General features: G+C 42.1%; 15 protein-coding genes across 36 annotated transcripts; 8 read left to right on the top strand and 7 right to left on the bottom strand.

Annotated features, from left to right (window-relative positions):
- The first annotated feature begins 42,946 nt into the window (after positions 1-42,946).
- Positions 42,947-44,072, top strand: LOC138925975 (uncharacterized). The gene is made up of 2 exons (XM_070277883.1): positions 42,947-43,212; positions 43,265-44,072. The coding sequence occupies exons 1-2, from the start codon at positions 43,059-43,061 to the stop codon at positions 43,837-43,839; spliced, it is 729 nt and encodes a 242-aa protein (XP_070133984.1). The 5' UTR covers positions 42,947-43,058; the 3' UTR covers positions 43,840-44,072.
- A 2,112-nt stretch (positions 44,073-46,184) lies between these two features.
- LOC138925999 (uncharacterized) lies at positions 46,185-47,317 on the bottom strand. Its single transcript, XM_070278065.1, has 2 exons — positions 47,053-47,317; positions 46,185-47,000 (listed from the first exon to the last, which is right to left on the bottom strand). The coding sequence occupies exons 1-2, from the start codon at positions 47,204-47,206 to the stop codon at positions 46,426-46,428; spliced, it is 729 nt and encodes a 242-aa protein (XP_070134166.1). The 5' UTR covers positions 47,207-47,317; the 3' UTR covers positions 46,185-46,425.
- A 4,012-nt stretch (positions 47,318-51,329) lies between these two features.
- Positions 51,330-204,100, bottom strand: rg (A kinase anchor protein rugose). 19 transcript variants are annotated; one of them, XM_070282270.1, is made up of 32 exons: positions 203,412-204,100; positions 199,172-200,001; positions 97,933-98,037; positions 85,836-85,962; positions 82,471-82,667; positions 80,580-80,701; positions 80,369-80,495; positions 80,182-80,301; positions 79,247-79,393; positions 78,294-78,810; positions 78,115-78,197; positions 76,054-76,194; positions 75,415-75,554; positions 75,107-75,320; positions 71,150-71,402; positions 70,951-71,093; positions 70,703-70,893; positions 70,415-70,605; positions 67,829-70,279; positions 67,421-67,773; positions 67,045-67,359; positions 66,874-66,981; positions 66,657-66,810; positions 64,307-65,377; positions 61,459-61,568; positions 61,017-61,187; positions 55,742-58,610; positions 55,510-55,683; positions 55,192-55,455; positions 54,939-55,135; positions 54,714-54,865; positions 51,330-54,584 (listed from the first exon to the last, which is right to left on the bottom strand). In XM_070282270.1, the coding sequence occupies exons 2-32, from the start codon at positions 199,328-199,330 to the stop codon at positions 54,494-54,496; spliced, it is 11,457 nt and encodes a 3,818-aa protein (XP_070138371.1). In that variant the 5' UTR covers positions 199,331-200,001; positions 203,412-204,100; the 3' UTR covers positions 51,330-54,493. The 19 variants fall into 19 exon arrangements, with proteins under 19 accessions (XP_070138371.1, XP_070138373.1, XP_070138392.1 ...); XM_070282272.1 differs by having other exon boundaries at positions 71,150-71,372; XM_070282291.1 differs by lacking the exon at positions 61,017-61,187 and having other exon boundaries at positions 71,150-71,372.
- Positions 119,411-121,387, top strand: LOC108128983 (uncharacterized). Its single transcript, XM_017246889.3, has one exon. The coding sequence runs from the start codon at positions 119,540-119,542 to the stop codon at positions 121,265-121,267; it is 1,728 nt and encodes a 575-aa protein (XP_017102378.1). The 5' UTR covers positions 119,411-119,539; the 3' UTR covers positions 121,268-121,387.
- On the bottom strand, positions 124,669-126,091 carry LOC108128984 (uncharacterized). Its single transcript, XM_043209787.2, has one exon. It carries the CDS (start codon positions 125,845-125,847, stop codon positions 124,669-124,671), a length of 1,179 nt encoding a protein of 392 aa, XP_043065722.1. The 5' UTR covers positions 125,848-126,091.
- On the bottom strand, positions 163,243-164,928 carry Rpn13R (Regulatory particle non-ATPase 13-related). Of its 2 annotated transcripts, XR_011443232.1 has the most exons (3): positions 164,786-164,928; positions 163,525-164,719; positions 163,243-163,458 (listed from the first exon to the last, which is right to left on the bottom strand). XR_011443232.1 is itself a non-coding variant. In XM_070281481.1 (2 exons), exon 2 carries the CDS (start codon positions 164,647-164,649, stop codon positions 163,621-163,623), a length of 1,029 nt encoding a protein of 342 aa, XP_070137582.1. In that variant the 5' UTR covers positions 164,650-164,719; positions 164,786-164,928; the 3' UTR covers positions 163,243-163,620. The 2 variants fall into 2 exon arrangements, 1 of the variants encoding a protein (XP_070137582.1); XM_070281481.1 differs by having other exon boundaries at positions 163,243-164,719.
- Positions 204,101-205,187: 1,087 nt separating the features above from the next.
- sno (strawberry notch) lies at positions 205,188-221,362 on the top strand. Of its 2 annotated transcripts, XM_017246942.3 has the most exons (13): positions 205,188-205,794; positions 209,623-209,740; positions 210,595-211,047; positions 212,643-212,981; positions 215,673-216,140; positions 216,207-216,592; positions 216,665-217,071; positions 217,144-217,578; positions 217,661-218,852; positions 218,913-219,399; positions 219,467-219,605; positions 219,664-220,036; positions 220,105-221,362. In XM_017246942.3, the coding sequence occupies exons 1-13, from the start codon at positions 205,792-205,794 to the stop codon at positions 220,333-220,335; spliced, it is 5,031 nt and encodes a 1,676-aa protein (XP_017102431.2). In that variant the 5' UTR covers positions 205,188-205,791; the 3' UTR covers positions 220,336-221,362. The 2 variants fall into 2 exon arrangements, with proteins under 2 accessions (XP_017102431.2, XP_017102432.2); XM_017246943.3 differs by lacking the exon at positions 212,643-212,981 and having other exon boundaries at positions 205,189-205,794.
- LOC108129029 (uncharacterized) lies at positions 213,140-214,382 on the top strand. Its single transcript, XM_017246944.3, has one exon. The coding sequence runs from the start codon at positions 213,317-213,319 to the stop codon at positions 214,004-214,006; it is 690 nt and encodes a 229-aa protein (XP_017102433.2). The 5' UTR covers positions 213,140-213,316; the 3' UTR covers positions 214,007-214,382.
- A 126-nt stretch (positions 221,363-221,488) lies between the features above and the next one.
- Coq5 (ubiquinone biosynthesis protein COQ3, mitochondrial) lies at positions 221,489-222,761 on the top strand. Its single transcript, XM_017246898.3, has 3 exons — positions 221,489-221,766; positions 221,877-222,295; positions 222,350-222,761. The coding sequence occupies exons 1-3, from the start codon at positions 221,571-221,573 to the stop codon at positions 222,650-222,652; spliced, it is 918 nt and encodes a 305-aa protein (XP_017102387.2). The 5' UTR covers positions 221,489-221,570; the 3' UTR covers positions 222,653-222,761.
- A 2,634-nt stretch (positions 222,762-225,395) lies between these two features.
- Positions 225,396-227,754, top strand: LOC108128990 (uncharacterized). Its single transcript, XM_017246895.3, has 3 exons — positions 225,396-226,286; positions 226,349-227,348; positions 227,417-227,754. Exons 1-3 carry the CDS (start codon positions 225,525-225,527, stop codon positions 227,590-227,592), a joined length of 1,938 nt encoding a protein of 645 aa, XP_017102384.2. The 5' UTR covers positions 225,396-225,524; the 3' UTR covers positions 227,593-227,754.
- Positions 227,755-228,398: 644 nt separating this feature from the next.
- On the top strand, positions 228,399-247,446 carry Lgr4 (Leucine-rich repeat-containing G protein-coupled receptor 4). The gene is made up of 18 exons (XM_017246978.3): positions 228,399-228,572; positions 235,404-235,805; positions 235,888-235,999; positions 236,064-236,135; positions 237,757-237,834; positions 238,154-238,225; positions 240,084-240,155; positions 240,238-240,309; positions 240,388-240,531; positions 240,608-240,679; positions 241,528-241,671; positions 241,856-241,972; positions 244,823-245,058; positions 245,138-245,252; positions 245,511-245,655; positions 245,718-245,872; positions 246,890-246,963; positions 247,025-247,446. Exons 1-18 carry the CDS (start codon positions 228,545-228,547, stop codon positions 247,312-247,314), a joined length of 2,400 nt encoding a protein of 799 aa, XP_017102467.2. The 5' UTR covers positions 228,399-228,544; the 3' UTR covers positions 247,315-247,446.
- Positions 247,447-247,523: 77 nt separating this feature from the next.
- On the bottom strand, positions 247,524-249,529 carry LOC108129056 (26S proteasome non-ATPase regulatory subunit 5). Of its 2 annotated transcripts, XM_017246979.3 has the most exons (3): positions 249,338-249,529; positions 248,097-249,268; positions 247,524-248,040 (listed from the first exon to the last, which is right to left on the bottom strand). In XM_017246979.3, exons 2-3 carry the CDS (start codon positions 249,248-249,250, stop codon positions 247,671-247,673), a joined length of 1,524 nt encoding a protein of 507 aa, XP_017102468.2. In that variant the 5' UTR covers positions 249,251-249,268; positions 249,338-249,529; the 3' UTR covers positions 247,524-247,670. The 2 variants fall into 2 exon arrangements, with proteins under 2 accessions (XP_017102468.2, XP_043065931.1); XM_043209996.2 differs by lacking the exon at positions 249,338-249,529 and having other exon boundaries at positions 248,097-249,311.
- Positions 249,530-249,838: 309 nt separating this feature from the next.
- Bap60 (Brahma-associated protein 60) lies at positions 249,839-251,983 on the top strand. The gene is made up of 3 exons (XM_017246966.3): positions 249,839-250,080; positions 250,162-251,406; positions 251,469-251,983. Exons 1-3 carry the CDS (start codon positions 249,973-249,975, stop codon positions 251,622-251,624), a joined length of 1,509 nt encoding a protein of 502 aa, XP_017102455.2. The 5' UTR covers positions 249,839-249,972; the 3' UTR covers positions 251,625-251,983.
- Positions 251,984-252,155: 172 nt separating this feature from the next.
- LOC108129046 (lipid scramblase CLPTM1L) lies at positions 252,156-254,263 on the bottom strand. Its single transcript, XM_017246965.3, has 2 exons — positions 253,166-254,263; positions 252,156-253,106 (listed from the first exon to the last, which is right to left on the bottom strand). The coding sequence occupies exons 1-2, from the start codon at positions 254,054-254,056 to the stop codon at positions 252,318-252,320; spliced, it is 1,680 nt and encodes a 559-aa protein (XP_017102454.1). The 5' UTR covers positions 254,057-254,263; the 3' UTR covers positions 252,156-252,317.
- Positions 254,264-254,810: 547 nt separating this feature from the next.
- LOC108129053 (nose resistant to fluoxetine protein 6) lies at positions 254,811-266,722 on the bottom strand. The gene is made up of 6 exons (XM_017246975.3): positions 265,868-266,722; positions 257,480-257,769; positions 257,233-257,411; positions 255,991-256,957; positions 255,308-255,931; positions 254,811-255,100 (listed from the first exon to the last, which is right to left on the bottom strand). Exons 1-6 carry the CDS (start codon positions 266,229-266,231, stop codon positions 254,972-254,974), a joined length of 2,553 nt encoding a protein of 850 aa, XP_017102464.2. The 5' UTR covers positions 266,232-266,722; the 3' UTR covers positions 254,811-254,971.
- Positions 266,723-266,933: the final 211 nt, after the last annotated feature.

Below are 266,933 nucleotides of genomic sequence, written 5' to 3'. Positions count from 1 at the left end.
TTTATAATTTTTTGTCCGAGGGCATAAGGAAACGAGAGTAATTGAGATTTTATTAATCATAAATTTATGACAGTTTGGTTTGTACTTTATGGGTTTTCCAGTCGTAAAAACTCTGTGGCACTTGCCGGTTGCACTTGATTGATTATTAATTAGAGCCTTAATTAGAGGATGTTTTTTTTTGGCTCAAGGATTCGAGGTAATTAGGCATGAGATGCTCGATTTTTAATTGGGCTGCGAAAATCAATAAGCTGCCAGGTGGAAAATGAACTACTCGGGCGTTAAATGAGCGTGTTGCATGCAACACACACCGACCAGGATGGCTAAGACCCCTCACAAAAAAAAAAAAAACAAAAAAACACGTCCTTCAACCAAAAAAGCAAAAAAATAAACAGCGTTTATCATAATTGTCTGGCCAACAGCGCCGATGGCTTAAATTGAAATGTTCGGTGACTTTAAATTGAAAACCATGGCAGAAATTAAGTTGTAAATTAACCAAATTGCTTACAGCCCTAAACAAAAAAAAAAAGGAGCCCACCAAAGGTGATTTTATTTACATTGCGTGGATTGCGTAATTTTCGAGCTGAAAAAATTCGTGATTCGCCTTATGCAATTCCTGTCTTGTTCAAGGGGCGTGACTCTGCCCAAAATAACTTGGCCAATAAAGTTGTCAGTCTTGGCCAAAAAGTGTCAAAAGTCAGGCCCGTGAAAAGGGACTAGCCGGGTCTCGAAAAAACCATTAAAAACATCTGATAAGTGGCGGCCTTAAATTTTAAATTATATGTCAACAGTGATTAAAAAGGCATAAAATTAGGTTATTAAAAAATGGAAAGGATATTAAGTTTAAATAATGGTTATAATAAAATTTAAGAGTCATTATATATTCAATATAACAAATACAACACAAGATAAAACGTTGCAACAAAATTTGATTAATATTTAGAAAAAATATAAATCTATACAAATTATAAAAACCACGAAAATATATCTTAAATATTTCCTGTGCCTTGAGCTCCTCATACTTATATAGCTTCCCTTAAATAAAAACACAATTAATAGTTTAAGCTCGCAAAATTTTAATTATTTCTTCCGCGTGCCAAAAACCTCCTCAATAAGTGACTAATAAATATATATTTTTTCACTAAAAAAATAAACAAAAGAGTCGACGACATGAATAAATCAATATTGATGATATCAATATGCCAATAATAAACGAATAATCGTCAATATTTTTGCACAAGTCACGATACTGTAAGGCGGCATGACAAATTGATCAAAATCCCTCCAGTATTCCCTCCAGTTTCTTAAGACCCACCGACCGATCATCACAAAAATTTTATTCAAACTGATTTGCAAATTGGAACTGTTGAATGTAAATCGTCTTAAACATTTTTTTCCTCCTTTTTTGCGTCTTAATTGCTTTCCAAAAATTCTAAAAAAAACACACACTAATTGGTTGGGGGAGCGGTTAGAAATTTTGGATTCAGAACAAAGAAATAAATCTAAGAAAATAAAAACACGAATTTGTTTACAACGCATTTCTTGTTCTGGCTAATGGCTAACCGATAAAGGCCAAAAAGCATTAAGACCATTTTATAATAAACTAAACATAAATTAAGTAAAAGAATATCAGTTTCTCGACAAACTCTATTTAAAGTTTGATTTATTTCTCTCTCTGCACAAGTTCATGGCTAGATCAAGGTTTATTTTATTTCTAAACGTATATATCTCCTATGGGGCTTACGAATTGGCCAAAAACTCTTAACGGATTTCAATCACGTAGCCAAAAAAAAAGATCGGAAAAAAAGCAAAACATCGAACACCAAACATGCGTAAATTTTATAATCAGGAGAGTGCTCCACCGATTGATTGTTGATTTCTGTCCGATCGATCGGAATCAATGCTATATGTACGCTATATACATATATTCGCATTCAAGGCAAGAAAAATGTGTCATTGTGTCAATTGTAGTCCCCAAAAAAACCACAACCGCAAATGAATCAAACGACACACAAATGGCCCAATTAATTAAATGGCTTAGAACCAAAGAATATCCAGTTTTTGAGGCATTGCCGTTGCAATTTCCGTTTTGAGGTGGAATTTCTTTTGTTTTCTGTTGGCCGAAACGAAAATTTATATCAGATCTCAGTTTGACAGGCGTGAGAAAAGATCAGGCAACTGGAATCCTGTCTTGACATTTGGCCTTTTCAAAAAAGTGTTAATCGAAAGCTGTTTAACTGCCAGACTGAAGGTCGTCTCAAGTTGTCTTTAAAGAAGGGCAGTAGGATTGAGATCAGCTGATGGGTAATTAATGCACTGTAACTAAAAAAGGTGCTTCAAAATGGGGGCTATATTCGAAAAAAGGAAACGTAAAAGGATATAATTTTCTGCGCCTCAAAGTATACTTTAGTCTGAGAGAGAAACCAATACAATTACTTTTATGAACTTCCCAGAGACCTCTTCCGTTTTTATTCATCAAAATCTAAATATTAAAGGCTTCTGATATAGTTTTGTTTAGGATCCTGTAAAACACTCATAAAAGTATGCACTTTTTGATTAAATATATAATACTTCTTAGGGCTTTTTAGCTTATATATAATTATGATTTAATTTCCCCTAAGAGGTTATAGATAAGCCATACCTCTATGAGTATCAGTTATTTCCTGTTGATTTTCCTAATCTTTTTCATTCTCTTTCAAAAAATTAAATCAAATTTGTTTATTGAAGACCTTATGAATAACCTTAACCCCACCCTTTTCAATTTTTGTAGAAAGTTATAATGAAAACGAAATTGAAGCCGTCTTGCGCAACAATTAAACTTTTGCTTTCTTTCCCAAAAACGGCAGAACCCATCATGGGCATGAGGCTCATTAAATTACGGGGTTTGTCTATATATACCTCCAATATACATTCACATAATGTAATAAATAATAATTTTCTGGCCGCGTCTCTTTCGAGTTTGATTTTGAGTCACAAACTCATTTTTCGGTTGAAGTCTTTTGTTTTTTTTTTTTTTGTCGCATTTTCTGTTTAATCAGTTAGTCAGCGAAGTGAAGTGGCTAATTGAAATGCACAAATGTTGTGGCATGGGGCACATAAAACCCCCCCTGCCCCCTCTTACCTCTCCCAAGCACCGCCACTGAGATAGCGGGTTCTATTAACTGCACATTGGACACTCTTTGGCCCCCCCACTTCCTCCCAGTCCACCTTAGAGGTGTCTTCCCCTTGTTAGTATGCGGATCGGGTATCTTTAACATTTCAGTTCAAAAAAGAGAGAGATTCGGGGTTAATTCGATTATTTAAACGACAGAGAAGAGGGGGGGCTGATGTGGCGGGAGAAAGGGGCCAGGGTGAGAGAGGCAGTCGGATTCCTTGGCAGGTGCAATAAAAAAAAAATCAAAATTTCACTGGGAAGTGTCGCTGAACTGATGTCGATTTTATGAAATGTTTTTTGTTTACTTCTCAGGGGGATATTCTTTCATTTTCTTTTTTATTTCAAGGTTTCAAGGTATTTTTATAGATATGAATTATATAAATATTTTTAGATTCAAACTGAGGGAACTCAAGATTTTTCACAAAAGAAACAATAATTACAGATTTTAGGGAGCATCCTTAAAATGTTACATGCCACATTATTATGCCACATGGATTCGTTTCTTTTTTATTTTTAAATCTTGTAAAACCACTCTTAAAAAACATTAAAAAAACACTATCACTAAAAAAATAGTTTTCACATAGCTCTTATTTTTTGGTTTATTAAACTTGAACTTGATTTAATTACCTGTTTAAATTTTTACCTGAATAGTTGGGCGACACGAAATTGATGGCACTCGAAAAAATTCGAAAACTTCGAGAAAACACACACAAAACACGGCAACAACAACTTTCGAACTTGAAAATTAAAACAAAATACGCAAAAAAAAACAAGGTATTGAAATTTTAATTGGAAAAATTTCAAAAATGTTTTCGAAAAAGTCTCAGCGATTAAGTTCAAAGTATTTCAAAAATTTTAATGTCCGACGAAAACGCAAAAAAAAGTGAACTGGGAAATATTTTTCCAGCAAGCCGGCTTGCGAAAGGGGCGGAGGGCGTGGCGGAGGGATATAGGGATGCGTACGTTTGTGTCTGTGTGTGTGTGTGAGTGTGCGTGTTGCGTGGTGTGTGTTGTTTTGGGGCGCGTGCTTTGCGTTTGCGCAGCGGCAACGTTCTGAGTTCGTTTGCCGCCCGACGCTCGCATTTCAATGGCAGCAGCAGCAGCAGCAGCAGCGGCAGCGGCAGCAGCGGCAGTAGTAGCAGCCGCAGCAGCAGCAACAGCAACAACAAAAAAAAAAAACAAAAACAAATACGCAACACATACGCTTCCGAGTCCCATCTTTGTTTTTGTTTTCATTTCTTTGCTCTGTCTTTACTTTGTTGTTTTTGTTTTTGTATTTGAGCCCCACACAGCTCCATTGCGTCGCTGCTGCTGCGCAGTCGCCAATGCCTGCTGCCTTTGCCGCTGCCGCTGCCGCTGCTACGCATGCGTTATGCGTTGGCGTCGCTGGCAGAGCACTGAAAAAAAAACAAAGACTCTAGGTTGCAAGAAAATTTAAATAAAAATAGGTTTCTCTTAATTTAAATTTTTAGTTTTATTTTTTATATTTTTTTTGTATAAGAATATTAATTATTTAACTTTAAATTTTCATGTGTCTTCTATTATTTTCTTTGCATTTTATAGATCCCGAACTTGTTCTTTATAGAACTTCTTTTTTGTTGATGTTGCTCTTCTAGTTGCAACATACAACTTGCAACATGCAACTCTTGCTGCTCATAAGAAGAAGCCGCAAAGGCGCTTCCGCATTTTTTAGCTTGGCTTTTTAGAGTTCTATTAACCCTATGAAGACTTAACCTCTTATGTGTTTCTATCTATTAAGAGGTAAATTTTATTATTTTGGAGTCTTATATTTTAAAGAATTCTTTGATACTTGAAATAATTACCCAGAATACCAGGCACTTGCTGATTAATTGGCTCCTTTTTTGATATTTTTCAGATCTTTTCAAGATTCCCCGGGGCTCAGCTATTTCCGTAAGCCAGCTCAGCACCAGAATCACAAAAAATTAAAGCCAGAGGCGTCATTAAGGGGGTTATAATAGCTAAAACTCCCTAAAAATAAACCTTAAACCATTTTAATTCAAGAAACTATACTTCATAAGGGAGTTATATTACAGCCTATCTACAGTAAAACCCCTTTACTCCACCTATGGACTGCGTCTCATTTATGTCACCATCTGTCTGGCTAGATTTTGATTTATGTCGTCCACTTTGAGTGCTGAATATGAAATCAATAGATCGATTTCGGGCTCTTTTCGTTTGCAAATTGAAATCGTGACTTGAAGCTTTAGATAAGGCCTGGCCCAAATGTAATTGGTAGAACAAGACGAGAGCCCACGAAAAAAAAGAAAATAAATAGAAATAGACATGGAAACAAGGTTCAATGAACTGATACCATTATTGGTCATAAATCTAAAAAAAATTCTAGTTTTTAGTTTTTAAATTAGGCGCCCTAAATATTGTATAACAGTTAAGGGAAATTTCCTTTGTTTAAATAACAGCTGATGGGATATTTTACAAAGAGTGTTTCTTCTAAAGCGCAGGACCAGGGAGAAAGTGAGAGAAAGCAGGAGAGAGTCCTTAGTGGGAGAGTCTGAAAGCAAGAGAGAGAGAGAAAATATCCTTTTTAGAGAACTGTCCCTCCACTGAGCGTAATTGCAGAGCCACGTTTACGGCCTCTTGGTTGTGATTCCGGTCTTGTCCTTCTCTCCGGCAGGACAACTCCCCCTCCTCATCATTATCCTGTGCTGGCTCCTTCCGCGCTCCCCTTGTTTAGCGTTACGCTTCGTTCGATGAATGATTAGGTAAACAAAAACGTGATCCTTGTCCAAAAATAATACAAACTTCAATTTTCACCTTTATTTTTGTTGAAATTACAAAATAAATAAAGTTATCTTTTAGCAAGGAAACTGAAATGTGTAACATTTTAGTTAATAATATTCTGGGAATTCATAACTGTTGTTGCTGGTCTTTGTTGCCTTAACATTAGCATACTTAGCCAGGCCCAAGCACATTACACATACGCACCGTTGGCTCTGCACTTTCACCGCTGCCCTAAAAAATTGCTACAAGCTTGGTGGGTGTGGGGGGCTTTTGGCCTTAAGGGATGAGTTTTAGCCAGGGTTGCCTCCATTCACTGGCAATTTACATGCTTTATTCGAGTAATTTAATTGCAAATGTCCCATTAGTGGCAAAGTGAAGAGCAAGGGGGGTGGAGGTAGGTGGGGGTGGTGGGGAAAGAGTCCTTGAATATAGTGGTGGGGGAGAGGCGCAGTAGTAGGTGTGGGATTTGTGGGTGGTGCGGCTAAGCTTGGCTGTCCAATTTTAATATCCACAACAAGTACGGTGGAGACTTGTTAGTCATTTTAGGGTTTTAAAATATTTCTTTAAAATTATTTTAAAATCTTTGCATAAAATATAGTATCTAAAAATATAAAATCTTATTTAAAAACATGTAGTTTCTTATAGGCTATCCTTACTGTTTCGCCTGCCACTAAAGAGCTTCTAAAAGTGCGGGTTAAAAAATGGCTTAAAGAGGTGTTAGAGATGTGGAATATGCAAGATGCATATACTAAGATACCCCCTCACTCCCCTTGGCTTTTTGTTATTTTGTTGTTGTGGTTGTTGTTGGTGGTGTGACATTTCTTGGTTTTGTAAGTGTCATTAACATAGCCAAGCAACCGCAAAAAAGCACAAAATGCATCTCTCTAGAAATAAGCAGAAGTAGAATGCAGAATGCAGATGCAGAAGAGGCAGTTTGCGAGGTAAAATAAGAAAAATATATAGAAAATAGAAAAGAGAGGAATAAATAGAAAAATAACAAACGCTAGAAATACAGAGACATATGCAGAGACACTTCAATGGCTCTACACAGAGAGAAAAATAATTATATTGAAAAGAAATAAACATTGAATATGAAATAGTTAGGAAAAAAAATCGTTAGTAAATTGTTGTCTATTTTTTGGGGTTCAAATATTTAAAAAATCATCATATTTTCTCTCTGTGTATTTGTTGTTAGAGGCCAAAACTAAACAACAGCCCAGCAAGTGCACAAAAATGCAAAAAGCATTCACAGCCCAGAAATAACTGGGCAAAAACTACACAACAAAAAACAACAGACAGTGGTCTCCACAAAATAAAAACAACAAAAATAGGAAAAAATAATAATAAATAAAAGTGTCAGACCAAATAAAAGAAAACGGAGATGGAACTCTGAACCCTTTTAAACGTCAAGACCAGCAAAAATGTGCCCTAAATAGGCCCGAATGACTTCTTGCAGATACCAAGATTGCAAGAGTTTGAATAAAATTGTTAAGAAATATAAAATTTAAGAGTTCAATGCTCTCGCCCCCCCTTAAAAAACCAACTCACCTACGCCCATAAAAAACGTTGCAGGGTGCCAAAAAGAAAATTAAAGAAACCCTTACTAAACCAGATCAATAAAAAAACAAAAATCGTTTAAGAGTTTAGTGTGCAAATTTGTTCGTCTGTGATATATCGAAAGTTGTTCGAATCTTGGCGTTGATTGGCTTTGATCGCGGATCGTTAAGGGCAATATTCATAGACCGGAGATCATAAAATATCCAGAAACTGTCATAATCTTTGTTATTGATCTACATATCTAACAAACACCAAATCGATTCTCAGGCCAATAAAAAATATATAAAAACAAACTATGAATAATTAAGTTTCGGGATGAATAAAGGCCTATTGAATGGCGTGGACTTTATTGTATTTATTTTGTTTTTTTTTTGGCTAATTATATAATGAGTTTGATCGCTTTTGTTTGTAATGACAATTGGCTAATTGCAGTTTCCAGTTTCGCCATAAATTGGTATTGTTTTCTGTTTTTATTGCGCTGTGTGGCATCCATGACCGATAATTGTCCAAGTGTCAAAATTTCAGCTAATCGATTAATCGTCAAAAGCGTCCCTGTGTCCGCGTGTCCGCGAGTCCGCGTGGTCGTTTGTCCCCCAGTCCTCTGGCTTGTTCTGTCAATCGGTCATCTATTCACCATTTTGGCCAAAATATCCCGCTCCATGTCATCCACAAATTTAGAGCCCTCTCATATTTTTTGTTTTTTTCGTAAGCTGGCTTTTGTTGTTGCGCTTTTGAAACGCGTACTTGTGTTTTTTTTTGTGTGGCTCTAATATTGTTTTCAACATTTGTTTACTTTTGGTTGGATTGGCTTTTGATTAGGCTGTCAATAGACGGTGGTGGAGGGCGGAGGGAAGGGCCGGGAAGAGGTCAGGACAAGTGCATTCAACTTTCTGACTGAATTTTTTTTTTGCTGTGGTTTTTATCGACTGTCTAACGTAATTGTCGGTTTCGATTTCAATCAGATTCTTGTCAATGAACGATTTTGATTTAGCCAGGAATGCGGATTAAATATTCTACTTTATGTTCAGCTTGTTTATACTGGCTTTAAATGATTTATTTGGATATTTTGATCCCTTAAGCACCTCGGGCCACAATTAATTGCTAATAAAATCATTAAAAACCAATGACTGCATTAATTAAATAATAAGTAAAGGTATCGGTGAAGGCAGTCGTACTGGATGCACCGAAGGATTCCACCATCTACCATCCACCGGCCGGCGGCAATTAAAGTCAGCCAAGTGAATGAACCTGGCCAAAAGCGCCAGCACCAGAGCCACATCGTTATGGCCAACATCGTGTGCTGTGTGCTGCGATTTTAGCCTCTCAGGCCATTAATAAACGTGTGTCAGCTTTGGGTCATTGTTATTCTAATAAACAATAATCGCCGCCTGTTGTTTCAGCTACTGATGCCGGCCAAAAACAAGGGGCAAGAAGGAGGGGGCGGATGCCCCCTACGGCCACGCCCATTGGCACTTGTTCACACCATTCACTGGGCCGACAGACAACAAACAACAACAATAAGAGAAAGCAACAAATGCTGGCGAATAAATAATTGATTTGTTAATTAAAAATTAAAGAGAAATTAATGGTGGGGATTTTGAGGAGTTTTTTTTTGGCTTAAATAAATGCCTTTAATACATACCCCTCTTGGGCTTTTAGTTTCTGGTCTAGTCTAGTTTATGTCTATTTTTTGGTTAAGAAATTTTCTTACAATTTTTATCGTGCTTATACAATTTTTAGTAATATTTATTTTATAATTCTATTTACATATTTTTGATAGCGCCCTCTTTTTCAATATTTTTTTTAGCTTCTTTTCTTTTCCAAAAAAAGCTTGGCCTGAAAGCTGCCATAAAATTTAAGCCAAGTTTATTGGCACGCCCTCTGTTGTTAATAATTTCCTGGTTAGAGGTCGCCAAAAGAATGCGGTTTGGTTGGCTTAAAAAATGGCTTAAAAACATACACAAATTTAAAAATTTAATATTATAAAGTATGTATATTAGAATTTTAAATAACCTCACACCATAGACAAAGTTCTTTATAACTTCTTTTAGTGTTTTTTTCATCTCTTAAGTATTTTTTTACATTTAAAATAGTTTTAAATAAAACAAAATATTAAAAAAACAGTATAAATATATTAAATATTTATTTTTATATTTTTGTAACAATTCGTTATCACTTTCATCCACAATTTCTTTCTGTGTGTTTTTAAGCCTCATTTGCTGTGGAACTTGTTATTCCTCTTTTTTACTGAAATTTTATTTAAACTTTGATTTCCATAAATTGCCAGAGATATGGCCCTCTCACTCACTATACCTACCTCTGTCTTTTTTTATCCATCTCTCTTTATTTGTCTTCTTGCTTACACTTTAATTTTCAAACGATTTTGTTCTTTCTGTTGGTGACTAATTTATAGAAAAGTGTTTTCGCATGCCTGTCAAAAAAACGCCTCTGGTGATGGGTTAACAGTGGGCAGTGATGGGTTAAAAGTGGGCAATGATGGGTTAAAAGTGGGCAGAGGTCTTAAATGGGTTAAAGAGTGCTCAAAGGTAAAATAAATGGGAATAAACTACATATATTTAAACAAGAAAATATACAAAATTTAATAATCATAATTAAATTTCTGTTTAAGAATAATTTACCAAACTATTATCCCTGTTCTTTCATAAATTTTATTGAGAATTAACAGTATTTTCAATAAAAAAAAAAACTCCTTCTTCCTGTGTGTCCTTGTGCGTGGGTGGGCGTGGCACGCCTTCAAAATTGCCAGCAGCACTCAAATGTTCGAAGAGAATCAACAACGTTGAAAATGGCTAAAAATAAAGAAATAAAGGCAACAAATATGGCAAAAACTACAACAACAAGTGAGCTGATTGCTTTTTATTCGAACCGAAATGGTGGGCGTTGCGTGGGTTATGTGGCATGGGCGTGGCACCACCAGCAGGCTTTCAACGGCACGCACACACGCATAAATGTCGCTACTTTGCACCTGAAAGTGTGTGTGTTTTGGGGTTTATGCCACTGCATTACGATGCAACAAAGGTTGTCGAAAGAGAAGGGGGAAAGTGGAGGGGCGGTGGCCAATAGAGAGGCGGTCCCAGTGTAGGCGTGGCTGCCACAAGTCTGCCGGCCTAACCTTTTTCATGTAAAGTTTCTAAGGTGTAAAGTAATTTCAAAATAAATATTTAAGAAAATTAATATTTTTAAAGCTTACTTTGAGGAATTAATAAAAAATTATATAAAATAATTTTTATTATATTTTATTTTATAAAAAAAGTAGTTAGTTTTAATATTAAAGCTTATAAGTTTCTATTTAAAATATTAAATATTATAAACCATTTTTGTAGAGCATTTAAAATCCTTCTAAGCCACTTGGCTAAACATTTTCCAAATTACAGGACATGGATTTTTGGCACCTGCCTCTAGACAGATATCTGACTTCTAGGCCGTGGCATAATTGCTTGCCACATGATGCAGCCTTTGTCCTGATGGACTTTGCCTCGCACACATTTCTCTCGAAAATTTCATTTGCCCATAAAGAGGATAATTGCGAATTTTCAAGTGCAGACACCACCCACCACCGCCACCCTCTGGCGCTATTCTCTGGCCATTTTCTCACCTGAAAGCTTTAAGGCCGTCATTTTCTCGGGCAATTACTTTATTTTGATTGGCTATTTAAGTTTGCCTAATTAAATTGTAAATGTTTTTCTCGCCAAGGGGGATCCTTACAGTTTTTCCTGCATATTGATGGAGCATTTAAATAACTTACGGTCTCTGCTTTTTATATTTTTTATTATTCGCTTGCTGTTTTTTTTTTTTCTGTTTTCCTTTTTGGCATCTGATTGTTGTTCGCTTTAATTGTTCCTTGTCCGCGTGTCCGTGTGTCCGTCAGTCCACCAGTCCGCGTGTCCGCTGTCCGTTGTCCGTTGTTGGTGTCGTTGCTGAGGCTTTTAACTGCTTAAATTGATACAATTAAGTGCCTTTTGGGGTGGTTTATTTGTATTTATTCACATTCTTCTTCTCGTTTTTTTCGCCCTTTCTCCTCCCAACTTTCTCCCGCACTTTCTCCTCTTTTATTCTTTGTTCTGCCGGCACTTTATTTATGTGCCTGGATAACAATAAGTGAAGTGTTTGCCCTTTGGGCAATGGTCTGTACAGATTTCGGCGCATTTTCTCCTCCATTTTTTTTTTGGCTCGGTCTTAATGCTAATTGATTTATGCCGCCTACGGGCAGTACTCCGGATGGGCGTGGCCGGGGGAAGGGGCTGGGAATTTGTCACGCATCGACTCCAATCGAATCGAATCGGAATCGAAACGAAACCAATCGCGTGTCGAATTTCACACTAGGAAATCAAATCGAAATTGATCAACTTGACAATGGCACGAGGACGAGGAAGGGTTAAGCGAAGCGGGCCAGGACTATTTCCCTTAAATGGAACGGAAAATCAAGAGGGGTCTGGGTGTGTACCGAAGGTAGCATACGCCATCATCAAACACGGAATGATAATTGATTGTGAAGTCTGAATCGTTTACAAATTTGGTTAACGAGAGACGGTGTCTCTCTAGGCTCTCATTTACGCCATTTTTCCGGATATTCCTGGACAGGCACTTTTTCCCCAAATTACGCTCGCAGCCGCATTTCCGGTGTCGAAAATTTCGCCATTCAGGGGCGACAGGGGGTAGGGAGGTTTTGTGGGAATTGTCATTTGTAGTTAACCCCCTGATGACCCCCCACCATAAACAGGACCTATTATTTGGAAACAGTGGGTTGGCGTTTGTGAATTTAGTTTTGTGCTACAGGGCGTATACTTGATATTCCGTTTAGTTCTAAATTACTTATATTACCATATTTAAACTATAAATTAGTTAATAATGCCTTTAAAAAGATTTCTTGGCATTTTAGTTGTACTACTGTGCGTATGCGTAATGTATGCTCATATTAAGTATACGCCATGGTGTTCCATGTTATGTATACTTCATGTAAGCTGGTCTATTCTTTGATTTTATATGATTCTGTCATAAATTAACAATAAACGTCTATTTTCTTAGCTCCTTTTTGTGCTACAGTGCGTATGCGTAATATATACATATTTCAAAGAAAATATACATTATGTATTCAAGCTTTGTCTTTATTTTAGTAAAATATAAAACCTTCTTAACGATTTAATTATTCTTTTAGGCATATAACTATTATTCTAGCTTCCATCTCATTGCCTTGACTGCACCACTGTGCGTATACTTAATGCCTTGCTCCTGCCCTTGGTCCTGTTCTCAATTGCTAATGGCCAATGCTCGGCTGTGCCTAATTCTCTGCCCGATGCCACTGCCTCTGCCTCTGATTCTGAAAAGGAGGCTCTCTGTGGCCGCTTTTGTTACATTTAACTAATGCATTGTGTCTACGCATAATGCCCGCATCCAAGCCGCCATTCTGGACATTCGGAAGCGCAGATGGACTCAGATGGGCGGACAAACGGACACAAGGACAAAGGGATGGGCATCTAGATGGTTGGATATACAAAAAGGACAATGGAAGGTTCAAGGTCCTTTAATGTTTGTAATGGTTTAAATTTAACTAGATCTTGAAATAGAACGAGCTAAAACAAGATGTAGGTTCTTATATAGAGTTTTAAAATGATTTTTAGTATAATAATATAATTTTTAGTAATTTATTTATCTTATTTTATTCTCATACATATTTGTTATACCATTTTATAAAACGAATCTCTATTTTTACGATTTATTAATTAATTTACAAACTTTACTTAAAAAACCCACTGTATTTCCTCGCTTTTCCAAAATATCTCTTTACCAGCCTAACGGTAAAAATGTTTCTAATTCGCTTTTGTGTCTGCTACTATCGCCTACCCCCCCTTCTTTTCCATCCCCCTCGGAATTTTCCAACCCCATTTTCCATTTGCTTTTCATTCATTTCAATTTTAATTTACAATTATTGGCTGCCCTTGTTTTGGTTTATTTTCCCTTCTTTTTTGGATTTAAACTGGAAAACCGGAAAAGTATACCCGAACAAGAAGTTTCGCCCTAAAGGATTCGTGCCCCACTCCTCCCCCGTTTTGCCCCTTCCTCTTGGCCAAAAGCGAAAAAAGGGCCAAGTACATGACCTAAAAAATAAAAGTAAGCCAGAAAAAAAAAGAAGAGCCCGCACCCCGCCCGAAAAAAATGTTCAGACTTTATTCCATGGCGGCGGCTGTTTGGTTCGAAGGTCCTTGTTGTCCTTGTCGTGTTTTTTAACAAACATATCATTGATATTTGCGCCGGGCATTGTCAGTGTTGTTGCTGTCGCTTGTAAATGAAACTTTTTTTTTGTGTGCCCCACGACATTGAAAGTTACGAGGGGCCTTCAATTTGAGTTTCCAACTGAAACTGTTCTATGGCCACGCCCCCTTTAAAGTGCTTCTACGTGTTTTTTTTTTTAAAGCGAAAAAGGACACTGAAAAGGATAAAGCTGCGAAGAAGTCACAGGTGCTGGTTAAATCTTATTTTTCGCCGAAAGTTGAAAATATTTACGTATACATTTCAATTGTTAAAACGTTTCAGCTTAAGAGTAAACAAATTAAGTAATTCATGATAAATTTATGACCTTTTTGGCCAGGATTATTACGGCCAAAGCCAGAAGGGTCAACTTGTGTAATGGCCACCAAAAAAAAAGGGTGGAAAATGTCCTGAGGAAATACATATTTAAAATAAATACAAAAGCTGAGATTACGTTTAAATAAGCCTGAAAGATGAGTGGAGTTTCTTTATGTGTTTTAAATGATAAACAATATATATACTTCGGATATTAAATATAATAATTTTCTTTAAAGCTTAAAATATTTTTAAAAATTACTGTATACTTCAAATGAAGTTCTTTTGAACGGCTGCCAGTCTAGGCCAAAAGCTACTGCTGTACCTTAAATTCCTTACGTCTTGTATTAAAAATCAGGGAAAATATAAACAAGAAATAGCCAAAATATTTACCTGTTCGCCTACCTACCTTCGCCTTTTGAGAATTCGTTGCAGTTTCTTGGTTTCTCGGTTTCTTACTCCTGTGCACTTTCTGGTTCTGGCCATGCTGACCGTAAAATACCGAAAGTGGAAATTGATGAAGCCACTGAGCAAAAGGACCTTTACTACACTACCCCCTACCTTCCCTCGCATGCCTCCCTCTCTTTGCAGGACATTCCCTTCTCCCTTTATAGCAGTTTTGCAGTTTGCCTTCTCATTATGAACAGGGCTCCGAAAAGTGCCTGGGCATGACCCACAGGGTCTGGCGCCTCCTTCGTTCTTCGTCCTTATTACACATTCCTTTGCTCAGTCACTGCTCGAAAACCTGCCTCCCCCCTCTTGGTGGCCGTAGTAGTAGTAGTAGTCCCCCTCTAAAGGCTCAAGGCTGCCTTTGGTCCGGTTTTTTGGTTCTGCCCAGTTTTCCGCTCCCTTCAGTATTTATTTTTTTTTCTTCCTGTTCATTTCAACTTTTTCAGGGGCTTCACATGTGGGTGTTATGGGTGTGGGACATGGACGGAGGAGAGCTTAAATAAAGGGGATATAGTTAATAAAAGAAATTCTTAAAATTCTATGCATTTTTGGCTTTTTTTTTATATATTTTAGACCTTAATTATAAGTCTGGGATTTCAACCAAACATTATTCAGCAGCGCCCTATATAAATATATTACTAGATGTTATTAGATATAATATTATCTTTTGAAATTAAATAAAAATCTATAAAAATTATTATTATTATTATATACAAATATTGTTTTATAATGTTAATTCTAAAATACTAAGCCCCTTTTGTCTAAGCCCCTGTTTCTTGTGCTTATTAAGCCCATAGTGCGTAAGTGTCGTGTATGTTTGGTCGTGTGTGTGTGTATGTGTACTTTCTAGGGGTTTGGGCCTGGCTGGTTTGGGGGCTGTAGAGGGGCTATACATTTAAGCGTCTGCCTGCCATAAAAACAAATTTAATTTACGTAATTTTCAGTGAATGTCTACATCAGTTTCAGTTTCGGTTTCAGTTTGTTTGTTGTTGTTGTTGTTGTTGTTTGAAGTGCGGTCGCTTTGGGTCATGACCCCTCTCCGTTACCCCTCGGCCTGTGTGGCATGTTGGCATGGGAACTTTTTTGAAGAACAGCTGAATAACTACCCATTAACCTCCCTCATCCCACATCGCACATCCCACACCACTCGTCCTGCGGCCCTTGTTCCCTGGCAAATAAAATATAAATTGTTGATTAATTTTTAATAATGCTCATAAAAGTTGTACAATGTTGTTAAGTTCCAGCGACATGCATGCGGGCCACTAAGCAACCTTTGACCCCGTTCCCTAGTTCACGAAACGTTGCCTGCTTTTTTGGGCTTCTTAATTGCGTTAATGGCCGCCGTCGAATGGAGACATTTGATTTGCCCTCTGGCCCCCGGATTATCCATAGAAACCGAAATTAGCCAGGACATTGGCCAAGTGCCTGTATTTGACAGGATCTTGGGGTCGAAATGGGGGACCGTCTCTCTCTATTATTAGCTCTATTAGTGTATCATATAAATAATTAATTATATTCCTATAATCCTGCTCCAAAATTTATTTAATCCTTCAAGCCCTTGCTATTTGTTATGCTAATTTATAAACAAGTTTTCAGAATAACTTTTTTCCCACTTAACCATCTGTCTCTGGGGCCTTAGCCAGCTTGAAACTTGGCTTTAATCGTTCCGCCCGAGTTGGAGGTTTTCCTTAGTTTTTCCATTCTCTGCTGCGGTTAGCCGACATCATTTTATTTTGCATTTTATGCAGACTCCTTCAGGGAATTCTTCCTTCGTTCCTGCCTTCACTTTATTTTTTATTATTTTTTTTAACTTTTATTTTTAGCTTCTGGCAGTGGCAGAGCATTGGCCGCAAAACTGCGAGCAATTTTAACCGAATAATAAAAAAATCTGCACTCTTATTATGCCATCAACAATAAAAACAAGCAGCGAACAAAATACAAAATACAAAACAAAAACAACAACCAGGCGGCAACAATAACAAAACAAAGTTTGTCGCTCTGCATGCAACAACAACAACAAACTCCGAAAAACAAAAAACAAAAACAAAAAAAAAAAAAAACTACAAAAAGCAACAAAAAACAATGGGAAACTAACAAAAAACAAAACACAAGAGCAAAATTGCAGACGTAACTTTTAAAAAAATTGTTGCTGGCCGCGACAGGACAACTTGATGTCCTTGTCTGGCTCTGACGGCAGGGGAGGCGCTGAGGCGCTGGGGCGTCGGGAGCCAGCGGGGCCAGTGGGTCTGGAAAATGGTCTAGTGTGCACACTGAGTGCGAAAAGTGGAACAACACTGCAACTTGCAACAGCAACTCGCTTCCTCTCGAGCGACTAAAAACTTGGGCCGGAAGTCTGAAAAGCTTACGAACCCTTGGGAGGTCTAGAACTTGGTCAAAACATGTCCCACTCTCAAGCGCTGTACCTTAAAAAAAATTCACATATTCATCCTTTCTAAATTTTCATCAAAACCCGACAAGTTCTTCATCGATAAATTCTTTCTAATTTATCCAGGGGGTCCACTTCAAAAATGGCGAAACCCGGATTTTTGGATTTTTGACCTATTGGGGAAGTTATATCTTGGCCAATACTCATCGGATTCTTAAGCGGAGTACCTTAAAAGATTAGATTGATTAGATTTAGATTGATTCTCCACAAATCTGCATCAAAATATGAGAACAAAATTTTCGATCCATTTTTTTCAAATTTTTTCTAGGGGGTCCCCTTCAAAAATGCCAAAATCCGGATTTTTGGATATTTGAACTTTTGGAGAAGCTAAATCTCATTCAATACCTGTCCGATTCTTAAGCGGGATACCTTAAAAAGATTGTAGAATGATTCTCCACAAATTTTGATTCTCTGCATCAAAACATAAGAACAAAATTTTCGTTCAATTTTTTTCAAATTTTTCGAGTGGGTCCCCTTCAAAAATGCCAAAATCCTGATTTTTGGATACTGGACATCTTGGGGAAGCTATACCTCGGTAAATACTTATCCGATTTATAAGCGGGGTACCTTAAAAGATTCGTAGCTCGATTCCGTAATTCTGCATCAAAATATAGAAAATAAACTGTTGATAGATTTTTTTCCGAATTTTTCTTGGGATATATGATCCATTGCGGTGGCTATATCTTTGCCTTTTAGATGGTATCTAAAAGCTATACATTTAAGAGATTGATAGATCTATTGCCTGAGGTAAATACAAGTCAATATATCTAAGACAAGTTTTGGAAAATATTGCAAATATTGAAAAGTTTTAAAAATTTTTTCGTAGTGAAGTAGCTTGGGGTTTTCCCCTAGTTATCCTTTGATGGCGTCACGCCTGCGCTGGCCATTCACCATTTACCGTTGACTGTTCAGCACTTGCAATTTACCGTTACCAGAGGGAGGCTGTTCCGTAACGGCATCTTGGGGAGCGTATTGCAATCGTAATAATGACGTCAGCACTGCAGGAAGTCTTCCCTGCAATTGCACTGCGTGTTGACTGTTTTTTGTTGATTGCTGGCCCAGTCAGCGTTGTTGCTCGTTGTTGGCCCACTGACCCACTTGCAATTTAGCCGCTCCCAGAGTCCTTACGCCCCCTGTTGGCTACGCCCGCCTCCCCCTCCTGCCGCCACGATTGTCGCTGCAAGACAATTGCGACAAACAAAAGGCAAAGGAGCCGCCATTAAAATGGAAAACAGCTTGACTTGTCTTGGTTTGGTGGGGTTTTTTGTTTTTTTTTTTGGTTGATGGTTGATGGTTTCCTTCTTGCTGGGATGTCGAAAGAGAAGTTAAGAGAGTCCTAGGGAGGAGAGCGCCTGCGCCCTCACTCTTCGTTGGTGAAAAGCTTTCCGCCGAAGGGAGCTTTTCTTAAGGAATCAACGAACGATTTACGGTTTATTGGCTAATTAAACACAATTTTCGTTCGAATTTCGGCCACGTTGCGTACGAGTGTGGTGAAGAGTGCTTTTGGGGCCGTGGGGAGTGGTAGGTGGATTCCGTGGTGGACTTGCCGCTCAAAGATGCCGCCCAAAAAACAAACAAACACAGAGAACCGAAAACAAAAGACGAAGAATAGAAACCGGCGGCCTCAAGTATCAATCGAGCTCAATTGAACCCGACTTGGGGTCCATAAATACTCATGGCACTCAAAGGAATCCCTCGTCAGGGAGGCAGTTATCCTTTGGATGGCCCATCATCATCATCATCGTCATCAGCATTTGGCCATCGATGGCCGACCAAAAAAAAGTTTCTGGCCACTTTAAACTTCCGCCAAAAGCCAAATCAAAATCTCAATCGAAAACGAAAACCAAAAAACGATAACGAATCGAACAAAAGTTCGCAGCACAAAGCCAAACAAGATGGCGAACAAGTGGGAATCATTTTTCTTGTTTGCTTTGAAACTTTCGCTGCTTTGAGTGTTTACTGTACTGGCACAACATGGCTCAACTTTCACATGGCTCAAACTCTGCTGCTGCTGGAGTTTCTGACGCCAAGATTAAGTTTTTTTTCAATTAATCGTCACTTAAACAGTGGTTATCCTGGTGCACTCTAAAATCAACTCTCTTGTAAGTTACTGCAAGTGTTAATTAATTTTTCGAGCTGCATTTTGCTGATTATCACTGTGCCTTTTCGTAATTGCAATCCTTATCGCCTTCGTAATCTCCAGCTGACCAATTCCCCCGCCCCTCTTTAGTCCTTTTCCCCACCATCCCCTTCAGTTCGCTTCTTCTCAAACAAAACGAATCTTGTTCATTATGTTTGATGATGTCCTTGCTGGTGCTTTTTTGCCATCGCTCTTGGTTTTGTTGTTCTTGGTGTTGCTGTTGCTCAAAGTTGTTTGCTTTTGGCAAGCTGTTTGTTTATTTAAAGCAATTGAAAATTAATTAATTTACTTACGTAACCGAAACTGACACAGAGCAAATAAATGTGCAGTACAAACCCACACACATATATACATGTATATACCCACAAATGATGGGAACAAGTGTTGTTGTTGTTGTTGTCTGTTGTCTGTTGTTGCTGTTGTCAGTTAGCTAGACACACTCATACACTGTCAGGAGACAGAGAAATAGAATAAGGACACCTGGGGTTAAATAAATAGGGCTGATGTGATAATAAAGCTGATAATACAAACTTTAAGGAAGAAACTCTCCAAAGGAGAAAATATCCTTTTCCGCTACTTTTCCTCGACTTCGTTTCTCTTTATGGCGCAAAGCTTAAGAGTCCCTGATGATCTTCAGTGAGAGTAAATAAGAGTACAATGTGCATGCATAAGAGAGTAAGACATGAAGGAAGCTTAGAGTATCTGAGAGGGAGAGAGAGAAGGTAATAAAGATAGCATACTCTTGTGCTTCGAGTAGAGCATTTTATAGATATCCTTCCACTAATCCAACAAATAATTACAAGTATTACCTATTATTTTGATCTGCATTGTACACAAACACACATACATAGATTCATCCTGGGACAGTGAGAAATCCCTGGCAATGACAATGCCAGCGAGGCGTTCAGCTTGAAGTTCTGCAAATGCCAAGCAAAAGCAAAATAAACAGTGCTGGCTAAAAGTGATGGCCCAGTGAGAGGGATAGTCGGGGGGTTAGTTCTTGAAATTATAATGAAGAACAGGACCAGGACCGAAGGACTGAGGACTGCCACTGCATTAGGTGAAAATGAAGTTTCAACAGAATGGTCGAGTTTGCTTTCCTCTCAAGTCCACAAAAATTATACATAGCTGGGCTGGGTGGTTGGGATTTCCAAAAATACCAAAAAAATATCTAATTTATTCCAGTTGTATTAACCGAAATTCCTCTTAGATTAAAGCCAAAATAAGTGTAAATTCTGGGCCATAAATTTAAGCAGATTAAACATTTGATAGTCGCTTAAAAAATGATTTTAATTTTAATTACTGTTTTGGATGGGCAAACAATTCATTAATATAAAAGTTTCTCATCGGTCTATTTGCTTGGCAAAAAACTCAAATATTTGTAGTTGTAGCTCCGAAAGTCTGGGCAAAATTAATCAACAATTTACCTGCCAGGACTCTGCGACAAAATACTGAAGAAAAGACGAAGGAAAGCAGTTTCAAAATGTTATAACCTACAAAACGCTAGAAAGATATTATTTAGTATATTTAGTATGTGAAGAATATATAACGGTACACTCTGACATGTCTGAACTTGATTGTAAAAAGAAACAAAAATAGGAAACTAGAAAAGGCAAGAGACAGCCAAACAAGGACAGCAACAAAGCCACACAGCAAGACAATTGATAATGATGACGCGTCAGCTTTTGTCGTGTGACAATAACAACAATATGTGTTAGAGGGAGAAAGGCAGTGGGAAGGGGGAAAGGAGAGTGTAAAGGTGAGAGCCGTGGCTTGCAGTTAGGCTAGCGGAGAGCATAAGGGAGAAATGAAGGAGAATGGAGTTACATACACTGAGCAACAACAAACGCATGAAGCCACTCGATGTCAGTTGTCAGGAGCAAAGACGCACTAAAGTAACAACGTGAAAGGACCTCTCTCTCTCCCTAGCTACACATCTACCTCGCTAGCATGCTGTGACAACAACAACAACAACAAATACAAAATAGAAGGAATAACAAAAAGCACCACACTGGGGGCTAAGGAGCCACGTCTGCAGTCCTTTTCATGCAAAATCATTCAGCTCCTGCTCCCATTTCGTTAGCTTCCTCTCTGTTGCTTGCTCCTGCAGGAAGTCAAAGTAAAGTAACGGAAAAACAGACACAATTGCAAATTGTTTGCCTCAAGGCATACAACAACAGCGAATTTGGTAACACTGATCATCTTTCTGTCTCTTTCTCTGTCTCTGGTTATGCCGCCAAGGATGAGTTTGAAATTAATTTCAGGAGATCCTCGGATAGGGCTTTAATTCGATGGTCAGCTAGGGGTTCAAAGTTGAAATGTGGCAGGAGAAGTTCAAGTGGATGTGGAAGTAGAACTCAAAGTCGAACTCGAACTGGAAGTCAAACGGGTCGTGCCACTGACAGGCGAGTACGTGACGCTTGAGTTGCCTGAGTCCTGACGTTCGACTATGCTGATGTCTTCATCATTCTGTGATCCCCACGCCTTCCGCCCCACCCCCCCTTTTCCATATCACACGCTCAATTGTCTCGTTCCATTGTGTGAGTATTCCTTGGCCAAGTTTTTTCCGTGTGTGTGTGTGCGTGTGGAGGAAAAACAAAAACAAAATAGTAAAGACATAAGGAAAAACTATGGAAAAGCGCAGCCTCTGCCACCGCAGGCACGCACACACTTAGACAATAGAGAGCGAGACGGATAGAGGACAGACAAGCCAGTCAATTTAATTTATTTTGTCACTTTTGTTGTTTGACATGTCAGTGTGCCATTGACTTATAACGGTGCATCAGTGCCGCCTCTCTTATTTGCCTCTCTTTCGCCTTTATTCCCTTTTTGTTTGCCGTTTGCTGACGCATTTAAATTTCTGTTTGCCACGAAACATCGACAGCGATTGAGTGACAGGCGGTCGGTTAAGGATGCGAATGCCACGGGATCCCCATAAACGGACTCAATTACCCAGATCGAATGCGAGACAGAGACAGAGACAGCGGGAGGGAGTGGGATTGGGATTGGGAGACAGCCGACAGGCGACATTCCTAGAACACAAATGGAAAACATGTGGCCAAGAAAGAGATACCCTTTCTAGTTTACAAAACTTTACCCAAGAGGTCACCAAAGGTCATCATTTACAATTTCGGATCTAAAATGCAATTTACCGCATAAATTTTCTTCCATTTTCCATTTCTAATGCCGTTAAATTGAATTTCGAGAGCTTGCAACAAATTATAATTCGCAAATTCAAATGGATATGAATATGATTTTGGCAGCCAGGCGTATCGTAGCGGAATAAAATATTTACAATTTAATTAAAGCTCAAAGCTGCCAAAAAACCAGCCATGATGGACAAAATTCGCAGTCGCTTCTGGTCGGCACACGCGGCGTATGAGTAATGTCAGTTACGGATTTTTACCAAAAGTTCATGTGTGTGTGTGTTTCCTTTTTTTTTTGTGCCTGTATGGTCTTTGGTCATTTGGCATTTTGTCATGGGTCACCTTTCGACCATTTTGGCTTATGACTTATGCAGGGGAATTAAATACACAAAGAAGTCGAAAGAGGGGGGAAAACTGAAGGAAAACTAGTGAAAAATTGGGAAAAAACTTCCAGAACTCAAGAGTCTCTAATAGCCAGTGCAATTCTTAGAAAGCAAGAACTCAAAACGGATTTGAAGTTGCCTTTATGATTCACGAATGCTGACAGAATCTTCGATTCGACATCCAAAGTGAAAGTTTTCGCTGGAATTCCCGGAATTTATGGATAACTTTGGCTTACACCGTTTGGGCCACCTTTTCTATTCCAATTGGTAAGTCACGTTCTTGAATTAAAATTTCAGCCCCAAAAGCCACTAATATTGTTACTTCTTAACCCTTTTTTTTTGGCCCAAAAAGTGAAGCAAATTAAGGAGAAAGGTTAAAAAGTCAAGCAGCAAAAAAAAGTCAGAACTTGATGAGGGATTTTTTATTTTATTCGTCGTTTTGGTGTCTCATTCTTTGGTTCATAAAGCATTAACACGTTCTGTTTTTTGGGTCCTTCCTGCCACGCCCTGCGTTCTTCTGCGTTCTCCCTTGACTCCTTTTTCCACTTTGTTTGCCATTCTTTGGCTGGAGAAGTTTCGTGTGCGTTTCGCGCCCCGCAGCGCATAAATTAATAAAGTGTGTAATTACAAAGTTCATAAACTTCACAAACGCTCATCTGGCATACATGACCATAAGCAACAACCAGAGCAACACGGGCAACACGAGCAACATGGGGAACATCAGCAACAGCAACAGGAGCGACATGACAAGGAGCAACACGAACAGGAGCAACAGCAACAGAAGGAGCAACATGAACACCATTTTTTGTGTGAAAACCTTTTGTTTTCTTTACTTTTTGATGAGAGGGCTTTATTGCGAACATAATAATACCAAATAATAGAGTTAATTATTAATTTAAGCATTTTTTATAAATAATCAACTAATTAATCCTTTTATATATATTAGTTTGCAAACCACAACAATTAGTTGCAAAGTTCAGCTAACTAGAAACAGTGTGACCAAGTTTCCATCACGCTGATTTAATGGTGTGACCATTATAATATAATACTCAAAAAAATAGCCCTCATTACCAATTCCCTAATACTAATACCCGAAAAATAACTTCTCCTAGAAGATCCTTTTGTAGTTGCTTTGGCACTCAATTATTTCATTTGGCTTGGACTCCTAGCACCCCCCTTTTGGCATCTACTCCCTTAATCTCCCTTGAAACCCTTTCCATTCCCCCCTTTTGGTTTCCGCAATTTTGTATGCTTTCTGGCTTTCGAAGCTCGTTGGGGTCTAAAGGTGCGAATTGTTCGCCATTGTGCATATTTTATGAGCTAATTAACTGACACACGGCTAGCGGCGGCCCACTGGGTATAAAGCAACCCATAGCCTCCATTCTAGCCCCTGGCTATACACCTGTTTGGCTATTCTCCTTGTCGGTTGTTTTAGATTCGGGAAAATAATAGTCATAAAGTTGTGTATTTTGTTATTGTTCGTGCGGTTTCTGTAGAGCTCTGGCAAAAAATTTCTAGAGCGGGGAAAAAATGGCAAAAACAATGGTAAACTTTGGCTGAGATACAGGCTAGGTCAAGATGATAATATCGGCTAGATAGGAAAATTGTTAAAGCCTAAAATTCTTACCATAAATGATATTCGAGAGACTTTTGCAAAAAGAGGTTTTTTAAATGTATGCAAAATATTAAAAATAATGAAATCTCTTTGATTTATACTTAATTAAATTAATGTTTAAAAAGAGTTTCATTTTATTTTTAATTTCAAATTTTACTATTTATTTTTAATTAAAAATAATACTAGCATCCTTTAGTAGCAAAGAGGAAATATTTCCCTTTGAGCTAATATTTTTAATGCATATGTACATATGTGTATGTGTAAGGATATATGCACAGTTATGTGTTTGTAAAATCCTAATTAGCAGCCACACACTCTCTATACACCCCACACCCTCAACGTCACGCACACAGACACATAAAGAGTGGTAGGGGCACTTACACAGTGACAGCAACTAATAGGTGCGTAAACGATGTTTTCCATTGCATACTTTGTGGCGGCTTCTGGTATCCTTCCAGGAAAATGTTACAAGGGAAAATGGTGGCATGAGGGGCTTGGGTGAGTGAGTGAAAGTGGGTGAAAGCTAAAGGCTGGTTGGGGCTTCTCCCCGCCCAAGTGACATGACTTTGCCGCCAAAGCGTGTTCATCTTTCGACGCTTATTTTTTTTTTGTGCCGCCAACGCAGCTGGCTAGCCAGCTCTCCTTCCTCCTGCTTTTGGCTTTTCCTTTGCCTCCACCAGCTTCCACCGCCCTGGATATCCTGGCCAACTCCAAACCCCCCTGGGTGCGCTCGTTATGCGCGTGCATGTAAAACATTGCCGTGTTTCCGCTACAAAAACTTTTTTTTGGCTTTGGAGTTTGCCCCCCAAAAACACCCACTCCTCTTAGGGATAATAATCTTAAAAACTGGGCACATATAATATTATCTATAGGAATAATGGGCTGTATTTTTAGATATTTTTTTAGAGTTGAGATATAAATTAAAATAAAAATCATATTAACTCTCCTAGAAAAAACCAAGCAAAGTTCTTTAACTTTCCTTGTATGTATATAATAATATTCCTATTATTAAGAAATAATATAAATTCCCCTGCTATCTCTGTATTTTAACACCTTTTTTTAAAACCGCATTTCATATTCGTTTTTTTTTACTTTTCCAGATTTTATTAAAAAAATTTTAATGCTGTTGGGGGTTTTTATTTATTTGGCATAAATTTTGCTTGCCACATGTTGTTGCTGTTGTTATTGTTATGGATTTTGGCACAGGACCTGATAAAGAGGCAGAGAAAGAGACAGATATTAAGTGGGGAAAGGCAAAGACAAGAAAGAGAGAGGTATAGAAGAGGGAAAGAGACATTAAGAGGAAGCTTAGCAAAACATCGTAAATTTGTATATAATTTGAGGTTTTTTTTCTTTGTTAAACAACAGCAGGATAAACAACAATAATAAAAAAAGCAAAAACAACAATTGCTTCTCCTTTTCTAGAAGAAAGTAAGAGAAAGAATTCGCCATCCCTCAAACACCCGCCCGCCCCCCTGTAGCCATTGTTTTGTGGGTAAATATGTAATTTAAATTAATTTTTTTTTTGTTTTTAAGCTGCTCATAGACAAAGTCTGTTAATAAAATGTTTGCCAACCACCCTTGCTGCATTCCAATCCCTTCCTGCCACACCCCCTCCTAGGACCACCCCATCCCTTCCATAGCCTCGCCTGCTCCACCCACGCCACTGTCTTCTTGAACTTTCTTCATATAGAAAGTTTTCGGCAAAGTAAGCAGCGAAGATGCCAGCAACTTCTCATTTTTCGCCTTATGAAATTTTTGCCAATTGCTTGACTCCTTTCACCACTTTCTCCTCACTTTCTTTGCCCCACCATGTTGCATCTACTTGACTCCCTGCTCTGTGTGTGCGTTTGCAGTTAGTGTGTGTTTGTGCATTGTGGGCGTGGCCAGTCTGGCAATTGTATAATTTTCATAAATTACGCTCCATTAATTTCAACGCCCCCCTACCGCCTCTAATGGATACACTTTAGGGGCTGGCGGGTGGCATGTGTAGGTGTGGCAAGGGGTTACAGTGCCCCTTGCAAAATTTCACCATCTTTAAACAATTTCTAAGCAAATAAAATAAATTGAATGGAAAATTTACGCTTCAGAAAGGTGGAATTTTTTAGTTCTTCAGTTTTTACCGTTTTTTTTAGACTTTAATTAAAATATAAAATAAGTTTACTTAAAAACCTTGTAGATGTTTATTATTTTCTCTCTATATATCTGTTTTTATGTTTATTTTTTTATGTCTTATTAGGCTGTTGAAAGTTTATGGCTTCTTTTCTCATAAAAATGGCACATATTTTTATAAAGACATTATTTTCAAATGAAATAAAAGTCTTTTTATGAAAATTTAGATTATTTTAGGCTTGGGTGAGTCTAAGTTAGGTCTATAGATGTGTAATATTGTTTATCAAGCCCAAGTCTATTCTCAAAATAAACATTAAGAACTAATGAAGCTTTAATTTATGTTTTAATGCCTTTTTCTTAGGGTCTATTTCTTAAAAATTTATTCTAAACTAGAATTTATTCTAAAATATTCTATTTATTCTAAAATAGATTAATGTTTGAGTATATATTTAGCATATTTCATCTTTTTAAACATTTTCTAAAGTTTCTAAAAGATACTTTCAAAAATTCGTACCAAAATTATTCCAAAATATTTAAAATTATATGAATAAAGCTTTTATGAAAGTTAAAGGTTTTCTCTTTAGTTTATTTATTTTAAAAATTCACCCTGTTATTAGCTAATTTTGATTTAAATATTTTATATATTTAACCTATTTTTACCCACTCCAGGCCACTGTAAACTTGGAGTGTCTGGACTGCATTTGGTCACCACATTGCGAGCATTAATAAGGCGCCCACATTTTTCTCGGCGGATTAAGTGCACGGGCGCCGGCAGAGCCGTTGACTTCGCTGTCAACGCTAGCAGCGTAATCAAAATTATAAATTACATATTAAGCCCCAGCAGTTCGTCCTTTTTCGTCCTTTTCCACTGGCCCCATTATCAGCGTCATTTGGAACACTTAAACTTTTGCATTAATATCGAGGCACCCGCTTCCCCACTCCATTCCCACTCTTTGTGGAAATTGCACTTCCCAGAAGGGCGTTTTGGCCACGCCCCCTTTTGGCCAGTGACCAGTTAATTTCGGCTCATTTATATCACTTGGCTTTTTGGGGAGATTTAAGAGGGTTAAGCGGGGACTTACGACGGTTTAGGGTTAAGGTTATTTTTTTTCAAGAAATCCTTGAATCATAAGCAATTAAGTTAATAGCCGTGACAATTAGGTTAACCAAAAAAATGTAAAAAAAATATTATATATGGTAAGTCCCTGTGATCCATCAACGGCTGTGTAAGCCTCATATTAAGCCAGGATATCGGCCAAAAAATAAATGGCCAACAAGAGAAATCGATAATACGAGCAACAAGGACTGAACGAGTAAATCGAATTAAAATTAACATTTTCCAGAGACCCCCTGAAGCCGCCACCCCCCTTCAGAGCCCACTCAATAAACTTCATTAAACCGATTTCGGATCGGGACATTTTCGTCCCGTTACAATTCGAAAATGGCGGGGAAAATGGTTGGAAAAATGGCGGGAAAAGGTTCGAGGGGCGAATTGGGGTTAACCAGCGATTTGTATATATATTCGATATGCGGTTGGATGCCAGACTATATATCCTTTGCCTATGTGAGTGTGTGCTTAGTCTAATTGAAACTGATGACCGCAGAAAGAGACGGGACTAGTGTAATAGAAAAAGAGAGGGATGTGGTGAGTACAAAATGCAATGGCATGGACCATTTAATATCATGAATTAATAATGCCAACCACAATTCCCTGTTTTCACGTTTCATTCCATGCCATTTCATTCCATTCCGTTTCATTTCATTGCCCAGCCCATACCACGCCCACCACGCCTATATATCCTTTGTGTCCTTGCCATGTCATTTGGCATTATTATTATGGATTTAACTGTAAAGCTTGGCCGCGAACAATGCCTGCCACTAAATATTAAATATTTATGACAGGCCAAAGGACATGTATATCCTTTAGTTTTTTATTTTCCTGTTTTTATTTCTCACAACGTTTTTTTTCACAATTGAATTTCTGCTGCCCGGCTGGCAAAATGTCAATTTTTATTAATTAAAATTGCCGCAAACGGAAACTGACAACTGAAAGGCCGTTAAATAATGCCCAGAGACCTTGCTGCCAACGTCCTTTTCGTATTTTTCGTCCTTTTGGCGGGCCACCGTTAAGCTGTTGGCAAATTGTTCAATTTAATATGCATAAAATGGAATAAAATCAAAATCAAATTGCATTCGCATCACATGGGGCGTATGAGTAATGCGGCAATTTCTTCACTCTCTTTCTCTGGTGTGTATGTGCGGATATCCTTATCCTTCTGCTGCTCCTTTCCCAGCCAGTGCCTGGCTGTCCATTTCCCCCCTTTTGCTGTTTATGGAGTCGAGTTACGGCTAATTATGACACATCAATGGCAGAATCATACGTGCCTTATATTTCTATATATATATCAATCAAAGGCACTGGGAAAAATATTATTTATTGATTAGATTTATGCTTAAGCTAAAAATGAAGATCCTAAAAGCTTCTAATCTTCACTCAACTTAATCCAATAATACTAATCCTATTCCTTGTACTACCTATTCTCCAGACATATAATTAATTCTTGTATTATTTTCTTGCAGTGTATGTTGCATATGGGCTTGCTGGGCGTGGGCGTGGCCGCTGGCTGGATTGCCAATCATAAAACCCACTCGATCGTGCAATGAATAATTTCCGCTTTAATAAATTTTACAGCGCAAGATGCGATTTGCAATATGATTTCGTAACCAGTTATTAAATATATATTGGAGTATGAATTTCAAAATAAATATTTATATCAAGGGTTAAATATTAAAAATATAATTTAAATTGATTAAATAAATTAAGGTTAATATGTTTACTTTAAATGAGAAATATAAAAAATTAAATCTTTAAATAAACATAATAATAATAATGTCTTATGAAGAAAAAGGCTTTTATTTTCAGCCTCCACCTGCCACCCACCTGCTCACCTTTCACCCCCAACTCCTCCCACCCCCCCACTCGCCATAACAGTCTCTTCCTGAATCTCTTTCCCTGGCTAATGGCACTTTAATATTGACAGACAGTCTCAGCCACTGATGTATCCTGCGAGTTCGAGAACGAGTATCCTGGTGTCTCCGATGATGGAAATTGCCAACAGCTGCAATTTTCACGTGTGTATCAGTGTGTGTATGTTAGTATGGGTGAACCGAAAGGACCAAGGACGAGGCTATGGAGTGAGTGGTTGGAAGGCAATGGAATTTTTGGTAACTACATGCTCGAAACCAATCAAAGCAACGAAATGGAACCCCTTACACTGGCATTTCAATGAAGACCGAAAACCGACAATATATATATGTACTATATACATATATATATATACAGGATATATAAAAGGATATATGAATAACGCAGAAGGATGGTGGCGAAGGGAGGAGGGGGCACAACGCTTGACTGAAACTGAATATGTAATAAAATGCGACAAAATGCGAAAAAAGAGCAGCAGTCCAAATTGCGGAATAAGAAAATAAATACGAACTGATTTTTTTTAAGAAGTGAAATAGTTATATATACTGCATAAAGAGACTTGGAGACATAACTTAGATTTAAGATAGTAGCTATGTTTTAAAAATAATTGTCTTAAACTGAGAAACAGTTCCCATTACTTCCAACATTGAACTTTTTATTATTTTTCCCTAATTTCCCCCCATCATCCTATTAATAAAATCACTTAAAAAATGTTATAATGTAATAGCTACCTTTGGGCCACTACTTTTTATTTTCAACTCCTTTAGGCCAAATCCCTGTTGGCCAAAATAAAAGCCCAAGATCCTAGCCCAAGAGCTGCCATCCAAGCTGAAGCACTTTCGGGGCAAAGGTCCAAAGGCAGGCAAAGGAGTTGCAACTTCAAGAGCAAAACAGAAAGTAGAAAAGTATAAAAAATAAAATAAAATATAAAAAAGAAAAAAGAAAGTAGAAAGCATGGAGAAGGCCTGCAGGAGGGAAGGACATGGCTGAGTTGTGTAAATTGTAGCCAATCATGATTTAATAGATAAAAAACTGAAAGAGTTCAAGTGGATAAAGCATAAAGCGTCAGGAGCACACAAAAGGCTCTGAGCCCTGTCTCAGGCAGGGGCGTAGTCAAAGCCCAGGGGCAGGGGGCTGTGTTCGGAAGGGTTCTCCCCCTCAAAAGTGGGGTTTCGGGGTTCACGGGCAAAAACATGCAAACCATTTTAAGAGCTCCCCCAGGATCGATCTGGGCCCAAACTCGGGCTAATAGTGGCCACAGCATTGGCTCTTTCCCTACACCCCCCCCCCTTTTTTTTAGTGTGGCGGAAATGCCAATGGGAAATGGTAAAGGCAACTTCTGCTCTGAGATATTGAAACAAGCACACAAAAAAAAAAAAAAAACTTCGTAGGAAAATATAAAGAAAAGCTAGACGGAGGACAAACAAAGTACAAGGGAAATATGGATGGCAAGACAACCCCCTTGCGGTGGTTGGCGGGCACACCCATGGAAACTCAAGTAAAGCCCTCAAGTGGATGGATGGAGGGAGGTAGTGGGGGACTAGCCCTGCCAACCAGTTATCCTGGCAGCCTGTTATCCTGCAATCGCTGCTGTCGATGACGGAAATTGATAAACGCGCAAAGGGGAAATGTTGTTGCTCATGGAGAGCGCAATCAAAAATCCGGTCTAGAAGCTACGAATATACAACGTACTCTCCTCCCCCCACCCCCCCCCTCCCCAGATAACGGTACATACATATAGATACGTAAACGCACAATAACCAAAAATCGGGAGTCAGGAATCAGGAATCAGAAATCGAAATCAACAAACTGAGCAGCTTTTGATGACAGCTCAAGTAGCGAAGCATTCAACTATCGATTACACTCGAAAAAATGGGGGAAAATGTGGGGGGAAGAGGGAGTCCTTTATTTCCTAAATGGTGGATGTTTCTGCCTAGAGTGCAATCCTTTGCTCCTTTGCAGGATATACAGCTTAATGTCCTGGCCTCAGGATGCTGGAATTAATCAAATTGCAAAGTGCGGCTGCCAGGCAAGCTGGGGAGAAGAAAAAAAAAAAACAGGATATAAAGGATGAAAGCTGAGCCTTAGACGGAGGGCACTTCAGGAGAGAAGGGGGCGTGGCCAACAGGGGGGGGGGGGGGCAAAAAAATAGGCGCTAATGAGCAACAGACAACACACAACAAGCAGCACACAACAAAATCAAATCGAGGAGCAGGAAAAACGACTTGGAAACTTAATCCGCAAATAGTGTCTTAGGAAAGGCGGCAGGACTATCCCACCATTCCACTTTTCCCCCTTAAGGAAAGCCAGGATAATAGCCCCAACATTCGCCGGAAGGAAAACTCAACAAGGAGTTTATTACACAAAAAGGTTATTAAGATAAATACAATATTTAATTGGTCCAAAAGGAAAATGGCAAAGCAGCAGCAGAGGTCCTTAAAGTTCTTAGTATTATTATTTTTTGAAAAGCCTTTCACGCCCTTTAGGCAATCATTTGTTTTCTTATTTTTCCATAAGGGTCACTCTTGGACTTTTATAAGTCCATTGAGTAGTTTTGCTTCCAGGTCTCTCGATTCTTTTGTCCTTCCAACTTCAGTTTTAGTTTCAGTTTCGGTTTCAGTTTCAGCTTCTGACCGAAAACTTCTGCCAGCATATATTTTTGCTTTTGGATTCAGTTCCAGGATAAAAAAAAAGATTGAAACAGATGCAAGCCAGCTTGTTTGTTTTTCATATCGTTTGATGGAGGGCTTCACTAAATTGGCTTCAGGAAAAATAGTTTACTATTTTGCTAAAGTTTCTCTTTTAGAGAGAGACCAGTTTTTGATCACAATTTCATATAAATATTCTTTAAACTCAAAGAAAGCTGATTTATAAATGGTATAATGTTTTGAAATTGGTTGAAGAAGATTAGTACTAATACTCGTTTAAAACATATTCGAGCTAGTTTGCATAGTTATACATCTAACTTTATAAAAAAAAAACGGTTACAACAATTCTCTTTATTGAAAAGGGCCTAAGCACTTTCAAAAGCACTAAGCACTTTCCAAACAAAAGGCCCATTATTTTCTAATAACTCCCATTGAATACTCCACAATTAGTCATATCCCTTGGACGAAAATAGAGTAATAAATCCAGGGGCTAGTTTAATTTTTTGTCCTTGCGCTGAAGCTCCTGTTGGTTTTGTGATTTGTGTGGCTTTCAAATTGCGAAATTCGCCGAGGCTGACATTTTGTTCAACAAAACAGAAAACAGAAACTGAAACAGAAACACCAGCAACAGGGAGTTTTTTTCTACAGGCACACACACACACTCACAGAAAAAAAAGGGTAAGAGGGGAGCTGGGGAAGGGGGGATAGAGGATAAAGGTTGGTTATACCAGAGGGTCTTATTGTATGAACGTGGCCTACATCAACATCTCCATTTCGCAATCCACGCACAAAAGGCTTAGACAACAAAAACGCAGAAAAAAAATGAGGAAAAAGCACGGCCAGCGGGTTTTTCTCTCAGTGGAATGAAGGCAGTCATCCTTTGGCAACCAGTTGCTACCCCAACAGCCCCTCCACCAGCCAGAGTTGTCACCCCTTGCGCCCGATGGGCATTGACACCTACAATCCGCTTCAATGCTGCGCTCCTTTATCGCTCGCTGCAATTGCAATTGTTAGAGCTTTCCCCAGACACTGAGAAAAATATTTATTATTTACTAGAAGAACTAATTATTGTGCAAGTTTAAGGACGGAACTAGCAAGGATAATGGTTTTAGTTGGTCTCCATTTCAACAGTTTTTTGAGAGATTTTGAGGAGCCTTTGGTTTCATTTTAAACTTTGTTGTAAAGCCGGATTGTTTTCTTTCTGTTTCTTATCTTTAGTTCTTAGTTTTAATATTATTTAACATTTTTTTCAAAGTGTATTGCTACTGTTACTGCTCCTGATGCTGTTGTCGCATAATTTAAGCCCGACAGGATCAGCGAGGTGGCATGGTGTTTGGTGTTGCTGTTGGTGTTGGTGTCACTGCCATTCTGGCAACCAGGCATCCTGGTATCCTGGCATCCTGGCAACAGCCATATGCCCCTCTCCCCGCCCTCCAACACCACCTTACAGCCAAACCCCCTTTTAAGCCCTTTAACCCCCTTGTATCAGTGCCTGAAAATAGAAGCAAGATACTTTGTTAGCTAACCAAAAACAGAAATAAAAAATCATAATAAGAGGAGCACAAGGAACAAGTAAACAAGGCGAAGGATATGGTCCACAAGTCCAATAGTCCAAAAATTAAATTTTTATTTTATAAACTATTTATATAGTTAATATATTACAAAATCTTTAAATGTTTCCTTCACAATAGTTTACCCCAAAACTGATTTCTTTAAAAATAATATTTACCTCTTTCGACTAAAGTCCTTGTTAAGGCTTCGGAAATGCAAATGAAATTCAAATTGGGATATGTCTTTATCCACAAAAATATATGTATTAACATATATGATATATATATCATATATAAGTTATATATCGTTGGCCTCTTTCTTATTTTTTTGGCCTTATCCAAATCCAATTTGTTGGCATTTCACAATTGCACCGCAGAAATGTTGAAAAATGAAATGCAGCCACCCTTTCGGGAAATAAAGCGAAGAAAGCCCCAAAAAGCAGATCGTTAGACCCCCTTTTCCCATTGAGAAACACCGCCACCCATGCAAATTGGCCGCAGGCATCGGGGCAAACATTGATATGCATATACGTACATATATAACCTGAACAGACTCTTAACCATATATATAGATATTTTCATACAATTATATAGGTTTGATGGTATATATATATATGACTATAGGTTATGCAGTTCGATTGGGAAACTTAAGCAGTCAGTTTCATGTTTGTAAAAGCATAGAGACAGCTTTAGGTAGGGTTAATATTTAACTTATGATTGGATTTCATCAAAGAAATCGTTCTATTATAATATAATATAATTATAAAGAATGATGGGGGCTTATTTGTAGATAGTGTTCATAAAGAAGTGCCGGGTATCATACAGCCAGGTAACACCGTCTCTTTTTGTTTAGTTTTCTTAAAGCAAACTTTTATTCCCACTTTAAACTAATTACATAGCTCTTTAAACTTTCTTTTCCTTAAATATTATATTCCATTTTATTTAAAATTTATTTTAACATTTATATTTCCATTATAACCTTAAAATTTTGCCCTTAACTGTCCAAGTTTTGTTGTAGCCTTCTCATATAGAATTGATTAAACAAATATTTGCATTCAAGCCAATGCCATCAATGGTGGTTAAAGCCCTTAACCCCCTCTCATGGAACCTGCAGTTGCCAGCAGCCCCCTTAACCCACTAAGGCCCCCACAACCCCTTTCCATGACGAGTCATTCACTTTGCCATTCAGTTTTTTAGACCATGTTTCGAGTTGTTCATTTTTTTGTGTGTCGTGTGACAAATCCTTGCAATTACCGTAATGCCGGCGGCCTTGAATCGAAGGATATATATATATATAGAGAGAGGGGCCGTTGTCAGCGTTGGGGGTGTTGGGGGCGTGGCTGTCTCCTTTGTCAACGTGTGTGTGTGTGTGCAATAGGATGAAAACTGGTCATGCATATGTATGAATTTACATGATGGACATATGTCCTGTGACTGGACTAGGGGCTATGGTCATTTGATTGCAATTGTGTTTATTTTTAGCCCCCTCTGGCACCCTTTTTTACCCGGGTTTTTTTTATGGGTTTTACTCTGGTTACTCCTGTATTTCAGCAGAAGATTTTTACAGAATGTTGCCCGTTCGTGAGTTGTCCTTTATTGCCAGGATTGCAAGCCTTTTTTGTGTCCCAGAGACACACATATGTATTTTTCCGAGAATTATTGCACGAGGCGTGCTGTTGGAGTTTTCTAATTTAAGACTCTGAATACTAAGTACTACTGGGAAATAATTTTTAGTTAGTTTTTCGTTTCACTTTGCCTTAGTTATAGTTTTCTTCATTTCTCAACTTCAATTCTTTTAAGTATTAGTCCGATTTTGGTCATAAATATTCAAAATATCAGTCATGGTTTATTTCCTGTGCATTGTCCATTTGTTGCTCCTTTCAGGATTAATTGCACACCCAGGCCAGTGGCTTTTGCAGGATAATTCAGTTCCCTGGGTGCAGTCCTGACTACTGATGATGACAGCTGCTAGGACTGAGTCCCAGGATATCCAGAGACCCTCTCATCCTTGCTGGCTCCTCGGGGAACAAAACTCAGCCTGTTGGAGTTTCCTTCTCCTTTTTTTTTTTTGGTTGTTTTTTTGGGGGGCATCTGTCACTTTGCTTCCTTCTGCTCCCAGGGTCCCTCCTCCTGCTGCCACAAATACACATTTTGTGGCAAAAGTATCTGGGGGATGGCACTGCAGCTTTGTGGCAAATGTTTTTGAGAGCCTGCTGCCTCGTCCAGGTGGCAGCTTCTGGTTCAGTTTCTGGCTCAGCCGGCATCTGGAGAGCTTGCAACTGGCAATTCTCCGGACAGCTTGATTGATTTGTTGACTCTCTGTTGCTGCAAGAGGGATATTGCAACACTTTTGGGGCATGTAAAATAATTATACATTTTTTTCTCCACCAATCCAAACGATGATAAATGACCTGAAGAGCGTTGGCCAGTTTGTTGTCAGAGGTTTTAGGCTTTGCCTTCAAAAAATTAATTTATTACACATATTGTTTGATGACAAGTCTTAAAAGATGGCTCTCCAAGGAGTGTTTAAGGGCTTTATTTACTAAGCTATATTGTGGCTATATTTTAGGAAATATTTTATATTTAAAAACGTAAGTCCTCTACGTCTTTTTGGCTTAAAACTTTCCCAGGAAGTTGTCAAAAATTCTAAATTCTACATGAAAATGAAAAGCCAACAAAAAATGGTGAAAAAAGTTACAAAACCTGGACTTGCACTTTCAGAATTTGCCACTCCGATTCCAGTTTGGCAAGTTACAGGCAACATCCCCGCAAAAAAGGATAAACAACAGCAGGAACAAGGTTCAAACACGACACGAAAAATAGAAGTGTAGAGAGAGAAATGTCCTGCCATGGCACTGAAGCAAATTGGAAAATATGTGTTAGCTTTTTGATTTTTTTGCGAATTTTTGGCGAAAGCCATAATGACCTCGAGGGGTTTTTTGCGAAATATTCTTCTTTTTTTTGCAGCAGCAGCAGAGATTGGGTCAACAAACGTGGCAAAGATGCAGTGCTATCTTTCACGGCACTCACGTTTAGCGTTGACAATGACAGCTTCATACCACCCAGAAAAATAGAATTTCATAGAAATACTATAAAAAATAGTACTACAAAAAATATCAATCGAAATGGCCATAAAACTAGCTGACCTTTTGATAAAAAGCAAACGTCCAAATGGCCAATAACGATTCGTATCTTATATGAAATTGCAAGGTGAATTTAATATGGTATAGAAGCTTATAAAAGGGGAAACCCAGAATGGCTTTTCATGGCAACAACAAAAAATAAACATTAAATTTTCAAAAATAAATAAAAAGCCAGACTAAAAATGTATAAGTCAACGAATGAAAAGTGCATTGAACTCTTGAACACCTGACATTAAATCAATAACAATCGAATCAAGGGAAATGCCGCGATTTCTTTTAGCTTCCCGCCATTTTCCGTTTTTCTTCCTCTTCCCACTATTTCCGGTTAGGTTGCTAGCTTTAATGCCACCATTTTATTCTCTAATTTGGCAGCCAACGGAATGCAGTCGCGTAAAAATATGCAAAAATACACAAAGAGATAAGGTTATAAGATATATTTTATATTAATTATCAGGAATATTACATGAATAGAGTTTAAAGAAAATATTAAATAGTAAAGGAATTGTTACAAAAAATATTTTAAAATTGATTATTGTAAAAGGTTTGATTTTTTCTTGAGAAGGATTACGATTCAGATTTGTTTTGAGATTTGGATTTGGTTTTGGATTTATAGATGGAGCTGGAGCTGGAGCTGGAGGGCAGCTGGGGAGACAGCCATTGCCGAAGTGCCATCGAGAAGTTGCAAAGTTGCAAGTGGCGTGCAAAAAGTTGGCTGCAGTTGCACTTGTCCCAAGTGGCGGGCGTGGCCATAAAACAAATGCCAACACAGGGAAGGGAATGAAGATACCTCCACACACATAAACATATCTATATATATATATATATATTTTGTGTATGTATATAGACACCTGAATCTTAGCCAGACATCGTTGTCATTGTCGTTAGCAAATATATGACCGAAGAGGATCAAAGAGCACTGCACGTTTTCGAGCAGAAAAAAAAAATAATTGCAGTAGCCAAAGGGAAGGGGTGCACAGTTAAGACCAAGGACATGATTGCAGTAAATCCTATGAGGTATGCCAGAAGATATAGAATTCAAATTAAACAAAATAATCAAAAAACAGACTAAGAAATATAGAATCATTCTAAGTTTAAGGCAGAGAGGTGCTATGCCGAGTTTATCGATAATACGTAGACCATCTCTAGTTGCAGTTTTCGATGTCAAAGGACGAGGTCGCCGGATGCACAAGGGTGCGTGGCACAGAATCGGGCCAGGAAGCCAGGAAGCCAGGGGGGCTTATGCACTCGTTTTGAAAGTCAAATACCCTCAGCGATGATGAGGATGTTCATGGGCACAGGGGGACGCGACAGGGCAGGGCAGGGCAGGGGCTAGAGGTGCTACGAAGGGGCGTGGCATTTGATAAAGTGGGAAAAACGCAGGCGCTAAGCCTCCTTAATGTCATTTGTCATCTTTTGGCCAAGTACCAGCAAAAAAAGGGAGAAGCTGCAGTCGGTTTCTGTTTGCTATTATGCAAATATTATTTCGTGCCAAAAGCTGCCACTGCACTCCCCTTCAAATCCTGCTCGACTGGAGGTCCTGGAAAAACTCCTCTCTGTTCAAGACAATTGAAATGAGAAAAAAAAGGATAGTTAGCAAAGAAAATGGGAGAAAATACTGCGACAGAGTTTCCTCTATTATCGAAGACGTTTCAATAAAAGGCTTAAGCACGAAGGGGGGCGTGGCAGGGTAAGCCTGATTCTGAGTTGATTCTGGACCAAGTCAATATGCCCCAAAGGCCCCTCAACCCTCGTCTTCATTGTCCAGGATATGGGGTGGCGCGGCGTACCCTTGGATTCCCTTGAGTACCGAGGCTTTCTGTTTGTGATGTTGTTGATTCTTGCAATTGCGTCGATGTCGGGATTCTGATGCTAGAAAGCCAAGAAATTGTACACTTCAAATAAGTTTTATTATGTTTTATTATATATATTTCAGAGTCTAACGATCTTAAATTTAACCTTATCTTTATGAACATAAATTATATTAAAAATCAAGGATTAAGGTTAGTTATGTATACCTAGGCTTATTTGAAATGATCCGCGCCTGCGGAAGAGACTTACTCGAATAGCGAGGACTTATATTCTAGGAAAGAGTACCATGCTTTCTTAGCGATATACATTTTAATCAATTCTAATATATATTTAATATATATTTTAATCAATTCTTACCATTTCAAAGTTGCTTATTTGTTTTTAAGTTTTAAGTTATAAATTCAACTTTTCATTTCTTGTGTCCTTGCATTTTTAATTCAATTATTTTAATTCAGATATTTATGCCATTAGCATAGTTGTCTAGCTTCCTTAATTTTAACGGACTGAATAGCTCCAACAATTTAGAACAAAATATCAAAAAATTCTATAAACTTTTTTAAATTTATATATTTTATTTCCTTGACTTTATCTTCCAGTGTTTGGGTCACGAGCAATTAGTTTCGTAAGCAGTTCCAGAGGCCAACTGCAATCTGGCAGGCTCCTTTTCTCAATGCGGTTGCAATTCGTTTTCATTTTCGTTTGGGCCAAGTGTGGTTCTTGAGTTATCAGGATGCCACAGCCACACAGATACACACACACACACACACACAGTGCGGGACCATCCCACACAAATACAGAGACAATGGGAGGAGTGTGAAAAGGGGAAAGCTGATGGAGGACGAGATGGAAAATTGATTCGAACTCCGTTGGCAGTGTTCAGAATGAATTGAAATGAAATGGAACGTGACCAAATTTGGCCACATGTCAATATGCTAATGATGATGATGTGTCCCCTGCACTACTATATCCTTATACCCCACTCCCTTTGGCTCGCTATGTCCTTTAAATATGTGAGATCCTTTGGCAACGCATTCTACGGTTTTTTTTTAAACTTAAACTTAAGGTTTAGCTGTAACATTTCTAACTTATTTTTATTTTTCAAAAAGGTCTGCAGTCTAGAAATTGTATTTCCTGCTTTAAGCAAATGGCCAGAGAAAGGGGACACACAGGGAGAAAGGGGTGGATGGAGAAAGTAGAGACACTGGCAGGACACAGTCAGTCCCATTGCCAGGGTTGCCATGTTGTGTAATTGGCGGCCCGAAACGAATTGAAATGGGAAATGGTAAATAAATTGAATGAAACGTGTACCGCACAGGGACAGGAAACGCAGAGAGAAAGGGGTCAGTCAGAGACAGAGTCAGGGGGTGAGAGGGGGATGGCACCACACAGGTGGGCAGCGCTGAATGAGAGGGCGTGGCCCGGCTGTTGACCGCAAAGTGGCGTTTCCCTTTCCACATCCTTTTCTCTCACTTACTCACCTCCATTTCCGTCCAATCCTCCCGTAATGCCCCCGTCGAGCTTCCCGCAATGCCCCTTCATGCACCTTTCCCTCCCTACCATCACTTTAACTTCCGTTTCCGGCCAACGCCATTCAATATTTACAAACAATTTAAGATGATCCTCTTGAGTATTGAGCTGGAAAAATTATAGGTGAGCTTGAACATAATAATTATTATGTTGCTTATGTTATTTTATTAATTATATACATATTGTTTTTTAAATCATATACATATCTGAAGAACTTAAGAAAACTATAGTGTCTTGAAAGGAATAAGAGGAATAAGTTCAAAATTAGAAGTTATTAGAGACTATTTTTTTAATTAAACTATAAGAAATTAGAAGATAGTTTTGTTATTTCAATGTATGATATTTGAAAGACCTATTTAGGACCATTTCTACCTTAAAGTTATAAGGATTTTAATGAAATATTTCTGGCTATGAAAATCTATTGCTTTTGAAGCCGAGATCATATCCAGAAAATGATTGTCTTCCTGAATTTTAAGCTTCTACTTCCTTTATTTTGAGTCCTTCATAAAGTTGGCGGGGTTTTCCTTGTGCCAACAGATGTTGCTGTCTCCCTACCCCTACCCCTCAGCCATTTTCCATTTTCCGCGCTTTCCACACGAACTCTTCTGTTCTATTTTTTGTTGTTTTTTTTTTTAAATAACTTTCTTCGTCGTGGGCTTCTTATTTTGCCGCCATTGTTTTCAAAGTGCTGGGAAGAGAGCGGAGGCAGGGGCAGGGGCAAGGATATGTGGCAGGATGGCTGGCAGGATGGCAGGATGCCAGGACAAAAGCAACAAAAGAGCGGCGAGCAGATAAAGAATTAATTTTGCACAAATACGTTTACATGCTGCGTAATAGTCGGGCGGCAGTTTGCACTTTTCGCCCGATCCTTACAACTCCTCGACTATATAGTCCGCATATCCTTTATATATGTCCTATGTAGAGCTAGTGTGTGTGCGTAGTCCATGCAAATGAAAGGCAAAGGGGGGTCTGAATTTGTCTGGTTTGTGCATTAAGCGTAAGCTGCAACAAATGACAGCGGGATACAGGGCGAGGGTCCGGACTCGGAAGGCGAAGGGGGAGGAGGGTTTGGAAAATGGAAAAGCGCACAATGGGAACTGAGCCAGAGTCCCCGCAGGACAATGACAATTTGCGGGCGTTGACAGTTGCCGAAATACAAAAAAAAAAAAAAATGAGGAAAAAATAGAAAAGAAATAGTGTCCCATTGTGCTAACATATGTGCACAGGAAAAAAACTATTAATTAGTTTGTGTCCTGCTTGCAGACAAGTTCTTTTTAAGCTCACAGAACAATAGGCTCTAATGTCATGAATATTAAATATTTCAAAAATAAATTTCATTTAATAAACCATTATTTAGTCCCCCCTCTCCAGAGTACAACTCAAATCGTCGCTTAGTTTTACTTTTCCTCTGGTGGCTAACCCAATTTACCTTAATTAACATGATAAATATTTCATTAATCAAACACGCACACCCTCCCACATTTCAATTAGCCTTCTCTGACATTTTTACACCCTATTTAGCTGTAAGCACTACATATAAAAAATATCCTTTTTTTCCTTCGGTTTTTTTTTTTGCATTTCAATATCTTGCATTTTGCAACGCCATCAGCCCCCGCAGGTGTTTTTCGTCCTATTTTCGTTGTTTGTCAATGGCTTCTAATTACTCACCGCAACTGCCACGCCCAGTACCCTTAAGGGACGCCCACAGGCCACCACCCATCGACCAGAAACGCTTCAGCTCCAGCTTCTGCTAACTGGTTGACTGACTTAATTACAAATTGCATTATTTATCGGGCGACAAAGTTTGTCAAATTGCAGAATTCTCAGGAGCTGGAAGCTGGGAAATGACGGGGGAGATCAAGGACGAAGGACGAAGACCGTGGATGAGGCAAACTCGTCGTGGGTAGTGGCAAAAAGTCAATAGCACCAGCATTCGCCAGCTCGTCGATAATCGACATTTAAATGTGGTAACCTACTGTGTGGTATGGATGTGTGTACTATGTAGGTGTTGCAGCCACAAGCCCCCCCACGAAGTCTACTTCGGGCCGTCGGTTCCTTATTTCCAAATAACCCACTCGACCGCCCTGTGCGGAGTCCTTGCTTCTCATATACTACATGACCGATGGTTTTAACTTTAAGGTTTTCCTTATTTTTATTATTTTCTTATAGAATAAAAAATTAGAAATAAAAAATTGGTTTAGCAATATGGTCCTTTTTATACAGTTTCTCTTTTTTTCCCCTGGAGGTTATTTTTGTGGAGCAAAAGTGAAAGGATCAACCAAAAGCCATGTCTCTGTCAATTCGTATCCGATCAGGAAATAAAGTACTATTTAGTAATCAGCGAACCCGGCAATCTTTTGGATGAGGAAAGTTGCTTCTGGGTTCCCTGATTACTGAATGGTACTTTATTTCCTGTATAAAGTATTTTTGTCAAATATTTAGCAAAAAGTTTTGTTTCCATTTTAAAAAACATTTGACGCAGAACGAAGGATATTCATGTCCTGATTTCAAAATGGTATCGCTTTTAAAAATCCATTCAGATATGACCAAGATATGAGCTTAGAAAGATCCGCCTGGGCGCCCGCCGTTGGGTTCGGTTGCCAAATCTTGGTCCTATCTTGGTCAAATGTAATCGGATTTAAAAAAGGGTGTTGAAAACGATATGTACAATTAATTTCCATTAATCTGCGTGTTGAGGGTCATACTAAATTAGATATTCAAATTAAAATTCTAATTGACCTTTGCAATATTTTCAAGAATTTGATCGCTATCTTTTATCTGTTTATAAGGAGAGTTTATAAAGCTTAAACGTTAAAATTCTTTATAAATGGCTTTTTCAAAAACATATAATATATTTTTTTATATTTAGATTCAAATAAAGCACTATGAAAAAAGCACAGGGTGCATCTTTGTTCCATCTAGTAGGCTTTGGAAAAGAGAACTGTCATTAAAAGTGCATGGTCATTGACATTTCAAAGTACTGATTGGCCACTCTAGTTCATCAAAGAAAACTTTTTCATTGCTCTTAGAATTTTTTCATTTTTCTGGAAATTATGGACCCAAATAAGAATAAGAAACCGAAGCACAAGCTTGTCGAAAACAAGCTGGAGGTTATGAATGATGTGGAGTTTATTCGCAATATTCTCAAGGACATGAACGTGGATTCCAGTCCCCAAGCACGTGGAGTTCTTCTTGACCTGGCTTACAGTATGTATTTTATGCTTTCTAATGACTCCACACTATATAAAATTGCTTTCAGCTTTAGCCAGGGATCACCTGGTTGAGGCCGACCGTTTAGCCAAGATGGATGGTCGCACAACCATAAGTGTTGAGGACATCAAAATGTCAAAGCAAGTGGAAGTGCCTAAGGTGTTCAAACCTCCGCCACCGGACAATGGGCCGAGTTGCTCCAACAAAAGTGTTAAGGACACTAAAATGGGAAAGCCAGATCTTGTGAAGAAGATGGCCAATACTCCGCCACTGGACGATGGGCCGAGTTGCTCCAACATAAGTGCTAAGGACATCAAAATGGGAAAGCATGTGCCTGTGAAGAAGATGGCCATTACTCCGCCACCGGACGATGGACCGAGTTGCTCCAACATGAGTCTTAAGGACATCTTTATGAAAAAGCAAGGTCTTGTGAAGAAGATGGCCAATACTCCGCCACCGGACGATGGACCGAGTTGCTCCAAAATAAGTGTTAAGGACATCGATATGGAAAAGCAAGTGCCTTTGAAGAAGATGGCCAAACTTTCGCCACCGGACGAAGATCCCAAGCCGAACGATGAGCTCCCGAGCACTAGCCAGCGTAAAGGAGACCACACCGACTCCTAACTATTTGATATTTTCAATCATGTGGCGCCTCGATTGGTCTCAGAGGTGTCATCGAGGGCCCATGGAGCTACGAATACCACAATCGAATATGACGGCGCCTTATCCTGTCGTCAATATTTAAAACCTATTATCAATTTATCAATCAATCAAGATCGACGACGTGTGCGGGACACTTACAGAGACATTCTTATGTCCCTTTGCTCAAAATGTAGACAATAAAAAAGACAATAAATTCCATAAAATAATATAAATGAAATATAATTTCTCGATAAAAAAACCCCTAACCGTTTATCAACAGATTTCAGAAAGGGATATCATATATATTCGGTCCTATATACATATGTATGTTGAAAGTATCAGAAAAAAATGCTTGTCAGCTGCTTGGACTGCTTGCAAAGCTTATATCTGGGTCAATTCTCATAGGATGATAAGAATTCCGTTTCCAAATCGTCTAAGAAATGACCAGGATATTCCCAATTCCAATATTCCCAAATATGGGTTCCAATTTTTTATTTTCGTAATTTGTATAGCTTATATCTCGGCCATTTCTGGACCGATTAAGGAACAGAATACCATTTCTAAATCAAGACTTCTGTGTCCTTCCATCTGTATCAAAGTATTCGCGAAATCGATCAAAAAAAATTCGACTCGATTTTCGCAATTTTTGACAGGGGTGACATCATGACATCAGCATTTTTTGCGAAAATCGGCTTAAAATTGTTTGTTCGATTTTTAAAATATTTTGATGCAGATCGAAGGATATTCATGTCCTGATTACAAAATGGTATCGCTTTTGGAAATCCGTTCAGAAATAACCAAGATATGGTTATTTAGAAAGATCCGCCTGGGGGCCCAACTCGAAGCGCAAATTTCTTGAAATTCGTATGGGAGCCAATCTGAAGAACCAGGCGAACAGAAATCAGCAGAAGGTGGCCAATTTCAAGCAGTGCAAGCAGTACAAGCAGTTATTTCTGCATTAACCAAGTGTGGGAAAGGGAGGACGACCCCTATGGTGGACCTCTATCCCCCCATTGTCCCTTATGGAAAGACGATCCCCGCATCACACTCGATGGGGGGGGAACGGGATGCTGCTACCCATCATTATTAGAGGGGGAAAGGTAGACAAATTAGGTTGTAATAGTGATGGGAGAGCAGGTGTGATTTGTAACGGCACTTGGCACGCAAGCTCAGCACGATCCGCCGTCCCCATACATTTTCGCTCACGATAGCCCCATTTCGTGACACGCGCAGAAAATCAACGAGTGCCACTTCGGTTTTGCCATCATTAGGTGGAAATCACCGTTATGGATCTCAAATTTGGAGGCTGGGATTGGCCATCATGGACCATAGTACCGTTTTACTACAAAATACGAAAGTTAACCCTTCACTTGTCTTTACCTGTATATAATTAATATTTATTTTAATTAGGCAGCAAAGCTGCTAATTTAGGATTATAAAATCATCATTCAGTGAAGTAGAACGTATAAAAAATGCAGGAAACATAGTAAGAAGACGGTGGGGCAACTATTTATTGTCCTAACAATTAAGTCTGACATGAGAAACTTGCATGGGAATGTGAGGTCCATGTGGCCGGTTAAGGGACAATTGTGTAATTTTTCTGTCGAAGCTTGGATGAGGGGGGTGGTGGAACTGCTTGCACTGCTTGAATTCAGCCACCTTCTGCTGATTTCTGTTCGCCTGGTACTTCAGATTTGCTCCCATACGAATTTCAAGAAATTTTCGCTGCGAGTTGGGCCCCCAGGCGGAAATTTCTAAGCTCATATCTTGGTTATTTCTGAACGGATTTCCAAAAGCGATACCATCAGGACATGAATATCCTTCGATCTGCATCGAAATATTTTTAAAATCAAACAAAACAATTTTGGCCCGATTTTCGCAAAAAAATCATGATGTCACCCCTGTCAAAAATTGCGAAAATCGAGTCGAATTTTTTTTGATCGATTTCGCGAATACTTTGATACAGATGGAAGGACACAGAAGTCCTGAATTAGAAATGATATTCTGTTCCTTAATCGGTCCAGAAATGGCCGAGATATAAGCTATACAAATTACGAAAATAAAAAATTGGAACCCATATTTGGGAATATTGGAATTGGGAATATCCTGGTCATTTCTTAGACGATTTGGAAACGGAATTCTTATCATCCTATGAGAATTGACCCAGATATAAGCTTTGCAAGCAGTCCAAGCAGCTGACAAGCATTTTTTTCTGATACTTTCAACATATGTATATAGGACCGAATATATATGATATCCCTTTCTGAAATATGTTGATAAACGGTAAGGGGTTTTTTAATCGAGAAATTATAATTCATTTATATTATTTTATGTAATTTATTGTCTTTTTTATCGTCTACATTTTGAGCAAAGGGACATAAGAATGTCTCTGTAAGTGTCCCGCACACGTCGTCGATCTTGATTGATTGATAAATTGATAATAGGTTTTAAATATTGACGACAGGATAAGGCGCCGTCATATTCGATTGTGGTATTCGTAGCTCCATGGGCCCTCGATGACACCTCTGAGACCAATCGAGGCGCCACATGATTGAAAATATCAAATAGTTAGGAGTCGGTGTGGTCTCCTTTACGCTGGCTAGTGCTCGGGAGCTCATCGTTCGGCTTGGGATCTTCGTCCGGTGGCGAAAGTTTGGCCATCTTCTTCAAAGGCACTTGCTTTTCCATATCGATGTCCTTAACACTTATTTTGGAGCAACTCGGTCCATCGTCCGGTGGCGGAGTATTGGCCATCTTCTTCACAAGACCTTGCTTTTTCATAAAGATGTCCTTAAGACTCATGTTGGAGCAACTCGGTCCATCGTCCGGTGGCGGAGTAATGGCCATCTTCTTCACAGGCACATGCTTTCCCATTTTGATGTCCTTAGCACTTATGTTGGAGCAACTCGGCCCATCGTCCAGTGGCGGAGTATTGGCCATCTTCTTCACAAGATCTGGCTTTCCCATTTTAGTGTCCTTAACACTTTTGTTGGAGCAACTCGGCCCATTGTCCGGTGGCGGAGGTTTGAACACCTTAGGCACTTCCACTTGCTTTGACATTTTGATGTCCTCAACACTTATGGTTGTGCGACCATCCATCTTGGCTAAACGGTCGGCCTCAACCAGGTGATCCCTGGCTAAAGCTGAAAGCAATTTTATATAGTGTGGAGTCATTAGAAAGCATAAAATACATACTGTAAGCCAGGTCAAGAAGAACTCCACGTGCTTGGGGACTGGAATCCACGTTCATGTCCTTGAGAATATTGCGAATAAACTCCACATCATTCATAACCTCCAGCTTGTTTTCGACAAGCTTGTGCTTCGGTTTCTTATTCTTATTTGGGTCCATAATTTCCAGAAAAATGAAAAAATTCTAAGAGCAATGAAAAAGTTTTCTTTGATGAACTAGAGTGGCCAATCAGTACTTTGAAATGTCAATGACCATGCACTTTTAATGACAGTTCTCTTTTCCAAAGCCTACTAGATGGAACAAAGATGCACCCTGTGCTTTTTTCATAGTGCTTTATTTGAATCTAAATATAAAAAAATATATTATATGTTTTTGAAAAAGCCATTTATAAAGAATTTTAACGTTTAAGCTTTATAAACTCTCCTTATAAACAGATAAAAGATAGCGATCAAATTCTTGAAAATATTGCAAAGGTCAATTAGAATTTTAATTTGAATATCTAATTTAGTATGACCCTCAACACGCAGATTAATGGAAATTAATTGTACATATCGTTTTCAACACCCTTTTTTAAATCCGATTACATTTGACCAAGATAGGACCAAGATTTGGCAGCCGAACCCAACGGCGGGCGCCCAGGCTGATTTTTCTAAGCTCTTATCTTGGTCATTTCTGAATGGATTTTTAAAAGCAATACCATTTTGTAATCACGACATGAATATCCTTCGATCTGCATCAAAATATTTTAAAAATCGAAAAAAAAATTTTAAGCCGGTTTTCGCAAAAAATGCTGATGTCATGATGTTACCCCTGTCAAAAATAGCGAAAATCGAGTCGAATTTTTTTTGATCGATTTCGCGAATCTTTTGATACGGATCGAAGGATATTGATGTCCTGATTCAGAAATGGTGTTTTGTTCCTTAATCGGTCCAGAAATGGCCGGGATATACGCTATATACCAAACACGAAATTGAAAAATCAGAACCCATGTTTGGGAATATTGGAATTGGGAACGTCCTGACCATTTCGTAGCCGATTTGGAAACGGAATTCCAATATAAAATCGAGAATTAATATCCTCCGACCCTTCATTATCCCCAGGATACTACTAAGTCCTTCAAAAACCTCAAAAGCTCCCTTTGTTGATGTCAAGTTTCTTTCTTTCTCGAGCCAGGACAGAAAAAAAAACAACAGGACAGGATTTCGTTTATAAAATTAATATATGTATATTTTATGTATATTTGCATCATTCCATTACAATTAGTTTAACTTATTTTTAATTTTTTATATATATGTATATAATTTGTTTTCGTTTTAAAATAGTTTTTTCTTATCATTTCGCTTATATCAATATTGTAATATGCCAAGTTTCTATGTGAGTGAAGGGCTTTTTTTTCTCCAAAAATTTTGCACAAATCCTGATCTAGAACATGGATTCACTTATTGTCATTTTCGTGGGGAATAGTTTGAATAACTCGTGCTTATACATAGATCGGGAGTGTATAACACTTGGGGATCAGCCGAGTACCAGCCTAGTCCAGCCCATCCAAAACAGCATTTCCTACAAAATTAAAATGGGTGTTTGAAGGTCCCGAGCAAGTCATTAGAATTTTTGGGAGAAATAATTTGGAATTTATGTCACCTGGTCAGTTGCAACTCCCCACTAGGCCACGTTTCGTCCTCTTTCCACACTCTTTAGCGGACCTTTGAGCGAGCTGCGGTTCGGGTGGCTTTCGTGGGGATTCGGGTGGGTGGTGCTGAAAAGTATGCTACGCTCAGCGCACATGGCACATAATTGAGTGACAACGTGGTCTAAAACATTTGCCATGCGGACACCGTCAAGTGATGGCCAGCAGAGTGGGTAAGAGGGTGGTTCTGGCTGGTTGGGTGGTTGGGTGGCTGGGTGGCTTGGTAGCTGAGTGGTGCTGTCGGTGGATATCTGCCTTGGTTGGCAGCTGATGCAGGGCATTTGAATTTGTAATGAGATTACACACACAGAGCAAGGGACGAAAGGACGAGGACGAGGACGAGGAGGAGGATGAGGAGAACGAGGACGAGAAACACCTGCCTGCCAAATGAAATGTGTCTGTCTGTCTATCTATTCCGCTCTCACTCCTCCTGCTCTCTGCGGGAGATGGCAGTAAAGCAACTGTTAATTGTGGCCATAATTAAGGTGACCCCGAACCGAGAACGTGACGAGCTCATTAATTTTATATGCTTTATTTGAGTTGCCATCTCTTTCAGTAGTTATGCCCCATCTCTGTTTAAATTCCAACTTTTTTTCGCAGTTATGTTGGGACATAGATGATGTAGATTTAAAGCCGAAAGTATGCGGGACTCGAAAGGATATACATCCGAAGGATGCGACGATGATGACGACTCCAGGACGTTGTTAGCGTTGTTGCTGCCATTTGACTGCTTTATGTCATTGCTGGTTAAGCGATGCGTCTAATTTGCAGCTGCTGCTGCTGCTCCTGCTACTGGACTATAGCCTCCTGCTATCCTTCGCTATAGGCTCCCCCCTCCAGGCAGCTCAGTAGCCCTACGCCACTGCACTAAAATTTGCATTTTGCGAAGCGAGCAAAACTAAGAAAGTGACAAAGAAAAAGGAAAAATTGCTGGGAAAAAAAACCTGTAGATGGGGAAAACCTCTGGTGAGTAAAAAATGGCTTGCAGTTACTTTGGCTGGCTTGCTGGATGGCAGATCCTGCTGTCCTTGTGTAAATAGTGAATGGAGGCGTCTGCCACCTGGATGGGACAACTCCATCCCACTTCCCTGGCTCCTTTTGCCCGAAAAGAACTCACCAGCTAACCGCGTTGCTCGTTAATTTTGCAGCATTTCCGCCAGCAATTTTGCCGACAACTTTCGCCACGTCCTTCGCTGCAACCGGAAATGCAGGAAACGGATATTACACGCTCCAGAAAACACACAGGCGTCGGTGGCGGGAGGTGGCGGGGTGGCGGTTATAGCCTCCTCCTCTCTGGGCTCTGGCTCTCCTATCCCTGGAATAATATGAAAAAGATATGACTTTTGATGACAACGTTGCTGTTGCAATTTGATGCATTTTCCGTGTTTAGACAGCTGCCCCCAAAGTTGTCTTTACCGTTTCTTCTGCTCCTTCTGCTGTAGCTTCTCTTTTATCTTTTTCCTGCCAAAAAAAAAATAGCCTGCAAAATATAGCATACTTTCCAGAGAATTCCCCGCAGCAACCTGCAACTAGCAACCTGCAACCTGCAATTGCAACTGAAATCGCAATTGGAGCGTGCAGCGAAGGAAGGCGAACGAGGCGCTTTAATTGCTTAGGCCATGGAATTGTTCTCTCCACCTGCACTGGGAGAAAAGGTTAAGTACACTGGCACTTGGGTGCTTTCAAGCTGAAAAATAGAAACCTGAAGCATAAAATGTGGAAATTATTCACTGTGTGGCCGGGACCGCTCTATTGCCACTTTTTTGCGTTTCTTTTGTAGATGCGCTGGGGATTTTCCTTTCTGGCTGTTCAATTGTTGGGAAAATGAAATTATTGCAAGCCAGCAGAAAAGCAGCGCGATTCTGTCGGGAAATCAGGTCACAGCCGAAAAGAGGATTTGGCCAAGATGAATCGATTTTGCTGTGGAAAAACCAACAAAAAACTGCAATCCACAATCCCCCCAAAAATAAACAAACAATCGCGACTTTTTTAAGATTTCATTGTTTTTGTTTTGGTTTTATTTTGTATTTTTTACTCGTTTTTGTTTTTGTTTTGCATTTTTTGTTTTCTGTATTGAACATAATAATTTTTTCTGGTTTTTTGTATTTTGTATTTGTTTGTTAAGTTTTTGTTGTTTTTGTTTGTTTGTTGTTACTTTTAATGCTTGCTCACTGTCACTTGTTAGATTTGTAGCTTAAATTTAATTTATCAACTTTAAATTACCTTTAAATTTTCGTTCATGCAATTTAATCCATTTTGTATTTAATTATTTTATTATTAGTTTTCTGTTTATCCTCTTTGTGGGATAAGAGGGGGAGGGGGACTGTGTGTGTGTGTGTGTAAACTTATTTTGTTAGAATTGTAGCGTATTTTAAATTTAATTTTAATATGCATAAATTGTTTGCCTTTGTCCTTCCCTTTCTAGCTAACTCTCCTGCTCCAACCCGCCTTCTCTCTCACCAACCACTAGGCTTTTCATTTTTTTATTATTTAGTTTTTTAATTCTTTGCTTGCTTTTTGCAAAAAAAAAAAAATATTCTCATATTTGTATATATATATATATATAAATTGTTTTGTTTAGCAATATTAATGAACATTTATTTTGTAGCTTTATCCCTTTTTTTTGTTGGTATGTATCGTGTTTTTTTTGCTGAAATAGATTAAATTGTTTTTATTTTTTATTCATTATTTTTGTCTTGCACAGATTTTGGCTCTCTTTTGTTGTTGTTGTTGTTGTTGTTGTTGTCTGCTATTTAACAAATGTTGACAAAATATATATACACACGTATATCTATATATATTTCGATATTTTATGTCTGTGTCGGAGTGTCCGAGTGTCTGTGTGTCGGAGTGACTGTGTGTGGTGTGTGTGCGTGTCCTTTAGCTTTAACTTTGCCTCTAATTTTTGTCTGATTTTTATTCACTAATTTTAAAATGCTTCTCCCGTTCGCCTGTGTAAATAATTATATGAAATAATTTTTGCCCGTGCATGAGTAAATTCTTAAATATTCATTTTTTTCTTAATTTTTCTTTCCATTTAATTACCTTTTTTGAAGTGTTTTTCGTTTTTGTATAAATTTAAAATTGTCAGCCATTTCTTTGTTTTTTGCTTTCTTTAATAAAAACATTATGTAATTTATTTATTTATATTTAGTTTTTTAATTTTCAATACGACTAGCCACTCGGATGTTGCTCATCAATCGCTAAGTTCTATAAAAAGTGCGTAATTAAAAATTGTTGGCGTCCGCAGTTAATATTCCTCTGTTAATAGCTAAACGTTATCATATGTATATCCATCATATCATATCGTGATATCGTGATATACGGATCCACACACATCCTCTCTCTACATATTTTCTCTATGCGGTATGTGTGTGTGCTTGTAAAAAAAAAAAAATTGTATGTAGTTACTGCTCAGCTGTCTATATCCTTGTTATCCTTTTTTTACTCAGTTATTCAGTTAGCCCTTAGCTTGAAGTTTCTCGCCCGACTTTTAATCGAGTTCAAGATTTCCGCCAGCCGCTTCATTGCATTTCCTTTAATTTGATTTGATTTGAATTCTTTTCCTGCGCCGTCCTGCACTTTGCCCGTTTCCGGTTGGCTGCTTAGCTTCCGTTCTGAGTCTCGTTTAAAAATACGCCTCACTCCCTCACTCCTGGCAGGACACTGCTCTATGGACTTATGTACAACATTTAAATTACTAATAGTTGCAATTTTTTCGCCGCTCGCCCGAAGCCCGGAACAAACTCAAACGCTGCCATTGCCGATTATTATTATAATTTGTATAATTTATGTATTTATTCTTAAATATGTACACACAGAGAGTGGGTCTCAAGCGAACTGGATTTGCTGTGAAAATTAAACACAAAACACACACACGCACAACTCCATACAAGCACGCAAAAGAAAATATCGTTAATTTTCGAGAAAAACCAACAAAAAGGAGAAAAACCGAAGGACACAACATTTAAGTATATTTAGTTTATATTTGAAATATTTTTGAGGAGGGGTCTTGCATTTGTTTTTTTTGCGCTTTTACAACCGAGTGTGTGTTTCGAACTCCTGCATACTTAAAGTATGTCCTTTGCGTTTTGGTTCAGTAGTCGCCCCATTTGCATATAGTTTTTATATACAAATCCCTATGCGGTAAGTGCCAGAGTGGTGTGCCATGGATGGATTGTTCGTTCTCCTATAACCTTTCAACTTCTCAGCTCTCTTCATTGCTTTTTCGGTCTCGCAGCAAAGTCCTGTCTTCCAGACACGGATACGTATAAAAAAAAAAACACTTTATCCTGGACGTTATGGTTGGGGGGCTCAAGGATACATGTCGAGGAAGCCAATCGTGTGCTGTTGTGCTAGGGAATAGGCTAATTTTGGACGCAATTGAAAAATTTCTCACTTCACTTTTGCTTACCTAACGAATATATAGCTAATATAATTAATACAAAAAAAAAAAAAACAAACAATTGAAAAACAATTAAGAAGAAAAAGTATATATTATATACCTATAAGCTACATATTTTTTATATCGATTGTTTTTTGTTTTAACTTGTATTTTGTATTTATTTTAGCTTGCTTTTGTTTTGTTTTTTTTGTTTTCTACTTCCATGAGCGGTGCAACATGGCGTATGCGTGATATTTGTGAAACGAGAACGAAAAACGAAATCGCTGCCCTTTCGGTTGAATAGCTTTTGCATAAATTGCATCTGTTCAGACACACGTACTACCTATATATATATCATATATATATGGTCTATATATATGTATAGTATGTTCTTGTTTGCTTTTGAGGCTTGTGATTTGGGTAATTTAGTTTTAGTTTTAGAGCTTAGGGCTTAGTGTGTGTAGTGGGGGTCTAGTTAGCTGAAGTAAAGTTGAGTTGGCTTAGTTTACCTACAAATACATATGCATATGCGTGTGTGTATGTCATCGCCTCACCTCGCCTCGCCTCACTTCCGTTCCATTCCCATTCCATTTCGTTTCGTTTCCGCTTTATTGCCTTGGCATTGTCCTTGCTCTGTTACCTGGTGTGTGTGTGTGTGTATGTGAGTGTCTTAATTTTTTTTTGTATTTTTTGTTGTTGTCACAAAGAACTAACGCTATAATTAAAAATTGGCTTTTGCTTTCCGTTCTACTCTCCCCACTATGTCCTTTTGGCCGCTTTAGTTTCATTTGTTTCTCGTTTCGTTTGCGTTGCGCAGCTTCCGTTTAGGTTTCTCTTTTTAAATCTTTTTATATTTTTTTTGTTCTTTTGAAAACTTTGCTACGTTGGTATTATAATGCATGTGGAATTAGTTCATATTTATTAACTGCTTATTGCGTTTTATAAACACTAACTTCATTTGTCTTATTTTCAACTACTTGCTTAAGCCGCCATCTTGCCGCCTTCTACTCTCCACTCTCGCACTCTCCACTTCCGGTCTATAACTTTCCATTGCCATAACTTAACATACATTTTTCGTAATACTAGTAAAAAAAATTATGACTTTATCGTTTTTGTTTTTTTTTTTTTTTGCTTTTCTATAGCTTTTTAGGTTTTACTTTGTTTAAACTGGCTGTCAGACCAACACACTAATGCACAATTATTACTAGACACAAAAAAAAAAAACGTAGTTCCGCTTACTAGCCTAGAGTTGTAAAGGTCTATATAGAAAAAACCTCCGTTTGCTGCATAGTCGCCGCCATTTTGCTTTAAGTACATCTCAGCGGCCAGTTTTCGGTCGTCCTGGCCTGCCTTGGAATGTCCTGGCTGTCTGCTTTTAGTAGCGCTGCTGGTATTCGTGGTGCCAGCGGTTGAAGTCAATGTGAAATACTATGATCGATCCAGTCGAGAGTCCAGCCAGCAGGTATCTAAGAAATATCGGGGTTTGTTTCGGTTTAGTACCATAGTTTGCACACGAACTTTGACTTTTCAGAGGTCCTATTCCTTATGAACAACTCAAGATCCTTACACACTATGGATAAGAAGAGGGTACTTACTTCTGGTCGTGGGTGAGGGCCAGGGAGCGGATTCCCGCATTGCAGGCGGGGAAGGCATAGAGTGGTGCGAGGTTGAAGGTGCGCCACACCTCCACAATGCCGCGGTCTCCGGCGGTCATCAGGTATTCGCCATCGCGTGACAGCAGCATGCACTGGAAAAAATAATTAAAACATAGACATAGACATGGTATAGACCATCATATAGGGAAGCACTCCTTAACCCACCTGCAGATTGTCGTTGTGCGTTTCGTGGCGCAGCTTCTTGCCATTTATGGTGTAGGCCGCCACGTTGCCCTTGTCATAGTTGATGACTATGAAGCCCTCGCGGGACATGGTGATCAGTTCCGGGGAATGGAACTCCGCCGGGGGATCCAGCGAGCGCAGCAGGTCACCGAACGTGGTGTGAATCAGCACAGGTCCATCTAGGGAGAAGGAATCATCAGAACTAGAACCGGGAGGAGCTCCTAATTAGACTTACTTGACGATCCGGAGACCACCAGACCCAGTTCCGCGCTGATCACCACCGAGGTCACTGCCTGCTCGTGACCCGTGAGGGTGGCCCTCGGAGTGGGCACATCCCCCTCGCCCACGATGCTCTGGGTGCGGGCGTTCCAGTGCCACAGGAGGACCGTGCAATCCGCCGATCCGGAGGCTATGTAACAGTCGGAGGTGATGTTGCACTCCGACCTGGCCATGCAGGTCACCACCCCAAAGTGCCCGAACACGATCTGGACGATTTTGGCTAATGGGAGGTAGAAATTGTAGAGGGGAAGTGGGAAACCCTTGGTATTCTTACCTGTTTCGGTGGCAAAGACCCGGAAACTGTTGTCCCAGAAGCCGCAGGCGATCAAGAACCGCGAGTCCACGGTGGTCACGAAGCAGTTGGAACGGATCTTCAGCATTTGGCTGAAGTTATCACCCAAGTGCCGGCGGCTGACGGCATTGCTGTTGTTATTAGTGCCATGGACAGCTGGGAAAGGATGCAAGGATTAAATAAAAATAAGGGCAATCCTCTCGAGAATACTCACCCAAAACCGGATCAATGGTTAGCGGCTGATTGGAGCCCGGGGACTGGGGCGACTCCGCGTAGCTGGGGCTCTGGACGGAGGCGGTGTAGTTGCAGTTCCATCGATTCACGGCGAACTGGTGGCCTGCCGTCACCGTCACCACCGAGGGCAGCGACAGCTGCGGATAGGTGTTCGCCGAGATGTGGATGACCGGGGAGTTCTGGTAGAACTTGAGCATCTGGCAGAGGTCCTCCGGCATGGCGCTGAACATCATCGGCGAGAGGTGCATGGCGGAGCTGCGCGGCGGATGCGGCTCCATCAGGAGCTGGCTGGGCGTCTGGCCAAAGTTGCGGATCTGATTCTCGACCGCTTCGCGCATCACCGGATCCAGGACACCGTCCAGATCGACGCTGCCCTCGTAGGTGAGGTAGTAGAACACATTGGTGGCCCGAATGGCCTCCGGTCCGCGCTGCTTGTAGCCGAAGATCAGGTCGATCCATTGGTGCAGCTGGCAGGACACGAACTCCGACTCCAGCGCCATCCGGTTGATGCGGACGAACTCCTCGGGGCTCTTCGCCCAAGGCGGCAGCTCGATGTCGTCCACCAGGGCGCCGTCCTCGCGATGGCCCAGCCGGTAGCCGGACGAGTTGTAGAACATCTCGGGCAGGAAGTACCACTCCGGGATCAGCTCCTTCACATCCGACGTGTCCCGCTGGCAGTTCTTCCAGGACAAGGACACCGAGCTGAAGAGCCGGTCGGGATAGTCGAACTTGCCGCCCTGGAGGGCCAGGAACATGGTGGTGAACGGCTCCACCCGCACCAGCCAGTTCAAGGTGAAGGCCGCCGTGGAGTAGTGGGTGCCGTAGTGGAAGGGCGGGATCGTGTCGCTGTCCCAGCTCTCGTACCGCTCCTCGAAGTAGGCCCGCCTCGAGGGATTCAATGCTCCAATGGGCTTCGACAAGTCCCGGTAGTTGGAGGGCAGGCTGAGGTCGAGGTCCTTGGACTCGTAGTTGGTCAGCACCCAGGGGAAGATCGGGTACTGGTTGAGGTCGTTGTACGTCCGGCCGGCGATCGTGTTGAGGAACATGAGATACTCAAAGTTGCTGATCTCCCGCCGCTGCCACTTCTGGGTCATGTTCGAGTTGCGCATCAGCTGGCGCGGCGACATCATGGACGCCCTCCGGGTCTGCGGAATGCCGTACTTGATGCCCACACCCACCCTCGGCAGCGCCTTGATCACCTTCTTCACGGTGTGCTGGTCGGGGAAGGCGAACAGGATGGAGGTCCGGCTGGCCAGGAAGATCTCCAGGGCCACGTTCTGGAGGAGGTACCGGCGCGAGAATATCGCCCGCACCTCCGAGAAGTACCACTTGCCGTGCAGGTGGTCGCAGTACTTCAGCACCTCCGTGTCGATCTTCTGGAACTCCGGGTGCTCCTCGTCCACTTCAAAGAACATCTCCGTGCTGGTGATGGACACGGTGCCGGGGGCAACCAGGCCCGGGGCGATGAGCCTGGCCTTGGTGCTGATGTTGACGGGTCCGGTGAGGTCGAGGTCCAGTTCCCGGTCCTCGATGAGCAGCTCGGCGTCGTCCAGCAGCTCACCGTTGTGCTGGCCGGAGGGATGGGATCGCGACACGGCGATCTGGGTATGGAACTCGTCCCGCGTCTGCAGGATGGCGTCCTCGGGGCCTCCGTTCTCCAGGGCCGCCTTCAGCGTGGCCTGCGGATGGGAGGAGCCTCGGGGATTCTGCACCATCCGCTTGCGCCGGCGGGCGTCGTCCTCCCAGGCGTCCAGCTTCCAGTAGGGGCTTTTCTGAACGGCCCCGATGATGGCGCCGCCGCCGGAGGTCGTGGTGCAGGAGGAGTCGCCCCAGGCGCCGTGCCGGTTGCACATGATGTTGCGCACCTTCTCCAGCAGCCTACTGGCGATGACGTTATCCCTGCGCCGGGCGGCGGTAATCAGGTGGTCGCACATGCGCTCCTCCTCGCGCCGCTCCAGCAGCGTCTGGGCGCACTGCGACTCGAAGTCGGCGTGCTTGAGGACGTCGTCGGCCCGCATCCTGTTCAGGATGAACTCCGCCTCGTTGGCCACCCGGACGATGTGGTCCTTCATGGCGTGCGAGAGCAGGCGGCCCTCGTTGATCAGCTCGATGAAGGCCAGGCCGGCGTGCTTCTGGAGGCTGTTCTGCCACTCCTGGGAGCACAGCAGCATCACCAGCTCCACCACCGAGTGCGAGTTCTTGAAGGTGGTCAGACCCTTGCCCTCCATCAGCAGCTCCTGGCCGTGCGAGCCCACCAGGGTCTTGGACAGGAAGGGCGCGAAGTCCACCATGATCTCGCGCAGCAGCGGACACACTGGTCCCAGGGCGATCTCCAGTTTCTGGGTGAGACTCGCCTCCCGCGAGGGTGTGGTAAGCGGCAGCTGAGCCACCAGGGCGGGTGCCTTCATGGGCAGCTCTTCGGGCCGGGTTCGCTGGTTGCTCACACCCTGGTTGTGGCCGGAGTTGACTCCGGAGCCGGGATAACCGTCTGGCACCCGGACCACCGATATCTCCGAGTCCGGCTTGTCGCCCCGCTCCGATCCGTGGACCAGCTGGGGATTCAGGCCCGCCTGCTGCTGCTGCTGTTGCTGCTGCTGCTGGGGGTTGTGGGCGTTGTGGACGTCGTGCTTGTCCTGGCCGGGATGGACGGGATCCACGAGACCCACCACCATACCGGCGCTGGCGGCCTGGACGGCGGCGTCCTCGTTCAGGTTGACATCCGTCCAGCTCTCGTCGTTGGAGTGGCTCGGCTTGTGGTCGTCGATGAGGATCTCGCTGGAGGACTCCACCTCGGGCACCTCGTTCTCCGTGGAGTTCATGTTCAGGGAGTTCACGTCCGAGTCGACGCTCTGCGGGAATTTATTCGTGTTTTTTGGTTTTTGTTTTTTTGGTTTTTGGACGAGATGGATGGAAATATAAGTAGGCAATCAAAATATGCATGGATTTTTGGGCAGAAGAGCAATCGAATGAAGGCCCAGTTCCGGGTGGGTGCTACACTCGGCGAAATGAATGGTACGGACACAAATACTAGCTATGGCTTGCTGGGTGCGATGGGAATCGAGTTATGGTCCATACCAAGCTTCGAGAGCTCTGGAGGATAAAACACACAATGCTTTCAACTCGATTCCACTCTACTTTTTCTTCAAGTGCATTCTGGTGCTACGTGTGCGTGTGTGTGGGTGTGTTTGTGTGTTCGGGCTTTGATGTATGCCTATCATTTGCACATTAATTATGCACATTGGACTATAAATCAAAATTTCCAAGCACTCTGCTCTGGCCGTCTCCTCCTCCTCCTCCTCCTCGGGGCTGTCGTCCGTTTTGTCAACACATGCATTTGTCATCTGCTCGACCCCGGGCAGATATAACCCCCCTCTAAAAACCCCCATCAGCCCCTGCTATTCAACCCAACTGTCACTCATCGGCGGCCATGGTGACGACAGTTTGTCAAGTGATTTGCATAAAAGTAGTCCAGATTCGCTTCAAACCCAAGAGCCGCTCCGAAAACCCATTCCATCGACCCTCGAACCCCCCGGATTTCTGGCCACAGATTTCTGGGAAACGGAACGCACTGAAACGGAACGGAATGGAACAGGAATACGGACACGAACACAAATCTCCGGGCATATGACAAATTTTGTTAAGCGTTTGACAAATGTCAGCTGTCAGACACCGACACTCAAACACAAACACCAATACCAATACCAGTGTCAGAGACACGTGTGTCCGTAAATGTCCGCTGTCCGTTGCCGGGAGGATCTGTGTCCGTTAGGGCCGGGCAGAGCCCAAAACCCTTGAACAGCTGTTGCGTATGTGGCATCAGCTTGTCATCAACACGAAATCAATCGCCTTTGTTTGCCCCTCGATTGCACAACTTAGCAGGGGCGTATTTGAAAAAGGGTTCTCTGGGTTTCTCGATTGGGGTTATCCCCTGGAGAATGCTACACCCCCCTTAGAGCTGCGCCACTGACTTCGGTTCGGTTGGTGTAATTCGGAAAATTCAAATTGTGGCCCCCCCCCACGAAGGACCCACTCCCGTTTCCCATTTCTCATTCCTGTTTCGCAATCTTGTCAACTGTGATATATGCACGCATTCATTAAAGGTGAGCCCCAGACCGGGCAGAGGGGCCCAGAGGGGCAGATCCTGCAGGAGGGGGAGAACGAGCAGTGCACTTAGCAGTCACATAGTGATTAGCTAAGCGAGTGTGAGTGTGTGCGAGGGTGAGCGGTTGGGCATAAATAATGTGAGTGTGTGTTAGTTCATTAGGGTTTTCGGGCTATACCCAAAAAAGCGATAAAAGCCAAAAAGTCGGCAGTGGCTGAAGGATAGTGTGGGTGTAAGAGTGTGTGTGTGTATGTGTGTGTATCACTAATTGCACAAGACATACGCAGACAAGCACAGACAGTGACATTAACATATACAGGGGCTGAAGGAGCTGGGATAAATCACACACAGACGCACAGACACGCTAAGGAACAAGGACACAGACACACGCATACAGACAAACGTACATTCGAGGACTGCATACTTTTGGGCGCCACAAAAGAGTTTCTGCGGCTGGGTTCTGGGTTCTGGGTGCTGGGTGCGACTCATTAAGTGCTCTGATTTGTCGGTGGAGATTACAAAATGATACATGGATTCGACTTAATTGCAAGCCCATGACGTCACAAGCGATTGGATAATCTTAATTAATAAATAATCACATCACTAGGCTCTTTTATCTCTTTCTTTGCCAGGCTCTCTGTTGAATTTTAGTAATTTTAAAGCCTTGTTTAAATACCCAAAATGGCCCAAAGCCATTGCCAAGACAATCAAACATTGGCCGAATGACAATTACTTTGATAACAGGCATTGGTAAATATTAAAACAAATTACTAGAGCGTGGCTAGAACAAAAAAAAAAGGGCCATAAAACGAAAATAAAGGACCTGTCCATAAATTGCAACAACAATTAGCGGCAAAAAAAAAACAAACAAAACACAAAAAAGCCAAAAATGTAATAAAATATCGAAAATATTCAAATATTTGTTTTCAACATTTTTTTTTTTTTTCAAGTGCGAGTGTGTGTGTATTTGTGGTTGTAACTGTACGTTATGTTGTGGGCGGTGCAGTGGGTGGTGGTTTGTCAGAAGCGGTTGTTTGTTGGTGTTGTTGTTGTTGTTGTTTTGGTGTTGCAATAGATGTTGCAATGTTGCAGTTGCGACTGCAATGCGGTTCTTGCTGCTTTTGATTTTCTTTCATTTTGACAATTTTGTTACCTTTGGCAATTTTTGTGGCACCAACGGCTTGGGTGGTGACAATGGTTGTTGTTGAATTTTAATTGTTGTTGTTGTTGTAGTTGTACTTGATGTTGTTGTTGTTGTAGCTGTTGCAGCAGTTGTAGTCTTAGTGTTGTTATGGGTTGTTGTTGTTGTTGTTGTCTGGTTGGCCTGTGACATTTTTCGTTGTGATTTGCATACAAATTTTGGTTTTTGTCGTTGCACATGCAAATGAATTTTAGTTTCTTGTTTGATTGGCATTTCAACTCGAATACGAAAACATTCCTCAGACAAAACGCTCTAAATGATGTCTTAACTCTAATCAAGGATGCAAACACGCACTCACACACTCGCACACACGCACACAGACAATCATTCTGGCAACACTCTCAGTACTCTCAGGATATAGAGGATATCCGACTTCTATCAACAACTAACTTACCTTGATCGAGGGCGGTCCACTGGAATGCGAATCGTTGTCGGCCAGAACCGAGGGATTATTCTCATCCACGACAATTATTTCATAGTCACTGTCCTGTATTTGACGGCCACCTGCAAAATAATCAATAAGAAAAAAATAATAAAAAAATCAAAAGAACAACACAAGATACTCAGTATTAGTTTGAAATATCTTTAAAATATATTGTCAGGATAACAACAGTTACGGTACTAGGAGTAGAAATCTGTAGACTTTACTTTACCAAAACATAAACAAGAAACAAAACTCGAAACAGGGACAAATTATAATCAAATATATGAGAAACAAGGATCCAAGAAATCATACTATAATCACACACAAAGGTGCCGTCGTGAGGAAGCTTTCATTAACAAAATGAAGGTAAAAAGTGGCTAAGACTCATAATTTGTTGGCTCTACACGGATGCAATGCTATCCTGGCTTTTATCTACAAATTAACCTTGTTTTAACCGACAGAATGGCCGTGTCCTGGCCATGTCCTGGCCCTGATCTGGCTTAATTGAAATTTATGATTATGCCCAGGACACGTGCTCTCTGTCTCTGTTTCTGCTTCTCTTTCCCTTTTTTTTTTTTTTAATTTTTTGCAATTATTTTCATGCTTTGCCACGCCCCCTGATACACATATACCTATATAATGGCCACAAATTATTCTCTGTACAGGATTTTTTTTTTTGGAAAATTTTATCGGTTCCAGCAGTGGTAAAAACTGTTTTTCCTGGATTGTCCTTTTTTTCTGTTTTCTTTTCACATTTTTTGTTTTTGTTTTTTGTCTCCTACCCCTGCTACTGCTTTCATAAATTATCGCAAAGTTTTTCCACTTTTTTTTTCTGTTGTTTTCAGACTTTTCGTGGCGACTAATTTACATTTTTGTCGCCGCCATTAATTTTGTAATGGAAATGTCTGTATGGTGGGGGAGTCCTTTCATTTTCGGTATTAAGTGTGGAGAGAAAAAGGACATCTTTAAAGGGTAGGTAGGAAATATTATCCCTAACATAATATTAAACTTAATAGAGTCTCAAAGTTTCTATAACTCTTCTCTCAGCTATTTAATTATTTATTCACAAATAAAATTTATGGCTTGAAAATCGCTCTATAAAAATCTTTTGTAATTCCAATAATAATATAGAGCATTCATTGGTTTATTCAGCTTTTTATTTGTGCCACAATTTTTGGGCCTTTTTGGCCTGTGTTTTTCCTACCATTTTTCCTGCCATTTATCCTCCCATCTTCCCTTAAATTTTCCTCACCCTGACCCTGTCCAAATGGCAATTTTTAAAATGCAGGCGTGCCGAATGCCATTTTATGGCCTGTCTGCCGAATGTTTTATGCGCACTCACACTGGCTGCCCCCCCCCCCCCCCTCGCAAGCTAGGGAGGGAGGGAGGTAGTAATAATAAAAAAATATTCGAAAAGCAAAAGAGCCAGAAAAAAAAAAAGAGGCCAAAGGCCATGTATGAATGGCAAATTGTATAATTTTCGTGTAATTCATTTTCATAAAATGTAAAATTAACGAATTATGTTTCATTTCAGTGGGAGGAGGGCGGTGGGCAGAGTCCTCGCCCAGCTTCCAGCTTCAGTTTTTCAGTTTTTCCTGCCCCTGATGGCCTCTGCCGCTTATGTGTGGGTGTGTATCTGTGTGAGCTAGTGTGTGTATGGGTATTGCAAATGAAGATAAATGAAATGAATTTCTGCTGACAGCACAAAAATGACGGGCAAGTTGGGAGAACCCAAAGAAAAAAAAAAAGGAGCTGGAATTTCGGATGAGGCAGGACTCTGGGGCAGGACTTCCGGCGTGTCAAAAATTTCTAGCTGTCACTGTGCCTGCACTGTCTCTAAACATGTGTGTGAGTCGGTGGGTGGAGGACAGTGCGGGCTTACAAAGATGGATTGCATTTTTAAAAGCATATTTGGATAGCAGGACTCCAAACTTTCCAAAAACATTAGCATTAGAGGCATTTTCCATATTTTCCCAGAGCCTCCTGCCACTTGCCTCTTCAGTTAATAACCAAATAAGTGTAGGACCTTCTGACCTCCAAGGGATAACGAAACAAAAGTGCATTTGTTGTGCAGCCGGTAACCACAAACCATAAACGAAAACTCATTGAAAATGAAAAACCCAACAAGCTGTCCAAGCCGGATGTGAAAAGTGTGGAATTGATTTCTTAAATATCTTCGATGAGGCGATTATGAAAGTTCTCGGCAAACCAAGGCGAACAAAGCTACTTGCGAAAGCCAATTAAGATCAGAAATTAAACAAAAAAAAAAATCCACTTAATTCCAGGTGTGTGTGTGACGGATATATGTACACTAAAGCACACACACACACCCGGATAACAAAGCACACACACAGTTCCTTCGAAAATTATTTACAAAAAATCCAAATCTGATGCGAGAGATCGAGTGTGAAAGTGGTGTGTGTGTGTTCCTCAAAAAAATATGTTCTATATACAAGTGTTAGAAATGGCTAGGATATACAAGTCTATAAGTCTATAAACATATAGCTACGGATACTGGAGAGTCGGGGGGAAATGAAAGGCACAAACAAATTGAAAAACAAATCAAATCTAAGCGAATCGAATCGAATCGCATGAAAATCGAATCGAAATCGTAAAAAGGATGAGAAGGAAAGTTCAAGAAAGTGAGCAACAGTCTAGCAGCTAAATAAATGCACTGAAAAAAAATACAGTAGTTTACAGATATATTTTACAGATTACAGTGCAAGGTTTGGAAAATCAAAAACATATAAAAATAAATAAATAAATAAAACGAAAATATTTAGAGATATTTTCTACAACAGTCGAGAACGAGCGATACCTGTTCCTGGGGCTGCGTTGCGTCCATTGTAGCGATAGTTATTGTTTATCGAGCTTGTCTTGTAGGCCACGCCTCCGGCGCCCTCGCCCACAGCCACGCCCATGCCCATGCCAACGCCCATGCCCATGCCCATTCCCATGCCCATGCCCATGTTCATATTCATGTTCATGTTCATCATCCCAACACCAGCAGCATTTGTTGCATTCACCGCCGTTCCTGCCGCACCTGCCTGCGCCTGGACATTGGTTCCTCCTCCAGCTCCGGCTCCGGCTCCTGCTCCTGTTTCTGTGGCCGGCACCGTGTTCCTCAGATTCCGCATGTTGTTCATCAGGCTGGCGTTGTTGTTATTGGCCGAATTGCCGCTGCCATGTCCATTCAGCAATCCATAGTCCGCAGCGACTCCATGGCCATTCTGCTGCTGCTGCTGCTGCTGAGTGGGAGTCTCGCCGTTCCTCAGATAGGCATGCGGATGTGGGTGCGAGTGTGGGTGCGGATGCGCGTGCGGATGTGCGTGCGGATGGTAGCCCCCGCCCCCAGCACCCGAGGAGCCATTCTCCGGATAATGCTTGCCGTTCTGATGGCCATTGATCATCCCGTAGTGGTAGTGCTGCTGCTGATGTTGCTGCTGCTGCTGCTGCTTGTGCATCTGGCGGTGCGACTGCTGCTGCTGCTGGCTCTGGGAGGTGAGGCTGGAGAGCGAGGAGCTCGAGGCCGGCTGGGACGTGGCCGAGGAGCTGGCCGAGGAGCTCGTCGAGTGCGAGGCCAGGGGAGTGGGCGAAATGTTGCCATGTTGCTGGCTGCCAGCCGTGAGTTGCTGCTGACTGACAGCGGCATGTTGCTGCTGGTAGTAGGCAGGCGTCATGTGATGGTGGCTATGATTATGAGCCAACTGCTGCTGTTGCTGTTGTTGCTGCTGCTGATAGTAATGTTGCTGCTGCTGGTGTTGCTGCTGCTGGTGCTGCTGCTGCTGCATGTTGCTGACAGCCACATGGTTCTGATGCGATTCGGGCAGGAATTGCGGATAGACGTGGTGCGACCATTGGGGGAACAAGGGGCGAGCACTGGCGGCTTCTAAGGGCGCTCAAGGATATCACACAAAAAGAGCGGCGAAGGGGGCGTGACCAGGCGGAGAGAGCGATTGATTTTTCCATTATTTTTCGATTTTTTTGATTTTTGTTTTTGTTTTGTTTTTTTTTTTTATTTTGGAGGTACAATAAATCCGAAAAAGCAGCGTGAAATGAAATCATCGGAACGGAACAAAGAAAAGGAAACACAAAACCGAATATTATCTCCGACAATGGAAATGTTTTTGGGCTTCAACGATGTGTTCTTAATAGCTAGTGATTATATATAGGAATATGTATAAATATCTTCTTTTTTTTTGAGATTAATAAACGTTAGCCAAAGGGGCGTGGTGGAGTGGTGGATGGTTGGTGGGAGTGGGGCGAGTGATTCAATGAAGTGGCTGGAAAGGTGTTGCCATAAAAAAAAGGTGGTACGGGGTGGAAAGGGGGGGTTCAACACACACACGCACATGGGCGGGTATCTAGGGGGCTGGGTTCTGGGAGGGGGGCCTGGGTGCTCTCAGTGCGGTGGTGGTGGTGGTGGTGGAGAGTGTGTTTTTTCTCAAAGTTTGGCTTAAAAAAGTCTCATAGATCAGTGATGGATGGTGGGTGGGTTGGTGGTTCGGTGGGGTGGTGGGGCATCTACCATATATATATATATTATAAATGTATGGAAAAAAATCTCTTGTTCCAGCTTGTAATCATCGAAAAATCACACAGAACACTGAAAACATAAAACCTAACAACGGAAACGAAACAAAAACCAAAAATATCGAAAGCCAAACAAGCCGGAAAACGATGAGAAATGAAACGGAAACCAATAGATCTTCATATTCTTATACAGAGAGAGAGAGATATAAATCACGAAATTAGAAGTATATTGGAAATAGTTTCAGATACACTAGCGGCCGAATCTCAGACACAAAAAGTTCAAACCATAAACGAGCGTGAAGTTTTTGGTGCAGCAATAGAAAAAGACTCAGAAACGAAATGAGAATGAAACGATAACGATAACTGAAACGAAAACGGAAACGGAAATAAGACAAAGAGCAACCTAGGAAGACGGAAGTGATACGCTTGGGAAACGAAACGAAACGAGCATGAGAATGGCACAAGTTTTGCTTTTCCCACTCCCAGAATGTCAAAGAAACAGTTAAGAAATAATATCATATATCCTCTGGATATGGCGGTTCCGGTACCGATCTCTTGGGGGGATATCTTTTTTGGGGACTCGGGCTTATACGTAATATATATACTAGATACTATCGCGAAAGGCTCTGACTTACCGGCTGTACCTGCTGTGCGGGGCAGCACTGGGGACTGCCGCTGGATCTGGGGCTCGGCCGGAGGCTCCAGGATGTCTCGGTACTTGGATACCATCAGCACGGAGATGAAGTAGACGATGGCGAGGGACAGGAACTGAGCCTGCTTGGTTTCCTCCTGCAAAGACAAGGGATTGCAAATAGGAAGGGGAGAGACATGGAGAGCTTGAAGATAACTTACCACATCCCTGTAGATGACAGCCCTCAGGCGATTCACGTCCATGTCCTGGAGCAGCTTCTCGGGATCCTTGACGGGCGATAATTGACCGGTGATTGACTCAACAATGTTCTAATGTTCCAACAAAACAAGGAATAAAAATCATGTCCAAGGACCTGACAAAGCTAAACCCACCTTTGGCGAGGCCTGGGCTCCTCGGATGAGGGCCTGCAGATGGGCCGCTCCCGGCACATCCCGGGCGAGGGCGCCCACGTTGTAGCGGGTACGCTCCTTGCACTCCAGACAGTTCCTCACGGCACAGGTGCAGACGAGGCGCAGGCACTGCCGCAGGATCCCGCCACTGGACATGTTCTTCTCCGCCTCCAGCTCCCCAAAGTTCAGGGAGGTGGCGAAGATCAGGACATCGGCCATGTTGACGAGGCGCTGCAGGAAGGAGACGGCCACCTCCAGGGGCATGCCCTGTGTGGGCTCCAGGACATCCAACTCGGACTGCAAAAGGGTTACACATCATAGACTACAGTTGCCCCAAGGGATCCCCGCGTGTACTTACATTGGGTGACGTGGCACTTGCCAGGAGAGGCAGCAGTCCTCCGCAGGCTATGATCAGGTTGTCCGCCAGCTGGGAGATCAGGTGCACCGTGTTCACCACGAAGATGGCGTTCTCGCTCGAGTTGACAAAGTCCAGGACGCTCTTGGTGGAGTGGCTGCGCCACACCTGGATGTCCGTCTCCAGGGAGAACAGGACATCGCTGAGGAGGCGCTGATGGATGTAGGACCACTTGAACTCCGGTATCCGGAAGGGCGGGCGTGTCGGCCCGGGACTGAACATGGGCCTCGTGGAGCCGGACTTGGAGCGCTGCTGCTGCTGCTGTTTCGGCTCATTGTTGGCTGGATTCCCAGGACCTGATCCGGGAGAGAGTTTAAGATTAAGGGCACTACTGTCAGGGGGACATCTTACCATAATGACTGGCATCCATGGGGTTGCCTTCTCCGCCGGGGACAACCTGCTGAGTGGCGTACTCCTCGTCCTCCGCAGTGCCCGCTGTCTGGGCGTCGGTATCACCATCAACGTCGGCGTCCTCCTCCTGGAACTGAAGCTGCTGCTGCTGCTCCGCCTCCTGGATGATAGGCTGTCCGGCCTCGTTCTTTGGCGTGGTCTGGGTGGTGGAGTCCACTTCAGTGGGCTTGGGGCGCGGATGGGCCGGCGAGGTAGCCGTCTCCTTGGGCTTGCCCTGGCCGGGAATCGACTGCTCCTTGGGGGCCGGCGAGGTCTGGGTTGTCTGCTCCGAGGCGACGGCCTTGACAGTTTCGTCCACCAGCGTGTCCAGGACATCGTTGACTATCTCCGCCACTTGCTCCTTGGTAGCTGGAGCTTCTGGGGCTACCTCCGGTTTTATTTCTTCCTCCAGGAGTAGATCCTTGACAGGCTCCTGTTCGGCTGGAGAGGCTGACTCCTCCGGAGTCTTGGCAGCTGCTTCCTCTGGCTTGGACACTTCCTCGGCCAATCCTTCCAGAGCAGCCTCGACCACCTCCTGGACAATTTCCTCGGCCACCTGCTCGGGCGACTCCTCCTCCGGCTTGGCCTCCACTTTGGGCAGCTCGTTATTGTTGGTTTCCGTTTTTGTGGGCGGCGGACTTTGTCCTTCCGTTTCCGCTTCCGGTTGGGCCTCTGGGGTCTCCGCTGCCGTTTCCGCTTCCGTGGCATCGATCACCTTGTCGATTAGTTGCTCTACGATATCCCGGACGGCCAGTTCCACCAGATCCTCAGCTGTGGGCTCGGCCACTGCCTCTGACTTCTCTTCCGGCTTTGCCAACACTTCCGCGGGCGTTTCCGGCTTCGTTTCCACGTCCGACTCTTTTCCTGTCTCTGTCTCTGGGGTAGAGCCGGCACCGATCTCGGCCAGCTTCTCGTTGTTGTTCAGCTTGTTGGCTGCTTCTTCAGTCTTTTGATTGGATGCTTCGGGAGGAGTGTTTGGATTTGTCGTGGCAGGACTTGGCTTGGCCAGGGCCGCCGTTTCCGCTTCCGCTTCCGTTTTGGTTTCGGCTTCCGCTTCCGTTTTGGTTTCGCCTTCTTGATCCTTTGGCACTGGGCTCATGATCTCGTTGGCGTTCACTTCCAGTTCCGGTGCCGCTTCAGTCGCCGCTCCTGTGCCTGTGCCTGTCTCCGTTGCCGTTTCCGTTTCCGGTGTGGTGAGGCTCGGACTGTTGTTGTTATTATTGTTGTTGTTGTTGTTGAGCAGATTCTTGCTGTTCAGGAGGCTGACATTGACGTCCTCCTGCTGGGCCTGGGGCTCCTTCTCCTGGGACTTCTTCTCGTTGTTGAGGACTCCCTGGACGACCTCGTTGACGGCCAGTTCGATCTCCTCATCCTTGAGGACGGAGGAGGCCTCCTGCAGGACATCGTCGACGGCCAGCTTGCAGTCGTTGAGGGCCGCTTCCGAGGACTTCAGTACACTGGCTACATGCTGCTCGGCGTTGAGGGCGTCCTTGGCGGTGGCCAGTTCCAGCTCCTCCACGTCCATATCGTCGCCCAGCTGCAGGGTCTCCCTCAGAGCGCCCAGCGAGGACTGCTCCGCCTTCTCCAGCTCGACAGCCTTCGGCTGCTCCTTCTCCGTATCCTCTGAGGAGCCCTCTTCTGTGCTCTTCTTGGGCGACTCCACGTTGCCGTTGCAGACCTCCTGCTGGTCCGTCTTGATGTGCTCGTTGTAGACATCGGAGATGTTGGCTATCACGGACTTGGTGGCGGCATCTTCGCCGGCCGGCGGCTGGGCCTCCGGCACCACGTCCACCTCCTCCAGCTCCAGCTCCTCCACCTCCTCCTCGACCACTGGCGGCACGTCCTCCAGCGAGGCAATCGACACAGCACCCTTGACAGCAGCGACGGCGGAGTTGGGGGCTCCTGCCACCGCCTGGGGAGGAGCAGCTCCTCCGGCGCCGTTCTGCTGCTGGTGGAGCTCCTCCCGCTCCCAGCCGCTGATTGTGCTGATGGGCCGGGCCTGCCTCAGGGCCGGATCCGTGATGTTGTCGGTGCGCTGGCGCTCGTAGTGCTCGTACATCTGGGCGAACTGGAGCTTGAACTCCTCGTAGGAGACCTTCGAGTGGACGATGGCGAGGGTGTCGACCCACACCCGCCAGCCGCCGTACTCGTGCTTGATGGCGTGGTGGAGCAGCATGCGGAACAGGGAGTAGACCATGTCGCTGATCTTCTGCTCCTCGCTGCTCTTCGGGTGGATGTAGGCCATGGCGATGAGCCACTCCTGCCACACGGACATCTGGAGGACGGTGCGCCGGTTCTCGCGGTTGCTGTTGCACAGCAGCGTCATGTCCTGCAGGAAGAGCTTCTTCACGTCGATGAGGGACTCGGTCTGCTTCGACTGTCGGATCAAGGTGGCCACCACCTTGAGGATCACTGTTTGGGAAAGGTTATATGATGGATGATGGTTTAGGATTTGAGTTAAGTAGGGGTATTATCCTTTTTCTCTCATTCAAGGACTATTTGGAAAAGGTCTTATCGAACTATTCTAGAGGGAATAAGAAAACTTACTTGGATTCTCCAGGCGGTAGTGACTCTCCGGCTCTGGATGGCGTGTGTAAAGGATCTGTTGCGAGATGTGCTCCGTCATGATCTCGTAAAGGACATTGTATGTGGGCAGCGACAAGGACTCCTCGTAAAGGAGCAACCGCTCAGCCAGTAAAGTGTAAAGATTGTGTGGCGACATGACGTCGTACTTGCGTCTAAAAAGATACAAAAAGAAGTTCCAGAAAATGAATGAAAATGAATCTTAGAAATGTAGATTATCCTTGAAAATAGTCCTTAAGGATGTAAACTTACTTGTGGGTACTGCGCGAGAGGAAAAATCCCAGCAGCTTGAGGGCCTGCAGCCGGATGAGCTGGCTCTCGGCCGCCAGCAGCTTGAAGATGCTGCGCACGCCGTGCTTCACATCGAAGGCAGGTACCATGGAGCTGGGGTGCTCCGACATCAGGGAGATGAGCATCTGCAGGACATCGTGCAGGTTCTCGTCCTGTAAGAGACAGAGTGAGACATGTGGGCCAGGACAAACGGCTAGTGACCTCCTTACCTCGTGCATGGTGGTCAGATAGTTGAGAATGCTCTGCAGTTCGTCCTCCTTGACCCCGTTGCCGATCATGATGAGCTGCTTGAGGAACAGCAGGATGTAGGCCCGTATGGCGAGAATGTCCTTTTGAGCCGGACGCGGTCCATCTGGTAAACAAGGAGATTAAGGAAGGAAACCCCCTAAGAATAGGGTCAGTACTCACCCAATCCCTTGGGAATGATGCCGCTCTTGGCCCGGGGATTCACGACCCAGTAGTAGTACTTGAGGGTGTGCACCGTCTGGAGGACCGTGCTCACCCGACGCACGTTGCTGTAGATCTGGGTGTCGGAGAGGAACTCGGTGGCCAGGTAGGAGTAGAGCCTGGCCTGGACGTTGGCCGGGGTGTAGATCCACAGGGCTGGATTGAAGAGGACGTGGTCCAGCAGCTGCCACGTGAGAAACGAGAAACAGAACAACTGCGGGGAATTAGTCAAGTAACGTGGCTGTCCTCGAACAGGCTGGATGGCTTTTGGCCTCGAAATTCATAGAGTGTGTGGTTAGAGCTCGGAAAGGAGGTGATTTTTTAGCAAGAAGGGGGTACAGGATCAAAGGAGAGTAGTTATAGTTTTCAAAGCAAAGATCGCAAAGTTTAAATTATGAGAATAGATTTCGGTATACATACGGTTAAACATGAGTTCGGTTTTATTTTGGTATATTGTTTGTTGTTGATGTCGATATATATATATATATTTTTTTTTTTGTTTGGATAGTAGTAGTAGTAGTAGTAGATTGGGGTAGTAATATTGGTCAGGAGGTCAAGTAACACATGCAGCAAACAGGAAACAGCAAACGGCAAACGTCAATCAACGAATCGAATCGAATTGAATCGAACATATAAAATCAAATTCCAACGAAATGAAACGAAACAAACAAATGCATTCCGGTATTCATGAGGTTAGCTTTTTGAGGATTCAAGGGATTAACATATCACTAAAAACTAAATTAAAACTAAAACTAAAACTAAAACTAAAGCTAGGCTAGGCTAGGCTAAGCTAGGCTAGGCTAGGCTATAATAAATAATATTTAAGACTAAGTTTATGACTAAGTATGGTTTCATATCATGTTGTGGCATATGATGATGGAGTAGTACGAGTTTTATAGCCCCAAAGTATATAAACTGCCAGTCCTGGCATTAAAGCCCTGCCGTAATCCAGTTAGGCCAAAACTTTAATTTCATCCGGCTGGTTCTGGCCGGGATTTCGGGCCAAAAACAAAACTTGTTAAGCCCTTGCCCCAACTTGTTGGATTGTCAAAAACAATGTTCGCCAATGTGCTGTTGCCATGACTCTCGTTCAGCCAACAAGGAAACAATGCAACAATCTTTTGCCCCTATCCCCTGTCCTCTGCCACTGCCACACTGCCCCCATCCATACAATCCATAACATCCAGCAGTGGCAGCACAAGTTTCCCAATTAAAAAGGTCTCTGGAAACGAAATATAAAATAAAAATGCACTCGTACTCGTACAGGTGCCACGGTGAAAATATTTGCAGCTTTTCGAATTTCATTTTTCTTTCTTTTGGTTTTTTTTTCTGCTTCAGCTTTTTTATTCAATTTTTTATTGTACTTTGGAGGGGGGTTGGAGGAGGGAATGGATTGTGGGAGCAATTAGGAAGGTGCGATGCGGTGCTGTGAACACAACTTTTGCTTCAATTATCCAAATGACACATTGAACAAATTGAGTGAGGAGCCCAGCCCAGTGGGTGGCTTGGGGCAGGGCTTGGGGAATCTCTGGGTAAAGTGGGAACAAGAAAAACAGGAACCGGAAATACCAAGGCTGAGATTGAACCTTGGGCTTGGGCTATGGTTTGGGTTTCTGGGGATTGCGGGTTTCGTTTAAGGAGTTTCCCTTCGAGTTAATAAGATTATGCGGTTTTATCGTTGCGGTTCTGCGGTTCTGCGGCAAAACAAAGTCAAGCGGAACACGATGGAATGAAAGGTGAAATGAGTTTTCTATACAAATATATATACGCGTATATATGCTATATACTATATATATTATATATATTATATATTAAACATAAATAAATCGATGATGAGATGATGGGGGGTATGAGTCGGTTATAAGTATGTACACTCAATGTTCAACAACTCTAACACACACAGACACTTAAAGAAATGAAACGAAACGGTATGAACAGTGGAACGGAAACGGAAACGGAAACGGAAACAGTTACTGTTACAGTTATGTTACATTGGATATAGTTTAGTATTTGGAATATATGCAAGTACAGAGAGTACACAGAATTCGAGAGAGTTGAGCTTCACCTGGTAGAACTGTTGTTGTTCATGTTGAGATGTTTGTTGTTTATAGATCGGTTATTGTTGTTGTTATTTGTTATTCAGAGTATAGGTTATTCAGAGTTTGTGTGTTTTTTTTTTGCAGTGTATCGATGAGGCGCATTGAATGTTGTTATCGATAAACGTTCACAATCGAAAGAAGCAAAGGTATGTCGTTTGGAGGATGGAGAAGCGATCGTGAGAGTGTGTGGCAAGTGAGAGTGAGAGAAAGAGAGAGATTGGTAGATTGGTAGATTGAGAGGGAGAAAGAGAGCGCGGGGAGAGAGAGAGATACAGGGTGAGAGTGAAAGAGAGAGCAGACAAAAGTAGAAGAAGACAGTAAGTTGTAGTTAATATATATCTTCTTTTTCTTTGTGGCATTTCACTGGCTTGCTGATTAAAATGGCTATTAAAAGTTTTCAAATTTTGATTAATTTCATGGCGATCTGAAGCTGGGAGGCAGTGCTCAGGCGGTGCAAGTGCAAGCGGAACCGAACGGAACGAAACGGAATGAAACAGCGGCAACTGATCGCAATCGGAACGCAAGAATGGAAAAATTTATCGTTTATCGCCAATCGGAACATGCACAACAAAACAAAAAACAGTGTTGAAAGGCAGTCGAAATGCAGCATGCAACATTCTGGTGTGGTAGCAGTGTGGTAGATTGTCAATAAATCATAACTTAAATGTGTATTATACGATAAATAAAGAAAAGTGTACTCGAAATGCTGAGAGGAGGATTGAGTTTCATATTGTTGGGAAAACAAAAGACAATGGCTCGGCCCGGCTCTGTCCTGTCTCCATATTTCACTTAGCCCAAGTTGCAGACCGAAGAGGACTTCGCTCTACCTTTAAACTAAGCGGGTTATGGAATTCAAGTGGCAACCAATAGGATTTCAAGGATTTTCCTCCAGGTCGCAGACAGGCAAAAGGCACAAAGCAAACACAAATGTACGATGATAGATACGTTTGTGTATCGCATGTGTGAGTGTGCGTGTGTGTCTTGGCATTATATATACTATATATTGTATATATGTAGATAGAGTAGTGTGCGGCAATGTGGCATGAGTATATTTGCTTAAGAGATTCTCAAAGTGCAGTTACTTATAACGAGAAATGTGAGCAGTTGTTTACGGTTGTGTTTACTTTTTTGAAAGGATTACGCAGGCCTGTGTTCAACTGTGCGCCATCATCATCATCGCAATCATCATCATCATCATCATCATCACAAAAAAGACAAAAAACACAGTGAGTGCGATAGATAGAGAGAGTAAGTAGTATGTGTGTTGAGAGAGAGAGAGAGAGAGAGATAGAGAAAGCAACAATTCGCATATCATTTGGGGGATTTGGTTTTTATTTATTTTTTTTTCTTTCGGAGAGTTGGGTTAACATGCCACCCTAAAAAACAATCCATTTGCTTGGTCGATGGAGGGAGGTTGGTTGGTTGGGGGGAGGGAGTACTTTTGTGGCAAGAAACGAACAACAAGAACGCGCAACAAAGGTAGAAATCAAATTCGCATCAAACGGCGGGGAGTGTTCAATTTTTATCATTTTTTTGCATGCTAACCACCCCCCAAAAAAACTGGCACTTAGATCGAACTTAGTATTATGGCAGATAATGTACATAGAGTAATAATATATAGACGGCTATCAGGTATCAGTTATCAGCAGCGCAAAACACATTCGTCACAAAAGAATATACAACACGGCATGCCAACGACATTGCGCATACGCAGCGTGGTCCGCAATGATCCAAACACTTTCAATTCACAAAAACTTATCTTAGGCGGCAGGCAGGATATTAATGCATACTCTACATGTATTGGTCTGATCTGACTTACCTGCTTGAGCAACAGATCGCTGTTGGCCGACAGGCAGGTGACGAGATACTTGGTGAGGTTCAGGAAGGAGCCCAACACCTCCAGGGTCAGGTGCTCGCGCGAGGAGCGCTGCAGCATGAACGAGATGACCAGAAAGCCTCGGTTCTGGATCATGTGCTGCTGCACGGTCTGGGAGGTCTCCACCAACTCGCAAATGAAGCCCAAGAGCTTGGAGCTGCAGGACGATTCAGAACACAGAGTTTGATTAGACTTCCAGTAGCTCATCATGACAAAACCCCCCTCCATTTTAGATTGATTGACAAACTCACCACAAGGTTGGATCCCGCTTGATGTCGCCGAGTCCTTCGTGGGCCATGTCCAGCTGCGAGAAGAGCGGGAAGAGCACCTGGATGCCGCCAATCGAGTTCAGGGTGCAGTGTATCGAGTGCGTGACCACGGCCTTAACGTCCTGCAAAAGCAAATTTCAATTTAATCGATGGCCAAGTAGCAAGTAGCAGTAGCAGTGGCCATGTCCTTGGCCAGGACTCGTCAGGTCCATTAATCGCCTAAGCTGTCATCAGCCTCGATTTTGGCCCGGGACACGTTCTCTCCCGGGCAGCTGGCAGCGTCTTTATGATTTGTGTGCTCTGTTTGCACAAGAAATTACTACAAAATTTATTGAATAATTTTGCCGGACACGGGCCAGGACGATAAGGACGATGAGGACGATGGGGACAATGGGGGAGGATGGGACGGACTTGATCCGGTCGGTGCCTGCTTTCCGGCCAGGAAGCTCTCCCTGGTCCCCGGCTAATAAGAAATGCCAAGGCATGCGCCTCTGTCGTAAAATTTTCTGCATGGAACATCAGATCCCCCGGGGTCGGTCCTGTCCGGCCTTGGTTCCTTGGTCCCATCGTCCTCATCTGTTTGCACCTGATTATGTGGATGGGTTTCGGGGATTTACTCACCTGCAGCATGAGGGCATGCGGCGTGTGAACGAAATAGGAAACGTTCCCCTTGGGCGACGATTGCAGACACAATTGACCGTCGGTGGCCACCGGATTGTACATGAAGACTATGGCATTCGATAGCTTGCCGTCGTACAGGACCTGTTGGGGCAGACAAAAGTGGCATGGGTTAGTGGGTGGTGGTTGGTGGTTGGTGGTGATTAGTGAGTGGGCGGGTGTGTCGAGCGAGATAGAGAGCCGAGCCAGGCCAGGATTAGGCCGGGCTTTCTGGTGACTCATCGGAGTGGCAGCGGCGCTATCGAGCTATCGAGTGTTCGGCCCAAGGATCGAAAACTGCAATTTTGTGTGGCATGTCTCTTGGCCTCTTCGGAATGCTTTTTCTGGCTTTAAGCTGGCCAACTTAAAGGCGTGAGACTAGAAATCATAAGCCTAATCTTTTTATCCAAACAAGCTATTTATTTTTAGCCAAAAAACTCAGTCAACTCTGCAATTTAAAGCGATGCCCAGCCCAGGCATTTGTGCAAAATTTATAATAAACTCTTCGGGAGTACAATACAATAAGTATACACACACACAAAAGCACACACATGTGTAGATATATCCATATACATATAGTATATATATATAGTATGGAGTGTTTAGTACATAAAGTGAGAAGAAAATTTATATACACAGCCCACGCATCGTTGCATTTTTGGTTTTTGTTTCCAGAACAGATTCTCCTTCGAGCTTCAGACTTCGAGTTTTCTTCTCCTTCGGTGCATTTTAGCATTTTGTCTGTATGGGTGTGTGATAGTGTGTGTGTGTGTGTGCCAAATATATGTAAGCATAGGTGCCTGTGTATTGGTGGTTCTATCATAATTATTTCTGGCTGTATAATTTGCTTCTAAAAATACTTCTTTTGCGATATTTCCACACAAACAATAAATGCGAAAATGAAAATGGAAAATTAACAAAGCAATCAGAAATCGGGGGAAGGGGGCAGTGATACCATCTCGATGGGAAAAATAGAATCTGAATACAAAAGGACTATTCTGTTGACTGATGGATGGACTGACTAGTTGAATGGCCATGTCCATTATTTATTTTCTGGCGCAGTTTCCCAGCTCCAAGAGGTCATAACTTCCACCTCGCCTCTAATTTTCCTTCCAAAAGCGCAACCTGTACGTGTGTGTGTATGTGTGTTTTGGCCATGTTTCCCCATCCCATTAACTCAACTCCCGATTTGGCGCATAAAAACAACATTCAAAATAACTAAAGCACTCGCTTTGCCATTCCATTTTCCTCCTCCTGCCTCCTTCCTCCAGCCCCCAGCCTCGTCCTTGTAAAAAGAAAGCAAATGGCATAATACCCGCCATACAGGAGCAGGTGGAGTGAAAGCTGGGGGAGGCATAGAGTCGAAAGGGAGGGGGGAAAGCTGTCTACATAATAGCCGTTTCGGGTCTTCGCCAAATGTGGAGCACGGGCATAGAAATGTTCTAGCGGAATATATGGAACATGCGCGCCCAAAAGATTTCCCAACAATCTCTAACGTTTCGGTGCAGAGAGAGAAATTACTACCTATTTTCTCTTACTTGTAGGTTAGAATTCAAAGCCAAAGATATCCAAAGAACTAACTCAGACTTTCTCTCACTGCACCTATTTCGCTGGTAAGCTTTGCATTCGCTTTTGTCTATGGAGGGGAGCGGTTGGGTGGCATTTGAAACACCTGCCCGGACGGGAGGTATACTATACGCTACATTTACTTCCCATTTCTCCCGGCCAACAACAATAAAGCCATAAACTTTATATACACCACCCCCCTCCGCATCCCCCTGTAGAAGCACCGTCTTCTTGGAGGTAACTTTAAAAAGCCGTTAACACAAAATGAAAAAGCTAGCTGGGAGGTCGAGGAAAAACCGCATCAAATCGATACAATTTCTGGCTATAAGTTCTTAATTAATTTCTGGCCAGATCTGATTTCGGAAACTTTTCAACCGACAAAAAAAAAAAAAAACAATAAACCAAATAAGAACTAAAGGTAGTAACTTAAAAATAAAATAAAAGTTTGTTTTCGCTTACAGCTTTCAGCTGGTTGACTTCCTCAGTGTCGCTCGCAATCAGAGAACTCAGGTTGCTGGCGCTGCTCAGGCGACGCAGTTGCTCTTTTTTGTTTAAATTCCAAAAAAAAACATAAAAAATAATGCGTAAAAAATTAATAGAAAATAAAAAAATAAATCAAAGAAAGAAAGTGTAAATACCAAAAGAAGCATTTCCAGTCGGCAAATGGCCCAAAGGATCGTCTGTGGTGGTGTCGCCCGGATCCGTGGCGGTAGCTGTGGCAGGTGTTGCTGCCGCCCCCGCTGATGCTGCAGCCGATGTTGCAGCCGTTGCAGCGGCTGCTGGGGTGGCTGTACTGGCCACCTGACTCATGCCCGGCAAGCTGGCCAGGGTCACCGCATTCCTGGCGGTCAGGACAGCTCGAATTTTGACAAACGCCGCGCTCAGGTCCAGCTTCTCGTCCGACCAGTCGATGGCGCGCGCCTCCTGCTCGGCGGCCAGCGTCTGGAACTGCAACTGCAGCTGGTGCTGCTGCTGCTGGCCCGCCGCCGCCGCCGCAGCTGCTGCCGCCTCGCCGCTCGCAGTGCCGCCGCCCGTGCCGCTCCCGCCGCCCGACGCCGAGGTCAGGGCCGCGGAGCCCAACAGTTGAAAGTGACTCACCCGCTTGTGGTTGTCCGGCAGGTTCAGATAGCACTCGTTGTCGAATCGGAACTGCGACTGATTTGGTTTAAAGATATTTTCATTCACAGTGATGTGTGTTTTTTTTTATTCAAAGTGTGGTGCAATTTTTGGTTCGTATTTTGGTTTTTTTTTTTTTTTTTGTTAGCGGTGCAGCGTAGGACAGGAAGTAGTAGTATTTTTTTAATATTTTTGGAACACACGGAGAGAGAAAAGGAGAAAAAAGAGCAAAAAGAAAAATATATATATATGTATGTTCATGTATATACTTTTAAAAAACAATTCACAATTTATCTTTTTACAGACGAGGACAATTTTTAGAATATATATACTTTGGTTGCTGCAGCTGCAAGCAAGTTCGGCGGTGCAGAGTGGTGCGTTTTCAGTGCGTGCCTTGACCCACTACCCTGACGCCCCGAACCCCCCACCTTCTTCGACCTGTTTGGGGAGAGGTAACCTTTGACCCCCCACTCACCTTGTAGCCCGGCCCCAGGCGGTGCATGGCGCATATCTGTTGCGTGGTGAGAGCCTCGCTGAACAGGTAGATCGCCGACATTTGCCCGCAGAAGACCCGCTCCTCGTCCAGCTCCGGCGTGGCTCCAATGTAGCACTTGTCAAAGGGCTGAAAACAGGGATAAGAATTATATTAGAATCAATACTAAATTATAAATAACAATGTTTATTTTTGCACTGTCCAGGTACTAGAGAGCTATGGAGGATATCTTCGGGCGCTGCCGAGGCTACAAAATTTTATTCCGACGGGAAGGTCTACAACTTTCTCTAAATTAGACCGATTCTAAAGCGGAATATCTTAAATGATTTATAGATCGATTCCCCATAAATCTGCATCAAAATATGGCAACAAAATTTTGGATACATTTTTTTCGATTTTTCTGGGGGATCCCCTTCAAAATTCGCGAAAATCCTAAAAATGGAAATATGACCTCTTCGGGAGGCTTTATCTCGGCCAATATTTGACCGATTCTAGAGCGCGGTACCTTAAAGGGCTCGAAGGACGATTCTCCGTAAATCTGCATCAAAATAAGGCCACAAAATTTTCGGATCAATTATTATTTTCGATTTTTTAGGGGACCCCTTTTGAAATTCCCGATGATAACGGGGACCTCTAACAAAATATGGCATATTGATGTATTTTAGGATCTATTTTTATTGGCTAATCTGCATATAAGTCCGTAAACAATATATTTTGCGGTTCAAATCCGAATTCAAAGTTTCAGAAGCTCACTCAAGTATATCCCCAATTGGCACTTCTCCAAACAAGAAAGGAGAAGCTCTACTCAAAACAAATAAATAGTGATAGCTCTCAAGCGTAATTAATTAGGATTAAACTGTCTGTATGTGTATCTGAAAGGATATATGTATGTGTATTATAGCTGTTATTGTACTCACATCGTTTGTGGAGACAAACCAGGCCATCTCCGTGGAAGAGGCCAGCTGTCCATTAACGAGGCACTTGATTTCGCTTTTCGTCCAACGATTGTATATGTACACTATGGCAATCATGTACCACTGCAAGTAGGGTAAGGGTGAGGTTGATTGGGGATTAGAGGGGATAAGGGGTCGTGGGGTCACTCACCTTTCGTGGCTGGAATTCGTATTTGACACAATGCTGAAAGCCCTTGCCCTTCACCTTCATGGAGGTGAGGACGAGGCAGTTGCCCACAAAATGCGCCGTGTAGCCCACGCCCTTCGACGTCTTGAAGCTGTTAATTGCAAACGATTTGTATTAAATTATAATATGGGAAGATGGGAAATATAATCCAGTAGAGTAGGGTATGGATACTGACCAGTAGAGGTAGGGCTTTTCCCGCTCAATGTTCACCGAGTTGATGGGATCCAGCCGAAACCAGGTGGTGAAGGTGAATCCGTTCTCGTAAGGCCACTTCGCCAGCGGAGGCAGGACCATGGCCTGCAAAATTGTTAAATATCAATTATGAGCACTTCTGGTCTCGAACATAATAAGCCGCATAATTCAGTTTCTATTAAATAAAGCAACAACTCAACCAGAAAGGGAAAAGGGACTCCAATTTCCATTTCCCCTTCAAGGACTCGGAGCCCAAAACGGTCAGAAATGTCTGTATAAATCACAGAGGAAATACTTTTCAATGAGCTCTGACTTAGAGTGGGCTTGGGGTTGGACCCAACTTGTGGCATTTCAGTTTAGAGTGCACAGAAAACTACACGGGTGTATATCCTGTGGCAGGACCTCAAAGACATGCCAGGAATTCAAAAGACCCAGCCAAAGCAAAGCACAAGCACATGAGAGAGGAGAAGCCGCAGCAGAAATGAACTTTGAATTAAACGGAAATGAGCACATTTGATTTATCATCAATTCTGTGGCTTTGCTGGACCAGCCTCTGTTTGCCTCACAGGATGTGGATAAATGAAAGTTGTACCGACCGGAGGGAGGGCGGCAGGGATATCCTTTGCAGGTCCAAAGACTTCATGGACTCTGCCCCGGAATGTGCAGTCTCACTTCATAAATTTAATTCGCATCACCTGCCCCGGCACCATAATTGTGTCGGAATGGTGCGAGAGTTTGTTTAAAATATTATCCTGTTGAAAATTCATCTGACACTATCCCCGGGCTGCCATCGGGTTATTTATCCTTCCATTAAGATAACAAACATTAGATGTCTCTCCGGAGAATAAATTGCAAATAAATTGCATCGCATTTTTGGCTCAATTTTTGAGCTTCAAAAGTTTTGTGCAAAATTTATGAAATTTAAGGCACTTTTTCCGCGCTTCTTTGGCCATGTGTGCTCCGGATATCAAATTTCATTTACTTGAGAGCCAAAAAAGAGGGCGTACCAGCCACGGGGCGTCCGGGTCTGGCTTCTAGCCTCTCCACTAAATGGGTTAAGGCCAAATGGACGTGACAAAGACTGACACTGTTAGAGTTCTGCTGCGGTTGCACCAACTTTTGGCCCCCAAAAGCGAAGCCGAAAAAGACAGCACCAGTCCCGGAGGAGAGAGACAGAAGACAAGGGGGGCTGGACCTAGACCTGGGAGCTGGGAGCTGGAGTGGGAAGGCTGACTGAAATGATGCCCTGATGATTTTGGGTTTTGGCTTTCGCCCCGAAATCTCATTATTCGAATCGAATCCTGTCGTCCTGGCATTCCATTGCAATCATCGGCACCATCAATGGCATTAGGCATCCTAGTGGATCGCTGATCGGCGGTTAAGTGGGTTCGGTGGGTGGGTGGTTCTGTGGGTCAGTGGGTGGTGTTGCCTAAAAGCTGGCTAAACGAAAAATTAAAAAGGCCAAATGCGTGAAAAGTACTCTCCTCCCGGGGCAATCCCACACCTCCTTTTTGGGCCAAAAGTGACAGGAACAGGCAGGACATTTGATGTGGGTGGCTCGGTGGTTCAGTGGTTTTCCTTTCAGGGATACCACCCGGATGGAGCCTGTTTATTGGACATTTCGCTACGATTGCCGGGATTCTCCCGGTCCGGCCATGTTCGCGTTTGACTTCCAATTCGCTTTATGGCATTTTTTATGGGTTCGATGGTTAGATAGACTCCCCAAAGACCTCCACATACACCGAACCATTGTGCCAGGACATGGGAATTCGTTACAAGTGTGAGGCAATAAAATAACAGAACCGGAATTTGTTATATATACGTATAATCTAAATTAAATATTAATCCTGGTAGCCAGAGTCCCCAACACTTACCGATCCTTTGCGACCTGGAAAGCTGAAGAACACATCCGGGCCGTTGCGGTGCGGCATCTGGCGGAGGACGTTCAGGAGCTTGGCCGAGTGGCGGGGCCACTTGCCGTTGGTGGCCTTCATTGTGCCGAAGAGCAGCTTGAGCTCCTTTACCGTTATGCTGTAGCTGGCCAGGACACCCAGCATTTCGATGAGGAGATCTGAAAAATAAACCACAGAAAGGGATACAATTAATCCGGAGAGAATCAGAGATACAGAGAGGCCCAGGTGGTAGGATTCAAATGCAAATGCAGCCAAAGTCCTCGCGCCCAGCCAAGCGGCAAGGACACGACGAGTGGGCGGTGTCGGTGGCGTCGGCCTTCGTGGCTGAAATTGCATTTGATCTGGCGGAATGGAATTCCAATTTAGAGGAAGGTCAGCCCAAAGCCAAAGCCAGAGACGAGTGCCTTCTCGGATTTTCAGCAAAATAATTAACGGGCAGCGCGGTAAGTAAACTAAACACAATTTACAAAATACTTAAATATTTACTAACTACTATCCTGTCTTCATTAAGCCATCACGCCGGGGGGAGGTGGGCGTAGGAAGGGCGGTGGATATTCATTGAAAGTTTAGTCAAGGATTCCTTTAAATAAGTTTCCAAGTTTCGCATCGAGTTGTAACATAATTTATGCAATTTTAATGGCACGACTACAGGACAGCAAAGTTTCGTTTCGGCCATCAAATAGCTGCATCTCTCTCTATCGGCATCTACCCTTCTCTTTCCGTCTCTCCACCAGGCCTTCTTCAACTTGTGGTCGCTGTATTTTCAATCAACTTTAGCCAAAAGCTTGGCCAAATAGTTATTAATTCCGGAGTTCAAACTGATTGCCCTCTCGCTCTCACTCTTTCACTCCCTCTCGCTCTGTCGCACTTCCGCCCTAACTGCCACGCCCCTGGGGGTAAGAAAGAGCCAAGTCTTCGGATGCTTTCGCTGCGCTATTCCCAAACTTCATTTGTAATGCACACTAATTGAAATGGGACGCTCGGGCCGTTTTAATGCTCGGACTGTGTTGGCTCACCTCTTGGCAAGAAAACCCCCCTCCACCCCCTCCTTCCGGCAACCCTTATATTTACCAACCCCTCTTCAAATACACCCACCCAGCCCTATAGCCACACCCACACACGCCATCAACACGTTTCGGGTTGCGTGAATTAAGAAATTGAGTAACTGGCAGCTTCAACCTTTGCTCTGGCCCAAGTTTTTTGATGCACTTGAAGAAAAGAGGGGTCTGAACAGAGAAGACTTTAAATATAAAGAGTCTTAATAAATAAATCTTTCAGATATAGGGCTGTAAAGCTAAAAAATTCATAGTTTAGACTGTTAGTTCCTTCAAAACTATAGCTTCTTTCCTTCAAGACTCGATCTTATAATCTCCTGGAAGGACTTTCCTTTTAAAAAACTTTCTTAAATATTTATTTATTAAATTTCCAACATTTTTAAAATAATTTTTTGAAGCTCCTACCCTATTGTTCCAAGTGCTACACCCACTTTTAAGCATGACCTGCGGCATTCCCCAAACGACTATGTCGCCCAGTTGCTCCCCAGATGATGCTCACTGCCCACTGCTTAGGCCACGCCCCCTTTTCTGGTGTGGAATTCCCATCTCACCTCCCCCGCCGCAGCTTCATCAGCATTTAATTACATTTTCCCTGGCATGCCAAAGTTTTTACGGCCCCAACTCGTCATCATCATCATCATCATCATTGGGAGTAGTAGCATTGGGAGAAAAATCAGGGATAAGAAAGGGACAGGGCGCCGTAATAGAAAGAGATAAGAGAAGGGGGGGAGTCCAGAGACCAGGACCGGGAAAAATAAATAATAAGTGAGAACATTGTCAACTGTGGGGAGAGCGTTTAGCGCAACAATTTCTCTTATCAAATTACTGAGTGTCTGTTGCGTTGAAAGTTTAAGTTTCTAGCCCAGAAAAGTAGGCAATATATCTGCTGATTCTGCTGCTTCTTGCTCTTCTTTCTTTTCCCCTAACACACACACTCATACACCGATAGAGAGAGAGAGAGAGATACTCAGACAGAGATAAAATCCAAGAAGTTGCTACTCTAAGCTAAACTTTGGCCAAGACAACGAACTTTTAACTTATCTAATTTCTTGGCAAGTGTCACGTTTTGGCATTTGTCAGGTGACACACATACATAGCCAGAGACACACATACATGGGAGAGTGTGTCCACACAGAGACATATAAATGAGGGAGGAGTACACTTGAAGAAAAGGTTTTCAAGGAAGGGCTTTTTAAAGTGGCTACTTCTCAAAAGTAAACTTATAAGGAACTTTAAATAAATGTAATATAATTTTGATTAAAAATACATATATAATATTTTATATATGCCATTAAATTACTTTTTCTTGCAGTTGATTTATGAAATGATGTCTTTGTTTGTGGCCACCCTTCTGCCAGCCTTCACCCACCACCCACTGCCCCTTTCCACCGCCCTGCCACACACGAAGCTCAAAAGTCAGCGACTGCAAATTGACAGCAGTTACAGTTCGTTAAATGCGGAATGAAGAAGGCTCTGTGGGTGGGGAGGACGGGGGTGGTGCAAAAAGATTTATGTACGAGTGTGTGTGTGTATGAAGGGTGAGGGGAACCCTCACCACAGTTGGGAGTTCGTGGAGACCGCAGATGTGTCATTGACTTAATAAAATCAAAATCAAAGCCAAAGGCACGCACATCCTCAAGGCATCATGTGGGAGGTGGTGGGTAGTGGGTGGTGGGTGGTGGGTGTTGGCTTGTGGGTGGTGCTCCCCAAAAAGGAGGCGTGGCATTAGCGCGGGTCGCTAATGAAGAGCAAATTTGCAGCCATGCTGTTTTTTGGGGGCCGGGGTGGCGGTGGTGGTGGTGGTGGTAATATCCTTCCCAGGAATTACTCGCCAGGATTCTGAATGGTTTCTGGTCGGGAGACTGGGGGCTGGGGAGGCGCAACTGGGCGTGTCAGTGCTGCTGACAAGCGTGAAATTAATCGAAAGGCAATTCAACGGACCAAGCCAGACGAAAACCGAAGAGCAAACCCCGAATCCGCTTCAAAAACCAAAGCCAAACAATAGTGCAATTTTTTTTGGGGGAGATCCATTGTCTCTGGAAGAGGAGAAGGTTTTTTGGAGGATATAGTACTATATATTTGATAGGATATAGTACCTGAACTATAAGGGATTAAGCAGAATTCTAGAAAACTAAGAAAGGCTGAAGGCTTTTGAATTATTTTAAAATACCTCCTAACTCTTTAGCCCCTTTAAAAAATACTCCCCATTTTTTTATCCTTTTAAAATTTAATATTTTAATAATATCCTTAAATTTTATATTGAAAACTCACCTGCCACAACCGTTTCCGAGCGCTGCAGGCGCACAAGGACATGCTCGATGAGGCCGACATCTGTGCAGGCCTGCAGGTTGCGAACGCTTTTGCGCAGGATGGCAATGAACACGCTCCAGATCTCCGCCTGCAAAGGACACCAAAGATACAATATATATTTTTAATAAAATTATTTACGAAAGACCATCTAGATGAAATGAGAAATCAAAGCCATAAGAGGTATTCAGAGCCCCCTTCAGAAGGGTCTGAAGGATCTCTTCTCGCAAACACAACCAAGTTGGCAAACAACAAAAAAAAAAAAAGGAAAAAAGAATGCAAGGCACTTATCTGCTACTTTCTCTTTGCTTTCTCTCAAGTGTGTGTGTGTGTGTGTGTGTGCGAGGGTGTGAGTGTGTGCGAGTGCCTAATGTAAACAGTCATTGAAATAAAGTAAAATAATGGAAAGTAATGGCAAAATAATCGCAAGCCAACTCAGACTTTTCCTTCGCATCTCTTGTATTCTTCCTTGCTCGGTTTTTTTTTTTTCCATTCAGCATTATTGCCTCAATTCTGTAGAAGGAACAAAAACAAAGCGTTTGACGGTTCTTTATGATTATTGCTTTTGGCACACACACAGACCCACACAGACATTGGGGTATAGCTACTTTCACAGGATACAGATACACTTAATGGCACTGAGAAGATTGCACATTGATTGGCCATTGCAGAGAAAATATATATATTTCGATAATGAGAAACCCGAAGTCAGCGGAGGATTTTTCTTGAGATTTTGGCTTTAAATGAAATGTATATGTAAGCCAACAAAAAAAAAACAATTATGGCTTTGGAGATATTTAAGTTTTAGTCAATTTTTCTTTCTATGCATTTTTTATCAGCTGACTGGCTCGTTTAACGCTTCATTTCCTTGGTTTTTCTTTATGGTCGTTACTTTCATTGCGTTTTTCTCCCAAAGACTGCTACATTTGATAAACTTTATATATTTTTTTATATTTATTCTTTTTGCTTCTAATGTACTGATGTACCTGAGGAATCAGCTAGGATTCATAACCGCTTCACCTGGAAACAAGAGCCTGGCTCGCGTATTGCTTTGACTTTTGGCCAAAAGGACTGTTTGTTTGGCCATCGAATTGAAGTTTTCTTTAAGCAACCATCTCGATTTAAAGTTCATATCACATTTAATAATTTAACTTTGTTACTTTTTAGGCCATTTAATATGCCTGCTGGCACAAATATTACAAGAGAGGCAAAACAAACGTTGATTTGACGCCATTGGGTTTTGTTTTTCCAACATTATTTCTTAATAAGCGCCAAGCTGGCCAAGCTGGGATTTTCCAGCTTCGGATGCTTTTCTTTACTTATTTTTTTTTTTATTTTTTATGCACGGCAACAAATCCCCTCAAACAATTTGTTCTTCATTGAAGAAAAAGAAAAGAAAAGAGACGACAAGATGAAGATAAAGAAAAAATTAAATAATAAGAGTAGAAACTTCAGTCAGATTTTATTACGTAATTGGGTAGCAATTTCTTCATGGCGGCGGCAACAACAGGCCCAAAGTTGCCACAGCCACTGAGCACAAATTAAATTTGGCCTTTTCTATGCCACGTCCCCGCCGCCATCCAGCCTCTGGGCTCTTGGCCACCCTCTGTTATCTTTTAGCTGCTTTTTTTTATCGCTTTCTTCTGCCGCCCCCCTTAAGTATGCTACAGAAATGAGCCGACTTGCCGAGATTTTCTCCTTCGACTTTTTGTTTTTCCTGTTTTTTTTTTTCCCGTTTGTTGTACTTTTTTTTTACTGCGAAACGCAATGGAGCATTTGGCTTGTTGCTTTCTGGCCAGGTTAAATTGAGCATCGCCTGTCCAGCGCCGTCCGAGGGAGGTCAGAGGTCGTAGGTCGGAGGTCGGAGCGAAAGAAAATTAAAAATTAAGTGCAAAGTTGGTCGGGATTTTCTCGAATTTATGCAATTGGGAAAGTTTAATTGCCCAAAACTGAGCACTAACCGAATGAAGAAAGTTTTCTTTCTCTGTAAGGACTTCCCTGCAGTGCTGGTGTGTATATGTGTGTGTGTGTGTGTGTGATAGCATGTGATATCCTTCAACGGCAAGCTGCAATTTATTTGCAATTTACGACACTCTCTTTTTTTTGTTTTTCACTCATTTTCCACTTTATCAGCGATTTGTGTCCGCACACCCCCTCCCCCCACCATCCACCACCCGCCACTGTTGCCATTTCATCTGGCATCTGTTGTCTCTGTCTCTGCTCCTTGCTGCAGTCAAATCGTTTCGTTTCAATAGAATTTCAATAAATTTATCAACGTGTCGCCCGCTGAGCTGTCCTTTTCCAACTCCTTGGCTCCCCTTTCCTCACCCCTATTGCCATTTCACATCCTGCATTTCCTTTTTCCCTCCTCGTCCTCGTCCCCATCCTTGTTCTTGGTCCTTTTTTGCCATTTGCATCCCAGTCGTCTGCGATTTTTCCTTCTGGCCCCGTCGAGCAGAAACGGCCAATCGGTCGTATACGTTATATCGCATATACTTTATCAGGCGACAGCGCATCGTTTGCATGCCTGCAGTGCCTGATTCGTCCTTTTTTTTTTGCCATCCACCACCCATTGCCGTCACCCATTACCCATCCTTGCCGCTGTTGACTCCTTTGCCCCCGTCAGACTGACGCTTCGTTACCCCTATTCAATTTCAACACCCGCCCGGCTGTATCTTTATGTCATCTTTTTAGTGCCGAGCTGCAATCTTCTTCCTTTTCCTCAATCTCCTTCTTGTCTTCTTGGGCAATGCGCTTATGTGCTTCCTTCCTGCCCCACCCACTGGGCTGGAGTCTGCACTGAGAATAATAGTTTTGTTTTTCCAAAGTAGGAGGTAGAACAGGGCGTATACTTAATATTTGGGAGAACAGTGGGATATTAAGTATACGCACTGTTGAAGTCCTGAAGACAACTATTACTCATTGTATCTCAATGAAAGCTTTATATATTCTGCATTTCAACAGCGCTTTTTTTTTTTTGGTGTACGTGCCGCCATCTCAAGAGTCCCCCCCCCTCCCCCTTTTGCAAATCTGCTGCGGCTCTAGCGGAAATTTATTATTGACAGCATCTGCCGCTGCAATGCAAACAACTGAGCAAGGAGTTTGCCAACCAACTTGGGAGAGCCTGGAAAATAAGGGAAAAACCGGCAAGGACGAGGGGGGCCAGAGGGCTAGACGGCTAGAGGGTCAGGAAGGAGTAGATAGGAAAAACGGGTAATGCCACGCACATGGAAAATGCCGGAGTCGGCAATTTTGCGGGCTAAGTAGCGTGTGCCTGGCCCTCTTCGGGGTCCTGCGATTCCACCTCCAAGGAGGTCCTGCCGGAGACGGCAAAGACACTGCCGCTGCTGGGGGCCTGCTATTGACATTTTGCCTTTGCTTTGCTTTGTGCCAGTGATTCTGATGTGCATAACATTGACACAAAGTGCAATCAGGAAGGAGGAGTGTCCTTTGCCCAAAACTGGCGAAAAAAGTGAAGAAAAAATTATTTAAAAAAAAAAAACAATCTAGCTTATGTAGTTTATTAAAAATACTACAATTTCAGATTAATTCTCAGAAAAAACTAACCAAACAAATGTGATTATTTGTTTAATTAAACTTTCACAGAAGTGGAGAGAACAGGACTCAGTGGCTCGGTAACTTGTTTATTAAATATTCATAAATTGAAATTGACAAACAAACAAATAAACAACAATATGAATTTGCATTTACAAACTAGGATTGAGCAGGACACTCGTCCGGGAATCTGAAATCTGAAATCAGGATACTGCCGGGCGCATGAATTATTAAAGGACCTTTTTGAAATGTTTTCAGCAAAACGACTGTGACAGCTTTTGTCGGGTTGGCTGCCACTGACAGACACAAGTGCCACACAGAGAGTCTATATTTCTTAGCTCTGGCGGCTGCGATGCATTTGAACTCCGACTTCTTGACCTTTGACCTCCGCTCCTCCTTGGTTAATTATTCCGACCAAAAGTCCTCCATTTCAATTCTAATTTCGGACACATTCTAATTTATTTAATTAATTCCGGGCCGGCCCACGAGGGCCTCCAAATGTTTTTAATGACAAGTCTGATGTATATTTTTTCGCCTTTTCTTTCTTTGTTTGTTTATCTTAATTATTTATTTTGCTGTTTTATATTCTCCACCCTTTTTTGTCGGTTTTTTGTGGTCACTTCCCCTTCTATCTTTTTTTTTTATAAATTTCCGAAATTAAAAGTTTCTGCTGGGAAATGGAGGGAAGCATCGAGTTCGATGAGGCGTTCCTGTAATGGCCTTTAACCCTTTTTTCCGGTGGGGCCAGGAGAGGGCAGGGGGCTGTGAAAAAAACAAGCCACTAACAAGTTAATTGAGAGCAATTTTCAGTTTTCTCATCGTTGAATCACAACAAAAAAAAAAAAGAAGGGATGGCTGGGTAGCCTGGGTCTGTAATTAAGAAACTGATGCCGGGCGGGTCCTTCGGCCTTGGTCCTGGCACGTTGGTCCTGCTCGGTGGCCCATTAAGGTGTCGCCGACTCAAGAATTGAAAGTGAGCTGCGAAAAACTCACTCGAGCATTTAAAGTCGCCCCTCAAATGCTTAAGTAAACCCCCCGAAAGGGTGGCAGGACGTGGGGTCGAGGTTCAGTTGTAAAAAAATGAATTATGTCAACCTTTTGAAGCTGTCAAGTGCCGCAAATTGAATTATTCACAAAAGAAAAGGTGTCGCCGGATCCCAGCTCCCTCTTTCACTTTTTTTTTTAAGGATTTCTTTCACTTGAAAGCACTTTCCTCGCGGAGAGCCAACTGTCGAGTCGAGTATTGTGATACTTCCATGGCTCTAGTCCTCTAAAGGAGTCTCTATTAATTCTCATGCAAATGGCGTCTTGCAGGACCTTCCCACCCCTCCTTAAAATGGAGTCTTTGTCTGCCCAGAAAATGCAAAAACTGATTCGAATTTGAATCTGAATCAAAATCAGATGCGTGTCCCCAGCGAGGCCAATGGAAATCGCATTAAAATTTTCCGCTGAAACAAGAGAAAAGTTTTAAAGCCTAGGGCTGGGCAGGAGCTGGTCTGGGGCTGTGCTGGAGCTGGTCTGGGGCTGGGCCGGAGGGGGTCAGGTGTGGGCTAGTCATGTCAAACATGAAATTCAATTGTGTTTTCCAGGGAAAGAGTGAAAAAAAAAGAAGAAAACCCGAGCCGGCCAGCCGAGGGTTAAAAGCGGAAGCTCTGCATTTGCGGAAAACTTTCACGTTGACATTTCCATAATAATTTTCTTTTCATTCGCCGCCACTTTTTTCCTTCCCTCCCCCGCTCTTTAAACTTTTTTTTCTTCCTGCCACTTTCTGTGATTTTATTTGGCATTTCTTTATATTTTATTTGCTATTTTTTAAGGATTTTTTTTCGCCTTTTTTTGGGGGTTTTCTTTTTTTATTTTTTTTTGTTGAAAGCCGCAGAAAGTTTGCATTGCTTTTGACGCACGACTGAGCGAACGGAAGTGCGGGGCAGAGGGGGCGTGGAAGTGCTTGGCGAAAGGGGTTGCCTGAACCCCACCACTGACCCCTTTTACTCACACAAGCACACTCTGTCACACCAACACACTCGCCGAATGGGAAAAAAGAAAGCCTTGCTCTCGGCTGTTGCCTTTTTGCATATTGATGAGTTGTTGTTCGAAGCAGAAATCTGTGGGATCTGCTCGGGGAAAATGGAAAATCTGGAAAAAATCTGAAAAACCGAAAACTGAAATCTGAAATCTGAAATCTAAGTTGGAAAAGGGGGTGCTGCGACGACGACGACGACGATGGGGATAGCGCCCGAGGGCCACGCAACGCGTGTCAAAATTGAATGACAAAACTCATGTGTGTGGCATTAGTGCCACGCCTTGCCGCCACCCCACCTCTCGATGTGGGCGGGGGGGGGGGAGGTTGACACATGTGCCTGCTCGGCTAAGCCCACAAGCCAAAAATGCAAAGCAGCTGGGAAAGTATTCTAAACAGTTTTTCAACAGCGACCGCTAAATCCAGACAACCTCTGGCATACCACGCCCCCATTTAATGCTCACCCACCCACCGCCCCACTGATCAGCCACGCCCCCTCGTACGCTGGCATGCTCGTGTGTTTGTCCTTAGGCCTTAAGAATATAAAATACAGAGAGCAAAAGGCAAAAAGCAGCAACTTTATACATTTTTCATGGCCATTTCCTGGCAGGGAAATAAAAAGGCCGAAAGCACAACAGAGACTAAAAAATAAAAAATAGAAATGAAAACAAATGGAAAACGGCCAGGAGCCGGATGAAAATAAAATAACAAAAAAAAAAAATATTCATTTTAATTGTTAAGAAAAATGAAATAATGAGCTTTAAGGCGAGAGCCTTGAACGAAATCCACTTTCGACATCGCCTCTCGTTTAATGTCCTTTTAATTTCAATTGAAATTAAGTTGGCAGTTCGGTTTGATTGGCTGGGCAGGACTTCTATTGCCTATATGCTTTGTGCATCCTGGAATCCTGACGGCCCAAGTCAAGCCAAAGTCCCCCACCCCACCCCCCCCTCTACCGACCGTACTTAAAATGCTATTAACTCAAGCGAGAAGCAAAGGCGAAAAAAAAAAAAAAAAATTGGGAAAACTTGTGCGGCTTTTGGGCTTTTCGGGCCTCGCTATTTCGGACCATTTCACCGCCAAGCTCTTTGGTAATTCTATTTTTCCGCCAGAGAGGCGATCACGGAGGGGAGGGGGAGGACGAGCAGTCTACTTAAAAATACATTTACACTTTAATGACGACCGCGTCGTCCTGGCCAGGACCAGGACCAGGGACCAGCAGGCCGACCCTGGGAGCAGTCGACGCAAAAACAAATCAAAAAGAAATTAAATGACCTTTTCACATGGCAGACAATTCTTTAAAACTCAACGGGTGGCCCCAGGGCCAGGACACCGCCGTGGGTGGGTCGGTGGGTGGTTGGCTTGGTTGGCTTGGCTTAGGAGTCCAATGGCATCCAGAGGGGTCTCAGGTTCAGGTTCGAGTTCGGGTTCGGTCTCCGGTTCGGGTCATTTCAATGTGTTTGACTGTCGATGTCCTGGCCAGTGCCGTTGTCCTTTTACGTGACGAGTGATGCCAATACCAACAACAACAACAACAACAACAAGAAACATGAAAAAATAGCCAAAGGAAGGAATCCCAAAGGCGAGGGATCCTCGAGGGGGATTGATGGGCAAAAAACTAGAAGGCATTCCAAAAACTCTTTTGAAAGCAGACAAGGAATTTTGCGAGAGCTTGCAAAAGTATTTAATTTAAAAAAAAAAAAAACTTTTTAAATCGAATGTTTTCACATATTTTCTTTAAAGTTTAAAAAAAAGGAGTGCCCTCGCAGACAGAGATTTAAAAAAAAAGTGAAGAGAGAAGCATAGCGGCAGCGACACAAATGTAATAAAGGGGCGGCATCAAAAGGCCAAAAACACACACAAAAGGCAGCGTTGCCAATACAAATGCCAGGTCCTGGCTAATGTTGAACCCATTTCAAAGTGTGTCCTTCCTGGCGATCTCTCTCCTTCTGCCAGCCAGCTGCCTGGCTGCCTCCTGCCTGCCAATCCGGCAATCCTTGCTCTGTCCGCCGTAAAACTTTTGTTATTCTTGTGTGCATTTCAATTCGATTCCCCCACGTATCTCGCCCTCTCACTCACCCGCCCGCCATCTGTCTCTTTCGCTCTGTATGCCCGCCTCCAATCGGGGCAATCACAATTCATATTTAATGGCGAGTTCGATTCGAGTCCTGGCCCCTGTGCCGCTGTGCAGTGGCTTTTCCATTCAGGGCCTTGACTCTCCTGACTTTCTGGCGGCCGGCTTGCATTTCAATTCGCTTTTCGAGTGTGACCAGAGTCCCAAATGCATCGTAAGTATAATGGAGCAATCACAAAATTAATGTGGGACCAGCTGGCGACGGAGTCTCATCAGCCAATAACCACAAAACGAGCGGAATAATGGCCAGGACAATGCAGTCGTATAATGTGACACTTTTGAGAATACACAGTGTGACCAAGGCGGCATGTGAAGCACAGTGAAGGCTTTGGAATGGAAAAACTCCAAATTAATAACTCCAACAAGAGCCAATTAATTTTAGAATAGAAAGGAATGCGAAACCACTAGTACTTGGCGCAAAAACATAATCAGCTTATGCTCATTGCTTGGCATTATGGAATTGAAGTACACAACGAAATACACAGCCACACTGGCAAACGGAAAACAGAATCAGTTGCAGGAGTGGGAGGAAGGAAATGGCCAACACCCCTGGGTGGCTGGATAGCGAATAGAAATGGAAAACTTATAAAATATCTGCGAGGAATACAAATTCAATTCATGAATAAATTTCATGTATAGCCCTCGGCTGCTTTCTATTTTATGTATTTTATGGCATGTGCTCTTGTTGATGCCGTCTCTGTGCCCGTAGTGGCTGCTAAGCAACCGGGGGCACAGTACCATAAAAATGGGAGGCTGCCGGAACAGCACCAGGATCTGCATACATCTGGCCGACTTTGGCTATCGGGTATGGCCCTCGGTAGCTGATGATTTACCAACACACTCCAGATAATTACGGCGCGGTCTAGACTTTAAAACTACGGCCTGCCTTCCTGCCTGCCCCCCTGCCCCGCCCTTGGCTGCCGCAAAAAGTTGCCAGCCAACTGGCAACGGAATCGGAATCGGAATAGAAATCGCTGGCACTGCCACTGCCACTGCCAACATAATCACAAGCTAATCCTCCGTGTAACTTTGCTGGGCAGTCACAGAAACGAAAAGTTGGGGTGGAAGGGAGCTCGGAGCCCTGAGCCCGGTGCCCGGTGCCCGGATCCCGGAGCTCTGTTCGAATGTAGATAAGCGGCCCTAAGCCAAAGATACAACTTTCAGATACTTTGCGAGCTGAAATGTTGCGATGGCTTCGCACTCGCTCAAAAAAAAAGGCATCAGCCAAAGCTTAAAAATGTTTCATTTTTATCGCCCCAGCTCAGAGATACATGAGGGAATCTCGTTCTAGTGGGGCTTCCCGAAGCCCCGAGACCACACTTTGAAACAAGGTGTCTGAGAGCTTCTGAGTGTACATGATACCCGATACTTTGGATGTCTGAGGTAATAATACAAATAATATTCTCATAGTTTGAATTAATAAACACCTTTTCTCAAATATGAACAAAAAAGAGAACAACTCTGTGGGCTGTGGAGTAGTATTATTATCATTGAATCAGCTTTGATTTCAAAGGACCTCCTGCCCTGGTCAGCGCCAGGACATTGTTTGCAGCTTTAACAACGTTATTTACAGCTGTTGCCAAACCAAAAAGGACAAAAAGAGAAAGCCCGGAATGGAAATGGAAATGGAAAGAGATGGAAACGGAAAAGGCAAATTCAAAGGGCGATATGCGGGGGGCGGTGAAGGAAAGGAGCGGAAACCAATTCGACGAAAGGTGAAAGGTGTTCGTCTGTTGATTCCCACCTTTGAATCAACGGGGGTCCTGCGGCGGTCCTGGCCCATTTCCCCTCCTCTATAACCCACTCCCTCTGTATGTGTGTTCTTGGATCCTTTTTAGCTTCTTTTCTTTCTCACCGTTTTTTATTATTTTTTTTTTTTTTTGGTTTTTGGTTTTATTTGCGTTTCTGGTTCCTGGGCGAGAAGAAGAGGCGACCGTGGCAAGAGTTACGCAAATTGCTGAGCTGGCAGAGGCTGTAAAATTTTATTGAGCATACACACAGGCGGCGGAGCACGACAAATATGCGGTGGTCTGGTCCATGGGCGGGTTAACGGCGGCCTCCTGCCAGCAGGTTACTGGTAGGCCGCATTACGGCCTTAATTTCAAAAAGAAGCTTTGATTTAAAGGACCCGTCTCGATAGCCCCCGCACCCGATGAATTTATTGTCAGGAATAAAATGTTATGGACCCTTTGGCAGGGCACGGGCACGGGCACGGACATGGAGTTCGGGGTCAAAAGGAGCAGGAACACCTGCCCATCCTGCCAGGAGGACAAGGACTAAAACAGTTATTTGCACTTGCCCGGGCTACGTGCCGAATCAATTGAATGCCGGCTGAACACAAAATGGTGGGTGGTGGGTGGTGGAAGGTGCCAGAATCGTCGGAAGGACTCACTGTTATGCGACACACGAGTGCCCACTGTACTCGAACATAAATCAAAGGCGCGACACTTTATCCTTTGTATGCAAAATGCTTCCCCACCGCCACAAGATGTGGCGGAAAATCGAAAATCTCCAAAGCAGAGTCTTCAAGCTTTTCAAATACTCTTCCCTGCCCTTTCTTTTATTTTTTTAAATTTTAATAAAATCATTCAGGTAATTGTTTTGTCTTCAAGTGACTCTAATAAAAACTCTGACAAATTCTAAACATATCCTGGAATATTTACAAGAGGCCGGAGCATCCCTTTTTTTTTGGGGGGGGGGGAATGGCACATAAAATTGCTGTAAAGTTGGTGGTGTGGCGAAGGCTCACACACCTGCCTCGCATGCCAAATGAAGTAAAAGATCTCTGCCTCTGGCTGGCGGTGATGCATATTTGATGCTTGTTTTACATATGCCAACAATTTCGGAGACACATGCTACACACCATGCCCCATCCATTGCCACAGCCACCCAGGACTCAGGACTCACCCACACTGCCAGAATTTGTCAGTGACAATTTTCATTAATTTAAAAAGCCAAATAAATTGTGAAGCCTCAAGAACCGCAACATCTAAGCCAAGCAGGCGGCAACTGACGCATATCATTAAAGAGTAGTTACTGAGTGGGTGGTTTTCCGGGTGGGTGGTGTCCTTGTAGCATGGTGGGTGGGCTGGGCGACTGTGTAATGTAGGATTCTCTCAAATGGATCGCTTGTTTGTTACGCACACAGCCCGGGCGGAAACCCCAGAGCAAGCAGAGCCGCCAGAAACCACCGAAACCACACAGGAGCACCACCAACGCACTTATGAGGAGGAGTTGTGTGCTGAATAATGGCACGACAAGGTAAATAAATGTATAATAGTTACTTGACGATGTCGGATTTAAGGGCTTCAACAGTCTGAGTTTGGCGCCCAACGGGGGGCCTTCTATAATCATAATATTTTTCAGTTTTATTCTTCAACTATTTCGCATAACCCTTTCAGGTATCTTGTTGTGGGTCAATGAACCAATGCAGCTAAAAATAAAAAATACTCATAAAGTGGAAACTTTGTTGCGATTTTTGCAGCAACTCCTCCGACTTCCGATGTCTGCGCCTTCGCACTTTGGATGACACACAACCCACTCACTCACTGGCACACCCTGGAGGGAGCACTTCCTGTCAGCACACACACTGGCACGAGTACGAGTGTGTATTTAAAAAAAAAAGGAAAAAGCTTACACATGAAAAGTTACTGGGAGATCCTTTCGCCAGCAGTCATGCTAATAATTTGATGGCACAAGCGAGCGAACAGCGACAACGTCAGGTGTAAAATATTGTTAAGCACAAACACTGGCACAGAGCCACCCTAACACCCACACACACCCACTGACTTTTACACCCACTCAGGCACAACCATTGGGGTACAGAAGTGTTACAAAAATAGGTGTTTTAGAGGATAAGTAGGTTTTGAACTTGAACTACTAGCAGAGTCTAAATATTAGCTTCAAAACTTTTTAAAAAATTAAACCATTATTTAAATATTAATATTACCTAATTTTTAATATTTTCTCCTTCCTTCGAACTAATTACTTAACCACCACTGTGCATATTCATATGCAAATCAGGAAGACGAAAAAAAGCACCGTGAAAACCAGCAGTTAAAAGGGGAAAACCCAGGAAAATGTGAAAACACGTTTGTGGAGGGGGCTGGGATGGGTGGGAAAAGTTGAAAGGCATTTTCATGTTGATGTTGCGTTTTCATTACGCGCAATTTCGGCTGCCACGCCCACCGTGTTGTTAATTTTCTTTGATGCCGCAGCGCGAATTGAATTAAATTCTATTAAAAAGTCACCACGATTCCACCAGTGGGGGCATTCGCACAATAAAATGTATATTTTATGAGAAGAGCATATATATGTATATGGTTATATGTATGTATGACCAGAAAACTCACCTGCAGATTGGGCGGACAATGATCCAGAAGCTCCAGCATATGTTTGATATTCTGCGCATCCTGTATCACAAAATTCAATTCCATATCGAACTCACCGCCGACCAGCTGCAAAAAAAAAAAGAAGTGCGAAACAATATATCAATATGAGATAAACTTTTGTCCAGAAATGTACACAATTAGATGGTTTTTTTTTTTTTTTTTTTGGTTTGAGGTCCTTAAATACTCCATGTGTGTGCACATGGGACGGGGTAGATGGGCAAAAATATGGCAAAAATATGCGAAAAGTTGATGGCGAACACAGCAGATTTGTAATTGGCAAAGTTTGAATTGGAAATAATGGATGTGTGTCTGTGTCGGTGTCTGTCTGGGGTTCCAGCTCGACTTTTGGGAAAAACTGAAAAACAGTAAATGGAAAATGGGAAATGCCAAATGGGAAATGGAAAACGAATGCCGAAACTTTGATTACCAAAAATTAAACCCAGAGATAACAAAAGGGCTTTTTAAATACAAAATCCAGAGTAAGGCAGCCATCATTTATCATAGAAACATTCTATCAAGTCGCTGAGTAAGCCAGTTAACAGACTCCTGGCCCCATATCCTTTTTAGCCAGCAATCAGAACATCCTTTCAATGGCAACAACAATCGAAATCAAAGAGTATTGGGAAAGGAATCGGCAAAACCCCCAGTCACGTCACAAAAAAAAAAGGTTCTAACTTAATTATGCCAGGCGCCAGCAGAATCCACTTTGGCACACTGCCACGCCCTCGCACTGCCTCGTATTTTTGCCAAAAAAAAAAATTGTTTTTCTTAGGCGCTCTCTTTAATAAAATCAGCAAAATAAATTCAATAAATTGATTAGAGGCTGAAAGAAAGTGTTTCCTCTGACTCCCAAGTGTTACAAGTGTCCTTCCACACACACACACAAACACACACACACTCGCAGAGAGATAGAGAGATATAAAGTATAAATCCCCAACAGTATTTATGTCTATTTTTGTTTGTTTTTCTTGCTTTTACTTGGCGGCGAAAAAAAAAAATAGAAAAATACAAGAAAATAAAAGCAAACAACGAGGGGAACGGCGGCGTCCGCCAGTGTGGCGCCTGGACTTCAATGTCCTTCCAACCCCCAGGATTGCGCTGCCACGCCTCCACCAACACAACCACAACTCCCTACACTGAGCACTGAGCACTGAGAGTGCACTCGAAGGCTGTTTTTATAATTATTCGAAGCGTTAGCCCAGCCCCAGCCGGGATTCTACACCCACTGTTGATCCCTTTTAGTGGTTTAAGGATACGATTTGCCTTATCACCTGGCAACAAAACAACCAACCAACACAGCAAGGATAACAACAACAACAGCATCAGCATCACAATATGGCCAGCAAGCAAATCTGTTGTGAAGCGAACATAAGTCGAAATCAAAGCCGAAGTAGAAGACTTTTCCGGGCTTTTTCTTCGTACCGGGCTTGGGGGAACTTGAAATGAAAACAAAACGAGGACGAGGAGCCCCTAAGCCGCTCGGATTAGGTAGAAATTTATAATGCCCCTTTAAGTCCTGCCACCTAGAAACCACCCCAAGGACACCCCATCTCATGGTGGGGTGGCGGCTTAACAGAAAGCCTCGTGCCAGGATTTTCCGAAGAAAGCCCAGCACACAACTTGGGGCCAGTTCTTCCGAATTATTGGGTAATCAAATATATTATAAACTATTCGCTATAAGAATTCTACAAGTTACCGAAAGAAAAGCTTTCCAATCCAAAACGAAAATCTCATCTATTTTTCAGAGAAACGAAAATGAATGGAACCGTAACGGCGACGGGAAGTATACAAGTGATTCTGCGGATGGGGAGGAAAAACGCTCATTCATATTTAAATTAAACTTTGTGGAAAGTTTTTCAAGTTTTTCCCCAGCCACCCAGCCTCCCAATTAAGCCGCCCACCATCCACCATCCACCATCGTCCTGAGCGTGTCTTAGTACAAGCATTTTAAACGCCGCTTAATTATATTCGTCTCTGGCATTTTTCCCACCCACCAGCCCCATTTTCCAGGGTTTCCCCAAGGAGCTTCGCACCTTTTTCTAGCACATTTAGTCAATTTTAAGTTCATTTAAGAAAGAAAAAAAAAAAAAAGTGAAAAAGTTCTCCTCTCCTCCTTGGCTTTTTCTTTTCAGTTTTTCTTTCATTTTCCTTTCGTTTTTTTTTTATTTTTTGTAGATTTTCTACATTTCATTTGCGCTGCTGCTGCGGAAAAGCTGTGGAAACTCTGGCATTGACGTGTCGCTCCTTGTCACCTTGTTAGCCCCCTAGTCTTGGCCGCTTATTTAAAGTAAATTGAATTTCTATTTTATTTAAAATGCGCATTGAGACGCACTAAAAGTTGCTCAAGTGGCGGCAGAGTTTCCCCAAAGGGAAGGCCAGAAAGGGGCGCCGGGAAAGCGTGCCAAGTGCCAAGGGGGGGTGTGTCGAGGTGTAAAAATTACAATTTTCCACTGCCAATGAGACTGAGTTTTCTTTTTTCTTTCTCGCCGAGACAAAGGCGTCGGCGAGTTGTTGGATTAAATTAAAAAGGGGTGTGGCCCCCTTATTAAGTTATTAGGATCTCGGCTGTGAGTGATTCCTTGAAGAATCCTGGCAGGAACTGTTGGCAATCCCCCAAGCATCTTGATTGCCGCGCCTATGCAGATATTTACGGCAATTGAGTCCTGTCTTTGGATGGAGCTTTCTTCCGACTAGTTCTTCCCTCAAAAGGCTTTCTTTTTGAGAAAAAAACCTCGAAAAAAGACTGGGGAAATGGAAGAGGGAACCTGGCAGAACCTTTCAGGGAAAAAGCCAAGTCAAGCCGAGCCCGTATCGCAGCCCCTTCCTTCTGGGCTTTGTGCCGAATTTTCCTGGCTTTTCTTTTCTGCCCTCCACCTCCCGTGTCATTAGGGAATATTCGCAGTTTTCTCGTGGTTAAGCTTTTAAAACAGTTTTTGGAAAAGTACACACACAAGGCCCCGGAAAAAGGTAAAAATGTTCACCACAGTTTCATGTATTTTATTTTTATTTTTTTTTCTGCCACTTTTAAGTTTTGGTTTCGGTTTTCTTTTTATTATAATTTCTGTATGTGTGTGTGTAAGTGAGTGGGGTGTGTGTGAGTGGGGTGTGTGTGTACTTTCTTTGGCAAAAGAAAAGCCAAAAAAAAAAGAACAACAAAAAATGGCTCGTTGGGGAAATTTCGTTTCTCAAAGTTTTTTATTGTTCGGTTCGGTTTGGTTTTTTATTTATTCTTGACTTTTTTTTGTTGTTGGCACCTCCTTGAGGAGTTCCCCCCTTGGAAAAGGAAGATTACTTTTGATTGTTCTATTTGAATATTTTACAGCTGGTGGCATTTGCTGATGGCCTCATTAGTTGCGACTCCATTGGGGTCTCTGGCAAGGATCTTCGTACGAATTATTGATGATACACACACAAGATGAGATTTGGGAATGGCGCACCCACACATCATTTATCATCACAAACAATTGCCTTTGGCTTAAACAGGCACCCATAATTATTACTTTTCCACCTCCCGGCACGATTGATGGCCGACAGACATCAATCAGGCTGCCGGATTGGATTCGAATTGGTTACCAGAGACTAGACCAGATAGCAGGATTCACTAAGCATTTCCCACAGTGTTTCAGTCTTTCAACATTTCGCTCCCCATTGCCTTTAATCTGTTTTATCTGGCGCTTCTCCTTATCAATATGCAAAAGTTCCAGAAGGAGCTAGGAGCTAGGACTCCTGCTGGAGGAAACTTTGGCCAGGCAGCAGCTGATTGAGTGTATAGAGTCCAGGAAAGTTGGGGGACAAGCTGCAGGGCTGCTACTCTGCATCACTCCCAATTGTTAAGCATAGACATTAAAATAAATTTATGCCATAAAAAAAAAAGTAGGAAAGCCAAGCAGAGGGCCGGCGTGGTGTCGGATTTTTGGTGGAAAAACGTTGGAAATTGTTTATCGCCATGAGAAAGTTTTCCGCTTGTTGTCTATTTCTGCCGTTTCTGCCATACCATACTTTTCAGGGGCCACGTGTGTGGGTGTGGGTGTGTTTGGGAATTTTCAGTTAATCGAAAAAGTTAATCATCGAAGTTTCAGATGCTTGGTCACCGAAATAAAATTTATTTCATTCCCGAAAACAGAAAACAAATCGCATGCGACGAGGCTCTCGTTGAATTTAAGTAACATTTTAAGTAAAATCGGAATTAAATTAAACATCAAATGGAAAATTAAAGTACATTAGGCAAATAAGACACACTTGGCCTTCCCTTTCATCAGTCGTGTATCTGAATATCCTTTGGTCCTCACTGACAGCCCCGGCAGTCCGCCAGCTCGGCAGATACTTTGATTTTGTTGCTTGCGAGGCTTACAATTACTACCTTCTTCCCACTTGATTGGCTGTCAGGGAAGACACCCCAGAACCACCCTGGGAGCCACCCTGGGAGCCACCCTAAAGCCACCCCCAGTTACCCACAAAATGAGCTTCCTTTTGGCGGAATGGCGGAAGTTTTTCGGATTCTGGCAAACATTTTGTAGAGACGAGAAATTGCATTGCATATTATTTGCTGATTGATTGAGTGATTGATTACTGGAGAGGCTTCGCCACCTTCCAGCGTACTTTGGCAGGTGGTGGGGGTAGCCACCACCATCACCATCACCACCACCGCAAGGACCTGGCATAGCCATCACGTAGATATTTTATAGGCTGCTCCATTGAAAGCTTTACAAATTGTCATTCGAGCAGTCGAGCAGTCGAGCAGTCGGGGAGGGAGGATGCTGAGTTATTAAGTGCCAAATGACAGTCCTCTCCTTGTCCTTTGACATTGACTTGACTTGCCTTTCAAAGGCACTCGGAAAAAATACACCAACTTGTTCTAGAGCTCAAGACCAAGGACTCAGTCTGGTCGAGTCATTTTTGTTCAGTGCACCGGTTGAGAGTGTCCTCCCCCTCCCAGGAGGGCCATTAGTTTGTCATTGTCTGCGACATCCCCGACTTTGAACGTCAATAATTGAGCGTAAAATATGATTTTAAAAAAATATATAAAAAAATGTGGAAAATGTGGGGGAGAAAAGCTTTGCCGAGTGGGTGGCCGATTCTTCTCCGAGCATCTGCACTTGTCTTGATTGCTGTCTAGCCAGACTTCTGGATAAAAACGAGCCAGAACCAGAGCCAGAGCCAAAAAAAGAAAAGACCATAGGAATTCCACTTCAATTTTTTATTATTTTTATTTTTTCATTTTTGCCGCAAAAGTTGGTGGGGAATGCGCGACTGAGACTGAGGGATAAGTACTGCTTGACTGCGCTTTTCAATCTCCACAAAAAGCCAACTCAAAAAAAAACAAAATATATATATATGTATATTTTATATATATTTGGAAAAAAAAAAGAAACGAGAGAAGGGGCGGATAACAACACATTACTCGCACATTGCAGGCGGAATGAAAAATTAAGAAATCTCTCTCCTGGAAGCGAAAAACAAAAAATAATAAAAGTAATGGAGGCGGCGGCCAAAAAGACAAAAAACAAAAAAGGGGGGGAGGGGGAGAGAGTGCTTGCCAAGGATGCGAAGGATACAAAGGATGCCAAGAATGCATTTGTCGGATGCGCCAGTCCGATGGCTCCAGTTTCGACCGCAATTCATCAGGCCAACCTGGCCAGGACAGTCGTTCGAGGGGGATTCGTTTTCGAACAAATTAGATGACAGGATATTAGTCGGAGGGATTATTGATGAGAGTGCCAAGGTTCAGGATAATGGCGATCCAATGCCCTCCACTTCTTCCTGATACCCGGGTCTTTGCTGTCTGATACCCGGTACTTCCCCCTTTAATATTTAAGCTTTTTACAACTCTGGCCTGCCACGTATAACTCGAGTTCTAAGTGCCAAAAAAAAAAAATATAACTTGGAAAAAAAGGAAAAGAAAATGTCCAACCATTCCTGAACTGGTGCCGGTTGCACTCACAAATATTGCCACATTCCGTTGCACAAACAAACTGGGCAAAGAGCCCAGGCCCTCGCCGAAAAGCCGGCTAGAAAATATTGCTCCAGGTGGGCGGGGCCGCCGAAGGAAGCACTTTGCAACTTCCTTGCTGCAGTTGCTGGAGTGGCATGGTTTTATGGCTCCTGCCACTTCGTTGTGGCACAGGTAGAGAGACAAAAGAAATGGAATATTTTCACGATGCACGGAAGGGAGTTGTGCCACAAAAAAAAAACCCCACCCGGAGAGACAGTGAGCTGTGGGAATGTCCTTTTAAGTATTTTTTCTTTTTTTTGGAAATTGAACAGAAAACTAAGCCTTAAGAATTGTATATATTTCAGGGAAAAGTCGCTAGTAAATTGTTCTCTGTGTATGGCCACTCCTTTTTTGCAAAATTAGACAAAATTAGCAGGGAAGACGGGCGGAAGAAGGACGGAAGCTAAGTAAGCCAAAAGCTTAGCCAGAAAGAAAGGCACGGGAAGGACGAGACAGACGAGACTCTTGAAAGCCAAAAAGCCGCAACTAGTGCAGGATGCATGGGCCGGGGGCTAGGAGCTAGGGGCTTCCCGGGGAAAAGAAAACGGGGGCGAAAAGGTGGCCACTTTGCTTAATTAAACGCGCCAGTTTCGTTGTGGTGGTGGTGGCATGATGGCATGATGGCATGGTGGTGGTGCAGATTGAAAACTGTGCCAAGTGGCTCCAGTCGACACTTCAAGTCAACGACAACAAACACACTGCACTGCGCGAAATGCCATCCAGGAAGTACATATCTCCAATAACTCCAGTTCCCTCCTACTATCCTTATATTTATTTCAGTGACTCTACCAGTGACAGGTTTTAATTTAAATTGTTAAGAAAGAAAAAAGCCGAGTCTATGAGGAAGAAAGCCAAGGAATAGGGGTTGTCATCAGCATTTGGCATCAGCACTTTTCATTTTAGCACCTTTCAGCAATAAAATTTTCTGCACAACTCGACAATTTGAAGCGCCCAGACAAAGGAGGACACACACACTCTAATAGGTGGTGGTACAGTGACTATTCGTAGTTGGGAGATCAGCACGATGCGATAGGCACAGGTTTTCTTTAATGAAAAGCCACCCGAAAAAAGCATAAAAGTTGCAGGCGCACGAGACTCCGATGACTTGGCAGCGATAAGGATACATCCCTTTTAGACGCATCCTTTTGGGCCCAGCCAGAAGATGGTGTTGCTCCGATAAGGTCAGTTTACAGAGCAGGATACCAGCCTGGGTTTAATAACCTCTCTTAAGGCTTGAATGTTTTTTGAGGCAAAAATTCCATTCCATCAAGAGAAGTTGGCTTAAAGACAATGCTCCGACTTGGTTTGGTTCTCGGACAAGCCAACTAATTAGGTGCCAAATGAGAGAAGAAAAAAAGCCAAGAAAATAATAAAAGAGACGGCCAGAAAGTCAACGATTAGCTAATAGGACGATTGGCAGAGCCAAACTTTCGCCATTGGCCACTTTGCGAAATTGTTTGCCATATTTGCAGCTGCGGAAACTTTATCGGCCATGTTTATATACGTGCTTATATATATATATATTCTCTATCCTGTTTCCTGTATCCCGTATATACATATATAAACTGAAACTCACACGAACTAATCAAATAAACTAAACTCGAGGCAGTGGCCTCCATAGCCATAGCCATAGCCACGCGCATTGAATATAGAATATGGCCATGTCAAAACACGGCCAACAATGGGGAGTCGTGGCCAGAGTCCAGTGCGCCAATATGAAGAGTCTTTATTAAGTAGAAGGTTATATCAAGTTACACACTCGGTGGCGAAATGTGCTGCAGCTACGGCCACCACATGTGCTGCAGGCACTGAGAGAAAATTCTTTTAGTTTCTATCAAAAAATACACCAAAGGACATCTACATTCCTTATCCTGTTTCTCCAAGTGACTGACTGGTGTGGCAAAGAGCTAGCTCTCGGCGTACTCGGTGAGTTAAAGTTTGTCAAGCTGTCGCTGCCTTTCCGTGGCAAGTGGCAGACTAATTAATGAATTGGCATAAGTTTCCACCCTCCTCCGCCATCCTTGACATCCTCCCCAACACTTGATGAATGTCAAAGGTTAATGTGAAACTATGTGATCAAATATTCAATCATAAATAAGTGAAAACATGTAACCGAAAACCATAAACTCGAAGCAAGATTTTCATCAAGTTTTTGAATTCCTGTAGTGAACTATGCAGGGTTTCTTTGGGGTGGGGGCTGGTTTATTTTTTGTGCTAATTGCCAGAAACTGAAATTCCAGCTACCCAAAGGGGGGCCACCCACTGGCATCCCTTGAACCACCGAACGTGGAGGCAGCAGGCAGCGAAATTGCCGCCAATTAGCGAGTCTTGTGCGAGTAGTAGGCAATTATTATGCGCTAGATGTTGCTGCGGCTGAGGCTGGGCCAAATTAGCGACAGGGACGAAATAAGTTTAGTCCCAGCCCTCCACCCCTCCAAAGCCATTGAAGTGGTTTAGCCAGAATTGTAGCGCACTGGCCATTTATGGAAATTGCACTTTTTTTCCCAGTATCTGGCGTTCTTTTAAAGCCTCAACCCCAAATCATTAAATCACTTTATGGCCAGCACTTGTAGGAAGTTCAGAAAAACATCCTTTGGACTAGTTTGCTCCGCAAAAAAACCTCACCCCGAGTACCATAAAGTCCGCAACAAGGAATCGTATAAAAAATGTATGTGTGTGAGCACGCGTTGCCCGAGACAACATTTTAGGTTGTATTGTAAATCTAAGCCCACAAAAAAAAAAAAAAAAAAAAAAATTATAAAAAATAAAATATAAAAAGCAAGCTAGAGCTGAGAGGCAAAACAAAAAAAAAGGACATTAGCCGCATTTTGTCTTGGCAACCACACATACAAGCACTCGGCTATACACACACTAACACCAGCACACGTGTCCACGTTCCGAATGCGACTCACGTAGCCACGTAGGGCGTAGGGCTGGAGCTATACTGAAGGTGTTTTGCTGGTGTTTTTGTAGCTAGTTTAAATGCTCAACGCCATGCCATGCTCATTTTTTAGTGAAGTTTTATCCAAAAGACAAAGTCTACGACATGTACGTGCAACAATACACACGGCGCCGGATAGAGACGGGGCTAGGCGGTATGAGAGAGACGGAGCAACCAAAAGATAGATAACTAGATAGACGAGCCGGAGCACTCCGGAAGAAAGGGCCGCCGCGATATCCATTTAGATAGATGATGGTGCAAAACGAAAAGGACTAGGCATATGCATCAGTGTATCCTGCCGCTCCATCTCCCTCTCTCATTTGAGGACCGTCTCTTTCCTTCCGTCTCTTGGATGGCAAACTAACAAAAATTGCCAGAGATTCTTGACAACATTTCCAAACAGACAATGAATTTCAAGTGCCAGAAAGCCATTCTCCACCTAAATTGAATCGGTCATGCCAGCTATGCGATTCAGTTTGTAAATACTGCTAGAGAGCCTCAGGATGGAGCTCAAGGAGCGAGTGTCCTTGCTGGCAAGGCTGGCAAGCCTTTACAAGCCCAGCTGCCCAATTTGCTATTCAAATACTTGCCTTTTAGTCGATTTCTAGCATTTTGAAACTCACTCACGTTTTGTTGCGAAACCTCATGCAGGCAACACTACACGATACCCGGTACTGGCACTCACTGCAATTAGCACTTCTCCACCGCATTATGCAAGGACTTATGTTAAAGATGTCCTGCTGCTCCTTGGCTACGGCTGTTCCCAACCCAAATTACCCAGGAGAAAAGGACACTTTAGCACTTTGCGGCTTTCGACTGGCAGAATTACAAATTCAAATGCCAGACAAGTGGAGGAAATTGAGAAAGGACCTGGCCAGCGCAGGACGAAAGGACGAAGGGGCGTTCCATAATTGAAATGGAAACTGAGGTGACCGCAGAGTGACATAAAAACGGAATACAAACACATCCTAGTCGTGTAATAAAGCTAAAATAAAACAAGATTCTAAACCCATACTATGGATAGAGGAGAGTATCTATGAGATAGGTGGTATCTGTGTGTGCGTAGTGGTGCATGTTTGTGTTTGTATTTGGGTTTAGTTTGCGCTTAATAAACTGTTTAAGTTTTGAAATGTAGACGGCTCTGAGTGGCAGACAGTCGGGCCAACTTATTGTTCAAATTGTGCCACAGGCTCAGGCAGAGGCACAGGCACACACGAGTGTATGAGGCACGTATGCGAAGATACACGGATACTCAGATACACAGATACAGATACACGTGACTGCATAATAAGCAAGTGCTTGAAAGGCCTCAAAAGCAAACAACAGCAACAGAAACATCAACACGAGTGGAACCAGCCACCTCAACGATTCTGTTTGGGTTGCTGATGATGCACATCACTGCCCAGGGACGCGCAGGGGCTCTGCGAGGCACTGGGAGGTGGCAGGTGGATGCTATGGCGGATGCTATATGCTCCAGCATGTTTGCCGCTATGCAAGTGTACGCACATTTGCATAGATTCCCAGCATCACGTTCGCGTCTCACCTGGCCAAGACGGCAGCTGGCTCGAAGGACCAAAAGCGAAGCAGCTCAGCCAATAAACACCAAAGGGTATCCCGACCAAATGATGGATTGGGATTTGGGCAAAGCCTCTCCAAAAAAGCCACTCCCCGTCCAATCTGGCTTTAAGAGTGTGCTTCGTAATTATAGAGACACTCGAGATGGGAATTAATTACACAATTGGCTGGTTGGGGGGGCTGGCTGGGAGGTATCTGGCAAGGGGTCTCCGCCACATTAATTAGCGTTCATCAATCATGTTTGACCGCAGCCGAGGCGCCGAGTCAGTGGCCAAGGACACTTGAGCCACGGCCACTGGAGCCTCCCGGCTCCTTCAGGACACACCCTCAAGTCTGGCGCAAATATTGCGCAATTTGTCGTCATTATCCAGGATATTGAACCTCATAATGTGCGAGGACATCATCAATTTCAAACAAAGAATAAAAAACCAAGGAAACCGAAGAGAGTGTCCTTTTGAAAAAATTATCCCGATAAGCACTCAGGGTGTTTGGGAATCAATTAAAGTTGACACTTGGCTGGGGTCCTTTGGCTTTACTAAAGGGATTAGCGGGGAATTAGTACCGGATATCATATAGTCTATCCCCAGCTCTCCATTCTTTAGGGAGTCTTTTAATTTAAAATAGACTTTCATGTTCTTGAAAGCCAACCATTAAGCTTGGATATCCTTGTTGTACCACTGGCTCCCCAGCCTCGATTAAAAGCTGGTCGTTAATATTTCATTATTTATGCCCAGCCAGGGACAGGATAATATTTCCTTATTTAACCCACAGTCGGCAGCAAGGATAATTCAACTGGGATGGAGATAATTCACGGGCCATGGCCATGCCGAGTAAAAAAAAAATAAAAATCGAAACGAAACGTAATCGATGCGATACGATTCGATTCGATTTAAAGCCGCAATTTTCCCTTGACTCTGTTAGTCCTGTGAGTGTGCTGGTGTGCTGGTGTGTGTGTGTGTGAGTGTCAGTGGTTTGTGTGGTTTCTTTCCGTTTCTGTTCCCATTCCACGTTCCCCATCCTCCCATCCTTCCAGTAGGTGGGTTACACTTGCCCACCCATCCTTTGCATCCGTTCCATTCCGTTTCCCGCTTTCTCGTTCGTTTTGCTTCAGTGGCAGACTGAATTGACAATCATTTTACACTTGGCAGGATATTATGTAAATTGCTTTTCATATTTGTGCAACATTTAAATTTGCAAACACCCAAACACCCACGCAGACACCCGCATCCTCTCTCTCTGAAGGTAAATATATATAAGCGGATAAGAGGGCGTGGCTGGATGGCGGCTGGCAAGTAAATCACGGCGACTTTGGTAGATGGTGTTGATGTCAAAGCAAAGGCAAAAAAAAAAAAAAGGATCCCAGTATCCCAGGATCCCAGCAGCAGCAACATCATTATAACGATAGGCGGGCTGGCTGCCTGGATGGCCCAAGGGCTGATTGAATGCCAGACTGACAGAATGACAGACCAGCGGACTGAGCGAATGAATGAATGAATGAATGACGGAGTGACTGGTTGAACGACTGTCAGACAGAGAGAGCAAGAGGGGGAGACGGAGTAAGAGGGACAGCGCTAGTGTCGAGGCCTCGGGGAGAAATTAACGATGCGTGAAAAGTCTCTCGCTGATTTCAAATGGGCCATACCTATCCAGTGAGAGAAAAAAGGGGTTTCTACAAATAATATTATCATCCTTGAAATCTCCTCCTTTTTCTCAGTGCCCCCCCAAAAAAACTCGATTTAATGGGTAACCGCCCGTCGACTCGTCTACTCCTTCTCCTCCTTTTTTTTTGTGGATTTTGTTTATGCCAAACAGAGTGACTGTATCTCTGCCTCTTTCTCCGCCCCTGGGCGTGTCTCTGCCTCTTTTTTTTTATACTCTTATCCCGCTTTAGTGTTTTTGTTGTTGGTTTTCCCTGGCCCGGCACAAAAAAAAAGGGGGGAAAGCAATCGCAATGTGTCAGTTTTAATGGGCCTGCAATTGCCGCAGGCGCTTGATGTCTGTCCCCGTCTCTTTCGCTCCGTGTGCCGCTGTCTCTGTCGCCCGCTCCCTCCCAGTCTCGGTTCATACTTTTTCCAACTTGCCTGCCATCGATTGGGTGCTAAATGCATTTGCAGCGGTTCAAAAATCTCCAATTAGGCCCTGGGCACAAGGACATAGACATAGATGGGCTTCCAAAAGCCAGGCAGGTCCTCCTCCCAAAAGCCACAGGGCATGCAGGTCCTGCCCAGTTTTAATCAATCCTTGATGGATTTTATTTAATGATTAGTTGCAGCCACAAACACAAGCCACAAAAAAAAAAAAAACGTGGGAGCTCCACCTGAACTCCTGGAAGGATCTCGAGTTTCTGAAAGGATATCCAATATCCTGGTATTGATTGATGTCGACAGTCGTCTGGAGGACATGCAACCGAATGCTAGGCTAATTGGGACCCACCATCCGGCCAGCAGCATTACCGACAAAAAAGATGGCATTAATTCATTTGACCGATGTTCCATGGACTAATTGGTTTAATGTTACGCATACGCACCGTGGCACCGTGGCACCGAATGGGGCGCGTGCTGGAAATTGATGAGTCTACTTGTTTTTGCCAGCACATAATAACAGCTAATTAAACGAATGAATTTAATGAAAAAACTCACATTGATTGACAATCCAGTCGAGGCAAATAGCAATAATTAATGCAAGTATAAATTACATTTTAACACATCACTCATACGCCCCATATACACACACTCATTTCAAATGGTCTTTATGGAAATAATTTAAAAAAAGCCATTCGACATTGTATATTTACATTCGAATGAAAATTAATAGGAAATTAATAAGGGAATCGTTTAAGGTATTAAGCTTATGAATCGCGTCAATATTGGCCAAGATATAGCTATAGGAATATGCCACATGTGAGCTTCCTAGAAAAATTCGAAAAAAATCGATCGAAAAATATATTCTCAGATTTTGATGCAGATTTACGGAGAATCCATCCACAAATCATTTGAGGTACTCTGCTTAAGAATCGGATGGATATTGGCCAAGATATGGGTATCGAAAGGGTCTACAATTGCACTCCCCTCACTGGACTGCATCACTCATACGCCCCGTAAGCCGAATAAAATGTCTTAAGGAATTTAAATTTTAAAATAAAGTCTCTAAGCCTATTATGAAAAATATGAAGAGTCTATTAGACTGGTATTTAGCTTGTAGAGCTAACAATCAAGTAAAACAGGAATGCAGTTGACAAAAGTCAAACAGACATCGCCCATACGCCCCGTGTGGCAGGCGAATACTTCAGAGCTCAGAGTCGTTGGAATCACAGCCTGATTCGTTTATCCCCTTGAACAAATGCCAACAAGCTGGCCAGATACCTGGGATACCCAACCTTCGGACTTGTCGCCTCCGATTCATAAATCTGTTGGCCATTGGGGTCTTCATTAGATTCGCTTACCTGAAAGTAAAGGGAAACAGAAGGGAAAATAGCAGTTAGCTCGGCTCGAAAGTGTGTATAAAATACAAGTTAACTAAAATGTGTGAGACTAAGTGAGTGTGTATGGAGGGATGGGGATGGGATGGGGATAGAGCTCAGGATGAGGATGAGGCTGGGAAGGTGGAGGGATTATAATATGTGTAGACAGGCTGAAAATCTTTTTCGGTGTGGCCCATAAACTGGGTCAAAGGTTGCTGCTCAAAAATGTAGTTATAAAATCCGAAAATCAGCTTGCCACAGGCCGAGACCTCGTCAGGCCCCTCGGCGTGCAAAAGTATTTGCCTATTTACAGCCTATTGCACATTTTGATGGCACCCGACCAACGGAAAAAGGATACAAGAAAAAAGGACCTCTACAACACAAAAAAATTGCCAAAAACTTAGTCGAGCGCAAACCGAAAACTAAATTGAATTGTTCCCAGGAAGGGTGTGTGTGTGTTTGTGTGTGTGTGTGTGTGTGTGCGAGTGTGGGTGGGTGCCCCCACCTCCCACCACCGACTGGCCAAATTTTCCCTCTCGCCCCTTGGGTAACCCTTTGGAAACAACCATCCAGGATATCCTCCACTTACCGAGAATGCTTTGAGGAATACCAAACACTGTATGATGCCCTCCATGGTGTCGCCGGTGAGGCAGAAAGTGCCCGTCAGGTGGCGTCCTTTGCGCCCGACGGTGGCCGCCGCCAGCGAGGCATGCACCAGCGCCCTCTGTTGTGCACCGGCGGCGCCCCCACCAGCTGCCGCACCACCGCCGCCCACCTGCAACGCTGCCCCGCCCACGCTGACGGCGGCGGTGGTTAGCATGCGGGGTAGCGGGGCGGCGCGCATCAAGCGCTCCAGCGAATCCATGGTTATCGGTTATCGGTTATCGCAGTTATCGCCGATTAATCGTCGATTAATATCTTTATCGTATATTCGTGTAGTTTTCGCACAATATTTAATGTCTCGTTCGATATTGTTTAATATTTTCGCACAATAAGTTGTTTTGGATATTTTGTGGTTATTGTTTTTGTTAGTCTGGCATATCGGTAGCACACATTTTACTCAACTGCAAGGATATATATTTTTGTTGTTTTGTTTTGGATTTTGGTTTGAGGTTATCGATTAACACAGACAGTGCGAGAGAAGGAGAGAGAGAGAGCGAGTGGGGGGGGGGGAAGAAAAGAAAAAGAAAAACGATTCCAAACCGATAGACAGCCCAGACAGAAACCGAAACCGAAACCGAGAGATGGCCAAGATGGCGACTTCTTGGCCAAGAATTTGCAAACACAGCAAGTAAATGAAATGCAATTTGATCGAAAAAAATAGTTAAATAATAAAAAGTTGCATGGTTATCGGTCGGAGGCAGTCGAGCAACTGACCCACTGGATGACTCTACTCCCTCCTATATATCCACAAAGACAGCTCTACTATACTATGTAGTATATAATTTATGGCCCTAAGAAGAGCGCCAAGAAGTAGGCAACAAGATGGAAGAAAAAAAAAAATAGAAATCAACTGCGAAATGCAAAATGTCATTGTGATGACGACTTTGTGGGGCAGCATTTGGCACTTTGTATACGAGCGAAAAATAAACGAGCATACATATATATATGTATGTACGGCAAGAAGGCAACATGACAGCCACTGAGAGCATCAGTCAGGTCCTTGGTCGTCCTGGCCGCCATTTCATCCACAAACTGCTGACCGCTGACTGGGGACTAATAAAATTCAAGTTAAATGGTTGTTAAAAATTTATAGCAAACGCCTCGGCTTCCGTGTGCCATTCTCCAAGACTTTCACAACTCGACAGAGATGGCAATACTAACGAGGAGAGAGAGAGCCATACTCAAATTTCATTCCCGAAAAAAAAAAATAGTAACCCATAAATTTCAAGAGCTGTTTTTTTTATGGCCTGGAAATTGAATACAAGACTGGTTTCTAAATATTTATGAACTCTTCTTCTCTTGTTTTTTTTATTTTATTTTAAAAAAAAATAGACAAACACAAATATTAAAAGCCTAATTATCCCCCAGGTTGATAAACAGACTCTGCCACATCAAAGTGAAATACAAAGGATTACAAATTAGTGGCAGATGCACACACACACACACACGCAGAGACAAACACACCGGGAGAAAAAAAAAAGGTTGGACAACCTTAATTTATGTAGGTAAGCCCAAAACTTTTCCACAACTTTCCGAAATTGTTGAACTTTACTTTGATGCGAAAAATGGGGAAATGGACAAGGACGAGCATTTGAAGAATGGACGGAATAATTTTTGCGAAAAAGGGGTTTCCAACAAAACCAAGTGGAAACTTTTGCCGCCTGACCCACACACATCCATACTCACACACACATGTGTATGTGTGTCTCTTTCTACAACACCCCTCCATTGCACTATGGGGAATTTGCCCGATTTCATGGTATTTAGTCATTTTATCAAAGTTTAAATATTTGGGTTTTTTTTATGTAAACATATTAAAAACATATGGCTCCATATGACTCCATACCAAAAATATTAATAAACAGTGCACTTTTAAAGCTTTGCACTGTTAAAGTCAGCTGTTGCAGCCCAAAGGCACGTGTTTGAGAAGAGGCAGTTTTTGGTTAGCTACTTTGAAAGTGCGATACTTAAAAGTTAAACAAGTTATTAATTCAATTTATGATGGAAAACAATCATACTGGCTTGTATTAAATGTTTTGTGTACTAATATTTTGCTATGTGCCTGTCTTAATAATATTTAGTCAATTTTAAAACAGGTTTAAAAGGTAATTTTTTGAAAAAAAAAATTAACTTTACGTAGACTTACAAAAAAAACATATCGTTGCAACAGTGTAAGTTTAATATATGTCGTAGAGCCATTAATTATGAATAAAAGGAAATTTGTCTCAATGTGCAAAAATGCGCACAATCTGCGTAATTTCGTTTTTTGTCAGGTGTCTTCGAGTTTTCGAACGCGGAGCTTTTTGAAGTATGGCGTACGAAGACGAAGAACTCAAACCAAGAAAGATCAATTCTTGATTTTATTTCGAGCAAAATAAGTAGAAACATGGATGTTGTAAAACACAAAAACAATTTGAAAAAGAATAGCTTATTTTGCCTAAATATAAATGGTAACTGGAAGATATGCAAGAGAAAAAAAAATTTTTTTGAGAAGAAGTTTGCCAATTGCTTGCAAATTCGGAACTTAAGAGTTATATTCATTTTCTTGTCTTGTCAACTGCCAATTGATTTGGAGAAATTTGAACAATTTCGTTTTAAAACTGGGGAACAAATTGTGGATTGTTATCCATGGTTGCCAATGACGGCAACTGTTCACAAAATTATTGTCCACTCAAGGCAAATTATGGAAAATACAATACTTCCCGTTGGCTGTTTCGGAGAAGAAGCGTCGGAAGCACGCAAAAAAAGTTATAAAAAAGATAGACTGCATAACCCACGGAAGCATAGTCGTGTTAATAATTTCATGGATGTTTTCAACAGAGCCTTAGATACTTCTGATCCTGTTATTTCTTCAACAAACCCTATGAAGCGAATTCGGAAGCATAAAAGTATGGAACTTCCTTAAGAAGTTTTAAGCCTTTTATTGTGCAATTTTGAAGGCCAGGATCAAATTGAGAAAATTGGAGATGAAATTGACGATTTTTATTTTATGTCTGACGAAGACCTTGAAAATGAAAATATTTGATAAACTTATTAGTGTATTATTTGGTTTTCACTTTATCAATTTTTCTATTTGAAATAAAAAAAAATTGTTTCTAGTCCTGGGAGGGCGAATAATAAAAAAAAACCGTTTTGACAAATCTTATTTGTTTAAAAAGTTATTAATTAATTTATCCAAATGGGAGGGCGGAACCACGCCCATTTTACCAAAAAATATTTCCAACGATCTTCATAAGCCTAATGCAAAAAACCGTTTCGAAAAATCTTGTTTAGTTTAATAGTTAATAAATAATATTTCGTCAGGGAAGGGGCGGAGCCACGCCCATTTTTCTAAAAACATTCCTATCGGTGTCTATAACAATAATAAAAAAACCGTTTCGAAAAATTTTACTTAGTTTAAAAGTTATTAATTAATACCATGAAATCGGCCAAATTCCCCATAGTGCATTGCCATCTCTTTTGAAGAAAAATAAGCATACAGTTGCCAGTTGGCTCTGAGGCTCTTTGGAGCTTTTGGATTCTGCCCTGGCTTTTCCGTTGGCTCTTCCGCTTCTTGGGGCGTAATTTATCTCCTACCAGGGGCTACCAGGGGCTACCAGGAGGAGCTGGAGGAGAATCGAGGCTGTCAACAGGAGTCCTCCGTCTCCTCCTGCCTGGCAGAGGCACAAGAAAAAATTTATGCAAACCGACGTATGCCCAACAGGATGGAGGGACTACAAAATATGTTGCCAGCAGTACAGCAAGGATCCAGCAAGGAGGAAGAAAGGAGAAGGGAAGGAGAAGCAGGTCCTTGCCAGCCACTGTATTAACTGCAGCTAAATCAAACTTTTGAGCCAAGTTATGAATTATTTGCCATTGTGCAGCAGGCGAAACATTCCTTTGTCGTTGACTTTGTCCCTTTGGCAGGAAGTTCTGCCCCCCAAGCTCGTCCGCCCGTATCCTTGGGTATCCTTTTAGCCAGAGGACCATCACCACCACCACCACCACCTGCCGAGTCATCCGAGGCCAAGTCAATTTGAACAACATTTTGCCGCAGCTCTGGTTATACAAACAAGATTCCCACATTCCGAAGGCTTTTCGTTTCATTCTCTTGGCTTTTCCTTCACATTTCCACTGTTTTTTGTACTTTTTCTGTCTGTGTGTTTTTTTTTTGTCTAGCTGTGATGATTTGCCATTTGGGGACGGGTCCAAGGCACGTAAATTGAATGACCAGACCAGTTGGGCCAAAAGTTCAGGGGTGAACAGAAACAAAACACCAACAGGCGTTAGCTGAGAGAATAATCTGGCCAATGAATCGAATACTATATACCCTTGAAGATATATTCCTAAATAAATCGATAGTCCTCCGATTCAAATCTCAAGACGATAGCTTCAAAATTGTAGAAACTACATCACTGTGAAACAGATTGGCGGACAGACGGACACGCGGACACGCCTTATCCAGCTCCTAAGATGATCTAAATACCCTCTTCATGGATACAGAAGCTGGGAAGTGAGAAATGCGAAGCAAACTCTGGCAAAAATTAAGTGAAAATAATAAACCGGAGAACTGGACACCGGGTGAGGAAAAATTGAGGACATTACACACACGTTGTGTGTCCTGATGGCATTACAGTTAATTAAAGGTGAGCCCGGTCACAATATCCCGGCCCATGGCACAGTGGTTGTGATAAATCAGAGGGAATTCAATTACATTTTCATGCCAGGACGCAAAAAAAAGGGGGGTTTTTCTGAATTACTCTCTGTGGGGGGTTCGAGGTGTTGGAGTAGAAGGGTTTTTAGTGAAGGATTTTGAATAAAAAAAAATACCAAAAAGTAACTATCTAATAATAAGAGCTTCTATCTTTTCATTTTGAACCAAAAAACTAAACTAAAAATCATCCCATTCCGTTGAGTATGTGTCGAGTCCCCTGTCCACTCCTCCTTAGGTGGAAGTTGGTGCGGGGTTCCAAGTTAAAGTTCAGAGAAAACTGCAAAGTTCGCAAATGAATGGCAGGGCATTGGAAATAATGAGCCGTATTTACATTTCAAAGCGAGCAGAGGAGCGGACAAAAGTTCAGGTCCCAGTCGAAATCTGTTGGGGAATTCGCACCAAGAAGGATTCTGGATGGAGTGGAAAAAGGACTAAGAAGGGGGGGGTGGCGAGTAAATTGCGAGCTTTCGCTGCCAGGATTGCATACAATTTGTTTTATGGTCATGGCGTGCACATTAAACGCGCACTTAATCACACGCAATGGGCGTGGCAGGCACCACAAGACCTCCCACCCAGGCTACCCTTTCCATTATCCTTCAGCTTTGTTGTCGGTGGCGACAAATAAAATTGATTTTGTTTTTGGTTTCAGGCTGTTTTTTTTTACACAAAAAGAAAAGGATTTAATGGATGTACTAAGCCTAGTATTTAAGACTTGAATATAAATTAGGGAAAGCCTGAAAGTCGGGCTTAAAGACAAACTTCTTAATTTTAAACTCTGGGAACTGTAGAAGTCGAAAAACTTGCCATTTCCTGCCATAAAAATTCTATATATTTCATATAATGCCATTTGTGGCCCTTCCCCGAACACTTAACCATTTATTTTCCTATATTTCGGCTGTTGTTCGCCTTATTAAATCACTTTTATTGCCATTGAAATGTGGAAAAGTTTTTTTGTCGAGATGGCTTCGGCTTTGGTGAGTTGGGGGGGTTGGGTCGTGGGCGTATTACGTATAATATGATTTTTGTGAACAAAAATAATTCATATTTATGGCAACTTTTGCTCAGTTCATTGGCAGTTGTCGAAGGAAATCATCATTATTATCGGCAACGGCAACGGGAGAAACATCATCATCGCAATGATGTCTGAAGTAAATGATATTCTGTGGCCATTGTGGCTGAATATTTTGCGGATTTCGCTCCAAGTGGGTAGTGGGTGTGGTGTGGTGTGGTGTGGTGTGTTGTGCTGTGTCCATGGTGATGTTACCATCCAATCCAATACCCCCGTCCGCCATCCAATAGAACATCCATACAATCAGTGCGCCCCGGGGCGGACAGGAGTGACAGGCGTGCCAGGATGCCAGGATGCCAGAATGCCAGAATACCAGAATGCCAGGACGATGTCTTTGTGCGCCTGACAACAACGGTCACAAATAGACAGGATAAACAATGCGAAAAGCATTGTTGTTGTTGTTGTTATTCCAGGGATGAGGACAGGTGCGACCTGTGCGCCTCGAAGACTCAAAGGATTCGGCCAAAGGATTCGGATTCAGAACAAAGGACAAAAATTAGTCGCTATTAGCCGGCGAGTCAGGCTCTGACAAATTCATTTTCAGAAACAAAGCCAGCCTGACGAATAATCTTTGACTGTGACAGGCACTCCCTCCCGCTCCCTCCCCCACCTGCAGGACATCTATTAACTTCTCTTCCCCCAAAATATTTTAAAGTAGTCTCACAGCTAATTATCCTTTTTTTTTTATTTTTACAGCTCGCCACTAATCTGTGACCCCTCCGCACTCAGTCACAGGCCTGCAGCGAGGCGTGTAATTAAATTTTCATGCCTCCTGGTTGGGGTGGGTAGGCGAGGGGGCGTGGCTGGCAAAGGCGCCATTAGAGTGGTCCGAAATGCAAGCCTCAACGCCTTCGAATGCAGGGCGAAGCAGGCGGAAGTAAATGCACTCCCTCGGCCATAAAATATTAAATATTTTTTGCAGTCCGCCCGCCCCTTGACCCACAACCCTCGAGTGTGGCGGCGATGAATGCTTTAGTTTTCATCCAAAAAAAAACCCCAGCCCCGGCAGAGTCGGCTCTCGGATTAAATTCAGACTCTCGGAGTGTCAGATTGTGGAGGCAATCCAACAAAACATCCGAAACAGGCAACCAGATCAACACAAACAGACTTCCAGCGACCAGTCTCCGATATTATATTTCTTACTGCCCAACTGCCGATAGAGAGTCCATCCCAAGATGCCGATGGTGATGCCGTGTCGGTCGCGGTCGGGAACCAAGCTCCCGCCCGACTGCTATGACCGGGTGCGGCGGCCCATCTACGTGGAGGCACCGGCCCTGGCCGCGATCGTGGAGGAGCCGCAGTGCGGCAGTCGGCGCGACAAGCCCGTCAAGCCGAAGGACCAGCGTCGGCCCCTGCCCCCGGGCACCCGCCCGCCAGGACCCCCGCCGGTGCCCGGGCGGCAGAAGGCGGCCGGGGGCAAGGCGCCCAGAGGCCGCAACTATGACGGGGCCAAGGCCACGTTCTTCCACATCAAGGGCCAGTCCTGGGAGTCGAAGGGCTATGCGGAGCTGTCGCTGGCGGAGCTGGAGCGGATGCGGGCCCAGAGGCCGAAGACCACCGAGGAGCGGCGGGCCGAACAGGATCGCCGCATGGAGGAGCAGCAGTACCACACCGCCGAGGCGGAGAGGATGCGCAACTACTACCACGACATCGACGAGCAGCGGCGGGAGAAGGAGCGCGAGGCGGAGAAGCAGCACGACGTGGAGGCCGACGAGGACGTGGACGAGGAGCGGAGGATCGAGGCGAAGCGCCTGCAGGTCCTCCACCGCGCCCTCGACGCCAAGTACGAGGCGGACGAGCGGGTGAAGGAGGCCACCCGGGCCATCTCGGAGGCCAAGTGCAGCGCCATGTGGACGGCCCAGATCCAGGAGCGGAAGCTTCTCAACCGCATCCAGAGCGACCACGACGAGGAGATGGCCCGCAAGAACCTGGCCTACAACAACGCCAAGTGGGGCACCGTCGAGGAGAAGGACCAAGCGGAGGAGGAGCGCCGCAAGCAGTTCGGCATGGCCGTCCGCGAGCAGATCAGCGACCGGGAGAAGCTCCGCTTCATGGCCCAGGACCGGCTGCGGCTCGAGGCCCGCGACATGCGGGCGTTCATCGAGGAGAACAAGAAGGCCGAGGCCGCCGAGGTGGAGAACATGTCGCGCCGCAAGTCCGCCTACCGCGACGAGCTCAACAAGTACATCAAGCTGCACCGCAACTTTGTGCGGATGATGTGCGAGCAGGACCAGCGGGACGAGACGCGGGCCTACGAGTACCTGAAGCTCAAGGAGAAGGAGCTGCGCGCCCAGCGGGCCGAGAAGGAGGCCATCGAGGCGGACGCGAAACGGAAGCGGGACGTCCTCTTCGCCGTCGGCCAGAAGATCCTCGACGCCAAAGACAACCGCGAGGAGATGCACTTCCTGGCGGAGCACGAGCGCCTGGAGCGCAAGTACCGGGAAAACGAGCGCATGGCCGCCGAGAAGGAGCGCCGCATGGCCGCCGAACTGAAGCGCGGCAACCTGGAACAGATGGAGCACCTCAGCAAGATGAAGGCCTGCTACTATGTGCAGCGGGAGCGCGAGCTGAAGGATATGATCGCGTACCGGGCCAAGCTGGAGGAGCAGCTGAAGCGGGAGGCTGACGAGCAGGCCCAGAAGAAGGCCTGCCTCCGCACCAGTGTCGCCTGCCAGATCGAGGAGCGGGAGAAGGCCCGCCGCCGGGAGCTGGAGATGACCAACCTGACCTTCGAGCGGGACAGGGCCGCCGAGGCGCTGCGCCAGAAGGAGATCGACACGGTGATTGCCGTCAAGCTGGACGACCTCCAGAAGCGCGGATGTCTGCCCAACCAGGCGGTCCGATCCCTGAAAGGACGTGTGGCCAATGCGGGCAACAAGAAAATGGGCTCCGAGTACAGTTAGTTGGGGCTAACGGGACACAGGAGCACAAGGACTAGGATAAGAGAACACGTTGACAATGGCATAGTTGGATTTTGAATAAAAATTAAAAAAAAAAAAAAAATAGACATCAGCAAACAGAAACAGACTCTTATCCCTTCGGAGCCAGTCTGTTCTAGAAAGAGACAGTCTGTTGGCATTAGAAAGAGACGGCTGACAGCCGACAAAGTTGCGCTTTACCTCAAATGGCAGAAATTCCATGGAAAGTTGGCAGCTGGAAAAATAATTAGCTCTGCAGAAGTTAGTAATGCGAAGAGCCATTCCAACTTTAGTTCCAACAAAGCTTTAAAAATCAACAACAAAAACCTAAACACGGGCTAGTATAAATCACTAAAAGGGGCGTGGGCCACGCCCACTCGGCACGAAGCTATCAATTTTGTAAAGTCAGAGTCACTGGCGAGATTAATTGAGTTGGATAACTGGCGGAGGGGTAATACGTCTTGGGGAATTAACCCGCAAAGGATGACTAAGGGAGAGGTACCTACACACACACATACACACACTCATCCACCCACACACACATACTCTCTCAAGGATTAAGTTAAAATTAAGCCGAGGCTGAGTAGCAGGCATTTGTTTCACTTAAACTCTGTCTTAAAGCCAGCCAGCCGTGGGTATTGATTCGATTTTGTGGAAATCCAACAAGATAGCAGCCCATGGGTTAAGCTGTTGTCAATGGGTTAAGCTGACCGTGACTGTGGGTCATTTCTCATGGCGGGTTAATGATGCAGAAGAATATTGCCCTTGAGAGGGGCAGAGAGTGGGTTAAGACTGCAGGGGGGGAGTGTAGGGGAGTGGGGGGGTTATATGGCTTAAATAGTCGGCATGATGTAGCATTTATGTCCAACACACACACACACTCTCACACACACTAGCAATATAATTGCCAGTTCCTGTCCGCTGTGCAGAAAACAAAAATCATAGCATACTTTTCTGGGAGGCCATCCTTAGCGAAGCAAGGAGCAGGCAGCAAGGATATATGGATTATAAAAAAAGTATATAAATAAAGCAAAAAATAATGCTTTCAACTGCTACATTGTTGACCACAACTGTTAGTGCCGAAAATTATACATACACACTCCAGGCATCGGAAAGAGGAGGAGGAGGGTGGCGGGATATACATATACATACATATGTGTGTGCAAGGGTGTGCGTGGTTTAGGGGGTGGTCCTTGGTAAAAACAAACAATAGTAAAACTGATTAAGTCGGGGAGAACCACATCAAGCTAAACGATGATGAAGAAAAGACCAAAAGATTACGAACATTGAGCGTTGAACGCCGAGCACGGAGCACAAAGCCAGAAGACAAATGGGGTATATGGGGGGGGGAGAACAGGCTGGGAAGCAGGAGGGGACAACTAAGGGGGGGATAGAAGTTAACTTGATGCGGGCCAAGGATACACAAACACACATGGTCACCAGAAACGAAAACAGAAAAACAAGGGTAAGGCCCAACCCACTGGTCGAAATGTGAAGAATAAAAGAACAGAAGGACTCTACCACACACCAGACACATACATATACATATATATCGAATAATTGAAAGGATATACACATAGACAGCTATCTATGTAGTGTGAGGCACAATTTGTATGATATGATAGTAATGTTCTGCAGCTTCCTGCTCTATCCCTTCATTTTTTATATTTTGCTCCTTTTTGTGTTACGCCACCAACAATGACAGCAAAATTAGTCATTGTCCTCAGCTCCTGCTACTGCTCCTCCTCAAACTTCAGCTCCTGCTCCGGCTCCTGCTCCTGTTCCTGTCATTTGCATATAAATATATACATCTTTAGGTGTGTGTGTGTGTGAGTGTGTTTTCCTAGTCCTGACAATTATGTACAATTTACTTTGCATAAAACTCAAAAGCAGAGGTTTAAAAGCGACAGACCTACACTCAGAAAACTGGAGTGAAGAAATCTTTCAGTTTTATATCCTTATAAGTCAGAGTCCTGCTACCCTTCCATTAAGTAATTAAAATCTCTCTCAGTGTACACAAGAAACAAGATGGGTTGGAGACACTCACAGTGTCCTGGCCAAAGCCAACTAGTTAGCATATTTGCCGTTCAGACCTGGATTCCCAAGTGGCTACCAGCTACCAGCCTTCCTCTTCCCCAACACCCCCCAAAGAATTCTCACAAAAAATACAAAACAGGACGAAAAAAAAAAAAAACAAAAAACCAGAACTAGAAACTAGAAACTAAAAAAAAAGGCAGGATAGGTGGAAAAGTTAAGCCAACAGTGTAAACAAAAGTACAAAAATTTAAACTGCGAAACACACGCATCAAATCTCAACTGGAAATCCCAAAAAATATTCAGGCAACTCACAGGCATGTCACAGGAATCGGATGTGCGACCTTCCTACAACTTATTTTAATTAACTATTCCTTATTCATATTTCTCTTATGTATTTTTTGGTGTCGAGCTGCAAAAAGTTGTGGAATTATTAGCAGTACAGTGGGTGGATAGAGTGAGAGAGATAAAAAGGAGGCAGGTGATGCAGGTGGACAGGATATGCGGGTGCTCTATGATTTCAAGAAGTGTCTTCACGTACAGGTGAGGTGAGATTTAAAAAGGTGAGCTTGAAGTGCGCTGTGAGAAAACTATAAGACCCCGGGAGTAGGTGGTGTTGTGGTGAGAAAAGTGCAACGGTCGCCATAATTCGTGGTGATCTTGGGTGATCGGGCGATAACGATTGAGGTGAACTTTTTTGAGGTGAAGAGAGGTGAAAGTACGCAGGCAGGTGATGGATAGTTAACAGTAAATAATCAAGAAATAAGGACCCTCATAAAGGACTTAAAATCATGTTTAAATGCTGTGCAAATTCTTTGAGCAAAATGCTTGAATCGAACAATTTTCATTGATTTTTGTGTCGGTTTTTGGTTGGCTCCTCTTCGATTTGTCATTGTTTGTTTTTCTTTTTGTTTTCTTTTGGTTTTTTGTTGGCTTATGGTTTCGTTTTTTCTTTGGTATTTGTTTTTGTTTTTTTTTTAACTTTTTTTTTTGCTAACCTTGTGTGGGGTGTTTCGCTTTGGACAATTTTGTGATTTTGGTTGCATTTGTTCTGAATTTGAAAACTGATTAGTTTGGCTTTTGATTTGGCCTCGATTTTTGGATTTGATTAACGATTGATTTGGTGATTTTGATTTTTGATGCTCGATTTGGCGATGCTCGATTTTGATTTTGATTTTGGCTTGTTATTATTTTTTTAGCTTTTTCGTATTCGTAATCTTATTCGTTTTTTTCGATTTAGGATTTTCGATTTTGGTGCAATGGTGAGAGAGAGAAAGATAGCTGGACTTTGTACAGGTATGAGCTGAGAACTGAGTTATCGAATTGAAAGATTGATAGAGTGGTGATCTGATTTAGAACTTCTCCGATATGCTATAGATGCGCTTAACGCTCACGCACTTGCGTCGCAGCCGTTCGCACTCGATCTCCCTGAAGTCGGCGTGCGAATTGGCGCCCAGCGTTGGGCCGACGTGGGCAATGTTCAGGTCCGAGGGTCGATGGTCCTGCTGGTCAATGGAGATGTGATGGATGCGGGGCAGCTGCTGGTGGCGCGAGGCGGCACAAATGTCCGGCTCACTGGTGGCTCCGCCCACGTAGTTGTGCAACTCGCGCTCCTTCTCGGCCTCGTCTTCGTCGTCCTCCTCCCCGGGCGAGGGATACTCCTCCTCCTCGTCGACTTCGTCCTCGTCGTCCAGGTAGCGACTCTCTCGCTCCTCCTCGCACTGCGGGCACTGCTCCTCGGCAGACTCCTCCCCGGACGATCCTTGGCCCTGCTTGTTCTGGCAGATTATGGCCCGCTTCAGCTCCACGAAGAGCGGGGACGAGGGCTGCAGCTGCAATGGACCCACAGCCGGCGGCTGTCCGGGCTGATCGAACAGACTGGGCGGTATCTCCCCAGCTGGCAAGGGTTGGCTGGTGATCACCGATGCCCCCAGGACACTGTGTCCTGCTCCGGCCCCGGCCTCGGGGTGGATGCGGTTGTCCGAGTTGGTGGACGAGAACTTCGAGAGCAGGGACCTGGAACTGGCCTTGTTCTTCAACTGCTGCTGCTGCAGGTAGTAGTAGTCCCTGGGCAGCGAGGATGTGGCGTGCAACGGATCCTCTGGGTCGTAGTAGCCCAAGGCGGCGGGACGAAAGAGCCCGGGAGTGCTCAGAGAGTGCAACTGCTGTTGGTTCTGTGACTGCGACTGAGACTGCGACTGTGTCTGAGATTGCGACTCCTGGTCGTAGGAATCACTGATAACGCTGGCCGTTGAGGCGGTTGGCGTGGTCGTGCTGCCCAGCGTCGATTGGGAGCCGGCGGCGGCGGCAGCGGCGGCCGCTGCGGCGGCAAACTGAGCGCCCAGCAGTGGCGTCAATCCCGCCAGGAACTGCTCCTGCTGCTGCTGCTGGCGCTGTTCGTCCAATTCCCGGCGATAGGCCTCGATCTGATCGCTGGGCGAGGGGGTGTTGCTGTGAATGCAGCCCTGAAAGAAATCCAATGCCTCGTACAGGATGAAACACAGGCCCAGGACGAGGAATGTCTCCATCATAAGCAGCTGGTAGCCATTTGAAAAGTGCCGAACGAAACGGTACGGAACGGAAACGGAAACGAAACGAAAACGGATACGAAACTAGTACTGAGAAAACGGAAATGCGCGCGTTACCGAAACTGACTTGCTTTGGAAAATTCTTTACGTTTAGCGTCTACTTGAATTTCAATTTTGGTTTCTTTTCAACACTTTGGCACTTCATTTTCATTCTCCTTCGTTAGTCGTTTATCGTTTTACGTTTTTCAGTTTTTCAGTTTTTTATCTTTTCAGTATTTCAGTTTTTTTTGTTATCCTCGTTATCCTCGGCTGGAATTGAAATTGAAACTGAAGCGTTTCCTTTGTTATTCAATGCAAATTAATTTCGAATTTCGAATTTGTTTGTCTCGTTTGCCTCTCGGCAGCTCTGGTGCGCACTTTTCATTTGCATAAATTAAACGATTTTTTGGAAAAACTCTTTAAAGTTGAAACTCTGCCGGCTACTGTTATAACTTCTATATATTATATTTATTTTTTATCAGAAGCGAGTGCAGCATACACATACACAGCATACACATACAAGGAATGATATACATACATATATGGACAGAGAGTGTGTATCTATATAGAGTGTGGTGTATCTATTTACAGCAGATCTGACAAAGCAGCAAAGCAGATAGTGGACAAAAGTTTCTTTATTACTGGTATGTGGTGTGGTGAGTGTTTGTGTTTTGAAAGTTAAGCGCTAAAATGTTGGCCAAAAATTCATAAAAAGAAACATAAAACTGTCGAGACCCCGGGGAGTGGCGACCACCAGTTAGCTGATAAGTGCGGGTGCCTCAAAGGATTCCCCGAAAAGTATCTAAAACACAGAGATACAGAGATACAACGATACGAGGAGCAAAAATATGAAAACCCCATGAATTATTGAGCATTACAGTGGGAATTCTGTTCTCCATTCCAATCGATGAGCTAGTGTCTGGCTTCTCATGCCTTATTCATGCCCAAAAGTGGAGTTCGATTCGAAGTAAGATGGAAAATTCCATCACATATGTATTCATTGAACATTTTGCTCCATTTGTGCATTTTTGACGAGCCACCTGCCCCCGCCCACTGACTCACTCACTGAATATTTGAATGTTGGATTTTGTTGCACTTTTTTTTGTTTACAACTTGCTCTGGTTTGTTGTGATCGTTATTATGGCGATTACAGTGCGTATTGTCGGTTGTCGGAGGTGGAGGTGGACCATCGACTGCATTCGAAATTGAAATATTTCGAAAATTTATACACATTTCCCTCGGCGTGTTTGATAAGCTGACAGTCACGGGGCAATTGAATGAACCTAAACTCCAGTGAAAACAACTTGATTGGCTGGCGGTGGAAGGCAAACAACAAATACCAACAAATAACAACAAAGGGGTTTTTTGCGGTTCAACTTTCAATTGAACAGATTCAACACGGACATGGCTTCAATGAATATTTACAATCATTTAACTGACATCAAAGTCATAATAATCATAAAAATCATCGAAAAAATGAGGAGTAATAATCATAAAAGCATTTTCGGACCGACAGGGTGGTGGCTTATTTATTTATATACGATATTATATATATTCTCTGATTTTTTTTTTTTTTTTGGAGCTCATACAGTAAGGCAATGATGCGGAAAAGGGCAATCCGGAGTCAGGGTCGAGATCTCTGGCAGCTTCTTTTTTTTTCATTTCGGGGTTAGAGAAAGTCCCAATTCCCTCCCATCAAAATGCACAACGTGTCGTTATTTATGCTCCACCTCCTCCTGCTCTATTCCATCTGAAAATCCCCTTTTTCCAACCACGAAGGCTTAACCCCAGCATGACAAAGCGCTCCTTACGCAGGACCAGAAAAAAAAGGACACAACACACCATAAGCCGCGAAACGAATTGGAGAAAAAAAATATCCCTAAGCCCGGGCGTTTATTTAAGGCTTTTAGCCAAGAGGAGATCTGTCTACTCTGCCCCCCCTTCAGTTTCGATTCAGATTCCCCAAAGTTATGTGCTTTTAATTTAGGAAACTTTCAAGGTAATAGAGTAAGGACTTTCATAATTCATCATTTAGTTGGAGAAGGACTGTCAGATTCGAAAGAGAGGGGGATTATGCAACTCTGTTGGGATGGCCCGAAATTAATTCCAAATTTGTTCAACTCAATTTGCTGGAAAAGTTTCTGGGCCCGATTTGTTTTGATTCCTGATGTCGAGGCACTCTAATTAAATTTTTAATGTCTGTGCGGGTGTTCGAGAGTGGGAGTGGAAGTGGGAGTTGGTGGGGAAAAGGGAAAAAAGTTTTTCCCAGCTTGTATGGAAACTTCAAACAAATTCCAAGTAATTGCACATTGAAATTGGCAGGGACAGGGACAGGCATGGCAATGGCGATGGCGATGCAGAAAAGAGACAGGATAGAGAAAGAGACGACATCATTGAATGAAATTGCAGTCTGTGGGCCAAGTTAAGGACACATTGTTATGCCCACGTTCAACTTAACATGGCCACCCCACTTCTCCCCCGCCCCACTCTCTGTATAAAGTTGTTAAAAAAAAAAAAGATGCTAACGAGGAGAAAAGGCCAGAAAGAGAGGGCCATAGCATAGTTAGAAAGAGAAGTGCAGCTTAAAATTGTTATCAACAATTTAATCATTGAAAACCATTAAAAAGCAAACAACAAGAACTTTGTTAGCCCCACGGCCCTGCCATCGCCCTCACCCTCGCCCTCGCCCTCTCTCTTTCTTTGTCAGTTGCTGCCATCTCTTTCTAGTGTTCGTACTACACTTTGGTGTTGTTGCTTTAATTGCTGGACACAATGCAGCTGTGAAGAGTTTTCGGAGTAGAGCCTCCATTTTGGCCATTTTTCTTACTTTTTTGTTTTCTTTTTTTAAATTAAATTCCAGCCAGCTCTGCACCAAGGCCTTTAATTAGAAAGAAACCGCCGTAAAAACCAGAAAGAGATGGCCCACCAACTGCGTCAGTCATTTGTTTTCGTCACTGACACACACACATACCCATAAGGATATGCAGAGGGTCTTCGTGCCAGGGTCACCAGGCCAGAGATGCTGAGAATAGAACCCCAAAGTCGCACTACAAATGCACTTGGTTGGGCTTCTAAATAATCACCCATAGTTTCTACAAATAATTACAAGACTCTTTCTCCAACTTTCTTTGCTGGAATTCCCAACCAGTTGAGGTCCCAGAAAGGTCATAGATACTCCAGCCTAGGCAGCAATTGTCATACACTGCCTGGTATGTAGTTTCAACTGCAGCTGTTTGTTGCTGGCGACCAGAGCCACTTCATTGTGTGGCCAAAAGAGGGGCTGGCTGCCAGAGAAAGTAAACCAACATAAGTGTTGCGTCGTTCGTTTATTGTTGTGTGTGTGTGTGTGTGTGAGTGTGTGGGTGGGTGGACCTCGGACCTCAGCAGGTCATGTTAACTAACCTCCTTTTACGAAAAAAAAACAGTCTCCTCCCCCCAGCTCCTTGCCCTTTTTTGGAGTGTTGTCCTTGCCTGCAACATAAATTTTTAAACACTTGCCCCTCGAATTGTGGCATCTCGTTGGCACTGCGGCTTGTCAACTGCAGCAACCTTGCCCTTGTTCCTTGCCACGCCCCCTTGCCACACACATAGACACACACAAATTGCGACAATTTTAAAACAATTACAACCAAACTCAGGGCACTTGACAAAAATAATTGAAAATTCTACAAATAGTTTATAATAATATAAAGAATATTTATGGATATTTATGGATATTTCTTTCAGTGCATAAGGGGAAGAGAAGCCTAGTCCCAGCTGGACTTTCTAGTGGCCGAGTTAACAATTTGTGCAATTCGCTTTCACGAGTCGACCACAAAAACCGACGGAAACATGAGATCATTATGCCACGCACTCTGCGGTCCGCACCATGACTACTATACTATATAGTCGGCATATATCGGGCCCATCGAGGGCCCGTGTTTATTGGAGTGCTTGTGGTGCCAAGAAGGACACTATCGAGTGTCAATTAACGCAAATCAATTGCACACACACATGCATCCCGGCAGTAAGAACTTTAATTGCGGAAAAGTTTTTTCGTTTTTTTTTTTTTTTTTGAAAAAGGAAAACTCCATTATTATTTTCGCTGTGCCATTCTGCATATCCGTGGTGCAAACTTTCCAAGTTTGTTTTCGTTCAATTTGCTGAGCAAACAACTGAACCATTAAGAGCTTCTTGGGAGATAACAGGGCGTATACGCAATGGATGAGGGGTGCCAAGAAGCTCTGGGTAATTAGCTAAATATTAAAGTTAAAAATTTTAACTAAAAATTGAGGATTAAAGTCGTGTGCCAGTGCTCTCTTTTATATTATTTTTAATATTTTTAATAATCCTGGAATGCATATATGAGCCTGATGTTTGCTTTCGGCTTTCGCCGAAGAATGCGCCTTTTGTGAAGAGCTTCTCTGGCTCCTTTCTCCCTCTTCCCTTTCTTGTTGGCCTTATTGTATTGACTTTCTCCTCTTTCTCCTTTCATTTTTGCCCAGATGGTCATTAAAAATATGAAATTTCATGTGGGCACACCCTCCACTCAATGGAACACTTAAATGAATTACAGTTCTGGGTAGAGTTGCCATCTCCCTTTGCATATCCTTTTTATTCATGGAAATCGGTTTGAATTGAATGGCCAGCAGGGACGAAAAAAATGTAAAGAGAGAGTGAGAGAGCAACAGGATAAGATGGAAATATGTTTTTGCCCATTTCCCATTTCATTCTTTCGGGAGAGTTTACGAGTATTTTTTTTCCAGGACCTCTGTTTATCATTTTTTTGGCAATTAGTCCTGACTGTGACTGTGTTTTTTTCGAACTTGGTTAAGGTCTCTCGATTAAATGAATTAAATCATATATGTTGCAGAGACGAGTGTCTGACAAAAAAAAATAATATATTATGGATATTTTTATGGCCAAACACCTCGCCAAAATGGCCCAAAGGACCTGTCAAATCGGCTGTCAAGGCACTGGGGTTAAGGGTTGCCAACAATAACAACAAAACACATCACTAGAAGGACAATACTTTGAGCAAAAGTTGCACAAAAATTGACAAAACATAAATAAAATATGGTGCAGACAATGAACAAGATTCTCGGCTGTTTTTTATTATTTTTTTGTTGATCCTTTTTTGGGGGAAAGGACATGTGACAGTAGCAGATGCCAGGTGAGGGCATCCTGTGACGTTAATATCGCCTGATAAGTATTGACACAAGTCCTGTTCGTTCAAAAGGACCAGCCGAGTGACAAACAAACAAGACAACAACAAAAAGAGACCCGACCAGGGTTGCCATCGTTATATATCCAATTGCCGTTTTACAATGATGACGTAATTGATTTTTAAGCAAATACAAACACTCTTTGTCAGCAAAAAGTAAAAAGTAAAAAAAAAAAAGAAAAATCGAAATCTGAAAAGTGCGATTTCCCCCGAAAAGGGGAAAATAAGAAAAGATTTCCAAATAAATAAAGCGAAACGTGCAAACATCGATGACGACGAAGTGCTTGTGGAGAGTCCTGGCCCCTCAAACACATACGTGGGCAGGGAGTACATCAAGTAGAAAGCAAAGAAACCCCAAAGGTAGAAAAAAAAGTCCAAGGATGGGGAGTCTGAGAGAAGGTAGAGCTGCTGGGAGACGTGCCACGACTGCCAGCTTGGGCTCAGGTGGAGAGACAGTGGCGTAGTTGGCCAGGAAATCATACAGTTACTAGCCAAAAAATATTGACACTTGAGAGACCCTAAAAAAAAGAGTCCTTAAGCCATTGATCCTTTGGAATTTCATTAGAATCCCATCAGATAATTATTATCGGATGGCAGAGTTGTTTCCTAATCGCCCACTCTGGGGACTAGGTGTGTAATTGAAGATTTAAAGCCAAAAAGCTGAAGCCATTAGTTTCTGCCTTGAAGCTCAAAGTGCGTGGCATGCTCTAAAATTAGTTATAGTGTGTCTTAGCTAATACATATATGTATACTATATCGTTTGGGTATGTAGGTGTGTGCATGTGTATGTGCTGATGGCAGTGCCTGGTGCAAAAGCATAGATTAGTCATTTGCACGTTTGCTCCTTCCTCGTCTCATTAAAGGCCACAACTTATTGATTGAAAGCCTAAAAGCTAAAGCAGCAGTAGTAGTTGTATTACCAGAATCCTCCATAAACCAATCTATAAACAATTAGTCACACAAAAGGTCTGCAATCTCCATTCGGGTTACGGGTTTGGGGCTTCGAAATCACAATCAGACCAACACACACACACACATGGACAATGATTGGTGTGGCGAAATTGTCGAAATTGAATGCGAATGCCACATCGACACTCTGATTAAATTATGTCCGCTATGTCCACTCAATTTAGTTGAGCCGATGAGCCGATGAGCCGCTCGCAAGGCTCTTAGTTAAATTATAATCAGGACTTGATTCAACAACCTGCGCCTTTACCCAGTTGACTTTAAAACTGGCCTCAAAAAACAATAGAACCAATTGCCAATAAAATGTTAATCGTCTTTAAAAAATTTACAAAACTATTCCATTAGTGGAGAATCAGAAATCCGGAAACAGAGAAAAAATATCTATGGGTATTTCTGGGGGGAGGAAAAAAATGTCAAATTTTTTTTGTCGTTCGATATATAAACCTCGCTTTTGTTATAATCAAGGATGATGATGATTTCGATGACACACACACACACACACACTTACTCACTCACAGGCACACACTCTCACACACATACAGATTGGTTTCTGTTTATTTTTATTGCAATTGTTATGGCTACTGCTGCTGCTTTTTCTTTTATTTTACTTTACTTTATTTGTATTTTTTTTTTTTTGTTTTTGGCCCTAACTCTCGTTTTTGTTTGTTTGTTTATTTTGTGTAATATATTTTATTGTTGTTTTTATGCTCGAGCACACACACAAGCAAAGAAACAAACAAATAAATACCAAACGCACACGCACACGCACTCGCACGCACACACACACACGCATTCAAATGCTGTGGCATTTTCCTTAAAATTTTCTTTTCTCATTTGTTTACTTTTTCTCTTGATTTTGATTATCATTTATGTATATTTTTCATATTTTTATTCACTCCACACAGCAAACAGTAAAAAAAATGTTGAAAAAAAGTGCAATATTTTTTAGAAATACATCTTTCGAAAAAAGAAAGCATATTTTTTAGCGCGCGTCGGCATTTGGTTTTGATTTGAATTTTTATTCTCGTTGTGTTTGTGCGTGCAGTTCAAAACTATTATTGTTTATGTTTCCCCTTCTTTGGATTTTTTAGATTTTAATTTTAATTTTAATTTTAAGTTTTAATTTTAATTGGTTTATTTTGGATAGGTAGTTGGGAAGCTACCTCGACTCCTTTCGGCCTAACTCGCTTTATTATTATTGTTCTGCATTTGCCGCTTTTTGATTTCTCTTCTAATGGGTTTCTCTTTCGCAGATTAATGCCCGTTTGTTGTTTTTGTTAGTTTTGTTTTAGACGATTGTTTTTGTTGTTGTTGTTGTTTCAGTTGATGTTGTTACTATGTATTTGATTCAGAGATGTAGATATATATAGGTATCAGTGGTTCTGCCGCGCTCGACGACCGCTTGACGCCCGTATTGGAAACAGACTGCGGAGCCAGCAGCGAGATTTATCCCATGAAGATAAGTCCTGCAGACGAGTGAGTTCGGCTCCGCACCCGATGTCCTTCCTGGCACACACACACACACACACAGTGTAGCGGGCCTAACACTCACACAGACACAGGCAGCAGGACGATGACGATGGCGGGCAACTTTGTTGTTGTTGGTTTTTGGGCTTTCTGTTCCATTTTCTTTTTGCAAACATTCAGCATCCGTTGTGCGTGAGTGTGGGGGTGTGTGAGTGGTGGCTGGAGGTGTGTGTGTGTGTGTATAAAGCCGAAAGACCGCTTCGGCAAAGGACTCTTAGTGGCGCTCTTCGGGCCAGCATCTTCTCTTTGGAAAGCTTTTTTTGGGCCCAAAAGGGAGAACTCTTAAGAGAGGTAAGTGCTTGACATAAAAAGAGGTCCTGATCGTGCTTAGGTCGAGCTTAAAAGTGTTTTCAAGGATAAACTTATGAAAAACTAATAATTATATAGAGTTTCTTACTAAAAATTTAAATTATAAACCTTGTAAGTCTAAGATGTGTTGAAAAAAGTTCATTTAAGAAACCAAACATTTTTAGACATTTTTCTAATCGAAACCTTTTAAAATTAACTCTCTTTTAATTTTAAAAAATTTTTTTAAGCAATTTTAAATTAAAAAACAATCTCAAACGAAAGCAAAACAAACCCCTCATCCTGCCTTGGCTCTAGCTCTCTTAAGGACCTCCTCTCTCTCACTTGGCTTGGTGTGGTGAATTCAACACTTTCTTCGGAGAGCGAAAAGCTTTCGCCGAAGCTTTCTCTTGGCTTGGCCCGTTATCCTTGTGGAGTTTTTGGCGCTGGACTGCAACAGTTACAAGGAGGCAACAAATCGAGAAAAAGGGATTTACTTAATGATGGTCAAGTGGGTGGGCCATGGGCGGTAAGACCACTCATTAAATGTGTGTGTGTGTAAATATGTTAGTATGTGTGTTCTGGAGAGGCAGCTAATTCGAACGAAATTAGGCAAACATTTAATGAAGCAATTAGCAAATTTTGGCCAGCTGGGCAACCCCTAATCCTTAGTTTGGCGTTCGCATATCCTGTGGGATATACACTCTCTACTATATATATTACCTCCCATTTCCGATGCACGCACTTTAAGTAAGAAAATTTCTTCGAGAAAATCCAAGACATAAATATACATAAATATAAGTTTCCACGAGTCTTACATATTCATAGATTTCCCCGGCGATGAAACCGCATGGAACATCAAAGGGGATTTCACTTTTACACATCAATGTGCCCTCCTTCTGGCCGAAAAAAAGAACGAAAATTGCGTTTACTCACCTGAAAGAAAAGCAGAGTGGGAAACAAGAAAAGCGAAAACGTTAGTCAAGTTAGTCAAAAAAAAAAGAAAAAGTTTACTTTTATTCTTTATTTCACAAAACACATAACATTATACGTATATCCTTGTAGATTCTTGCAGGTGAGACCTTTGCCCACTTACAATTCAAAAGGTGCAAGGCAAAAAAAAATGGGAGAAGGAAGGATAAAGGAGGAGGAATGGGAGGAAAAACGTGAAAACAACTTTGACATGACTAAAGTGCAGAATTCTGTTGCATACTTTTTTGGGCCTCGAGTGTTGGGAATTTTGTGCAAGCTGCTGCTGTTGCTGTTGCTTCTGTTGGGTTTTGGGGAATTTGTAACCTAAGCTTAAGTGCTCTTGCTCGTGGCCTGAGAAGTATAATAATAATAATAATGACCGTTTCGAATTAAAAAAAAAAGTGTGACCAAACTAAAGGTATTTACTTTGGGCCCTAAAAGTAGTGTAACTTTAGTTTCGACAAAGTCCTGGCCAATAATAGCTTAACAGGGCTTCCTTGGTGCCATTGTATTGTGCCTGGGAATTGGCCATTTTGTCGAAACTTTTGTATTGGCCGCAAAAGGGCTACCTGGCTACCTTGCTACCTGGTAACTGAATGGAAAATCGGAAAATCGGAGGTTCGAGGCCAGAACGGATGTAGACCAAAGTTGGATTGATGATGTCTCAATAAAGCCCATTAGGGGATTGCCATTGAGACTGGACCATGTCCTGTGTGTATTTGTGTGGCAATATATAATATTGGCAAATGAATGGCCAGGTATTTCAGTTTTGGCACAATTCAATGCTCTAATTGGTAACCAAAAAAAAAAATAAAATAAAATAAACTACTGGCGAGGCGAAAACTTTTCATCCTTGGATGGTTCTAGGCATTTTTTTGATGTTTGGCCTTCAAGAAAATGAATCACGAGCCAACTAACTGTAAAAATTCATTATGGCCAACAACACAGGATGGCCAACAGAGGAGGGTTGCTAAGCGTCAGCCAGAATTTCGATGTTGGCGACAAAAACTTTTTCTGACTAGAATTGAAATTCCTTTTGGCAATTGCCAGAGACACTGGCAAAATCAAGACAAGATGGAAAACTTCCCTGACAAATAAATAGAGACAAAAGGTAATAACTTTTTCTGGCAGTGTAGCAACCTGAGACATGGAAAACTCAAGAAGGAAAACTCTGGTATTTTCATCATCATCGTCTTGTCGGCGTTCTCAGTCAAGTGTTAAAATCGATTAAATAAAAGTTTATTGCTAAATTGCTAACTGGCTAAGCTCACTTCCCCACCCTACTGCTACCACCCCCTTTTCAAACTTTGTTTTTGGCTTTTTTCAGGTTAGCTGCATATATTTTTGTGGCTTAATTCGCCCGCAGCAAATCGAGAAACTTAAAAAACAATTAGAAACTTTTCACCACCCGGCCAGGGAAATCAATCCGCTTCATAATTCCACTGCCACCCCCATCGGATCCTTCCTGATCCTTATGCCCCTCGGCCATCGAACTTAATTGGTCTTGTGATAAGTTGGAAGTTGAAAACAAATTGAAATGCTTTCAAGATTCTGGCCACGATTTCGTTGAAATATTCAAAGCAGGGTAGCCGGCTAAAGGATAAAGGATAATATCTTTTATCGTAGAACTAGTTCGGCAAATCCAATTTAATTTTTAAGGAATTTTTATATTTAATCGCAGCCCTGTCCACCTCCTTGGCGAATCCTTGAAAAATTCTCTAAACCATTTAGTTAATGTCCCTGGCTCTTAACCCCATTCCGGCGTAAGGATCTGTTTTCCATCTCACCTGGTAGGGTGGCGGGTGGCGGGTGGCAGGTTAGCGGGTGGCAGGTGCTCTTAACCCTTCTCCGCTTACCTGCTAACCTTTTTTTCTTTTATTTTTTTTCTGGTAAAGGGAAGCCGGAAGACGAATTTCAAATGAATATTACACAAGATTATTTCAGCACTCACTCACTCCCTCTCTCTCCGAGTGGATGGGATGCTGGGAGCGCACTTGAAATTAATGAAAAGCATTTTCGATTGTAATTATGTATTCGTGACTGGAGGCCCGCCCCAGCCCATCTCCCCCGCAGGGCACTTACCACCCCCCCTTGTTGCTTCTTTTTGGCTCAGCTCATTAGGCATAATTCGAGCCATGGCCGGCCAGCCTCTCGGATGAGTTAGGGCCGGGGCTCCATCCGCATTTAATTGACTGAAAATTTGCTGCTCTTCAAAAAGCTTCAACTACTCATTAAAATAAAACACAAAGCAGGAACCCTGGCAGGGACGAGCCATAAAGGAAGGTCCTGCAAAGCTAAAAGCAGACACAAAAAAAAACTCTAAAAGAATGAAAGAAACAAACACAATTGCCAGATTACGCATACGCCCCGTATGACTTTGCTGTTCAGGTTGTTTTGTTAATTGCATGAGTGTAGTGTGTGGATGTGTGTGGATGTGGGTGTCCTTTGATGGGAATGAAAGGGATTTGGAAGCGGCGAGTGGGCCACAGGATCGGGTTTATTTCGGTCTTGTTTTTTTTTTGTTGTTTGTGTTTTAAGGTTGGGCTTAGGTTGTTGGCTTAAAAACTGCACCCACTTGTGCGGGGCCCATTATCTGCATTTTTACGGTCCAAATACGGTCCAAGCTTACCAAGCCACACGAAAAAAAATACCTACAGTCAAGGTCAATACTATAGGAATTAAAATGTTTCAAAAATTAAAAATATAAAACCTTTAAAAGAGAAAACAATTATCTAAAAGTATTAATTTTCCTGATTTTAGATTTTTTTGAGTTAAAATAAAAAAGGAGTAGAGCATAGGGGCGTGGCTAGCAAAGAGTGACTAGCAAGACACCCAAAAAAACAAACTGGCAGCCAACTGTAATAACATAATGGCTACAAAATGTCTTTTGCCTTAAAAGCAGAGGTAACTTTTAGCCTGCCATCATTGCCATCTCTTTCTACACCCACAGCACCCCTCTCTTTCTACACATGTGTATTTTTAACAAAAAAAAAAAAAAGCAAAAAGCTAGCCAAGAGGGAAACCAGCAACAACAATCAAAAGAAAACTAGCAAAAGGACAAAACAAAGATATGGACGAGGGAAGGCAACAAACAAAGTGAAAGAAACAGTGTATTCTCCACTAGACAGAGATAGAGACAGGGCTAGATAATGAGAGGGAGATGGCGAACAAAAGTCGCCAGGCAGTAGCATAAATAAATAGAGATAATTACACCAGAACGCCGACAAACAAAAATGACAAAAGAGTCAACACACAGCAATGTCTAAGATATATATTTTTTGCCAAAAAAAAAAGAAAGAGACAGCTAGACCCACGGGTGACAGAGACAGCACTAGTGGGACCTTCATTTGCGTCCTGCCGTTGGTCCTGCGGTTTTAATTGTACAGCGGCTGCACATTTTTGCGAAAAAAAACCGCAGGCACCACCGAAAGTTGACCACTGCCACAAAAAATAAAAGCATTTAAAAAAAAAATAAAAAATATTAAAAAAAAAAAGGTAGAAGCACTAAGTTGACCATAATCTAGTTTTCATGGAGCAGGGCAGCCAAATTAGGTGAAGGATATGACAGAAATTGTGCACAACTGTGGCCGGGAAGGACCAACAAAATGTTTACAGTTGACTGTCCAGGATTTTTGTGGCCAAAAAAAAAAGGGATAGCAAGATGGGGATAGAAAGAGAGGGCCAAAAAATATGCAAATAAATTGGGTAAAAAAAATTCAGAGACTCTGTTGTTTGCCGGCCAGGTAGATAAATGGCCAAAAAAACGCAGTAAGTGGAAAAAATAATTAGTTCCTTTTAGTTTTTCATTTTTTCTAACTTTTTATTTGGTTTGTTAGTTTAGAAACTTTCGTCACAAAAGAATTTAATGAATAGAATAGCTTTTTTTTTGCACGAAAGACCCTCTCTAGCCATCTCTTTCTCGTGCAGGAGCTCTGTCCCTTTTCAGTGGCTTGGATGTCGATTTGCATTTGAATTCGGAATGGAATGCGGCATTGGAACGAAAATCTGTTTATTTGCTGTGACACGTGACCGCCGGCTGCCACTCAATCAAGTTCAACTTTGAAGCATTTGACCTCTGACACTTGAGGAAATAATTTACGATTTTTTTTAAATATTTTAAAAAGAAAAAAATAAAGAGAAAATAAGGCAGTTAAGGCATTTAAGGCATGTTGAGCTTTCTGTATTTTATAGTTTTTATTTATTTAAAATATTTCCTATTTCTTTCAGTGTTTATTGACTGCAACTATCATTGTTCTTGTGTGTTTCACATTGCCATCAATCAATGGGTTGAAGTTTCTGGCTTTGGTTTCGGTTTCGGTTTTGGCTCCTGGCACTGGCATTGGCTCTGGCTCCTGACTCTGACTCTGGCTTTTCAGATTCGTATTTGGCCAGGTCCTGTGAGTCAGGTTACCCTTCAATCAATTACCTAATCTCATTACAACTTAATAGAGCATGACTAACACACACTAGCAGGTAAGATAGTTAGCAAGAGTATCTTTCTGAAAGGCTTTAAGTTTTGGGCCTTTATTATTAACTGTTTTTTTTTTTTTTGTTAAAAATTCTATTGTTGAGGCTCTAATTAGAGCCACTCCATCAATGCAGCTACCAGCTACAAACTGCAAAAAAAATACAAAAAAATAAATGAAACCAATTGATTTGGCATAGTTTTTGTTTGGTGCTGTTGTGGCCCTGTTTCTGGATTGCCATTACCACCACAACTTCATTAACGACGACTGCGATTTTGTAGTTAATTAATTGATTGGCGCCCAACGCTCGGCTGCACCGAAATCATTGAAATCAGTTATAGAATTTGCTACGATTGCCAATTACAGAACACCACCCACCCAGCCAGCCAGCTAGCCACCCAGCCGGCGATTGCAATTCCAAGAGAAGCCTGCCACTTGAATTAAGGCCAAAATAGGCGGGGGGGCGGAAGGCGGAAAACGCGAATTTTTATTCGCCTTCTACACTCTCATACCTGTACAGGTATAGGAATATATACAAATATATATATACGTTTTGTATCAATGAACAAAAGTTGAAGAACTAATTAGAACGGCAACAAATTGAGGTTCATTAAGGTGAGAGGTGAAAGGTGAGACTTGAGGTGGGATGTGGCTGGGAGGTTTTTGAGGTTTTTGGCTGGCAGGAGAGCCAAGGACTATAGCCAAGGATTAAATAAACTAAAATACCTGTAGTATGTGATACAAGGTACTCATACCTCTACGTTTATTATACTTTTAGAGCTTAAACCTATAGTTTATGACTTTATAAGCCCACTGTGGGTCATAGCTTAATAAATAAGCGGCGGTGGCAGGATAACCAAGGCAACAGGAAAAAGGACCCACAACAAGGACAGCGAGCTGGACAATTTACAGACCAGTTAACTTATTAGAGACCAATCACTTGACTCCTAGAGATGCTCAGATGCTCAGATGCTCAGACAATATGATGGCCATGGGGCTATGGCTATGGCTATGGTCTGGGGAGTGATTTTCCACGCCCCCCGCCCCCTTCCCAGCTGCCTCCCTTGTGGTTATAACTGTTAACTGCCGCTTAACTGCTGAAAAGTTTTCCCTTGTAGTTCTCAGTTGCCAGCTCCCAGTTGCCAGTAATTTTTATAGCCACTTGAAGTTTTTTATCTAAGAATTCTGGCGGCAAACTCTTGCTTGCCAGTTTTTGGCTTTTTCCATTCGAGTGGAAGAGCCGCAGACGAGTGGTGAGACAGGGCTCTGATTTAAAGAATTTAATATTGTGTGATTTTCTTGTAATTAGTTCGTCGGGCAACAACAAGGCTCTAAAAAGGACAAACAAATAAAAACGACGAATTTCTGGTTATATTGTTATTTATTTTGGAGCGTTATATAAATTATATGGCGTGGGGCATAAAAGAGCAGCTGCTACTGGTAGGAGGATGGAGGTCCTGGGGTTTTGTTTTAGTGAGCTGGTTGTTAACCAAAACAACACACACACACACCCATACCCACACACACAGAATGAACAAAGAGTGAAGGCAGAAGGACAACGTCTTATGCCACCATATTTCATGTGGCATGGTTAAGAATTTTTGTGCCTCGCGGTGCTGTAAACTACATTCAACAAAAGCAAGATGCCACTTGGAGAAATTTCGTAGCAAGTAGCTTGCCTAATTCTCGACAGGAGAACCACGAATATCCTTCCTTTGGCGCAGTGCATCCTTCTCGTTATTGTAGTGGTTGTAGCCGTTGATGCTCCTGCCATGTTAGTTGTTCTTGTTGTGGCAAAACAATTGTCACACAGCACGAAATGTCGTGGCTGGGACAATCAGCATCAAGCCAGCACAAGAGGACCAGCCAGAAAGGACGAAATGGAACAAAAGTAGATGCTACCTCGAGGTCGATGATGAATGGCTCGGGCTCGGGCAGCAGCTCGGGACATCAAGGATACACCTTTGAAAAGGCGGGTGGGGGGGGGTTGGGGTAATCTATTTGATTATAATTGATAAACCGACATTAATTCAAACCGCATTAAAGTTATATTCGCTCAACAGATTTTCAAAATTTATTCGCCGCCGTAATTCGTAATTGAATTTTGTGTCAAAGTTCGCTCTTTCATTAATTAAACAATATTTTCGCATTGGTTAATATAGTAAACCGTTATGGAAATGTGGAAATGGATATTTGATTATCAACTCTTATGGGAAATTTAATTGAATTTATTGCTGACATTTGTTTGTAGTGCTGGCTGGCTCCCAGAGTAGTAGTAGTGTTTGTTTCCATCTCCCCCATTGTTGTCAATAATTCAAATTTCTTTACGCCTGACTTCAAATGGAATTAAGCGAACGATTATTGGCCTACAGTGCCAATGACTGATGCTATGAGTTTTATTAATTTTTATATCCCCCCATATATATATCCTTTTTTAGTCTACAGACACGTATTTGCTTCAATTAAATGTAAAATGCAAACAAACAGAGTCCATTTATTGTTTTGACCCTTTGCCAGAGAAGCCAGAAAACGCTGAATTATCAACGCTTAATAGATTTTCAAGCACGTCCAATGAAAATTTGTTTTCCTCACAAACACCCAGATATACACAGATACACACAGACACACACACATTCATGCAGATTGTGATCCCAAATGGCCCCAAAGCCAAGTGAACCGTATAAACAATTTATAGCGCCACTCGCACACACACCAGCAACATCAACACGACACTGCCAATGCTCGTAAAAATGCAAAATGAAGCAGCATGGCAGCAGCAACAACTGCAACACCCATTGCTGCTGCAGTAGCAACATCAACATCACCCACACTCTCACACAGCAGGACCAAATACAAAAAAAAAGGATAAAAGGAGTTGTGGAGGCACAGGAGCAGAGGCAACAGAGCATAGAAGGAGGCAGGATGCGAGGCAGGAAGAGGGGTAAAGGGGCTTCATCATAAACCACTTATTTGCGCTCCAAATGCAACAACAATTTGATAAATGTATATGCACAAGTTTATACACTCTTAAAAATTATATACCAAATAGATGTCTTAAACCGACAATATTTTTAGCTAGAAGTATCGGGTATCAGTTGCTCTTATCCCCAATAATTATCCCCAGTGTGGCCAAAAATGCGATTAAAGTTGCAACAGCAGGAGCAACAGCATCTATGCATGAAAAATGGCCAAGGATAATTGGTTGGGGGGAGGGGGGAACCGACCAAGCAAAATCGAAGCAATTGAGGAATTAACTTTTTCGTATCAAGACGCCTTCGCCTTCGCCTCCTTTTGGGGTCAAGTTGGGCGGCAAAAAAGCCAAAATATCATCAACAGACACTCGACATTGCAACAGTGGCAAAAACCCCGTCAGAACACTACCGCAGTGACCCAAATTCTTGGCCTCAACTGGTATGGTATGGTATGGTATGGTAGTATGGTGTGTTTGGGCCATAACACTGCAGCATAACACTAGTTGCAACAACAGTGGCTGTGGCAGCAGCAGCAGCCGCAGTGTTGCATTTTTTATGCCAGTTGTCTGGCAGCAGCAGCAACATAAAACTGACAACAACAGCAGCGCCAGCTGGACGCTCAGATCCTTCCCCCTCCCCTTCGGCCAACAAATTAAAAAACAAACCAAGAATTTTATTTATGCCTTGTCAGCGGCAAAAACTACAGGCAACTATATAGTATATACGTTGCAAAGTCACAAACAATATAAATAGTTGCTATAGCGCTAAAATAATTCAGCCAACAATTCTGCGGAGGGCCAAAAATTTATTAGCCAAACAAAACTTTAAGGCCAACTTGAAACTCCAGACTTCAGACTCCCAAATCCAGTATCCAGTCTCTAGGACCAAGTGTCCTGTATCTGGTATCCTCGAAAATCCAGTCTGAGGCGGCAAGGACGAAATTGAATCATGTTTCATGTTTCAATTAAAATTCAGTTTGCGTTTTCTGGCCGCGAGTCATACATTTAGATCGTTTCTGCTTGCGTGGCTTTGTCTCTTCGGGGTCGGTTGCTACTATTCCCCTCCTATTTTTTTACACATCCTGCAGGAGGTTATCTAGCATATCCTGGCTTGGAAAGGTTTCGGAAAATTCCGCTAGTGGCGCTTTTGCTATAAAAGCTTGGCAGTATTTTATGGCTCTGGACAAGTTTCCATTAAGTTTTGAAGGAAAAGCGTGGAAGAGAAAGCTTTTGAAGGATATTTTATAGCAAAAGCTTTGGTGGCAGAGCTTTTGTGTAAAAATTTTAAAGGATATGATGTAGAAAATTGTTATAATTTAGGAAAATATTATTTAAGGTATGAGTTTAGATTCTGGTTAAGATTCATTCTATAAAAATATTCAAGCTTCTTTTAACAAATTATAGAATCTTTAAGCCTCTTCAGAATCTTAGATTCTTACCTTTTTAGATAGAATCCTTTAGTCTCCTTACTCTTCACTTTAAAGCCAGACAATATCCGATGTTATGAATTCTTCCTCAGCTCCACAAATCATGGCCCGTTAATTGTTAATATTTAAAATATAAATAAAGGCCACTGCAGCGGCCATACCATAAAGTTATCGCTATTTATTCCTTTTCGGCATTGAAATATTTCGCAACGAACTGCAGGCCTTTGTCGTTTCGGGCCCGGCCGGAAGGACATTGTTTGCTCAGCGCCCCAAAGCATTGTCAATAAATTGTATGCAAGATTTATTGTCGTCCCTGTTGCTGTTGCTGGAGAAATGTCCTGCAGGACACCCTTGAAACAAACCCCATTACCTCCGCCCGCGCTACTGTAACCGGAATGGGAATATTTTTTTTTTTTTATTTTTTTTATTGTCGCTGCATTTTATGTGTTTAATCTAAGCTAATTGGATTTGCAAATGGCTGGATGGAAACAAACCAGATATCCGTGTATATATGACATAGAAGAGCCTATAAATAATAAAAAGCTCTCTATACATATATAGCGGGTATATAAATATAAATTGGCACAATTGGGCGAGATGAGATGAGATGAGATGAGAAGGTCTCGCGGGTCCTTCGTGGTCGGTTTTCAACTTTTATTGTCGATTGCCGGAGTTTAAAGTTGAAAAAAAAATATATGCATATAGCATATAGCTCTTTGAAATATTTATGAACCGAAATGGAAATGAATCAGCAGGCATCCAGGCATCCAGGCATCAGGCCAGAAAAGTTCATAGACTGTATAATGTAAAAACTTTGTGCCAAACTTCATCAAAGATGTATATAATATGTGTGTTTATGGCTGGAGAGTGGCTTACTAGCTAGTCGGAGGCATTAATCATCAATCATGTCGAACATATGTACAGCTCAGTGGGTAATTTTAATCAATGGAAATTGAATATTTCGCTCAGGAGTCAGGACTTAATTTTTATTTTTATTACTCGACGCATATTCGGTTAGTAATATTTAATGAATTATGCCCGATAACAGTTGAATGCTAATTGCCAAATTCAATTACGAGATAAATTCAATAGCCCATCCCGAACACCTGGCTGGCATTTTATTTAATTGCGGAGCAGGCCAACTTGGAGCTCCATATCCATATTAATGGCCTTATTTTTAGCCAGAAACTAAAGTTAAAAACAAAACCATTTTGTTGCACAAATTAAGGGACACTGTGTCGCGCAATAATAATAAAAAAATCGGATGAAAAGCTATAGTAGTGTTAAAATCGGAGAGTGGATTTTCCACAAAAGTAAAAGTTGGTGAAAAGCAAAAGTTAAACAATTCTGGTGCTGGGCTGCTTCCTGTCTGTGTTTGAGTTATGGGTTTTGTCATTTATGCTTATGCACTTGATAACCGGAAGTTATACAAGATGTAAATGTTGGCCCAAAACACACACCCCCCTTAGCCCACCAGCCATCCAACCTAACTCACAGGAACGAGATACATCAGATACACAGATTGCTCATTAACTTTGAGCCGAGTTTATGTGAAGTATGGAAATTGTTTTGTCACGAGCTTTGGCTAAAATCCAAGTCCCCCTTCCCCATCCTCCTACTCCAAGGACTCTCGTGTCCTCGTTTTTATTTGGCATTTTGGCGCTACTTGAATTTGATTTGGCCGTTTGGGTTTTTCGGCACAAGTCAAAGAAGTTTTCCCATTGCCGTCAGTTGACAGACAAACTTTACTAATTAGAAATAATGCACCCATCCCTCCACCCACCCACATCCCCCACACACTCCCACACACACACAATCGCACACCCCCACACGTGCACACTCGTTCATGAAGAGGCCTTTCCGTGGCGGAAAATTCGGAAAAGTGTCTGCCGGCGGAGGCGAAGGCGAAGGCGGATTAACCAGACAGGCGATGAAATCTCTCCGTGAATGTTGGAAAGTATTCCTCAAATGCTCAGCCTCTATAAATAGCTCGGGATTTATTTCCCACGCAAATGACAAGCTACGAAGTACGATTCTTCGCAAGTGGCTTCTTGAGAATCCTTTCGAGAAGCGCGGTTTCCATATCTCGGGCTATACTCCTTCGATTCTCCAGTGGAGTACCTCAAACGATTTGTGGATCGATTTTCCGTAAATCTGCATCAAAATCTGAGAATATATTTTTCGATCGATTTTTTTGGAATTTTTCTTGGGGATCCCCTTCAAAAAATGTGAAAATCGCGGGTAGCGCCACTTTGGCCCATTCCGATGGCCATAACTTGGCCAATATCCATCCAATTCTCAAGCGGAGTACCTTAAAAGACTGGTAGTCTTCTAGTATCTAATTATTATGAACCAAATCTTGAAACTCTAGAAAGAGGTAAGAATTGTGCCCCACACACTCCCGGAAATCTGTAAATACCCCTAGCGAGGGTATGAGGGGAGAAGGGCTACAACAAAGGTAAGAAAATCGTGTATGAAAGTCAGGTGCTGGGAGGGGGGTGCTGGTGGTTGTGAGAATTAATGCGCTTTTCCGCTTGGCCAGATTTTCCATTTTGCGCCCCTTTTTGCGCGTCCCCCCCGGTCTATTTTTATCGCGTGCATAGAAATGCGGGCACACCTGCCTAAGCAGCTCCCGAGCACACACACACCTAGGCAGACACACACACAGAAGGACACCCAACCACCCACCGAAACCACCCAGATATTCAAGCCGAAAAATGCAATTAGAAACATTAGCGGATTGCGGAAAATCCAAGCCGAAAGTAGCCGAGAAATTGCCATGCATAAATTGCCGAAAATTTTCATTCTGACATTTAATTAAATCATGCGAACTGGGGAACTGGGAAATGAATGGAGCTTTCTTCGAGGAAAAGAAGGGCGATTCGGAGGGCAGGGGCAGGGCAGGGCAGTGGCAAGTCAACCACAAATGTCGCTGCCTAATTAGTAGCCAAAAACGACAGCAAATAAAATTCGTTTGTCATTTGCATTTCGGGTGACGCAAATCGACGCCAAACAGCCCAAAAAAAAAAGCCCAAAAATGTAATAATAAAACAAGAAAACAATCAAATTAGAAGGACTGGTGTGTGTGTGTGGGAGGCAACGGCATCGGCAACGGCATCGGCATCGGCATTTGGCCAACACAAATACAGACACATTACACATTATCCCATTGGTCCTTTGCTCCGTTGCCCCTCGGGTCCCATCAAATATTTATGTCATTTGCAGGCAGGCCCCAAAAAATGGGGAGGAGAACACCAGGAGGGTCCTGGTGTTTTTGAAAAAGAGCCTCAAATTGAAATCAGGCTGAAAATTAGAAGGCCAAATTGACAATGACAACAATAGGATGATAGAAGGCCAGAAGGCAGGAGGCACTAAGGCCGAGAGCCGATAAAGGGATTCCATTCCACAGGTGCACTTCAAGGACATGACACATTTCAAATTAGTTTGCCAGGCAAGTCAGGCCTTTTAATTAGAATTTCCAGAGAAAAGAGCAGAGGCCAATACTTTTTATGGATTTTTGGGGGAAAACTGTCAGTGTTTCCACTACATCTCGACTGTAGTTGGGAATTTATTGCCATTTTATTTGCTTGTCGGGAATTTCATAATTTAATTGCCAATTTCCAATTGACATTAATGTGAATCTCGCCCTGGCTCTCGCTCTGGCTCTGGCTCTCTGTTTAGTGTCGTTCGCAATAGAATTCAATTATCGCCTGTTGTGGTCAGCCCACAAATCGGTATATATATATCTTCCAGTATATATATCTCTCTGTTGGCTAGCTGGCATGTTTGTTGCATGTTTCATGCCACACCGGATGCCGGGCGTTTCAATAAATTACCGTGAATGTTTATATGCCCATCGTTTATATGAATTAAGGGAATCGGATGGCTTTAAACCCTGTTCCTCCCCTCCTAGAGAGAGCTCTTGAACCCACTCGACATCGCGTTTTTTGTGGCCAAATGCAAATTCAAGTGCGCGCATAAATCCAAAAGTCCACTACACAAAAAAGAATGAAAAAACGATAAACTGAAGGTGCATGGCAGGATACACAAATAAATGTTAAGAGAGGGGGTTGGGGGAGGCTGGCTAAAGGACCTGCCATTTGAGGATGATGCAATGCCGGCAATGACTGCGCTTTGTGGTTTATTTCAGTCCAGAGAGCAAAAAAAAAAAAGGCAGGACCAAAGGACCAACACAAACAAAAATAAATTTGATTTTCTCCTCCCATCCCGCGCTCATGTCCTTTTTTTTTTTTTGTGTGGCGGCTGCAACTGAAGTTAAAATTGTGAAAAGTTGCTGCGGCTTTCCCAGTTCCCAGTTCCCATTCCCATTCCCAGTTCTCGGTTCCCCTCTTTGTTGTATTGCATTTTCCCCACTGTAATTACATTTTGTATGGCCTTTCATCATCGTCTTTCTGCTTCCAGCCACCAGCTTCTGCTTCTGCATCATTAGAGTCGCCGCGGCAGTGGCCCCAAAAAGTAGGCAATACTTGCTCCTTTTCCCACAAAAAGATATCCTTTTTTTTGTGCACCCTAATGAAACGGAAAACGGTCAGCCATCAGGCAGCTGGTGTGGCCAGCATTGCACTATGGGCGATTAGTTGATTTTGGCGGCATAAAGTCCACACATAGAGCTAGGAGCTTAATTTTGTTTTTAAGGTTACTAATATTTTAGTTTGTTTTCGGATTTTTTTTTTTTTATTTAATTTGACCATGCCTTTATTTTCCGCCCCTTTATAGCCCCGGCACTTGTACAAAAACTTAAATTTTTATTATAAAGCAAAGCATAAAAATAGAAAAAATAATATTTTACCATGTTTTAACAATATTCTAAACTTAAAAAAACAAAAAGTTAATAATCTTCTTCATCTAAAACAAAAGAATTCTCATGTTTGTCATCGCTTTCGTTGTCTGATTCGGTGTCTTCATCATTAAAAAAATTGTATGAACTCAGCTCTGATGTTGGATGTTCAAGTGCATTTTTCTTTTAAAGGAACAAAAAAGAGCAAAAAACATGATTAATACAATAAACTAGACACTTTCGTTAGTAACTTGCCATTTTTAGTTGGATGTTTTGATATGCACTTTTCAAGAAATACTCCACGGAACACAATTAAAATTGTTAGATTTTTGCTAAAAATACAATCAACAATAACACTGGAAATTAAAAACACCACGAACATTTATACACATTTCTCGTAAATAAAAGATTCTAAATACGTTGAGCTTTGCTATCCATATTACACTTATTAATTTAAACGAAGCCAATATTAATTTAGGCACTTTCAACAGCATGAAATTTTTTGTGCCAATTTATATAATTCGAGCATCAACAGATCATCTGGTTTTGAAGGGCTGCCACAAAAAGAGAGTTGCTACCCGATAAAAAAAGAAATTGTTTTTCAGCTAACTGAATTGTTTACTATTAATAAAAAAAAACATTTCCTTAATATTTCACCATAAATTTTATGACTTTATGCCGCCCATTATGAAAAATCGCCCATAGTGCATTGGGGAGAAAAGTTTGCAATAAAAATTCGCAATAATTTATTGCCGACTTATGGATACCCCATGGAGGACCTCCATCACAAGGAAATGGCCAGAAGAGGCTTTTGAAAGGTTAAAGTTGTAGCTTCAAGTCTCAAATTAGTCCTTCTAATTACTCTCCTTGTTTCATTTAAATGTATACAACATGTGCCTGGTTTTTGTAGCATATCCTTCCTACCCTTAGATAAATAAAACAAACAAACAGAAAAAAAAGGATATAATATATATATATACATATATACGTATAAAGTGTAAACAATGCAGCCTGCCGGCATCAGACTGCCACCAATTGCAATTTGCCGCGTCTCAAGTGGCAGACGCAACCCTTTCCTTTGCCCCTGAATGACTAATGGATGGCAGGATAACAGAATGGCAGGATAGCTGGATAGCACAGGATGCCAGGATAGCGGCTGCTTGGGGTTTCGGTTTCGGTTGCTCGGAGCTTGGGGTTTGTGGCCCTGGCACCTCGTCCAGTCCAGTCTAGTCTGTAGGCTTTAAAATTTAAAGTCAAGGCCCAAAGCCAGAGCCCAGAACAGGCGATTATGCAAATGCGAGTCCACAAAAAAAAAAAGGCAAACAACCGGCAGGAGCTGCTTTATAGTTTTAAATATATATATTAAGCAAACGTGTTGTGTAAATTACAAAGAGCTTCCTACATACATAGTTCTATCCCATCCAAGAGAGAGATCCCCTTCGAATCAGACTCTAACAAGTACCGGATATCACAGAGAGATCTCCTGACTCTTAGCCCCGATATCCTTTCTGTGTGCAACAACAGTGATACCACAATATTTGCATATCATATCCCATAAACACACGCGACAGCACTACATACCAGAGATGTACCAGGGGGGGGGCAGCACCCCAGACCGCAAATTGGAGACTCCGGCGGCAGACAATTGCAATTAAGTTAGTCTTGTGCTACAAGTTGCAACATGGATGTTAGAGCCGGCATCATGCCACCTGAACCCGCTCGGTCAATCAGTCAGTCAGTTTTCGGCTGCATTTCGGCCATGGCCGCAAGGCGAGGCAAGGCAAGGCATTTTGCATTTCCCCCAAATTGCCATTTATGTCAACATTGCCAACATGTCCTGTCTATGTCCTTTTCGAAAGGGGGTGCGGGTGGTGGAGGATGAAGCTGTTGCAGTGGCAATTCGAAACTTAAATGACCAAACAGACAGTTTCCAAACAAAAAGAAATATTAATAAAAAAATATGAGAGCAGGGATTATCCTTTTTTGGAAGCTAAATAGCTGTACCTCTAAGGATATGCATTATCCTTGAAACAATTAAGGTGCCTGGGCACTCGATTTTTAGTCAATTTTGGGCGGGATTGGTTTGGTTTGCTTCATTAATTATTGCACTTGGGTTCATTGTCTAAGTCCACACAAAACGCACATCCTTGCACATCCTTGCACACACACACACACACATACGTAGATAGATAGGCAAATACAATTGCAATTTCCTGTGCACTTTTCACTTAATTGCACCCACACACAGCCAGACAAATGGGCTTGGCTGAAAAGGATCGAAAGGATGCAGGGGGCAGGCACTATTCAATTCATAAAATTAGCACACTTACACCCACTAGTACACCCCCCCCCCCCCCCCACCCCCCCCTTTATAGCCAGAATCAATTAAGAAACAAAACAAAGAAAAAAGAAAAAGAAAGTAAAACGAAAATAGGGATGTGTGAGCGAACTCGTTGTCTTTTTTTTTTTTTTTTTGCTGCATAACTTGCGGCGCACCACTCAGGTGTGGCAGTGTGCGTGCCAGGACTATAAGGACCAAAATAATAGAACAAAATGGCTCTTCATTTGGCACATTTTAAAGCACTTTTCGTCTGCCCCAAAGTGTCCTGGAAATGAGCAAAAATAATCCACCCGGAATCGGACCTATTCAACTGGCCGCGGGTGTCGGTGTGCGGGTCTGATATAAAATGCAAATGCTTTAATTAAAAGCTTTGCAGCTTCGTCGAAGCGTGGCGCCAAATGGCGTCCTGGGCATCCTGGGCGTCCTCGGCGTCGCGACTGTGGGCGTGGCCGTGCTCTAGCCAGTGTTGCATAATATTTGAGGTTTAAACGTCCGAGGGGCTTGTCAAAAATGTTGTCACATGTTTGTTGTGATTTTTATTGCATACTTCTGAGGGCGCAGCAATTTATGCAAGATTTTCAGCAATTTCCAACTCCCATACACCTATACCCCTGCATTCTTTTATTGTGATATATATTTATATCTATGTATATGGAGGTGGGAGTGTGTGTGTGTCTCCGTCTCATTTTTTCCCCCCCCCCCTGTTGTCATGTTTTGCATAAATTGTGATGCTATCACTACCTGCCACCAGCTGCAGAGCATCGTCCTTCGCGCAACACACTCGCTTGCCATAAAATTAAAGCAAAATTTGTTAATATCCTGGCAACTTTCTGGAGATACTTTCTTGGGAGATGCCTTCAGTATTTTGTTTCAGTGGCACAAGAAATTACATAATTAATTGATTGCAACATGATACTTTCTCGCCCCGAAACACGACTAATAACGGTTGGCAAACAGGATGGCGGAGAAAGTTTTGCGGAGAAATGGCAATGGCGACTTCATTAGGCGGCAGGACGGCCATCAGGATGATGACAAGAAGAGGCCCGCCAGAGGGCCACAAATGGGGGAAAGTACGTGGCAGCTATATGTGGCAGCTATTTTCTCGTTTCTTCCTGTGTACTCGTGTGAGTGTGTGCTACCAGGACGTAAATGGCGCCAAATGAGTTGGCAAAACTGCAGAAGCAATGAGCATTCAGGGGAGAAAAAAAAACACAAAAAAAATACGGCAGGAAAGGACGAAAAGGACACACTGCCGGTGAACAGCGTTTTTATCATCCTCAACTAATTGCAGGGCACAGGAGCACCAGGAGCACCAAGAGCAGCGCAGGCTATCGCATCGCCACCGCAGCACAAGCCAGAATCGGACCTGAATCAGAATCAAAAAGGGCCGCAACGAAAAGGACGAAAGGACGAGCGCCACGAGCCGCTCAGCAGGGCGCCAGCAGGTCCTGCGCATCCTGCGTACGTACCCATACCCATACACACACACACACACCATAAATTCTCATAAGCGTAATGCTTTGAAATTGGAGCAAACTGTGATAGCACTAGAGCAACTTACACACACCCGACTCCACCACAGACACTATATTTTACCCCCGATTTGGTCCTGCCCCGACCCTCACCACTCCTCACTCTCCCCCCGTTTAGTTATCTAACCAAAAACCCGGCTACAGTGGTGACTGGCTATGTTCGCTTTGCTTAGGGGAGGTTGTGAACTAAATGTGAACTTCAAATGGAATCTGAGAGGCGTCTAATTGGCTTACTGTGGGGAGGGCTTGTAGTCTTGTAGGTCTTTTGGGAGACGGTATGATACCCGGTACTTGTACTCTGACTCTATGAGTACTGGGTATTGTATCACAGTTTAGTATGGTACACATGGTTCAGTTTATTTTAAAAGGCTTTAATGGTTGTAGTTCGCATTGGAAATTATTAAGAAGACTGTATGATACCTGGTACATCTATAAATTTTGCTAAAAAGTACCGGGTATTATAGTTACAGTATGCATATGATATCCCCTTATTTAGAGAGACCTTTGTTGGATTGTTAGATATCTTATTGGAGAACTGTAAGAAGACTCTATGATACCCGGTATTTATATTACTGCTCTTTCAAGTACCGGGTATTATAGTTACAGTATCATATATCACCTTATTTATGTTAGTGTTATTTACTCCTTTGTTAGATTCTTAGACTTGTGTTCTTAGATATCTTATTGGAGAACGGTAAACAGACTATAAACCGGTACTTCCAGTATTTCTCTGACAAGTACCGGGTATTATAGTTACAGTATCATAAGTATGCCAGCTTAGTTAGAAAGGCCTTACTAGTTAGATTTCTTATTGGAACATATTCAAGAAACTGTATGAAACCTGGTACTTTTACTCTGACCTTAAAAGTACCGGGTATTGTAACACTGTTTAATATTATAAACAAGGTTAAGCTTTTTTAAAGAAGGTCTTCTTCGTTAGTTTTCTTTTTGGAGATCTGTAAGAAGACTATATGATACCTTATACTTTTATTATTTCCCTGGCAAGTACCGGTTATGAATAGTTCAGTATTTAAGGCCCTCCTCTACCATATAAACCATCTCTGACTAATTTCCCTTCTTTTTTTCTACCATTTTTCCCTCCGTGAGTTATTGAAATTGCAATTTTGCCGGGGCCCTGTCCCCCTAGTGCCGTCTCTATCGGCCCCCCAGCTGGCTGTCCTCTTCTGTTGCGCTTTAATGAGCTCCATGGTCGCGCCTGTATTTTTCCAAAAACGGGGATGAGGCAGCTTAGGGCTCCAACGGATCCAATGGGGGGCAGGCCAAGCCAAGCCGGCTTTAACGGAATTAATAATGCCCATGTACCCGTGCACATGGAACGATGCCGATGCCGATGCCAGACGGACTTTCTCAGCGTAGTAGCTGGCTGGTTCAAGAGGTTTATTTTAGCTGGAAACTTTGATTTTTGTTTTTATTGTTTGCTGGCTTGTTTGTGGCCTGTTGTTGTTGTTGTTGCTGTTGTTAGTGCTGATTTTATTATAAATAATAATCATGTTGAATAAGGAGAGAAGCCAAAGGCAAGGCAAAGGCTCAAGCGAGTGAGCCAACGACGAGGAAAAAATCAATAACCACCCGTTTCAACGGAAATTTACATACACGGAAATAAAAAACAAGATTTTAAAAATAAATATTAAGCTTAAATAAATTTTTAAAAAAATTTTAACAAGTGTTGTGGTTAAATATTAAATATTTCAAACTAGTACCTATAATAATTATAATTTTTGGACAGTCTATAATATTTTCTAAAAGTGCATTCTGCCGAAAGGGAATGTCAAATGGGGTTGAATCGAAACCGGGGTGAGTGGGTGGGTGGCTGAAGGGTCGTCGTCGTTCAACGGCGGGGGTGTGTGGTGCACCTCAAGGTTGCGCCGCAAAATATCTTCACATTGTTTTTGCTATTGCGCCTACATAATTTTTTTTTTTTTTGTTCCTCAATTTTTTTTTGTTTTTCTGCTTCCTGGGCCAAAGATTGAGGCGAAAAAATGAAAAAAGTTTGGGGGGCCTGAGTGGTGGGGCGTAATGTTTGTTGGTTCCGGGACAAGGGCAAACAAAACCGCTCAATAAACGGGTCTTGAATATCCTCAAAACTCAATTGGAAGCTTAATATCCTTGTTTTATTTGCAATCCGGGGGGTACAGCAGAACAAAGGCTTCCAGCAAACAATTCATATCGAGGTCAGAGAGCTTAAAAAACGATTCCAGATCGAAGAAAAGTATCAAGATATCCCTAAGGTGGAAGCTTCCTTCACTTTTCCCAACTCAAACAATGCTAACGATGGCAATTATACAATTACAATAATAAATTGGTTTCATTTACATTCAAGAAAATCGAATTTATTGGCAAAAAGTAATAACTGGGCTAATTGGAAACACTTTTCGAATCGTTCAACTTCATTAACAATGAATTCGGTTCAGCCAGAGACCCCCATTTGGATGAACTTTGTTTCAGTTTCAGTTTCGGTTTCCGTCCAGTGCTCCTCCAATTATTAGTTCAAGGCAATGGAAATATATGCACATGTCAGCCAAGCGGTAAACAATTGTAGGCAACTGTAGGCGGTCTGTAACACACATTCCGGTTAGTTTAAGGGGGGGAATGCAATTTCATCGTCATGTGCAGGCGTTCACTTGCTAAATTATGACTAAGAACTGAAAATAATTGGCATTGCTGGAGAAACTCAAATTGAAATTGAAAGGAGGTTGAGGTGGAGGTGGAGGAGGCGGTAACAAAGCCAGTGGAATATTTGGCATTGAATATTGAATAGTGGATGGTTCAGTTGGCGCTTTATTTAGAAAATGAACACTAAAAGAAATGAACACTAGGAGAAGTGAACTCCAAGGGTAATGAACACTATATGAACCTCGATACTCGGAAAAATGTATTTTCCTTCTTATTCTATTCATTCAAGCTAATAGAAATAATAATTTAAGGGTTTATTTTGAAATGAACACTAGGAGAAATGAACACTAAGAGGAATGAATATTAAAAGAAATGAACACCAGGAGAAATGATCACGATTTGAAACTCATTACTAGCAAAAATGTATCTTCCATCTTATTCTATTTATTTCAGCAATTAGAAATAGTTAGTTTAAGGGTTTATTTTAAAATGAACACTAGGAGAAATGAACTTTTAGAGTAATGAACACCTTAAGAAGTGAACACCAGAAGAAATGAACAGTATATCTAAGCCAATACTCTGCAAAATTCATTCTTCCCTATTATATGCACTCCTACGATTAAAAATAGTTCATTTAAAGCTTTATTTTAAAATGAACACCAGAAAAATGAACACCAAGATAAATGAACACCAGAAGAAAGAAACTCTCAAATAACTGAACAGATTACGAGATTTTATGATGCCTAGTACTCCCCAAAGTTATATTTTCCTACTTTTCAAATAATTTTCACCGATAAAAGCACTAAATATAATAAGAATTCATTCAAAATGAACTCCGAATAAACCTAAAACCCACTAAACTATTTTCGACAGTGACTTTCATGAACTAAAGTCGAGTTTATTTGAGTTCTTGACTGCACTGCACACTATTTACTTATTTTGTATTTGCATTATTAGAGCAACTCGACTGTGAAAGGCAATGAAAGCACTTTCCTGCTGCTGGAAAATGGGGGAAAAAGTTAGGGGGGGAGGGAGGAAATAAGGGCCAAGGGCGGGGAGAGGAAAAAGCCAGCAAGTGACCAGCGCAGCGCATCGGATGGACAGCTGACGGAGCGACGTGTCCTTTGTGCTCCTTGCCACTGACACACACCAAAACCGAAACAGAAACAGGAACAGAAACAGCAACACACCCACACTATTATTGGCAACTTGTAATTTAGTTATGTGCCGAGCAGCAGAAAGGACCCACCAAGGATACAGGCCAGAATGAAATATGTTGATATTTTTAGAGCGCCATCGGAGCACCCACTCCGGACACTCCAGCCAGTCTGTTCAATGCCTCTGGGTGCATTGGCGGCCCATCGATCCGTACCCTTCTGCTCGGTGTGTTTGTTTGGCTAATAGAATCATCTGGACGGGGCAGATGATTTTTTGTTTTTTTTTTTGTTGTTTTGTTTGTGGCACACGAAACTATAGACGAGTATTTGCCAAACACCCAGACACACAGCCAGTAACCCACACAACAGTTCCCTAATAAACCCACACACTCACGTATCTTGTGGCACGTGGAGGAAGTACAAAAAAAAAAAAATGCTGGATGAGCAACGATAAGGAATCCCCCCTAGAGGCAAACTAAAGTAAAAAAAAAAAAAATACATCCAGGGATGTAGGATATTCCTCCAGGGATGAAACAGGGAGAGCCACAAGTACCGGGTATGAATAAATGCCAGAAAATACTGACTTGCTACTAATACTGACTGTCTTTGAGTTCTGATATTTTTTTCTCAAAAACCCTCCTCCCTCCTGGCACTCATCTTGGGGCAAGATGAAACATTTTTTCGGTTGCAACATTGGCAAGTTTGACAAGCCAGAAGATTGAGTACGTGCTGCACATTGACAAATGGAACGCGCCACGAATCTCTGGAATTATATTCTCCGTTAAGGCAAATCTCCTCCGTCCAAGGAGGGAGGTCTACCATAAGCCCCGATGATGGATCTGTATTTGCAAAGGGAGACAACTTACGTGCAAATTGCATATTTGTCTAGGGATAACACTCACCTGAAATGAAAAGAAGATGGAATTAAATTAGTTATTTGATTAGAACAGTCTATGAGTATAGATAGCCTTCCCCCCTACTTAAAGAGGTTTAAAGATTTTAAAAAGTTTTGTAATACTTTGGCAAGTCTCTTACATTTCAGCGATTAAATAAAGTTTTATCTTCTCGGTCATGGGGATTAAGGCGGTCTTTAAGATAACACCACCACACCACCACCACACCATCACCTATCTTCATACATGAATAGGTTTTGGTTTCCATTTTGGCCCCAACTCCTGGCTGGAGGTCATTGCATTGCCTGGAGGTGGGGGCGTGGCAAATGGCCTCCATAAGCACTGCAGAAAGCTAAAGAAGTCATCCTCATGCCTCGTCATAGTCGCAGTCATCGTGGCATTGACAAAAGCCCCAAGTAACTTGGCTCTTGTCTCGGTCGCAGTCTCGCTCAACTTGGCCGGCTTATGCTTTCAGGCACACACGCATTCAAAACACACACACACATACACAGACTAGTAGAGATGCACAGAGAGAAATTAATCGAAACTTGAAAAAAATGCAAATGTTAGAGGTCTTTTCTTTTGATATCTTCTAGAATTTAGTCATGAAATATAATCATTTTTCTTTAATAACTTTTTATAATAATTTCTTTTGGTGCATTTACGATTCATGCATTTTTAAAGGCAACTGGCAGCGATGGTGCAGCAACGACGACTACGATGACTGAAGTGGGAAATCAAATGTTTGTAATTAAAATTAAATATTCTATTAAAGGATCAAAACTGCAAGCCAAAGGGATGCGCACAGCCAGTAAACAGCAATCAAAAGCGTCATATGCATATAAAGTAGATGAGGGCGCTCCAAGCCCACTCCTGCATGTATTCTGATCCTATCCTACATCCTATAGCATATATGTACATATATATATTTCATAACACAAATGTTTAATCAACGCAGCAGGGCGAATGGCAAATCGCAAATCGCAAATGGCGAGGACAGAAGAGCCTAGACCAAAAATAAATAGCACATCATCAGTGTCAGCTGGGGCTCTCAAACCAAAAGGGGGGGGCATTAGAGTGGCTGGGAGGGATGTTGCAAAAAAAAAACGGGGGGAGGCAGGCTACATGTTGCAAAGCCAAATGCATTTGGGATTCTGCTTCGGTTTCGACTGACGGTTTTTGCCTACCAAGTGCCATCTATGCAAGCGTGAAATGTCAAGTGCTCAAGTTTGAATTTGGCTTGGCAAACACACACACACACACATACACGCAGAGATCCTTGCACTAACACACACACACACATAGTTATCCTTATAAAACCAAAGGCAATTGGGAGCAAAAGGCAAATAAAACGAGCCAGAGGCAAACAGAAAAACAAACAAGCTCAGGCCCAGGACTCCTTACATCAATTAATAATTGAAAAATATATACATATACTATATGGTGGATCTGGTGTGTATATCCTTGTATATACGATGTATTCTCTCGATTTCTTGCTTAAATACTGTAAACTGTGTAATTCCTTAATCAACAAAGCCTGTTTGTGCCCCACAATAGACACAGAAAAAGGAGAGAAAACTCTTTAATAATTTAAATAAATATTATGCGACGCTGTAAGCTTTTATTTTGCCAGCTCGGGGGATTAGTCGTCGTGTCCTGTCTCCTGTCTCCTGTTTTTCAGCTCATTAATGGATAATGGTTGGAAAATAATCACGAGCTTCAGGGCCACCGAAGCCCAGCAAGGTGTTAGACAATGCTTTTCGGCACAGAGTGGAAGTTCCACCATTTATTGCATCAATTATTTAGGTTACATTGTTTTCATTTGCCTGGCAGAGTGTTTAAATGCGTAAATATTAAAGCTCCATGAATAAGTGATGGCATAAATATTTATGGAGTTTAAGGTAAATTCAAAACAGTTGTTAATAATTTCCTATTATGCTAATTAGTCAGTTGGTGCAAAAATTAAAACCCCCTCATCCCATCCTATCGCTCGTTAAATGTAATTCATAATTGGAACAAAAATCAAATCAATTTTATTTTCAATTGATTGCTGAAGTGATGTGGTTTACGTTGAGGGCTTCTGGTTCAACGATTTGTGACAAAATCATGGATAGTTTTAAAGATTGTTGAGAGCAGGGTATCGTATAGTCAAGTAGGTCTATCTATAATCAATAATTTAGTATTTATTTGTTCGAGACAACAGTATTTTCTTTAAAGTATGAGTACCAGTTATCGAATACTAAACATTTAAAAGTACAATGCTTTTTTGGAGGTTATATCAATAATTTTGTATCTACTTTTATCAAATTGGAGTAATTTTAGGCGATAGAAGTACCGGGTATCGTATATTTAATTCAATTTTAGTATTTATATATTCTTTTGGTATATATAAGCAGTTTAGTATTTATTTGCATCAAAAACCAAGACTTAAAAGAATGGATGAGTACCGCGTATCGTATGTTCAAGTCATTTTTAGTATTTGTACAGTATTTTATAGTATTTTTGGTATATATAAACAGATATAGATATTTCGTACTAATCATGTATTTATTTGTGACAAATAGCAGTAGTTTTATGAAAGAACAAGTACCGGGTATTGTATAATCCAGTCATTATTAGTTCTGGGAATTAGGCATTTATTTAGTATTTATTCGCGCCAAATAAAGGTAATATTCTAGCCATTATTGGTATTTTTACACTGTATTAGTATATTTCAACAATTTAGTATTATATTTTCGACAAAAATACAGTATTTTTATAAAAAGATGAGTACCGAGTATCGTATATTGAATTAATTTATAGTTCTTTAGATCTTCTGATAATTTATCGTTAGTTTAGTATTAATCTAGTATTATATTTCCAAAGTTTTGTGGAAGAATGAGTACCAGGTATTGTATATTCTAGTAATTATTAATATTTATACACTTTCTGGTAATCTATCGTGAACTTAATATTTATTTAGTATTTATTTTCCCCAAATAACAGTAATTTATTGCAAGGATGAGTACTGGCTATCATATATTCAATCCTTTATTAGTTTTTATCCATTTTTTGGGGAATATATCAATAATTTAGTATTAATATGCAATCGGTTCATTTTCGATTCGTTTTTATTGCCTCTGGTCGCATTCATTTTTGTGTCCTGGCCGTGATTGTCAGGACCCACTCCCATGTCCTTTGTCACACCCTTTGAATGTTTGCTTTCCCAACCGCACCCACACACCCAAACACACCCACATCCACACACACCAAACCAAACATCCCTGAACCGGCAATTTCACGTTTATATTTGGGCTGGGAATGGGACTGGGAATGGGCGTCCTCCGAATGCCAGTCCCGGCCATTGTCCTGTGTAGACATCCTGTGTGCTGCACTCTGTGTTCTACATAAATATGAAATTTATTAGTGAATGTTGCATATCCTTTTGTGCGTGTCAGTTCCGGCTTGGATTGCATTTCCCAGCCACTCGCAAAAAAACAAAAAATGAGAGCGAGGTCCTGCCAACATCATTATTGGGCATCGGCCAGTGGGCCGTGGTGACCCAAGTGGGTGGCGAAAACAATTTTTAAATAAAAGAGACAGTCACCCTGCAGATCCTCCTTTATGGCCATTTCGTTTGGCGGTCGTGGTGGCTGCGATTTTAATTTGTTAAATGCACTTTTTCGGAGAGAGAGTGTGGGGGCTACAGGGGGTTAAACTTAACCCCACAATGGCAGTATCACCTGCAGACTTGTTTAATTCAGTAATTGCCAGCTTAAATCCGAATCAGATAGCAGATATCTTTAAAATAGGGAGATATATGTGTATAATTTGAAGCGTATCCTTACAAGGATAATGTAATATCGATTATATTTATTTTTTAGGATATTTTGGAATGCGTTTTCGGGACAATTTATTCATTGCTTCTCGCAACTGGATTAACTTTCTGGCTTGCCAGAACGAACAAAGCTCAGCGGCGACATTCTATTGTTATCCTGGCGGAGACGAAACCCTTCTCATCCTTTTCCCCACGGTCCTTACCGAGTTTACAGCGAACGTCACGTTTTCACTTCAAATCGCCCAACCGCCAAACAACTGATCTCGTCGTCATAACATCTTCATAAAGAATATCGGGTCGTCTAATCATAGAGTCGCGAATGGGGAACCAGGTCGCCATGGGTAGGCGCCACAGAAATGCCGCCTATCACTGTAATCAGAAACCACTAGCTCGCTGTCACGCATTGTTAGCGCCATCGTTAACTTTTTCGCCGTATACCTAGTTATGCTGCTGTACGCACAGCGGTGGAGAACACCGTACTTCGAAGATGGTCGAAAAAGCTCCTTTAAGAAAACACAGAAATGATTAAACGTTAGAACTCGTAGTCATTTGATCATCCTTTCTGTACTTCAGATTTTCCGTTATTCATATAGCTGTTATGTCACGCGCGATATGAGAAATATTTGAATGTTGTGCCGGCTGAGAACACGCCGCCGATGATCACTGGTGCCGCGGTGAGATCTTCCCGCAGTAGTGCGCGCCGTCAGTCAGCACCGCGAGTCACCTGAATCGCGTCATCGTCGTACCATCGGCTTGAATCGTCCGCGATGCCTTTTGTCTGTTGCTCGCAAGAATTATACTGGTCTGTAACTCATGAGTTCCACCTCCTCATCTCGCATCGCCCGCAACTAAATCGAAATCATCGAAACGTTAAATACAACCCATAGATAATCAAAAACCAGTTCGAAAATCTTCTTCAGATTCACTGGTTTGATTGCTATTTTCGATAACAACCACTTCAGCACGACTGAAAGAAAGTCACGTCAATAGAACACTTGAGCAGATTATGGTGAATAAACGCCCAACTCGCGATCGCAGATCAAACCGTTAACTGGTGCAAATTACACAGCCCCCCCCCCCCTTCAGGAGCCATCAGTTTCAGTTGCAGCCTCTATCAAGGCTTGTATCAAGGATCCAGGCTCAGCTTGTGCCCAGTTTGTGAATGTTTACGTAATTCAAGATGGCAGCAAACCGACAAAGGCAAAGGTCTGGGCCAAGGACCAGAAAAAATGGCAAAAAACAGTAGCAGTAACTGTGTAGAGTGTAGTGCCAACTACAAATGTAATGGCAAATTTTTGAAATTAGTATGCAACACGCATAGCAACAAAGGAGAGGGACCAGGACCAGAACCAGAACCAGGACCAGGACTACAGTTACAGAGATGTATATGGAAATAGAGTTCGAGTTCGAGTTCTGGTTGCAGAGCCAGGGAAGTGGAGAAGAGAAAATGCTGGAAAAGCGGAAAAACTCCCCAATGCTTTCAACTCTTAACTATTATTGCATTTGCTTCGTTGTAGGAGAACATCAATAAGCGGCATATTTAAGCTGCTTGTTGGTTGGGTTTTAAGTAATTTTTATGGCAATGTTAAGTTTTATGGCTGCTGCAGAGGGGAGGGGTGGCCTTATTATGGTAGTGGAAAATGCGGCAAAAATTAAATAAAATGTTGCACACTTTGCCTTACTTTTATGCAAATATCCACATATTTATTTAAATTTTGTGCAAATTCTAATTGCAGCATGAAATCGGCTTTCATCTTTTACCTGCAACAGTGGTGCAACATTCATTTAAATGCAAAGTTTTGTAAAAATCCCAAAATAGTAAAACTACAGCCACACTTACTTAAAGGCTTAGGTCTTAAGCACTTATGGCCACACTTTGGAGAAAGAAAAAACGAAAGAAAAGCCGAAAAAAGCAAGTCATCAAGATGAGACTTTTGATTTGGCAGCCATTTTCTAGCCTGTTTTATGCTTCTTCTTTCTTTTTAACCAACTATGACATAATGCAACAACTTTGTAGAATATTCTGGTATCTTCTGGCCAAAAAGGAGTGCTTTATCTGCCACCCATCCAAGACCGCTCTGCACCTCAATCGCTGGCAGGGCCCTCCATTTTGCCGCTTACTTAGTTTCATTAAAACAACGTTGAGAAAGTTTTCGGGTGCCAAGGGTGCCCTCAAATGGCGGCAAGGAGGTTGAAAAAGAGAGGCCCGAGAGCCATACAAATGAGGCGCAAGAGCAGGCCGCCAGGAAACTCTTCCTGGAAACTCTTAAACTCTGAAACTGAAAAGTACTCCCCGTTGCAGTTTACAACTATTTTTAAAAATGCTTCTTTCTTTTCATTATTGTCTTTATTTTTGTTGTTCTTTGTGTCTCTTTTGTTGTTGTTGTTTTGTTTTTTTGTGTCCCCAACTTCCTTTGGCCCCTTCATTTTGTTTTTTTTTGTGAGTTTTGTGTGTATTTTATATCAATTGTTAGTGTTCTTTCAGTTTTTTCATGCTCCCTGCCCTGCTCCTGTCCCCGTCCATTGTCCGGAGAAAGTTGTGCAAGTTGTCGTCTAACTTATGGCATCTCATTTATCTTCGTAACTCTGGAAAGGGGAGCGGCGAGGACTCGGAGTCAAGCAGTTATTGCATTTTGTATTCTTTATCCTTACTCTTCTTCCATATCGGTCTTCGTCCTTTTTTTTGGTTTTTTTTTTTATGTGGGGGTGGGGTTGTGGGCTTGTGACTTATTTATGAGACACTTTGCCTCATTCGGACATCTCATCGCGATGCAGGAGACGCATGAAGGTTTCGAGATCACCGGCCCGGGCGGCCTCCAGCAGCTCACTATTGTTGGGATTGATCATCTCCACGACCGAGCCCATGACTCCTGCCTGGAAGCCGAAGAGAAAGGTTTCCATCGCCTCGTAGAAGTGCGGCGAGTGCAAGTTCTCGTCTATGATGCGGCACTGCTCGTTGGGCCACTCCGGATCGGTGGGATCGTCTTCCGGGTCGACCGGCAGATGGGCCATCAGTCTCTGGCGGTAGGAAGCCGAGGTCAGCAGCACATTGATGGCCGAATCCCACTCCAAGCGCAGGGCCTGGGCCAAGTCCAACTGCGGCATCGGCACATCCCCCTCCCCATACTGGTGCGTCTCCTCCCCGTACTGGTGCTGGACCTCCAGGAAGGGCGTCACATCGACTGGCGTCAAGTCCACAGGCGACTCACGGCCAAAGTATTCCGGCCAAATCAGCTCCGACTCCGGGGCATTGGCGAACGGGTTCTCCGCCAAGAGCACATCGTCGTCGGGAATATCGCAGCCGCCGCCACCGCGACTGCCGGCACTTGCCAGCTCCTCGGCATCGGTGCGGGGCTCCGATTCGGTGTCCACGTCCCCCTCGGCGGCAGCCGACTCGACCCGGCGACGATTGGCGCTGGAAATCAACGAGTTCACCTTCTTGCAAAAGATGGCGTCGTGCTCCGGAAACGGCTCCTGCATCCAGAAGAAGTAGCGTCGCACCAAGCCCACATGCTTGAGCACATAGACCCGCCCGGTCTTGCACTCCTCCACGCGGCGAAACTCCAGCGTCCCGGCATTGGCAATCACGTCCAGTTCGATCTCGCCCGAGTGACGGTCCATCCAGTGGAAGTGTATCTCGTTATCGGCCCAGCGGCGTAAGAATAGCAGGCCCTTGCGCTCGTCCGGTTGCACCGTCTTGCCCTGGAGCACCATTCGCCCGGCCCGGTATTCGATCAGGTTCTCCGACGAAGCCAGCGTGCTTGATTTTTCGTTCATGGTTTGTAGGTTAGAGTCGGTGGGATCTCTAGTGGGATCTGAGGATGTGGCACTGGGATGGGCTCGGAAGCTACCGGGGAATATGTCCAGGTGCTTATGTTTTATGATTTCACAATTTCCTGAACTAAGTACTTACAATTCAGCAGATCTTGTTGGAATTTGTGAGAAAAAGTGAGTTGGCTGGACAGCCTGCTTGTCGCCACGAGTAAAAGTTGGGAAAAAAAAGGCTGCTGTGAGGTCAAGTTCACAAAATTCTAAATGGCCTAAATAATGCAAAATGCCGCACTTTAATCGAAACCAGTGTGTACCCATTGTCCAATTTTGGCGAAAAGCCCTGATAATATATCAACGAGCTATAAAGATATGATTTTGAAACGAAATGGGAATGAAGAACGCAGGGCCCAAAAATGTATGCTATAATCTTTGTGGGCTGCCAGAGAGATCACAAGAGAGAGTTGTTTTTTGAGACAAAAAAAGAGAGAGTTTTGAAAGAGAAACAAAATAGAAATGGAGAACGCAAGGCCCGAAAATGTATGCTATGATCTTTGTGAGCCTTAAGAGAGATCGAGAGAGAAAGAGAGCCCTCAAGAAACTCCAATTGGAGTTCTGTTTTTGAGAAAGAGAAAGTTTTCGTCAAAAAAAAAAGCTCTTAATAAAATATTTCATTTAATCATAGTTATTCCCAAAAAAAAAATAAGAGAAAGAACAAAGCCCACACTTTTGACTAGTTTATGGGCTACTTCAGGCCGAGTCCAGCCCGGCTGGCCAGGCTGGCAATTGACCTTTAATTGCGCACTTAAAAGTACATAAAAACGTGGCCCGGATGCAGGACACAGGAGGACACGACCAGGCAGACAAGCAGGCAGGCGGGCCGGGGCGGGGGTCAGAGGTGAGCGCGACTCTCACCGTTCTCGGGGTCAACAGCGGCGTCAGCTAAGTCGAGGGCAATTAAAATTAAAGCGATGACTTAATGGTCGCACAATAAGCTACTCGCAACAGGCTTCCGGTTTTCCCTGTTTTTTTTTATTATTTTTAAACGGAGATGCGAAGCAATTAACACTTTAAAATAGTGACAACTAAAATCACTTTTGAGATTTTGAGAATATTTTGGGGAATATTTTCGTTTAATTTAATTGGTTTAGAATCAATATGAGAGTAGCTTGATTTGTTTTCGTTCAATTAAAGGTGATTCGATTTGATTGGATGGATGTCTGTCGGCTGCTGAATTATTCAGCTGGATTTTTGGATTCAATTGAAATTGAAAACATGATGCGGACACATCTTTTAGTTGGGTTACACCTTACCCACACACAGACACACACATACACATACAGAGAAGGACACACATCCTGATCCTTTTTCAATGGACTTGTGGCGATATATGTAAGCTACAAGTGTACTGCTATATATACAAGTACCAGAAAGGTGGTATATGAGCCACCTGTGCGTTTTAATGACGAAAGAAAAAGCAGAAGGCGACTCTTGGTCCTTGGTCCTTGGTCCTGCCCGCTTTCTCTGCCCGCCTGTCGTCTCATGAAACGTTCGAAAGCAATTACAATTTAAGTATTTAATTAGGGAATTACGTGAGCAAACACCCACACCTGCCCACACCTGCCCACACCTGCACACATCCACCCACACCCACCCACACGTGGAGAGGTCAAATAAATGAAAGACGGAGTGAATAAGGACACAAGAAATGTGAAGAAAAAAGGGAAACCCCGTGTATGAAATAAAATAAAAATAAAAGGAGCGTAACGAAGTTGCCCCAATCGAGGCACACAAACACATACATACATACATACCTGTCCACATGCCACCTGCCACCTGCTTCAGCTCCTGCTCCTGCTCCTGCCCCCCATAACTGCCAATAAAAATGAAGCCAATTGCTGTTGCTTCAACAAAAATAAGCAAGAAAGCGAGAAAAACGGCAAGGTACAAGTCGCATTTGAAGCAACTACAAAACAATTTGTAGTTTACGCTTTACGCGTTCTCCACAGCTCGTCCGTAACGAGAGCCCAGGCCGAGTCTCCTCCATGGAGTGGAGTGGAGTGGAGTGGAGCGGAGAAGGGAGCAAAAGTCGAAGGATAAGCGTGTCCTGGCATCCGGCTGACTTGGCATACTTCCCACTCTCCGCCTCCCACAGCCACCTCTTGACACCCGCAGCCAAGCAAATAGTAAATAAAATCAAGAACTATAAAAAAAAAAGAAAAAAATGAGCGGGAGGACAGGACATTTTGGCAGGAGATAGTTTGCTGTTTTTCGACTAAAAGATACCCGGTACTTATGAGATACTACTCTGGTACCAGTCTTTGTTTTTGGCATATCAGGCCTTATAGCTTTTATTTGCTGCTATGATACCCGGTACTTCTCAAGAGGTTCTTAACTTTCCATAAAAAAAAGAGGTATGATAGCCGGTACTTATGAAATATCACTTAGGGATATTACTTCACTTTTTTTCATGAAATATTTAGGGATTTCAGGCCTTGTGGAATATCTTACCTATATGATATACAGCAGTTCTGTATAGTTTATTAAAAAAATAGCGATTTGATACCCGGTACTTCTTAGACTTCTTTTATAAGTCATATTCTTAAAAAGTTCCATAGAAATTTTAATATTTTTCATACCACAAACCACAAAGCATATCTTACCTATGGATACCCCGTACTTCTCTGAAATTTAAAAATGCCTAAAAAGCTATCTAATACCCAGTACTTTACTGACTTCTTTTATAAAGCACATGGCCATGAAGATACTTAAATATCTAAGACCTAATAGCTGTGTAATATCCGGTACTTCTTTAGAGTTTTATAACTTTTCATAAAAAAAAGCGATAAAATACCCGATACTTCTTAAACTTCTTTTCAGTCTTAATAAACTCAACTCTAATAGATACTACACCCTTTCTTTGGTGAATAATACCCGGTACTTCTATGAATTTTTATAAAATCCCAAAAAAGATTCCCAATACCCTGTACTTCTTAGACTTCTTTCATAAACCAGAGTGGCATCCAATAAATTTGATTAATTCAGACCTCATAGCTATGCAATACCCGCTACTTCTCTCAGATCTTACTCATACTTTCTCGTAAAAGAAAGAATTACACCTCCTTTTATGAAACATAAAACCCCGACTATTTAAATATTAAAACCTCTAACTTTCGTCAATAGAATTCCCCTTGAAAAGCATATGCCCAGTGCTACCTCCAACAATGAGAAAGAAACGCACAAAAAATTACAAGCGTTGTGTTGACAAATGCCTTAACTCGAGCCGCCACGCCCCCTGCCCTGCCCTGCCCTGTCCTGCCCTGCCCTCACATTTCTACTTCTACTATCCCCCCAGCGGCAATTTTCCTTCATTTTCAGTTTCATTTTTATGGCTACGCTTTTCGCTTTTCCACAGCCATGCATATTTTTTTGTGTGTGCCTTTCGCTTTTGGCGGGTATCAATAAATTGACAAAAAAAAAAGGAAAGAAAAATAAAATTAAAAGGGGTGGTGGGTGGATCAGGTAGTAGCCCATATATAGTAAAGTTTATGTAGAGTTGTGGCACATAATGTGTACCCATCACCCACCCACCATGCAGATGGGTGGCGACAGTTGTAAATGAAATTATCGCCTTTTGACTTTCAACCGTCAGTCAACGTGGAATATTTTTTTCGCTTTTCTCTTCAATTTATTCTCCGCAAATATACGCATGTGTGTGTTTAAGGACGAGTGTGTGTGGCCAGTAGTATTTGCACAGCATTAATAAAGTGTGGCCCGTAAATATTATACGAGAGATGAGGTAATCATTCCACAAGGATCGCCACACTGAAATGACTTTGTAATTTTCACGCAAAAATCTGGATGCGGATGGAAAATATTGTGAAAATGACGTCGGTGACATTTATGGTTTGCATTTAAATTGGTTAATAAACAAAAAGGGCCCGGTTTCAAGACGATAATAATGAAAGTCCTTAATGCCCGGCTGCTTATCGTTTTAATTAACAAATTTAATTAATTAAATATTCTCTTGCAGTTACACACACAAATGCAGAGGAAACTAGAAACGATACAAAAACATGATTAGTCCTTTGGCAGTCCTTTGACAATAAATTATTGAATTAGGTTTATTGGTCGCATTCGTATTGTATTTTCGGGTTAATGAAGATGAATATGAAATGAGTTAATTAATTGAAATTTTGTCCAGTCACAGCGGAAGTTCAATGAACCCTCCAGCTCACTCTCTCTCTGTTTTCTTTTTTTTTTTTAGTCTTCCAGTTGCGTCATTAATTCATAAGCATGAACTTCATTTCATTTTAGGTTGCTTTTTTTTGCTTTTTTTTATTTTTTCGCCCCGGGAGTCCTTGTTTGCCTTGCATGTGTCTGTGTATCTCGGTGTATCTGTGTGGGTGTGTGTTTAGTGTCAGTCAGGCCAATTAAACGACTGAAACGAGGAGTCAACTTGAAATTAACACACACACACACACCCACACACCTCTACGCAAGTTTATGAATCTCAAAAATGCGACGCCCCCCCCCCAACATCCTGCCTGCCCATCCTGCCACCCTAAACTAATTTCCCCCATCCTCTAACACGATATAGGCACGCACACCGTCACGCCACAAAAGTTAGTGTTCCTGTTGCTCGTTTTTCAGACCAAAAATATCCACTAAACTGGCAAGAGTTTTATTCAAAACGAATTTGTAGATACTCTATAGTATATTACTTAATATCAAAAATATATTATATATTTTTAAGGATTTTCTTAAGGTGTATCCTTGCCCACACACACTCATGATTGGTGGCAGGTTTTGTTAATTTACGTACTCTCTGGTCCCGTTCCTTTATCCTATTATTTGTGTGTTTTTTTGTTGTTTTCCCTTTTACTGGCACTTTACCGCTATGCCTCTTATCCTTCCGCTCCTTTTTAGCATGGAGTGGCTGTTGGCCAAACTGACAGGTGAACTCAGGGGCGTCGAGGGGCCAGATACTCCCTTAACCTTTTTTGTTTTTTCTAACTCGACACCAAAAAAAAATCTATCTACCTTTAATATTAATTATTAAAATCCTAAAAAAGAAAAAAAAAATCAATTGTTTAAATTAAGCTACGCCCCTGAAGAGAGAGGGGGGGGGAGCCAAAAAGGAAACTGCAGGATATGCCGCAAGGGCAAGCGGATGTGTTGCCGCTTTTCCACTAAACCGACCCATCTGCCACCTTCAATCCGACCTCTGAACTTCAACCGCCCATCAGCCCATCAGACCATCCGCCCATCTGCCCCGCCCCTCCCCGACAATACCCTTTGAGCAAGTCATGTGTGGGCGTGACACCGCCCTCAAAATAACAACAACGCAAAACACCAACAAAGCACAAAAAAGCAAAAAGCAGCTGCCGTGTAGACGGCATTTTTGTGGTTTTTGGTTTTCTTTGCTTTGATGTCTCTCTCTCTCTTTCTCTCTTTCTATCTCTCTCGCTCTTGTTTGTTATATAAAATATATGTATTTATTTATATATACTCAGTGTACTTGCTTATATACTTTCTGTCTAATTTCATTCGCAAATTGTCTTTTGTTTGTCTTGCCATTATTTAAACTTTCAAGTGGTTTGTTGGCAATGCAAAAAGCGCAGCCGAAGCAAAGGAGCCGCCTGAAAAGCATGCTTTTGTATGTGAAATGAATTTTTTGCAAGCTAAAGAGTTTATAAAATAAAAGTTTATGCTTCCTTACGTATGGCTTGGGAAAAAAGCAAATGCGTCACATAAAAAGCATGCTTTTTTAAAGGAATTACATTTTTAAAGCATGAAAAGTCGATAAAATAGCGGTTTATACTTCTATATGCACAATATCTAAGATATATACTTAGTAATATACTTTATGCTTTGTTATATACTAGAAATATACCGATAATATACCGGTTTATACTTCATTATATATAATACGTAAGATATTCCTAGAAATATGCTTTTTCGATAGAAACTCTTGCCTTCTTTAGTATAATTCACAAAAAAAGCAAATGCGTGACATAAAAAGCATGCTTTTTTCAAAATATAAGCAAACAAAGCCGATAAAATAATGGTTTATACTTCTTTAAGAATAATCCTAAAGATATATACCCAAAAATATACTTTATATCTAAAAACCTATCATTCTATATCCTTCTTTACATATAAATTAGAAAAAAGCATGCTTTTTGCAAAGAAATTCAAGCTTTTCAAGACTGCAAAGCCGATAAAATAGTTATTTATACCTAGAAATATACTTCTTAGCTAAAAATGTATTATTCTCTTGCCTTCTCTACGTATGATTCAGAAAAAAAACAAAAGTGCGACATAAAAAGCATGCTTTTTCATAAGTTTTACATAATACCTAAAATATACACCTAGTATTATTTACATAATATCTAAAATATATACCTCGCAATATTATTTGTATATAGAATAAGGTCATTCTCTTTTTTTTATGTAAGATTCACAAAAAAGCACATAGGGGAAATAAAAAGCATGCTTTTTGGTAAAATAATTTAGTTTTAACTTCTTTATACGTATTGCCTAATATATATAACTCGTTAAATATATTTTTTATATAGAAACCTATCATTCTCTTGCTTTTTCTTGTATGATTAAAAAAAAAGCAAATGCGCGACATAAAAAGCATGCTTTCATAAAATAATTTGGTATATATTTCTTTATACGTGATACCTAAGATATATACCAACTAATATATACATTATATATTAAAACCTATCATTCTCTTGCCTTCTTTACGTATAAATCAGAAAAAAGCAAATGCGAGACATAAAAAGCATGCTTTTTCATAAAAATTCGAGTTTTTGAAGCCTGCAAAGCCGATAAAGGAACGGATTAAACGTCTTTATTCTGTATACCCAAGATATGTACCTAGTAATACCCTTTTTAGCTGAAAACCTATCCACCTCTTGCACCCAGCATACCCTGTACTTGGGGCATAAACAATGGCGAAACGTTTAATAAACATCATTTAATTACAGTGAAAGGGAGCTGAAAAGGGAACTCCTGTAGGGAGGATAACCGAAGGACCCTCGGTAATTTGTAGAACTTTTTTTAATTATTTACTCTTTTTTTTTTTTTAATACTTTTTTTTATCCGTTGTTCTCTTTGCTTTGTTTGTTGATTTACTTACACAGCGAGAAATCGCCGCGGGTAGGGCTTAGCAGCTGTTTGCTGGGTGGGGACAGTGGCAGTGGCTGGGGCAGTGGCAGGGGCGGGTGAAAAGGGTGCAGGCCGTGTCACAGATTAAAGTTGTGATAAATAGGGGAAGCCGGCAGCAGGGCGAGTGTTCACCTGGCGATAGGAAAAAGCGCATTAACACCAAACGACGGTGGCGACAATGGAAGGCAAGGCGCGGCCCAGCATAGGGGTTAAGGGTTAACAAGGAAGTCCACTTACAGATAATTACTAAAAAGAGAGACGGGAAGTACTTGATACATTTTTTTTTTTGGATGTCACCTTATTAGTAATTTATTTGCACAATCTATCATTTTAATTGATATGACATAGGAGAGAGATAAATGGCCAGGCTGTGCCATCCATGATATGAGTCATATTTTCACCTTCCGATTGCCAACTGTAGGAAAATGACCAATAAAGCTGGCATTTTCTTCCTGGCCATAAATTGCTTATAAAGTGCCAATATAAATCAAGAGCAAACTGCTTCGACCTGGCCTTAGGGCCGAACAAGACAGGGAAAATAATAATAATGAATTTATGGGTGCGAGTGCGAGTGCGGGTTGCAGTCAAGTTGCGAGACCATTAAATAACATTTAAAATGTCAAAGCAAGGATCTCGAGCAGTTCTCTAACGTGCAAAAGAAATTCAATGGAAGATGCTCCACAAAAAGATAGATGAATTGAGGCAGGCACCAAGCCGAACTAAGCCAAACAAAAACCGAATCCAAACCGAAACCCAAACCCAAACTGAACTGAGCTGAAAACCAACAAAGCTGTAAATCTCAAAGCCAAAGCAGATGCGACTCTCACCGCAAACAACAAACAGAACTCGAAAGCAATTTAGATGCATTGCATATGCACCAAGGATAAGGATAAGGATATGCGAGGGCGGTATAAGGATATCCCCCCGCCCCAACTACAATGCATAACCGATGGTGAGACTCATTCAAAGGACATTCATAGACGTGGTTTAAAAAGGGGAAATATTAATCATTAGAGAGCATGTTTAATTAACTTTAAACATTGAATTTCTCGCACTGTAGTTGAGCTCCCTTGGAAGCCAAGATAAATATTCAATTAAAGAATGCGTAACGAAGGCTGGCAAGATGAATCGACTAGCGAGCAGAAGGACGAATTGCGCGAAAAGATTGCAACAGATTGCAGAAGGACCTCCTTCTACTCCTTCTACAGTTCTAAGCCATCACTCTGATGGTTTCCTAGTTTTCTGCCACCTACCACCACCTACCCGTGTCAGTCGTGGCATTTATGTTCCCTGCAAGCCCCACAAAGGAACAAAATGGCTGACATTGTTAAAGTCAAAGTACAGCATTGCGAGATGTAATAAAAGAGAAAAAAATATATATAGCGAGAAAATAATACCTTAGCATAGCGCCGCATGAAACATAATAAAATAAAATAAAAATAAAAAATAAAAGCGAGAGAAAAAAAAAAAAAAAAGAAAGTTTATGGCTGGAGTCAGGTGGAGCGCAACAGCCATTCATCTAAAGAGTCCTCCAACTTAAAGGATACTTGGAGGAGAAAAAAAAAACATAGCTTTGCAAGGCAGTAAGATAGTTTAAGACATTAATTATTTAAAGTTTAATTTAAAATATTTTTATGGAGTTTATATATTCCAGCAATATAATATTCCAAGTGTCGTTCAAGTCTCGGCATTTCTCAAGAGTGTGAAAAAGGAGGAGAAACGCGACGAATCGCGAGCTGTCCTCTTTAAGGATCAGCCATCCTTTCAGCATCCTTCCAACGTCCGTCAGCGTTCATTTGGACTCACAATCAGGCTCGAATTCACATTCGCATTGCAACGAGAGCCTTTTTGGTCGCTCATTTTGGCCCGACTTGACTAATGTTCGCAGATGAACCTTGAGCTGGCACACACACTACCGCACATAAAGGACACACAAACACACACACATACATCCGTCATCGACTTGTCACAAAGAGAAGAACGGGGGCTTTGAAAACTAAGTAGATGAAAACCCGTCCAAAGCTCAAGAAAGTATTCTAGATGTGCAACTATTTAAGATACACTCACTGGCCTACAAGGCGTATACTTAATATGAGGATGTCTAGTCTTGAAAAATTTTATAAAAATAGTAGAAGAAGATTTCAAGATTCTAGTTAGATATTCTAGATATAATTATAGATATTCTCTTCTTAAAATATATCCTTGTGATATACATTACTCATACGCCCTGTGGCCCGGCTTCTGGAAGAGTATTCTTCTAGAAGGATCTCGTGGCAAGTCAAAGACAGCAAAAGACATCAGAAGGATGCAAGTCCAATGCGTGTATATGTCAAGTGCTTAATGCGCCACACACACACACATGCATACAGATACACAAACAGGAGCAAGTGCGTCTATGTGTGTGTGTGTGTGTGTGTTTTTAGAGCGCCTTTTTTCTTACATAATAGAAAATCCTTAATAACATTTTCTTTACAATTGTGCCGGCAGGAGGACGTGGATAGGGATACGATTTTTTAGTAGTAGGCCCCAAATCTCTTTACGAGGCCGCGGCTGTCTTTCCCCCCTCTCCACCTTTCTCCATTTCTCTCTTTCTCTTTCTCAGCTTTCTCCACTTGAGTCACCATCGTCACTCGCTCGTAAACATTTCACGCTTTGCCGAGCAATAAGTTCTTCTCTTTCTATTCAATTTTTCCTTCCGCCAACCCCCTATCCCCATCCCCCCATCCCCCCATCCCCCTCCTGTTATCCTGTTTTCGTCCTGTGCTTTTTTTTCCCCTGTTTGTTCTGTCAGTTTGCTGTATTTGTTTTTGGCAGCTCGCAACTCCTGGATTGGTAATCCTGGAGCCAGGATTTCTCTGTATCCTGCGACTTCATCGTACCAGGTGGTCCACCTACCCAGCCGACATTCTGGCGAAAGGAGCAGCCAGCCAGCCAGTCGACGGGTGGGGGTGGGGGGCGGTGCCGAAAGCCAAATTCTTTTGGCCAAGACAAGGACGAAAAACCGACAACCGAATACCGAATCCAGGAGTACGGAATGCCGAATACCGAAGAAGGATCTTAAAGGATGAGACGCTGGCAGGACTGGCAGGACTGGCAGGACGACCGGCACGACTGGGACAGGAGGCTGTATGCTTAACCGCATTTCTATAACCGGAACCAGGATGTTGCTAACTTGGTTATGGTTACGCCTCGAATGTTTGTGCTTGGCATTTAGGGCCCCAAATAGGATTTTGGCTCAAATGCGGGCTTTGTGTTTAAGCCGTATCTGGTATCTGGTATCTGTAGCTGTGCAAGTGCATTGAATTGAGGATTTCAGATACATTACAGTATCTAACTGTTAGTTAATTGCTGGCGAAAAAGCATTCCGATTCGATAAGCCATCATTTCCACCTTATATCCTGGCCGAAGTTGCCTTGAAAAACTATCCTCTCCAGCTCCCTAATTTATGGCCATCTCGAGCTTATCCGCTGTCAGGCTTTTCCATTCCAAATCCAAATAAATCAATTGAAATGTGCGCTAAATTTCCAAGCAGCAACCAGCACTATAACATATATATATATATATCCCTTGTCATTGTTCAACGTCATTAGGCGATAAATTGACCTTCACGCTTGCCGGCTAAGGGCCACCGAAAATGGGGTCGTCGATGAAAGGCGATGGCGGAGGCGTTGATTGCCAGCCACACGACCCGGTCCCGAACCGAAGCCAACTTATGCCGGGGGGTGGCAGTAGCTTCTCAATGCAGCATCACGAGCTTTTGTAACCACAAGTGCACTGTGAGAAATGGCATATGCTTTCCCAAATTAATTACATCACTTGGAAAGCTAATACCCCATTACTCCCACTACCCAACACTGTCTAGGAGCTCAAGGACCTGGGGGTGCACATTATTTTTGTCAGTTTGGAACCACAAACACATCCTGAACGCCACTCGCCTTCATGTCTCGTACAACACGCAATGTGTAATAGTTATTTGATAATCTACCTGTTATTGACCTCATTTTTATACGTGTGTGTGTGATAGTGACTAGGGGGTGTCCACACACACACACCCACACACCCACTCGAACACCCACACACACGCACACAAGTGTGAAACGACATGATATTGGCGTGTAAATTATGTTTTGCTTGTATAGTATGTCCCAGGACCCCTTTCGTCCTGGCTTTCGTCGGCTCTCTCTCTCTCTCTCTTTCAACTAGTTGACTTGCATTCAGGACTTTTTACACAGCCCACCGCCCTACCACCCCCCGCCCCCTAAAACGCCCACCCAACTGCCGTTTCCATGTAAAATCTTGAGGAGCATTTTCTCGAGGAAATTGACATTTTTCTTCGCAGCACAAGGTTGCAGACACTTGAGGAAATGGAACAAGCTGAGGCGTAACTGATAGTAAATGGCAAAGATTTCTAAAGGATATGCAATATATACGTGCACTGTGCACTGTAGAGTGCAAATATTTTGCTTTAATTTAATTTGTATGCCTTGTGAGGTACTTAAAATAAAGTTGTTTTGCTTTGATTAGGACTGGCTGCGATATCTTGGCTTTTTCAGTGTTGGCAAGTAGCTTGTGTTATTTGGAGACTGTACTTTAATAACACTGAAGACAGTGTTGTGTAATTACTTGAATCATTTGCATCCGTTCTTGATCCAAACTTTGTCTGATATGTATGCTTTTTTTAGTGTTGGGAAGGGGTTTGTGTTGTTGGAGTAGTGCTTGGAGTAGAGTAATAGCTTGACTTTATTAAGACTTTGCCAAACATCTTTGCTTTTCCAGTGTTGTGTAATTACTTGTATTATTTTCAGTCTTTTTTGACTAAACCTCTGTTTGACATCTTTGACATCTTTGAAAAATAGCTTTAATCCTTTCCCAACTGTTCTCTAAGAAGCTGTACTTTTTAAGAACTATTCTGCCCTTTTTCAGTGCTTTTAAGTGTTGTAGATTTTTATATTTCTTCTCTCATCTTTGCTTTTACAGTGCTGTGTAATTTCTTGAATAATTTTATAGCTTTGCTTTATGAAAACCGTGTCTGACCAGTGTTGCGTAGTATCTTGAGTTGTTTGAGGGCTATACTCTAAGAAGCTGTACTTTTTAGTACTTTTTTTAGAAAGTATTGAGTTCGTTCTTTAAGTACTTTAACAACTGTACTTATTAAGAACTTCTTCTATCATTTAAGCCTACCCAGTGTTGAGTAATTTCCTGCCTGATTTAATAACTCCATCCTAAACACCTGTATTTGAATAGAATTTGAATATCTCCCATTATTCCCCGCCACAACAGTCCCCCACTCTTCAAAATCAAATCTGGGCCTCACTTCCCATCCCACCACCATTGCTGACTTGCATATAAAACCATTTTCCAACACTTGTCCGGATAACAATTCCATAATTTATCACACACACCCCCACACACCTCTGAATGGCCTGAAATCGCTGGCATAAAAAACTATCTACCGAAACCAGCTAGGCAGCCAGCTAGGAGGACACAAAATTGAAGAAAAAACATTAGTGAAGGCCTGCGTGACACATTGTATGCCCCATGATATGCATACACACACACACACTAGCACACTCGTACAGTCATACAATTATATATATATGTGTGTAGAGACGTGCCGGCTTTTGTTCTGAACTACGCTCAATTGCAACAATTACAGCAACAATGCTGCCCGTGAGCCCATTTGCAGCATGTCGAGGTGTCCGTGTGTCGTCTATGAACAATGGTTCATAGTCCTGCCCCTGCCCCTGCCCCACCCACACCCACACACACATACATGTAGAGCCATTGAGTGTGCGTGTTCAATGGCAAACACAATGCTTTCCACAAAAAGGAGGGCAAAGTTCCAGACCCCCACCCCTCCCCAGTCACAAGCGCAAATTGCATGCCATGAGAATGTGCAACAGCCGTGTCCGACCACGCCCCTTTCCACCCTACCCAAAGGACCACCTCCCAAAGCCCTAAAAACTTGCTTGCTACAAATGACTAATTTCACTTTTTTTTGTTTTTTTTTTACCTTTGTTGCGAATTTCATTTCGTTACACTTTCTCCCACCTCTTGGAGCCCACCTGTGCTTGTATTGTTTAACACGTTGCCACTCAAAATTCTCTCACTGATTGCTCGAGCTGTCGCCGTTGTTAAAAAGGATCAAAAAAAAAAAAAAAGAAACGGTGCTAACCATTTTGCAGCATACTTTCGGGGGCCTAACCTACATTTTTTTTTTTTTTTATTTTTTTTTTATTTTTTAAAATGTGTATATTTATTTAACATTAACGGGTATACTGCTACCTTTGTGGCAGCTTGAACAGGTTGTAATTTACAGGGGAATATCAATAAGTACGTATCAATGATTATACATTAATTCTATATCTAATTAATTCTATTTTCTATATATAATTCTAAATTATTTTAATTTTACATTTTTTTAACTACAACGGCTATATGAATCTTAAAGGAAGGTCATTAGGATGGTATCTTTTTAATCTTCTTTTTCTAGGTCTCCATGTTAGCCTCTTCGCTAGGGATGTAGGGAACCTACATGCGCTGCGAAAAAAAAACACCACAAGTGCCAAGTGTGCTCTTTTTTTTATTGATTCTCATTTGCTTTTTACTGGCGCCCCCCTTTCAATCATTTGTCAGTTTACCTAAAATATAAATATAAATAAAAGGAAAACCTGTATGCACGCCATGTCAAGGTCTCGCCGTAAATTGAGGCTGCCAGCCAGTGTTGGTGAAGGGCATTTGTCACGCCATTCCCTCCCATCGATTTCAACTTCCAACTTACCTAAAAAATAGAAAGAGAGAGAGAAAAGTTAGTTTTAAGTTTAAACTTTAAGGTATTTAAAAGTCACAAAATCTAAATCCAGCTCAGAAAACCAAACACTTTCGTAATCTTCTTAACGCTCGACCATCCCAACTAAATTTTAAATATTTTCTCATCGAATTTCCGCCCACATTTCTCTCTCAATCGAGCACATAATGCAGTTAAAGAAAATCTCTAAAAAAAAAAAAGAGATGTATATATATATATAGATAAAATTGGAAACTTTGACCAACACTTAATCCAGAACGAAATCCCTACAAATTGTTGGTCCAGAGCTCGCTCCAGTCGAGCAGTCCAGGCAGCTGAAAAAACTCAATCCTTCGCACTGACCAGCCGAATAAAAAAAAAACTAAAATAAAAAGAAAAATTTTCACAAAAATTTAACGAGAAATTCTCCCTCTCTGTGTTTTTTTTGGAAGGACTTTGCATTTGCCGGTCTCTGTGGGGCTTTCACCCAACCCCGAATTGCTTCCTGCATTGCTTTAGATTTTTCATAAAGTTTGTGCATTTTGTTTACTATATGCAGGCGTGTACACAGTGAGAAAAAGTGGGACCCGCTCTTCCCACTAGCACATCCTTCCGGAACTAGAAAGGGTCGGGGGTCTGCGGAGGTGGACTGGTAGGTGAACTCTGGGAAGCACTGTACGCATAGCTAACTAACCACAAAGCGCAAATAGAACTTCCTTGCTTCCCCGCTTCCGTTTCCTTTCCAAAAATCGAGGCACAATAGACGGGTCTTTTGTGGGTGGGCAGGTGGTGGTGGGTTTGAGGGGGGGGTGCCACATTTGAGTGCAAATCAAAGTTTTGTTTTTGACCGAGCTAGCTCCAGGATGCGAAGGCTCTTCAAGTTCCTTTGGACGGTCTGCATGCCATAACTTTTGTCATATGCATGGCTGGAGTTGGGAGGGGGGGCCAGATATAGAGAGGGGTTTCATAAGATGCACTTGGAGAAATTTTTAGAAATATTTTTACATTTATCTAGCAAGGTGGTTATAGGGAAGCCTTGGGTAGTTTTATGACTATATGATACCCGACACTGAAGCTTTACTTTTAATTCCCAACCATTCCTTCAGGAAATATTTTAAGAAATCTATACTGACTTTATAATACCCGATACTCGAGCTCATCTTATACTGTGTGACTGACTGTGTGATACCCGATACTCAAGCTCATCCTTTAATTCCCAAACTATCTCTCAGCCACTATCTCACAAAACTATACTAACTATATGATGCCTGATATTTAAGCTTCGCTTATAATTCCCATCCTATCTTCGGGTGATATTTAAGAATGCTATACAGACTGTGTGATACCCGATACTTCAGCTTTGCTTCCTATAATTTATATTATTCCCAACCTATCTTTCAGTTCCTATTTTACATAAATATCCTAACTATATGATACCCGATACCTATACTTTTCTTAGAATTCGTTTCCTTCTTAGTGGCTGAACTGATATATTACCTTTGGCTCTATTTTATCTCTCACGCCCTATCATATAAAACTATCCTAACAATATGATACCCGATACTCAATCATTGCTTATAATTCCCAACCAATTTTTCAGCCTCCACCCAACAAATATTTTAGAACTTTGAAACCCCCATTATCTCTCAGTGAAAAGCATGATCTGCAGTTAGTTTACAGCACCCGTTGCTGGCATTGCTGCGGTGTGCCTTTGGCAATAGCATCACCCCCCTTTCAACCGCACCAGCCACGCCCATGGCCCATCGACCGTCGCATTTCGGAATGTTCAATATAACCACGCTAGTACAAGCAATTGCCATGCTGCAGGGCTTCAAATGAGTTGGCAAGATGGTGGAAAGTTGGCAGCAGAGGCAGCAAAAGCAGCCGAAGCAGCAGCGGTATTGGTATTGAGATTGGAATGGGAATGGAAATGGGAATGAGAATGGCAATGGTTATGGGGATTGGAAGCCAGGAGCGCAGGGATTGCCAACTGAATGAATTGAGAGAGTCGCCTTCATGCAAACATATTTTCAATTACAGAGCTACAACTTTTTTTTTGGTTCACTTCTCGTTGCATAACAATAACACTCTCCTCACACACACGCACACGAAAAAGTTGAGTTGGCCAACAAAAGTTAGCCTCACCATCAGAGTCTCTCGCTCTCTCCCTCTCTTCTAGCCATGCAGTCACTCAATTAGCCAAACGAACGTATATTTGGTTCCCGTACAAGGGATTATAGTCGGAGAAGTAGTCCGTTGTGGAAGTAGTAGAAGTGGATGCCTTTGTGGTTTGTTCCAGCACAAAGTTATCGATGGTAATTCAAAAAAAAGGAAAAGGAAAACATTATGTAATGCGAAAGTTGCTCGTAATTTGATTAATTAACTTTAGTACTTTGGCTTGGACTACGGGGCTGGAAAGTTGGCTCGATAGGAGAGAAAAGTTCGGGCCCTAATTAGCTCAAACCGTATTCTAAATTTATGTTTTCTGTTGGGCTTTATAGTAAATTAACTTTCGGCTTTCAAGTGTGAAAGCCAAGGCCCAATTCTGTGGGCCTATAATCCAACACTTTTCGGATGCCTTGTCTCGAAGGACCAAAATAACAACAGACACCACACACACAGTTTACACCTTCCACATAAAAGTTGGAGAGCAGCACTGGGCTGACAAGGAGGTCAGAGGTCAAACTTGATTTAAATTCTTAATGAAATTTTATGGGCAACAGCTTGTAGGGCTTGGGGGGGAGGGACGACACACCGAGGAACATGCTTCAAAAGGCAATTTATTATTTAAAAACTAGCCCGGACAAGGACATCAAAGTGCTCGAGTCCTTGAGTCCTCCGGCCCAACACACACCAGAAAAACAAGATGAAGTTCAGGTAAATAGACACTGTGGAGTTGCTGCCTAATGACTTCTGGTCAGGTGTCTTTTCGCCAACCCCCTCACCCTCCCCCTTCTAGTATCCTTTGTCCCTGGCCACTCATAAATATAAAACCCAACGCCCAGGACCAACAGGAAACAACTGCCATGGAATATTTAAGACACACTCGTCCTGCCACTCGCACTCCATATACATACGCAGGACATTCCACTTCCACCTTTTGTGCGACAGTTTAAATATTTTAGCAACAGGTTATGTAACTTCTTGGTCCCCCCCCTCCCCTCCCTAACCAGAAAAGTTTTCTGGCCAACTTTAAGCGAAATTCGAACCTAAACCGAAACCGAAACCTTTTCTTTCATTCCCGGATTGAAGGCATTTTAAATAATTTATGAATGAATAAATAATCCATAATCCGGCCCAGGTCCAGGTCCAGATCCAGGACCAAATCAAGCCCAAAACTTTATCCAATCGATGGAGTGTTGCAGCAACAATTGAAGCTCCTAATTTATTTAGGATGAGGTTCCTATTCCAAATTCAAAAACTTGATCATTTTCAAAGCCGCCACGGATGCAAGTGCCTCCACCAGACCAGCGAATAAAACTCCTAACTGACCGGGGGCTACCAGCCTCCCATCACGTAGTCTTTTTTATGGGGGGGGGGGGGGCATCCAATAAAAAATGTCGGAAAATAAAGAATAAGCCGGTACAGGCAGGCAGGGGGTGTCGAAACTATGGCATAAAATTTCCAATTTGCTGTCTCGACTTTTTGGCCGAAAAGTGGAAACTTTTCGGGTGGGCTCTCGGTCTCTCTTCATTCATATATATATATATATATATATATATGTTTGTTTCAGTGTATGTGACAGTGGGCAGTGAAGCTTATGATTCAAAGGACCTTTTGGTCTCAACTCTTGGCCTCAGCCCCCCCCTCGGCAACCGTGGATATTGAATTTTAAGCATCGCCTTTTCGAATAGTTCCTTCTCTTTCTTCGAGTCTCATGCCATCTCTTTCTTGCTGGCCGGCTAATTTAGCGCAAATAAAAATGTTGCACAACCACTGAAGGAAGAAGTGAATTCTGTAGAAAGCACCAGGAGTCGGGTATTTTTTTTTTTTTTGGTTCATTTTGAATTCATGCTTTGCCTCTTGGTTGCTTGGCAAATAACTTTGCTATTTGGCAGTCTTCTCTCTCTCTTTCTATGGCTATATAGCCTTCTCTTTCTGATGTCCGCATCTCTGGCAGACATTCTAAGCATCTAGGCCATGAAAAGGGTAGCAAAGGTGGGCCTTAATACCTGAGGATATCAATTTTAAAAATTAAAATAAACTATATTTTATTTATTTTATTTTTTTGAAATTAAAAAGGATATCCAACAAGTCTTTATCCTTTTTCGGAAACTCCTTTAATTGTATTTTTTATGAGCATTGCACCTTTGTGGGTGGTGGGCTTAAAAAAGTGACTCACGGGTCCTGGAGGTGAGGGCGCCATAAGTTTTTTTTTTTTTTTTTTGGCCAACATTGAAAACAACTCGGACTCTGGGGGCTTCGGCGTCTGTATGCTTCAGGTTCCACTTCTGTGGCTTTCCCTTGGTTTGATGGCCTTCTGTTTTGGCCGAATACCCCGAGGTCCTTTCACACAAAACGAAATTCCAAAGGATTATCATTCTACAAGTTTCGGATGATTTCTATAAAAATTTTACTAAATTTTCAAATATCTTTTTTTTTAATTCTAAACTAATTTTATTTCTCCTAACTAATCTATTTGTTTTTATTAAGTTTTTCTCTATGTGTATTCAGTGTAATTGAAAGACGCTGGCTGTGGCAGGACCATGTTTTTCAGGACCTGCTCCTGCTGCTTCTCCGGCTGCTGCTGTTGGTCCTTGTTGCTTGGTAATTAAAACTTTTTCCCAGCCGGAGGCCAGATGGATTGTTGTTTTTGTCCATGTTGTTGTTGTTCTTGTACTTGTTCGTTTTGCTTGACGGTATTGTTGTTGTTGTTGTTGAGCAATACGTCAGTTAGTCAATCGTCACCTTCATCTCATGCCTAGGCCACCACATTTGAAATTAGTTAAAGTTTTCAAACTTTTTCACCTCTTTTTTTTTTCTATTATTTTTTTTTGCCACCCACTGACACTACCGCCCACCGCCTGGCTCATTGGGCGAAAGAAAAGTTTAATTAGTGGGCGTGGCATGGCGCTGAAATTAATTAAGGCGAGACGAAGCTGCTCATTATCAATGCAAGAAGTTGGTGGAGTCGGGCAGGGGTATAGGGGCGAAGGATATGGCCTACAATTGGCTCAGTCATTCCATTCAATCACACACACATACACATACACAGAGAGCACGTGGCTTCATCTATCAATCCATCAATCTATCATTTCGGGCATCGTCCATCAATGTCATTTCGTGTCTTTGTTTTGCTTTTGCTTTGCTGCGTGCCTGGGTCCTTTGTTGTTGTCCTTTTGCCTATTTTGTTACGCTTTTGTTTAGCTCATAGTAGGATTAGAGGGATCCTGGCCACGCCCACTCGTCCGGGGTCGTAAATTTGGGTCTCCAAAACCTCCCCTCCTCGAAAAAAAAAGAAAAGGGAAAAGGTAAGTAAATCAAAACCCAGACGGCACACAGGGCGTATGATTTATTTTTTGGGACATACGGTTCGTTTAGGTTAAGAATCTGGCATTAGAATTAGCCAGATTTTATTTTAATAATTTTTTATAATTTTTGAATAAAATTTAAAACTCTTTCTCTTTAAATTTAAGTTAAATTCGGATTATCCTGCAGATGGCCAACTATTTTCGTAGCATACTTTTCTGCGTGTCAGCGGGCAGCTTTCCAACTAAGCCAACGGCAGAGCTCTCCCCATTTCTTTCTTTATCTCTCTGTTTTATCCTCTTCTTCTCGTTCTCCTTCTTTGGTATTTTTGTTGTTCTTTGTGGAGGCACGGCTTTTATTTTTTTGGCCGCATTGCAACAAATATTTTGGCAGAAATGTTGCAAAAATGTAAGCGAAATGCGTTGCAATTTTTGAGGCAACTTATCCTTCTTCCTCTCACCCTCCCCTCCCCCTTGAATTTTATACTCTTTTTTTTTTTGGGCAGTTTTTTACTTCCTCTTACTGCGTCTTGAGCCCGCACCCCCCTGTGCCCCCATTTTTAGTGCCCAGCCATGACATCTTACTTGGCCGAAAAGGAACCCCCCAAAAAGCGTTGCCAGCTCCGGAATGAAGGCTATACTATATATATATTTCCTTCTCCCTCTTTTAACACCCCTCTCCCACCCCCTGCCCGAAATTTCCACCCCACAAGAAGTTCTGTCTATTTTCAACTTCCTTTTTTATTTCCGTAATCATTTATATGCAAATCGCTTGCCAGGCATCCTTACACACACACACTAACACTAACACTAATACTAACACTAACACACACACACGTACAGGCGCACTTAAGCTTGCCACGCCCACTTCGGGGAAGAAGCAGAGGCTGCCCACTTGAGTTGGCTTTCGATTTGCCATCAAAAATGCCCCGGCTTAAGTTTTTTTGTTTTTTGTTTCGATTTGGTTTTCAGATTTATTTTATTTTCAATAAAACTTTACTTTTAAGCTTTTAAAAATGTCCTTTTTTAAATGTAGCCTTATATTTATTTTAGTTTTTATTTATAATAGTAGTAGAATTAATAATTATAAAACAAATAAATAAATAAATAAGAAAAAACTTTATCTTCTTCTATTTCCGTTGCCTACTTTTAAGGGCGCCAGGAAGTCGCTTAGTAAAGAGGACTATAATTTTACCGTTATTTTGCATCTAATAACATTGCTATAAGGCTTTTAGTTTGGTTGCAATTCAATAAAAAAAAAATAATTGAAAATAAAAAAAATTATTATTAATTAATTAATTAATAAATAAAATACAGCGCCCTCCTCCTCGATTCTCATAGGTTGCACTTAAGCTGGCCCTGAAAACTCGGAAAATCTAGTTTTTTTTTCGCGGAAATTTTTGGCGGTCTGTGTTTTTTTTGTTGTGAATTGTTGTAATTTTTTTTTTGTTGTTTTTATAGTTTGTTGTTGTAACTGTTTGCTGCTATCACTGCTTATTGTTTCTTGTAATTGTTTGTTGCTGTTGATTGTTGTTTATTGTTGTAATTTATTTTTGTTGTAACTGTTTGTTGTTGTCATTGTTTGTTGTTGTTGTAATCTTTTGTTGTTGTAATTGGTTGTTGTTGTAATTGGTTGTTGTTGTGATCTTTTGTTGTTGTAATTTTTTGTTGTTGTAATTAATTGTTGTTGTAATTTTTTGTTGTAATTTTTGTTGTAATTTTTTTTGTTGTAATTTTTTTTGTTGTAATTTTTTTTGTTGTAATTTTTTTTGGTGTAATTTTTTTTTTTTAATTTTTTGTAGTCATTTTTTTTTTCTTCAGCGGATTCAATTGCATTATGATTCATTTCTGAACATGGCAACCCTGAGAAACAAAAACAACACAGGGTTCCCAGAGCAGTTCTGGATAGATTCCAAAAGAAAGAATACACCATTCCCGCGTACCTATAGATTGAGATTGATTCCCAGAAAGCTATAGATTGATCGGGACTCCTATTTAAGTGGAACCACCTGCTTCCCCCACAGGCTTACCTTAATGAAAGTATTCCCATTAAAAATCATACTTTACACTGGAAAAAATAAGTATTAATCAATCATAGATTACAATTGAATTGAAATCATGGTTGGGGTTTAAAAAAAAGCCAATTTCCACAAAAACCAATAAGTGGGAATCCATTTTTATTTTTTTTTTTTCGTTACTTTGCAGACAATTTCATTGCATATTCCGAGGAGCTCATTTGCATACGTGTCTGTGCATGTCCGCACATGTCTGTGTGTCAACTAACTTTGTCTCTCCATCATTTTCAAGTTTTTCCTTCCATTTCATAGGTGGCTGAGGGCGAAGCGAAGGCCAAAGCTCATTAAAATTGCACAACACTTTGATTTGCATAAGCCGAGAGAGAGGGAGAGAGAGAAAGGGAGAGGGAGTAGCCAAATAAAAAAAATGCAAAAAATCAAGGATAAGAAGGGCAACTCTGGCATGAAAAAAAAAAGGGAAAGTTTTTTTGAAGCTCATCCCGGCCCGGAACCCCGCAAAGTCATTATCATTTGCCGGCGCTGTTGGCATTATGAGATTGAAATATTGCAGCCAGCTCGGCTCTAGTGTGACCCATTCAATGTCGCTTATCCTTTGCCAAAAAGGACGATGATGTCCTTAAAAAAAAATATGGGGGGGTGGTTTAAGGGGGTATGGAAATTCAAAGCTGATTGCATCTACTTTTAAACATAGAAGGAGAAGGAGGAGAAGGATTTTTCAAGGATATCTTTAGGGAAGTAGCATCCTTATTATCCTTAAATATTAATTTTAAATTATAAACTGACATCTGTTGGCTTAAAAAAATAATACAAACAAGTCAGAGAATAAGGATCGGATGTAATTTTAAGATTTTCTTGTATTTTTCCAGCCATTTCCGAAGGGGCTTCCTGCCCGAAGGGGCACACATACACATCCGAATGAAAAGTATTTGTTTTTTATTTATTTATTTTTTGTTGTTTTTGTTGAATCTTTGTAACTGGAAGCCAAAAACGCCTAAAACATATTTGATAATTGAATTTGTAATACATTTTGTTCAGCTTTGAGGTCAGTGTGGGGGCTGTGGGGGCTAAGGACGAAGGACGAAGGATGTGTCATCGTCCTGCCTCCCGTTCTGTTGTTCTTGGTTGTTAAGGATAATTTTCTCCGAAAGAGAGCGGAGAGGAAACAAAAAAAAACACACAACCGGCGAAGGGAAGTGACGCATTGAATTAGCTTTCATTGTATTTTATTTGACAACAGAAAATAACGTTAAATAAACACACAAACATACAAACATACATACATACAAACATACATGCGAATGCATTGTTTCTCCTCTCGCTTACATGTCTTGTGGGCAAAAAGAGACGGCTGCATGGTAGCCAGAAAGAGACGGAGAAGGGTGGAAAAATGTCACACAAATTTCATTTGATTTATTTGCCAGTTTTCTTTTCAATCCACACACACACACACCCACCCACACACACACTCCCTGGCCACTTTTCAGTTTCAGTTTTTTTTTGGCAATTTTGTGAAAATCTAATAAAATCCACAGCCTCCAGAAATGTCTGTTGTATCTTTACTCTGATTTAATATCGTATATGCCACACATTAAATTACAGTGCAACAATAAATAATGCGCCAAAGGATATCGATTTGTGTCAGTCTCAATGGTTCTATAAAAGGTAAGATTATTAAAGTACCGGGTATTGTATAGAAGAGTAGGTATTCCTTATGTAAGAGTATGTATTGTAGAGAAGATGTATTATATCTCTAAAGTTAAGATCTCTAAAGTATCTTATATCCTACAGTTGAAGTCTTCTTTATCTACTTTCCTTTCGTAAAAAACATATATGTATCTCTAAAAAAGTTAAAATCCCCTAAGTACCGGGTATCATATACATACATAGTTAAAGTGCTTTCTATGTTATGGATAGGAGTATTTATGACTTATATACAATCATTATATCCTCGTCATATCTATCTCCTTAAAATGTAAGATCTTTAAAGTGGGTAAGGGTATCTTATCATTGAAGTCCCCTTTCTCCACTTTCCTTTAAGAAAACTGTTTAATTAAATGGAGAAAAATATTTATGACTCATATGATGTATTATATCTATCTCTAAGAAAGTTAAGATCTCCAAAGTACCGGGTATCATATAGATGAAGTCCTTTCCTTGCCTTTATCTTGAAAAACTTCATTCTTAGGCAAGAGAAGAGTATGTATGACATATACGACGTTTTATAGTTATCTCTACAAAAGTTAAGACCTCTTAAGTACCAGGTATCCTATCGTTAAAACCCTTTCAATGCTATGAAAAGGAGTATTTAAGTATCTATGTTTCATTCATCATCATATCTACATCAAATCTACATCATTTCTACATCATATCTATCTTCTCTACCAATGTTAAGATCTCCAAAGTACCGGGTATTTTATAGTTCAAGTCATTTTCTTTCAATAACCTCAATCTTCGTCAAGAGAAGAGTATTTCTAACTTATTATATTATATCATATAGGATCTAAATCTCCAAAGTAACAGGTATCCCATAGTCGAAGACCTCTCTCTCTCTCTCTCTCTCTCTCTCTCTCTCTCTCTCTCTCCACCTTCCTTGAGAAAACTTATTCCCCAACTGGAGGAGAGCGTATATGACAAATCCCCAGCTCAACTCTAACCCTCTAAAGCCCACTTCTGATTGAATGCAACTTTTCTTAGCCTCTATCTCTATCTCTATCTCTAACCTGATCCCTATATGGCCGTGTCTTTCGCTTGGCAAGTTTGCGGGACTGTTTATTTGCTCTGTAAGGCTTGTTTCCGGAAGCATCTTGGATATTTGTGTGTGTTCTGGGCTCTGAGTTCTGGATTCTGGGTTCTGGATTCTGGATTCTGGGTTCTGGGCTCAGTGTTGCTTTTTTTCCGCTTTGGCGCACTTAAAAAGCAATTTACTCTAATTACATTAAGTAGAAACAGCGGCCAAGTTGTGCGTGTGTCAATAAACAAACGGTAAAGGTACTCAAATGTGTGTGTGTGTGTGTGTGTAGACACAGATATTCACAAAGAGGACATGAAATAAATATCCTGTGAGAGAATAAAGTCGAACTTTAGATGCTCTTGTAGGTGGATTTTATTTTTTTATAAATTATAAGCATTTATTTTTTTTCTTCTTTTATTTAATATTTTTAATATCCTTAATATTATATTAAAAATCTCCCTCTCTTAGAGAAGAGAAAGCCATCAAAAAAAAAAAGAGAGAACTCTGAGAGCGCTTTCAGACCATAATTACCTGAGAAGTTTTGCCATGGCCTCTTGTTCTTCTTCTTTCTGGTCACTTCCGTTTTGTGCCTTTGTGCCTCCGGGAATCTGTCGCTCTCCCCCCACCACCCCTCTTTATTATTACGCATTATTATCATCTTTTGGTCCTTCTTTTGTGTTGTTTTTGCTTTTTCTTTTGTTTTCAGTAAATAAATCACCGTTGCTTTAGTAACTTTTGTCCCACACTGAGAGTGTAGAAAGAGAGCTCACTCATATCTATAGAAAGAGACAGGATGCTGGGACTTCTCGCAATGATTGGTTAATTATAATGAGCTTTAGCTGGCGGGTATATGGCCCAGACTACTAGACCTTCGGAACCAACTAACTTGGCCAAGTAACTGGTAACATTGGTAACATTGGTAATTCATCAATTAGATCAATTATTAGCCAAAACGCATTCAGATATGGCCAAATAGAGAGAGGCGTGTCTAACACGATTAACAAATACAACTACATACTTGTGACGTAATTGGTGCAAACTCCAGACAACAATAGCCACCCACTCCTCCCCCTCCCAGCGTGCCACTTGAGAGGTCCTGCTAGCGAGTACCAGAGTTTGCAACAATTTGCTACAAACTTTGCAACATTTTAGCAAACATCTTGAACTATCTTTTCGAGGGGGTAAGGGGGGTGGTGTGGCAACAGTAGATAATTAATAGAACAATGTTGGACTAATTAGAGGAAATTAGAAAGAAGCTTCAATGATGAACTTTTAGATCAAATTTTAGTCAAGAATGGAGGCTTTTTTTTTTTGGTAAAATATTAAAGCCTTTTTGGTGCTGCAACCCTGGCCAGGACTCTGGCAAGGACCCTGGCAAGGACTCTGGCAGGACTCTCGTGTAATTTGTTTTAGTTTCTGTGTCCGACTCGAAAGTTTGTAATTAACATTGTTGGCGAGCGTTGAGGGGGCAACTTCTGAGGACTCACAGTTGTTCAACTGGCCAACAATTAATTACAAAAATATTACAAAAATATTAAAAAAATATTACAAAAATATTTCTTAATATTATTAAATATTTTTACTATTTTTAGAGCTGCCTTTTAAAGCTTTCAGTACCATGAGCTCTGGCTGGCCCGCGTTCAGCTTCTTCAACTATTCCGCACGATAAAACCAGAAAAATGCAACACTTTTTACAATTCTGCCAAACCCCACACCCCCTAACCTCCCTAGAGAGAGAGAGCGAGTCCTGGCAGAAAAAAAACCATAGACAGGACGAGGGTAGGAAGGAGGAGGAAGGACGACTGGGAAGCCACAACAGACAGGCGATGGCTGGAGCGTTGAGGCAGCTAACAGGCTACTGGACAAAAGGATCGAGGCGTAAATAAGTTGGCCAGAAACAATGTGACTAGCAGGAGAGAGGGGAAGGGGTATGCAGGGAGTTGGCCAACACAAAGATACATGACTTTTTTTAACCAGAATGGCAACTAAACGACAGCTAAGCCATTAATTACCCAACTGTGCGGCCAGAGGCGTTAAAGACCTCCATTTAGATAATCAACCGAAAAACGTGCAACAATATCTGATGATTTTAATTGATGATTTTAGAAGATAGATTTATATTTGAAGTTTAAATAATTATTTTAAAACAAATTTAATCGGTTTATTTAGAATTTAAAACCGCAGAACATGGCCAGCGATTCCCGCGAGGCGCAAACATGGCCAACAATGAACCAAACCAGGCCGGATCCAACCCCACCTTGGCCAGCACACACCTTTCCTTTGTTCCTGCCACCGCTGATGTCTGTGCAACAAAACGGATGTGCACATGCAGCACAGGATATATTGATTGTCAAAAGACACAGGACACATGGACACAGGACACACATACACATGGCCATGGCCTCATATCCATTTATAGTTTATGTATGTATTGGTGGTGGCTTAGTCTGACCGGAACAAGGACTCACTGGCGGGATTGTTTTGATATTATTAGTGTGGACAGAGCTTTAAGGACAAAGGATACTCGGTGAGTAGCGGATATCAATACACACTTTCAGCAAATTGTCCTTTAATTAGGCACTGCCACTGAGCCATTGTTATCCTTGACTAAGCCAGGATCAAGTGAATTCATTTATATGTATGTATACCTTGTATAGGCGGGCGAGTCCTTTCCCAGGACAATCCTTTCCTGAGGGCCATAATAAAATTTACAATGTTATCCCAAAAGTGTTGTCGAGTTTCTGTCATTTTCATTTTCAGTTTCTCTCTTTCTCTCTTTTTTTGTAGCAGCTGGCCACCAGCCCGAATGTCCTTGCGGCATGTCCTGACCGTCAGAATGGACGAAAAAAGGATATAAGAGCGTGGGATGTTGTCCCTTTGGCTTGTCATAATTCGCATATTAATGTTGTTCATTAAAGTTATATAAATTATGAATCGCATTACACGACCATATGAGGCAGAGTATCCTTTTATTTATTTTTTTTTTGAGGAAAAGGACACGTACTCTCTCTCTCTCTCTCTCTAAGCAGCCAGGATACTGATTGGCAGGGACAACACCTCGCAGGAAATCAGTCTTGGAGGGAAAAAATGTGAAATATATGTCACTCATTTTATGCATGCAACATTCTGCACTTGAAGGTCCTCCACCAAGTCCTTCACCACCGCCCCCCACTCCCCTCCTCTTTCATGATTTGATGATTGATTCGATTTGCCACAACTGCTAGCTGGTGGCAACAAAATGAAAATATCTGCAGTGCAGTCGTGGCAAGAAAATGCGGAAAAAAAAGCCATAAAAAAAAAGCAAAACTCTACATACATAGTCTTTGAAAAAAAAAAAATAAAAAATTCATAAAAAGATTTAAGGAAGGAAGACTCGTGTCATCATTAAATCCTGACAACGCAATTTCTAGCTAAAATGGCTGCCAACCGAAGGACATACATATATACAAAAAAAATTGTATATAATATACAAAAATAAAGAAAAATAGAATCCGCCGAGTCATGGCTTCTGTTCCGACCCAAGAATCTGTTCAATTGCCAGGATTCCGGATTTGGCATTTATGTTTGCATTTTATTCGAAAAGCCATCAGCCATCAGCCATCATCAGGACGATGGCCCACACTTCGCAGGACCTTTGGAAATCAATCAATTAGATGCGTTACTTTCCGTTCGACATTGAAACATTTTTATTTTTAGAGAAGCTCCCCAGACTCCCAGCGACTACTTTCTCGGAAAATCAATGGCAGCCTGTACGCTCCAATAGTTCGCAATCCCAGGCCATCAATTACATAATCGCAAACAATTCCTTCTCGCCAAAAAAAAAAAAAAAAAAAGGACGATTCCCTAATTTTATTTTACGCCAAAGTGTCCTGTGCGGAAGTCCCTGGGGGAAGCGGCGAGGTGAGGAGATGGCTGGGGGGCCACTGTATCGGCTTTTCGGATTCGGATTCAGTTTCGGTTTCTGTTTCGATTGCCGATTTCCTTCGCCAACCCTTGCGAGGCGCCCCCGGCAGGAGGAGCAGCAGGAGCAGCAGGAGCAGGACTCGCTGACAGGAGAATTAACGCAGAGGCGGCTAATGGCGGACACCGAGAAATTGACTTGGCTTATAGGAGGCTATAACTTGGTTGAAACCCATCCGATTCTTGAGAAGAATACCCCAAAAGATTCGTAGATCGATTCTTCATAATTCTGCATTCAAATCTGAGTAAACATTTTTCGATCGATTTTTTTTTCGAATTTTTCTAGAGGACCCTCTTCAAAAAAATGTGAAAATCGAGAGGAACCCAAATATGGCCTATTCCGATGGCCATATCTTGGCCAATATCCAACCGATTTTAAAGCGGAATATCTTTTACGGCTCGTGAATCAATTCTCCTTGAATCTGCATACAAATATTTAAAGAAAACAATCGATAAATTTTTTCTTGAATTTCTGACATGGAGCTCCTTGAAAAAGTGTGGTTTCACATTTGGAGGGAAAACATGCCGCAAAAACAACGTTACAAGGATAGCCCGGCAATGTCCAGATTTTAATAGGGTTTGGCAGCGATTTAATCCCGTTATCCTGTCACCGCCCACTCTCACCCCCCACCCCGCCACTCCCCCTGGCGGTACGTAACGAAACATAAATAAGGCGGGCGACAGCCGTCCCAAAAAACAAGCAAAAAAGTGAGAAAAAAAAAATGCGAGTCCCTGGGAATGGAGTCGAGGGATCAGAGTCCCATATACATATATATATATGTATATATACAATATAAATAAATAAAGGCGGCACGAAGGAGAAAAATAAAAACAAAAAAAAAAAAAGGAGGAGGATTGCGAAAAAAGTTAAAACAGATTTTGGCCGCCACTACCGCCGCCAGTTTTTATCACTAATATAGCCACCCGAAGCGACCATAAAACCGTTTGCCATTCTCTCTCGCCTCCTATTGAATTTTATTGATTTTTCTTCAGCGTTTTCAGGTTCAGACATTTGTCGTCAACGTAATTCGCCACCCCCCCATTAAGTGGTGCCCCCCACCCCCTCCTTTTAGCCCCTTTTGAATTTGAGTTTGACGTTCTCGAAAATGTTATTAAAATCTGAAGAGGCGTCATCTCTCGACTCCCATATAAAGTTTCTTATCGCCCGGAGATAAAACTTGATTAGCCAGCGGATCGGTTGCCGGAGAAGGGATTTTTTTTTTTGGGAAGAAAGGACCTCAAACTGGTAGTCCTTTGAGGTTTAAGAGGTCTCTGATTAGTTGTATGTCTTTTATTTATTAAAACTTATAAAGTAACCTATTTTTGGAGGGGATTTTCGGGAGAAAATGAGATGAATGTATGATAACCGGTACTCATAACTGTTTAAAAGAGGCCTATAAAATATTTCCTTATTAAAAACCTACAAAATAGTGGGTTCTTAGATAAGCTATAGACAAAATAGAGTTCTGAATATAAGATACCCGGTACTAAAAGTACTGTTTAAAGGGGTTTCTCATAAAAAAGTGGGTTTTTGGCAAGATACGGCTCGGAATGTATGATACCCGGTACTTACAAATGTTTAAAAGAGGCCTATCCCTAGTTATAAAACATTATCTTATTGAAACCTACAAAGTAGTTGGTTTTTAGATGAGCTATAGACAAGATAGGATGATAAATGTACGATACCCGTTACTAAAAGTACTGTTTAAAGGGGTCATAAAATAATGGATTTTTAGGTGGGTTATTGGGAGGATAGGCCTCTGAATGCATGATACCCGGTACTCCAAACAGTTTTAAAAAGGCCTCTACTTAGTTATACGTCGTTTGTGTATGATATTATATGATACCCGGTACTCCCAACTGTTTAAAATAAGCCCCTTCTTAGTTATAAGTAGTTTAGTTAATAAAACCCTTGAAATAATACATTTTTAGATGGGTTTTGAGGAAAAAAAGGATCTAAATGCATGATACCCGGTACTCTAAACAGTTCTAAAGAGGTCTCTCAAGAACTATTCTATTTTTTGATGGGTTATAGTAAAGAAAAGTACCTAAATATATGATATAATATAATACCCGGTACTTCCAACAGTTATTAAGAGGTCTCTCATAAACTAATAGAGTTTTGGATGGTTTATAGCCTAGATAGGGAGCTAAATATAAGATACCCAGTACTCCCAATAGTTCTAAAGAACCCCCTCCCTACCTATACAACATGTGTTTATTAAAACCCATAAAATAAAATATAAACGCTATATAGAACCATATTTCAAAAATGTCAAAACCATATGGAGGAGAAATACAAATCGAAAGATTGTAAGCCAAAAACACAACAAATGTGACCGCTAAGGGGATGTGCAGTGAGGGATGAGTGCAGGGATGAGTGTTTTTTTTCATTCGCGTGTCCTTGCACACCCCCACACACCCCCCCATACCGTGAGCCACACACTGATAATGACGTTAATGAAGTTCCACAGTTGCTGCCGCAGAAGTTTTCATCAGCTTGCCACGTTGTGTTACAAAATGTGCCCATAAATGTGTCACGCCTCCAATCCAAGCTATTCTAACCCAGCTCTAACCACCACCGGGCCGGTCCGGTCCGGGCCCACCCCCGCACCAGCCGCATCCTTGATGTATCCTCCCCCTGTTTTGGAAAATAAGAGGCCAAGTTGAAGGAAATAGATGACCGGTATAGGTGATACCCTTATGTCCTTACAAGGAATCTTTATATCCTGCAAAAGTTTAAAGGAGGATATCCTGGATGATCAGAAAAATAGAAAGACCCTGTGGCAGGACATTTAGACACATCGGAACACGGATGGTCGAGCCCAGCAATCAAAGGGCCGTTGAAATGGCTACCGGTTACGCATAATACATCCGTAAGGTCCTTGGTGCTCTGGTCCTTGGTCCTCTAGTCCTCTGGTCCTCTGGTCCTCTGGTCCTTGGGCCTTATAGCTAGGCTACGTGCCGCGTAATGCGGCGGGCGCATGCGAGAATCCCTTCAGTAGTCGAGTCGTCCTTAAATAACATTGCGTTGTTCTTTATTGGTCGTTAAATCTCTTGCGGTTGTCGTGTCTTCGTTTTGGCGCCACACCCCCTCCCTGTCTCCCTGCCTCCCTGCCTTCCTCCTATCCTTGTATCCTTTCCGCGTTCCAGCCACTCCCACACAGCACACAGGATACAGGATCCAGAGCACACACGTCCGCGTTGGAGTTCGCGTTCGCCCCACCCTAGTGCTGTTTCGTGCACCCCCGCAGCTGCCACCTCTAGCCACCAGGGGGAGCCACGTTTGTGGATGTGAATCTTAAATGCGACCGGCACAGTGGAACAGGTGAATGAGTTTTTTAATTAAAAATTATATTATTTCTAGTAATTTAAGAGTTTATTTTTTAAGGGGATTTATTATATTTTAATATATATTTATAAAATATACATAAATATTTTTTATAGGTTTATTATGGTTTTCAACCACTGTCTATCATGTCCTGTTGTTGTTTTTATAGTCACTGTGGAAAATACGCGAAAAGCGGCCCAAAAACCATTCGATTTCATTCCAGAACAGACCAAAAATCCAAAAAAGCTTCCAGAAGGATGGGGACGTGAAGTTACCACCCCCCCACCACCCCACAAAGGAAAATGCAAAAGCAAAGACAGAAAAGGCAAAACATAAAAACACAACAAAAAAAAACCGATGAGGACACAGTGGCGCCGTTTTGTTGTTGTTTAATTTTCCATTTAGGGTTGAAGGAGAGAGCGAGAAAAAAAAAACGGTGGCAGGAAGCAGGGAGAAGGATGAAGGGGGGTTGGCCGAAGAAAGTGGGTGTCAGCCGGGAAGAGCGAATAAGAGAGCCCATCCCTGTATTTGTTTTTGTATTAACGGTAACGTTTCGTTTTCAGAAGAAGAAGAAGAAGTTCGTGACGTTTCATTTCGTTTCGCCTCTTTCGCTGCTCCGGGTGATAAGGAAAGCGCGAGAGAGAGTGGGAGAGTGGGAGGGAGGGTGAGGTGAAGTCACCCCACCAGACCATCCCCTCTCCCCCGTTTATCCACCCATTGGCATTCCACACGTTGTCTAGGCAAGTTTTTATTTTTATTACACGGTGAGAAAATTATAATAATTATAAAAAATAAAAAATATAAAAATTTAATAAAATTTTATATTAAATATAAAGTAGTTATATTATTTTATTAGTTTTTTTTTAATATTATTAATTTTTAGACATATTTTTCTCTCAGTGGCCTCTTCATTTCACTTTCTACACCCTCTCTTTCTTCGATACTTCACTTTGGCATTTAGTTTTGTGGTGTTTTGCGGCCGCCATCTGAATGCCAGACCAACCACCCACCCCTGGATACCCTTCTGGCAGCGGTGTCCTTCATCAGGATGCCAACAATATAAAGCCTATTTTCATTGTTTCCTCTCTGACACTCGAAACAGCTGACAGGCGTCGACGTCAAAGTCATCTTGTTATTGTTGCCTATTCTTATTCTTCTTCTTCTTATTCTTCTTCTTATTGTTGTAGTTGTTGTTGTTGGCTGACTTGGGGCCGTTAATTAAATTAAGTAAAAGTAGCAAAGTATGTTCGTACATTATTTAGTAGGGGTCTCATCTCTATAGTATATAGTATATATAGTATCTTCTTCAGTTATTTTTTTTTTTTTTTCACCTTTTCCTGCCCCCCACCCCCTTACCCATTCATGGTGAACGACTTTATCAGGCCTAGAAAGTGATAGGGAAAGGTAGAAAGAGAAAGGGCGATAGAGAAGGGGCGATATATGTATGTAGTACCAGAGGTACCCGCTAATTGTGGAGCGTATGTGTGCAAATATTTAGAAAGATAATATTTATGAAAATAATTTTCAGATGGGTTCTATAAGGTCATCACGTACCTAGTGTTATTCCACTAGAAAGCTAAAAAAAAATAAAAAATAAAAGTACATAATTTAATTAAAATTAACTACTTCCGGGAGAAAGGACCCTGAGAGAAAGTAATATCATTATCCTTTTTTTTATGAACTTTCCCGCTGTCCTTAGGCCTAAAACAAAAAGCGATTAGGGGGGGAATCGATTAAAAGGCTTTTGCACGTGACGGTTCTTCTCTTTTTTTTGGGAGGAGCCCTCTGCCGAGAGGTGGCTGTACGAAATGGCCATAATTGAGCCGTATAACAAGCCCAATGACCGATTAAGCCAACATGGCGAGTTCTCTTCTTTATAGAACTTTTTTAAATATATTTTCAACCCAAAAATCCAAAGATTAGATTGCGTTTTTTATGAAAATTCCATTTAAAAAGCCATCTATAACTCTGGGAAGTTAACATTTCCGGTTTGTATCTAGATATCTATGAAATATATATCTATGTTTAGATGCATCCATTAGTACTAACCATAATCATAATCTATTGATTTTTGGAAGGAGGGATGCCTTTGGAAGGTGGAGAAAGGGGAGGGGGGTCTGATTATCTTCCAAAGTGGAGCCCTGTTTTTTGGGGCTGCGAGTCTGCAGCTGGCATTGGAACACGTCAACGAATTTTTTCACGCTTATCGGTAATGTATATAGAACCACTTGGCACACATTTCGCCATATATATATATGTATATATAGTATATATGTGTACCTGTCTGTATCTACAATTTATCTGCCGGTACAACCTTATCTTATCTAACACTGTGTGCTGGCAACAACGGAAAGGCAAAGCCCCAACCGGCTTTTAGAGTTTGGGGTTTGAGGGGGGGTTCCGGGGGGTTCGGCGGATGAAGAACTTCAATTGAATTTCTTTTCAATTTTAGCCCTTAACCCCTACACTCTCTCTCTCTACGCTTAACCCTCCCGAGTTTCCTGCTTGATTTTCCTTCATAGCCTTATTACCTTTAACTACACTGAGAGAAATATAATCTTAGTTTTAATAAAAATTTTTAATAATATTTTTATATATTCCACACACTTTTCTCAGTGTTGAAAAGCGAGAATATTTTTCCATGGGTGGTATTTTTGGGGGGGTTCACACAGTACCTGCCACCTGCCACCAGGGGGGGTGGTTGTGGGTGGCTGGGGAGTGTGTGTGGGATGGTAATGATGAGCGACGGTGTCGTGTTTTCATTAAGCTTCACAAAATTTAAATATGTTATAATAATAATGTTCTCCCATAATAGAGGTTGTCTGAGGGGGGGAGGGGGAGGAAACTCAAGACAATCTCAGGGGGGATGGAGCAGGAGTGGGAGGACATTGTCTTAGACGCTGATCCTAATCACAGGGCCAGATTTTTGGCATACTTCCCGGATACTTCACCCACCCTTAACCCTCCTGTGACCTTTTTTTGAATGTTATCTATGAGATATGTATCTTTGGGAAGATCTTTAAGATGGGAACTTACCAAATGCAGTACGGTGTTGACCACCTCCCGGTTGGTCACTTGGCCCACTTCGATGAGACCGATGAGGACGGCGAACTTCAGGTTGTCGGCGGTTGTCATTCTGACGATTTCGTCCGGCCGTTTTATCTCACTGTACGGCGGACGCATGATGTCCGCCATTTTGTTAAAGTACCGTTAATAATTTAATTTATTTATTTATTATTATTATGTTTGGTATTTTTTAGTTTTTATTTTTTTGTTGGTTTTTTTTTTATTTTTTTGATTTATTTAGTTAATTTTATTTTTTTTTTTGTTTTGTCAAAAATCGAGTTACAGAATTAATGGATGGAATGCACACGAAAATACACACACACAGATATACACAAATACATAATAAATTTACATATATATATATATATATGTATAATAGATATATATGGAGATGGTATAATGCTATATATAATATATATAAACAATTAGATATTGCCAGGCAATTGGAGGGGAGGAGAAAAAATTGGTTGAATTTTCTTTTTTATTTTTTTTATTAAATTTTTAAATTTTTTATTAAAATTTTAAATTTATTTTGGCTGGATTTTTTTGTATTTTTGATTTAAGACGCATCTCTTGCATTGCACTTTCTTGTTAATTTTTTTTTTAATCGTTTGCTGGAGTTTTTCTTGTTGTTGTTGTTAATGTTGGATAGCAGCTATAAGTGCTTTTGTTGTTGTTGGTGTTGTTGGTGTTTCGGCCTTTTTTGTCGCTCATGTTGAGCAACTTTTCATCAAACTTTTCATTATTTTCGCAAGATTTTCATAAAATATTTTTTCTTGAATTTTTTTTTAAATTGCACACTTTTGTTGTTGTTTTTTTTTTTTTTGTTTTTTATTTTTAGGTAATGGTGGTAGTGGTGGTGGTAGTGGTGACATTACATAAAAAAAGAGAGAGAAAGAGAAAAAGGTACATGAGTAACGAATGCAATTTTGGAATCTACAGGATGCGTTTCAAAAACGCACTTTTAAAAATAATATTTAAAAAATAATATTAAAAAATTTAAATAAAAATACTTATTACATAATCCATCTAAAAAAGCAAAACTTTGTTTGATCATCCATGGGTTAAGGTTGGGGTTGGTTGGGGGGAGTTAAAGGTTAAAGGTAGGTAGGGGGGGTTGCATGGGGCATACACGTGCTTGATGGAGCGAATTTTCGTTCCATTATTCATTCGCTTCTTGGAGCCAAAGTGGAAAATTGTCTGGGGAATTTATGTGCATTTATAATTTTCATTTTATTTCTATCTTTTTTTTTCTTCTTCTTTCGTTTTCGTTTTCGTTTTTTTTCTTCATTATTTGTAGATATATTTATACATGTTTCAAGACCCTGATTTTTATAATAACTTGGCTAATTCTTGACCAGTACTACCGACCACCGACCCGTCACGCACCGGCAATGAGACACGAAGAGGGCATTAACCCTCCGATGGGGTCGGAAAAGCCATGGAAAAACTGTCGAAGCCAACTCTATACATTGAGTTAACACATTTTGTTGTGAGAAAGAGAGAGAGAGAGATAGATATAGAATATGTGTTGACACACCTGAAGAAGGTGTGCTACTGGCGGCGGCAATGGAAACTCTTATGAAAGACGTCTTGTTACCAGGCTTTCATTTTGACAACTGTGTTTGTTCTGCGACGGGTTCTGGTTTTCAAAAAAAAACTATTAAAAGCCAATAAAAAATGGATGGAGTATCTGTTTCTTATAGATCTGTTATGCGATATCTATACGATGTTATATCATATGACTTTTGTTATTTGTTTAAGAAAACGAACTCAGAAACCATTAAAAAGCAAGCTTTGATGTCTTAAGAAGTCTTTAGTAGAGTTAGAGTATCTGTTTCTTATAGATATGGTATACGATATATTCTATACGATGTTATATCGTATATTTAACCCTAAAAAGTCCCTAAAAAGCAAGCCTTCCTGTCTCAAGTAGGCTTTAAAGATAGATTAAAGATAGAGTAGATCTATTTCTTATAGATATGGTATGCGATGTATCTTATACGATGTTATATCGTATGAAAACTGCTCAAAATCCTTAAAAAGCAAGCCTTTGTGCCTTAAGTAGTCTTAGAAGTAGATATAGCCTCGGTTTCCTATAGATATGGTATACGATATGTACCATACGATAATATATCGTATATATAACTTTAAAAAGTCCCCAAAATCCAAGCCCTTCTATTTTAATTAGTCTTTATAATAGATATAGTATCTTTTTCATAAAGATCTTTTATACGATATATTCTATACGACGATATATCGTCTACATAACTTTTAAAAATCCATAAGAATCAAGCCTTCCTGTCTTAGATAGTCTTTAGAATAGATATAGCCTGTTTATTTTATAGATCTTTTATACGATATATCCCATACGATATTATATCCCATAACTCTACCATTTTCCTCTAAAAACTCTACAGATTTTATTAAAAACCGGCTAAAATATGTAACTAGGCCTTGAACTAAAGCCAAAAACTCACTAAAAAATTAAACACCAATTACATAATAACTCTACACTTAAAAAATTATTAAAAAAAAGGTCATAAATAATCTCTGAAAAATTCCACAAGTATCTTCCATCCTATAAGTCACTACTTTTTATAAAGAACTAAGCTAAAAAAGGAAAGTCTTGATAAAAAAAGCGACAAAAACAAAACAACAAAAACAACACACATTGAAGATAAGAAAAAAAAGAGAAAAAAAAAATTAAAACACTAAGGCCGGTTCTACATTTTTTTTACTGGTTTTTTTTTTGTTTTTGAGGCTTTGAACTAATTACCATTTTTATTTGCACATTTATTACTTTTTGGGCAGAACAGGTGACGAGTGTGTCTCCAGCAGAGTCTCTAGATTGCGGATTATTGTAGCTTACGGATACTTTAGCTTCGAATGCGGCCGGCCACTCTGCTAATTGCACGTCAACAGAAATTCCATTTTCGAGAGCCGAGCCAGGGTCTCAATTGCGTTTAATATGCTTTAGCTTTTTGGCTTGGCTTTCAACTGCTACCACTTTTTGTTGTTTTCATTTTTATAGCTCCCCCTTAACCCCCCACCTTAACTAAGTCTCTTCCAAACGGAAAGAGAAAGAGAGGCAGAGCGCGAGAGGCGGCTAGTTGTTCTCTCAGTTTTGGTAATGTTGTTACGAAATAAAGATGCAATCCATGAGATCCATCTGAATGTGGAGATTTACTGATGAGATATTATAATTCTAAAATAATATAATCTGATTTTTAAGATACTTTTTTTTTTTTTTTTTTTAGAAAAATATCTCATAGATATCATTCTAGTTTCTAGCCAAGAATAGGGAGTTTACGTTTCGGTTTTGCCAACTGGAAGCTCTCTGCCTTTGTTGTTGTTGGTATTGGCGTTTTTTTTTTTTGAGGATGGCCAAAAGTGTCAGGAGCACGAGGGGGGGGGTGAGGTATGAGAGAAAAACCAAATTCGGTGGTTGATTTTGAAAGGTGACGGAGCCGGTAAAGGGGGGTGGCGGTGAAACCCGTTTCGGGTGATGTTTTTGTTGCTTTTGTTGCAATTGCAGCAGGCGGCCATCTAATTATGAATTGCAGGCACGCCGAGACAAGTTTTTCCTTTGTTTTCCTGCCGCTCTCTCTCTCTCTCTCTCGCGGATGCCAGGTGGGCTCTCTCACTCTCCCACTCTCGCACTTTCTCTCTCGCTGGGCACCTTTGAGTGGGAAAAATCAATGAAAGTCGGCCCACAGGAGAGAGATAGAGAGTGAGCCATGGCTCTCGCAAAAGAGAACCATTTCCCTCGTTCTGTAGCACTTCCTTACCCCAAAAAAAAAATAAAAAAAAAATAAAAGTGGACACACGTCGTCAGTTTGTTAACTTATTGGGTTCTTACCAACCACACTAACACAAACCTATACACTCTCTCTCTCTCTCTTCTCTTAGCCGCTCTTGCTTTGCTCTCTCTCACTCTCTGAGCCAACATCAACGTTGCGGCTTTTTCTTCTTCTTCTTGCCAACGTACTGTGTTTTATCGTATTATTTTGCACCGCTTTTTTTTTTTTTTTTGTCATTCCAGCAAGCACACAGCGACACCAAAATGCTAATTGGCCCAACTAACTACTAAAAAAAAAAAGCAAAACACACATTTAGAAAAAAAATAATAAAAAAAAAAACGAAACTAAAGCAAACAAAATGGTTAAGAATCTAAAAGATACATTAACGTAAGACTCCATATATTTACGTTGTTTTTCTTGTTGCTCTTTGCTGACCGTTCTCCGTTGACTATTTATCGTAATTCTGATTGGGATTTTTGTATTTTTTTTTTGGTTAAGCATTGCACACACATCCTTGCTCGTGTTAATCCTTGTTTATGTTTTACTTTTGTTCTTGTTACACCGTTACTCGAACTATTGTTGTTGTTGTTGTTGTTGTTGTTTAGCACACACACACGTCAAAAAAAATTCCAAAAAAAAATAAAGGAAAATAACATAAAGAAGAAGAAGAAGGTGAGGACGCGGCGGTCGGCGACGGAACGGGACGAGTGGCGGTGGCGGTGGCGGTGGCGTTGGCGTTGGCGGAAGGAGCAGCGGATAGTTAATTCATAAATGACAGAAAACAAAACATAACTAACGTTCACGTAACAAGAAGAAGCACAACCATTATTCACGTTTTACGTTCACGTTCCGTTCCGCTGGCTAATTGGAATTGTCTCCCGATCCTTGCCGCTCCGCAATTGTCCGCTTATTGGAGTCACCTTAACAGTTCCTTTCTTCTTTCGTTCCTTTCGTTCGTTCGTGGTTTTTTTCGAACGATATTTTCGAGGAATATTGTAAATCCAATTCAGCGACTAGCGCTCTGTGTGCGTTCACGTCGGCGATTCGAAACGAAAAAAAAACTATAAACTTGTTCCAACTGTTTATAACGCGGAACCGCTCGTCTGATTGGACTCTCTCTCCTCTCGCTAGATATGCGCAGCGAGAGGATTTCTTCCCTCTCAGAGCCTGCGTCCGATAGTATTTCAGAATTTGGCAACTCCAAAAATATTTCAAAGATATTTTACGATAAATTCTACAATTTACTAAGCATTTTTTATTAATTTCATTGAAAAACATTGAATAAATTAAAATAAACCTCAAAACTCTTGAAGAATCTAACTGAATATCTGTCAGATACATTTTCTTATTGGAGTTGTCATTTGAAATAATATAAGCCGGTTGTTTATAGCGGGCTTTCCTAACCCTAAAGACTACTTTGCTCTTTTAAATGCTCTTAATAAAAGGAAATCATAGAATTATAGAATTATATCTAAGGATAATATTACTTGCATCCCAAAAACTGATTTACAAAATCCTTGTTTATAAGTTTGGAGAAATGGCGTGGAATTTGTAAACGGGAACATGGCCCTGCTGGTCAGAGTCCTGGCCAGAGAAAGGTCTCCAATCTCATTTTCCATTTGTCTCTCAAGAGAAAGGTGCTTCCAATCAGCTGTTCAAAAGGGAAATTTTAAGAGAGCCTGGCTGAGGCGCGCGTAGCAAAGTTTTTCAAATTCTGAAACTGTTCGAAATTGGAAATAAAAGCATCACAAAAGCTAAAGAAGGATTTACTTTAACTTTAACAAACCAAAATATAAAGAAAGCCTTTAAAAATGCTTAAGAAATCTAATTTCAGAAAAAAATGTTGTTTTTAGGTAATACATGTTTAATTGTAAAAGTCTTATAAAAGAAACAGTGCTTAAACTTAAAATAAACGTTTTAATATTGTTTTTTCCTTGCTTATGCTAAGCAGACAACAATTTATTACATTATTTTCCATTAAAATCAAAATTTTATTTATTTCGATAAAAATTTTCAATTTTGTCTGGCAGCACCGGGTCATGGCGCGTAACGCTGGCGCTGCCAGACATAAAAGCAAAACTATCGATATCTCGATAAAAACAAATATTTATTTCGATAAGAGTCTGGCAACTCTAAGTGAAACTATTGAATAGAAATACCGATAGGTCCATCCATAGAAAGCAAAATAATCGAGGCATCGATGTTTCGCCACCTCTAGTTACGTGTTTTCGGCTTCTCTTCACTTCCTTTTCGTTTCCTTCCTCCTTCATTTTGTTGTTGTTGTTGCTGTTGCCATTCGGCTGCCGTTAGTGTGTGATTAAACAATAAACAAATCACAAATCGCGCCAGCAACAACAATCGTCTATAAACGCTAGTAAAAAAATCAAAGCCAGGCCATCACTGCCTCCGCCAACCGACACCGACACCTCCACCGCCATCCCGTTCCCCATTCCCCTATTGACGTGCCGCGCGCGGTGTCTTATATTGCGGAGTACGTTTTCGCTGCATTTGCTGACTGGCTGGCCGCCTAATCGGTTCCTTTTTTCCCCCCGGGCTGGAGTACTCTAGCTGGCGCTACCGAACAACCCAAACAAGAGGCCGTGAAAAGTGCTTACCAAGAACAAACAATTCCCAAAAAAAAAGAAACAAAAAAGATCGAAACGGAACGCAATACAAGTGAAAAAAAAAACGCGTGTGGAGCAGCGCCCGCGACTCTGTTCATTTTTTTTTTGTGGTTAAAACAGTTAACGGCAGAAACAAAACAACAATAACAACAATTGCTGCAAAATGGTAAGTTTTCTTAAAAAAAATAAAAAAAAAAATTGTGCGCTTCTGTTCTTGCCTTGGCTGCTGCTAGATATTTGTTTTAAATGGTTGTTATTGTTTTTGTTTCGCATGACCAAATGCAATTTCTTTGTTGCTGTGTTGCTTTTTTTGTTGTTGTTATTGTTGTTTTTTTTTGTTTTTGCTACGCACATGCACACACATGCACAAACAAAAACAAAGCGCCTGCCGAGGCAAGCAGCCGAGCAAGAAGAAGAAGCATTTACATTCTCATTCAATAATTTTTTGTTTTTATCTTGAAGACTCCGTCTAACCTCCACCCCCCCTTATCTTTTAGGGGGGGCATTCTAGAATCTGTGACAAGATTTTCGTCATTTGTCGTAAAGGGCGCCCACATTTTGGATTCGCATATTCGCGTGGCCTGGAGAACCATGTGTTTCCTCTTCCACTCGCCGCTTCTGACCCCCTCTCGCTCTAACCCACTGCCCAAGTCTCGTACACGCGCTCACTCATCGAATTTTTTTTTTTTTTTTTTTTTTTTGTATTTTTATTATTATTTGTTGTTGTTGTTGCTCTCTTTCCACACACACACGAGTTTGGGGGGGGGAGGAAAAAAAGATTCCGAGTCGAGAGAAAAAAAGTTGCGCTAGGTTAGGGTTAAGGCCATGCGATTTAGTTGGAGGGTTAAAGATGGTCAAAAAAAAGAAACATGGTGTTTATCAACAGTTATCTGTGGAAATACAAGAGTTACCGGATCAAGTGGAAGGTATTTCTTTTATAAACATACCGTCTGTGGTTATTGTTGATTTGAATCCGAATCCAGAGTCAGTCTAATAAACAAAAAGGTGTCTTAATCCCACGGTTTCTTTTTGTTTACAGTTATTCTGAAAAAAAAACCCCAAACGGTACTTGCCAAAACCATAGTATTCTTATCACTCATTGCATAAAATTCATGTCCTGTCCTGGCACTTGTTGCTTAGCGAGTGCATCAACCCCGACCTGCCCTTAGCTGGGACAGCCACCTCGTCATCCTCCTTGATGGGTGTTCACTGTGATTGCAGTACAAGTGCATTCCGGCAAACCGAACTCGAATCCGTGCTGCAGCCAGCCACTCCCACCGACAGCGCTGCTCCTGCTCTGCTGCAGTTTGGGGATTTCTGATTGGAACGGGGGTATTGGGGCTCTGGCCAAGCAGGCTCTTATTTATCGGCACTTCTGCTTTGGTCACTGCATTCGCAGTGCGACGCATGCGCCTGGCCAGTTGGGTTCTTGGCCTGGTCATCTGCAAAGTATCCTTTCGTGTGCTATCTATCTCTTTCAGTTGTTGTAGGTTGTCTCTATCGGACAAGTACACTGGGAAATATTATTTAAATAAAGTCTATTTTAAAGCTTGAAATTAATTTTAAATAATTTTAATTAAATTTTTATTTTAAATATATTTTTTCCAGTGTATCTATCTTCAAAATAACATTTTTATTTCCAGTCTTTGCTAATTTCTTCCCCTCTCCCTCTCTCCCACTAGCTTGTGTTTTGTTTCCTTTTGTTTTTATTTTTATATTCGCCGTTTTCTGGCAACCCTTTTCTGAAACGGTTAATGGAGCCATCCTTTTTTTTTTTTTTCTCTCCCCTGCCTGGTTTACCGTTTGTTTTGCAATTTCATGCCATTTTTTTCATGCCACAACAAGTTGAAAGGACATGACGCTTCTAAGCGTGCGAGTGGGAGGGTGTGTGGGTGGAAAAACACATGTTTTTGTTCAGAGATTTTCAGCATTTCCCTTGTTGCAAGGTCATTCGTTTTGATTTTATTTTGTGTGTCAACAAAAATGTTGCAATCCATAGATTTTTTGTGGGGGTGATGTGTGGCAGGGGGTAGCTTTATTCTTGTTGTTGTTTTTGGGGATTTAAGGACTAATTGGAGAGGATTAGATTCTAGAAGGGATTAGATATTAATTAAGGAAAGAGATGGCAATAGATTTTTGATTAAAAATTAAATTAATTAATTCAATTTTATTATAATTTCTTATTCTTATTCTTAAAAATTATTACAAAATATTTTAAATATTTTCATTATTTTGAGGCTTCACTGTCTCCATTGCATTATTGAAGTCTACATTTTGGGGCCTCATCCTTGTAGGTTGGTATATGGACACATATAGCCACCGAACGAACCAACCCGGACCCGGCGACAACACCTCTTCATTCACCTCCTCCTCCCTTCCCCCACCCCGCCTCCCCCTCTCTTCCATCTCAATCACATCTCAGTCTGTCTCGCTCTAATTGCTGTACATGCGCCACAGATTGCCGTCTCCACCCCCCCCACTGTCCCCGGTTTTCATCTTTCCAACTGAAGCAATCCCTTTGTTTGAAAACAAGGGGGGTGGGGTGGTGATGGGGTTGGAGTAGGGGTGGTGGGTGGTGGGATGATGGGATCACATGCACATTTCGCATAAAGGAGGAAACTTGGTATCTCTGCATGCCAAACATTTCAAAGGGCCCGAGCTGGGGGGTGGTGTGGGCGGGGGGTGGGCATACCAACCCCCTGTTGGCCCAAAGTGGAGCACAGTGGTTCCACAATGAAGGAAAAGTTTCAAGGATGTATTCCAAGGAGGAATTAATGACCTTTGAACCACTGTACCGCCAAAGGATATCAAAAGGGGTGACAAAGGGGTTGGCCTCGCGTTTGTTTATCGGCCTGTTCCCTGTTCTGTTCCTTCGGCACCGACTCCTCCACCTCCTCCTCCTCCTCTTCCTCCACCTCTGCCACCTCACACACACACGCCAGTAGTCTAATACCCCGGAGCCCCGGAGAGATGTTGGCCAGAAACAGGACTGGCAACCGAAACCGAAACCCACCCCAAAGTCCAACGTACTTAACCCCCGTCTACCGTCTACCTCGTCTTCTCCTCTTAACCCGCTGCCCGGGTGGTGGCCGCCGAAAAACTGCAGCCCGCTTTTGGATATATTCGCAGGATATGGACATGGATGTGGCTGTGATGATGGTGGTGGTGGTAGTGGGGGGACGGGTACACGACAGTGACGACGGCGACGACTGTGTGTGACTCCGGGGTTTTCAAACTCCGACTACTCCGGGCTTGTAGTTGGCCTCCACACGAGCATCGAATCAGTCGCATTTCAGTGCCGCCCAGTGTTTAGTACTCAGTAGTATCCTTCACATTATCCTGCACATCCTGGCCAAGAACCTTGTCGCTCCGCCGCTGAAAAGCATCTGACCACCTCGAGTGAGTGTCCTGCCACCCCATACTTTCCACTTTCCACCATTTTTCCGGCACTTTTTCTCCATTTTCCCTTTCTTTTTTTTTTTTTTTCATCCACGCGGTGTGTGCACATTTTTTTCCTCGTTCTTTTTGTGCCGTTTTTTCTAAACAGACCTTCTCCTCGGTCTTTTGTCTTCTGTCTCTTTTTTATTCCGGCCAGCAGTTGGATCTCTCGCTCGCCCTTCCACTTCCAGCCCGCAAAAGTGTGCTACAAAAATAAAAGTGCCGTTTTTATTTTTTTTTCTGTGACATTTATTTCTTTTCTGTTTTGTTTTCGTTTCGTATTCGTTATGGCCAGTATCTGTGTGTTGGTGTTAGTGTGTGTTTGTGTTTGTTTTTTTTTTTTGGGTGATTCCCCGCATTTTTTTTAATATTAATTGAAAGTTTTTCCAATCGAGAGAACTATATGGAACTATGGAAAATATCGATTTTCATTCGCGTTCTCGTTGGTAACATTGTTTCTTAAGGCACTGCAAGAAATTGGGAAAGATTATTTTATATATTATTATTTAAAATTAATATTTATTAATTATATTTAATTTTTATTTCTATTTTTTAGACATCAAAGAAACGCAAAACCTTTTTAGACGCCGACGACGAGGATGATAATTTTGATGAGGACGATTCTGGCTCCGATTTTGATGATGACGAGGATCCAGACCAAATAGAAGTGCCAGGTGAGTGACAAGGAGGGCCAGGGACTAAGCCTTTATATTAAGTTTAAATACTGATTAGGCTTAATCAAGGCAATTATCTTAAGAACCTTTGATTTTGGAGGAAAATTAATTAAAAGACAACCTGCATTAGTCCCTGAAATATTAATGAAATCACCTTTTGGGGTTGATGGATCTGTTCGATATCGATATATATATAATATATATACTACCTCGCTATATACCAAAAGTCCAGTGCTATGTGCATGTGGCATGTGGCATTATAGTGCGTCACGCATGTCTATAATGATTCCCAGGGATATATATAAGATATAAGAGGGGGATATAAGAGGACATCTTGCGTCATAATGTGGAGCTATCCGGACCTGAATAATTCAACTCCATTAGCCATCAAAGGTGGCGCTATTTCTGGAAAAGATTTGTGGCATCTTCTTAAGGATTGCTAGCATTACATGGGGCTGTACACAAGGATATTATGTGGTGCAGTTAAGCACATACTAACTATATAATTATGATTATGTATCAGTGACGTACATGACCTTTCCCCTTTGTCGGGTAATTTGCTGCAAAGCATTTACCATCTTGTACATGCCCCCCCAGTACATACTTAAGCTCCCCCAACACACACACACATGCCACATGCCACATGCCACATGTACGCACAATGCATATCTATCTTTGCTCATTAATTAGATATTTACCTTAAATGAGGGTGGTCTTGGTCCTGGTCTTGGTCTTGGTCCTGGTCCTTGAATGATTATGTCTGCATTGCATTCGATTTCCATCAAGAGGTTGGGTCGCAAGTGAGCTCCGCAAGGATCTAATTATGATTCTATTTGATTCTCCTCCTCTTCCAGGTGGAGGTCGTGATCTGAACACCGCTGTCACCTACGCCCAGAATATACGCAGCGGCGTGGGTGTTCCCAAAGCCACTGCTCCTGCCCCAGTACCCATCGAATCGGCCAAGATTGTCATCAACAACAACAACATCAAGCCGATATCGTTGCTGCGCATCAACAACAACAACAAGCCCATCGTCGGCAGTATCCTTGCCAATAATACCATCAAGACCAGTAACGGTACCATCGCCACCGGAGGAGGCACTGCCACCGTAGCCGCCAATCCTCTGCGGAAGATCATCACACCGATAACGACAGCGGTTAGGGCAGCAGGTGTGGGCGGAGCTGCAACTGCCACCGTCGGAGGCGTGACTGTGGGCGGCAAGATCACCGCGATACCGATGCCCAGAAAAGTAGTGCTAGAGAATAATTTAAGCAACATGCCAAAGAAACTAAACAACCCAGTAACTGGTGAGTATTTAAAAAAAAAATAATAATAATTAAGTATTTTAAAAAATATGTTGAAAACACAAGCTACAAAAAAAAGTGCATGTTTGGAGAGATTTTTCAAGTTTGGAGTCAAGACAGTGTGGCCTTAGATTCTCAGAATAATGTGGCCTTAGGTTCTCAGAATAATGTGGCCTTAGTTGTAGTATAGTTTTTGAAGAATTTTTAAAAGAGTTGGAAATTTTAGTAAATGGAAGTGCATATTTCTATAATTTTGTTTATTTTTCAATAATATATACTATATTCAATACTATATTATATATTTCAATACTAGTGTGACCATATTTTTGTAGAGTATTTAAAGAGTTTATTGAAAAATGGTTTTCTTTGTTAATGGTTTGGAAAATATTCGTAAACGGAGAGGTATACTTATATATGTATTTCTTTAAAATGTATATTCCTAAATTAGTATGACCATATTGTCTCAAGTTTTTAAAGTTTTTGAAGCAATTTTTAAAGTTTATACAAAAGTACATAGAAAAGTATTCCTAAAAAAAGTTATTTTTAAAAGTTTTTGATAGTTTTTGATAGTTTTTGAAATAATTTTTGATATTAATGCAAGAAATTATGGAATATGTCTCTAATAGAAGTTAGAATTAATATTTTCAAACAAATATGACCATATTTTGCACAGTTTTTAATAGTTTTTGAAGTAGTTTTCACTCAGAATAGAAATATTATGGGAAATTTTTATAACAGACCTTAAATTTTGTGTTGAAAAAATAATATAACCATAGTTTTCATAGTTTTTAAATGTTTTTGGAGCTGTTTTTGAACCTTATACAAAAAATCATTGAAAATATTAGTAAAAGAAGTACAAATATACATTCCAAAAATAATAATACGACCATATATATTTCAGTTTTTAAAGATTTTAGAGACTGTTTTTGATCTTGATACCCAAATTTATAGAAAATATTAGTTATAGAAGTTTAAAAGTTAAATTATAAAAATAATATGACCATATTATTCATAGTTTCTGAAACTATTTTTTGGAACTTGCTACAGGAACTCTTAGAAATAATAGTAATAGGCGTTAGAAATGTTTATTCCAAAAATAGTATGACCATATTTTTAAAATTTTTTTAATTTAAAGATTTTAAAGACTTTATTCTTAAACTTGATTAAAAAACTATTAACAAAAATGTTGTATACCAAAAATAGTATGACCATATTTTCGATCTTAATACAAAAAAAGGCTATATAATAGTAACTAAATAATCAATAGTAGCCATGTAAAGTTAGCTATATAATCATTAAAAGTACATGGATAAAATATATATTTCTCACAACTGGCCACACTGTTCTACACTTGAAGAAAATAAAGCCAAACTCAGCTGTGAATAATTTATTAATACTGCCTGTGTTGTTCTCTTCCTTTATCTCTCTCTCTCTCTCTTCTCTCATGTATCCCTTTTGCTTTCCTTTGGTTCGATTACACTTGAAAAAAATACCCACTCCCTATTTTTTGTTGGTTTTTTTGTGTTTTGTGGTCCTGTGCTTTGGTTTCGTTTTTTTTTTTTGTTGAATCCGTATCCGAAATCCGTATCCAATCCCAGCGAGAAGCAGCAGCCACCCAGCAACGGCCAGCGGTGGTGGGTCAGGTGGAGGCACCGTTGCCGGAGGGGGTGCCGCCAGCAGTTACCTGAGCAGCGGCGCCGGGAGCTACCTGAACAGCCTGAGCACCAACGAGCTGATGAATTTGGCCGCCTATGTGGCCGCCAAGGGAAACAGTGGCCCACCGCCGCCGCCCCCCTCAACGGCCACCAATTCGGTGAAGAGTGTGATGGGCGGGGCGGGAGCGGGAGCGGGTGGTAGTTTTTTTGGCGGAGGTGCCACTGCATCCACATCCGCCTCTGCTGCCAACTTCAACATGGCCGCGTCTTTATTGGCGCAGAGTAAGTCGATTAATGTTGGTAACAACCAAGAATACTCTTCTCTCGTAAGGATAATCTGAATCTGTAATCTGTGTAATATATATATATATATATACTATATAAGGATTATGCCCGAGTAGGCTGTGAAAAACCCACCTAAGCCCCACCAGCCTCTAGGAATTTCAGTCTCAACCCAAACGTCCACCGGATCACATAGAAATTCCTTCCCTTCGGGTTTAAAAAATAAAAATATATTTAACCTTAATTTTAAATTCGAAATTCAAAAAATAAAAAGTCTTTCGGTTAGAAACCCAACCCTTCCCCTCCAAGTCCCCTATTCTTCTTCCAAATTCGAGATGAACATGAATATCCAAGAGACGAACGAGCGAAGGATGATGATGATGATGATGACGAAGCGGCAGCGGGAGGAGGAGGAGGAGGTGAAGCAGCTCCGGACACTGATGTCCCTGCCGCCGGCCAACTGGGAGGCACTGCAGCAAGCCGTTCGGGTGAACGTGGCCAAGGCCATGGAGGACTTTTATCGGCGGCATGCCCGCGGGATTCGCAAGCTGGAGCTGATGATCGAGAGGGAGCTGTTGCCGAAGCTGAGGGGCATACCGCCAGATGGCAAGGCCAGCAAGGAGACCAGGAGAACGGTGCGTCTTGTGAAGCGACTGCTGTATCGGGTGGAGCGCCTGCGTCCAGTGGTCATGGTGCGGCTGCCCGTTCAGGACAATAGCAGCTACAAGCAGCCGGTGAGGATGAGCGGCTCGACTTCCGATTTGAGATACAAGAATAGACGTCGGGCTGCCAGGATGTCCTCCAGTAGTGGACAACCACGACGACCCGGCAAGCCGTGGTTCCCTCAGAAATGCCACAACACCATCGGACACACCCAGCTCCGGCCGAGCGATCCGCGACAGCGACAGAATCCGTGCGGCGGGAATATGACCTTCATGGAGTCCTCCCCCGCAATGCCCCTCAACCAAGGTCTGAAGAACTTCCCTCCTGGAGGGCGGTGGGCGGCTCCCATGTTCTACGATTGATTCTGTCCATTGGAGAGACCCTCCTCAAAAAATTGACACCATTTGTGGATCTATTGTGACCTCACAGACAATGGGATGACGATGTTTTGATAGCAAGGATTGTAATCTATGTAATCTGCAAGGATTATTAATGGGATAGATGTGTTCCAGTCCAGTCCAGTGCGGAGTGTGCGGAACGATATATACTGTATATATCATATTGTATACGTTTATAATTTGCGTACAAACTGTTCTTCATAAAAACGCACACTAAAAACACGAGCTTGTAACAAATGAAGGTCCTTCCTTCCATCCGATCTCATCTTCTGTTACGAAATTCCAAATATTGTTACACCCAAAACTTAAATTAAATTAAGGAAGTAGCTTTTCATTAAAAGGAAGTAACTTTTAATCCCAAACAGGGTCTGGAAGGGTTTGACTATTCATTTTATTAAGGATGTTCTACACGAAGGTCATCTGATTCAAGGAAAATAATCGAAATAATCGGAGTTTTTAATCGAAAAAGGATGAAAAATGTTACAATCAGGTCTTATTTCATAAAAACGTTGAGAGAAAATGAGATAGTGTGAAGGTTTTTAACTTAATTAACTAGTAATAACTAATTATTAATAACTAACCACCTTAAACTCTCTCAAAAATATCGAAATAATCGACAAGGTTAATCGGAAAACTATGAAAAATGTTACAAAACACATGCCCCATTTCAGAAAGCGTCTTAAAGTGTTCGAATTTGTATTCCACATGAGATAGTTTAATGTTTTTTTTTTTTGTAATTTAATAACTTACCTTGAACCTTACCTTGAAATATCGAAATAATCGAAATTATTGATCGGAAAACTAAAAAAATCTATCAAAGACGTATCTAATTCCAAAAAAAATTTCTGGAAGCGTTGGGATTTCTATTCAACATAATATAGTTTGAATGCTTTTCTTTGTAATTACCTTAAACCTTAAAGAACATATCGAAATAATCGAAGTTGTTGATCGAAAAAATTACGAAAAGTGTAAGAATCAAGTCCCATTTCAAACCACTACCAAGAGAGCTAGAATTTCTATTCAACAAGAGATAGTGTGAATGTTTTTACTTAATAATACACTTTAAACCTTATATAATAATCGAAATAATCGAAATTGTTAATCGGTAGATTATAAAAAAGTTAAAAAACATTATCATACTCCAAACAAGGTCCAGAAGAGCTAAGATTTCTAATCAACGCAAGATAGCGTTTTAAGATACATAGTTTGTCTTTATCCTTAAACCTTATAAAATAATCGATTTAATCGAAATAGTTAATCGAAAAACTAAAACCAACTAGTACCCTTCCAAACAACATCCTAAAGGGCCAGGACTTCCATTCAACACAAGATAGAGTCCCTCTTCTTCCTAATTAGTCGCTCGTAACCCTAAAAACTATCGATAAAATCTCAATTGTTAATCGAAAACCTATCCTTAGAAAAAATATTGTTCTAATCAGTCACTGGATTCTGAATATCCTTAATTATAATCCTTAGAAAGTAAGTCATGTAAGTCCCTTTCATTCCCTGCTCTCTTCCCTCTTGCAACCGCCCCTATATGTCTGTCTCTCTTTAGTTGGAAGACCATACACCTTGCTCTCTCTAATGCCAGAAACGTAACCACCAACCACGCCTCCCGTTTCCATTGCAGTGAGCTATGCCGGTGCCCAGCCGATGCGCCCCTTCAAGGTGACCGCCACGGGCCTCCAGAAGATGACTCCCAGCGCCGCCACAACAGTGGCCACCACCGCAGCGGCTTCAGGACCGGGAGCAGTTAGTGGAGCAGCGGCCGGAGGAGCTGGCGCCGGTGGCGGGGTCAAGGGAGGACCCGCCATGATGGAGGCCATCCAGAAGCTGATTGCCATGAACCCCGAATACCTGACCAGCGGAATACCCAACAATGTGTTCCAGATGTTCATGCAGTCGATGCAGCAGCCACGTCCGAGTGCCGCGCTGCCGGCCATGCAGGTGACTCCCGCCTCCGTGATGTCCGCCGGGGGTGGCAATGTCGCGGGAGCACATCCCTCGGCAGCTACTTACGTCCAGCAGGAGGACGACGAGGCCGACTATGAAGAGATGGGCGTGGCCGAGACTTATGCCGATTACTGGCCAGCCAAGTGTAAGTCCTACTCCTTCCCCTCCCATCGAAGGTAGTTTCTAATCCTGGACTTGCTCCGATTTCCAGTGAAGCTGGGCAAGAAGCACCCGGACGCCGTGGTGGAGACCGCCTCGCTGAGCTCCGTGGAGCCATGTGATGTCTACTACAAACTATCCATTCCCGCCGAGACCATCAACAGTGGCCAGCTGAGCGCCCTCCAGCTGGAGTCCATTACGTACGCCTCCCAGGCCCACGATCACCTCCTGCCCGATGGGAGCCGTGCCGGCTTCCTCATCGGCGACGGTGCTGGTGTGGGCAAGGGTCGCACCATTGCCGGCATCATCTACGAGAACTATCTGAAGGGCCGCAAGAAGGCTCTCTGGATATCCGTGTCCAATGATCTCAAGTACGATGCCGAGCGGGATCTCAGCGATATCGGAGCCAGTCGCATCGATGTCCATGCTCTGAACAAGGTAGGAATCTATTCCGATGGTGGAATCAATGACCACTAATTCTCATCCTCCATGTCCTCCTCTTCCTTTCAGTTCAAGTACGCCAAGATCAGCTCCGATGTGAACAACAACTGCAAGCGGGGTGTCATCTTCAGCACCTACTCCGCTCTGATCGGAGAGTCGAACAACAAGACGGGCAAGTACCGTTCCCGCTTCCGCCAGCTGCTGCAGTGGTGCGGCGAGGATTTCGAGGGCCTGATCATCTTCGACGAGTGCCACAAGGCCAAGAATCTGTGCCCGGTGGGCTCGGGCAAGCCCACCAAGACGGGCCAAACGGTATTGGAGCTGCAGCAAAAGTTGCCGAAGGCGCGCGTCGTCTACGCCTCCGCCACGGGTGCCTCCGAGCCCAAGAACATGGCGTACATGGTGCGGCTGGGTCTCTGGGGCCAGGGCACTGCCTTTGCCAACTTCAATGACTTCATAACAGCTGTGGAGCGACGGTGAGTAGTCCTCAAAGTGATGTCCTCCAAGGCGGGAATGGGTCTAACAAGAGGTTCTTCTTCTGTTCGCAGGGGTGTGGGCGCCATGGAGATCGTGGCCATGGACATGAAGCTGCGGGGCATGTACATCGCCCGACAGCTGAGCTTCAAGGGGGTCAGCTTCAAGATCGAGGAGGTGCCGCTCTCCAAGGAGTTCCGCAAGATCTACGACCAGTCGGTGGAGCTCTGGGTGGAGGCCATGCAGAAGTTCACCGAGGCGGCGGAGCTGATCGATGCCGAGAGCCGCATGAAGAAGACCATGTGGGGCCAGTTCTGGTCCTCGCACCAGCGCTTCTTCAAGTACCTCTGTATCGCCGCCAAGGTCAATCATGCCGTGACAGTGGCCCGCGAGTCCATCAAGTATGGCAAGTGCGTGGTCATCGGCCTGCAGTCCACCGGCGAGGCACGTACTCTCGACCAGCTGGAGCGGGATGACGGCGAGCTCACCGACTTTGTTTCCACCGCCAAGTAAGTAGCAGCTAGGAACGATGCAGCCCATCCGGATAACTGAAACTAATCCCACCACCATCCCCCCACTCTCTTCCGACAGAGGCGTCTTCCAGTCGTTTGTGGAGCGCCACTTCCCCGCCCCCGATCGCAATCGCATCAATCGCATCCTGGGCCTCTACGACGACACCCCGGCCACTGACTCCGGCTTCGGGAACAACAACAACAACAGCAGTTCGGGTGCTAGCTCGGCGGCTGGGAAGCGCAAGGCCGGAGGAGCAGCTGGAGCCGGCGGGCAGGACAACGGCAAGTCGAAGAAGAAGAAGCGCCGCAACTCGTGGCAGGACTTTGACGACAGCGACGAGGAGGAGGAACGCAAGCCGAAGACCGAGGCCGACAGTCCGGATAGCGACAGCGACGATGCGAACAGCGACGACGCCTTCGGCAGCGACCAAGATGACGACGATGAGGACGATGATGATGACCGGGACGGCGACAGTGACCGTCGCAGTGTCGCCAGCGATGCCAGCTCCGACTTCAATCCCTTCTTCAGCGGCAGCGACAGCGACATCGATCCCTGGGTGAATGCCCGCAGCAAGAAGACCACCAAGAAGAAGACCCAGAAGAAGCTCAAGAAGAAGGTGAAGAAGGAGAAGATCAAGAAGGAGCCGGGTGTCTCTTCCTCCACCGAAGGCAATGCCGCCATGTCCGCTGCTGTGGTGGCGGCCCTCAACGCGGCCAAGACCCGCAAGTCGCAGCTCTCCACGCAGGACAAGATCCAGGATCTGCTGCAGAAGAAGCAGGAGCTGAAGGGCACGGTGACGCCGGTGGGCGTTAATGGCGTCAAGCTGAACTACGGTCCGCCGCCGAAGGATGCCATCGAACGGGCGTGCACCATGAAGGAGGAGCTGTTGCGTAAGATCGAGCGCCTGGGCGCCCGCCTGCCGCCCAACACGCTGGATCAGCTCATCGACGAGCTGGGCGGTCCGGACAACGTGGCCGAGATGACGGGCCGACGCGGCCGTGTGGTCCAGAACGACGACGGCACCATCCAGTACGAGTCCCGTACCGAATCCGATGTGCCGCTGGAAACGCTGAACATCACCGAGAAGCAACGCTTCATGGACGGCCAGAAGGACGTGGCCATCATCTCGGAGGCGGCATCCAGTGGTATATCGTTGCAGAGCGATCGCCGCGTCTTCAATCAGCGGCGTCGTGTCCACATCACCTTGGAGTTGCCCTGGTCGGCGGATCGAGCCATCCAGCAGTTCGGTCGTACCCATCGTTCGAATCAGGTGGGTCGAATCCTCTCAAGCTTTCGCTTCTTCTTGCTTTAATGTCCAATCCATCTACAGGTCAATGCCCCCGAGTACATTTTCCTGATCTCTGACTTGGCCGGTGAGCGGCGTTTCGCCTCCACGGTGGCCAAGCGTTTGGAATCCCTGGGCGCCCTGACCCACGGCGATCGCAGGGCCACCGAAACCCGTGATCTCTCCCAGTTCAACATCGACAACAAGTACGGCCGGCAGGCCCTCGAGACGGTAATGCGCACCATTATGGGCTATGAGTCGCCGCTGGTGCCGCCACCCACCGACTATAGCGGCGAGTTCTTCAAGGACATTGCCGGGGCGCTGGTGGGCGTGGGCATCATAGTCAACAGCGAAAGCCATCCGGGTGTCCTCAGTCTGGACAAGGACTACAACAACATATCAAAGTTTCTCAATCGCATTCTCGGCTGTCCGGTCGACTTGCAGAACCGACTCTTCAAGTACTTTACGGACACCATGACAGCCATCATCCTGCAGGCCAAGCGAGCTGGTCGCTTCGACCTGGGCATTGTGGGTGAGTGTAGTCCAGGGATTAGGAAGCCACACAACAAGATAGATATTTATAAGTGACTTATCCTCAGATCTGGGTGCCGCTGGCGAGAATGTGAACCGAGTCCGACTTACACGTTTCCTGCGCAAACATGCCACCGGAGTGGCTCCCACGGAGCTGCACACAGTGCGTGTGGAGCGAGGCATGATCTGGCAGGAGGCCATTGATAAGTAAGTTGCCACTAAGCCCCACTTCCTGGCCACTTGGCTAATGATCTTGTGGTTACAGATACGCCGACCTCTTCAACGACAACGAGGGCTTCTACCTGTCCCACCAGCTGCGCAACCAGAAGCGCACCGCCATCCTGGTAGTGGTTCTCGAGCAGCAGCCGTCACGCAGCTCCACGAGCACCGATTCGGAGAATGCCAAAAAGAAAAAGACCAGCACCAAGAAGGAGATCATGTGCCAGATCTATCGCCCCAACACGGGCCTCCAAGTCCGCCACGAGTCCCTGTTCGAGCTGGAGAAGAAGTACCGTTCGGTGACCACCGAGGAGGCCGAGCCCCACTGGATCGAGCAGTACGATGCTTCGGTGAACACCTGTTCGCATGCCTACTGGAACGGCAACTGCCGGAATGTCAGCATGGGTCACGATTGCGAGGTGAGTAGTAGTGGTGCTTGATCTCAGATTGGGTCCCAGATTGATATCTCTTTTTGATCCATCTCCAGGTGGGATTGCGGCAGCGATTGTACCACGTCCTGGCCGGATCGGTTCTGTCCGTCTGGGGACGCGTCGAGCACATTCTAAATACACGTTCCAACAGCAAAATGCAGGTGATACGCATGAAGACAACGGAGGGCGAGAAGATTGTGGGCACCATGATCCCCAAGTCCTGTTTCGAGCTGCTGATGAACGATCTGCGCAGCGATTCCGAGAAGCAGGAGGAGTTCAACTACTGAACAGCCGCCGAGCCTAGTAGCATGGCCATTGGCTCCCTTTTTTTTGTGTGATTTTCCTCGAGATGCGCATCTTCCAGCAGCCCACCCACCTCCCGCAGGCCAAGCAAGAGAGTGTGTGGGCGGGCGGGCGTACGGGGAAAGCCTCTAATGAGTAATATATATATATATATATATATATATATAAATACTACTATAATTACAATTAACTATTAAATATAACGATGTATCTGTATGAATAGATACGCTTAGCACGTACATATGTAAAATGACATGAAGTATCCCTGAAGTAGGGGATAATCCAGGACAGTCGCTATACTTTTTTCATTATTTTTTTTTCTATTGACATATTTTTAAAATAGAATTAATGCACGTTGAACCCCAGAACCACACAGACCCCAAAAACCAAACCCAAAAGCCCCAAACCCAGACATCAGACACTAGACAGACATCCATGCTGAATGGATGTAGGACGCTATGTAGGGAGTATCGTAGTGAGAAGTGAAGAAATGAAAACGCTTATATGAATGGACTTTTTCTCAATGATGAAATAATAATTTAAATTATCACCTTTAGTTTAACACCACACCCCCCCCCTTGGTACAGAAACCGCCGACACACTTTGTAAACTATTTATTTTTTTATCATTTATACCACATACACACACAAACACAAACATATACCCTTATTATTAAATCGTTTTCCTTAAAGTAACTAAACCATTATAAGATATATATATATTTTTGATGGCTGCAGCGCAGCGCAGCAAAATGAAAAAAGAAAAAAACCCCAAGCTAAGGCATTTTTTTTTTCTTAAACTTAAACACAAAACTGCAGTTTGTAGTTAGAAAGTATCTACTTGTAATACCTAAAAATAAGCTAAGCATCTGAAAGAGAAAACAAAAAGTTAAGAAAAGAAATTAGGGCGGCAAGAGAATAAATGTGAAAATTAGAATGTAATAAGCGTGAGAATTAATGTGTGCACACATACGTACAATTAATAAATATAAATGTGCGGACTAAATGAAAATTTCAAGTGTTTTTTTTGAAGGATCTTAAAAGTTTCAGCACTTTTATCCGCACTTTTGAATTTTCCGCCAATTGGAAATCGAATACTTTGTCGATAAATCGATTAGTTCTGTAGTGCCATCTCTAGCCGATAGGCTTTCGGTTCCAGCTGAGATCTGTTTTTGTTATTTCATAATATATACTTTTGAGAAGCCATAACTAGAACCGCCATGCAGAGCAGCCGCAGCACCAGACTCTTGTACCTGACCAGGCGGCTCCTCCAGAGCCGGCCCGCCTCACAGAAGGCAGCCCCAGAAGCCCCAGCGGCTGAGGGACCAACTGCCGGCTCCGGCACCGGCTCTTCCGGCGAGCAGACCACCCACTTTGGCTTCCAAACGGTGCGGGAAAGCGAAAAGGAGCAAAAAGGTGACAGAAACTTGATAAGAGGATGGGTCATCGATCAACTCCTCCAAACCATTGACCATCAGGAACCCAAGAGCCACAGATAAACCCTGTTTTTCGAAATATCTTTACAGTGCACGAGGTTTTCGAGCAAGTGGCCAACTCCTACGATATGATGAACGATGCCATGTCCATGGGCATTCACCGGCTGTGGAAGGATATCTTCGTGGAGCGCCTGGGACCCACGCATGGCATGAAGCTACTGGACATGGCCGGCGGAACGGGAGACATATCCTTCAGGTACCTGAAGTATCTCGCCAATCAGCCCAATCCCAAGAACAGGATTAGCCATGTAACCGTGTCGGACATCAACCAGCACATGTTGGACGTGGGCGAGGAGCGGGCCAGGAGACTGGGCCTGACCAGCGAACGGTTGCCAAACGCCTCGGTGGCTTGGAAGTGCGCGGACGCCGAGAAACTACCCTTCCAGGACGAGACTTTCAATGCCTATACAATAGCCTTCGGCATAAGGAATTGCACGCATGTGGACAAGGTAGGTAGCCTATGCTTGAGTTAGATCCTTAAATACTTGCTTATTATCCGACAGGTGCTAACGGAGGCCTATCGAGTGCTGCAGCCGGGCGGTCGATTCATGTGCCTGGAGTTCAGCCACCTGACGAACGAGACCATGCAGTGGCTGTACGATCAGTACTCCTTCCAGGTGATACCGCCCATGGGGCAGCTGCTGGCGGGCCAGTGGCAGGCCTATCAGTATCTGGTGGAGAGCATAAGACGTTTCCCCAAGCAGGAGCAGTTCAAGCAGATGATCCAGCAGGCAGGATTCGAGCATGTGTGCTACGAGAACCTCACCTTCGGCGTCGTATCCATACACTCTGGCTTCAAGCTCTGAGACTGGACTTACAGCGATGATTGTTTTTTTTTTTGTCTCTGTTTTTTACATTTATATATTTTGATATGCTGATCACGTGGAACAGCTCATAAAGCATCGAATTGTACAAGCGCTTCTGGCTGTTTATTTATTTCTTTTGACAAATATTACATGTGCCAAAAAAAAACAGAAAACAAGAAAAAACTAAAAGATGCACAAGGCCTGGGAAAGACCTTGACGGCATGCCAGACCCAAATAGATGCCATCCGGCGATACGTTAACCCAAAAGCAACAAGTCCCCAAATCCAAAGCGGACTTGCAGATCGATTAAAATTCCAAACACTTGATCCGCCCGACAATTTCCAAAAAAAAGTGAAAATCAAAGCAGTTTTAATTGAAAGCTCATTTATGGGTTAGTGTGTGTGATATAATTCCTCAAAGCATATCGGACTAGGTACCTACATATATAGTAGTCGGATCTGGTGCAGGTGAAATTTATGCATGTGAATACTGAATTTCAACGATACCTTCATTGAAATGCCATTAAAATAATTGACCGTGCCCTGGGCTAATTGGTAATTGCTATCAGTCTGACTTGATTTTATTATAATTATGCTTTCACCTGGCGCCTATTACTTTGTATATGCATTGTACATTAAATACCTATTTACTTGATACACTTATCCGGCCCTGTAAATTTTATTTAACGCTGTTTTTCTTTTTATGGCCCACGATTATGTAAGAGCGGCCATAAAACCAAATCTGGCATCGGTGGCCAGTGGCCACTTTTGATTTGGATCTAAATTGCAGCCAAATCATAAACCTTCGCCCCATCTCCGGCTACTGAAAGTGAAAAGAGCCCCAAGTACTACTAAGCCCCAGCAAATAGAGAAAAAAATAAGAAATAATAAATAACAAAAACATGCGGAACATGCCGGGCCATTGAAAGCAAAAGTTTTGTGCGTACCGAGACGTGCGGCGCATGCGTAGCTGGATTCCGAGGGATTTTCTTTGGTAACAGTGGTTTTTTCCTAAAAATTAATAGAAAAAATGACTTGAATATATTGTAAATGTATTTTGAATTCAGTGAAAATTAAAGATAAACCTTAAAATTCAATGAAATGGCAAAACTTTAAAGAATATCAAGAGTAGATTTAAGATATTTATTCTGATTTATATCTATAAATATTCAGATATTTGTTTATAGATATTTATTTTCAAAAAATCGAAATTTTTTATTAAATTTTTATGAATATCTAAAGTATTCCGCAGCCGATAGAAAAAACTGAATACCTTTTATGAATCAGAACTCTATTCCTCTTTATTCTTCATTAAAATATCGGAATTATCAATAAAACTAAAATTTGGTGGTTTTTTTTGGTCAAAATCATGAGGGTACCCCTTGAAAAGTTCAAAAAATTTTTTCAAAAATTGTATTGCCAAGTTTTGATACAAAATGATTCAACTCGAAGTTCTAAGATCGAGAAGGTATAACATTTATGGATCTGACAAGTATTAGCAGAGATATGCATATTTTTCCACTTGAAAAATTTAAAAAATTGTAATGAGATTTTTTGGTTTTTTTATTTTCAAAAAATTGAAATTTCCTTTCACTCTTTTATGAATATCTTAGATATTTTCCAACCGAATCAGAAACAAAGTACCATTTATGAATCAGAACTCCATTTGCTTTCAATCTGCATCAAAAGTTCCAAAATATAAAACAAAAAAAAAATTCGGCCATTTTTAGACCAAAATCATGAGGAAACCCCTTGAAAAAATTTCGAAAAATGGGTCAAAAATTAGATTGGTAAGTTTTGATACAAAATGAAGTTCTACTGGAAGTTCTAAGATTGGGAAGGTATACCTTTTTACAATCTGACAAGTATTAGCCGAGTTATGCATATTTTTCTAATCAGGATATTGAAAAAAATAGAACCCGATTTTTTATGTTTTTTTATTTAAAAAAAATCGAAATTTCCTTGCACTCTTTTATGAATATTTTCAATATTTTGCAACCGATTTAAAGAAAGAAATACCATTTATGAATCAGAACTCTATTTGCCTTCAAACTGCATCAAAAGATATAAGATATAAAGAACTAAATATTTCGACCAATTTTTGTTCAAAATCATGAGGGTACCCCTTGAAAAAAATATCGAAATATGGGTCATAAATTGTATTGCCAGGTTGTGGTTGAGAATGAGAAACATTTTAGAATCCGTGAAGTTTTAGACAAGTTATACAAGTTTTTCCACACGAAAATGACAAAAATTGGATATATTTGTTTGTATATTTTTAATTGCCCAAAATCCAAAATTTTGATTTATTTCTTAGGGAATATTTTGAATATTTTTTATATTTTAACGCAAAGAGTTAAAATATAATTCGACCACTGTGCCTCTTCAGTGGGGCTTAGCATAATGAGGTGTCCGCCGGCAGGTGCTTGAAGGTGTCAATGGGAGGGGGTGGGGGTCAACTGGTGCTGGTGGGTGGATTTTGGGGCCTCTGATTGCGGCAAGTGAAATGGCAGAGCCAGAGTCATAAACTGGCCAACTGCCGTTGGCCATTCCGATGAGCCGCGTAATTTTATTTTATTTACAATTATTTGATATTTCTTTTGGATGCACTGCGTCTGTCTTTTTCCATTGACTGCTTGGTATGCAGGGCCAGTTACCACTGTACGGTGGGACACTGGGACACACAGCGATGTCCGCTTTATAAATACAACAGCCACCAAGGAAGTTCATTTCATTTTCTTGGCAGACATCGCAGCGTTGACATAACGCTGCAAATTAAACGGATTACACTCGAAAAAATACAAGAAACTAAAATAAAAAAAAAATAAATAATAAATTAAGCTTCTTAGTTAAAAAAAAAAAATCACGAAAAAATGCAACTTCTTACCAGTTTAGTGGCTTTTGGCTTAATTCTTACGTTTAGTGGCGCGGAGGCTGGTGGGTTACGTCTCCGGCACACCAGCCCCCGTTCGGCCACGCCTCCTGCCCCCAGCACCACGCCCACCACCACGGAAGTGGCCGTCGAGGAGAGTCCCGTCCAAGTAACTGAGTCGCAACAGGAAACGGAAGTGACGACCGGAAAGCATAAGCGCGGAATCCTTCACGGCGGCCACGCCCCCTGGCCGGCAAGGACCTATGCCGCCCACTACGGTTACAGCGTCCAGTTGCCGGGAGGAAGCGCCTTCCTGGCGGCCATCCCTGGCCACCATCGTCATCACGGGCACTTTGTGAAGTACGGCCATGCTTTGGTGAAGCCTGTGGTGGCTTCCGGATCCGGTCTGCTGGCCACACCTACTGGACTAGGTGGCGCTGCCGCCCTCTTGCCCACCGCTGGAGCCGTGGCTCCTGCTCTAGCCCCCGCTCTGGCTCCTGCTCTGGCTCCCGCTCTGTCTCCCGCCCTGGCCACCGCCATACCCGCTGGAATCGCCACCGCCTTGTCGTCCGGAGTGGCAGCCGCCACTGGAGCAGCTATTCCCTCATATGTCCTGCGTCCTGGCAATGCCCTGGTCTCCTCCTACAGTGTCAACTATCCGCACCAGAAGCCGCTGCTCTTCCAGGCTCCAGCTGCCGTGAAACCCGTCCACTTCCACGCTCCGGGTCACGCCCATGCCCACGCCCATGTGCACGCCGTTCAGGTGGGTTTGCTTTTTGGAGCGTTTTGAGAAGTATTTCAATATTATTTTCTGTTTATTTCCAGCCCACTTATGTCCAGGCCTTTGCACCTGCAGCTCCTGCCGTTCCTGTCCAGCCTGTTCAGCCGGTTCAGCCCGTCCAGGCGGTTCAGCCCATCCCGGTACAGCCTCTTCAGCCCCTCCAGCCTCTCCAGCCGTTGAATCCCGTGCAACCGCTGCAGCCAGTGCAACCTGTGACCCCCATTCAGCCCGTGCAACCTCTGCAACCGGTTCAGCCTCTTCAACCCGTCCAGCCCGTGCAACCTCTTCAGCCAGTGCAACCCCTCCAGCCCATTAACCCTCCCACAGTGACCTTTGGAGTGCCTACTCCCCCAGCTCCGGCTGTCGATGTGCCAGTGGTGCCTCAGGTGCCCCAGTTTCCACAATTCCCACAGTTCCCCCAGTTCCCTGGAGTGCCCACCTTTACTTTCCAGCCCGCCCAGCCGGCTCTGCCCGCCCAGCCTGCTCAACCGGCCCAGCCCGCCATTCCAGCTGCTCCTGAAGCTCCGGAGGTGCCCCAAGTCCCAGCAATCCCCCAGATCCCTTCTATTCCCCAAATCCCTGCTATACCCCAATTCCCAGGCATTCCCCAGTTCCCAGGCTTTCCCCAGATTCCACAATTCCCCCAAGCTCCGGCAGCGCCATCGGTTCCCTCGGTGCCCGCCTTCCCCAGTGCCCCAAGTCCGCCAACAACCACCCAGTTCTTCCCGGCTGCTCCTCAGCCACCACTGCCCCAGCAACCGCCCACTTTCGTCCAGCCGGAGGCCCAGTTTCCCGGCGGCATAGTGCCCCTGCCAGGATCCACACCCGTGCTCCCGGAATCCGGAACCGGAATAGCCTCCCCGCAGATCCCACAGAGTCCGGAGTTGCCGGAACCTGAGCAGCCGGCTCCCGGACCCGCCCGACCCACTCAGCAGCCGTGGAAGCCAGTCTTCTACCAACCGCCCACCGAATCCTCGGCAGCCACGCCCAACAATCGTCCTTCCATCACGCTCCTGCCTCCATACGGCAGCTCCCCAGCTGAAGGTGAGTTTTCTGATTTTTGAAATCCACTTTAAAAGATTCTTTAATTGTTTTTTTTAATCCCTGCCCAGGTTACCTGCCCCCCGTCGGCTCCCAGCCGTCTCCACTGAGCTCCAGCAGTGCCGGAGTTGGCAGCCAGGGAGGCATCTTTGATCAGCTCACCGATGCCGAGCTGGAGCACATCTTCGCCCAGGCCAACTTGGCGCAGCAACAGCACCACCAGAGAAACAATTACCACCACTACTGAGAGTAGGGTTCGAAACACACTTAGGGATTTTATGAAATTTTTTTTTTATTTTTTTTTCTCATCACTTTTGTCATTTATTGTTTATTTTTATTGTAAATTATGTTATTAAATAAGTTATTTATGAAGAATACAAAGGTTTCTTAAAAGTTTTCAAGGCGGAAATGGAAACCGGAAGTTAAAGTTAAAATCGGAAAGAAATATTAATCATACGCAGGGTGGGCTCCGTTTGAGTGATGATGGTAAGACTTTCTTAGAAGATTACTATATATGGGTACTTTCTTAAGATAGGCTACTATATATTGTGGGTCTTAAGACTGGATATATATATATATATTTTAAAGATTCTACCCCCTTAAAACGGAAGTAAACTTTTTGAAACTTTTCTTCACAAAACTTGTGATGAGTCTTGATAATGCCCTTTAAGATTGGATCTCTTGGAGTCATGTAAGCTTCTTCGCGGACATAAACCCCTCCACACTCGAAGGAGTATTGAAGCTTTTTCCGCCAAGGGCTTTCCACCTTGAACTTGAAGAAAAACCATTTGTTTTGTGGCTGGAAAGCTTTTTTCGTTTCATTCATAAATTGCCGGTCGTTTTGGTGAATGAGTGGGCATGGATGGGATGGGATTTTGGGGCTAGGGCATTGGGCATGGGGCGTGGGGCAGCAGGAGGGCATGCCACATGCCACAGGCCACATGCCGACTGCCGAGTCCGACGCTGACGCCGCCGCGTTCATGCCACATGTTGCAGGCACTCGGCTTCGGTTCACTTTCCGTGTTCAGTTCTTTGTTATCGTTGGCAGTGAACGCGCGGTGCCGCGGAAAAGTAAAAATAAGGGAATCGGATCGAACGGCTATATCCCTAAAAAGAAATCGAGAAACATATATATTTTGTTTGGTGTTTCTGTAGTTTTTTTTTTGTTGGTGTGATTTTTTGGAAAGCCCCCGATCGAGATGCCAGTGTCAATAATAGTGATCATGCGTACGTTCCAAATAAATAAACATTTAAATTCTTCTTAATTTTATTTTGTATATTTATGCGATGCAGTTATAGATTCCAGACACTGACCATTACCCATGTCTATATATAAATATATATAATTTTTTTTTTTTTTATCTACTTTATCCGCAATGTTTGTTTGGCAGTTTCGCGAAATAACAAATCGAAACCGAGAATAACAAACCCGTCCAGTCGATCTGGCCAAGATATTGGCCATCTGCGGACAAGCCCAGAGTGGCAGGCTTCTGATTTCTGAAATTAACACAAAATTTAATTAAAACATATAACAATAGTCTGTTATTGGAGACTATTCGGTGTAACTTAGTTTCTGGCTGGCCACTTAACGTTTATCAAAGGAATTGTGGGCTTTTTTTAGTAAACAAAAGTTTTAATTGCAATGCAATGTAAATTCTGTAATTTAATTCAAACAAAGAAGGAATGTTTAAAGTAAACGTTTCTTACAAATCTGTTTAAATTTCTAATACTTTCTATGAGAAAGAAATGTTTTTAAAGAAAAGAATTCAACAAATTGGATTTTTTTAATGTCTATGACTATTTTAAGATCTATTAAGTTAGTTATTTTCAAAATTTCCTTTCCAAATCTGTAGCTAAAATATAAATACATTTTATTTCCTCAAAAACTTGATGGACAGGACATTTTTTGAACAAACTTTCTACTCCACTGGCTTTGCCCAAAAACGATTTTCAATTAAAATTTCCCTTCAATTTGCATATTAATTTTTGTTATTAAACCAAAGGACTATGGACGGGGGCTATATCCCCGTAATATATGTATAGAATATATATTGTAAATAATGGACAGAGTGTTTAATTTTTGTAATAAAATGTCATTAAGTTTAAGTGCGTAGTGGCGCTTAGATTTATGGGCTCGAATGAATTGCAAATGCCAGGGGATCAAGGGGGTAGCCTCGTGTAAGGTGGAAACGAGGACGAGGCACTGTGTTTTTTTTTTTTTTTTTGGTTTTTTCGGGTGTAGAAAGGTCCTGCGTCCTTGCGGTTTTCGCGGCTTAACCACAAAAGTGTTATGGGGCTGGCCTGATGCCTGACAACGGTTGATGCTCCGAAAAAGTTCTGTTATTAGTTGTAACTGCTTTGACGGCTTAGGGAAATCCCCCCCAAAAGTCTGGATGGTGTCATGGCGACCGTAACTTATGAGCGGAAAGTGCCCAAACCACATCTTTTAATTCGAAAAATAATAACTAAAGTGGAGCCGCTGAGATAAACGAAATGTGTTAATTATGGGAGAGGGAATTTCTCGCCATGGAATTCTATTTACTTCGCAAAAAACTATATGGGGATGATGGAGAATAATATCGTATAGAGTACGGCCCTTCCACGTCATTAATTGAAAGATTTAACAAAAAGCTTAGCAATAATTACAATTATCCGGGTTTACTTTATTTTCCGTTGGTAAATAATACCTAATCCTAGATAAAAAGCTTAAGCTTAAATTTTTTGGCAAGTCAAAAGCGGAAAAAACAACTTGTAACTCAGCCAGGGGAAAGCGGGCAACCCCAATTTTTATTCCCCCCATTTTCCGTGGAAAGTGGAAACCAGGGGGGCAACGATTTTCCACTTATGAACTTGTCGCTCTTGGCCAAGTTCAACCCGGAAAATATGCGGAAAATTCGCCTCAACTTTTTGTTGGGTGGGAAGTTAACTGGAAAAAAGAAAAAAAAACGAAGGATAAAATAATACCCATTGCCGGGCAACTCCACTATCGCTTTTTAGGTTTTAGGTAATTTGAATACGACGAGCAATCGTTATTTATGTACGGGGCCAGTCTCCGTTTTCACTTGCCTTTCATGTGGGTGGGCCTATCCGGCAAATCCATTAACATCTAGCCAGGCACTGTGAGAAACTTTGAAGATTTTAAATTTATTATAATCGGAAAGGCTAAGTGTTAAATGATTGGAGGTTTTGTTATTTATTTTCTTCATTTTTGATAGAACTATTCATACCTGGTACTTGCAGAGTTTTAGAAGATGTACCAGTTATCATAAAAACCAGAAAATATATACTAGAGATATCATAAAAGAGTTTGATAATCACTATTTCCTACTTTTAAGTCTAAAAATCAATACATTTTTATAAAACTAATCATACCCAGTACTTTTCCTAAATTTTTAATCTAGAAATCTAGAAACCTCTAAAAAAATAAAAATTTAAACTCTGATCTATTTTTTCTAAGTGTTTTTTTCTTAGCATCCCGTATCCATATCATTATCCAAAGTACGGGATGCTAATCGATGCCCAAAGAAGTCCTCATCGCCCCACTTTCCGTATCAAATTTCGGTCCTTGGGTCCAGTTCTCAGCTTTTAACTTGATCAAGTAATCCATATAATTTTTCACCATTTCTATTTTTATTTTTATTTTTATTTGGTGGCATTTTAAAGTGTGGCATAATTCGATTGTCCATGACAGAGTCATGAGAGCCGGCTGCCATAAAGGTTATGCCTCATTAGGGTTCAAGTCGGAAGCGGTGTGTAACCATCAAGGATCCTAGGAGGAGGACTGAGTGATTGCCGAAAAAGCCTCACATCCTGCCAAATGGGAAAAGTAATTGAGAGTTGGGTCCTTTTTCGGTGAAAGTGCGAATGATTCAATAAAGGCCTCCTGGGAGTTCAAAAACACTCGCTAATGAAGTGGCAACACATTAGGTCTTTAAAGAAAACACATTATCCGCCAGAAGATGAATATTTTGAAAATAGTTCTTTATCTAAAGTGAAAGATAGAAAGCCAGAACTATCAATGAAATAATTTACTTAACTTTTCGTTTGCCTTCCCGAAACTTTTGAGAAGGGAAAACTTTCCCAACTTTCTTCTTGGCCAACTGGAGTCGTAGATTAGGTCCTTGGACACTTAACTGTGATATTATCCGGCGTCCTGTGACTCCCAAATAAAGCTGTAGTATATATCCGGGGATTAGCTTTTGATCTAATTAATATTATGCCCTTTTTTTCGTTTTTTTCTAATCTAAGCTAAAAAGACAAGGGACCCAAATCAGTATGCTATTTTCGGGCAAAAAAACAAATAGGAATATGAGATAAAATGGCGGTATTTACATATGTCGACGTGTGTGTGTGTGGGTATGGGTGTGTGAGTGATGTGACCTCTGACCCTGCCAAGTGGAAAAATGAAAAATGGCCAGCGTAATTCCCTGATTGAAGCCTAACAGAGAAAAAAGGGAAAGCAAATAGAAACCAATAAGCCCAAATGGGGGGCTCTGGCACTTGGAGAAATAATTCAAAAAACATGCAAATTTTATCAAAAAAGTTCTAGATTTAAACTACAAGTTTAGAATATATAATTTGACCTTTTTCTATACATTTTTTGCTTAATTTTCTTCCTATTTTTTCATGAAATTCCTTTAATTTCTTTCTCTGCACACAAAAACTTGCCTAGAAGCGGCTTAATTTTGCCAGGACCTTTTTCTATTCGATATTGTGTCTCTGTCTCTGTCACTTGACCCCTGACCCTCACAACCTTATACATTAACCATTTCGGAACGCATTTATTTTCATTTAGATTCGGTTTTGTTGCTCCAACTGTCATCGGCAGTTCAAACAATGGAAAAACTATTGACACACAAAGCCCCTCCCGAAAAAAAAGGCCCAGATGCAAATGATTAATTTTCATAGAGTAATTAAATGTGGTTGCCTCACTTTGTGGGCTGTGATTCGGTTCCTAATGGGTTAACAATTAACCCATTGCCATGTGCCGACAGACCCCTCAAGTGTCGGCCATTTGCCTTTAAAATGCCCAACTTAAAAATAAAACTCCGTCAGTGATTTGCACGATAATGAGTCTATATATATACATATATATAGATCGGGAATATATATGTACATATATCTATTGGGACTTGTGTGTGTGTGTGTTTATCATTGGCTTCTGTTTTTATAATTCTTTAAAAATGTTGTTGCCCGCCCAGTCAGATTCTTGTTTACAACTTTGTTGGCCAAAAAAGAGAAAAACTTTTTCCCTTCTTCCCTCGATTCGAGTATAAAAATTCCATTCCAAACTGAAAACTGAAAATTGAACACTGAATATTGAATACTGAACATCGATGAACGCCAGTTTGAATCTAAACACTCTTCAGTGAATAAAACTTTTGGAATTTCTCAGCTGTTTTTAGTTCATGTCGTAATACAGACGATACAGATTCCCATTCCAATTCCCATCCAATTTAATATGCTGCCCAAATAAATCAAATATTCCTTTTTGGGGAGGTAAGCTGGTAACTGTGAGATATCATTAAATAAAATGGTTTATTTTTGAAACAAACATATACATACCTTTATAAAATTTTAACAAAACACTCTTCTTTAAGCGGACCTACTGAATTACATCAAACCAAAGTACTTATAATTACAAATATCATATCAATTCTTTAAGTAAATTTAAGGAAGTTTCTTACTTATTAATTAAATATTTAGAATCAACAGATAGACAGTCTGACAGACAGTCTGAACCATAATGGACAACGGACATCGGACAACGAACTGCGGACCATTTGTTTACATTGGCATTGAGCACAATTGACTTCTATTTTGGTGAATTCCAATTCGGTTTTCGTTTGTTTTAATTGCTGTGCCCCGCCCAGGTCCCAGGTCCCAGACACTTGGAACTTTCACCTCTTGAGGCTATTTTCGTGGCCAAGGCAGGTGGATGAGGTGGAGAGAAGGGGAAGCCAGGATATAAAGCAAAGGCAAGGGTCAGGACTGGATAAACAAATCCCAGGGGGCAACTAATCTGCTCCTGAAGCACTTGAAGAATATTATAGAAAATTATAGGACGAATCTTGGTCTAATTCCTCTTTATTTGTTGACTTTAAACTACATTTTTTTTTCACTGTACACAGCCCTTGAATAAATATTTAATTGGGATTTTATGGCTTGTTAGAAATCGTTAAATTCTTTTCTTTGTTTCAGAATTCTTTGCAGTGCAAGTAGCGAGGAGTATTTGTGGAATTCATAAATATATTTTTGTAAACTGAGAAAGAATGTGAAAAAAAATATATCTTCGAGTTGTTTAACATTTTTCCCTACAATTGTTTGGATTATATTTGTTTATGTTACTTTTTTTCCCAGTGCAGTTGAGAGGCTCAAATGGGGAAATTATGATTTAAAAAGTTGTAGGACTTGCACTTCCATTGATTTTTTTTATTTTATCGCTCTCACCTCGGTATCCTGGATGTCCTGGATTGTGGGATCATCAATCATTTCCGGTAGCCGACTGCCCAAGTCCAAGCATTTCAATTTGCGGCAAAATGTGTTGACAAAACGTTGATACGCCGACGGCAAGGGTTTGAATTGAATTGGATTTGGGAGGACTTGTTGGACGTGGAGGAGGAGTCTCCTGCTCCAGCAACATGCACATTAGCAACACGTGTCAAATGCTCAATGTCCTTGTCCTTGTCCTTGTCCCGGTTCTTATCCCGTATTCCGTATCCTTTCGCGCCTCAGATGCCGCGCTTAATTACACTTTTATGGAGTCATCTCCTCCATTTCCCATTCCCATTCTCATTCTCATTGTTGTCCTTGTAGCAATCCTTATCCTTCGTAATTGCAATCCGTTGTCCTCTCCTCTGTCTGAGTTATGACCTGCAATGCAATCGCCGGATCCTTGTCGGTATCCTTTTTTTTGTATCGCGATTGGCGACAGAGGCGCGGAAAGCCATATGTTTGGGAATTTTCCATTTATTTATTTCTTGATTTCTGATTTTGTAACTCTATAATTATCTGCGAATTTTTAATCCTATTGTCTCCATAATGCTAGTATGATTTATGCAGAAATTAATCCTTTTTTGCGGGGCGAAAAAGTCAATAGTTCTCATCCCATTCGGACAGGTATTCATTTTAATTTGATTTGCATTTGTTTACCTTTTGCCGGCGATTTTTTTTCTCATTATAATTACACGGCAATTTCGATTATTTTTTCAACCAATTGCTATCTCAGTGCCCATTTGAAAGTCAGCCAGTCATGCTGATGATGTTGATGCCTTATCGATGTCGCCAGGACTTCAAGGATTCGGCAGCAGGCGGTGGGGCAAATGGAAATCGGGAGAGGCATTGAAGGGATTTCACGGGCCATTTTCATCGCCATTGGGCCACAAATGTACTGTGCGTAATTTTTATTACAATAAATACAATACACTCTACATATTTTACATATTTGCAATATTCACAATTTTTTTGCAACTCTCCAGATATTTTGCAACTCGCCGCCAATCGATTTCAATTCCGTGTGGGGGCGTCCATGTCCATATCGGTTATTGCGACGCATTTAATGCAATCGTTAAAAATGATAAATGCACTGACAACATCTTCTTTTCCCAAACTCAACATATATGTACATATTTATATTCATATTTCCAACCAGCGTGTATTTTCGTTAAGTTCATCAAGATAAATATCAATGAATAGGCCAAAAAGCAGCCCCTCTTCCTGCTCAAAGCTAATCGGATGCTAATTAACCCATTTAATTGGTTAAACAAATATTTCGGCCCCATTTGCTAAAGAAATTTATGGAGCAGATGTTCGTTTGAATTCTATATTTTGTTCTGCTTACGTTTGTGGATTCCCTCTGGCCAAAAAAACTGAGAAAAAAGTATTGCTTTGGCTTTCTGATTTTAAATACTTAAATGGCTATCACTTCCTGGATAGTTGGAGATTAGCTATTTATAGTTTTTCTGCTATTTATAATTGGAAATTAGATTTTAAATTTCAAAAAACGGTTACTTTCGCTTATCGATTTAAACTAATCTCTTTTCAATTTCCCATCTCTAGATCGTTTCTCCATCCCTATTCTGCTTGCCCTCCTGCTCGCACTCGCAGGTTCCGCTCAAGGATCCTCGGAGAGCACCCGAACCGGAATCGGAACGGAATCGAGTACATTAATCGATAAAAAGCCCGCGAAAGAGGAAGCTCCCGCCCGCAAAATGATCTCATTTATACAGGATTCGATTATCCTGGAACCCGATGCTATGGACAAGTGCCTCGATGGCTATTTCCACTGCAACAGTACGGCCCAGTGTGTGCCCCAGAGGGCCAATTGCGATGGCACTGTCCAGTGCGACGATGCCTCCGACGAGAAGAACTGCGACAACAAGGCGGACAACAACTACTGGGACCATCTTTTCCGGAAACAGTTCTTCGGCATCAATGATAACATCACAATTGGCGATTGTCGTAAGTTTTTTTTGATATTGGACTAGTTTCCAATACTTTTTGGTATCTCCCAAGCTTTTTATTATCCTTTAATCATTTTCAGTTTGGCGTAATGATAATTTCAGCTGTCCTTGTCGCGGGGATCAATTCCTTTGCCGATTCCAGCAATTGAAAGCTCTTCCGGATCGTCTGCCGCAACGCCTGGTGGCAACATTGTGCGTATAATTTCCCCATTTTGTTTTTAATATTTTTAAACTTTTCGAATCGTTTTTTTAATAGAGACCTAACAGGCAACAATTTCGAAACGATTGATGTGAACTTTTTCAATGGACTGCCGGACTTAAAGAGCTTGTAAGTTGACCATCCTTTCGGTTCTTAATTAAAACTGAAATACAACCAGCTGTAAGGGATGTTCAAATTTTTAAGGAAGCTCCCGGCTCCCGGCTCCCTGGCCGGTCCTGGTGGACTGGTGGATCAGGACATCAGAGAACACTGGCAGACCGCATTGAATATTAGCGCCATGCTGTGTCCTTAATGGTGCCTTTAAGTAGTCGTTGTACGAGTAGCACACGCTACATACAAATTACGTACAAACTAGAAGCCGCATTGAAGCAGAAGGATAAGCCCACGCCCCCCATATCCCTTTTTGCCTCTATTTTTCGTCTCCTTCCTGGACAAACATATGCAGAGAAGAGCAGAGAGCAGGCTGCGTGTTGCAGTTTATGTGTCACTCTGCCAAAGGACATTCCAGGCGAACTTAAACCAGACAATCGTGCTACATGTGCAATGGACGCTGCTCGCAGGACATGCCACATCCTTCTGGCTCCGTTTCCTGTTCCTTGTTTCGTGTTTCTTTTAAGCTTAAGCACGAACTAGGTATAAATTTAACCAATGAGAGGGGTGTACACATCCTCTAATGTCCTCTACACAACAAAAAAATTGATGATACTGATATGGAAATATTTTCAGTGTTTCTCCGCCGAATCTTGGCGGGAATTTAATGCCAAAATGGTTGCCACAAATGTCCTTCTAATCTACCAGGGAAACCCAAAGCCCTGCGGCAATTTGAAATGGCAAGCGTGTCCTGTTTGGCCATTTATTTTCGCCATGTCCTGAGGATATTTTCAACAAGTCATCCGACTGCCCACATTTATTTTGTTTTTCCCACGATTTCGCGGCTAGATTTGGTGTTAAATGATGTTTCTGTTTCTTTTTTTTCATCTGCCTCTGGATATGTTGTGTCAGGGATATAAATATCCTATATTTTTTTTCTTCGAGAGGGGATGACAAAATAAATACCTATGTACCTCCGCTGTGAACACATGGGCTCTGTTGGTTTTATAGCTTTTCCCAGAAATAAACCAGAAAACAATTGTGTTTAAAATTAGGTTGACATTTTCCAATTTTTAGCCATAAAAAAAAAGACCAAAAACAAATGCCTGTTTTTGATAAGAAAAAAAACTGAGTTTATTGGCCCATTAAGTTTATTGAAATGGAAACCATGTAAAAAGTGTAATAATTTAAGCACCCTTCACATGGGTGCATATCTCGAAGGAAACAGTCTGAATATTAAATAAAATATATAAAATTAATTTAAAGTTTCAACAGAATATAGCGAAAAGCATAAACAATTCCCCCAACTTTCTAATGAAGTTGAAATGCAAGTCTAACTTGTTAGTCCTCGTATTTGCTCCAAAAACAAATGAGCTTCAAGTTTCGGGCCAAAAACAAAACAAAACAATGAGCCGACGACGAAAACAAAGCGCATTATTATCCTTAAGGATATATCATTGCCCCCTTAAATTGGGGGCGTGGCGGCAGGACTTGAACCGAAAGTTGTGCCTGTGCCCGCCATTGTGCGAAGTTTACAATTGAATCTCATATTTATTGTGTTTTATTCACACTCGCCTGGCCCGCGTCTGAGTTTTGTGGTTTTTCTCTGATTTTTTCGTTTGTTTATTTTCCTTTCCAGAGTCCTGAAGTTTTGCTCTATCCGTGAGATTGCCTCGCATGCCTTTGATGTTCTGGCTAACAATACACTAAGGACACTGTAAGTGGGCTTTAATTATTAACAATATTTTTAACAAATAGTTCATAGTCTTGTCTTTCTACTCTCTAAAAAACTATAAAATATTCTTTATAAAATCTAAAAAACTCTCTCCAAAATATATTATATCCTTTTACTTACCAACTTCTCTCCAAACAATAACTCATAATTAAGTCTCATTATTTATGTGCACTTAACTGGCATATTTTGTTGCTTTCCACTCGCAACTTTGCTGTTTACTTCGATTGGCCCTGGACTGCAGTTGAGACTTTAATAATTTTCCACCATTTTTTCGCCCTTTTTTTTTTTAATGCCATTTCAGTTATATGGACGATAATAAATTGCCACATCTGCCGGAACACTTCTTTCCCGAGGGCAATCAATTGAGGATTCTGTAAGTACCCGGCATCGCTTTCACTCGATATTCATTAACGGGAGTTATGCGACTTCCGTCCGCCATTAACGCCATGTTCTTCTTGATGCTTTACGAACCATTTCCGGTTGGGAATATGAATTTGGCAATTGAAAAAATGGATGTTATTGAGGCTTTTTCACGAAGGTCTGAGTACATGAATAGAAATATTTATTTCCCCTTTAAAGTAGACCACAATTCGGTCTCGAATAGTGCCTAATTTATAAATAATTTCCTAAATTATTGCCAATTTATACAATTGTGCACTCAATTGCTAATTAAACATATGCATAATTAAACATAAATCAAATAAGACAAAGCTGGCCAAAACGAACTATAAATTTTAGACACAACTGTACCAGCATTGCAATTTGTTGTTGTTTTTCAAGGGGGGGAGGGTCCTGAGATATGCTGCGATAAAAAAGGACTCTGCCATTCGATTATTTTTGGACCCGAGGTGCTAAATGACAAAAATCCAGTAATTGCCAATAAACGTAGTGACTCGATTATTTGGCCGAAAACGCACACTCCCACACTCAGTACTGATGCTAATCATTGATGTCAGGCCTTTTGTGTTGGCCCATTGGTCATAAAGTTGGGCCATTGTTTGGGGCACGAGATTAAAGCCAACTGACAATGTGCCACACGGCATTCCATTCGTGCCTCTTCCTTTCGGTATCCTTTTTTTTTTTGTTGTTGTTGAATTTTTTTGCCTGCGAGCATAAAAATATTAGCACAGACTGTAAAAAGTTTTCAGCTTGTTTTGTGCATTGACTCGTACCGGTGTGGCCACGCCCACACTTGCCAAGCTCCGCCCCCGAAGGTTAAAAGGAAACAACAACAACAAAGCCAGCTGGCAAAAGGCTAAAAGCGACAAAGGCTAAAAAGGCCACACAACAAATCCTATCTGAAATGGGTATGACCTGGTTTTTATAAAATCACCATTAAATAAAGTGATTAAATTTAAGGAAAAATTATTCAAAATTAAAGGGGAATATAAAGTATTTAATCAAATATATTTAACTAAATTTAGAAATATTTAAAGCTAAGAAATAAAATTAAAATTAAGAAGACTTTCTAGGAAGAAAATACTAAAATGTTTTAGGAGACAAGGCAGTTAGACTTCTTAGATTGTATTTTTAAAATTATAAAAAATAACTAGAAATATGTTTTAAAGCCTTGCTAGAACTTCATTAAATCTTAAATTTTTCCTAAAAATATTGAGCTAGTTAATACTTTAATAATTAAATTAATTTTTGGTCAAAAAACAAGACATTTCAGACATCCCTTTGCAAAGCAAACAAATCAATTGCCAACAATTTGATTTCGGGCAGATTTATCATGGCTTTTGGTGGGACAAGGTTTATTAGCCACTTTTTCATGGTCGTAGCCGTAGCCCAGAGCCATCCATCATACCCGGATTGGCGGGGAATGCCCTGGAAAATAGACAAAACTGCCGACACACAAAAACACATAAACAACTCAGTTACACTTTTGCGGCGGAAAATGTGCTGGCAGAGTCCTACTCCGGCAATGTCTCCGGCTACGTCTCCGGGTCTGGGGCTCTATCCGGCGGAATGGCAACTGGATGATGGCAAATCCGGAGGCACAGCTGCAGTTGGCATTGCATTGGAAACTTTGCCAGGCCGGTTCTGACTGAAAAATGCAGAGAAAATGGCCCAGAAAATGGCCAGGAAAATGGTTAAAGGACATCTCTGTAGGAGATGTGGGTGCAGTGCTTAATGGCTAATTAAAATCGAGATATATGTACAGACTTTTGGCCAGGTTTTTGTTGGCCAGCTTGGCGGCATTAAAATGAGATTTTTTATCTGTTTTGCAGAATTTTGGCACGAAACCGACTGGAGACACTAAATCGCAACGATTTTTCCAATTTGCCGTATTTGGAGGAGTTGTAAGTTGAATTTTTATTTTTTCAAATAATTACTTATGTAATATATATTTTTATTTAAATTATTATTATTTTTTATATAAAGAGATTTACGCGGCAATCTAATAGGAAGCTTTGAGGCTGAGGTTTTTGCTCATTTAACCAAATTGGAAAGACTGTAAGTTTTTTCAAAAAAGAATTCTAAAGTCTTTCTAAGGGCTAAAACAAATTTATTATCATTTCTTGATTACCAAAGCTATCTGAATGAAAATCGTATAACAAGATTGGATTCTTTAATGTTTCCTCGAACTCTTGGGAACCTAATCACGTTGTCCTTGGCGCAGAATCAGATTGAGGATATTTATAAACAGGCTTTTCCTTTTCCACGCTTACAGTTTCTGTGAGTAGAACTAGTATATATTATTAATTTAATTTTAAACTTAATTCTAAACTATTTCTATGTCTATTTCTTAAAGATTTCTAGCGGGAAATCGTCTGTCTTATATAAGAGAAGAAACATTCTGTAATCTGACTAATCTGCAAGGATTGTAAGTAGAAAATTATACTAACATTTAAAACAAAACTTAAAAAATTAAAAATTAGCACCTAATAGCCCCTCTTAGCCCTCATAAATCCAGGGTATCCCTATAACAAATAAGTGTCACTCTACCCTGACCTCTGACGGATTTTCCTTGGCTTTCCCATCTTCCATAAAATAATACGCCTGGCCAAAGGACCTCTTCGACAGGACCTCTGATCCGAAAACGAAGGAGTAGAATGATTTGAGGCGAGGCTGGGTGGGAGGATGCCTGTGGGAGAGGGGGCTGTGGCAGAAAGTGTCATTTGGATTTATTGCCGTTCAAGTTTTCGCCACGGCCGAGGAATTTAATTTATCAATAATGTGGAGCCCCATGGGGGGGGGCTATCCTTGTTGGCTTGTTGGAGAACGAGAACCGAGAACTGAGAGCTGAAAGCTGACAGTTTTTCATTTAACTAAACTCCGGCCACATTCCAAAATAGTGATGTAATGCATATTGAGAAGGCCTCCGATGATTTGCATTCTGAATATAAAAAAAAAAAAATAACAAAACAAAACTCGGGGCCTAAATCGAAAGGAAAACTGGCTAAACGGATACGTGCCGTGGCATCGGTGAAGCAACTTTAATGATGAAACTTTCAGATGGAAGAAATGCCACAGGAAACATCCTAAGCTCTGTTTTGCAAATCGCAAATGCAAATAAGCAATAGGTTGGATGGGGAAATGTAAAATAAAAGACTAACACCACACCACAGGACGAACAGAAAAAAAACAAAACCATAGCTTGGCTTTTATGCTTCGAACCATAAAACCGCAGCCCTAACAATTCGGGTTATTTTTTTACATTTCACCCATCAGGCACTTGAACGAGAACCGGCTGGAAAGGTTCGACCTGGAGTCCTTTGCCTGCCTGCATAACCTAACATCCCTGCTGTTGGATGGCAATCGTTTCCAGACACTCGATCCGCGGGTTCTACAGAATCTGAGCAGCCTGAATTACATGTGAGTATTTGAGACCCAAAACCCTAAACCCGGTAATGGTTATGACCGATACATCCTGAAACCAATGGCACATCCTTTGAGTACACGGTGGAAAATACATGGTGTCTTTAAGAAAAGGCCAATCTATGTTTTAAGGTGGAAAGTCCTTTAATAAACCCTTTGTTTTTTTTGTCTTCCTGTCTAGCTATTTCTCGTGGTTCCATTTGTGCAGTGCCGCCAGTCAGGTACGGGTCTGTCATCCACACGGCGACGGAATCAGCAGCCAACTCCACCTCCTGGACAACCAGATTCTGCGCGGCAGGTAAGTCCCAGCTAGGGCTTAGTCCTTGGTCTCCCATTTAATCAGGCTAAGAGCCCTTTGGGTAGTCGGTTTGCTTTGCGGTTGGTGCGAGAAACTTGCATTCATTAGACAGCAATTAAATCATTGTCATTATGGCACTCGAACTTCTGCAATCGCAATTGCAAGTCTGGCCAGGCATTCCTGCAATTAGTAAAGTCATTTGGGCACTATCCTGCCTACAAGGATGATTACAGGATGTTGGAATGCTCTCAAATGGGAAGTTAATTGGTAAGGATATACGAGGAGAATACATATAATGGGGGGGAACAGTGCTCTAATTATGGATGCGAGGGTCAAAAATTCTTTCAAAAATAATAAACAACTATTTATAGTCCTTATTGAATTTTATTTAAATTGAAATTTTGCCGGCCATTGTTTAAGCTTGGACTGGCTAAGTACTGGCTGCTTGGTGCCTCTCAGTTGTACATCGCCTGATGCAAACGCTCGCGCAGCACCAGCAATCGGACCTGCATCTGATTATTCTGATCCTGGTTCGGACCGCCCACCGTGGCAGTCTCGTTCTCCTGCCCCTCACCGGCATGATTCTCGTTCAGTGACAGCATCACCCTGGCCGGCACAGCGCCGAATCCAAAGCCCTGGCCCATGGTGCGAACCGTCTCCTCCTGAATGCTGGCTGCTCCACCTCCACGGCGCCGGCTGATCACCGGTCCCATATCCAATTCGCTCAACATTTCGCCGTTCCTTTTTTTATTATTAATAGTTGCCGAAAATGGTTACCGACCCTTCTTCTGATTGCGTTTCAATTTGAAAAAAATTTTTGTAATTTTTTTTTTTGGATGGAGGGGTCTGATCACGAAACGAACAATGTTGATTGTACCGGTTGAGATTCAGATCGAGTCTGGCCCCTATACCTCTGGGGAATTTTTCTAATACTGTCAGTATGTCCAAAGGGTTGCTAGGATTTGGATTTAAAGAGTATATAGGAACTGGACTACTTGGATTTGGATATTTTTAAGTATCTTACAAGAGATCTACAATAACTACCTCATTTTTGGACCTATAGACCCTATTGACCTTGATGTCCCTAATCGAATAATTTACCTATTTTCTTTGACTAATTTGTGTGGCATCCCATGAAGAGGCCCAAATATTGGGTCCCATTCCACTTCTTCTGCCAAGTAGCTGCTTTGAAAAACAAATAAGCAAGCGACTGGCAAATGGCGAAATGGAAATGGAAGGACCTTGCATGGAAGGACTACTACAAGGGGTACAAGGACTACATAGATGCTGGCAACACAACCGGCAGTCACTTGTCATCAAGTCTACTGAGTGATTATCTGGCTGCCTGCCACAACGTCGTCCTCTTCAAGGATATGTCTTCCTGTTGCAAATGAAAATTACGTTTCCCATCGTGTTTGTTTGCTTTTTCGCAAAAATTTTACAGACACACACACCACACACACACTCTATCCCTGCCTTCATCTACATCTTCATCTCTAGGGGGTTTTTTCTCGAGTCCTGGCCAAGTCCTGGCAACACACACACACAAACACACAACTCCTTAAAGCAAACACACCAGACAAACAAAAACAAAGAAAAAGAAAAAGAAAAAGCATCCTGGCATCCTGAAGGGAGAATTTACTCTTGTGCTTAGTACATTATTTCATTATTCCAAGTTGACGTTTTCATAAAAATTAAATACTTTTCGGTTTTTCCGCTATTTTCCGGCTCCCCGCTTTGCCGGTTTTCCGGTTTTCCGCTTTTCCAGTTTGCACTTTGCTCTCAGCTGGTTTTTTGGTTTTATTAGCCACCTGGCTTTCCCTTTTCTCTGCTTTCTCTGCTTCTCGGAGAAAGTGCCCTGGAGAGAATTTTGTGAAAATTTACTGCAATTCCTGGCTGCAGGTGGAAGTGGAAGTATCTCTATATCTTCAAGGACTTTAAAGGACTCTGTCCAAATGTATAAACTTAATTAAAGACCATAACCTGCGATGGGGTAAACTCTCGGGTTAAATGGCTTTTCGAATAGTTTATTTCCTTGGCCTTTTGACCTTCGGACGCAACTCGCAAGTTTTCTATTTATTTAGTCAAATTACCGGCAAAGCATCCTGTGATTTGGCCAAATGAAGCCTCCGCTCAATCATCATCAGGCCAAGAGGGCCAATTGAAGTGGCCCAGAACTGGCATAAATTATAGCCCACTCTCCCTCTATTGCCATTGGTGTTATGTCCATAATTGTCAAGGAGTCCGGAGTCAGCGTTTGTAGTTTGCAGCCAGGTCTCGTCCTGGCACATCCTTTGCCGCCGTTGCTGGTCAGCAGGAATTGCAATAATGAGACACCCGGGCAATTGCCAATTGTGCGAGCCACAGAAGCAGAACAGGACCACCCGACACTCTCCCCTTCTGGCCAGTTGCAACAATTCTGGCCCAAAGTGTTGACTTAAATTTCCTTTAATTACCTGAATTTATGGCCACAGGCAAGAGGACAATTGTCCCCAGTCAAGGTAGTCCTGTTATTTCTACAAAGGTGGCGGTTTATTTATATTTATATATTTTTGTAGCACTGCACTATGAAAAAAATAGGTTTATTTTCTATCCAGAATCTAGATTAGAATTGTATAATCCACGTTATTAATCTCAACAAAATTATATTTTAGGGATTTTATGACAGAGATTAAAGAAAAGAATGTTTCAAATTAATCATTTTGATTTATTTGGTCATCATTGAGAGAAATACTTTGAGGACTTAATAGCCTATTACTCATAGAAACATATATCCAGGGACTTTAGGATAATCCTCCATCCTAATACCCAATTATTCTTTTAATTCTTGTGTATTTTTTCCGAGTGTAGCGTTTGGGTAATGGCCTCCATAGCCGTGGTCGGCAATCTTCTGGTCCTCCTCGGGCGATACTTTTACAAATCGCGAAGCAACGTGGAGCACTCGTTGTACCTCCGACACCTGGCGGCCAGTGACTTCCTCATGGGCATTTACCTGACGCTGATTGCCAGTGCGGACATTAACTTTCGCGGCGAGTATCTCAAATATGAGGAGGCCTGGCGCCACAGCAGTCTATGCGCCTTTGCAGGTGCGTACGACCACCTCCGGTCCTCCGGCCACCCCTTGACCTCTATTATGTTAATGTAAATTATGTATACGCCGTGTAGGCTTCCTGAGCACCTTCAGCTGCCAGTCGTCGACGCTGCTGCTCACCCTGGTCACCTGGGATCGTCTGATGTCGGTGACGAGACCCCTGAAGCCCCGGGACACGGAGAGGATACGGTAAGTGGCCGGCCCAGAAGGGATAAATCATTTTGAAAAGGTCAAACAATGGTTGAGTGGTGAGTACGTGATGCTTGATCCAAGACCATCGTAATCTTTGGAGAATCAACATGGCACTACATGAATCAAGAGAAATGCATTTAATAAATTGAATTGCCAGAGTTTGCTCTAAAAACATGTGTTTCTGTTTATTTAAGACCGTAAAAATAATATCACAAAAGACAAATAAATAACGAATATGTAAATATTTATCTGCAGCATTGTCCTGCGTCTGCTGCTCCTTTGGGGCATCAGTTTCGGCCTGGCCGCCGCCCCACTCCTTCCCAATCCCTATTTCGGCAACCACTTCTACGGCAACAATGGCGTCTGTTTATCCTTGCACATCCATGATCCTTACACGAAGGTAATCTCCCCCGCCCCGATTTCCTTTTAATTTATTATATCTGTATCGTTTGGCTTCCACAGGGCTGGGAGTACTCCGCCTTGCTCTTCATCTGCATCAACACCGTGTCCCTGGTCTTTATCCTCTTCTCCTACGTAAGGATGCTGCAGGCCATTCGAGACTCCGGCGGCGGCATGCGGAGCACCCACAGTGGTCGGGAGAACGTGGTGGCCACGCGGTAAGATATACCTCACATTACTCTCTAATTAGAAACTTAAATATTTATTAAACCTGAATAGTTTCTGTATTAAGCACAGCTCCTAAGAAACGCACATTTTTCTCAAACTCTCTTAAAGATTTGCGACTTCATCATGGCTACGATTTAAGTCTTTAGTTTGGTCAATAATCCATCCCATTCTTAAGCGGCGTACCTTGAACGATTCTAGGATCAATTCCCCACAAATCTGCATCAAAATCTGAGAAGAAATTTTTGTATCCATTTTTTGAAAATTTTTCTAGGGTATCCCCTTCGAAAATTGAAAATTTGTGGGGAGTGCAACTTTGGCCACTTGCGATGGCCATATCTTTGTCAATATCCATCCGATTCTAAAACGGAAAACCTTATACGATTTGTGGATCGATTTGCTATAAATCTGCATCAAAACCTGGGATTACATTTTTGGATCCACTTTTTTTCGAATTTTTCTGGAGGATCCCCTTCGAAAATTGAAAATTTGTGGGGAGTGCAACTTTGGCCACTTGCGATGGCCATATCTTTGTCAATATCCATCCGATTCTAAAACGGAAAACCTTATACGATTTGTGGATCGATTTGCTATAAATCTGCATCAAAACCTGGGATTACATTTTTGGATCCACTTTTTTTCGAATTTTTCTGGAGAATCCCCTTCGAAAATCGAAAATTTGTGGGGAGTGCAACTTTGGCCACTTGCGATGGCCATATCTTTGTTAATATCCATCCGATTCTAAAACGGAATACCTTAAACGATTTGTGGATCGATTTGCTATAAATCTGCATCTAAGCCTAGGATTAAATTTTGGATCCATTTTTTTTTAATTTTTCTAGGGGATCCCCTTCGAAAATTTGTGGGGAGTGCAAATATGGGCCATTCGATGGCCATATCTCTGTTAATATCCATCCAATTTATTAGGGGAATACCTTAAAATAACCTTTATTACATCTCTTATCCATTCTCTTTTAAATATTTCGGTTTTATATCCTTTTCCTAACCAGATTCGCCATAATTGTGACCACCGACTGCGCCTGCTGGTTGCCAATTATCGTCGTGAAAGTGGCAGCTCTGTCAGGTAATTGCGATGCCTATATGGCCATATTATGGTAATATATTTATGGCCTTTCCACCTGCAGGTTGCACAATTTCACCGGATCTGTATGCGTGGCTGGCGGTTCTGGTTCTGCCGGTGAACTCCGCCCTCAATCCCGTGCTGTACACCCTGACAACGGCCGCCTTTAAGCAGCAACTGCGCCGCTACTGCCACACGTTGCCGAGCTGCTCCCTGGTGAACAACGAAACCCGATCCCAGACGCAGACCGCCTACGAGTCGGGCCTGAGTGTCAGCCTGGCCCACCTGGGCGGCGGAGTGGGTGGCGGGTCCGGACGGAAGAGGCTCTCCCACCGCCAGATGAGCTACCTGTAAAGGATGCAAGTAAACAAACGCAGCACGAGATCGACAGACTTACAGATAGTTGGGCCATTAGGGTGGCATTTTAATCATTCGGACATTCTTCATAACTTTGCCTTTGAACGAAAAAGACTTTCATATTTTATTCAGTGAAATTTTCATATTCCGCATCATTTCAAAGGCTAAAGAATAACTAGAGTCCACCCTACGTGAGCAGCGTTACATGTGATCTAATAGTTAAATTTTATTGTAAACCCCTTAAATACATACTCTCTCAAATGTTAGTTTATATTCTTGCTGTACAAACAATTTTAAATTGGTGATCGTAAATGCCAGGCATTGCCTTCCTTGAAAGCTCCCCTCACTTAGATCTAAGCCCTACCCTGGGGTTCGGTGGCAATATCCAAATCAGGCTGGATATAATAAGGTCCTTCATTAACGTATGCTGTAAAACGAATAGTCTCGGTGGGCGAGAACTCAGTGCTTACAGCCAGCATCTCCATGATCCCCCACTTCAGATACTTGACCTCCTTTTCAAAATCGCGCCGTCGCGACAAGAGGAACTCTATGGCTCCGCCGGTATTCTTTAGGGCCACAATCCCGAATCGATATTGACAGATGCTCTTCAGCAGCGCCAGGGCAGCTGTTTGGAGGTCCGGGAATGGCGTGGTAATCAGGTCCATGATGATTTGGATGTTCTGCCCACCGGCGAAAATCTCATACCAATTCTTTAGAATCGTACTGGAAACGAAAAAGCCATAAAATGTGTAAACTAAACAGAAAATTACAAAAATTACGTGATTTCCTGAGATGGCGGATTCGGTTCCACAGCATAAATCACATACAAAGAGTTTAGCAACCTTTCCTTGATCGGCGCGGAGAGATTCTTGATGTAGGAGGCGTACTTCTTCATGGTTATCTCCATATACTCCTGGTAGTGTTTGTTTAGGAGCTGCTTGCCCTGTGAAGTGGCTGCCAGATTGGTCAGAGTGTCCATTGCCGTGGGCAGGTTCACCTCATTCTCCGAGTGCAGCTGTTGAAACAGGCAGCATATCATGTGTGAACATCCAACTATAATCTTCTGCGGCTGTACCGCAGCTATTTTTCCGAAGAACTTCATGATGCTGGGGATCAGGAGAGCGTCCATGGGATTCTGCTCTATTTGCAGCACTCGGTTGTTGAAAACATCGAACACCTTGCGCCGTTCCATGTAGAAAAGGCCATGGTTTTGCTCCGCCAGAGGCGTCAAAATCTCCATCACACTGGCCTGCAGGAGGACGTCATCGTGGTCTAGCTCGCTGAGGGCCGTATCCAGGATAAACTCCACAGACTTGAGTGTGGAGGCATTACTCTTTGCCATATTAACGCCCAGCTCATATGCGCGACAGCGAACAACGTCGTCCTGCTGCAGCAACTCAACCAGTTTAGCCTGTACAGCTTCATCATTTACACACTGATGATGTACTGCGGACATTATTTGAATGACAGCAGCGCTCTCCACAGTATCGTGGCGCTTCAACTCGTCCAGTACAAGGCAGACGAGCTCATTCCCGGGAAGTTCCCGTACCCTGCCGGTATGAAACTGGCGGTTCACATCGAGGAGAATAGCGCGGATCACCCGCGAACGCACTACTGGATTCTCGTTGGTCAATCCTGCCCTCAGATGATTGGGCAGCTGTTCGTCGGTAATGTCCACCGGCAATTGGTTCAGGCAGTGGTTCAGCACCTTCTCAGCCATTTCGCTCACTTTTTCCTGGCCAGGACCACAGTCTTCGCCGTCGGATCTACTAATACAATCGAACAACTCCGGTGCATTCAGAAAAGTGCGGACAATGCCCAGTGGTCGCATCTCCTCGGTAAACGCCGTGTTTAGGCTATTGAGCGCGGCCAGGCGCCGAATCGGCGACTTTAGCGCCCCTAATTGTTCGTCCCACCAGCTCTCCTCTTCCATTACTTGCGTTTTTTTTACCTGTTCAAATGACCAAACAAGAACAGCCGTCTCTGTTATCGATAACTGGTGGTAGTGGTGGTAGCTTACCGCGATGTTAAACCGAACTTTTGGTTTTAAAATGCAACGAATCCTTTAGTTCAATATATACAAGATATATTGTGAAGCCCTAGCTATAATTTGTAGCCAAAACTATAAACTGAGAAAGTGCTTTTATACTTAAAAAGTATAAATTTTTCGTAGTGAACTGTTTCGGACAAAATGTGTCTCGGAACTGAACTTTCTTCTCGGAGTTGATGACAGCAAAAAATGACATTACTCCATGGCCTACTTATTGTTTTTATTTCTGTGTTGAACTGAATTTTTAAAAAACTCATTTTTAATCTTCGATAACTGTTATCGATAGTTTAACGATTTGACAACTTTAATTAAAACTACAAAACCATTAGATCTGTCAAATATTATAAGTAATTATTTTTTATACTATTAAATATATAGTTGTTTACGTTTTAATGAACATATTGTCACTTACGAGACGATGGCTGCAACCACCGATTCTTTGGACCGCTTACCAGCACTACCTTTTAGTCCAACCCTGAATTGACGCCATTTTAGAGGCGAGTTTTTTTTTGTGTGTGACGCGTTGTTGTATCTCAAGATTTTCCGCGTTGAAAAGTGAGAATAAAGTTCTCAAGGAGCCACTGGAGAGAGCCGGAGCAACAACAATGTCCCAACGCTTTGCACCTGGCCAAGCGCCGGTGCAGTCGCGTTACCAACCGCCGCCGCAGGCTCCCGGCATGCGTCCCTATCCGCCGCCAGGCGCCACTTTTCCGGTGAGTAATTGATCCCTGTGATTTTCCACCCTTTTCTGTGTATTTACTGTATATACCTATTTACATATATTCTTCTTCTAGCCAAGAGGTTTTCCCCTACACCCGAACACAACGCAACCTGTTCCTGGCACAGCGACAGCCCCAGGAGTTCCAGGCGGTCCTTCGCTGCTGCAGCGCGCCGCCCAGCCAGCCTTCCAGAGCGGTCTGCGCGGTACAGGCCAAGGAGGCGCTGGCGGTGGCACTGGTGGTGGCAACAAACGCTCCAATGAGTCCCGAAGCGGCGGAAAGGTGGAGTTCGTGGCCGCCAAGAAGAAGAAGAAGCTGGCGGACAAGATACTGCCGCAGAAGGTGAGGGATCTGGTACCGGAATCGCAGGCCTACATGGATCTGCTGACCTTTGAACGCAAGCTGGATGCCACGATCATGCGCAAACGCCTGGACATCCAAGAAGCTCTCAAGCGGCCCATGAAACAGAAGCGCAAGCTACGCATCTTCATTTCGAACACATTCTACCCCAGCAAAGAGCCCACCAACGATGGCGAGGAGGGTGCCGTGGCCTCCTGGGAACTCAGGGTCGAGGGAAGACTACTCGAGGATGGCAAAGGTGATCCCAACACGAAGATCAAACGCAAGTTCTCGTCGTTCTTCAAATCGCTGGTCATCGAGCTCGATAAGGAGCTGTATGGACCGGACAACCATCTGGTTGAGTGGCATCGCACCCACACCACACAGGAGACGGATGGGTTTCAAGTGAAGCGGCCCGGCGACCGCAACGTCCGCTGCACCATCCTCCTGCTGCTCGACTACCAGCCGCTGCAGTTTAAACTCGACCCGCGACTCGCTCGGCTCCTGGGCGTGCACACACAGACTAGGCCAGTCATTATATCTGCCCTGTGGCAGTACATCAAGACCCACAAGCTGCAGGATGCCCACGAGAGGGAGTACATCAACTGCGACAAGTATCTGGAGCAGATCTTTAGCTGTCAACGGATGAAGTTCGCCGAGATACCGCAACGCCTCAATCCGCTGCTCCACCCGCCCGATCCGATTGTAATTAACCATTTCATCGAGAGCGGTGCGGAAAACAAGCAGACCGCCTGCTACGACATCGACGTGGAGGTGGACGACACGCTCAAGAACCAGATGAACAACTTCCTGATGAGCACCGCCAGCCAGCAGGAGATTCAGGGGCTGGACACCAAGATACACGAGACGGTGGACACCATAAATCAGATGAAGACCAATCGGGAGTTCTTCCTGAGTTTCGCCAAGGATCCGCAGATGTTCATCCACCGTTGGATCATCAGTCAAACGAGGGATCTGAAGGTGAGTGCGAGAATGGGCTTACATCCCCCTAGGTGTAGACTAATTGGGGGTTTCCTTTGCAGCTGATGACGGATGTTGTTGGTAATCCCGAGGAGGAGCGGCGCGCCGAATTCTATTATCAACCGTGGACGCACGAGGCCGTTTCCCGGTACTTCTTCACCAAGGTCAACCAAAAGCGGGCCGAGCTGGAGCAGGCGCTGGGCATACGCAACGGCTAGTCGGATTATATGCTTCTGGTGGCATCCGTGCCCACGGCAACACTCTTTTTTCCTTCGCCAGTTTAGTTTAAGCCTAAAGATACATGTACTTTTTTTTGTCGTCATGCTGAAACCTCTCCTTACTTTCCCCCAATCGTCAGAAGCCTCCAAAGCTCAACCACCCATACCCCGCCCCCCCCCCCCACAAATATCGGACATTATATTAAGCAAATAAAATGGCATCTAAACATATAGAGAAACCCATGTACAGAAGGAGATGCAAGGATATCGGTTAGCAGTTGGCTAAAATTATGTTTTGATCAATAAAGTAAGATCAATTATTCCCACAAGCCCATTAAAGAACGTAATTTATTCTAAAATGTCTACTCTTTATTGTATAGTTTACAGTACATTTAAAAAAGAAATCTGTTTAGATTCTTAAAAAAAATATTAAAAAATGTTTTGCAATTTGCGGTTAGAATCACCTTTGGCGGCCACTCGGCCGTGTCCTGTTAACCGATATCGTCCACGTTCATGGATATTGTTCAAGTCTTCTACAGAGGTTTTCGGTTTATTTCACTACTAAACTAAAGAGACGGAGTTGGATCTTTCTGTTACATAACATGCGTATCAAAATGCGAATTGACTATGTGCCTAGGCTAGACCTAATGCTAGAGACGGAATGTGCTTGTGTGGTTCCGCTTGGAAGGTGAGCTAATTGCGCTTCTTGCGACTGGTGGATACCGAGGTGGAGGTTGCCGAGTCGGGGGTCTCGCCAATGGCCAGACCAGTGTCCACGCGACTCTTGTCCACCGGATACAGCCAGCGCTGATACAAATAGATGAGGAAGACGATGTCGTCGCGGAGGCAGGCCACCCGATGAGCCGTCGGCATGGTGATGATGAAGGCGAAGAAGTCATCGATGAAGGTATTGAAGGCCTTGTACATGAAAGCCCGCCACGGCAAGGCGGCCACGGACTTGAGCTTGTAGTTGACAAACAGTTGCGGCAGCATGAACAGGAAACCGAAGGCATAGACGCCATTGACGAGGGAGTTCAGGGTCCACGAGTACCAGGAGCGATGCGGCTGATAGATAAGCGAGTAGACAGCACCTCCCAGGCACAGGGGATACAGGAGGTAGCTCAAATACCTCATGCCCTGGCGATCGAACTGATCCGTTTGCTCCTCCGCCAGCTGTTCCTTCTCCCGCTCCTCCGGCTGGTTGCCATTCCGGCGATCGATCTGGTCCAGCTTCCGACGCACCAGACCGGAGAAACTTAGATCCAGGCGCAGGATCTTCTTGCATTTCCACAGCTCGATGAGGGCGCCCAGGCCGACTGGGACCAATACCAGGTAGGAGGTATTCTCATCCATCAGATACAGGAAGATGACGATCTGCGAGAAGGCACGCCACATGGTGGTGCGGGTGGAGAGACCCTCGTACGACTGCTTCTTTCGCCAGAAGGCCACGTCGTTCTTGAAACTGAGAAAGTCGAAGAGCATCTGCGGGGTGAAAGGGTTAATTAGCAACCCAATCTGTAGGTTTATTCCAGATTACTCACATGGATGCTGGACACAAAGATGGTGCCACACAACAGATAGACATTGGTGTCCGAGAAGATCCCCTTGACCTCGTCAATGTCCTTCGTGGCAAAGCCGATGGTGCGCAGAGCCTGGGTGGCGTGCTCCATGAGGAGCATCAGTCGCAGCTTGCCCACGCCCACGGGCTTGTAGTGGAAGGTGAAGGTGAACTCGGTGGTGTTCTTGGTAACGGGAACCAGGTCCTTCAGCCGCGTATTAAACGTATCAGTCTGTACAATGGGCAGGATCTGTTGCATCCTATTTACGCGTATCAGGGGTGCCATTTCCGGCGGCACATCAGCTTGTGAGACGGCAAACAAATCCGTCAAGAGAGTAACGTACACATTGGACCGAATATGGGTGCTGGGACGCTCGTTGGAGCTGGCCTTCTGGTTGTCTTTCTCCTTTGCGGATGCTCTTGGCTTTTCTGCGTCGCCCAGCAGATTAAAGGCCTCTGCCCGAGGTACCATGTAATCTGTGAGGCTGAGAGTGTGGATTACGGTGGGTCCATCCCGTCGGAGGCTGCGCCACTCCAGGGGCTCACCCTCCAGCGCCAGAACTACATGAAAGTAGAGCGATCCATTTCTCCGCGTCTTCAGCGGAATGTCCAGCTCAAAGTCGTGCTCAAAGTTTTTGGAATAGTCGAACCTCTTGGTCTTGTACAGGTCCCGCACCTCGGAGGCAATCGGATGCCGGTTCTGGGAGGAGAAGAGCGCCAGTTGGAGGTGCGGCTTGTCCGCCAGAAAGGAGGTGTAGCACGGAGTGCCGCTGCACTGGAGCGTCGTGAAGAGCTGCGACATTTGGTAGATGGAGTGGGCGATGTACGCCAGGAAGGCCACGCCCAGCAGCGTCGAGATCGAGGGCAGAGCCATCTCGCCGGCCACCGGTGGAGTCGAGGGTTACGCTCCGATGAGTTCCTGCCGTTCAGTTTTTGGTTCTGGGTGCTGCTGGGAGATTATAATCGGATGTGGACTGGAGTGGAAAGTAGAGCTGTCACTGCGAGCCAAAAAACAAAAGCTAGAAGCGACACATCCACATCGCCCCTTAAAATCCCGGTGGTGCCAGTAGTGTGACCAGTGTTGATCAAAAAAGCTTAGCGGCCATTGAAAGTTATCGATAAATGGTTAATCGAATATTATTATGGTTTTCAAAATTCAAAAATATCTAAGCCAGAATTGATTTTAAATAAGGTTTTTATTTTATTTGGACTATTTTTTTTATATAAATGTTTTTAGAATCATTTAAAGATTTTAATTCTAGATTAGAATCATTGAATATCTTTTTAGGCCACTTAGTTACTCCCCTCCAAAGTCTAAAACAAGTAATTGAAACACAAACAAACTTTGTATTTGGTAGCAGTTTTTATTTAAAGGTTTATATATAACAATATATAGCATATAGTATATACAACATGATTTCGTAAAATTAGGTACTAGAGTTTCATATAATTATAGCTATTAAGTACTATGTATACTCCTCCTCGTCGACTCGAGCAAAATTTCCAAACCTTTGGAATAAATTAAACGACTAAAATGTACACACTTTATGAAACGAAAAGATGACATAAAAAATTACTCAAATTTCTTTCTTAATATTTCATTTTTTTTTTTAGCTTTTGTGACTTTTGTTTTGTAAGTTTTTAAGAAGATAATGATAGAGAGAATAGATAGTTAGATAGTCCGTTCAGAGATGTGGAGATGAATGCTATAAATATGTGTAGATTGCTTTGATTTCGTACGAAATATGGGGGTATAAATAATCGGAAATGGGCAGGAAGCAGGAGGTTGTTAGGCGAGACGTTTCTTTCGACTAGGTGACAAGATTTTCAGCATTGTGACGACGGGCGCCTCGAAGGACATCGACACGACGAAGGACAGGAAGTAGGAGGCCACCGTTAGACCGAAGAACATGACGACCTGGAATCGGAAAAGGTATGTTTATAATTAGCCATGAAGTTAACTATAATTAACAAACAAAGTTTATTTAATCACGACTTGTACTTTGTTTGCATTTTTAAAAAATGCAAAAAAGGCGACAACTTTTTGTGCTTGTTTGCATTTTAAAGCTTAATGATCTAATTGGCTAGAAAACCATTTTCAAACAATGTAAAAATATTAACTCACCATCAGATCCCCGCCCAGATGCAGGGGCGCGTCCGAATTGAGGGCCATGGAACGAATCACGATGGGGTGGACCAGGTAGGCGCAGTAGGTGACCCGGGAGAAGGGATAAAGGCAGGGGGCGGATAGCAGCGAGTTGATGTAGCCGCCGTATCCGGTGGAGCAGGCAATGGTGATCCAGGCCAGGGACAGCGCCCAGGCCGAGTGGCTCAGGGAGCTGTAGGCGGCGGCCGTGAACTGCGAGAGATCGGCCCGATACAGTCCGAAGACCAGGACGAACAGGTTCAGCATGGCCAAGAACCAGGCGGTGGCCACCGTAAGCTTGGGCAGACGGATCTTGCAGTTAGTCCTGAACAGGATCCAGCCCACAGCCATGCCGATCAGATAGGGTCCCAGCCGGGTCCAGGGCTTGTCGTAGATCTTGTCGAAGAGCGCCAAAGGATCGTCTGTATTGGGACGGTGGTTGTTCGTGAAGGCTATCACGGCGGTGGTGATCCAGGAGAGGACCAGGAACACGAGAGTGGTGATGGCCGAGAGCTTGAAGTGGCGCACTCCCACGATCAGGATAATGGCGCCAATCATGTAGAACTGAGTGTCGTTCGCCAAGTACCAGCTCCAGAGCATGCACTGCAAGATATCAGAGAGGTTAGTAAGAGAGTCCCTAAGAAATATCCTTTCCAGCTCACCATCTCGTCCACAGGAAACAGGGTGTTGATGTAGAGGATGTTGCGCCACCAGTAGTCCGGGCAGGTGATGTGGTCCATGGTGGGCGGATCAAAGATCGAGTACGTGGCGAGGTACTTCATCGTCACCTGGACCACGCCCAGCACAAACAGATAGGGGGCGGTGAGGCGCATGAACCGGTAGGCGACCAGGCCGAAGAAGTGTGCCGTACCGGCCGTGAACTCGTTGGCTCCCTTGGAGAGCTTGTTCAGCTTGCCCTTGGCGTTCGTCCGGAAGTAGATGTACGAGATGAGGAAGCCGCTGATGAAGAAGAAGGTGTCCACGCTGAACGGCCCGTTGGTGATGGCCTGGAAGAAGAAGTTCTGCTCCACCTCCTTGCGCATCTCCATGTTGTCAGAGTACTTGAAGACCACGATGCAGGTGTGGCCGAGGATGACCCAGGCCATGCTGAAGGCACGCAGTCCGTGGATGCAGGGAATGGTGTCCGCGCCCACGTTCCTGTCGCAGATGGCATTGAAGTTCGTGATGGCCGAGAAGGAGAGCAGCAGCTCCGAGTAGATAGACAGCTTCTCTGGCTCATGGAGATGACCCTCCAGGTGCTCGTCCGAGTTGCTGTTGTTGCCGCTTCGGTGATCGTGGTGCTCGTGGTCATGATCGTGCTCGGCGTCGTGGTGTCCATTACCGCTGTCGTTGTCGTTGGGCGGCAGATTCAGGACAAGCTGATCCAGCTGCTTCAGGGAACTGGACTGGGAGTGATCGTGACTGCGGCTGGACTGCTTCAGAGGATCATCGTGAGCAGTCATGGTGTCGGAGTAGTCAGAGGAGGCACACCCGATGCCAGAGCTCGTCTCGCTGTTGTTCATCATCTCCTTGTCCTGGCGGCGCAGTGCCTCCTTGAGCTTCCGTCGCAGATAGATCTCGTAGAGCGTTCCGAAGCAGATCAGGCACATCACAATGCCGGAGACAACACTGGAAGTAGGGGTAGAGGTTTTTTTTTGTCAGTGTACATTTTGGGAATCTCTCGCCTTTAATCCGATTACCCGCTAACCACTCGAATCAACAGACGGAGTTTCGCTTTTTATTATAATTCGATTTTGGGAAGAGAGAAAAAAACTCATCCGCTAATGGCCAAAACCAACTGGCCAAAAGCCAGAGCTCTTTTTTTTTGCCTTTCATGTTTAGACAAACGATTAGACCCCGAGCTCGTTTAGAGATCTTTTGAAAGTGATTTTTGGACAACTTACATCAGCAGGCAGAAGGTCTTGTCCGCCCAGATATTGAACTCCTTGTCGGTAGGCACTCGGATGTCCAGGACCTTGAGCTCCCGGGAGGGCAGCTCCACATGCGCCTTTTCGCTCATCTCCCGGATATCCGCAATGGAGCAGCTGGAGGGCAGGCACATTCCCACATAAATGGTGCGCAGCTGCAAATTATAGTTAAAAAAATTTATATTTTTCCAAAGGATAGGAAAGGTGGGGTAGCTCCACTCACCACTTGGGTTGGCAGCGTCTCATTAAGCTGGATCTTGATCACGTAGAATCCGGGAACAAAGGGCGGCGGGGCATTGTAGACGGTGCTGTAGCCCTGGGTATGGGCAGCGGCGAAAGGTAAGCCACTGTTTTTGGCATCCGAGGAGTTGACCTTTGGGGAGCTGTTGTCCTTGCTGGGCGTGGCCATGGCAGCCACTCCATCGTCAATGGCATCGCAAAGGGCCAACGAACCCATCCAGTAATTGTTGCCATAGAAGAAACCGGATGTATAGTGTCCGGAAGCATCGTCCACTGGAGGAGAGAGAGAAGGGCATTCAGCCATCAGTTAAGCTCGAAATGCAACATATGTGTGCTACATGTAGCAAGTGTGAATGGGGCACATGAATGTGCCCCCCGGTCATTATGCAATGGCCTGTCGGCAAAAATGCTGCAAACTCATCTTGAAAGTCTGGCTAGGTCACCCATGAGATACCCTACTCTTGGAGCTAATACTAGATCTTTTTCTATCAAGTTAATCTATAAGATACTCTATAATAGTCTCTAAGGAATAAGTACTAGCTTAAAAACAAGATTAAAACATTTATATTTATTTGAAATTTAAAAAACTTCAAGAAGCTCTTTTGAAGTTCCTTCAGTTTTGTGCAACTGAAGCTGATTTATTTCCACAAACTTGAGGCTCAAAGTGTCTTGTATCTTTTATTTCTTACAACCAGTTGCAGGCTGAGATTGCAACCAGTTTTGAGTCGCTTTTTTGTTGAATCGAAAATGGCAACTAGAGTCATGCAACAAATCTTTTTTTTATTCGGTTACGGACAAGAAACAAACTCTTACATGATCTTACCCACTTGCATTTCCATTTTCCCGCATTTTCATTTTCATTTCCACTTTCCCGCAAGCCTTGACCAAAAAAAAAACAGGAACTCTTGTCTATTATATAACCTTACAAAGACCACTCTTAAGATTTTTTTTAAATAAATTACTCCTCCACTGGTCTTAGTCTGGCGGGCCTTTTTAACTTTTTTATGTAATGTTTAAACTTTTAAACATGTTTTCGATTTAATTTGGCGATTGAGGTCATTTGATTTGCTGGTAGTTGGTGGTGGTTGGCATTTCATCACCAAAAAAAAAAAAAAAAAAGGAACCTCCATAAAGATAATGCCAGCCAGCATATAGGTCGCTATATAAACACACATCACATCACATCGAATCACATTATAAAGCTTCGTACTTCTTCAATTGAACGTGTCATTCAGGCATTTAACGCTTTTATGTGTTTTCTGATCATTTTTTTTCTTTTTTTTTTTTTTTGGGTAAATGGAAGCTGCCGGATTCGAAGCCAAACAAGATCGGCCAACAGACAGACCCATCAAGGTGACAACAGTCATGAATAAGCTCTAGCCCCAGCCCAGCCAGAGGTGAACTTGGCCAAAGAGAAAGAAACAGACTTTATCGTGTATTCTTGTTAAGGTCACACGACATGTGATTTGTGTATATAGATCGGATGTAAAAAAAAAAAAAAAAAAAAAGTTAATTAACTATATATATACTTGGCTAACCGAATTCCAACCTAAACTATTTGTGGCACTTTGTAAACCCCTGCCAAGTTCAAGCCGTGCACTTGAAAAACAGCCCACTGTTTGCCAGAAGATTTAAGATATAAGGCCCGAAGGTAAGGACACATCGGGCTCAAATCGGGCGGGGTATAAGCCAGAAGGTAAGCAAATGTGTTAACATACTAATACCCGATTGCAGTCGACCATAATGAATGGCGAAAACACCGAGGGAGGGGCTATCTGTCGATTTATAAACCAAAAATAAAAAATAGGAAAAAAAAAAATGGGGGTAAAACTCACCAAAAACCCAGTGACATGGCTGTTGAAATTCATTTGATTGATGAAACACAACCGATTGTATAAATATAATGGCAATAAATAATGGAAAATAGTTGCCATTATAATACACAAATACCTATTGTTGTTTGCCTTTTGCTATTTTTATAAATATTTTTTCAACACTTTTCGAACCAAATTGCGAAACGTAAAAAATGATATAAAACAAAAAAAAAAATAACAAAAGTATCAACAACGCGTCCCAACTGTTAACAATTCAATTAAGGCTTAAAAAAAAAAAAACAATTAAGAGAGATCTGCGTCACCAGAACCAAATATATAAATATGAAATGTCTTTAAATTAAATATGGTTTTGGTGTTACAAGAGGGTGTGAGTGTTGATACTATCCTATACTAGTAACTCTCCAGTATCCAGTATTCAGTATCCAGTATCGAGTATGAATTATGTTTGCTTTGCTCTTGAAAAAAACATAAAAACTTTTCATTTTTCAGAGTTTTTATCCTAGGAAGCTGGAACCAAAGCGAATCGAAGGTTTCCTTGCCAATAAATCTCCCAACACAGTTTCCTAGTCGGTTTTGGCCAACTAATTTTGGCAATTGCCTCATTTTTATTTTTTTTAAGGAGTTTCAGAATTTCAGAGGAAATTGTTTGGTTTTGTCATTAGAACCGCCAGAGTCCCCCAAAGTCTCAGCTAATGTGGAGACATTAAAGGCGTGTGTTGTAGATTTAAGATTCTCAGTCCGGTGTCGGTCTGGGTCTCGGTTTCTCAGTTTCTCGGGTTTGTCTTGGCCAAATAAATCCATCTTGTCATTTAACACGCAACGAAGCAATGAACTTGGCTAAAAGCGATGATTTGTTTGCTAATTGTTGAGGTGTGTCTATTAGATCACATCAAGAGGATATTATTATAGGAAATTCTTTTAATATCTTTGTGTGTTTTTCGGGGCTTATCCGAGGAGACAGCTCATAACTCATAATTACTATACTCTCTAACCATTTTTGTGTTTTCTTTGTAATAATTATAGCAGCCATTGCCTAAGTGAGTCGCATAATAAAACGTAATTTTTGTTTCAGATAGAGACGAGTGCCTTAGATAATGCTCGCTGATGACTTCCTGAATGTCTGTGGGGCTGTCGGGCGCTTGTCTCGTAATATTTACGCATTCAGGTCTCACATACACACTGATTTCTTCTCCCCACTCTCTACAGTGTCTTTTCATTTCAATGTCAATGTTTTCGGGGCTTAAACCTTATCACAGACACACACACAAAAAAAAACCATTGCCTTTGGCGCTTTCAACGCCCACTTATAAAAAAAAAAATAGGTAAAGCCAAAGAGTTGGCCTGTCTTCTGGGGTTTTTTTTTTTTCTTGTTGGCTGCGTCTATCCAAGCCAGATTCGGCACAAGGTCGGCTGCATCTTCGCTTTTTTTTTTTTTGGATCTGGCTAACTGGTATTCCGTTTTTTTTCATATCGACTTTTGGTCGATGACACGTGGCATGGTCATCTGGGCCGCTTTTACGCAACGGCTCGGATGGTCCATATTTCTGCGCATTTCTTTGAAACTGGAAAACTGGTTTTTTTTTCAACAAACTCAGGGCTGCACTTTTGAGCCCAAACTATGTAGTATGTGAGTCACCCGAATACAAGCCTCATTGCCAGGCCAGCAATTTGCCAAAATATAATTAGCCATCTGGCCGCTCACGATAATGCATCATCATCATAGGATTTCTAATTGAACTCTACCATCTTGGTCGAAAAGAGTTACCTAACCTAAGTGACAGCATTTCGCGACCCTAATGCGTTTCAATCAAAAGTGACGCGGCCCGGCCGCCCAAAATGCAATTATGGTCAATAACCCCAAATCGAGACTGTTTACTGTCGTCTGGCGGCGTTTCATAACCAAAAAACAAAGGAAATTAATGCCAGGCACGTACCAGTCAGCCGCTATTTTATTATTACTATTATAATTATTATATCTAACGGAAATGATCCTTACTTTTATCAGCCTTTAATCTTATAATATCTAATAATATTATATATATATGTATATATATTTTTATCTGATTATAGATTGTGGACTGGAAGCGCCAAGACCTTCAGACAAAATGCACTTTGTGCTATCCCCCATAGAAATCGATCGATTAGCGTTTCATTTGCCCAAGACCGAGTATCGCATTAAACTTGAAACCCCAAATGGATTTGGCAAGACCCAAGCCGATCCGTCATGACAAGCACAATTGGCAAATATTATATATATATATATCCGAAAATTAGCGCCGTCTCATGTTGGAATTTTATTGTAATTTCTGGCTAATTATTGTCGGCCTGTCTGGAAATATCTCAGTTGTGGCTTAAATGAGTGAGCTATTAACTTGTTTATTTCATTTTTCATAATAACTCTTTTTTTTTAATTAAATCAGCCCTACGACTAAATGCTATGACTGGACTTTAATCTTCTGGACTTCTCTAATCTTCTCTAATGTTCTACGCAGAAAAGTAGGCCATAGTTCTTTATTTTCCATCAAAGTTATTAATTGTATTTGTTTATTGGATTGGAATTTGTCCTAGACCTTTAAGCTCGGTGATTAAATGTGACTTTATGGCTAAAGTTGTTGTCCAATTGCAATGCGTGGTGTGGCAGTAGTGGCAGTAGTAGTTTTTTTCAACGCTCTTTTTTAATTACGCACAATTATCCGAAACGAGTTTGTTGCCTAAGTCATTCGTTTGGTTCGGCGGCGATAAAAACCGCTCCAAAATCGCGGTCAAAGTTGAAAGTATTTTACATACATGTCTCCACACCAATGAGCCGTTATTGTTAAACAACAAAGTAACAACAACAACAACAACTCATGCTTGTTTGTTGTCAATGCTGTCTTGGCCATAATTTCGTTTTCGCCAAAAACTTAAAAAAAAAAAAAAAACTGCAAGACATTGCAACAATCAAATTAAAGTTACATTACATAAGCAGCAGCTTTGATGTTGGCTGACCAGAAACTAAGAGAGAAAGAAGGAGAGAGACGGCTAGAGAGGCACTGAGAGAAATTTTATATTATTTTAAAGAGTTTCAGATAGAAGCTATAAAGGAAAATTTTGTTTTCTATTTTAATACTTAAATTAAATTTTAAAACTATTATATGTATATATTTTATATTTAAATTTACTTTATTTTAATTCAGTTTTTTTTGTCAGTGTCTTAGCTTGCTGCGGCTGCTGTTTTTTTTTTTTTTTTTTTTTTGATGTTGCTGCGACTTGGCGACTTGGCGTGTTTATTTGTTGTGCAATTTTTGTATCTCTGCCTCTGCTACTCCTGTTCCCTCTTCTATCTCTTCTTCTTCTTCTTCTTCTCTGGCTTCTTCTTCTGCTTCTTCTTTATTGCTTATTGCCATTTACATCAGAAATATATATGTATGTATGGTAAACATGGGAAAGCCGTAGAAATTATGTTGCGTGACGTTTCATTTCGCACAAAGACTGTAATTGGGGCTCTTACCAGCTCCCTCCATCCCTAGACCTCCATCCCCACCCCCTTAAAAAAGTCGGCTAAGTATATTGGCCCAAAAAAAAAAAGAAAAATATATGAATAAATAAAAAGGAAAAACCGTTGACCAACTAATGACCAAGCCAAGCTAAGCCAAAAACCATAACACGATCTCTTGCCACTTTTTGGCCAACTTGTTTTCGATTTTAATGTATTATTATACACAAAGATATAGTCCGACAGGTGAAATGCAATACGAGGTCAGACCCTGTGATTGCAGTAATTGTTTTTTGTTTTTTATGGTACTTTTTTTTTTTTTTACAACTTGTATGATTCGCCTTCTTCTGGGAATAATTTGCAAAAAAAAAGATTGTGAAAGCTTTTTTTTTTCTTTTGTATTTTCGAGGAAGTTTACCAAAAGATGATGAAGCTCTTTCGGTCAATATTTGCACTTCCTCTTAGACTTTTGCCGACGAACACTCAACAGTATTTGTCCACTCCACAAATTGGACAAATCTTTTGCCAGCCTTCCACTTGACTTCCAAGCTGGGGTAATAGTATTGTCGGTTTTTCAGTTTTTCAGCTTTTCAGCTTTTCAACCTTCAACCTGGCAATCGAGTTCACTCGACCGTAGCTGCCACCAAAGAATTGCAACTGAAACTCAGCCACAAGACAAAAAAAAAAAAACAAAAACAAGAAAATCCTATACAAATATATAATATGGATAGAAAAAAAAATAAGGTAACACATAGCCACAATTTATTAGCCATTGATCTTGGCTCTTGGATAGTTGAGACCCAAAAACCCGGCTCTGAAACCGAACTAGTGCCGGTGGAAATTATTTCCACGACACAAGTCGATCCAAAAGCGTTTAAATAACAATTTTCAGACACCAACGAGGCAGCCGGTTTGTTGCGGGCTGGAGGCAGGAAAAACTTTGACCCTGGCCCGTTCATGTGTGGTAATATGCAATATATCTTTATGTTTACATATCTATGGAGACATTGACATACATAGATGGCAGGTAACAGTACCAGACCCAGTCCCAGTCCCAGACCCAGACCCAGTCCCAGACCCAGTCCCAGAGCTTTCAGGTCCCCAAAACAGGTAACAACTTTTTACCATCTTTTTCATTTTTTTTTTTTGTTTAAATGAAGGAAGCAAAGAAAGCTGATGAATATTTGGTTAATTTTTTGTTCAGGATGTTTACATTTACACTGAAAAATATTAATAAATACTAAAGAGTTGCTAAAAAGGGTTTTAATGAAAAAATGTAAGCTTAGTACTTCTAGGAAAAAAATCCTCTAGCCTTTAACTCAAAAAAGGCCTTCAAAAATATTCAAAAACTAAACAATAAAGTAGTTTCCCAGTGGACTTCAAAATGTAAAAACATTTTAATTAGTAATTAAATTTAAAAGCAGGCCTTTCTCCAAAAAATAAATAATAAAAAAACGACCACAAACTGTGGCAAAAAGTAAAAAACACTTCCTGACTGGAAAAACCATTCGCTTGAAAGGCCATTTTGGAGTCTTTCTTGGAGTCTTTCTTCTCAGTTTCTCAGCCTTTCTTTCTCTTTCTCCATGAACTTGAACCGAGACTTTTAAGAGGCCACTTTCGTGCCAGTTTGGCCCATGGTGCAATAAAAAATAAAACTAAATATATAAAAAAAAAGAAAAGAAACTTTAACGGAGAGACTGAAACACTTTTATTTCTTCTTATTTCATTTTGTTTTTTTTTTTTTGTAAATTTTTCTTTCTCTTTTTTTTTTTTTTTTTGGTTGTCGGATTCGTCTTTGCAAGCTGGATTTTTTGTGTTAATTGATTACATAACCAGCATCTGGAGGAGAGTGGTTCGGTTTGTCTTGGCCAAGTCAGTCGGTCAGTGGGGTTTCATCGGAGTCAGGTTGCTGGAATCGATAGGATTGCGTTTTTTTTTTTTTTTTTTCTTTCTTTCTTGGGGGCTACCGGAGTACGGAGCGTGTGTGGTGCGAGGGGTGTGGTGCTTGTCGCAACCACCGAAATCCAAAAAAAAAAAAATCCAAAAACCAAAAATAAAACAAGTTGCACCACATTTATTCATAATTTCAGACTTTTGGCGCAGCTTTACAGAAAGAGAAAAAAAAATATGCATCAAAATTGGCAACAAAAAAATGACCAAAAACAAGATTATCATTTAATTGTTTTAAGTTTATTTTACTTTTTAAACTAACAATTTTTTAAGCTTTTGATTTTTTACAAATATTGGTTAGATTGAACCGTTATTCAATACCAAACCCCCTGACATAATGACCAAATAAAAATTGGACACAGAAAATAAAATCAAAGCGATAAACCAATTTTGGCCAAACAAGCTCAAAAGCCCAATAGCCAAAATGTAAGCCATCAAGCCATAATTTGATTGAGTTGTTGCTGCCACGGGGTGGTTGTTGTTGTTGCTGTTGCTGTTGTTGCTGCTGTTGCAGCTGTTGCATGTTGCTACTGCACTGGCAAGAACTAATTGCGACCTTGGCGATTTCTCGCTGCATATCGTGAGCTTATGTAGATTGTCTCCAACCACGATATATCTATATATCGCCGCCGATCGCCAAAATCGGCGAATGGCACGTTTACACATACACCGTAGAACGACGCAGTGTTGATATCATTTTCTGGTCTAGACTTTTAAGCCAAGATCAGATCGTGGCGGTTCGTGTGGCAACTGAAGGGAAGTGAATGGCGATCTGTGTTTGTCTTCTGGCCAACAAAGTAACACAAAAATTTAATAAATAAGTGACGATGCTATCGGAGAGTAATAACTTGACAAATATTTAACTTGGCCTAAAGTTTCTGGTTCTTGGGCTATAATTGGCTACTAAATCAATCAGTTTTCTATCAATTTTATGGCCTTTTTCGTGGTTGATTAACTTAATTGGTAAATGTGGTTTTAGGTTTGGTTTTTGGTTTACTTTTTTGGTAGTTTTGTCTTTAAAATTTTAAAGCTTAAATATTTTCTTAAATATGAGCTAACATCTTATTTATAATATTTCAATATTATAGCCCTTTAATCCCTTTCAACTTACTCTTCACGGCCCACATCTTGGCATCGCTGAGACCTCCCAGATAGCTTCTCATGTCCCGGCTGCAGTTGCCGGACACTCCGCCGGAGACCTCCACCTGACCCCAGCGCTCGGCCAGTAGACCCAAATCGAAGACATTCAGGGCATCCCGCAGGCGGCGAGTCCGGCTCAGGTCATAACCCAAGGCAGGATCCAGGTCAGAGGTCAGGCCCGTGTGCAGGCTCAGGTTAATCACATTGTGCTGATCCGAACCGGAAGAGGAGGCTGCCAACCGTCCGGCTGGTAGTTTCCCCTCGTCCTTGTCGATGGCCGCCTGATTGCCGGCCAAGAGCGAAACCAGCAGGGCCAGCACCAGAGTCCTAGCCATGATCGTGTCAATATATATATCTTATATTGGCCGGGCACGTTCCTGCGATGTCTCGTCTCTGGTTTATTGATTTTATTATTTTTTTTTTTTGGTGGTTTCTGTTTCACTTTCACTCCAGATATTACACACACACGAAAAAAAAGAGAACAACTAATAAAAAACAACAATAATAAAATCCGATTTGGGTTAAAAGCGTATTATTTATATTTTATTTTGCACAAGCATTTTCTCACACAGTTCCACGAATTCGAAAAAAACCGAAAAAAATATTAAATAAATACAATAGATCTGGGTCTCGAGATCCGTTAGAATATCCCCAAAAAAAATTAAATGTTGTGTTTCTTTGATGATAATTCGCACTTTCGTTTTTTATTGAAAAAATTGTTGGTGCTGCCTGTTGGAGGAGACACACGCGCTTCACAAAAAAGAGGAGCTCCGAGCTGCTGCGACGACCGTTTGGCATGAACGCACGTCGACGAATCGCCCGTCGAGCGTCTTGGGCAGCTGTAAAAATATGTTAACAATTCCAAAAACGCAGCCCCAAAAAAAAAAAAAAAACAAAAAATCAGACGTCAAGACGGAAAAAAAATCTCAGCTTACTCGCGCTCTCACTCTCCCGAAAGCGCAAGTGGCTGGCTTGAGCCAGGTTTTGAGCCAGGTTCGTTGCATTACCGTTAGCGGCCCGAACGAAAGTGCTTGGCG

Source organism: Drosophila bipectinata, chromosome XL, assembly GCF_030179905.1.
Source record: "Drosophila bipectinata strain 14024-0381.07 chromosome XL, DbipHiC1v2, whole genome shotgun sequence".
Taxonomy (NCBI): Eukaryota; Metazoa; Arthropoda; class Insecta; order Diptera; family Drosophilidae; genus Drosophila; species Drosophila bipectinata.
The sequence above is the reverse complement of the archived record's forward strand: the minus strand, read 5'-3'. Positions and strand labels throughout refer to the sequence as shown.

Excerpts from the sequence above, each read along its gene's own strand:
- LOC138925975 (XM_070277883.1), top strand. The coding sequence starts at position 43,059 with ATGGACCCAAATAAGAATAAGAAACCGAAGCACAAGCTTGTCGAAAAC. Across the intron at positions 43,213-43,264 it reads TCTTCTTGACCTGGCTTACA|CTTTAGCCAGGGATCACCTG; the intron begins GTATGTATTTTA and ends AATTGCTTTCAG.
- LOC138925999 (XM_070278065.1), bottom strand. The coding sequence starts at position 47,206 with ATGGACCCAAATAAGAATAAGAAACCGAAGCACAAGCTTGTCGAAAAC. Across the intron at positions 47,001-47,052 it reads TCTTCTTGACCTGGCTTACA|CTTTAGCCAGGGATCACCTG; the intron begins GTATGTATTTTA and ends AATTGCTTTCAG.
- rg (XM_017246871.3), bottom strand. The coding sequence starts at position 112,804 with ATGGATTCGCTGGAGCGCTTGATGCGCGCCGCCCCGCTACCCCGCATG. Across the intron at positions 80,702-82,470 it reads TTCCAGGTCGCAAAGGATCG|GCCATGGTCCTGCCTCCGCT; the intron begins GTAAGTGTTGGG and ends ACAATTTTGCAG. Across the intron at positions 71,403-75,106 it reads GCGATCTGTTGCTCAAGCAG|TTGTTCTGTTTCTCGTTTCT; the intron begins GTAAGTCAGATC and ends AATTCCCCGCAG.
- LOC108128983 (XM_017246889.3), top strand. The coding sequence starts at position 119,540 with ATGCCGATGGTGATGCCGTGTCGGTCGCGGTCGGGAACCAAGCTCCCG.
- LOC108128984 (XM_043209787.2), bottom strand. The coding sequence starts at position 125,847 with ATGATGGAGACATTCCTCGTCCTGGGCCTGTGTTTCATCCTGTACGAG.
- Rpn13R (XM_070281481.1), bottom strand. The coding sequence starts at position 164,649 with ATGAACGAAAAATCAAGCACGCTGGCTTCGTCGGAGAACCTGATCGAA.
- sno (XM_017246942.3), top strand. Across the intron at positions 211,048-212,642 it reads ACTAAACAACCCAGTAACTG|CGAGAAGCAGCAGCCACCCA; the intron begins GTGAGTATTTAA and ends ATCCAATCCCAG. Across the intron at positions 217,579-217,660 it reads GACTTTGTTTCCACCGCCAA|AGGCGTCTTCCAGTCGTTTG; the intron begins GTAAGTAGCAGC and ends CTCTTCCGACAG.
- LOC108129029 (XM_017246944.3), top strand. The coding sequence starts at position 213,317 with ATGAACATGAATATCCAAGAGACGAACGAGCGAAGGATGATGATGATG.
- Coq5 (XM_017246898.3), top strand. The coding sequence starts at position 221,571 with ATGCAGAGCAGCCGCAGCACCAGACTCTTGTACCTGACCAGGCGGCTC. Across the intron at positions 221,767-221,876 it reads AAGCGAAAAGGAGCAAAAAG|TGCACGAGGTTTTCGAGCAA; the intron begins GTGACAGAAACT and ends ATATCTTTACAG. Across the intron at positions 222,296-222,349 it reads ATTGCACGCATGTGGACAAG|GTGCTAACGGAGGCCTATCG; the intron begins GTAGGTAGCCTA and ends ATTATCCGACAG.
- LOC108128990 (XM_017246895.3), top strand. The coding sequence starts at position 225,525 with ATGCAACTTCTTACCAGTTTAGTGGCTTTTGGCTTAATTCTTACGTTT. Across the intron at positions 226,287-226,348 it reads CCCATGTGCACGCCGTTCAG|CCCACTTATGTCCAGGCCTT; the intron begins GTGGGTTTGCTT and ends GTTTATTTCCAG. Across the intron at positions 227,349-227,416 it reads CGGCAGCTCCCCAGCTGAAG|GTTACCTGCCCCCCGTCGGC; the intron begins GTGAGTTTTCTG and ends ATCCCTGCCCAG.
- Lgr4 (XM_017246978.3), top strand. The coding sequence starts at position 228,545 with ATGCCAGTGTCAATAATAGTGATCATGC. Across the intron at positions 240,532-240,607 it reads TTTCCACGCTTACAGTTTCT|ATTTCTAGCGGGAAATCGTC; the intron begins GTGAGTAGAACT and ends TATTTCTTAAAG. Across the intron at positions 246,964-247,024 it reads GAAAGTGGCAGCTCTGTCAG|GTTGCACAATTTCACCGGAT; the intron begins GTAATTGCGATG and ends TTCCACCTGCAG.
- LOC108129056 (XM_017246979.3), bottom strand. The coding sequence starts at position 249,250 with ATGGAAGAGGAGAGCTGGTGGGACGAACAATTAGGGGCGCTAAAGTCG. Across the intron at positions 248,041-248,096 it reads CCGCCATCTCAGGAAATCAC|TACGATTCTAAAGAATTGGT; the intron begins GTAATTTTTGTA and ends TTTCGTTTCCAG.
- Bap60 (XM_017246966.3), top strand. The coding sequence starts at position 249,973 with ATGTCCCAACGCTTTGCACCTGGCCAAGCGCCGGTGCAGTCGCGTTAC. Across the intron at positions 250,081-250,161 it reads CGCCAGGCGCCACTTTTCCG|CCAAGAGGTTTTCCCCTACA; the intron begins GTGAGTAATTGA and ends TTCTTCTTCTAG. Across the intron at positions 251,407-251,468 it reads GTCAAACGAGGGATCTGAAG|CTGATGACGGATGTTGTTGG; the intron begins GTGAGTGCGAGA and ends TTTCCTTTGCAG.
- LOC108129046 (XM_017246965.3), bottom strand. The coding sequence starts at position 254,056 with ATGGCTCTGCCCTCGATCTCGACGCTGCTGGGCGTGGCCTTCCTGGCG. Across the intron at positions 253,107-253,165 it reads TCTTTGTGTCCAGCATCCAT|ATGCTCTTCGACTTTCTCAG; the intron begins GTGAGTAATCTG and ends TTCACCCCGCAG.
- LOC108129053 (XM_017246975.3), bottom strand. The coding sequence starts at position 266,231 with ATGGCTAGGACTCTGGTGCTGGCCCTGCTGGTTTCGCTCTTGGCCGGC. Across the intron at positions 256,958-257,232 it reads AAGACCTTCTGCCTGCTGAT|TGTTGTCTCCGGCATTGTGA; the intron begins GTAAGTTGTCCA and ends CCCTACTTCCAG. Across the intron at positions 255,101-255,307 it reads ATCTGGGCGGGGATCTGATG|GTCGTCATGTTCTTCGGTCT; the intron begins GTGAGTTAATAT and ends TTCCGATTCCAG.